Source organism: Anolis carolinensis, chromosome 1 (genome assembly GCF_035594765.1).
Source record: "Anolis carolinensis isolate JA03-04 chromosome 1, rAnoCar3.1.pri, whole genome shotgun sequence".
In the NCBI taxonomy this organism is placed as follows: domain Eukaryota; kingdom Metazoa; phylum Chordata; class Lepidosauria; order Squamata; family Dactyloidae; genus Anolis; species Anolis carolinensis.
The window spans coordinates 162,060,974-162,349,331 of record NC_085841.1 but is presented as its reverse complement, the minus strand read 5'-3'; the positions used below and the strand labels follow the sequence as shown (position 1 = coordinate 162,349,331).

Genomic DNA, 288,358 nt, shown 5'->3' with positions numbered 1-288,358 from the left:
ATGGATTTAGATTTAGATTTAGATTAGATTAGACTAGATAGATTTAGATTTAGATTAAATTTAGATTAGATTTAGATTAGATTAGATTTAGATTATATATATATACCGTGTTTCCCCGAAAATAAGACCTCCCCAAAGAATAAGACCTAGCAGGGGTTTGGGGGGATTGCCAAATATAAGGCCTCCCCTGAAAGTAAGACCTAGCAACTAAGGCTGCAGCAGAGTTCCATTGGGAAGCATGGCTGCAGGGCAGAAGCAGCACTCATTCATACACCGGAGGGAGGGAGGGAGGGAAAGTGCTTGCTTTCTGTGCCTCCCCGGCTGGCCTTTCCTTGCCTGTCCCCCAGCCGAGGCTTGAAGAACCTTCCGTGGCTGCTGCCGTTTCTTCCTTCCTTCCGTCTCCCTCCTGGCCATGCTGCCTTGCTTCCCAGAGGCTTCTGATTGGCTCCTGGAGCCAGGGCAAGGGAGGGTGGGAGGGAAGGAAGGAAGAGGGCTTTCCACTCGTCCCCAAGGCTCCTTAAAGGTACAGGACGCATTGGGATTGCCATATTATTATCATCATATTCTGTTACTATTATTATATCCCATTATTATATTATTCTATTAATATATTTTAAATCATTATATTATATTTTTCTATTATTATTATATCATTATATTATTATTCTATTATTATTATATTATATTTTCATATTATTATATTATTATTCTGTTATTATTAAATTCCATTTTATATTACCCTATTAATATATTTTATATCATTATATTCTATACTATTATTCTATTATATTATCATATTATTATTTTATTATTATTAGCATATTCTGTTATTATTATTATATTCCATTTTATATTATCCTATTAATATATTTTATATCATTCTATTCCATTCTATTATTCTATTATATTATCCTATTATTATATTATTATGCTATTCTGTTATAATATCCCATTATTATATTATCCTATTAATACCATATTATTATCATTTTCTGTTATTATTATATCCTATATTATATTATCTCATTAATATATTGTATATCATTATATTATTATTATATTATCATATTATTATTATAGTATATTATATTATTCATCATTCATGACTACATTGAAACTAGAATAGAGAGAAATCAGCGTGGAAACCTTGTGAAACCTAAATTGCAAGAGGTACCATAGATTGTTGTACATGTAAATAATGGTAGTAACAAGAAATTCTTGATAGGATTCATAGTTTGTCTGTTATGCTGGTTTGTGATGGCAACTACTTTACAATATATAATAAATGTTCATTTTGTTGTTCAACAATAAATGTGAGCTCTTCTTCATGGAAAAATAAGACATCCCCTGAAAATAAGACCTAGTGCATCTTTGGGAGCAAAAATTAATATAAGACCCTGTCTTATTTTTGGGGAAACAGGGTATGTGTGTATATACACACACACACACACACACACACACACACACACACACACACTGTGGGAAGGCTATATATATATATATAACTGCTGCTGCTCAGTCACATAGTCGTCTCCGACTCTTCATGACCTCATGGACCAGTCCAGGCCAGAGCTCTCTGTCGGCTGTCACCGCCCCCAGTTCCTTCAAGGTCAAGCCAGTCACTTCAAGGATACCGTCCATCCATCTTGCCCTTGGTTGGCCTCTCTTCCTTTTTCCTTCCATTTTCCCCAGCATCGTGATCTTTTCCAAGCTTTCCTATCTTCTCATGATGTGGCCAAAATACTTCATCTTTGCCTCTAATATCCTTCCCTCCAGTGAGCATCCGGGCATTCTTTCCTGGAGGATGGACTGGTTGGATCTTCTTGCGGTCCAAGGCGCACTCAGGATTTTCCTCCAGCACCAGAGTTCAAAAGTGTCTATCTTCCTTCGCTCAGTCTTCCTTATGGTCCAGCTCTCGCATCCATAGGTTACTATGGGGAATACCATTGATATATATAGCTAAGATAAGGTAAAAACCCTTCAAGTTAATGAATTATTGCTGTGGGAAGTAGTGAAGAATGGGAAAGGAGGAGAATCCCACCCCCTGACGTCATTTCAGTGCTGGCATGCCAGAACAGAAACAGAATAGCCTCATCACAGCAGATGGATGCGAAAAACGTGGCACCGTCTGCGGCTATTGATGTGTTTTCCCATCAATAGGAGGGGACACATTTATATCAGGGATAGGTGCGGCAGAGCAGCTATGGGATGCACATGGCTGGTTTGTCTGCTTTATGTGACAAGGCCCTAAATATTTTAGACCAAGGTGGGTAACCTTGGTGAATTTGAGGGTAAACTGTGTACCTCAGCAATCCTTCAAGTTCCATGTGAATTTCCAACTTCTCTTTCCCTGCAGCTCACCACCAAAAAAGAAGAAAAGTAGAAGTGACTGGTCTACTTCTGGTTTATTTAAAAAAGTTATTTTAAAGGTTAAACCATGCAGATTGCCCACACAGCCTATTTAAAAGATGAATAGTCACTCCTGGAAACTTCCAGCAGAGGCAATTCACACTTTTTCTTAAAAGAAAAGGACAGTCTGGGGAAAACAGTTCTAAATGATCTGCTTTTTTATTTTGCCATGATCCAAGTTTTAATGTATACAAGCAATGAACTCAATATATTGATGAGGAACTGGAAAATATAGAATTTCAGATATCTATTGTATGCACATTAGAAGCATTGAAATGTAGAAAAATCAGACTCTCTCTGTGTTAGATTTTTAGGGATGCACAAGCTGGCAGGACAGGGAGGAAGGAGAAGGGGGACCTGTTATGTATACATTCCAGTACGAGATGGTGCCAGGTATGCTAATGGAGGGAGAGTTTACTTTTCCCCTTCCCTCTTGACAGATCAAGAGTAGGCCTCTTGACAGATCTCTCTTGGTATCTGTGACTTGCTACAGGCTGGTTAGAGTGCTTAGATAGGAAAATGCTGATACATATTTATGCCCATGTATGTAGACATATGAAGTGATGTACGGATGACAAGATGTATGTAGAAGCATGTTTCTTTGTTTGAAAATGTATAAAAGGCAATGTCAGTGCCTTTATCCTCACTCTGGTTTGCTTTTGGATGAAAGTCCACCCCAGAGTTTTCAGTTGAAAATAATAAACCAGACTTTATGACCTCTCAAAGGATCGCTCTTGGTGTTATCTCTCCTATCAGCCACAACAATATTATATCTCCATTTTCTACTTTTAGTGATTTAATTTTTAAGAAAAAATGATTTCTACTAGTATTGGATCATTGGTCTGTAACCTGAACCTAGAAAATTATGGTCTTCAGTTTTCCAACTCACAGAGCAATCGGATGCTTATTTACTCAGAAGTAAGTCTCATTGAATTTTGGGTGATTGTCCTCTGCTGGAGCCAGGTGATGCAGGACATGGGGTGCTGGATTCCCATGCCCTGCAATGAAGTGGAGTGATGCCAGCAACTGTGTGACAAGGTCGCAAATGTCCTTCAGATTTCATTGTGGTTAAAATATAATGTCAACAAAGAGATGCTGTAGTCAAATCTAATCTCATTTTGTTCCCCTTCAGGTTCTTGTATAGAACCCCAAAATTGAAATTAGCTTGATTGATACAAAATACCATCTGCCAGTTTCCATAAACACTGAAATGTGATGATTAATCTATCAGTTGCTCTCTGCTGAGGAGCTCATCACCATATCCTGGGAAAGGTTCAAGGTGGGGTGGGGGGTAACCTGCCAAGACTAATATACATATGCATACTCATCATCATCATCACCATCATCACCTGTTCTAGCCTATTTCAAGTTTTACTTTTCTCTCATCATAATGTTTTTAATTAACACCAAGGATTTTACAACAGCATGTTAACGTATTCATTAAAGGTGTTAATTGCAGCCTTGGACAAATGAAGAAACCTAGATAAACATTAAAATGGAGCATAACTCTGCAGGGTGTACAAGGAAACAATTAGTTGAACAGTTGTTCTATCACGTCTTGCATTAAAGTTTTACAGTGTTCCTCACTCCCTCATTTCCTCTGTTATTATAACATGATTTCTTTGCAGATTCAACCCTTGCCCCTTCATAAATGAAATGTTGTTGTGAAGATGATCATCTCACATGCTTATTCATGGACTGCGAAAGAGGTGTTGGGACTAAAACTCTCATCAACAATAACCAGCATACTTGGAAGTTGGAAGTTGATGGGATTTACAACATCTGGGGTGCCATATGTTCTCCAACTCAGCATTTTTATGTGTGAAATTAAAAATCAACAAGATCAGCTTCCCATCATGGTTCTTCTCTGTTGTCTGCAAATTGTTATCTCCTGTAAATGTATGTGTCTCTGTGACAGAATATTATATTTACCAGTGGTGAAATTATAGCATAGTGTGAGAGATGGAATTGGTTAGAAAAAACTGATCTTTTAATGACATTCAGAAACTCCACTCTTGGACCATCTCAGTTTAATTAAGTTCTCCCATTCATGTGTATTTTTGATACATGTCCACAATGACTTTACCTGTGGATGCAAAACATAAGGGGATGCAATGGTGGCTCCTCACTTCCCCTTCCCTTATTGAGGTACCCAAAAATGGAAGAAATGATCAGCTCTGAGGATACAAACTGAGCAGCAGACAATTGCAGTCTGCATCAAGTCAAGCCAAACCTCCTTCCCACCTTCCCCCTTTCCCTTGGAACTTCCTTGAGTAAGGCAGAAAAGAGGAGAGGGTAGTAGTAGTAGGTGCAGCTTCCTTTTGAAAAGAAAGTGGTCTGTTCTCAAAGATGTAGCCCTGCTTGTCTGCAGCAGCATAAAGAAAAAAGGAAATGGGGACAGAATCTAGCATGCCATTTGTCTACAAGGGCTCTTATTTTAGTATGGGCGTTTTAAGATATCAATCCACATCTTCAGATGCAATGACCTGAGGAAGTGAATTGACATCCACAAGTACTCATATGATAATATAAATCAGTTTGTCTTTTTAGAGTATTCATATTCCTTTCCACCCACCCATCTTATGTCTGATTTTGTAGGCACCTTTGCTAAGGTCTGCAAGTGTGTGCAGTGACATCCAGGAGCTCTCCAGAGTTCCACACTTGTGCCACAGTGACAGGAGCAACACAGCCCCAATATACCCCCTTTTTGCTACATCAGGGAAAAGGGAATGGTGGCACTGGGCTATGCAAACAATGTTCACACCAACTTCAAAGTGTATGGCTTCACATAACATAGGGTAAAACCAGGTTAACCTGTTTTGCCTCATGTTATGAACTGGGAATCCTGGATATAATTTGGACATCCAGAAGTGATTTGTTGTCAAAACCAGGATATAGAACCAGTGTAGACTCAGGCCCCTTCCACACAGCTGAATAAAACCCCACATTATCTGCTTTGAACTGGAATATATGACAGTGTGGACTCAGATAACCCAGTTCAAAGCATATATAGTGGGATTTTCTGCCTTGATATTCCATGCAGTCATGCTGGCCACATGACCTTGGAGGTGTCTATGGACAACGCTGGCTCTTCAGCTTAGAAATGGAGATAAGCACCAACCCCCCACAGTCAGATACAACTGGACTTAATGTCAGGGAAAACCTTTACCTTTACCTATTCTGAGTTATATATCTGTGTGGAAGGGCTCTCAGGGATCTTCCACACAGACATATAATCCAGAATATCAAGGCAGAAAATCCCACTATATCTGCTTTGAATTGGGTTATCTGAGTCCACACTCAGATAATGGGGGATTTTCTGCCTTGATATTCTGAGATATAGGACTATGTGGATGGGTCCTTATATATCCTTGTAACTAACTCCAGTCATCACTCTGGCTGCAATATTTCCCATTATTTCTCTTTCATATTTATTGAAGAAAAGCCAGGCAAGAATAATGCAGATCTCCTTACCCAATACATTACATCAACATGTTTATTTTAGATACAGTAGAGCAGGGGTCCTCAAACTTTTTAAGCCGAGGGCCGGTCCACAATCCTTCAGACTGTTGAGGGGCCGGATTATCATTTGAAAAAAAAAATACAAACAAATTCCGATGCACACTGCATATGTCTTATTCGTAGCGCAAAAACAACAACAACAACAACAACAGCAAGAACAATGAAAGAACAATACAATATTTAAAAATAAAAACAATTTTAACCAACATACATTTATCAGGATTTCAATGGGAAGTGTGGTCCTGCTTCTGGCCAATGAGATAGTCAAGTTAATTAGGGTTGTTGTTGTTGTTGTTGTTGTGTGCCTTCAAGTCATTTCAGACTTTGGGTGAGCCTAAGTCTAAAATTTATTTATTATTTATTTACTACATTTGTATCACACCCTTCTCACCCCAAAGGGGACTCAGAGTGGCTTACAAATTATATGTACATAGAATATATTATATTATTAGCATAGCACAATATTAGTATTATATATTACTATATTGAACTATACCACTATACTGTAATATTATTAGTTATATTATGTTATATAGAATATATAATTAATATTATTATATGGTATTATTATTATTAGTGTTATATTGTATTACATTATAATATTATTATCAATATTATATGTATATACAATATATTATATTATAAAACTGAGGGCGGGGGCCAGGTCAATGACCTCGGAGGGCCGCATCCGGCCCCCGGGCCTTAGTTTGGGGACCCCTGCAGTAGAGTCTCACTAATCCAAGCCTCGCTTATCCAAACCTCTGGATAATCCAAGCCATTTTTGTAGTCAATGTTTCCAATATGTCGTGATATTTTGGTGCTAAATTCGTAAATACAGTAATTACAACATAACATTACTGCGTATTGAACTACTTTTTCTGTCAAATTTGTTGTATAACATGAAGTTTTGGTGCTTAATTTGTAAAATCATAACCTAATTTGATGTTTAATAGGCTTTTCCTTGATCAGTCCTTATAATCCAAGATATTCGCTTATCCAAGCTTCTGCCGGCCCATTTAGCTTGGATTAGTGAGACTCTACTGTAATACCAAAAGTAAGGGAAGAACAAAAAATGTCTCCAGATTTGAGGTAAATCCAGTTGACTTGCAGAATGTACATATGAGAAATGAACACTTTTATAGTAAGAGTAGAGGTCCTTTGAAACACTTGGATGTACCTAAAAGAAATGCAAGTAGCTACATTTTTTATTCCTTTATTTGCCTTGTTAAAAAACACCTGGCTCTCTGCATGTTTTTCCCTGGAAGTTCAAAATTCAAATTCCACACCACATTAATCCAGGACTGGCTCAAGACAAATGGTGCTCACTCATTTAAGTCAAGGTGCATAGTACCCAAGGCCAGCTAAGTGATTTTGATACATGAGGCAGAAAATCCCACTGGCACCTCCCCATCAAATAGGCAATAACAACGAAGTAAATAACTGCATATTTACTGTTCTTTTATGACAACGCAAATCTGCAGCCTGAGGCATCTGCCTCAATTTGTGTATAGTGGCACGGATGAAAAGTCATTATTCATGTATGCTTTTTACTTTTCCCTTTCCCCCTCTAATGTGGTGACTTGGAAAAGATTTATGGATGCAACTTATATTCCCTACCCACATGCTTGTCTCTAATTTTTGGTTACTGCAGACCAGGAAATGGCTTTTTTTATTGTTAAAAATGCTAAGTAGGGGAGAGTATTGTGTTTAATGTTTTGTGTGGCTTAAGCCTGAGGGAATCTGAGATGGTTTCCTTGTAGAGTAAAATATTTTGTTATGCATTTTATTTTTTGTCCTTAAGCTGGGTATCTAAATACCTAAATGTGTAAATAGGAAGGAGATTTTAATCAAAAAGAAAAAAAATAAACATTAACATAATATAAAAGCAGTCATTTATTGAGATTTAAAGTCTGCAGCTGTAATGAAAGGTATTGGGAAAATTGTGATCATGAAAATAAGGGCTTGTTTGTGCAGACTACCAAAATCCTGCTCATCTCATAGGTGCCCTAACCCCAACACATCAACACAGAATGTATAAGAAGATCGCTTCACTATGTCATTGGAGGGATAACTTAGAACGTCATCACATTGAGGTCCAAAGAACAGGTGATAGCAGGGGGATTTGCCAGGTAGTGTGGCAAATCCAGTTTTTATTTCATATCAAAAGCATTGCATAAATGGGTATAAAACTGATAAAAATAGAAGGAGCACAAGTGGCTAAATATCTTTTGACCAAAAACAGGCAACAGAGACCGCATTGTCTGTAGCCTCAAACAATTATTCCTCTGTACATGAAGCAGAAAATTGTGGACAAGCGTACAGATACAGAGTTGTCTGTTCTGCTCCGCAGTCACACAAGGTGGAGGATTCTTTTAGGTAGTGCCGTTTTGCCAAGTTGTCTTTTGATCTGCCCACTCCACTACTGAGTCTGTTTAGGGACTTCCAAGTTTCCCATTCTAGGTTTGCCCCTGGAGCAGACCTACATGCGGGGGGGGGGGGGGGCGGTCATCCAATTATGATTTCCTGATTTAGCTGGAAAATCCAGTGGGCAGGAGGGAAAACTGCTGCTGGAAGCACAGAGCCCACTGGAAGTAGCCCTACATTATCTGATGGGCTCCAGCATCCTGGAAGCACACTAGGATGCTGAAAGTTTGTAATATGATGAGGTCCTTAGTGGTGGACAGAATGTGTTGCACCCCAAGGAAGCATGAGCACTGGAAACCAGACAGAGACCAATAATCATATAATATCTTTATTAAAACAATTATAGGTGGAAAGGTTGAGCATATAATAGTCCTTTATGAAAAGGTATGAATTAGTCCAAAGAATTGAAATGTCCAATATTATTGTCCAAAGTCCAGAAACCGAGACACGCTCAAAACTGTTGGAAAGTTCTTGAGCGGGAAACAACAAGGAAGCAAAATTGAATAACAAAGTCCAAAGTCACTAGGCAGTTCTTGATATCAAAGCAGGAATTTGATGAAGCTGGGGCAAAACTTGGTTCAGGAACAAGGCAAGGAAGTAGACTTACTCCGGGTCTACTCGGGAGTTGCGGCTTGGCCGCCAGGAACTGGAAACTTGGCTTAGAAGAAGCAGGAGCTAGAGTCGATGAACCTTTCTCAGGAAATAGCAACGTTGACACCGCAAAGGGTCCATGGTGAAAAGCACTTTTATGGAACTTAAGATTTGATCACAAACAAGGAAAGCCAATCTTCCTAAAGGTTCCCAAGGGAAAACCTTCTATCCATCATCCCCTCGAGATGCCAAGTGGTTACTCCTGTGGAGTCCTTGTTTTTCAGATCTCTGGCGATGCAGAAACTCCCTTCTGTTGAAGGGCACATTCTCTGGAGAACTAAGAACATCTGGTTCAGCCATGGGAGTAATATTTTCACTTTCTCTCCCAATTAAGGAATCATCCAAGCTATCAACAGCCGGCAGCTGTAATTGGAAAGAGCTCTGTGGACTAGGTAAAAAGTCAGAATAAGCTTCCAGTCATAGTTCATTTCTGGATCAGGTTCAGAAGCCAAAGGTGGCTGGGGTATGACAGAGTGGTTTGTGGTATGGTTAATGAAAATAATCAGTATATTAGCATTAGCACACCTCTGTTTAACTGAAAGATGTTTATTCATATGGACCCTATCATCTTTTCAAAGGACTACATCAAACGAGGGGAATTTAGTGTCCTAGGATACTTTCACCCCATCTAATGTGCAGAGCCTCACGCTGGCCATTACACGAAATCGTGTTACTTCAGGCAGAGGCCCTGTCCCCAACTAGAATGAAAACATTGCTGGATGCTTTCCCCGCAACATGGGGCCTCACCAGGAGGGTGACCCTTCCCCCATGTGATGGGAAAAGCAACACCGAGAGGGAGTTGTGTGTGAGGTAATGAATTCACCCTCTGCCCCTCTCCTTTCTTGTCAAAGCCAGGCCAAGCAGGATGCTTTGCCTGGCCTTTGTGCTGAGGCCTCAAGTCTACTTCAGACTACTTTCCTTAAAACTATAACCATAAAATAAATGCATTAACAATTAAAATACTTTAAAAAAAATCACTGCCGGGGACATAAATAAATACAGTTTTTCTGCCATAATTTTTCCAATCACAGACAAACATCATTATCCATAATTAATTTATAAAATGACAGATGTATCCTAAATTTGTATTCAGTTGCATTTGAGAGTGAATGTCCTAAATGCACAAGCTGTTCCTCAAAACTGAGAAAGGACACCTGCATTTTCCAAGCTGTATACCAAGCAATTAAATAACTGTCATATTCCACAATTTAATCAACCTTTTAAATGTTACGCACTGCCAGCCATGATCTTGTATTATGTCTCTTTGAATTTAAGCACAGGTAACTATTGCTGCACTTGAGCTTTGTTTGCACTTGCTGATGATATTTTCTGATTTGATCTAAAAATTATCTTTAAGCAATTAAACCACTTTATTTAAAATCAGAGTGCTGTATTTTTGGAGTTTGTGGTTATGATTGGAACTAGGGATCGCTCAACCTTGTTTACTGTATATACTTATCTATAAGTCAAAAAGTGATCCCAAAAGCCTGAGTTGGCTTATCAAAGGGTCAATGGAAGCATTGTACATTTACTCTTATTAAAAAAAACCCTCCCTCCTTGGTAAAACCAAGGGCCCTTTCACACAGACATATAACCCAGAATATCGGCAGATAACCCACAATATCTGATTTAAACTGGATTATCTGAGTCCACACTGCCATATAATCCAGTTCAATATGGATTTTATACAGCTGTGTGGAAGGGGCCCAAGAACTTAGTCCATCCAGGGAGAATCTGAAAGTAGCTCCAACCCCTCTACTCTCTCTGCTTTCTTATAATTTTGAATGCTTGAGTAGAAAAGGGCAGTGATGGCAGCTCTTTGGATCTTTCCTTCAAAGGAGTGCTGAGAGAGTAAAGGGAGTTGCTGCTTCATTTAGATTCTCCTAGGAAATACTAAGCACTCACCCTTTGCCACTCTATTTAGAAAAGAGTGTTTTTCTTTTTCTTTTTCTTTTTTTTGGTAAAAGTGCTTCAACATTTATGGTATGCTTTACGCAATTCTGCATAAGCATATTTTCTTTTCATATGACTTGTATATCTTTTATCAGAAATCCATGTACATTTAAGTCAGCACACTGATTGCAAATATCATCTCAAGAACTATGCCCTGTGGGAAACGGCCATTAAAGGACCTTGTGAAATGTTCACCCGTAATGGCCATTTGAGATTGGCATGTAGAGGTGAGATCCTGGAGGCTTTCAGATGGGATTATCTCTACCTTGCATTTGTATCTTGCTCCATGCTGTTATTTTCCAGTTGCAAATATGCATAACACTCAAATTAACAGCATTATGCACGCTTCTATATTGTGCAAAGTAATCACATTGCTTTGTCATCACAATGAGCTTCTATGTTTGAATCTTGGCATTCATTTAAAGAGTAAGCACTGATCTGAGAGAACCAATATAGTGCATTCCAGTGCTTTACTTGGAAGAGGGAAATTCAGGTTCAGCTTTCTATGTAGCCATAATGCTTACTGAGTAACCTTGGGCCGGACATGATCTCTACAAGTTTTAATAGAAGTAAACGATGAGACGGAAGCCATGCAAAACCATCCTTTACATTGCTGATGTGAAAAGGGTCTACTTCATCAGAGATTAAAAAAACTGCTGGCAAAAATGTACGTATCTTTCAACGCACCGTAGGAAGCCACACAAGCAACACATTGTTAACTGATGTCTGCAGAAGAAATCCAGCAAAACAATTGAAGCAAACAGCAGGAATCCTAGGAAAAAGCAAGATGTGATTTTCTTGAGTAATACTGAACAAATATTTCATTTTAACCAGAAACCCTTTTCTGTCCTAATATTTTCTCAATACCTTAATCAGCTCAAGGTTAGTATGTCTGTTCCATCACTCAACAACTCGTTCATTGATGATCATGGCTAAGGTAATGAATATTGCTTGTGCTTTTTCAATTTCAAATATCTCTCATCCCAATGATTTCCCCTTTCACTCAAGGATGGGAATAATAATCTGAGGCAACAGTCTATGAATTTCATCAACTTGGTTGTAGTCCACAAAGACGGCTGCCCTATCATCAGACAAATTGACATGATCTCCATGGAGAGCAGAATGTCAGGACTGGATCTTGCTTTTGATGTCTTCCCACCTCATTCCCTTTCCAGACCACCTTGTCGTTGTGTGCACCAGCCTCTTGTCCATCTCCTGGCCTTCATTTTCTTCATACTTATATGATAATAATATGGCTCCACCTCCTGCTCTTCAATTAATCACTTTCCCCTACCCAGTTCTTCACTGGCAGAGATGCTATTCCTTAATGTCATCCCCCTTCTGCTATCTCTACCGCCCATTGCTTGCCTGCACAGCTGTGAGGGCTCCTGCTGTTCCTTGCTACTTCACTTATTTATTGCCCCACCATTTTTCATTCACTTGAGCAGCAATGGTCTCCAACATCTCCTCCTGCCTCCTACATGCCCAGTTGCGTACCACCTGATCTGCCACTTCTGTCATCATAGAGTTGAGAGATCTTTATGTATTTATATGTTTTTTTTATTTTAATCGAATTGCTTTTGATCCTAATGATGTTTAATATTTTTTAATATTTGTATATTTGAAATTGTGTTGTAATGCTTTAATGTTAGCTGCTTCGAGTCTCCTTATGGAGAAAGAAAGTGGGATATTTATGATGACGATGACGATGATGATGATGATGATGATGATGAATGGATATTTCTGTGGGAGTATCAAGGCCTTTCAATGTACTTCTCCTACCTAGCATTTAGACTCTAGCTCCTAATGCTTAAAATTTCTCAAAGATCAGAAAATCTTTGTTATTCATTATTGTTATTGTTGTCATCATTGTTGCCCCACCTACACTATTTAACACAGCTCAAAGCTAGCTTCAAACTGCAGCAGATAGACAATCAACTTTTTCAAAAAAAATGGGCAAAAAGAAACACTTCATGTGCATCAGTGCTCTGTGTTTGTGTAATCACCATCTGGGGCTCTGGGATTGCCTGTGTTATTATCTGCACAGGGAAACCACTTTCTTCAATTACCAGTTTGAAACTGGCTTAAATGGTCAGTGTAGATGGGGCCATAATGATCATCATGTTATATAGCAATTTCTCAGTGGCTGCATTGATTCTCATCCAAGAAAGTTCCTGCAGAACTGTCTGGGGCCCCTTCTACACTACCATATAATCCAGATTATCAAAACAGATAATCCACATTATCTGATTTGAACTGGATTATATGAGTCTACACTGCCAAATCATCCAGGTCAAAGCAGGTAATCTAGATTTTATAGGCAACTAGCTGTGCCCAGCCACGTGTTGCTGTGGCAAAGTGGTGGTGTTATTGGTTAAAAATTGTTGTGTAATTTTTATTTGACATTATTTGTATTTTTTAATTAATTTTATTGTAAGTTATCTTTTTATTTATTATATTTTATTATTTTCTTGTATTATTTTTAGTTATTTTCTGTTATTATAGTATTTTATTGTATTAATTTTTTAGTGTTTTAAATTTTTTTTAGTGTTTTTTATTATTTTTATTGGGTTGCTAGGAGACCAAGTTGGAGGAGCTTAGCCTTCTAACTGGCAGCAATTGGATAAAAGCAATTATTCCTCTCTCTCTAATTAGGACTTTATTTTTCTTTTCTTTTTGTTGTATCAACCGAGAGGCGTGGATGATGGGTTGTGTTGTCAAAATTTCGAGGTTGGGGGGCCTGTAGTTTTGTTGTTTTGTGGGTCGCCGTGATGCCATCACTCTTTTATATATATAGATGTAGAAGGGGTCTGGGATGCATCCATGGAGACAGAATGCTTTCCTCTTCAGACCCACCGTCCTTCCTGCATTGAGAGCAACCAGAAGTGACCACAGAAGGGAGTGATATTAGACTCTCCTGCTTGTATGTTAAATCTACAAATGAACGTAGTCCCCAATTATAGCCATGATCAGATCATGAGTCTAACTGAATATAGTGTTGCAGAAACAAGATTTACACAACCTTGGATTTCTGCGATATGCCATAATTTGAATTTAGACCCTTTTGCATGATAATACCTGCTGCACCACTAAACTGTTCTAAATGTTTGAGAATGTGACTAAACCATAAACTATAAAACCTCTCAAGTTTTACTGTGGAGTAAACTATACCTCAAACACCACAATTTGAGGCACCATGCTCTCATTAGAATTCAGAATGATGCACCTGTTCAGGACAGTTTTTATTTTTTAAAATAAAAATGTAAAATCTTCTCCCTTATATTTACAACAAAATACCCACCTTGTTCTCTGGGCCCTCTGACTACAAATACTGCTATAAATCCCATCGTGGCACTGGCAGCTAAAAAAACACACCATTAAATGTCTCCCCTGCAGCCTCTCTTCATTTGCATGATCAAACATGGCCACATTCCACCCAAGACTTCTTTGATATAGTATACACAGAGTTATCATTAATATTTTATTTTATTTTTAAATTCCTGTGGGCCAACGTCTCTAGGATTCAATGGTTTAATTAGCACCTTTTAAAAAAAAATGCTGAATAAACAGGATAACCACTGGAGGGAATTGATTTTTCTTTCCTTGCTTTTTTTTTTTTTTTGGGACCTCAAAAAAAGATGGAAGTTTTTGAGACATGCAGGATAATAACATCAAGCAGTTGAACTCGGCATGCATGGGTCAACATGAAAGCATTTAAACCCAAGACTCTGTATTGCCCATGGATGAAATGGAAATAAATTACTTGCACTGCATGTTGTAGGAAGCAAAGGAAGAAATTATGGAAGCCCTTTCTGCATGCTTCATAGGTTTTCTGGTGATCTCTGAACAGTAGGCAGTAAAGGTTATTGGATTTTATATTTTATGAAAAATGACTCTTTTAATAGATATATTCCATTGACTAATATTCATTTAGAGAGAAAGTGTAGGTTGCCTTTTATTAATTTTTAAAAATTAATTCATATTTTGTCAGACCTTTCCCAAAATGCCAAAACCACAGTCTGGAGAATCTTCAGAATGATAAAAGGTAAAGCATTTGGAAAACAAAAAAGATTTGTTTCATCTTCTATTAATTGTAGTAAGCTGGTTTTCTTCTTCTTCTTATCTTCTTCTACAAACCTAGTGGGTTGGACTCAGACTTAGCATAGCTAAAACAGACTCACTGGAATCTAAGAAAGATAAGGTAATCACGACTAACCTAAATCCCATAAATTAAATGATAGCTATACTGTAGAATTAATATAGTTTTAACAGCAGTTTATCTGCCCTGGCTCAAGTCTGTGGAATCATAGGATTTAATGCTACAGTTCCCATGATTCCATAGCATTGAGCCATTGTGATGTCACATTGGATTAATTCTAGATCCACCCTATGTCTAGATCCAATTCAGTGCTTCCTGTCTCACATATTGCATATATTGCATTCATTAAAAAAAAGAGGAAAACAACAAAGTGGTAGTGAACAATTGTCAGTAGCAGCAATGGTAGATTAGAAGACATAGAAGTACAATTCTAAGCGACATTATTTGGTTTGCTCTGGTCCTTTGTATGAGGTGGAACAAGCAGCCTCATGATATCAGAAGGAGGCAGTGACCTCAGGTGGTTGATGCTGGGCACAGCCTATTACAGGCAACTTTGCAAGCCCTAAGTCATTTGCTACTCTTAAGTGAGGTGGAAAATGCTGCCTCTTCACTAGTAGGGGAGTAAGAACCAATGGGCATTCCAGTTGTCTTCTGAAAGTGGAATATATAGTCACAGTCATAGGAATATTGACAATTCAATGTTCTAGTCCATCTGGAGTAAACCTATCAATCAGTCGCTGAGTGATAAGTCAACACTGATGTACCGTATATACTTGAGTATAAGCCGACCCAAATATAAGCCGAGGCACTCAATTTTACCACAAAAAAACTGGGAAAGCATTGACTCCAGTATAAGCCGAGAGTGATAAATTTCAAAAATAAAAATAGATACCAATAAAAATACATTAATTGAGGCATCAGTAGGTTAAATGTTTTTGAATATTTACATAAAGCTCAAATTAAAGATAAGACTGTCCAACTCTGATTAAATCATTATTCTCATCTTCTTCAATGTAAATGTGCTTATGTGTCCTTTTAATAATAATAGAGTAAAATAATACATGTAATAATAATAATAATAATAAATACAGAAAAATAATACATGTAATAATAAATAGAGTAAAATAGTAAATGTAATAATAATAATAATAATAATAATAAGATCAGAGTGAAATAATAAATGTATTAATAATAAAAATAGAGTAAAATAAATGTAATAGTAGCAACAATAATAGATAAAAATAATAAATGTAATAATACTAATAATAATAGAGAAAAATAATAAATGTACCATATATTCTCAAGTATAAGCTGACCCAAATATAAGCCAACCAGAACCCTCACCCAAGTATAAGCCAAGGGGGGCGTTTTCAGTCTTAAAAAAAGGGCTGAAAAACTAGGCTTATGCTCGAGTATATACAGTAAATGTGGTAGATTCAATGGTTCTATTCTTGTTAGGACTAGGAATTGGATTTAGATCTATGTCTTTCACCTCTGGCAGCAAGTGCCTTTGATCAGTCCTCTGTTCTCCAATGTGGAAAGAAACAATAACCATTCATTTACTGCAGAGATATTTTGAAGGTGATTAACACAGGAAATGGAATCATCCTATCCTTAGAGTGAGGGAAGCACAATCCTATTCATTTCTACTCAGAAAGGTTCCGCTGTGCTGAGTAGAGCTTACAAGCAAATAAGTACAGTCTGTCTTACATGTCCACAGATTCTGCATCCACAGATTCAACCATCTATACCTTTCAAATATATATATTTAAAAACCCCAAAACAAATCTTGATTATGTTGTTTGATATAAGGGACCTCATTTTACTATGCCAACTCATATAACGAGACTTGAATCTCCATGGATTTTGTAATTCATGGGGGGCTTCTGGAATCAAACCTCAGCAGATATCTACGGCCCATTGTATATTCAGGATTGCAGCAAGAGTAATTAACATAAGATTTCATAAAAGTCATTGTTTATAGATAATTTAAAAAATGTTCATTATGAAATATAACATTTACGTTCAATATCCTTTTATGTATACAAGAAATGCTTTAAATGTGTTGGTTAAAATGGAAGCTTCTGGAAATCTTGGGAGTTGTAGTTTAGCAAGGCACCAGCACTTTGTAGAAGAGAATGCTAAAGACTTTGTAAAATTACAACTCTCACAATTCTTTAGCATTGAGCCATGACATTTAAAGTAATGTCGATCTACATTAATTCTACAGTGCCAATTAGGGCTGTCTTTTAGCTAAACTGGGCTTCCATGTTTCTGTTGCAAGCAGGCCAGATTGGTGATCTAAATTCTCAGTGCCGTTCGCAGCTCTACATGGCTTGGCTTGTTCTTTGACTCAAATAGCAATAAATAGTTGACTTTCTACACACTTAAGAAACTGCTACCGATGGTGCCCTTCACATGAGGCATGCTTCAAATGTGGGGTAGAGATATCTTACCATTTCTAAAGCTGCCATAAAATGAGGAAGTAATTTATATCTTTTTAAAAGAATTGCTAATGCTCTTTCAGGTGGTGTGACTCCCATTGAAATAAGTGTTTAACTCAGCTTCATTGAAAGGGTGTTGAGGGCAAACGTTCCCAGAAAGGGTGGTTTCTTAAATCTGATGCCTTTAATCCAAGTCTTATTGAAGGATATAAGGAGAAATGATCCCAGAAAGGGGGGTTTCTTGAGATCGATGCCCTAAAAATGATGGAAAGGGGATCCTCGTATGTTTCGCATTGCCGCCAATGGGCCTGATCTTCCCAGATCTTTTGGTTGCTAGATCAAAAAACGGATGTTAGTTCTCCTGAATTTGGGAAGCCCCTGAAAAATGGAAAGGCACAGACTAGTTGAGTCAAATATTAACAGACTGAAGAATATGGTTGAATGACACCAAGACTGGATATGTTTGCTACTTGTATACCCAGCCCCAAAAAATCAACTTCTGAAGGAAATACTCTATTAGCAAACTGAAGTTCAATGCTTCTGCTCCAGGGCCAGCCATACCATTAGATGCCAGTTAGATGGCAGTGCTGGAAATGGCAGAAACCTCTTGAAGGACAGAACTCAGTGCCATACAGTTTGTTCTTTGGTCTCTTTGGAAGCCTGCTGTCTTCAGATGCAGCAAAGAATGTCTAGTTCACTCATAATTGCTGGCAGTAACATTCTGCTGCCAATCCAATTGGATGGCTGTTACCAAAAAGAAGAGGCGACCACCTTGTTCTTTGCCTCAACCAGCAAGATGTCTTGATCCAGCTCTGATCAGTTGCAAGTTGAGTCATGCCAATAGTAATTTCCACATGTCCTATGCTGCTTGATATTGCATTATAGTTTTAGCACTAAAGGTTCTGTTGATTGAACATAATGGAATTTAGCTATTTTTAGCTATTTAGCATTATAAACAAGTCTGTCTTTTGAATAAAAAAAATAGCATATGATTGACCAGGATGACAGGAGGTGGTCTAGGAGTAAAAATTATTAAAAGTACTGTATTGCAAATGCTCACCAGTGCAGGCATAATTAAAACACAGTTAGGCTGCTTAAATCTTCTAAGTGTATAGCTTGTTGAATTTAGCTTTTAATTATTCTTACAAATCAATTTTAGCAGCATCCTACTGAGACGGTGTGGAGAGTAAACCTAATTTAGAAAGTACGATGTATATAATAGTTAATTCATTCATGAATGTATCTCACTATATTTTTTAACATTAATAGGCCCTTTCTACAGAGCAGGTTGAAATTCCCTATTTCAGGCAGCACTGTGGGACTGAGGGATAGATAAAAATAGTAATGGGTGTATGAACAGTGGATAAATTTTAAAAGTGTGTTAATCCTACCAAGGGGTTGCTAAGCTTCATATAGCAAAACATTTTGCAGCATTGTTTCAGTTTTACGTGAAACTATTTGAATGTTCTTTCTCTGATGCATGAAGGAAAGCATACACTCACAGATTAAATTTATCACTGAAGACTTTTTTTCCAGCCACTTGTTCTTCTCACTAGAGATGCTGGATGCTGAAAAGGGGGATGTTCTGAATTCAGGCATTGAGTTACGGTGCCTCCCCTAAAGATTTCTATGGGCAAGGTGTTGGTCCTTCTTTTGCTATCCAGGACTTCAAGATAAAAATCATGCTGCAACAGTGGGTAAGGTCCAGGAGCTACTATGCCAAATTTTCATCTTCATAAATAGAACCAGGTCTTAAAATGAATTAAAAAAAAAGGGGGACCTAAAAAATAGAATCTGTCCACTTCACTTTTGTTGGGGGGGGGGGGGGGGTGAAAGCAAACTGTATGTGGGGCTTTTCAAATGCAAATTACTCTTCCATCAACTTGTTCATATTGCTAGATTTGGATAAAAGGTTTGCTGAAACGTGTTGAAGCACTCTTCTTTTTTGTAATGCAGAAACCTATCTCTATAATTTCCATGTTATTTCTGCCCCCAGCACCAAATGTTCTGATAATGAAGTAATGCATGGGAACACATCTATTTTGTTAACTGGGGTACATCTGTATACAAAGGTTTGATTTCCCCCACGCATGGCACTGGAACAGAGGTCCTCAAACTTTTAGAGCAGAGGGCTGGTATTTCAATGGGAAGTGTGGGCCTGCTTTTGCCTGATGAGATAGTCAAGTTAATTAGGATTGAAGTTATTGTGTACTTTCAAGTCGTTTCAGATTTAGGGTGACCCTAAGTTTAAAGTTTGAGGTGGTGGCTGGGGAAATGACCTTGGAGGGCCACATCCAGCCTGCAGGCCTTAGTTTCAGGACCCCTGCATTGGAAGATGCAGGTTGACTTCTGCTTTACATTGCAACAGAGCTTAATGGTTGCTTTATTCTGGTTGTTGTTGTTGTTGTTGTTGTACTGTTCACATTTCACAGCAGGAGTCTCATTGTTTCATTCTCATCAGGATATTTTTTTGGAACCCCTGGTGGCGCAATGGGATAACCCTTGTGCCAGCAGGACTGCTGACCTAAAGGTTGGCAGTTCAAATCTGAGGAGCAGGGTGAGCTCCTGTTTGTCAGCTCCAGCTTCCCATGCGGGGACACGAGAGAAACTTCCCACAGGATGGTAAAACATTTGGGCGTCCCCTGGGCAACGTCCTTGCAAATGGCCAGTTCTCTCATACCAGAAGAGATTTGCAGTTTCTCAAGTCGCTTCTGACATGGAAAAAAAATCAGGACATTTCAATGCATTCTTTTGTTTTCAGCATTTCATTACCCATCTGACAAAGATGGCAACCAACTCATTACTGAAACTAACTTCTCATTGAACTGCAGAATTTAGGCATAAATCTGGCCACTTTCATATGTTGATCCTGATGGCAATAAATTGCTGAGTGAAAAATTGGCTTGCTTGGTCCCCCATCCTTCCAGGACCCTCGGGCATCACATCATCTACATAACAAGAGTGATAGGGAAAAACAAATCAATTGACTGTGCGGACCCTCTGACTCACAGAACCATACCACTGATATCACAGATGGCAGGGTGTTTGGTTTTGTTTTTAATCATTTTTCGCCTGATCATCCCTTCTCCTGCCAGTATTTTGAGCAATGCAGATGTTCAGGTTTTCTGCACTGTGCCAGGTTTCCCCCTATCTTCTGCCAATATCACCAATGAGGCAGATGTTCATGTTTTCATTTTTTTAAAGTCAATAATCAATGTTTTTGTCTCTAAATTTGCAAGTGCAGACTTGACCCTTATTATGAAAAGAGGCTCTTAGAGCTGGGACTGACCCAAAATCCCCCATTTTTCAGGATGTAGAATGATTTTTCATTTAGGACCTGTAAAGGGGGGAACAAACCATCTGTGAATTCACCCTCTATTTTGCTCTTCACTTCCTTCTGGGATGGCAGGAAAAGGAAAGTTCTTAGTTCATATCCTCTAGGAAGTGCTTTCACCAATTAGTGCTAAAGGCAGGGAGCTGTGAAGATATCTTTTTTTCCCTTTAATGGAACAAGCCAAAAAAGCTTAGAAGACCGAAGAAGCATTCCTAGACTAGATTTTTTTAAAAAATAAACACACAAGCAAACAGGGGGAGTGCTGTTGTTCCTCTCTTAAGGAAGACTTTGGATAGATCTACACTGCAGAATTAATAGTTTTAACAACACCACTAACTGCTATGAATCAAACCAATGGAATTGTGGGAGCTGTAGCTTTACAAGCTCTTAAGCCACTAGTTCTCAACCTGTGGGTCCCCAGATGTTTTGGCCTTCAACTCCCAGATATCCTAACAGCTGGTAAACTGGCTGGGATTTCTGGGAGTTGTAGGCTAAAACACCTGGGGATCCACAGGTTGAGAATCGCCATCTTAAACCTTCTCTGCCAAAGAGTGCTGATGTCTCAGCAAACTTCCAGTCCCAGGCTTTGATAGCATTGATGGCAGTTAAAGTGATATCAAACTGCATTACATTTTCCAGTGTATATGTAGCTTGTTTCAAATTTGGACATGCTTTCTTTGCATTTTGAAAGAACCTTCTACTTTTTCACAGGACACAAGTAAATAAGAAAAAATGGGGCAACATATTATGGTACAATGGATGTGTCTGAAGCACAAGTTCACTTGGGGCTGGATTTACACTTCCAGATAATGCAATTTGAATTGCATTATATGGTCAGTGTAGACCTATATAATGCAGTTTAGTTCAAATTGCATTATATGGTTTCACACTGACTATATAATGCAGTTCCAAACTGCATTATATGGCAGAGTAGATTCTGCCCAAAATAGAAGAAATCATGGGTTTCAAGGTAAGCACAAATCCACTTGTAATTTGATATGGAGGTGTCAACTGGAGGCGGTGAAGGCAGTATCTCTCTGTTCTTTAAAAAAAATTACAAAGAAAGGCAATCACAGATCTTCTATGTTATTGTCACTTCTGATTTGGCCTTAAGCAACAGTGGAGCTGAACTGTCAAACTGAGGCAGTTTCAAGCCCTTTAACAATAGCAGCTCGTAGGCTCTCCTAATCATTAAATTATCACAGGGAATATCTGTGATCAAAAGATAACCTGTTTACATGCTTGGATAAATCTGTGAAGTACAACCAGCTGGCTGCACTAACAAAGATCTATAGACATGCCTTGCAATGGACAAATGAAAAAAATAAGATCCTAATTTACTAAGCCAGTCTTCCGTCTGGTGTTCTCCCAGTCTTTTTCTCTCAGTCCTTGTGAGCAATTGCATGTGCTTTGAATGGATGCAAGGTCATTTAAGTTATACTTGCGCCATTTAAGCAATTGTAGGTTTACGATCTGGTTCAAATGTTACTCATGCAGCATGGTTGATGCCTTTGTGTGTCCATGCCCCATCAATTACCTGCGAAATGTGTGATATGGGACCTTGTGCAAGGGGGGAAGTGATGTTGCTGCTACCCATACCAATTAAAACATATTGTCACTTTAGCAAAGATGTGCATGCCAATGATATTGAATGCCTATTGTGCACGTCTTTTGAACAGAATGTGAGCTTTTATTCTTGTCTGAGCCCTCAGGGAATTTTGTAAGACTCATTTTGTAGGTCTTTGCTAGTTCCTGAGCATTTTCAGTGTTGGATAGGTAAATTTATGCATTGTAAATCAGACAAATATTTCCTTTTCCCCAGCTGCAAATTCATTTAAGCCCATGTTTGCAATGGGTCGTGATTACAGCAAAAATTTACAGGGAGTGGGGATCAAGTTGTACATTTATATTTTGCATATAAATCACTTTTCCTAGTGTTTACACTTTTTGAAGGTATTACCACGCCAACATAATGCATCGTTGTGCACATTTTTCCTAAGGCATACATTTGTGTGTACGTGCGTGCATGTGTGTGTGTGTGTGTGTGTGTGTGTGTGTGTGTATTACATTTTATGAGTTCCAATGTGAACATAAAGTTTGGAAAAGTGTGGATTGTGGCAAGCAATAGGTTCAAGAAATCCAAAATGGCTAAGATCATGCAAGAATCAAGAGTTGATCAATTAGTTGTAACCGTATGCTTTTAAAAGTCCCCATAGCTTCAGGATTGCACTGACTTCTTTTCTTGGAACTACTGAATATGGATTTTAGATCACTATTGGCAGTGAAAGAAGTTTAAAATCAGTTTTTAACATGCAGTTGTAGCTAGTTGCTTTCATGTCAATGATGTGGTGGCTATGTCTTGGGTTTTAGTGTGAGCTTTACAGGACCTGTTCAAGGTTTTCATGCAACAAAGCTCAAAAATTTATTATTTTGTGTCAAAAGCATTGCATAAATAAATAAGATTAAAACTGATAAAAAGGAACACAAGCAGCGAAAGAGTTTTAGACCAAAAACAGGCAACAGTGACTGAATTGTCTGTAGCTTTAAACCAGTGATTCCCAAAGTAGGCGCTACCGCTCCCTGGTGGGCACTGCAGTGATCCAGGGGGGCAGTGATGGCCACAGGTGCATTTGCCATATGCATTAATACATATATCTTTCTGTTTAATTGCTATTAAAATTAAAAAAATAATAATTTCTAGGGGGCGCTGAGTAATATTTTTTCTGGAAAGGGGGCAGTAGGCCAAATAAGTTTGGGAACCACTGCTTTAAACAGTTCCTCTGTGCATGAGGCAGGGCATACAGATACTGAATTGTTTGTTGTGCTCCACAGTCACACAAGGTGGAGGATTCTTCCAGATAGTGCCATTTTGCCAGGTTGTCTTTTGATTTGCCCACTCCACTTCTGAGTCTTTTCAGGGACTTCCAAGTTGCCCATTCTTGGTTTGCCCCTGGAGGAAGACCATCATAGGGGGCCATCTGGTTGGGATTGCCTGATTTTGCTGCCCACAGGGATATTATTGCTGGAGGAACATTTAGAGGAGTAGTGGTTCTCATGAAAAATTTTCCTTGATTTATGTTTACTGGGAGGAGGCTGGTAGCCATACAGTGGGTAGCTTTCACAATGTTCAACCTTATTCCTCTTGTAATTGGCAGCAACTTCCCGTCACACATCGGGCGGGCGGGGGGCAATGCCAGCTAACTTATAGAATCTGTCAACAGGTGTAGGCTCAGAAATGTGTGGCTGAGATTCATACCATATTGGAGGATATTTTAAGGATAAAATGTTCAGACTCAAAGTTTACACTGTAGATTAAGGAGAAAGGTTTGGTTAATTTTGAGAAACAGTGGGGTATATTTATTGCTCTTTTAAGACAATGTTGGGTGAATATCTTAGTTTTAAGTTTTATTACATAGAAGCTAAACAGCTGAGCTGCTGAACTTGCTGACTGAAAGGACAGCAGTGCAAATCCAGAGAGCGGGGTGAGCTTCCACTGTTAGCCTCAGTTCTGCCAACCTAGCAGTTCAAATGTGAGTAGATCAATAGGTACCACTCTGGCAGTAAGGTAACAGCGTTCCATACAGTCATCCTGGTCACATGACCTTGGAGCTGTCTATGGACAATGCCGGCTCTTCGGCTTAGAAATGGAGATGAGCATCAACCCCCCAGAGTCAGACATGACTAGATTTAAAGTCAGGGGAAAACCTTTACCTTACTTTATACACAAATAGTAGAAGTGTTACCAGGATATCATTTATAAGACGTATACCATGATTAAAATTTCAATTACAACCTTCAGTTAAAGGGAGAAAATCTAGTAGATTGTAGATTTGTTATGTAGTGTATTGTGTAGATTATAGTTATCATAGTTTTGTCTTGTATTTTTTGTTTTGCTCATTTGAATCCTTTTTTATAAAAAAGAACTATCCAAGGTTCAGATTTATTTTGGAGATCGCATTCAACAAGCTTGGAAAATTCCTTCCAAAACTGGACTAAAGGTAGAGTCAATTCACTGCTACAGATATAGAAGTCAACAACTGCCACTGTTGAGATGCCATACTGTGAGTCTTTTGTTCAAAGAAAGAAAAAGAAATATCATAGCATATATATCTAAAGTAGCTCTTTGGATAGTACTTGTAGTAATGACTTGTATTTACTGTTTCATGACAGGATTGATCTGAACATAGACTTATCATGTATTGCCCTGGTTTTTCCCCCCACCTCATCATGCCAGTGGATGTTTTCTAGTATTTATCAATGTAGATAGATGCCAATACAAGAGATACAGCTGGCATCGGTAAGAATGAAAGTCATATATTGCTGCCTCTGTGACTCATTCATATAAGTATATAAGGATGGTACCTGGTTATGTTTAAAAGGAAAAATATAACAACATTGAAAAAGGTTTCTGAGGAAAATGTGTCGCGGCATCATTTCTATTTTCAAAGGAAACTCAATTTAGGTTCCCAGGAGATTTTTCTCTTTTGTCATAACAAAGTCTGGTTCAGAGTAAATTTCTCATTCCCTCTCTGCTTTGGGTAATAAATGACAACATTGTTACAGCAGAAAAGTCCTAATGTCTTTTGGATTGTGGTGCATATGAGTCTGTAAAAGACCAGAAGGTATGTAAGGTTAGAACCTGAATCTGGATATTCGAAACTGCCAGAAATTGTTGTGAAGAGCTATTAAGGCCATGAGAAATGCTGATATATATATTTGTGTGTTTAAAAAACAAACTCAGTGCAATGAGAACAGTGAGACTGTTCTTCTGAGAGGCATAAATCAGTATTGTTCCAGTTACCTCAAGGAATCAGGATTAACACATAGAAGATAAGGATCTAGACCACATTAACTATTCCATTACGTCTGATATATTAGAAACAAGATGTCTTTGATAGTGAACTCATATCAAATAATGACATACAGAAGAATACAGACTTGCTGTTGAGAAGGAAAAGAAATTTGACTCAACTTCATTGTGTATCTACTAAAACATGAACTTTGATGTAATATCATATATTCATTTTCAATACTTTTCTGTTGTCACAAAGTATAGTTTAAAAACCTTCATCTGTAATCATTCAAATAGCATTGGGCTTTCTCTCATGAAGGACAGAACATCTGATAGGCAGTATCCTGAGATCCAGAACTTCACACTTTGGTTTCATTTTTCTAAAGTAATTCATTTCATTACTTGTTATGAACTGCTCAAGGCAAGATGCTATCCCTTCCATTACTGGGTGCTCTGAAAATAAAGTATTATATTGTGCTGTTTTATTGCTTTTTTGTTTCTCATGGATGGGTGAGCGAATGTGCTTCTGTTATGAGGGGTCAGATGATTTCCTCATATTTATCTATTTAAAAACCGAGTCCCCCACTGCTCAGATGCCACATCATATCGAGTAGAACTAGGTCTGCAAAACCTTTGGTTGTGCAGGTTTTTGGAACTCTTACTCCCAAAAGTCCTAGTCAGCTTAATTAATAATCAGGAATTCTGGAAGCTGCAGTCCAAAAGGACCAAAGGCTGGTAATCATTGATCTACAGCAGTGGTTGCCAACATTTTTCTGACCAGGGACCATTCTCCAACATTAGTACCAAAAGGGTTACAAATCAGTTTTCGGTCAACTTTAGATTCTGTTTGGTTATTTGGGGTGCTGATTCAGAAAATTGCATTGGATGGACCAATGATACAGAACATTTACCATTCAGTAGTCACCATCTGCTTGCCTACAGAAGACCATATTTAATAATCTAGGGCTGATGTGGTCTATCCAATGCAATTTCCTGAATTACTACCCCAAATAACACTAGGAACAGGCATAAAAACAAAGACACCAAGGCTCTCCCGCTTCCAGGCACCACATGGAATGGGTCTGTTCAGGGGGAAGTAGGAGGAGAAGCAGCAGTCAGGAGGCTTGTTGTGCCTTTCGTGGGTAGTCAGCCTCCCCCCTCCCGACATCCCTGTTGCCTCGGCACCGTAAGAGGGTTTCCCAAGATCAGTAGCTCTTGTTGCTGCGGTGTAGTAACAATGAGGCCGTGGACCATATTTTAGTTCTTGGGGACCACTGGTGGTACATGGACCACAGGTTGGGGACCACTGACCTATAGTGTCATACAATTTCTAAAATGTAGACACAACCTGGCTGCTATCACTAGCTGCAACTTTTTAAAACACTTCAAAGACATCTTCACAGAAAATGCATTATAGTAATCAATCTATTCCATGATTCAGCTGCCAGCTTACCTACTGCTCTGGGTAGTGTGTAACCCATGTTTTGAAACAAATACATAAAACATACACAATATCTTTTGGCTGGGTAAGTATTGGCAATAAACCCCACCTCCAATAACTAACACCAAGAAAATATACTGGACTGGGCAAGAAAGGTTATTCTGTTACACTGTGGAAGGAATGGTGTTTTATCCATTAACATAGTGGTGTGTTGCAGGGCTCTGTCCTAGGCCCAGTGGTGTTCAACATCTTTATTAATGACTTGGGTGAAAGTTTAGATGGCATGCTTATCATGATGACACCAAAATGGGGGGGGGGGGGTTAGCTATTGTTAATACTACAGAAAACAGGATCAGGATTCAACAGATTAGAGAACTGGGCCAAAACTAATGAAATGAATGTTAGCAAGGCGAATGTAAGATACTTAAGTAGAAAAAATGAAATGTACAGATATAGGATGGATGACATCTGGCTGGACAACAGTACATATGAAAAAGTCACCAACATACTATTTTGTTTCCAAGGCAACCCATCACCTCTAATTCAATTTGCAATAGATTTGCCAGATTTGTCTGCCTGTCTGGTTTTGTCCTCTGAACTAATCAGGACTTCCTTGGAAGGGACCTGGAAGATCATTGCATTCAACTCCCCATCTCATCATCATATGTTATAGGGTGCATTTACATTGTAGAATTTAATAAAGTTTGATGCCAGTTGAACTGCCATGGCTCAATGCTATGGAATTCTGGGATTTTTAGTTTGGTGAGTCACCAGCACCTGTTGGTTATGTCAGAGCGGTTTCCTAGACACACACGCACAGCAGAAGTCGCTGACGAGGAAGCTCTGGATAAATAACGACGCTGCAGTCTTCAGTTATCTATCAAAAGTTTACTTACGAACAGAAATCTCACAAGACGATACACAGCTCTCACGCAGGCACACACGGGAAGGGACAGAGAGAGAAAGATAGGAAGTAGAGGGCTATTTATCTCAGTCTCTGCTGTCTGATGCAATCCAAGCTTAATCCTTTACACACTGGTATAGCAAGCAGCACACAGTGTATGATGCAATCTCCAGTACACATTGCACAATCATGACTCAATTACATTTACACAACTCTATATACAATCATTCCCACTTTAACAGGTTATAGACCTTATAGAATTGCAACTCCTATGATTTCATAGAACTGGGCAATGGCAGTTGAAGTGCTGTATAATTGCTTCCTTATCGGCTTGATTTTGTAGAAGCTTTACTTTGCAGTCCTTTAGACAGCTCCAGTAAGGACTTGTGGCATTTTACACAATTTCACTGTTCATACAAGCAAGCATTTCAAATGCACTCATCGATAGTCATGATTTGAATTTTCCAGTCAATGCATTGAATACTCTAGTTCTAGCTGAAAATGCGAACAATATGCTAATAGTGAACTGAGGAGTAAAGTTATCTGCTAGCTAGTTAAGACAACATCAAGAGCAAAAAGCAAAGATCTTTTCATGGATGATAATCTGGAAATTCCTCTGCTTCTGAATCACCAAATTTCAGTGGCAACCAGTGGTTCCTATGTAAATGGGCCATGAATATGCTCAGAATTCTATATAATTATCCCAAGCACTGGATTTATTTTGAGTTTAGGGTTCACCAGTACAATGGAAGCCACCAGCCATTCTACTAAGCATCTGGACAGAGTAGGCATCTAAAGAATGAATAGGCATTGAATGTTTGCCTTTGTGTTTGTGTATGCTACGAATCCACCCAGAGTCCCTTCGGGGAGACAGGGCAGAATACAAATCATCATCATCATCATCATCATCATCATCATCATCGGCTGATTTTGTAGTCATGTATTTTAGAAGATGGAACATTGCAATAATCTTTTAATTACAATATTATTATTATTTTCTTTCACACAGAAAGAATGGGACTAGCCTGGGAATATTTACTCAAGTCTAACATGCCATTGAATCTGATACACATCTCAGTTTTTAAAGCCTTGAAACCAAAAGATGATGAAAATTGCATTCCTAGTAATTTGGACAAAAAAAGTGCAAATTACAATGGCTGCATGCTTATAATTCTTTCTTTTAAAACAAAAGTGTTAGAACAACAAAGCTTTCAGCAATGGAAAAGCAAACCGTGGGGTGCATCTATGTTGTAGAATGAATTCATTTAACTTGAATAGGAGCTCCAGACTCTTCTGAAGTCGCTTCTTTGGCTCACTAAGATGACCATATTATGCAAATTTAATAAGCATCCTAATTTTGAGAAGATAATGCAGTCAAAATGTGAGCATTAAATTCAAGTAAATACAGTACAGTATATGGAAATGGACTACTTTATATATGTCAAGGGCAGGTTTTGGGGGCCAAAGTTATGGATTTTGTGGGTCAATCAAAGGTCATTCCATATAGAGGGGAAAAGACTAATACTGCTTCAGGAGACCAGCCACCCTTGGCCACAAAAACATTTCCCCATCCAGGCATTCAAAAAAGCAAGAAGCAGCACCATGGATCTATGAATAGAGTAGGTTAGGTTCTCCCAGGATACACCAAGCCCTCGCTTTTTGCTTCTTAAGAAGCAGGTGGTTTCTTTTTTGATAAGCAGTACTTATAGTGATCCGTGAATGGATTGACCCAGATTTTTTATGCTGATTTTTTAACTAAACATTTCAGACTTCTATATGAGCAGATACACTACATAGATACAAATATGTGCATTATCGGTGCCTGGTAAAACATCGTACTAAATGAGAGGAATGGCTCCTTCAGAATCAACGTAGACTCTAATATAAAATATTATTTTTTATTCATTCGTTTGTTTTACTTCTGTTTCTTTTTCTGTTGAAAGGAAAAGAAACTACAGTTCTGCAGTAGGAAATTTGTTTTGGATGCAAGGGATTCTTGGTTCAGTCTTTTCTGACTGCCACATTGAACAACAACAAGAATGGCACAAAGAAAAGGTCAGATGTCAAAGAACTTTGGCGGAGACCCTAGAGAGCCACTGCCAGTCAAGATGGCAATACTGGAATACATGAACAAACTTACTATAAAGAAGTATCCTCTGTCACTGAGTTATAAAAGATTGCCAAAAGGAAATGACACAGAAAGTAATTACAAATGCAAGACAAGATTTCCTCCACACAATTTTTTTTTAAAAAACAAACAAATGTTCTTCTTTTGCTTCACATCATTCATATACAAAGAAACTGCCAATAAAAATGCTTAGCTCCTCTTCTATTTTTCTCATATTTCTCTAGTCTATCCTTTTTATTGCTTCCTTTGGCCTGAAGTTATTCTTGCTGCCGTCTATGGCTTCTGTGCTGATCTAACTGAACACATTGGTGGAGAAACCTCTTGTCCCTCTCCATTAACAGTTTCAGGTTGTTCCTATCCTTTAGCTTCTCTCTCTTTCCCTCTCCCTTTGTAAATTACTTTGCGGCTAGATTATCGCAGAATAAAAAGACTGCAGCTGCATTGGGGAAAACGAGTCACGCCTCAGCAATTTATAGACAATTTCCCATTAATAAGAGATAATGGAGTGTGGTTCAGTAGACCTGCAGTTGTAATGCTTGTTCGGTCTGAAAAGCCGTAAATGCAAGCTGACAACAGTTTACTCCTCTCTCAGAAACAGCATTTGCATGGGTTCATGTGTCTCCATTGTAAAAGGTTTTAGACAGGAAAAGTATTTTAAACTGCAGTATTTCAGGAAATTTCAAATGTCTTAACTGTCAGGAGAAACCACTTAGAAATGTGTGGGCCAAAATCTAGTCAAAGTTTGGAATTTTAGTTACATTGATTTTGGTAGGAGAACTAAGAAAGGGTGTAACTTTTTCGTGTTATCATAAGAGCCGGGCTGGATCAGACTGAAGGTCTTTGGAAAACCACTAGTCAAGAAAAGCATAACCTTTCTAGAAGTCAACTCCTTTAACAAGTGATATTCACAAGCATTAATGTAATAGCACACAGGTAACTTCAGTTGTTAAACTGAATAACCATAACTTTAGACTGCCAGGAGTAAAGACATACCACTACAAAAATATATTGTTTAGCAGAGGATGGTTGTTTCTTTGCAGTTGAAGTTGCCCAAAAGATATACATTACCTTTAAACCTGAGTTTAAACCTAAATGCATTAAAGTATGCACTCAGAGAGAAAAACAAAGTCATTTTTGAAAAATAACATATTTTGTATTAATTTACCATACAGGCACATTCCTTAATAAGGTTCAGTTACAGATAGGATATAGTTATTCTCTCTGTGTTGAGAACACAGGATATCATTCTTTATCAATAGTCCACAGTCTTTAGTATAGCTGTACTCACTGAAGTCCATAAACAAATACTGAAGTCTCTAAACTGACTTCTCTCTGAAGTTCAAACAGCAACTTGTATGCATCCTCTTCCACTGAGGTCTGATGCAAGCCTGCTACCATTGAAGTCTAAACAGATACTTAATACATAATGGAGTCTTGAGTCTGCGCATGCTCAGTATAATCACATGTCTATAACTACTTCCAAACCAAAGAGTAAAATCAACATACATATAGAACACAGGTTACCAAATATATACATTAATAAATAAATAGTGAGTGGCTTGAGAGGTTGCTATTTCCAACACAACTACACTAAGTAATCTCATCTCTAATCAATTGAATTAACCCACTACTAAAGCTGTCAGATCAGTGGTCATTGCTACATCTGGAAGTAGCAAATTTCACACTTAGTTCTTTGCAGTGTGTTGGAATGGAAGGAATGTTGGAAAATATTTTGAAAATAATTCCAAAAACATTTCTGAAGATTTTTGGAAACCCTTGTGACTGACAAAATCTTTGCAGTTTGGGGTACATTCTGTTCCAATTTTTCATGAGGGTTTTTTTTTTTGACAGAAAGCATAGTGTGCAGGTTTTGTACAGAATACGTCCAAACTACCATATCTTCTTCACAGAAAACAGTATTTTCAGTGCATAAAATAATATTTTTTGTGCAGAAATAATATTTCATGTAAAGCAATCACTGTTTCTGGTGCAGAAAATGCTGTTTTCCACAAAAATACTACATGTACATTTTGTGCATTTTTTTGAACAAAGTCCCAAACTGCAAATAATCTATAAAAACTGTGCAGTTTTTGAATGCTTTCTCAGAACATGAAGAAAATTGCTACAATTAATTGCTGCTTTTTTGGGATCAAAATGAGCAAGGAATTGGATCCTTTCTATTTCAGAAGTACTTCTATCCTACTATCTCTGAGCAACATGTAGACTATGTCACTGTTAATGTAATAACTTTCTTTCTCTGCATACTTTCACTTTCTTTGAAATTTGTGTGCTTCAAAACTGTTTTTAAAAAGGAGCTACACAACAGGTGTTTATAAAATGATGCATCGTAGGGGTGAGCGACTCGGTAAAAACTTGTGCCTTTTTCAGTCCACTGCCCCTCTGTTCTGTTTATCAGAAAGTTCCTGAAATTGGGAGGGGGGGGGGTCTGTTTAAATTTTTGTCAGATTTGGTCCATTGGTGCCAGTGGGGAAAGTTTGGTGGTGTTGTGACTCAGCAACATCATAGTCTGCAGAGCCAGAGTGAGGATGAAGAAGGGGATTCTGGGTTTCAGATACAAGAGCCAAATGATGGGATGCAGGATGAATTTCAGGATGATGGCATGGGGATGGGAATTATACAGGCTGATTCAGAGGCTTGAGAAATGCAGCTTGAGGATGAACTCTTGAACCAGCCAGTCATAGATAACAGCCAGGATGACATTCCCATGGGAAATAATGAGCTGGAGATGTCTCAGGCTCCAGTTCAGGTGCAAGATAATGAGGTGACCAGCCTTGAAGGCCTGGAAGGAGTGCCATCACTATCTAGAGCAGATCGCTTGCAATGGAAAGGAATGTCTTAACTTCACCGTAGTTTAAGATTGGCTGGAAAGCAAGAGGCCTTGCAAGGAAAAAGAAATGCATTTTTGGGTTGCTTTTAAAACTGTGTGTTTTGAGACAGATCTTTGTCAAAGCAAATTCTCGCTTCATCTGAGTGGATGTCCATGCTTCCCTGCCTTAGAGATTCTCCTGTTCCTTGATTTTTGTAACCTTTGGGCCTTTGTTCTTTTGGATTTACTGACTATGGTTTTGCCTATGGATTATTGGATTCACTGACTCTTGTTTTTGCCTATGGATTATTGGATTCACTGACTCTTGTTTTGCTTATGAACTATTGGATTTTACTGACTCTTTTACAACTTTGGGAACTTTATATTTGCCTGCTTTGATTTATGTATTTGCTTTTGCTCAATAAAATTACAAAAGACTACCTTCTGTGTGTGACTTGGTGTCAATAGCAAGGTGAACTATTTTGAGGTGCGACAGGTGGCTTGTTTCTCTGTCATTTGTCAGCTTATCAGCATGAAGCTTGCCTCACTTGTAGGCCACATTTATGACTCAAGTCTGTAAAGTTACAGAATGTTTCACAAATCCACTGATTTTTGGGAAATTTGTAAAGTTTTTACCATAACATTTTTTTAAAAAACCACAAAAGGAGGGTTCTTGGAATTGAAGTCCCAAGTGCACACCACAAGAAAGATGGATAATGGACACAGTCAACCAGGCCTCTGATTGGCTGAGAAGGAAAGTGAGAAACAGACACACAGAGATAGCTTAACTCCTATAACATCAATACTTCTGCAGCCAAATTCCTTGAATATGGTATACCAGAATGATTTTGTGCACACCCTTAATGCATAGTGTAAAGAAAGAATAAGGAAGGAACCTTCTGTTTTCCCATAATATTAGAATTTGTGGTCACACAGAGAAACAGATTGTGTACAAATAGAAGGAAATCCATAATTAATTACATAAATATTATTGATTTTTTTGGCCTTATAATTGGGTAGAGTTACTGTCTTAGATGGTTTTAAAGGGAGAATACTCAGATTCATAGAGATGCTGTAAAAAGATGTTTAAACATGTTGAGATTTGCTATCAAAATGATTGTCAATCATGTGATTGGTACAAAAACAATTTTTTGTGCAAACATTGGGCCTAAAGTGTAAAAATAGGTAAATGTGTAAATTATCTCATAATCGCACTAGCTGGGAGAAAATATCACTTTTGTACTCAAGAACAGAATAAGCAAAGATTTACTTCCCTGTGAACCTTCCTTGCTAAGATCTTCACACTTTAAAAGCCACATTAAAAAATTATGTCAGTATAAATACTTATAAAAAGCTTGTCATTCATGTCCCTGCTTTTGAACCCCCAATCATCAAAGACCCATAAAAAGTATTATTTTCATTTAGGTGCATTAGGCAAAAGAAGAATAAAAGCCCTTTGCTAATATTTCAGCATCACGTCAAGTTTGGAAGTTGGAAGGAGACACCTTGCTATTATCGTGCTGTGCTTGTCACTAGAAATCTTTCTTCCATTGGAAACTGGTTAATTGCTGCCTCAATCACAAAGGAGCACACAGCTGTGTTATACTATCAGAGGCCTGTGATGAGTCCTGCTTACCCTTGAAGTAGGAGCAGGGTTTAATTGACTATATGGGCTTAGCAAAAGCAATAAAGATGCATAATCAATGGGATGTCACTGTTTATTAATAGTACTTCTTAAGATGTTTAAGATAAAAACCCCAAAGCCTTGTTAACCAAGAGCTATAGGCAGCTATCAAACATTCCTTAGCTTAGGAGACTTGTGCAGAAATATATTTTGGTCAGTTTTGCTGAGATCTAACTAAAATACGTACTATAAAATCATGGGTAAGGTGGGGAAAGAGGGAGCAGAAAAGCTCACTGTTCAATGCTCTACTCCCACTCTTCAGAAGGAAAAAATAAACCTCAATGTTCAGGCATCATTTCTCTGTTTTATTTCACTTTCTGCTGCTCTTGAACATTTCCTATACTGTAAATAACTCATATTCCAAATATAGAAATAGGCTGACACAAAGGTTTCTATCTCAGTTTCTCCTTTCCGTAGCAGAAATTTCATGCAAAGCAAATATTTGTGGTTAATTCTTGTTAATCTAATTCCTCGCATTGGAGATTTTGGGCCCTTCTTTTATTAATTAACTCATTTACTGTATATACACATATTATTAGCTTGCAAGGTTTCACACATAAAAATAAAGCCCTCCTTTCTCTCCCATGCCCCAAAATTACATTATGAGGGAAGGGAAGGAAAAAATGGGTTAGAATTTAATATAGCCAAATCTAGTTAGATATTAGGAGTGTGCAATTTTTTGGTTAATCATCATAAGTTGTATCAAGTTTGTTACATTCGTACTTATGATGCAATATCCAACAAATGGGCATGGCTGACACCAAAAACCTAAGGATCAAAACTTACCCAATACATTTTTGTTTGCATTTTGTAAATCTCAGAAGCCTCCCAAACTCAGTTTCATTTTTAGCACAAGGAATCAAAGCAAAGCCAAAAAGGCTGCCTTCCCTCTTTAAATTAATGGCCTCTTACCATTAGGAGAGGGAAGCAGCAGGGAGAAAGCAGAGTTCTCTGGGGGGAAAACTGAAAAAACACAGAATTCTGGGAAATGTAGCTTGGCTGGGTGAGGAGCCCTATGCCAGAGAATTCAAAAAGTCCTGCTCTAAACTTCATTTCCCAGAATTCTGCTCATCATCAGAAAGCCCCAATCAGGATAGGGAAGAGATTTGTCCCTCTGTAGCAGTAGCCAGTCAGAGGTCCAATAAACTGTTGAATCTGCAAAGAGGAGAACTGACTGATTCTTCTAGTAAGTAAATCTCGGGCTGGGAAAAAAATCCCTAAATGGAAGTTCTATTGGTTAACATGAGAGACATTCAACAAGATAGCTGTTGTTTTAAAAAAACATTTTTTCAAACTTTTTTTAAAATCCCTAAAATCAGTAGATGCATGAATATTTCTGAAAATTGGGGAGAATGATCCTTTGTTATCTTGTATAGAAAATTCAAAAAGATAGCTCTTGCACTTTCTTTTCTAAAAATGTGTTTATAAACACATTTTATAAAAATTCCCCAAAAATTCCTGGATAAGCTAAACATTTTGAAACTTGATGGGCTAACAGTGGTAAATGTGTTCCACCATTGCAACAAGTTTCACCCCAATAACTGTAAAAATGAATGACAAAGAGCCCTTGAAGTTTCCTCACTTGTGTGATTGTTATAATGAAAAAGTAACGAAATTTCGTTACTCTCATTATAGTAACAACATTTTTACTAACTATACTTTAGAAACACTTTAGAAATAAAACACCAGCACCCTCTAATTTTGTTATGATTTTTGAAACTTTTTAATCGATTGCACATGCCTATTAGATATGCTTCAAACTTCATCATGAATGTATCATTAATGAGGCATTTCAGCATGGATTGAGCAGTAACTGGACAGGGGGAGTGCGTCCCTGTTGGTTCTGCTGGACCTCTCAGTGGCCTTCGATACTGTAGACCATGGTATCCTTCTGAGATGCCCCACTGGAATGGGGCTTGGAGGTACTGTTCTACAGTGGCTCTGGTCCTTCCTAGAGGGTCGTTCCCAGATGGTGTCACTGGGGGACACCTGCTCGGCCCCACAACCATTGTCTTGTGGGGTCCCGCAGGGTTCGGTACTGTCCCCGATGTTTTTTAACATATACATGAAGCCCTGGGAGAGATCATCCAGAGTTTCAGATTACAGTGTCATCTGTACACCAATGATGTCCAACACTGTCACTCCTTCCCACATGTCACTAAGGAAGCTGTTCAGGTCCTGGCAGCTGTGTTGGACTGGATGAAGGAGAACAAATTGAAATTGAATCTAGACAAGACAGAAATCTTCCTAGTCAGTTGTAAGGCCGAACAGGGCATAGGGTTACAGCCTGCGTTGGATGGGTCACACTCTCCCTGAAGACACAGGTTTGCAGCTTGGGTATTCTCCTGGATTCATCACTGAGCCTGGAACCCCAGGTCTCGGTGATGACCAGGGGAGCATTTGCACAACTAAGACTTCTGCGCCAGTTGCGCCCGTACCTTGGGTAGTCTGACTTGGCCACAGTGGTCCATGCTCTGTTACATCCCATTTGGATTAATGCAATGTGCTCTACGTGGGGTTACCTTTGAAGATAGCCCGGAAGCTCCAATTAATACAACAGGCGGCAGCCAGACTTATAACCGGAGCAGCGTACAGGGAGCATACCACTCCTCTGTTATGCTAGCTCCACTGGCTGCCAGTATGCTACAAAGCCCAATTCAAAGTGCTGTCTTGACCTATAAAGCCCTAAATGGTTCTGGTCCAACTTATCTGTCCGAATGTATCTCCTCCTATGAGCCTACAAGAACCTTAAGATTGTCTGGGAAGGCCGTCTCTTGTCCCACCTGCCTTGCAAGCACGACTGGTGGGGACAAGAGACAGGGCCTTCTCGGTGGTGGCTCCTCGGCTGTGGAACTCCCTTCTCAACAGCATCCAGCAGGCTTCATTCCTTTTCGGCTTTAGAAAGAAATTAAAGACATGGCTATGTGCGCAAGCATTTAATGAATAAGCTTTTATGGGTTGACATGGTCTGGTCCAAGGATTATGCACAAGGCTTTTGGATGAACGGATTTAAGCACTTTACATGTTTTAAGTTTTGTTTTAATTGCTCTATGTTTTATTTTATTGTATTGTTGTTTATTGGCATTGAATTTTGCCAGATTTGTAAGCCGCCTTGAGTCCCGTCGGGTGAGAAAGGCATGATAGAAATGACATGAATAAATACATACATACATACATACATAAATGGAACATTTGGTAGGATGGCGGAAATGTCAATCTGCTTGCTAAAATAATGGTAATTTAATGGAGAAATCTCACACAAATTACAGAAAATGTTATAAAAAGCAACAGTTTCCTTGTCTTTTGTTCTTTTGGAGATGACAACTCACTCAGACGATGTTAATTTCTCAACAAGATCTCATCTTGATGTGTCAAGACGACCTCTCTCGTTGAGAACCAAAAATGTTGTGATTGTTCTTAATACCTATAACATATAGAAAAGTACAGTTCACCCATCTAAAAACAACAGTGGCAACACTGATTTGCAAAAATATCAATCATGGAAAATATTATAGCAATTTCCTGCTGTGGGAGTCACCCCCTCCAATTTCAAGGAGTTTTAATTTAAATATCTGTATAAATATTGGTTGTCTACTCACATCCAGAAGAGTTGCAGCTCGTTCTACTCAGTGTTTTATCTCATTCTATTGCATATACTGATCCCAGCTTGCTTTTTTATCCACTTTTCTGGGCAGTTTGATGCAGGGTGGGAGTGGGCAAAGAGTAAAACAAAAGCAACAGACAGATCTCTGCTAGCTTCAGGAAAAGCTGCTGACCGGAGAGTCAACAATTTGAAGCCTCTTGAAGTCGAGGTGATCTCCTGATTGTCAGTCCTACCTACTGTCAACCTAACAGTTTGAAAGTATGCAATGTGAGTAGATCAATAGGTACTGCCTCAGCGGAAAGGTAAAGGAGTGCCTCACATGCCGGGAAAAAGATTGGAGATGTCTATGGCCAGCAAGGCTCCTTCGGTATGAAAAGGTGGAACAAGAGCACCTCCCCATGGCCAGAAGTTGATCACTGCCTCCAGACAACGTAGATGGAAAAAAGTGGAAGGCCTTTACCTTATCTGTGTATTGTATGTTGGTGTTCATGTAAAAAGTCATTGGATGTTTGCCTTATATGTGTACTATAATCCTCTCTGAGTCCCTCCAGGGAGATAAAGTGGAATATAAATAAAGTGTATTATTATTGTCTCTAGGTGAATCAATAGGCAATTTATGTATGTAATTATTTAATTTATATCCTATCAATCTCTATAAGAAATCTGGGCGGTTAGCACTGCAAATATAGTCATGTTAATCATTTAACAATAACAACAACAAAAGGGATCTGCCCCCATCTTCATTTCTTAAATTATCCTTTTAGCACCTTTGTCTTAACATACTTACAGGTTATTACAGGATATGGCAGATGGAATGGCTAATGCAAAATTAAAAATACATGAACTGAAAAATGGTGGGTTTTCCCTATGCCTTATCTAGTACCCATCTCAAAATGTGCCTGTACAAAACAGATTTCTCCCATTTAGTGTCCTCTCAACAAATAGGGTCTTGTGTCCTTCCTGTATTTCTAGGTACATTCCCTCTATGTTGCTCAAAATGGAACAGGAGTGTATTGGATCCTTTATTCTTCATTGCTGAAACATGTTGCTCACTCATCTCAACTTAAAAAGTGCCTTTGACATGCTGGCACTTAGTCCTTGAGGGATTCTTGCTCTGTTCATTTTGTACAGTTTATTAATAATTATTTTTCTCTTGCATCTAAAATTGCTTTTATATGCAAAGTGAGAGGAGGAGGGCAAGAGCAAGGAATTGCTGTTTCTGAACATCTTGTGCTTTTAATTTGGACATAGCTGTCTAGACCTTCATGAATATGTGATTAGATAGCAACAGGGAAACTTCTCACTTTAAGGCTGGAACTGGGTTATAGAATTTGAGTCCCTCCCACACACAAACACACTTCTTGCCATTTTTACAATGTAATCTGCACAAGTCTATCTCCATTGCCCTATAGAAGAGCTTGTGTGCAATGGGGTATTTTTAAATAGAAGGTATTTTGATGCAATAAATACTTTTATCAAGAAATGAAATTGTTAAACAACCTGTTTACTATGTTGTTCTACTCTTCCTTCTTCCGCTTTTCTCCTAAGTACCCCAGACTTAGACAAGTCAGTCAAAATTCATCTCAAGCAAGGAAAGCAGTAGGAAAAAGTGGGAAGAATGAGATTGTACCAAATCAGTGTGATCTTTATGGTATAAAGCACTGTAATTTTTTGAAGGCATCCTCTAATTAAAGGTCTTTGTAGTCTGACCCTCTGTGTCCATCTGATCGGATCATTCTGGGGCATGGAATTTGGGGTCCTAACAATAATATATATATATCCTTTTTAAATGGAGTGGAAGAGACTACTCTTCAGTCTTTTCTATTGTCTCCACAAACTCTTCTCCCTTGATCTGCCAAGGCTCATGGGACTATTGCCATGGGGAAGGGGAGAGTGGCAGGGTTGCCTCTCTGTTCTCTTTCAGTTTGTATTTAGGAAAAAGAAAAAAAAAACCAATGCCATAATTTCTTTGTATCTTTGTAGCAAATTGCAGTGGGTAGAAAAGTTGGCCCTGTTGCCCAGGTGTCTACATCCACTTCCTTCCCCAGATATATTACAATGATAACAGTGGCCCCATGAGCGGGGTAGAACAGAGAGCTACATAGCAGTATAGTTACGCTGTGCGTGCCGCATGTCATACCTTAGATGTAAGTAAATTGCCTGGCTTTGTTCTTAGCGTTGATCCTCTAGTACAGTGGTTCTCAACCTGTAGGTCCCCAGGTATTTTTGCCTACAACTCCCAGAAATGCCAGCCAGTTTACCAGCTGTTAGGATGTCTGGGAGTTCAAGGCCAAACCACTGTTCTAGTGGAAATATCGACAGTCTAACACTTTCCAGATATTTTGGATTACAACTTTCATAAATCTTGACCATTGGCTGTGTCAGCTGCTGCTGAAGGAAGTTGTCATCCAAATTGCCTGTCATCCAAATAGTCAATAACTTTTGCATTGAAACACCTCTTACAATGGTACAATGGTGTGATGAGTCATGGGCCATGTAGTCCCATTCCTGGCACTGTAGTGCCAGATGAAGAGGAAAACTTGGGTTTTTCACCGTCTCAGTCAGATTTGGAACTTTCCCAGCCAGATTTGGGAACCTTGCACCTGCAAGAGATTTGTCTTCCAGAAGTCTGTCAAACAAGCCCTGAGCCTAAATCTCCTGTGTTTTCTCGCCACGAGTTTTGTAAACAACAGAGGGGAGTTCAAGCAGCGTCTCGCAGGAGTGCTAGGATAGCTGCTAAGTATTCAGCTGATTAAGCCTGCTTTCCATGAGAAACTTTAAGGAGTCATGCATCTGGACTCAGAGATTAGCTTTCGTTTCTGGTTCTCCAGAGAACTGCTCTTTGGTGGGAAAACCAGACCCTATTTAGATTCCTTGCCCCTTTAGGAATCTTGCGGAGTCAATTCGTCAGCTACGAGAGTAAGTTGTGTGTGGACAGCGCGCTCCTGTTTCCAAGCCTTCGTTCCCGTTTTCAGCCTTGTTTACCTCCACGGATCTTGCCTTGTTTCCTAGGACTTAGCCTTGTTTTTCCAGGACTCAGCCTTGCCTTGTTTCCCGGATTTTGCCAAGTAATTCCACGGATCTTGTCCTTGCTTCTCGTTCCTTGCAGCCTTGTATCAAGCCTTGTTTCAAGTTATTCCATAGCCTCGCTCAAGTTTCATTGGACTAAAGGACCTTGTCATCTCCCCTCACTTTGCCTGGCAAAGTGAGTGTTTCGGTTATTGGATTACAACTTTGGACCTTAATATTTCATATTGGACATTGTTTCTTTGGACTAATTTTGACCTTTCCTGAAAGGACTAATTCTGGACTATTTTCTACACTTGTTTTTATTAACTTTATATACTCCTTCAATAAAGATATTAGATAGATTCTGGCCTCTCTGATTGGTTATTGGTGCTCTGCAGCCTGGGTCCTGACAAATGGTAAGGTAAAGGTAAAGGTTTCCCCTGATGTTAAGTCCAGTCGTGTCTGACTCTGGGGGTTGGTGCTCATTTCCATTTCTAAGCCAAAGAGCCGGTGTTGTCCATAGACACCTCCAAGCTCATGACTGCATGGAGCGCCGTTACCTTCCTGCCGGAGCGGTACCTATTGATCTACTCACATTTGCAAGTTTTTGAACTGCTAGGTTGGCAGAAGCTGGAGCTAACAGCGGGCGCTCAGTCCGTGCCCTGGATTTGAACCTGCGACCTTTTGGTCTGCAAGTTCAGCAGCTCAGCGCTTTAACACACTGTGCCACCAGGGGCAATGGTACATGTCCAGATATTCTAACCTCCTCCTGCTGCTTCTTTCAAATGTCCCAAGAGTGTTGTGGTGTGAACACAACTGAACAGATGATGGCTTTTTTAAAAAGAAAGAAAAAGAAATAGAAGAAGACTTGTTTAATATCCTTTCAGGGGCGGTTTAACCAGTAGGCAAACTACGTGGTTGCTGAAGGCACCATCCTCTGGGGGGGGGCGCAGTTGAGGCGCCTCCAAGTACCCTAAAGCTAATGAGCAGCTCAACCTGCATCCCACCTGTCTCTCTCTTGAAATGTTAGAACCTCCCATTGTGTTCCCCATCCCTCCCCCCCCCCAAATGGTGACTGCTTGATGGCACTGGGCTGATCTCTGCATCCCTCCCCCTTTCCTTTCCCACTACAACAACAACACAGCGCCCTCCGCCCAGGCGTGACCTTCTTCTCCTTCCGCTGCTTTGTCCCTGCCGCCTCTGCTCGGGGGTCGCTGCACACAGAAAAGCAAGCAGCCAGCTCAGAAAAGCAAAGCTTTGCAAAAGAAGGAGCCGGCGCTGCTGGAGTCACGGCACACGCCAAGTGAACGAATGGCGTGAGTGGGATAGGTGCTGCCAAGTCCAGGAAAGCCCCGCCCACCATGACATCATCCCCACACCATTCTCCTTCCCTCCCCCTCCCTCCTCTGGACTGGAGGCAAGTTCGGGCTTGTGCTGCAGAATGCCCTAATGGAGAAAAAAAGGCCGCGGCCGCTGCCTCTGCAACTGCGGCCTGGCCTTTGCCTCCTCAAGGCCAGGTCTCCGGGCTGCCTGGCCATGTTCCAGAAGCTTTCTCTCCGGACGGTTAACCCCACCTATGGCAGACATCCTCAGAGGCTGTGAGGTCTGTTGAAATCTGTTGTAATCGAGGTAAGTGAGGTTTACATATCTGTGGAATGATGTACAGGGTGGGAGAAAGGAAGAACTCTTGTCTGCTGGAGACAGGTGTGGATTTTGCCATTGGCCACCTTGATTAGCATGTAATGGCCTTGCAGCTTCAAAGCCTGGTTGCTTCCTCCCTGGGGTATCCTTGGGAGCCTGGGGAGGTGTTAGCTGGCTTTGATTGCTTCCTGTCTGGATTTCCCATGTTTTCAGAGTGTTGTTCTTTATTTACTGTCCTGATTTTAGAATTTTTTTGGTCTCTCATGGTACAGATTCCCTTTTGGTGGCCTTTTCATCCAGTTTGAAGCAGCTATTGTGGATTATCTGCCTTGATATTCTGGGTTATATGGCTATGTGGAAAGACCCTCAGTGCTCTTCCACACAGCATAATAACCCAGTATATCAAGACAGAATAACCCACAATATCTGCTTTGAACTAGGTTATCTGAGTCCACACTGCCCTATATGCCAGTTCAATGTTTGGTGCTAAATTTGCAAATATAGTAATTCCTACATAATATTACCATGTATTGAACTGCTTTTTCTGTTGATTTGTTGTAAAACATGATGTTTTGATGCTTAATTTGTAAAATCATAATATAATTTGATGTTTAATAGGCTTTTCCTTAATCCCTCCTTATTATCCAACATTTTCACTTATCCAACACTTTTATTTTTCACTGATTGGTTTGGGGGGGGGGGCAAAATTCTGCTCACTTGCCAGCCCTGTATCCATGTTAGCCAAATATCATAGAAGACAATAATAAGAAAATAATGAAAACATCTAGCTACTCAAAGTACAGAATTGCTTTAGGTCCCTTCCACAGAGCTGAATAAAATCCCATATTTTCTGCATTGAACTGGAATATATGGCAAGGTGCATTCAGATAACCCAGGTCAAAAAAGACATTGTGAGATTTTCTGCCTTGATATTCTGGGTTATATGGCTGTGTGGAAGGGCCCTAAGAGACTCATCTGTTGAAGAAAAGTAAAAGATCTATGAAAACCAGTTACGATGGTCCTCACTTTCTTCTCTGTCACTACTCACAACCATAATTAGTTTTCAATTGTAGTTCCATTGTGTAAACCAGATTGTGCCTATTATTCCTTTGACAATCCAAGCGGTTAGATTTCAAATCTGTAATTGCTAGCTTAATGTTTTGGTTTTGTCCAGACATTTTTAAAATAAATCTGCTTTTATTTTTGTCTTCAGTGATTGCTTCGTGCATTCATTTTCTGATCTGACTTGCTGCCTACTGTTGAATTGATGGGAATCTCTGACAGCTCATTTATGCTTGCTGCTTTTCTCTCCCTTTGAGGCATCAACTTCTTTTATTTTAATCTTCTCTAAGACCCGATATTTTATTTGAAACCAGGAGATGGAAACCAGGAGATGGACATTTTATCTCCTGCTCTTCTGTTGCAGGGTTTAGAAGGGAGCTTAGAGTACTGACAGCCATAAGCTATAAAGGAATAGATCTCCCAGTGTATGTAATCAGCGCTGCTATAGAAAGCATGCAGCTAAATTCCCATGTTACAGAGAATGAAGTCCTCCTGTCAAAGGAAGAGAACCTAAACTACCTCTTCCCATTCTGTGGGTGGGAGGAATTTTAACACTCAACAGAGGAAAAAAGTGGGGGTGACAGCACTAAGCACAATAAATTCAACCAAGAACCAAGGTTTCAAATAGCACTGAAAAGAACATTGTCAAATGGTAAAAATCTTTGTCTAAAACAAGGAGATGTCTAATGTAGTTCCACAGAAACATTTCAACAATCTGAAATGTTGTCTTGACAGGAAAACTAATTCTCTTGAAGTATGCTGTTATTGGAATATGCAGAACATTTCTTTGTCTTGCAGTTTTACTATTTGATAAACAATGCCTGGCTTTTTTCCTTTTTGTTGCCAGCACTGTAAAAAAATAAATTTGTATAATAATAATAATAATAATAATAATAATAATAACAACAACAACAACAACAACAACAACAACAACAACAACAATAAAAATAATACCCTCTCCCTGCTGCTCGAGGCGGATACAACATCATTAAAACAAGAGGTAAAACACTCTTAAAAGACAGGCTATAAGCTACACAGAGTTGAAATACTAATTAAAAACTACTGATGAAATGCAGATTAAAGGATGCATCTACATTGCAGAATTAATGCAGTTTAACACCACTTTTACTATCATGGTACAATGCTACGAAACCTTGAGAGCCAATGTTTGCTCAGAGAATCTAAATGTGCACAAAATGTGCTGGATGTAACTCTTGATAGAAAAATCAGGTGTGTTAAAAATGGATACAAAATAGATTTCAACAGAAATCTCATGGTACAGCTATACTCACCATGTACTGCTAAGGGTTGGTAATTTAGCTCAGTAGTGGCTAAAAAACACATGGAATGGATCCTGGTTAACGCAGGCCAATGACAGCCTTGATCCATGTTGAATAAAGACATGGGCTGCTCTAAATTTTTCCCCAAAATCTAGGGCACATTGTTACTTTAGGCTCATGTAAACAGTTGGGCTGATCCCAAAATAGAACCATCCACAACTGTTTACACAGCCATTATGTATTTGCCAAGCTCAAAAGGCCTGGGCACCTTTTAGAGCACTCATCATCCACTTCCTCATTGTGGAAGCCAATAGGAGCAATATGGGTTGTACTGGTTGCTCATTATCCAGAGTGATGTCAGCTGGAGTGGAGAAGAAAGGGCATAGAGGAGGGGCAATTCCTCCTCTCCCACTCCCCCCCCCCCCAACACTCTGGCATTCTGGTGATGACTTCAGGTGACAACTGATTGACTTCTCATGTCACATCTGCTGGACTCTGCAACAAGGAGGGGTAGGGTTGGAAGGATGGTCAGTCAGTGATGGCTAAACTGGGTTCAGTTTTGCAGGATAGTAGGACTGCCTCCTTCCTTCACAGAGGCTAAGGGGAAGAGTGGCAGTCTAAGCCAGCGGTTCTCAAAATGTGCTCCATGGAGTCCTTGAGGCCCTGCAAAGCATACTGAGGGGCTCTGCAGTTCTTTCCTCCCCTGTTCAAGCTTTCCCTCCTCTATCCTGCTCCCCCTCCCACTGCCCCCGTTGCCACCAAAAGCCTTTTCCCCCACCTCCCTTGCCACCAAAAGTATTTTTTCCTCACCTTCCTTGCCACCCAGATCCTTTTTCCCTCACCTTCCTTGCTTTCAGAATCCTATTTCCTTCTCACCACTTAGGGGGAAGTTTGATTGTGATTTTCCTGGCCCTTGGGGTTGCTCCTTTTGTTGTTGTTGTTGTTGTTGTTGTTGTTGTTGTTGTTGTTACCACTACTACTAATTTTACTACTACTACTACTACTACTACTACAAAGGCTAGGTGGCCATTTGTTTGGGGTGCTTTGGTTGTGCTTTTCCTGCATGGCAGAAAGAAGTTGGACTGGATGGCCCCTGGGGTCTTCCACTGAATTTCTGTTAAGTTTATGTTGGTTAAAATTATTCTTCATTTTAAATATTGTATTTTTTCTTTCTTTTAATTTTGTTTTGCACTACAAATGAGATATGTGCCATGTGTACAGGAATTTGTTCATTACTGAGGGGCTCTGCCCCTCAGTTAGTTCACACAAACACTTTCCATTCATTTGCCACTGACTTGGCCCATCTGACAAATTTTAAAACACAATGTGTCCAAAAGTTTGCCCATGCCTGATATACACATTAAATATAATATAATTAATATAATATAATATAAACATTTTTGGGGCTCCACAAGAAATCTTTGTTTCTAAAAGGGCTCCATGGCTGAAAATGTTTGAGAACCACTTGTCTACACCATCCTGGAGCTGATTTGCCTTTGTCTCCAGATCAGTCCCAGGATAAATAGTCAGTGTAAATCTGCCCCTAACTTTTGTTCAAAAGGGACATTTAGTAGTTGATGATTAGGTCCAAAACTTACTATAGCTTTGCTTTAGTTCCCTTAGATAACACCATAAAGATAAACATATTAAACTACCATATTTGATCCTTTTCATCCATCTAATTCTTACTACCTTTTGACCTGCTTTAATCAATTTGTTATATATAATCTATCAAATTGTTTTGAATATATACCAGTAAGAGCTTCTAAAGACTACTGTGTCCACAGTGGGACAGATATAATGAGACTATGTACTTTCATTCTTCATTCCCTCCTGAAATGATCAATTATCAATATTTTCTCGAAGACTTTCATGGTTGGAATCACTGGATTGTTGTGCCTTTTCCGGGCTGTATGGCCAGGTCCCATATGCATTCTCTCCTGACATTTTGCCCACATCTATGGCAGGCATCCTCAGAGGTTGTGAGGTATACTGGAAAACTAAGCAAGGAAGGTTTATATATCTGTAGAAGGTCCAGGGTTGGAGAAAGAACTCTTGTCTGTTGAAGGCCAGTGTGAATGTTGTGATTAATCACCTTGATTAGCATTAATGGCCTTGCCAACTTCATTTCTGCCTAGGGGAATCCTGTGTTCAGACGCATTAGCTGCCCCTGATTGATTAATGTCTGTAATTCCTCTGTTTTCAAAGTGTTATTCTTTATTTACTGTTCTGATTTTAGAGTTTTTTTTAACACTGGTAGCCAGATTTTGTTCATTTTCATTGTTTCCTCCTTTCTGTTGAAATCTCCCACCCTGGACCTTCCACAGATATATAAACCTCCCTTGCTTAGTTTCCCAATATACCTCACAACCTCTGAGGATGCCTGCCATAGATGTGGGTGAAACATCAGGAGAGAATGCTTCTGGAACATGGCCACACAGCCTGGAAAATGCACAACAACCTGATCAATTATCAACCTTTTAAATATTATAATTCTATCACTGGGCTTCTTGTGTTGGTCCATTTTGACCATGTTCAGAAGTAAGGATTTGAAAGCTAAGAAAATATTCGTATCATTTCTTCATATTCACATTGAATGGGCATGTTCATAGCTATCATTCTACAATCTATCTGAAGCAATAGAATGAGGTCCTGCTATTGACAAATAACAGAAAAGAAGTCTCAATGCAATATCATTAGCGCTTTCTAAATTGTTAAGATTTTCTTTTTTTCAATTAAGCCATAGTCAGTAATGTAGGGATCAAATTCCAAGGGGTATTTTTTTGAAATAAATTTCCTGTTTTAAAAAGTGGCCATGCTTGATAGCATTCTTCTATACAACTTCGTGAGTTTCACCAAATCCAATTAGTGCTATAAAACTGTTTTGTTTCATATTTCCATGTCTACATGGCATTGATATTAATGGCTTTCAGACCTGGCAAAGTTCCAGTCACAAATGTATTGTGTGGAAACATGACTGACTGAGGCTGAACTACTTTTCAGAATTTTTTTCCTCCCTACCCCCAGTCATTTCAGAGTAGTATGTCTTTGTGTATGATCAACTGATGTTTTGAAATAGCTTTCAGCCTAATTACTGAGGGAGATATGATTTTTTAGGGAAAGAATGGTTATTACTTTACACAATGACTTCCTCAACTGAAATGAAAGCAAGGTTTGATAATCAGCACACCTGCAATAGACAAAGCATTTCCCCTATGTGCATGCATAAATAAGAACATTATCATTGAGAAGTTGCAAATTGTAGAAAAATATAGAGTATAGGTTTTTATTAACAGAGGCCTCAGCATTTCACTAATCATGTGCATATTACTTATTTTATTTTACGAGTCCTCAAGTAATATAGGAATTTGCAGGACTTCTATAGTGTTGACATTGATATTTGGGTTAATTTATTCTTTTATTTCCCAAAATACGGAAAGAAAAAGAACGAGTTATAATCTGAGGAAAAAAAAAATAGATTTTAGAAATATTTTTTGTTTTAATTGAGTAATCCTATCCTGCTCTTCTCTGCATATGGAAGGAAATGATTGACTTATAGCATTTCCTTTGTGGGCTTTTCTGAATTAGCATAAGGAAGTAGAACTTCTTTTGACATAGCTGTTTGGACGTTGTTGCTGTCAAACGTCCTCTCCAAAACGTTACAAATCAGGCTCCTTGGTCTTCAGAGACCCTCAGGGAAATGAAATGGGAAGGACAATAACTTGAGTGAAGATGGGGGAAAATTCGACTTTTATGTGACAAGACATAATATAGAGGGCACTGTTAATCCTATATGGTGGCAATACACGCAGCAAAGAAAGCTTTCTTCTCTGCATGCATTGCATCTGCAGATTCACATCTGACTAAGCTATTCAGAGTGGTGAGAGGTTTGATGCCTTTAACAATCATTTTGCAGGAAACATCTCTCATATAAGGGCTGACTTAGATGCTTTCGTCAGAGCAGAAGTCAACAATGAGATGTCCAGCAACTCTATAAGTGGGATTACACTGGATCAGTTTCAATTAGCGAGTACTGTTGATGTGGACAAGCTGCTAGGGATGATAAGGAAGACAACCTGCTTTCTTGATTCTTGTCCCACTGGTCATCCAGGGAGGATATGCAATTCAATCTCAAATACAACAAATTATTAATACATTACTTAGGGAGGGGAATTTTCCATCGTGTTTAAAAGACGCAGTAGTTAGACTGCTACTGAAAAAGCTTGAATCCCCTATACCTTAATAATTGAGAAGGCAATTGCCCTCCAACATCAGGTAGTCTTGGATGACACACACTTCCTTGACCCATTCAAACTGGCTTTAGAGCAGGATATGGAATTGATACTAATATGATTGCCTTAGTAGATGATCTCCATCTTAAAACTGACAGGAGGAGTGTGTCCCTGTTGGTACTTCTAGATATCTCAGTTGCTTTCACCATAATATCCTTCTGGAATGCATGGGAAGGGGGCTAGGAATCGGAAGCACTATGTTGCAGTGGTTCCAGTCATATCTCTCAGGCAGGTTCCAGTTGGTGGTGCTTGGGGATAGCCGCTCCTCAAAAAAAGAGCTGTTATGTAGCATCCCATAAGGTGCCATTTTGTCCCCAATGCTTTTTTATCTATATATATAATAAAAGTGAAATCGGAGTATGTATCAGCGTTTTGATTGGCCTGGCAGAGTATGTGCTCGCGTTTTGATTGGCCGCCACTATCCCAGGCCACTGAGACCAACAGGAATGACGGATCTGCACCAAACTTGGCACACTTCATCCCCACGATGCACTTTATGACCTGCTGCCATTTGGGGGAGGATGGACCACAGATGATGGGATTTGCAGTACTTTCAAACACTTTAACTCCCACAGACTACTGCAATGCCCACCAATGATAGAAATGGACCAAACTTGGCACACAGAACTCCTGTCGACCCCTTTACATCCTGATGTATATTGGGGCAGGATGGACCAAGGATGACGGAATTTGCAGTACCTTCCCTCACTTCTTGAGACCACAGCAACTGCCACAAATCACACAACTGAACCAAACCAGGCACACATATCCCAAATGACACACTTCACATGCTGCAGCAGTTTGATGGAGGGTGGACCAAGGATTATGGGATTTGCAGTACATTCATCCAATTCACCTCCCACAAACCACTGTGATGCCCATGAATGACAAAACTGTCTCAAACTTGACACGCAGGTGCAGGGTAGCCCACTTTACATCCTGGTGCAGTTTGGGGGAAGAGGGACCATGGATGAGGGGACTTACAATATCTTCAGTCACTTCCTGGGACTACTGTGACCCCCACCAATGACTGATCAAGACCAAACTTGGCACATAGACCCACCATGGCCCACTCTACATCTTGGTGAGATTTGAAAGAGCTTGGACCTTGGATGATGGGACTTGCAGTATATTCATTCACTTCCTGAGACCACTGTCACCCCCATCAATGTCTCATCAAGACCAAACTTCAAACAGAGAACACCCATAACTCACTCTACACCCAGGTGCAGTTTGGAGGATGATGGACCATGGACGACGGGACTTCCAATACCTTCACTCACTTCCTGAGAGCACCGCGACCCACAAAAATGACTGATCAAGACCAAACATGGTACATGGAGCCCTCATGACCTATTCTACATACTGGCTCTGTATGGAGGGGGATGGACACTGGACGATGGGACTTGCATATGGGAGTTGGAGCTCACCCGCACCCACTGAACCCAGCTGACATTGGATATAGGCTACACTTGGAACACAGGCAAACAATGCCTTTCTCAAATGACCCGGGCATCGCCGGGTCTCCAAGCTAGTATTTACATAAAACTGCTGGGTGAGATCATCTGTAAGCATGGGGTGGGATGTTATCATTATGCTATCAGACAGATTGATTACAGGAACATACAGGAGTGAACATATTACATCCATACTAAAGTTGTTGCTGGATTGATCTATCTGTTCATTCCATAATAGTCCCATTGTTGTTGTCTTGCCATTTTATACCGCACTTTATTGTCCAACTGTGAAATTTCCTTTTCCCATTTCGTAACACTCTGCATTTCGCCTGGGATCTACGAATTAGTCTCCTGTTTTTAACACTGTATCCTGCTTGTTGATTTTAATGATTGTTTTTATTGATGTTGGTGTTTTTTACTGGGATAATTGTTTTATTGCTTTGTTACTGTTATTTGTTTATTTTATCGGGCCAGGCCCCATGTAAGCCGCCCCGAGTCCCTTCGGGGGGATGGGGCGGGGTATAAAAATAAAGTTATTATTATTATTATTATTATTATTATTATTATTATTATTATTATTGTTATTATAGTTACTCCACTGGCTGCCAATTAGTTTCCAGGCAGAGTACATACCAGTAGTGTTGGTTTTGACCTTTAAAGCCATACATGGTTTGGGTCCAGGTTCCCTATAGGATTGCCTTCTCCTGTACAATCCACCCCTAAGACTTAGGTCCTTTGGAGGGTGGCTACTCCAACCAGCCAGAACTCGACAGGTGACCATCATCCAGAGGACTTTTTCATCAGCTGCCCCAAGACTGTGCAACTACTTGCCAGAAGAGTTCAGACAGCTAAACGGTTTGTCAGAATTTAAAAACATCTAAAGACCTATCTCTTTTAGCAGCCCTACCCAGCCAATTTTAATCACAAATTTTAAATATGTGTCTTATGTTTAATCTTTGTTCTGTGTATTTTAATATTTATAGAAATATGTTTTAATATGTGTATTTTGTAGAATGTTTTTAGATGGTTGTGTGTTTTTAGCAATGTTGTAATCTGCCTTGAGCCATGAGGCAGGTAAGAAAATTATAATCATCATCATCATCATCATCATCATCATCACCACCACCACCACCACCACCTCTATTCCCACTTCTCTCACTTTTATGTAGAGCTGTTTATAACAATTCTTTGCTGCCCTAGGTCTTTAACAAAATATTGTAAAATGGTTTTGCTCAGGTGGTCCTATGGATTGAAGAGCAATTTTTCTCCACTCTGAATTCTTGAAAAGCTTTATGGAGTTATAGAGATATTGCAATGGTACTGTTTCATTGTGCACCATAACACTGTTTTTAGAGGTGCATCATAATATCTAGGTTTTAGAGGTGATATCTAAGGTGCAGGACCATATTTCTAAATACATCCTTGGACATGTTCCCCTGTGTACTACTAAAGGTGCAGGACCATATTTCTAAATACATCCTTGGACATGTTCCCCTGTGTACTACTAAAGCTTAGATATCCTGGTAAACAGTATGGTCATGTTCTTTGGTTTTCGGGAGATTTCATATTAAGTGATATCTTAATTCTCGCTGAACTACCTTTGAAAATGCATATGTATGACTATGCTGTTAGACCTTTGTGTTTGGAGAGTACTGGTAGAGATAAGACATACTCATAGATGCTGGACTGAGTCTTGCCTAGGAATTTCTTGTATAATGTGATGAGTTGACAGTTTTAGTAGAACATATTAAAATACTCCTTGGGGTATAAAAACATCATGCCATGTAGCTAGTTGTATATATTTAAAACTTAACTGTCATTTCAAATTTTAAAATGATTGTGAGCTGCTTAGAAACAGGAGTAGAAAAGTAGCATATAAGCTCTTGTTATACGCACATACCCATCTACTATATATTTTACTTATTTTTATATTGTGCAAAGGTTTATCACTTCAAAATACTGCAAATTACAGAGTTCTCCAATTAGGGTAGACAGGTTCTGATTTCAAATCTACTGCTTTATAGGGAGTAGGAAAGCGGGTGGCTAAAAACAAGCTGATGAAGGAGGCATATGATCTGGAACGCTGCTGGAATACGAGGCTTTTAAAATGTGAAGCTACATATATTTTGTACAATGGGGGAAATTATGCAGCTTTTATTCAGTTGAATAAACAGCTATGTTACTGTATTTTTAAAAAGAAACAAGACAGAAGTTAAAATAAAAAAGAAAATGTCCTTTGTTAATTTTCAGTCTTTGTGCTGAAGATGTGGACTGGCCAGCTCTATGTTACAAATTTGAGTTGGAGATTCATAACATAACGTTGGTGCTCCCTTCAGTCCCTCTTAATAGCCAGCAGCCAGACTGGACAAATAATATTTGTTTGTTCATCAAGAAGCTGAGAAAAACATCAGTGTGGTGAGGTGGGTAGACAATGACAGCCCAACAAACATACATTTCAATCTACAACTCTAAAACTACCAACATACATAAGAATATACATTCATAGAATCATAGAACCTGGAAGAGACCTCATGGACTATCCAGTTCAACCCCCTGTCAAGAAGCAGGAAAATCGCATTCAAAGCACCCCTGACAGATGGCCACCCAGCTTCTGCTTAAAAACCTCCAAAGAAGGAACCTCTACCACAGTCCAGGGGAGAGAGTTCCACTGCTGAACAACTCTCACAGTGAGGAAGTTCTTCCTAATGTTCAGGTGGAATTTCCTTTCCTGTAGTTTGAAGCCATTGCTCTGCGTCCAAGACTCCAGGGCAGCAGAAAACAATCTTGCTTTCTTCCCTATGACTTCCCTTCACATATTTATACATGGCCCTCATCATGTTTCCTCTCAGCCTTCTCTTCTGCAGGCTAAACATGCCTTGCTCTTTAAGCTGCTCCTCATAGGACTTGTTCTCCAGACCATTGATCATTTTAGTTGCCCTCCTCTGGACACATTCCAGCTTGTCAACATCTCCCTTCAATTGCGGTGCCCAGAATTGGACACAGTATTCTAGGTGTGGTCTGACCAAGGCAGAATAGAGAGGTACCATGACTTTCCTGGATCTAGACACTATACTCCTATTTATGTAGGCCAAATTTCCATTTTGCCGCCGCATTGTATTGTTGGCTCATGTTCAGCTTCCCGTCCACAAGGACTCCAAGATCTTTTTCACATGTACTGCTGTCTAGCCAGGCATCCCCCATCTCTTCTGTATCTTAGCATTTCATTTTTTCTGCCTAAATGGAGTATCTTGCATTTGTCCCTGTTAAGCTTCATTTTGTTAGTTTGGCCCATCTTTCTAATTTGTTTTAAAAGTGGATTTTCATCTCTTCTTTTGTAAGTTTCTCTATAAATTTAACATTTTTTCTTTCACTTTATATCCAGCAAATTGTTTACTTCTGCTTGTTTTAACATTTGCAAGTAAATATCCCAACATTTATGTTTCCAAATCTTAATATAAAGTCTTTCTCTTTCCCTCTGATCTGTATTGATAAAATGGTTTCCATTCTTCTGAAAATGTGTCCAATAACTTATCATTCAACAACATTGTTAATTTATCTATTTCTATTACGAGTATTTCCCACAACTTGACTGTCTATTCTTCTGCAGTTGATATCTCTGCCGTTTTCCACTTTTGAGCATATGAAATTCTTGTCACTATTAACATGTACTGCAATATTCTTTCATGTTCCATTTTTTAAATGTCCAGTGGTCTTAATAATGTAGGTTCTGGGTTGAAGTTGATTATTGTTTTAAGAATTTCTTGAATTCCACCATGAATATGCATCAAGAATTTTTCTCCTTTTTACCAGTCCACCACATATAATAATGACCCTTCATGGGCTTCATATTTTCAACATTTATTATTGCCCCTTTAAACATTTTTGATATTTTTGGGGTTTACTATAGCCTAAACATCATTTTATAGTCATTCTCTTGAAGATTATTTGATAGTGTAAATTTTAAACCCTTCTGCCAAATTCTCCCCATTTTTCCCATTCTATACTATAGCTGACTGCTCACTGGGGGGAAGGATACTAGAGGCAAAGATGAAGTATTCTGGCCACATCATGAGAAGACAGGAAAGCTTGGAAAAGATCATGATGCTAGGGAAAATAGAAGGAAAAAGGAAGAGAGGCCGACCAAGGGCAAGATGGATGGATGGATGGCAGGCCTGTAGCCGGGAAGGGGGGGGTTAGGGGTTCAACCCCCCCCCCCCCAAATTTCAGATTAAAAAAAAACCCTGGTTTACTCATAAATATTAACTGGTTAACCAAATCTCCATGCTAAGTCTATGAGACACAAAAAATTAAGAGTCCCTCCAGGCACTATCTCAAGCAGATACTGACAGGCCTGTAGCTTTGGGGAGGGGGGGGTCCAGGGGTTCAAACCCCTCCCCTCCGAAATTTTCAAAACCCCTCCTGAATTTTTTTTCTGGCTACGGCCCTGATGGACGGTATCCTTGAAGTGACTAGCATGAACTTGAAGGAACTGGGAGCGGCGACTGCTGACAGGGAGCTCTGGCATGGACTGGTCCATGAGGTCACGAAGAGTCGGAAACAATTGTGTGAATGAAGAAGAAGAATACTATAGCTATGTAAGGAAATGGCAATGACATATTTTGGGATATCTGGGTTAAATGGCCTTTGAGCGTTCCCTTCTGAATGGGACCATGGGGAGCTAGGTTGTGGTGATGGGCTTTTGGGTATTTTTTTTTTAAAAAAAATGTCCTAAATGAATTATTGCTGGCCAATTTTCTGATTACTTGTGCTGAGCATGGATGTTTGCCTGGCAGCTAGCTGATAAGGGAGTTCCTGTGCCCTACTTGTGATGTGAGCCCATTGTGGTGTTTGAGAAAAGGACAAAAGCCAAGCAAGGCTTCTGATGTCAGGCAGGGGCATTGGGAGATTATTCATCTGAGCCCTATTTTGGGTTTTTTTTTTTTTTTGGATAACAGGGTGTCAGTCCAAGAGATCATGCTTAGTTTTATATACATAACATACAGCCAGTATAGAATATCAGCTGTCCTTTACTACCACATTATTTACAAAACAGCTTATATTTCCTCCATATTTTTCTTATTTTCTCTTCCTGCCAGATTCCCCAAGATGCTAATTTCTTTCCACTCCTGTTGCACACAGGAAGTTTCAGGTTCATCCTATAATGTCTTAATTTAAGGAATCATCCAGCAAATGGCACAAAAGTTTGCCGATCAGAGGAATCAATGAGAAACCCCTGGTCAGATTCAGTTTGAGGCAGCCTCCATTGATGGTCCTGGTCAGAATCTGGTGGAATCAAATGGTGAAACTCATTGAATAATGTACAGCTTTTTTACTGCTTTTATCGCTACTCCTATGTGAATCGATACTGGGACAAACTTATGACCAGTAAACACTCTTTTCCCCTAATTTGTATTTTAGTATCAAAACCTCATTTGCCCATAATATGTTTGTGTGGGTTTTTCTGTTGCTATGATAGAGAATGCAGTTATTCTTAGAAATGAAACGAATTTGTTTATTAGGTGCAATTTTTGTACGGTATTTTAGTTTTCACTGTAATTACTTCAGTATGTTGCAAGCAAATGCTATTTTTAGAGAATGGGTGAAAATCAGAAAAGAGAGTATAGTTTGGAACACAAATAAATACTTATACAATGCACTGTGAAAAAACCACACTTTAGAGCAGATGGCTGCATATAAAAGAGACTGGGTGTGAGGGGGGGGGGATCTAATTTCTTAGTGCTAACCAACTGAATTCAGTGGAGGGTTAGATTATTAAAATGACTAGATTACTAGCACCATGCCAAATTATATAAGTGTAGTTATGGCTTTGTTTCATATTATCATTTCCATGTTATGTTTCTTGGCTGATTATATGGTTTGGGGAGGAGGCAGAGCAGAGGTCTGTAGAATATAGGTAGACTGTCTCAAATACTTTAGAAGGAGTTAGAATCTGGATGAAATAATACTAAGGTAAACAATGAAACATATTTTATTTGATCCACACTTACAGCTTCCCAGGGTACTTACAGTAGAGCTCAAAAGCTTTAATAAACACCACACTTTCTCCTCTGTTGATACCCACCATATTGCTTTCAGCAACTAGCAAAATTAAATCTTCAAAATAATTCTCATGTGCACAGACTGTAAAGTGAATTTAAATTAAAGCAGTACATTATAAAGGGAGTGCGTACCTTGGTAGCATTTGGGAGGGTTTATCTGCTAAAGCCATGCTCTGCACTCATTTCACATTATCCCATGACCAGTTTACTTGCATTTGCACTTTTGTACTTGTATGTATATACACATACACTCAATATTAATGGGGAGCCATTATAGTGAATTATGTAAATATGAACCTGAATTGATCAACATGTAGAACTAGAACATATTTCTAAACGTCACAAAAGGGATAGCTATTTCTGATTAGATTATAACCAGAAGTATATACAGATTGATCAGCATCTACTTTCCAAAACCATGTCAGGAAAGTCCAACTGAATTATCACTGATCTAGCAAGATGCTATTTAGAGAGACCTTTTTATTTTAAAAAATCAAATATATAAAACAACATATAAGGTAAAATTGCACAAAATGACTACAAATTAAACGAAAATACCAACTAAGCTAAAACATTCATACTTTAAGCAAAGATAACAAAGAAAGAATACAGGAGGAGAAAGAAGGGACCTCCAACTTTCCAGATTATAAGAATTAAGGTGTCTTTCTTCCTCTAAAATAATTGTTAAGTAAACTTCTACATTTTATTTCATAGACTCATAGAGTTGGAAGAGACTAAAAGTGCCATTCTGTCCAACCACCGGCCATGCAGGAGCACACAATCAAAGCGCTCCTGAAAGATGGGCATCTAACCTCTGCTTAAAAACCTCCAGAGAAGGAGACTCCACCACATTTTGAGACAATGTAGTGTATTCCACTGTCAAACAGCTCTTACCATCATGAAGTCCTTCCAGATATTCAGGTGGAATCTCTTTTCCTGCAGTTTGAACCTGTTACTCCATGTTCTAGACTCCAGCGCAGCAGAAAACAAGAACATATCATCTTCAATATGACATCCTTTAAAAATTTAGACATGCCTATCATCTCTCAAGTAAGAGCTTTTCCATACAACCATATAACCCAGAATATCAAGGCAGAATAACCCACAATATCTGCTTTGAACTGGGTTATCTGAGTGCACACTACTATAGATCCCAGTTCAAAGCAGATATTATGGGATTTTATTCAGCTGAGTGGAAGGGACCAAAGACTCCAAAACAAGCTTTAAAAACATTGTGTTTTTGTGGAATCAGAGTTGACCCTACAAACACCTCATCCTCTGCTCTCTCTCCCAAAACTGAGCTGAAAAGCTACAGACATCAATTATATAGAGCCAATTGCTGATACGTTAGCACCATCTCCAATACAAGATAACAATTCTTCTCCCCCATGAGCTCAGGAAGAACACATGGCTAGAATTTAAGAAAAGCTCTCAAATAAACCTTTAAAAAACAAATAGTCACGGTTGACTCTGCAAAGTTTCTTTCCTTAGTCTCTTCTCAGAAATAATTCAAATCCTAATATGGATATTCCCCTCATTCCACTAAGAATGCCAAGATCAGTATTATCCTAAACTAATCAAAACAGCATCATAAAATTACAATTCAACAATTTTACTATACTCATAAATTCCCTTTTTGTTATATTTAATCTTTATACATTTTTCATGGAGATATTAACTCCAAGGTTTTACACATCCTGCACTCAATTTCTCACTTTAAGTTTTGTGTTCGACTTTGGTCAAGTTTTAGTTCTCTTAGTTGTTTTTAAATCCTGATACCAACACTTTTGTTATATTAAATTTTGCACTTCCTTCCCTTGTTCTTAAATTTTCTTACTAGGCAAGAGACATCTTATTTGTTAACAGAGTAACTATGGGTGAGTTTATATTAGCAGTTTAAGCAAAAGACAGTCTGGAGCATTTATGCTCTGAACTAGTCACCAAGGTGGCTAGATGCACCCAGCTTCATCCATTGTGGCTCTGTGCTGGCATCTAGATGGTCCAGCCAGACCAAAACAGTATTGATCCCACTGGACTGTCACCTCAACCTCAGTGTTGGCATCATTACTCCCTGTAAGCATGTGGTTGTCACTAGTTATGTCTGTGATGTCATAATGAGGCACTTGCATGACCATCAAGGAGGGTATTTCTGACTTAATGACTCCAATGACCAGGCAATCCCATGGAGATCTATGGCCTGCAAGGAGTAATGGTTATGACATGGAGATGAACTTTTTGGGCAAGGTCGTGGAACGTGTGGTGGCCGCACAACTCCAGGCATTCTTGGTAGATACCGATTTTCTGGATCCGGCACAGTCTGGTTTCAGGCCGGGGCATGGTACCGAGACAGCCTTGGTCGCCTTAGTCAATGATCTACGCCGGGAACTGGACAGGGGGAGTGTGTCCCTGCTGGTTCTGCTGGACCTCTCAGTGGCCTTCGATACCATCGATCACGGTATCCTTCTGGGGCGCCTTGCCGGGATGGGTCTCGGAGGTACTGTTCTGCAGTGGCTCCGGTCCTTCCTGGAGGGGCGTTCCCAGATGGTGTCATTGGGGACGCCTGCTCGGCCCCACAACCATTGACTTGTGGGGTCCCGCAGGGTTCAGTACTGTCCCCCATGTTGTTTAACATATACATGAAGCCGCTGGGAGAGATCATCCGGAGTTTTGGGGTTCGGTGTCATCTGTACGCAGATGATGTCCAGCTCTGTCACTCCTTCCCACCTGTCACTAAGGAGGCTGTTCAGGTCCTGAACCGGTGTCTGGCCGCTGTGTCGGACTGGATGAGGGCGAACAAATTGAAACTGAATCCAGACAAGACAGAGGTCCTCCTGGTCAGTCGCAAGGCTGAACAGGGAATAGGGTTACAGCCTGTGTTGGACGGGGTCGCACTCCCCCTGAAGACACAGGTTCGCAGTCTGGGGGTTCTCCTGGACTCATCGCTGAGCCTGGAGCCCCAGGTCTCGGCGGTGGCCAGGGGAGCCTTTGCACAACTAAGACTTGTGTGCCAGCTGCACCCGTTCCTTGGGAGGTCTGACTTGGCCACGGTGGTCCACGCTCTGGTTGCATCCCGTTTGGACTACTGCAACGCTCTCTACGTGGGGTTGCCTTTGAAGACGGCCCGGAAGCTCCAATTAGTACAACGGGCGGCAGCCAGATTAATAACTGGGGCGGCTTATAGGGAGCGTACCACCTCCCTACTTAGCCAGCTCCACTGGCTGCCGATATGCTACCGAGCCCAATTCAAAGTGCTGGTTTTGACCTATAAAGCCCTAAACGGTTCTGGCCTAATCTACTTGTCCGAACGTATCACCTCCTATGAGCCAGGAAGATCCCTAAGGTCATCTGGAGAGGCCCTGCTCTCGGTCCCGCCTGCCTCACAGGCACGGCTGGTGGGGACGAGGGACAGGGCCTTCTCGGTGGTGGCTCCCCGGCTGTGGAACACCCTCCCCAGAGAAATACGGCAAGCCCCAACCCTTTTGAGTTTTAGAAAAGCCCTGAAAACATGGCTATGTGCCCAGGCTTTTGAAGATTAAATGATAATGACGACCCGGACTGATTTACGGCTACAGCACGAGGATTTTGGAGGAATGGATTTTAATCATATGTTTTTATATTTTTTTATATTGTTTTAATTGTTTTATTGGATTTTTATTGCTGTTTTAATTATGTATAGGCATCGAATTGTTGCCAATTTTGTACGCCGCCCTGAGTCCCTTCGGGTGAGAAGGGCGGGATATAAATGTTGGAAATAAATAAATAAATAAATAAATAAATGAACCATCCCTTTCATTTCTACTAACCAGCACAGAGAAAACGAGATGGTGTGGAGACCATTTGGACAGGAATTTGGCTGAATCAGACCCGGTCCAGCTGTCCATACTGCAGGAAAGCCCCAGAATGCTTTGGTGTTTCCAGCAAAGTCCAAAGATATCCCAAAGGGGCAAAGTCACATTAAAGCAAGTATATCTACATTCCTCAGTGGAACTCACTGTACTTCATGGGGACAGCCAGTGCTGGATTCAAGGTGAGTCAACTTTTTGTTGCTTGTTGAGATTTGTCTCTTATAACTACTAGGGCTGTATGATCAACGAAAAAATGTTTCAATACTAATTACTAAATTGGGGAAGGAGGTGAATTGTTTTTGAGGGTGTGTCCAAAATTATGGACCTAAACATTTTTGTAACTATAAAAAGGTAACGCATTTTCCATTACTTTTTTCCTTAAGCAATTGAGCAAGTGAGGAAACTGGAGGGGCACATTTGTCCCTCATTTTAAGATTTATTTTGATGAAACTTACTAAAATTGTACCACACATTTTTCACTGTTAGCCCACCAAGTTTCAGAATGTTACAATCATCCACTAAGTTTTGGGCAAATTTATACTTTTTTACAAACAATCTTTAAAAAAAATCTACAAGAGCTATCTACTTGAATTGATATACAATGCACATGATAACCAGGGCATAAATCCCCCTCCAAGTTTCAGAAAGATTCACACACCTACTGATTTTTGGGGATTTAAAAAAGTTTGAACAAAAATATTTATCCCCCCAAAAGCCAGCAATGCCCTTGATTGTCTGTCTAACAGTGTGTCTGTATGACACACAATTAACCATAGAACTTCAACTTAGCATAGATTTATACTATTACTTATTTACTTACTTTAGTCCTCTTTACAGATTCAATAATTTTATTTATTATTATTAAACAGACTCTAAATGGCTGGCTGCTACAGCCCTCATTGGGGCTTTTTGATGCTTAGCACTGCATTCTGAGAAATGTAGTTTAGGGCAGGGCCTTTTGAATTGTCTGGCACAGAGGTCCTCACCTTCCCAAACTACATTTCCCAGAATTCTGTGCTCTTTCAGTCTCAGCTAGTCCTGCCTCAGTTGCCCTTCCTTATGGCGACCAGTAAGCAGCCTGGGTCTTAATTTAAACACCAGCAATGGCCTCTTTGGCTTTGCCAAAGTTGCTTAATCCTTATACTGAAAATTAAACTGACTTTGGGAGGCTTCCGAATGTTACAGAATCTTAACGAAAATTATTGGTGAGTGTTTTGATTCTTAAATTTTTCTCCCCCCTTCCTGTATGTTTCTTATTAGTGAATCATTTGCATGAATCTAACAAATTAGGAACGACTTATGAGGACTAACTATAGTTTTGCACAGCCTTAATAACTACCTTCATCATCTTAATTTCATGCATCAGATTTTATAATCCCAACCTATCCAAACTCCCAATATCCAAAATATTTATTTATTAATCTCAAATAAATCAAATCCAGCCATCTTATATATTATAATTACATATACCTGACATGATGTTTCCTCCAAAATTTCAATTTTAGCAAGAGGTGGACATAGCTCCTCCAAAATTTACAATCTTTCAGACCTATCTTCATTCACTAGTTTTAGATAATGAGTCCTTTCTAGTATGTCCTCCTTGAACAAGCCATTTACCCTCAGCAAACTGCCCTTGTTCAGTAGTTTTTCATTTCTCCACTTTGTAAATTTCACAAAAGACCGCTTTGGACTTTTTAACCTCCTCCTGGTCTTCCTTCTTCCATTTGATATATTTACTTGCAGCTTCAACTGATTTTAGCTGAAACTATTCACAAAGTTGTTCCTTGACAAACTTACTTTTGTCAATGTCTCCAAGAAGAACATTATCTTTTTCAGCTATCTCCAATGTATCAGTCTCCTCTCCAATGCTGATACTTTCTGGAGCCAAAGCTGTAGTCATCTGGATTTGTGTTTGTATTGCTTTTTGTTGAACTTCTTCAAAATCTCTTGGATGACAGTTTTTACATCTCTCTTGGCATTTACTCGCATCTGGTCCATATCCATTTTCATCTGGTTCATATCGAGTCTGAGCAGCCTCAGTTCCTTCAGAATATCTTGATTCAAATCAGTCAACTTGGCTGGTGGTTCTAAAATGCATTTCAATCTATATGCATTTTGACAGCTGTCAAGTAACATCAAAAGACATGCAGGAGTTAAAGATTTTTGTTACTGTAGTAGTTTATCTTCTTCACCACTGGTTGATGCTGTTTAGCCTCTCTATAGCATCTAACTTACTGTGCAATGCCATTTCAACCTTATGGGGACTTTTTGTATGCCACATAAATGTACCCAGCACAGATTGTTTCCTCTTTGCCTGGCCCAGGGGCTTGGCTGTTTGGAGAGATGGCAGCAGCATTTAGCCTGTTGGAAGACAAAATCATGTGAATGTTCAGTTTACTTAGCACATCTTCATCTGACCTGCTGTTCTCAGATTTATTGGTGAATGCTGTCCCATCGCAGGTAGTGAAACAAGAGTCAATCATTTGTAGCAGATGCTGTCTTGTCGTTTATCACAGCAAACAAAATGTTTTTGAGCACACTATGGTGTCCTCTGATGAACTGCTATTATACTTTTGTTGAAGAAGACCTGTTTATTTATGGACGTGTGTTCACCTCATGCAGTCTCCACTAATGAACTGTTTCTAGGTTTCCTCTACCTGACAATGGGTTTTTTGCCATTCACTTTAGCTTAATGTCAAGCCGAGAAAGAAATTTGCTAGCTCTGTTTTGCAGGAGGAAGCAACCTGATTAGAAAGTTAACTGAAGAAAGACAGGAGAGAGCATGAGGGCATGCAAAAAGATTGCCTCACCACAATACATGGTCTTGATAGCAGATCCAAGAGATAACCAGAGGATAGTGAATTGGGAAATTTCATTTGGTGAGGTCAAGTCCAATCAAGAATCTAAAGTTGGATTCACCATTCTAGCCCATGTCCAAACAATGAAAAAATGTTGTGGTATTTATATAGATGTTTTATGCTACAGATAACATAATAGAAAAGAAAAGGACAGTGACTAATGGAAAGGATTTAACCGTTTTTTTATGGTGGCTCCCTATAGCTACATGATCAGGGTTCCAATTTGGATTTTATATTCTCTCCTTCTGTGTTTCTAAAATCCCAGGTAGTGGCTTTGGTTAGAAGAATTTAAAAATATTGTATTAAATATGCTAACTTTCCTGCTTGAAAAGATCAATTGGTACAAGAATCATTATGATTATTCTTAGTGATTTTCAAAGTGGGCAATTCAATAGAATCTTGTGCTTTATATGATATACAAGCAAATAATATGTGATATTTTCCTCCTCAAGACTGGAGTAGGGGGAGAGAAGGAGGATGTCTCATAGGGTTTTTTTTATTTGTTATTGTTGTTTTTGCAAGACACTTCAGTACTCCAAAGTGGCATTGACCTCCTGTTCAGGTGTTCTTACAGCTGCATGGCAATATTCACAGCTCATGAAGATCCGCTCTGACGTCTCTTTACCAGGGGACACTTAGCAAAAGTTTTACAGCTTCTGCTACAACATGATTGGCCATTTCTTGGATCTCCTTTGGACACATCCAAGAAATTTGTCTGAACGCTGGACTGCCCATGGAAATTTTACATAAATCTTATGTTGGGGGTGAGGAGGAATCAAAGAAGAAAAGTGGGACATTGGTGATTTCAGGGGAGTGTTATGAATACATCACATTGAACTGGAGAAAATGAGGTAAAGTTCATTTTCCACAAAGTTACAGCATACTCCGTTTTGAAATTAAATAGAAGATTTTCCTATCTCCATGACACCCAATCCTTCTTTCTACTTTATTTAAAATGTATCCATTTGATTTGCCATCACACAGTAAAGACTTGTTTTTCTCACTGTCCCTCCACTGTTTTCTTTTCTTTTTTTAACTTCTCTCTTTCTTGGGAGTTAAACTTACAGCTCGAAAAACAACAACATATATAGTTAGAGGGGTTATTCTTGCATTCTTACAGGAGGGAAGGGGGGAAATGAAGCTAGCTCTCTTAAATCTCTCTGCTGGCAAAAGCAGCACAGCAGGAGTTTCAGGCAAGAGTTCGAAAGGGCTTTCATGACCTGACACAGGAAGAGGGAACTGAAAGCTTGCTAAGGTTACAGAGACATGAAGCACAGGATTTGTATGGTTTCTATTTTCTCCTGAATGTTTTAAATATCTTGTTTGCTATATCTCACCAGTCCCAAAATGGTAATGTCAGCAGAAAGGAATCAATTCTGCCCATCTTGTTCTTCCCTCCATGACGACGTCATCTTTTTATTTACAAACGGGCAAGGGGGGATTCCCATCATATGTCAAATTGGGCATTTTTACAAATCTCTATGTGGAGAATTGAGGAATAAAGTCACTTGTCAATCGACTCAGGAATCGTGGGAAAAACCCACACTTTAGAAATGGTAATTTATTTATTTATTTATTTATTTATAGCATTTATATTCCTCCCTTCTCACCCCAAAGAGGACTCAGGGTGGATCACATTACACATATAGGCAAACATTCAATGCCTTTTAACAAAGAACAAAGACAAACAAACATAGGCTCCGAGCAGGGCTCGAACTCATGACCTCCTGGTCAGAGTGATTCATTGCAGTTAATTGCACTGGCTTGCTCTCCTGCCTGCGCCACAGCCTGCGCCTTTACAGTATTTATATTCCGCCCTTCTCACCCCGAACTCAGGGCAGATCACATTATATACATATAGGGCAAACATTCAATGCCCATATACACATAGAACCGAGACAGACAGACGCAGAGGCAATTTAACCTTCTCCTGAGGGGATGTTTGATTCTGGCCACAGGGGGGAGCAGCTGCTTCATCATCCACTGTGATGGCACTTCCTCATTCTAATTTTATTTATTTTATTTATTTCCAATATTTCTACCCCGCCCTTCTCCCTGAAGGGACTCAGGGCGGCTTACACAACTGGTAGGATCACTACCAGTACATCATAATACAATACAATGTCGTATTAATGTCGTAAATTAGTTAAATTTGCCTCCCCACTTTATAAGTGGTATCTTATTTCCTACTTGATAGATGCAACTATATTTTGGGTTGCTAGGTCAGCAATGAGTAGGGGCTATTTTTTTTTTTAATTGACAGGTTCTCACCCCGCCACAGGCTGGCCTCGAACTCATGACAGGGGATGGGTAAAACAGTGAGTGGTTATGGATTAGCAAGGGAAGGAGGGGACAGCAATGAGTATTGAATTTAGTAGTCAAGGAAGAGACTCAACAGATCTTGGTTTGAGAAATATATCAGCTCAACCTGCACATATAAAAGTGTTACTGCCTAGATTGCTTAGGGCAGTGGTTCTCAACCTGGGGTCCCCAGATGTTTTTGGCCTTCAATTCCCAGAAATCCTAACAGCTAGTAAACTGGCTGGGATTTCTGGGAGTTGTAGGCCAAAAACATATGGGGATACCAGGTTGAGAACCACTGGCTTAGGGGAACTGGTGTATTTCTTATTTGATTTGGCATTATTTCTAGCTGTTTTCAGAGATTCAGAATCTTCACAATAAATTGGTCTCATGTGTTATAATGCAGCATTTATCTTCTTATAGAAAATGTCATGTTTTCAACAGATAGGACTTTTTAAATATGCTGTAGAGTGGAAGGTAAGTGCAATGTGATTTATAGGTGCATATGGTTACAAAACTGTTTGGAGGCAGAATGGGTAGCATCCCATACCCTTGGGTTCAATACTTGTTGTTTTACATATCCACAGTCAACAAAACATGTCTTCTCTGGCATTTTAATAAGTCTTACAGGTGATTGTACGGCACACTTCCACCAGAAGTTACCATAGAGTCATGGTGCCAAATTCCAAGAGAGAATAATTTCTAGAGAGAGGGAGGTCTTTCACAATTTTAGGCTTCCAAAAGTCTTGTTTCAGCCCTTATTTGAACTGGGAAGTGATTGAACCCCTTTTGCCAATCACTTCCTGCTTGAAGAAAAGCTTGTAAAGATAGATGTCATCTCGAGGCTGAAGAAAAAACTGCCAATGTCTTAAAATGTGGCAAAACAGTCATCATCTCTCAAGGTTCAAGAAGTGTTGTGTTGTGGTTTTTTTGGAACAAGCATGGATTTGTTGACTATCTAAATTATTTCAGGAGTGTTGGTGGGTGGCATTGAAGTGAAAACCAGTATGTGGATCTGCATGGTTTATTGGTGGTGGTGGTGGAGAGCAGGTATTATCACCAAATTCAACATTGCCCACCTATTCTGTACAGAATATTAGATGAATCTTGTGTTTCAAATGTGTTCTTCTTAATATGTAAAATACAAATATGCACCTCCCTACAATGGCTCACAATAGTAGGGGGAAACAAAACATCTGGACAAATGAACCATAAGAAAAGGAACATAGCAGAATAAAACAATTTCAGATGGTATCTTTGAGGATTGAAAACTTGTCAAACTGATGCCACGTGAATCTCCCTATCAAAAGCATTAAAAAGGCCAGGTGCTATAACTGAAAAAGTCCTGTATCCAAATACCACTCACCTTACTCCTGAATGCAGGAACAGCTGAATTAACACATCCAAAGATTACTTCAGTGCTTCATTTATTCATTTCTATTCTGTTCAACATGCAAAGGTCTTGGAAAGTTCACCAAATAAAACACAAGTAGACCATGGTCTTTCAGTTATCTAAAATGAACTACCATCCTACACAGTTGTTCCGGGAAATACTGAGATTGATTTCTTGCAACCAGTTTCTGACAATTCTTCAGAAGGATTTTGATATATGATGCACTGAGGTATGGAATCTGAAGGTAAAGAAAACCAATCATTTTATATTAGCACCAGAGGCTGAAAGTCCCAGAATCTCACTCCCACCTGCTGGAAGCAAAAATGCTGTAACAGTACATTCAGTAAGAAACAATGTGTTATCCTTTCATAACACCTCAAGCTAGATGCCTAAAGAGTCACCTCACTCTGTACGATGGTAGAACCAGTTAAGGATATGCAGCAAAAGTGAGGTGGAGAGGCATATCGGTGCAAGAAAAGAAAAGGAGATGTCCTTGTAATAAATAAAAGAATCCTGTTTTATCTTGATGTCTTTGTCCCAAACCATTTCTGAAATTTATATCCTGCATGTTCTTCAAGGAATTCAGAGTGCATGACATTCTTCCATTTTATCTTCACAACAAATCTTGAGAGACAGCTTAGGCTGAGAGATACCTTTAATAAGCAGCACACTTATTAAAGTAAGGAGTATGGGAAATGAAGAGATAAGCAAAGTTGGAGATACTCCAAAGTAGAGCCGTGCTGTACATCAGTGCACTTTAATATAAAGGACATCACACAGCAAAAGAGATACCATAGAATTACTCGGAATGCATTCTAACAGAGGGAGCTGGAAAAAACCCTGCATTCTCTGTGGTTGTCAAGCCACAGATACTGTGGTTACAGAACCAGTTTGAGCCTAGTCTCTGTGGTGCACATAAGCACCATCCAGCCTCTGAACTGGTTCCTGGGCTTGTACATAATCATCCGCATAGTGAAACTACTTTCTTCTATGCTGGTTTCACCCCAGGTTAAGTGGTCAGTCTAGATGTTCCACTTGTGGTGTAGGGACTATGTGGTTAAACTGGGATTTAGGAAATCCAGATTGAAGTCCCCGATGAGCCAAAAACTTCACCGAGTATCTCTGAATCAACCACTGATTCTTTCTCAGCCTGACTTACTTCATAGGGCTTGTGTGAGGATGAAGTGGGGAAGCTCTTTTGGGCTCATTGAAAGAAAGGTGGAATAGATGTATAATAAAGGAACAAAGGAATGGAGAATAGCAAGGGAGGGAGCAAGCAAACTTGGTTCGACCTAAGGATAATGTATGAATTAAGGTCAGTGTAAATTCTGTAGTCCACGTGAGGATTTGAACCTGGGTTCCCCTGTCCAAATCTAATATTTCTGTGTATTGCTTATCAAAGAATCAAGGCTGTACCGGACCTGGTACATTTACAAGCTATGCATTATTGCTGCAAACTACTCACATTTTAAGTCAAATTGTAGGTTTGAATTGTTTTCCATCATGAAATAGCTTAAAACTGGAGGCTCTTGAGGGGACTTCAGTGCTTCATTATTGCTTCAGGGCTGAGTACACTCGGCAATAATCATACTTTATCCGAAGCATCTGTTTCCAGCTAGTGTTGGATGCAGGACAATAATAGCTAAACAGACCAAATCATTTCTAGTGGACTACAGCATTGAAAGTTATAGGAGGTCCAGAGATGTTGTAGCTGCTCCTTCCCACAGGATGGAGATAAGAACGCAGGCCCTTTAGGGGCTGCAAGTATAGTCTTCAAGGGGAACTGTAGATCTCTAAGATGGCAATCCTACATGCTTTGGCTAATCAGTAGGTTCCAGAGAATTCAGTGGAAAGATGTAGAAAGTTGGCTGTGAATGGCTAGGCAGAAATATTGTAGCTGATTTTAAACTCTTTTTTTAAAAAAAAATACAAACCTTGTCATAGAGGACAGTGGAATCCACTGCTTCAGAGTATGGTGGAATCTCCTTCTCTAAAGGTTTTTTTTAAAAGGCTGGATGGACATCTGCCAAGAGTGATTTGCTTGTTTTTTCCCCTGCATAGCAGGAGATTAGATTGGAAAACCTCCTGGTCTCTTTCAACTCTACAATTCTATGATCTCAATACAAGAGGTGCCTTGCAGTGATCAAGCTACTGCTGTTTATAGTTGAGAGGTCAAGTTCAGAACAAAGCTACTAAAAAGATGTGGGAACAATCCAATGTTGGGTCAATAACCACGCCAGTTCAGAATAGGGAAGCTAAACATGCCTGAATCAATTGTTCTGGACAAAAGCCAAAGAGGAAGGGAAAAACTGAGGTGAAAGTTGGGCTTCAATACAGCTTGGGACAAGAAGACTGATGCTTGAAATAGGCAGAAAAAGAAAATGAGCAGAGACTGTTTGCAATATCAGATAGACAGTTTAGCTTCTGGCAGTACAGATAGGCAACTACTGTCCAAGTAGAGCATCCATTATCCAGAATTCTAGGAGCCCCTGGTGGCGCAGTGGGTTAAACCCTTGTGCTAGTAGGACTGCTGACTTGAAGATTGGGTTGCTGACCTGAAGGTTGCCAGTTTGAATCCAACCTGAGGAGAGTGCAGATGAGCTCCCTCTATCAGCTCCAGCTCCATGTGGGGACATGAGAGAAGCCTCCCACAAGGATGGCAAAACATCAAAAACATCTGGGCATCCCCTGGGCAATTTGGCCAGTTCGGCAGACAGCCAATGCTCTCACACCAGAAGCAATTTGCAGTTTCTCAAGTCACTCCTGACAAGAAAAAAAAGTATTCAAGAAGGCACCCTTCTAAACTCCATTTCACAGAATCATAGAATGACATCCAGCCCAAATCCTTGCCATGTAAAAATACACAGCTAAATCGCTTTTTTTTAAAAAAAAACCAAGCCAACTTCTGTCCACCATCCTCTGAGGCAGTCTATTCCACTCTCAAATAGCTTTTACAACCAGGATGTTCTTTTTAATGTTTAGATGAAATATCTTTTTTTGTCATTTGTAATTTGAATCCACTTGCCTGGGCAACGTCCTTGCAGATGGCCAATTCTCTCACACCAGAAGCAACTTGCAGTTTCTCACTCCTGATGCAAAAAGAAATTCCAGAATTCTGAAACATTCTAAAATCTGAAATTGTCCATTATACCTGATATAGTGACATCTTTGATTTTTAATTGATCAGTATCCACAAACTTTGTTTCATGCACAGATCTATTTGAAATATGTTGTATAGAATTACCTTCAGGGTATGGGCAATATATATAATGAGAGATCTTGCATATGGAATCCAAATCTAAACATGAAATTCCTGTATGCTTAATATATACACACATACACACATAGTAAACATACAGGAATTTCATGTCTAGATTTGGATTCCATCTACAAGATTTCTCATTTTAAATACAAAATAGGTGTCCCAAAATTGGGGGAGGGGAGTCTGAAATCAAAAACATTTCTAGTTCAAAGGATTTTGGGTTACTCGGTTTCTACATCTCCAATGTCAATAGCAAGCAAGTAGTACTTGTAATCAACTGAGGCTAAGAATATGTCAAAAGCTGTCTAGATCTGCCATAGCTTGGAAGTAACTAGTTACAAATATCTTTTTTGCAACAACTTAGACTGAACTAGTCTACACTACCATGTTACTTAACAAGTGATGGCACTGCTTTTGAAGTGTAGCAATATCTTTTTAGAGTATGTTTAAAATATATATTATAACAAGAATGTGGCCTCATTAAATCGTGGAAGAAGAACATAGCATGGCTCACGTGCTGACTTGTTTTCTGCCTCATGTTCTGCTATAGATGTTGAAGCAACAGTGAGGGGTAAACAACATGTTTCATTCTAGAAACTAGTGGCATGCAGCTGTTCTTTGAAAATTCACACTGGAGTAACTAATAGAGAAATATAAAAGAATCATAGGAATCACAGAATCATTGAATTGGGAGAGACAACAAGGGCCATCCAGTCCCACTCCCTGTTTCGCAGGAAGACAATCAAAACACCCTTCTTCCAGCCTCTGTTTAAAATCCTCCAGAAAAAGGACTCCCAGGCAGCATATTCCAGCTACCTTTCAAAATGACACCAGTGCCATGGATCAGTGTCTGGTGTGTTCAAGACACTGGAGCCCCTCCATGCCATTAATTTCATTACCAAAGTGAGGAAGGAAAACATCTTGTGCCCTGAGCAGGAAGATAACAAGAAGTCTGATAACATGAACTGGCGCAGACTGGAAGATCTGAAGGTTAGATTGAGGAACTTTCGAGATCTGAGGGGATGAGGTTTTGGGGATTGAAACTAAGAAGTTGTAAGTTTGCTGTATAGTAGTAACCTAGCATTAAAGAAATTTCCAAGATTTCCTTGTGAGTGAATTTACCAGCTACCAAGGTTCTGCAATCGTCACAACCAAAATATTTGAGGGTTTTAGTGAAGTACTGTAACTAGACAGTAGATTTTTAAACTCTATAATTTGTTCCTTAAAGGCATGCATCATAGATACATTGACAAGTTTTGAGAAGTACCTGGAATCCTGTATGCTGGGTGCTGCAGTTATCAAAGGATATTGATATGTTCAGAATAGAGCGACCAAGATGATTAGAAAAAGTCTTGAAATCAGGCTCTTTGAGGAATAGCTTAGGAAGCTTAAGTAGTTTTGTGAAGACGGAGAGGTGGCATAATGGCCATCTTTAACTATTAGAATGGAAGTCTTGTAAAAAAAATGCAGCAAATATATTTTTACTGATCTAGAGATGGGGGTATCAATCATTGGATTCAACTAGCAAGAAAAGAGATTCTACCTAAACATTAGTAAGAACTTCCATTGTTCAGCAATGGATTGGCTTGCCTTGGGGAGGGGGTCAGGTGGACTCTCCTTCTTTGAACATCTCTAAACAGTAGTTAGATAGCCATCCCTAGAGGTGCTTTAACTATATAGTCTTGGATGGACTGGTAACACTTGGAGTCACTTCCAACTTTATGATTCTATGAATTGTAAGGTGCCTCCTTATAGACTTACTACCTCATCAGACAGGCCAATTTGCCTGTTGTATGCTGCTTCACCTCCCTTTTCTGCACAGAGCCCTTCACATGACATAAAGGAACTTCTGGCCAGTCTCCATGCCAAAAAGGAAGGTAAAGCAATGCCCGCTGCTTCCGTCACAAAATGGGAGCCTTCCTGTGCTGACTTTCCTTCAATGGGGGGAAGCCGGACAGCAATGCTTCCCCCTAAGGCATGAGGAGGAAGGTAAAGCGGGTGATGCAGGGTTTGGAGCGGGTGACTTCTCCACACCCCCTGCCAGGAGACCATGAATTCACCCCAATGCAGGGTCAATCCATGGACCTTTCTGATAAGATTGTTAATGTGGTGCCCAAATATGCCACAAACCATACGTTCCAGCAGTCCTTGCTGTAGAGCAGGTCTCTGGGATGTGTGTATTTTGTGGAGTTTGGGATCTACCACACTGCTGATGATATTATTGAGATAACTAAGATTACAATGGAATCCCCATTTTGGAATGGGCTCTGAAAGCAATGAAGTATTTTCCCTTACTATTCATTTTGGAATATGAATAGCATTTTTGGGCCCATTTTTAATTGAATCAAAAGGAGATTTCCCATCTTCTTATTAATTGATTGAAAAGGAGTCTGAAACACTTTATTATAGTTAGGAAATAGAAAGCTGAAATGTACTTTCTGACTGTTTATCTAGTTCTGGATAATCTATTCTGACTGAGTTCTCCAGGATCTGTGGTTCTAGCTAATTAAGGCTTTTAATTGAAGATGCCAAGAGCTGAACCTGGCCCTTTGATGTAGAAGCTTGTCGTCTACTTGTCTTTGACCAGTCCTTGAAAACAGCACTGCAGAGGTCATGCATTGGTCTTGATATTTGCAGGTTGTCAATTATATTTTTATATCCAGAACTGTGTCACTGTCGAAGGTGCTAAGAGTATTTGAAGTTCAAAGAGAATTGATAGATGACTGGGCTTTCCAAGGATGATTTCGCTAGTTGAAACAAGGAGATTCTAATCTTGGAAGATTCTTCCAGTCCGAAGCAGTAGAAAGTTTCAGTTTGTGTCCTGCTCTTCACACACACCAGTCTCCTCTTCAAATCTCCAATTGTAATATATTTTGAGATGTCAATGAAGTATAAAATATATTTTATATTAGAAAGGACAGGCCCACAACTAATAAGTGGTTAATGCAAAAATGTTTTTAATAAGGAATGCTGTATCTTTATTCTCATTATTTGCTTTTAAACTGTTTTAAATTAGTCCTGTGTTTAATGAAAAGGAGTATTTTAAAACTTTTTTAAAAAAATTACAATCATTGTTATTATCTGTGTTTTGTTTTAACTTCAGCTATGAGCTACCTTGTAGAATATACTTTTATAATAATAATAATAATAATAATAATAATAATAATAATAATAATAATTTTTGAAAGTAAGCTTAAGGTGTAAAGAACAATACAAATAACCCAGAATGTGGAAGTAGCATTTAAAAAGCAATACAATTATTATTTTTTAAATGACAGAAACATTATTCTTAAAAACAAGAAAGATAATACATGTTCTTGCATATTTATTTATTGTGTCAGAAGCAAATTGAGGATACAGTTATAATGTAAAAACAAAGTTAAAAACTTGGCATTATACTAGATTTCCTTTGACCAGAAGCTGGCTACTTGGGATGCCTCTGGTGTCACTGTGAGAAGGTCCTCCATTGTGCATGTGGCAGGGCTCAGGCTGCATTGTAGTAAGTGGTCTGGGATTTACTCTTCTCCACACTCGCATATCACGGACTCCACTTCGTAGTCCCATTTCCTAAGATTGGCTTTGCATCTTGTGGTCCCAAAGTGCAGTATGTTCAATACCTTCCAGTCTTCTGTGTGCCCAGAAGGCAGTTTCTCATCTGGTATCAGTCATGGATTGAGGTTCCAGGTTTTAGCCTCCGACTTTAGGACTCTCACTTGCTGGGGTGTTCCTGTGAGTATCTCTGTAGATCTTTCTTGATTTAAGGTGTTGGCGTGCTGGCTGATATCAGAACAGAGGATGAGCAGAAGATATTCTTGCATAATAAGTACAACTTAAGTATCCCTTATCGAAAATGTTTTGGACTAGAAGTGTTTTGTATTTCAGATTTTGGAATACTTGGAGATGGGGCCAAGTCTAAACACAAAATTCATGTATATTTCATATACACTTTATACACATAGCCTGTCAGTAATTTTACACCCAATATTTTAAATACCGGTAGTTTTGTGTATGAAACCAAGTGTGTGTACATTGAACAATCAAAGTGTCACTGTCTCAGCATCCATATGGACCATTTTGCATTTTGGAGTATTTTGGATTTTGGAATTCCAGATAAGGGTTGTGCAACCAGAACTTCTCACTCATAATTTCAGAAATGTTACTGGGAGAATTTCCGGGGCTTTCAACACTTATATTTTTGATGTTGCTGCTTAAAACAAACAAGCCACGATGAATATTGGCAGTAGCATAATAATCTTACATTACTCATTAATTGTGAATAAAGCATTAGTACCCCTGCCAATACAAGTAATAACTACCATGTTGCTTTTTAAGTAATGGTTCCAAGCCCTAAAATAGCCCAATAAAGATTTAAAAAACCCTAATATGTGTGTGTGTGCGTGCTGTTTTCTAGTCTTAATAATCCATCCAGCCTGAAAAGTAAATTAAAAGCTTTGTGGTCAGAAGGTTAAATAATTTGTTAATGGAAGTAAAATTCAGAGGAAGGGAAGTCTGATAGTTGCAATTTCATACTAACAATGCAGCCCTGTATGTGTCTATTAGAAGTAAGCTCCATGTAGCCTTGCATAAAATTGTAGGCTAAGTAGGTCTCAGATATACTGTATAATAATTGTCATTACACAATGTGCCTCAAAAGAATAGAAAAAGTCTGCAGAAATAAAAAAGGAATAGCTTTTACTGAGCGATCTAATGAGACTGCTAACACCCCAGAGACATTTCTTTGCAGCCTCAGAAAGTTTTGCACTAGTTTAGAACAGACATATACTGTATTTCTATAACAGGCAGGCACACATACAAAATATAACAGGCTAAAAAGGAGAGGAGAATATCCAAACAATTGGAGAGAGATTAAACGATTGCAAGATTTATATGAAGATAAATGGTAGAGAGACATCCTAAATTTACTGACTGTGTACTGGACAAAAATACAAATGCATCTTAGAGGAAGGAAAATGTTATTGATGTTCAGAATCACAAGGATGAGAAGGATTCCTTTTGCAGAACTGAGAATAAATTAAAATTTTACAAAAATCGCTATTAGTCTATAGTTGGAATATAAGATTTTTGCTTTGCTGATGTGTGGATTCTAATCCTAGAGGAATACTCTAACCAACACAAACATCACTGTTCCACATTTGTTGTCACTAATCATGAATATGGGATGTGAAAAGGCAGCCTTGTTTTTTTATTATTCTTGCCTCTGTTTTATTCTTTCCATTTTCGCTAGTGAGGGAAAGAATGCTCAGGAATATGCAATAAGTCAGAAGGGGAAAACAGAAAATTACTTAACATTTTTTCCGGTGATCATTTATTTGCATACATTTTCATTTAGAAACAATAGCTGGCATCCTATTAGTGAGTCATGATGGTATAGCTACATCCTATGCCACTATTGCTTCCTTTTTTGTTTGTTGCAGGAATTGGAATTTTGTGTTGCACATTTACAGGTCCCTTATCTGGAATTCCAAAAGTGTCCACTGGAGTGGCATGACATCTTCAATGACACAATGTTTGTTTCATGAACAAAAATATTACAAATACTGTATAAAAGCACATTTAAGTTAAGTGTACAAGGTGTATATGAAACATAAATGAATTTTGTGTTTAGACTTGGGTCTCATTTCTAAGACATCTCATTATGTAGTATATGCAAATACAAATATTCCAAAATCTTCTTTGCCACTCCTTTATTCTCTACTGGCTGTAAAATGTCAATTTTGCAGTGCCTGCAACACAGAAGAGGTCAGTTTTGGCAGGGGTGTCCCCACACAAGACCTTGATTACTACTTTTAGTATTTACTCGAGTCTAATGCGGCATCGAATCTAATGCACATCTCAATTTACAAATCCTAAAACCAAAAACTCTTTGTCATTTGGCAAAAAGGTGCGCATTACAGTGGCTGCATGCTTAGAATTCCTTCTTTAGAAACAAAAGCATTAGAGTGTTTTTCAGCAATTGGAAAGAAAACATTGGGGTGCATCTATGATGTAGAATGAATCCACTTTAACTGCCCAGGCTCAATGCAATGGGGTCATGGGGGCTGTCCTTGGGAGTCATGGGGGCTGCCAAAGAATGCCAAACTACAAATCCCAACATTTCATAGCATTGAGCCATGACAATTAAATGAGCGATGATTTCCCTCAAATAGGAGCTCCAGATGCTCCTGAAGTTGTTTGTCCTTTTTCTTTAGCTCAGAACTAAGATTACCATATAACACGAAAATAATGTGCACTCTAGTTTTGGGAAGATGGTTTATCAAAAAAAGGTGAGAATTTAGATTCAAGCGTGTGTGTGTGTGTGTTTGTGTGTATCACATAGATATACATATTATCATAGAGGGGTAGGCTACTTATCGATTATCTGCTCAGTCTGTAGAGAAGTTATTGCTTTTCACATAAAGGCATAAAATATGAAGCACTGTCAGAAGAAGTCTCAGGTTTAAAATTACTGTTGTTGGATCTTGAAGCTCAATGGATGATCTTGGAACAATGGATGATCTTGGGCATCCTCAGCCTAATTTTACCCCACCAGACTGGTTTATTCATTCATTGTGTCAGAAGCGAACCAGGGTATAGTTGTAATGTATTTAAAAACACAAAGTTTAAAACTTGTCATTATACCTAATGTCCTTTGACATTGGGCACCTGGAGTGCCTCTGTGTGACTTAAGAAGGTCCTCCACTGTGCATGTGACACGGCTCATACTGCATTGAAATAGGTGGTCTATGGTCTTCTCTACACCAGACTGGTAAGAGTATAAAGTAGAACAGTGGTTCTCAACCTGTGGGTCTCCAGATGTTTTGGCCTACAACTCCCAGAAATCCCAGCCATTTTACCAGCTTTTAGGATTTCTGGGAGTTGAAGGCCAAAACATCTGGGGACCCACAGGTTGAGAACCATTGAAGCAGAAGGTAGTGGACGGGGACTACATATGCTGGCTTGAGCTTTTTGGATGAAAGAGAAATATATCTAATATACTATTTGCCCCTTAAGCTGTACTGTAATTTCTTTCTAGATTGCAACTGTAAATACAAAATAATGTGTGACAGATATGAAATTAGCAACTTTTATACCATAGTACATGGGTGGTGCTGGATGGTATTCTTGAAAGCTTATGTATGTGTTTGAACCAATTTTCTATAGTGTGCTATAGTACTATATGAATGTGACAGTGATCCTCTAATGTTTTTGCTCTTTATGGAGACTGTATGCCAGAATTAGGAATAGATTGCAGTTCTCACATATCTTGTATATTGCTATTACTTTTAAACTTCTGTAGCTTCCATTTTAGAAAGACTAAATATATCAGTGAAAATGCTTGCCCATCATGACACATAGCTTTTCTATGGTATGAAATGCACTCAGGAACATTGAAGGAAAGCACACTGTGTTTATCCCTATTATATCAGCCTTGAGAGCTTGTTTCCTCATTTAGAGCAAATTTGGCTGAGTTGTTCCCCCTTTCTTTTCTACCAGTCTTCTTCTTTGCAACACTTTCCTTCTGAGCATTTTATCTATTTCCTAGCTGTGGGAATGAAATTTCTTTGTCATGTTTTGTTTACTGCACTGTCTGTCCCTATCATTCCCTACTCATTTCATTTGTTGACTTACTGGTGCAGAAGAATTATGATGAAGCAGCCAATGAAGCAATGGTAAAATGCCTTCTGCAGACCAAAAATTCACTCAGGTTTGACTCAGCAAAACAAAACTCCTGATGAAGTGTGTTAGATCAAGATTTTCATGAGCCATGCATGGGTGATTATTGTAACAGTGAATAGACAACACTATCACCGTATTCCATAATGGTCAGAAACTATCAATATAATGGAATCAGGATGAGGTACATGCAATTTTTAACTGCCCAACTGTATAAAGAATTCAACTCAATTTGGACCCAAGTATGAAGGGTGGGAGATTTTAACCCTTTACTCCACTGGGGTCCTGACCCAGAATGGGGTACACTTTGCTTTCACTTCCTATTTTGCATGAACAATCTCTTAATATGTCCTCATTTGATCTTTTGGTTAATAGCAATTAATATGAGGTGAGAGTTGCTTTTACCACTACTGAAGCAGAGATGGAAAGGCTTAACCCCTCCCCTTTTAAAGTTCTTGATATTTATATTGTTATTGTGGGCCTTCAAGTTATTTCTGACTTATGGTGACCATAAATTAACCTATCTTGGTTAGATTTCTTCTGAGGGACCTTGCCTTGGCCTCCCTCTGAGACTAGTGTGACTTGCCTAAAGTCAATTGGTGGGTTTCCATGGCTAAGTGGAAATTCAAACCCTGGTCTCCAGAGTCCTAGTCGAATGCTCAAATTACAACTCCATGCTCACTCTCTGCCTTGACAACACCAAAGCCCAATTCTTTGAGTTTTATCATTGTGGAGATTTGAATTCCCTTCTTCTTCTGGTCATCATAAACCCTTCCCCAGGACTTCATTGTCTGTGGAGAGCAGAGGAGATTGGAGGAGCATCCTACATGTAGATATCAATGCTGAGACCTCTAGAGGACCTAAATCAATTTCTTTTTCTCTCAATCTACATCTGTCTTTAGCTTGTGTTACTGGGGACATAATTAGAGACTTATTTGAGCTACCTGCTCTCCATCAGCCATGGACCAGCCATGGAGAAAGTATTACAGTCCAACAGTGAGTCCTGAGGTGGTGACAGAGGGCCATGTAAAGGAGTTCCATTTGCAGAACTCATACTACACCAGACCAGGTAGTATTTTGGCCAGAATGTGATTGATGGTCACACCATTCAAACAACATGATGTTAGCTGCTGGATAAGGATGGAAATAATTTGCAAAAGTATTCAAAATATGATCAGAAAACATACTTTTGCTGAAAAGAATCCTGGCTTGATGTCCACAGTTCAAAACATATTGTGTGCAAAATTCACATATAGTTGTTTTGATGGGAATTTATTTTGTACACAATTTATACATGAAATGGCATTTACTGTGCAAGGAATACTATTTCTGCATAAAAATATAATTTTCAATGCCAAATTCTGTGCAAAATAAGTTCTGAATAGCAGTCAAAAACATGTGGTTTTCAAACACTTTCACACAGTGGGAAGAAAATAGTTAGTATTATGTTTTACTTCCTTTGAGAAAAAACGTAGTGAAGAATAACATCCATACACCCATGGTTATAGTCAAATTTGAGTTTTGGTTCCTCAGAATATTTTCAGTGCCCAGGATCATTAATTTATTGCACTTGAGATTCTATGGACAAGGAAAACTACTGTCAGTGGCAGGAATCTTTAGATCAGACAACACATATGGGTAAATGAATTCAGCCTCTTATCTCCAGAGTACACAGAACTAATGTTGGATTTCAACAAAGAGACAAGAAACAATTCTAAAAAGTCTTTGCCAGCCATAGGGCCCTGCCATTGAAGTGTTTGTATCAGGCAGCAGATAATAGAGTCCAGGGAGTGACTATGAGGTTTTGGAGAACAAGGCTATGTTTATGATGTGGCTCTGCCTGCTGTGGAAGATGTGTGCCATCGCCAGTGTTGAAATAATAGTCAGTCCAAACAGCACCTGTGAACTCAAGTGGGAGAGGCAGCAGCTTGAATTTGGACTCAGGTAGCAAAATGTTACAGGCTGGTCTTACCTCTGTGCATGTCACACTTCCATGTCTGGCTGTAAATAAAATCAGAAGGGCACAACAAAACAAGGAGTTTAATCAAATCGGACTTTTAAAAAAGCAAAACTACAATAATCAGTTCTCCAGTTTCTCAAAACAGATAAGGTCTAATTCAAGTTTGGAGGTCGGGTATTACAAGCTTTTGTCAAGCCTAGAGAAAACAGGGATTTGTACTGGCAACATGAATAATTTTATCTGCGAAGTGTGCAGCAAGACAATTATGGAAGGCTACTTTCTGGGTTAGGACAGGCTATTCACCCACTTAAATCTGGACTGTGTTAATCTTTCACAGTCACAGTGAATGCTTGTGCCAGATTGCATTTTGCAGATACTGTGGTAACAGTGACAATGGATTTCTTCAGCAGTGGCACTACCTGTCACTCTAAAGCAGTGGTTCTCAACCAGTGGGTCCCCCGATGTTTTGGTCTACAACTCCCAGAGATCCCAGCCAGTTCAGTAGCTGTTAGGATTTCTGGGAGTTGAAGGCCAAAACATCTAGGGACCCACAGGTTGAGAGCACTGCTCTAAAGTGGCATAATTTCACATTCAGCTGTGTAGAAAAGCTAGAGTGGGCATGGATGCATCCTATAGACTTCTAGGATTTAGAGTTTGGCCAGAGGAACCAAGAGTGTTATCTAGCTGAGAATTCTAACTGCCCTTCCCCAAACTTCAATTCCCAGGATTACATAGGATGTTGCCATACACTTAAAGTTAAATCATTGCACTATATTTATATAGAATGAAAGGGCTCAAAACTTCAGTTTCAATAGTTTCAATAATGAGTTTGAGGCTACCTAATATTTTAAGTGGGCAAAAGATGTTTTGATGGGTGCATTGACATAGTAGAATTAATATAGTTTAACACCTTCTTAATTCTCATTTAATTTCCATGTACTAAAACAAATCACATGGTTCCATAGCATTGAGCCATAGCAGTTAAAGTGGTGTCAAAGTACGTTAATCTATATATTCCCATGGATAGCTTTGTGTGACAATAAAACATTTGTGAGCCACTTAGTCCATCATAAAAGCATGAGTGATCTTGGATCAGACCAATGCCCTGTCTATCACAAACTTCTGTTCACAGTGTGGCCAATGAGCACTTGTCCACATAAAGCTAAATAGGAGGACATGAATGTAATTGAACCCACTGCCTTGCACTCAATAACAAATTGTATTCAAGTCTGCTGCCTCTGATACCAGAGATGACATACAATCCTTCTGACTAATAGACATTGATAGGCCTATCAACTCATCAGTTTATCCAGGCTCCTGTTAAAGCCATTGAAGTTGGCAGTCACCACCCCATCTTGTGACAATGCACTTCACAATTTAATTTTGTTTTATGTGAAGAACTAGTTCCTTTTCCTCCATTGAGCTTACGTGTATGACCTTCAATTCTAGGACAGGCTGAGTATCCCTTATTCAAAATTCTTTGGACCAGAAGTGTTCCACATTTTGATTTTTTTTTGAATACTTATATACAATATGTTGTGCATCTGCCCTGAGTCCCATTGGGGAGAGAGAACGGAATATAAATAAAGTATTATTATTATTATTATTGACACAAAGACACAGTATCACAAAATCACAAGTCGAACACTTCCCAAGTGTTTAGGACTGTGTGATGTATTTTTGGACGATGCGTGCAGATCCCAGTAAGGTGGCCTTTTGCAGTTGACAGATACTAATTTTGTCGATGTTTATTGTTTCCAAATGCCGTCTGAGATCTTCTGGCATGGCACCCAGTGTGCCGATTACCACTGGGACCACTTGTACTGGTTTATGCCAGAGCCTTTGTAGTTCAATCTTGAGGTCATGATAACGGCTGAGTTTTTCCTCTTCTACCTCCACCACCACCACCACCACCACCACCACCACCACCTCCTCCTCCTCCTCCTCCTCCTCCTCCTCCTCCTCCTCCTCCTCCTCCTCTTCTTCTTCTTCTTCTTCTTCTTCTTCTTCTTCTTCTTCTTCTTCTTCTTCTTCTATACAGTATACATAATGAGATATTGTGCAGATGGGATTCAAGCCTAAATAAGAAATTCATTTACTGTAAATACTTATGTATAAGTTGACATCATATATAGGTCAAGGACAGGTTTTTGGAACAAAATTATACATTTTGATATGACTTGTGTATAAGTTCAGAGGTATTCCACAGAGATGGGAACATACTAGAGTTGCTTGCGGGGGGGGGGGGGGGGGTCAGCCACCCCTGGCCATTGCAATTTTTCAACCTGAAAGTCCAAAAGCAATGCCATGGAAAAGAGAGTAAAGGATGTCTTTAAGGTTCTCCCGGGATGGACTAAGCTCTCAGCTTTCACAATTTTTTGATAAGCTTTTAGATATAGTACTTACATTGATCCAGGTATTTGGAGTCTATATTTTTACTAAAATATCTAGACCTATCTATGAGTATATGCAGCATTTTACATATACACCTTATACACGTAATTTCAAACCCAATGATTTTGTATGTGAAAAAAGTTTGAGTGTACTGAATAATCAGAAAGAAAATATAGACCCCAGTTTTGAATTTTGAGGTACTTTGGAATTTTGGTTAAGGGATGTTTAATTTTTATTATAAGAATATTTTTGTGGCCATTTTTAAATCTGAAATCACAATATATAATAAATATCTTCAAACTTAGTAACTCAGTATTGCAACTTATAGGAACACAGAGCAATTAATTCTAATGTTTCAACAGAGAACATAACACCGCTTTTGCTGCCGGGTTACTGATGCAATCATAATTCATGACTGTTTTTATATATCATGACTGAACCATGACAGTCCTGATAGCTTTTAAGCTTTCTCTTTAAGATTCAAAGATTTAATAGTCATGGAAATCTTTAGTTTGAGCTGTGGTTTGAAATCCACAGAACAGGGAGGAGGAATGTGCAGTCTACCAGCTGCTGATAGACTGCAACTCCCGTTATTATTCCCCATCACTTATGCTGATTAAAGCTGATGGAAGTAGCATTTCAATACAATTACCAATTCTTCCAAGCAAGGAAAATGATATGATGGGTCTGAAAAGATACTAGTTCCCACTGTCCATAGGGATCTGATTATTTTGTTGTTTCTCCCCACTCCTGCTGCCAGAACCTATTGGACCCTCCAACCCCTGTACAAGAAATGTAAGCAGAAATTAAGGGACTCCTGGATGCGTAATTCTTAAGACATCATGTTAGATCAGGAAGAACACATCTCTGTGTCTGTGTCAAACAGGGATAGCAGCTCCCACTTTAGTTTGCCTGAAACTAGTTCAGACAACATACTTGCCTTGCTGAGTTCTCCGTTTGTTCCATAAGCATTTATTCCAACCAATACTCTCAGATATACATTCCCTGGATTAATTTTTAAAGCTGTGTTTTAATCTCCTTTGAAAAATGCATGTATGCATTATTTAGCATGCTGCCATGGGAGGCTGTGCCAGGTGCAAAACACTATGGATTAAGAGAGCGCTCTTCTTCTCTGCACACTTCACAAGGCCCTTTTTTGAATAAGTATTTCTTTACAACTTGGATGCAACATGAGATGAAATGACATTGTTTTGTGTGATAAACTCAAAAGGGGATTGTCGCATTACTCATTTTGTTATGGTCTAGCCATTTAAATATTGTTTATCACAAGGGAGCTGCTACTATTAAGAGGGGGGGAAACCCCAGTATGTAATTTCAGTGACTACAGAGGCACCAACTAAAGAGGAAACCAGCATGCTTTTGTTGTTTTAGAAAGAGAACAATTCTTTATTAGAGAAGGAAACTATATTACATGGTAACAAGAGAAAGGATGAAGCAATAATATTGCACTATAAGGCCAAATTAAGGCTTTATAGTGAAGGAGAATCTAGACTAGTTTCCAATCTGGTGTGTTCCAGATATAGAATATTTTTTGTTGTTGTATCCCTTCAAATCATTTCTGACTTATGGCAACCCTAGGCAATTACAGGATGTGTGTTTCTTTGACAAGATATATTCAGAAAGAGTCTTGCCATTGCTTTCACTTGAGAGATTTCCTAAAGTCATCGAGTGGATTTCCAAATGGAGATTCACACCCTGGTCTCTGGGTCCCTAGTCCAACTCCCAAACCACTGCAACACACTTGCTGTACAATGTCTCAGTGGAATGTTCTTCTGTGAAAACATGTACAGTAGAGTCTCGCTTATCCAACGTAAACGGGCTGGCAGAATGTTGGATAAGTGAATATCTTGGATAATAAGGAGAGATTAAGGAAAAGCCTATTAAACATTAAATTAGGTTATGATTTTACAAATTAAGCACCAAAACATCATGTTATACAACAAATTTGACAGAAAAAGTAGTTCAATACGCAGTAATGCTATGTAGTAATTACTGCATTTACGAATTTAGCACCAAAGTATCATGATATATTGAAAACATTGACTACAAAAATGCATTGGATAATCCAGAACGTTGGATAAGCGAGTGTTGGATAAGTGCGACTCTACTGTATAAGATTGCATTGAAACTGTCGAGCCCAGTTTAGGTGGTTTAGTTCACTTTGGAGGAGGTGAGGTTTGCAGATTCTTTGTGCATGGTCTGTCAGGGCTTTGTTTGTACTTCTTTTTTGACTTGGGTGATGGTTGGAATTTTTATGAAGGTATCTATCTGTGTGTGTAGGTTTTCTGTAAACTGTGTGGCCCAATTGTTGATTCAGTGTACACATCTAGAAATGGCAGATTTCCTTTGTTTTCTTTTTTCATGGTGAATTGGATGTTTGGGTGAATGCTGTTGAGGTGGTCCAAGAACTTGTTGAGTTCTTCCCCATGGCTCCAAATGGTGAAGGTGTCATCATTATCTGAACCATATAGTAGGCCTTTTGGTGCTATTCCTAGGGCTTGTTTTTCAAAGTGTTCCATGTAGAAATTTGCTATGACTGGGCTGAGAGGGCTCCCCATGCCCACTCCATCTTTCTGTTCATAGAATTCATTGTCCCACTGAAAGTAGCTTGTGGTGAGGCAATGGTGAAACAGGGCTGTGATGTCTTCTGGGAAATTCTGGTTGATTAGTGCAATGGTGTTTGTTACTGGAACCTTAGTAAATAGGGACACCACATTGAAGCTGATCAGTATGTCCTTGGTGCTGAGCTTGAGGTTTCTGATTTTTTCTATGAAGTGGGTAGAGTCCTTGATGTAATGCTTGGTGAGCCCAATATGGGTTTGTAGCTGTGTAGCCAGAAATTTTGCCATGTCGTATGTGGGGGATCCAATGGCACTCACAATGGGTCTGACCGGGGTGGGTCCTTATGGATTTTTGGGAGTCCATAAAGCCTAAGTGGGAGGGCTTAAGACAAAGAGCCCTAAGTCTTTGTAATAGAGTTTCCAGCATTTTGGTGCTATTGTCCCCAGCAATCTCGGAACATCAGAGTGTGGACTCTAAAATTTATGGAAATCTAAGGGAACAATCATCTCACTGAAATACCAAAGAAACAGAGATTAAGATCTCAAGGGGATCCTTTCTCCTCCAAACTAATAAGAATGTATTATTGCTTCTTTTTGTAATGTAAGACCTATTCGCAGATTTGGCCTTTGCTTTTGTCAGCCTACAGTGTTTGGCTGCAATGTAAGAATGGAAAAAGAAAGTAAAGTAAAGGAAAAAAGTTCATCAATTAACAGGGAATATTAATGTGGAAAGAGGAGAAGGGAAGAGATGGAACCCCATGTCACAATGCTGGCATCCCAGAACAGAAGCTTAAATGACCCATTACACTAAGACTGATGAATGAAATGTAACAGGATGGGGAGCTATTGATGGGTTTTGACAAAACTATTGACAGGATATTAATGGGGAATCATGGTGAGTGGAGATACTGGCAGTGGGGCACAAAGAGTCATGTTATAGGGACAGTCACAGGAGGAGGAGGAGACAGCCACTTCAGGCTGTAGGTCCCTTCAAATACTCGATTATTTATCCAAGCCACAGGAGATTGTGGAATATGGTCCTCCTTCCTCTCCACAAATATGCTTTAACAATCCCAAAAATACATCAGCACAAATGTGGAGCCACATTCTGATCTCAGCAAAATGCAAAAAGAAAAATAGTAAAAAAAATTAATCGGGTTGTTCATGTATAGAGAGTAGACTAGGCAACTTTGATAGTTTTAGATTATGGACATCTTGTCACAGAAGAGAAATGGCTGCCTCGATAAACATCCTGGATACTTTATACAAAATTTCACAGCATAATAGGATTACTTCAGCATTTCCAAATCAGGGCATCTTGTAAAATTCTGAATGAAGTAGTGTATTGTAATTATGCTTAGCAGATGAGGAAAGTAATGTATTTATATATAAACAATTCCCCTTGTTGCCATTTATGGGGAATGGTTGTTCCCTTTTAGTCCATCTTAAATAGTTGCTTTATATAACGTAAATGGAGCTTGTTTGCAACTTCATTTCCAGATTCCATGTTGTTTTGATTGCAGAGAGAATTTTCGACATAATGGGCTTTTCCTTCTACAGAAATACATGCGTGCCTGGTGGAAATCTCAATAGCATACACAGAAGTAGATACAGCACTGTATCTTTAACATGTTTGTTAAGCAAATAGGATACTTCCAATTACTAGCCTGCAGATCAATTGTAATACAATTAGCCAAAAAATATTATCAAACAACACAACAGTTTATGGAGACACAGATGTTTTTAAACTTTTAGGTAGTTGGTATGTGGTAAGTCCCAGTAGGGCTGCCTGTCACAAAAAATAAAGCAATTTTACCCAACCCAATCATTTTACCTGATTCCATTTTTCTCTGGCAGATGAATTTTATTTCAACTCTGAAAACATGACAACATCCCTCACAGTAACAGAGGGCAGCAATGTAGTTTAGAGGTCAAGGAATAGCCTTTATGTCACACACAACTCTATTCTCCCAGGATCTCATTGCCGCTCCCCACACCATGGCAATTCCGAATGAGGCAGTCATCTCACTCTACCTAATGGTAAGGCCAGCCCTGCATAGCAACTGTTCATGTATCCAATTTTGGGAGATTTCAGATGATCAGTGAGAAGTCTGTCTCATGCTAGATTCTCCTCCTATAATAGCAAATCTTATACTTATGGGAAGCTCACAAGTAGGTGCCATGCTCCCACCTGAAGTCCCCAGCAACTGGTGTTCAGAGCTATATTGACAAGTAGCTATTCATAGCCTTATACTCCAATAATTTGTTCCTAATACTTTAAAAAATTCTGCATGGGGGCCATTGCTACACCTTCTAGTTTAACTGTGCCCTAAATTATAAATTCACTCCCAGCCACAAGGGTTGTCCAGGCTCAGGAATATTCCAAAACTGTGAACCTGAGGTTTCATGGTGAGTGTAATCCCATCCATCTTGAATCACTATTTCCAGATTTGCCTTTCAAATGATCCGGATTTTCTTTTATTTGTTGATATCTTCCTTGATGTGCGGTAATCTTACTAGCACAGACCACATTGTACTTTTGGGTACAAATTGTTGGTGTGCTATGTATTGGCAACATCAAGCCTTTTCAAATTGTATAATCTGCTATGTTGGAGTGATAGTTTGAGAGTATTGAGGCTATTGCACCATTTTACATGCTCACCTCCTAGTAAAAAATGTTTGTTTCATGAGACAGTAACATAAGGAGCATTTGAAGAAGTTAAAATAAGGTATCTTGTTCTTTCTTTCCACTCTCTGCCTTCTCCTAGTCATTCTGCGTGACTCTTGCCTATCATAATGCAGTTTTGCTTCTTTTAATTGCGCATCACTTTTGGCTTCATGTTGGCATTACTGGGGAACACTGATATAATGTAGTCACTCATTTTGGCAGCTTTCTCTAAAATTGATCCCACTGCATGATCTGACTAGTGAAAAATGGTGCAGCAAGTCCCCTTACAATACTATAAAAATCACCTCGCATCTCGGAATGTGATGGAAGTGCAATGCCATGACAATAGTGTGTGCATGTGGGTGTAAGCAAGTGCTTCACAACAGCAATGAAAACTGATATGGGATGTGCAATCTACGCTTCTGACTTCCATCATCTCCTCATCAACATGGGCACATACTGAGCTTTCTATGCTTTGTTACACATTGGAAGCCAATTATATTAAAATATATATATTATTTTTCTGCAAGCTGCCCAAAAAAGTACAAAAACAAGAGAATTCTCCACTTTGGATAATACTCTTCAGTTCTGCTAGGGCTTTAGAAATGTCATCCATGGAAAAGTTCATAATAATTTGCATAATTCATTAGTACTCATGTTCAGCAATTCTAACAATTTCTACAGGTAAAAATATCAATCTGCACCAAGTGTTTTTCCATTCCTTTTTCCTACAGTATTGAATAATCTGGGATTCTGCTTCATCTCAATCACTTCCATTGCTTCACATTTAACTTATTAATTAACCTTATTATTATATCTGAAGCTCTTAGAGGAAAGTATATAACTAAAACTGTGGGCCCTTTCTCACTGAGCAGTTAGAAAGTTATAGTTCCACTTTAAGTGTCATAAGAGCCCCGGGGGCAAAGTGTGTTAAAGCACTGAGCTGCTGAACTTGCAGACCGAAAGGTCGCAGGTTCAAATCCCGGGAGCGGAGTGAGCGCCCGCTGTTAGCTCCAGCTCCTGCCAACCTAGCAGTTCGAAACATGCAAATGTGAGTAGATCACATTTGCATGTGCATTCCCGCTCCGGCGGGAAGGTAACGGCGCTCCATGCAGTCATGCCTGCCATGGACAATGCCAGCTCTTTGGCTTAGAAATGGAGATGAGCACCAACCCCCAGAGTCAGACATGACTGGACTTAACGTCAGGGGAAACCTTTACCTTTTTACTTAAGTGTCAAGGTGCTCTCCACTAGAATCCTGGGATTAGGAATGAGGAGCTCCTCTGGTGTCTCTAGCCAAACTACAAAACCCAGCATTCCACAGGATGTGTAAACACAATAAGATTAATAACCATTGCCTGTGGATTAACTGATTGGTAGAAAGGAACCCAACACCCCTTTTACACTGCCATACAAAATCCAGATTATCTGCTTTGAACTGGATAATATGGCAATGTAGACTCATATAATCCAGTTCAAAGCAGGTCATGTGGATTATCTGATTTGATAATCTGGATTATATGGCAGTGTAGAAGGGGCCCAAATGTCCATGATCTGGTAGCAGCTTCATAGTTTAAGCCATGGATGGGAAAACTGTGGTCATCCAGATGTTGTTAGACTCATTTCCTCAATCTGGTGAGTACTGAAGAATAATGGGGGTGGTAGTTACTTTGGGGTCTTCATCACCTGGATTAAATTGGTATTGACTTGTGGAAAGGAAGTTAAGATTACTTTAAGACTACATAAATTTTCAAAATAGTCCAAGACTATGCAGAGTAAAATTAGACAGGGAAAATATAATTTACTACTAGAAATGTAGTAATCGTCTCATCCTTGAAAAGAAAAGTGTCATGGTATTACTGGATGCCTCATCAGAAAAATAATCGGCTTCTTAAGAGTTTTCACTTTTGTCTGATACCAAAAAGACCAGTGCTACAAAAAGGGTGGAAGAGTGATACACATTTTATTTTTGTTTTTCAAAAGTGCTTAACAACATCTTTGCAGATGAAGTCCCAAAATGTGAAAAATCATTTTAAAATGCATTGAAAAATTCTTAGAGTTTTTCCCAGAGGGGAAATGTTTGTACTGTTTCATCCACACATACAATAACAAAATAAGCAAAGACTGGTATTGGGACTTGCTACGAAATATAAAACACCGAAGTGCCCATATATCCTTGCTGCAGATGGACTGGTGTTTCAGAGGGTCTACATAGAAATAAATGAAATGTTTCATCAAATGACAAGGGATGGAACAGGTACTCAGAAATTCCAAGCATTACTTGTCATGACTCTGTGTTACTTTTTAAAGTTTAATTTCTGCTTCAGGAGAATAATCTTCATCCTGAAGGGGAGGAAAGGGAGTTTGAAACTGTCCTTTAAGAGGCAAAATAACAGCCTGTGACATGCCTTTCCAAGATCAGTTCTGCAGGCTGGCAAAGCACAAATTAAACTCTCTTATCATCAATGGTGGATCAAATTTTAAGGCTGTCCATAATGGTCATGGTACTGAAGGCTTGTTGATAGAGAAGATGAGGCTTATAATGGTAGCGGGAGCCTTCATTATAGTTTATCTGGACATAGCTGGCAGGATGTAATAAACCGAACGAGACTGAAATGACAAGTCTTTGGGCTTAAGAGACCCGAGCAGCATTTTAAAGCAAGAAGCAGTTTAGACAAAATTGACATACAGTGCAACTCTATTTACAGATGGGGGTGGGGGAACAGGGGAAGCTAAGCTTCACGTAGAAGTGGATGAAATACATTTCTCATTTCTAGCGTAGCTCTCTCTAAAATGAAAAATAGCTGTGCTACTTTTAAGTAATCAATACAATCAAAACTGATGAAGATTTAGGACCTGTTATATAAGTCCTGCAGGGTGTCCCTGTGTATGTGTATTTGATTTTGCAAATAGGATTTATTGCATTTTCAAGACATAAAAAGCAAATGGCAGAGAACTTGAAAGTAATGGCAAGAAGTTACAAGCTAGTTTATCGAACACTAGCTGTGCCCGGCCACGCGTTGCTGTGGCTTTAGTGGAATAGCAGTGAATAGCCTTGTAGCCTCAAAGCCTGGCCATTTTCTTCCTAAGGGAATCCTAGTTTGGTGAGCTGGAATACAATGAATACTCTCGGTGAGGCAGATATGCAAGCTGTTATTAGTCACCTTGATTAGCATGTAATAGCTCTGCAGCTTCAAAGCCTGGCTGCTTTCTCCCTGGGGGAATCCTTTGTATGGAGGTGTTAGCTGGCCCTGATTGCTGTATTTGTGGAGTTCCCTTGCTTTCAGTTGGTTCCCCTTTATTTGTTGTCCTGATTTTATACATGATATTGTTTTGTATTATTTTTCCAGAGTAAGTAAGAGTGGTGTAATAGTGGGAGCGAGGATTTTTCTGGCTTGGGAGAATCATTTCTTGGGAAGTGTTAACTGGCCCTGATTGTTTCCTTTCTTGAATTCCCAATTTCCCTGCTTTCTGAGTGTTGCTCTTTATTTACTGTCCTGGTTTAGACTTGTCCTTAATCCCTTCTTTACTACCTATTTGAGTAGGTAGTAGGGGGTAGGGGTAGCTATTTGAGTAGGGGGCGGTGGTGCTCCATTTTCCCGACTGTTGGCCGGGGGGGGGGGGGGGGGAGGAGGCTGCGGTGCCTTCCTTCCTGCCTCTCCTTTCGTCTCTCTCTGAGGGGAAAAAAAGGCTCACTCGACGTTTTCTCCCTTTCTCTCTCTCTCTCTCTCTCTCTCTCACGCTCGCCTGCCTGCCTTCCTCCCTCCCTCCCTCCCTTCCATCCTTCTCTCTCCCTCTCTGTGTTTTTTCAAGCCTCTGGTCAGATTTGGCACCCTCTTTGTGCCTTCCTGGGAAAGAGTGATTAAACTTTGGTTTGGCCTCACATGCAGCTGTCTCAGTCTCTGGGTTTTTTTAAGTTGGGTAGGGGCAGCTGCTCTGCGCGTGCGCAGTAAGGTTTTTTTTGCATTTTTCTCTAATTCCCAATTGTCTGGGGGTTTTTTATGTCTAAATACAGCTGGGATGAACATGTCTTTTGTGGCCAAGTTTCGTAGGTTTTGCGTGTTTAGTTTCGCTGTTTACCTTAAAGCAGAAATGGTCAGAACATTTTTATATATAGATTATTTCAGGATGGAGAGGTGTTCCCATTTTGACCTATTTTATATATAATTTACAAAATCCACACATTTCTTCATATTTTGGTTGGAAAGAATGATACATTTTTTAAAATGGTAGATGGGCGATATTGAAACTGATATACTATCTCATCACATTGAGAAATTTCCCAGTTGTAGGACACTTCAGCCTCTTTTCAAGCATGGAGAGGCACTGATCTCATCACATGAGTTAAACTGCTTCTGGCTCTCATGCATAGCCCTCTGTGGTTGAAAAGAGGCAGAAGTGTCCTGAAAGGAGGGAACTCTGGCAATTGACCTCATAACATTGAGAAATTTCCCCCTCGTAGGACACTTCAGCCTCTTTTCTAACATGGAGAGGCACAGAGCACATCACATGTTCCAAGATTGAAAAAGAGGCAGAAATGTCCTGAAAGAAGGGAACTCTGAACAGGGGGCAGCAATCGTATTCAGAGCTCCTATCTCTTATCACACTTTACTCCCATCTTTACAATAGAAAAAAAATGTGATAAGAACCATTACAGTTTCTCGTCCTGTTTCATTGCCCAACCATAAGCAGATGCCTGTATCCTCTGGGGTTCAATGCAGAACAATAGGATCCCATGGAAAGCAATGGTTTAACCTGGATTGCTGTCTCTTGTACTTTCTGGGGTTTGGAGAAGAACAATTTTTCCCATGGGAAGATGAAGTTTTAAACTGGTGTCTATCTCCTTTAATATAAGGGGCTTTGGGCAGGGCAAGGGATCTCTTGGTTTCTGGATATTGTTGTTTCTCCTAATTAAAAAGTAATACCGACCTTGTGGTGAATTAAGATGAATATATTGCCTGCTGTCAAGTTTCCATGTGAGTCTGAGTCTGATGGGGAGGCAGAACTCAAAAGGGGACTGCTGACGATATAAGAGGGTGATTTCCTCCCTTAAAGGGACAGTGCTTCCTATGTCGATGTGATGAGGTTGTATATATAGTCATCAGAGATGGGCAAGATTCAGGGCAGGTACACAGTCCCCAGAAATCCTTTATATGGCATCTTCTGACCTCTGCTTTGCAATACTTGATGGTATGAATGTGGAATTTCTGAGAATCTGCCAGGAACAAGGTTCTCCTTTAAAAAAAGATTTGTGCTCTCTTCTCAACTTGTTTCCTAAAAGAAATACAAATTATTTTGCCATCAAACTACTGAAATTCTGTGAAGTGGCAGAAAATCTGATTCTGGCAGCAGGGTGAGAACTGCCTACTGGTGCTCTAAACAAATTTCATTTGGTATTTGATAAGTTTTAATGCATTTTGGCACCACTTTAGCTGCCATTACTCAATCCTCTGGAATCATCGGAGCTGTAGTTTGGTGAGGAACCAGCATTATTTAGCAGAGAAAACTAAAAGCCTTGTAAAAATACAACTCTCAAAATTTCATAACTTGGAGCCATGGCAGTTAAAGTGGTATCAAACTGCATTAATTCTACAATGTAGATGCACCTTCAGAGTGGCCAAATTTGACTGATGGCATAGCATCATGATGTCATCATATCCATTATGTGTTTCCCGACTGACTTGACAAACAACGGAAGAGGGAGATATAGCCTCTAAAGAAGAAATAGGGACAGCAGAAATGACCATGAGACCATAAGTCCCCATTTCCTAGTTAAACATAAGAGCAGATTCAGATCAGGACTAGTTCTCAGAATAGTAAGAGTCGTGTGTGTTATCTTTAGAAGAGGCGGGAATGTGAGGAGAGGGAATTGGGGGTTTTATTTTCAGTGAAATAAAATATCATAGTTGCCTCTTTCCATTTGCAGAAATGTCTTGTCAGTGTTGTAGGCCTTTGCCTTCTCAACTTTTAAATGATATGGTATTTATTTATTTTGATCTCCAACTCTTCTACACTGAGAAAACGTCATCACCTCACAGTTACCATGCTATGTTTCCACTTTAGCGTTTGGGGGATTTGGAGTTTAGGACAGGACATTTAGAAATCTCACACTGAGGCCTCCTCTAGTGTCTTTCATAAAAAAACAAACCTTAGAAATCCTCAGGTTGGAATTATAGCAGTTAAACTTGAATCATATAACTATGTAATGTCAAAGAGTACTATGTCTAACACATCTCCCTGTTTGGGTTCCAACAGACAGATGATAGATTCTCTGCATTATTCATTGTCTGGTTAGTGCTGATCCCCAAACTTAATTAAGGTAACTAATTCAAGTAGTAGACAGCAAAGTCTCATTAGCTTACCTTGTGCAAAGTTCTTGAGCACTGACATTTAATTACCCCATCACTATTTATCAGGATAAAACTTGAAAAAGTAGTTACAGAACTGAACAACACCAATGCATCTGCTCCATTCCAGGTTTACTTAATGCTTACCTTAACTCACCAAAGAAGGAAATCAAGGAAAGGCAAGAGACTTTGAATAATGCAATGGCTTCAGACCGCATAATGCAGAAGAAAGTTCTACATCTTTAAAATGAACTTGATGGGTGGGAATATGCATGTTTTCTAAACAGCATATGACATCCAATTAGCATAGTCTATTGCATCCTCTATCTTTCCAGTTTTATTCTTCCTGGACATATTTTATGCCTATTTCAAGCAATTTCATCAACTCTGTAATGTCATGTTTAGAAGAATGTGGTCTTCACAGATGATAATGGTATCTGTTCTGTGCCCAGATGGGAAGCGAAGAAACATTATAATTGGGCTTTAAGAAAAGCATGGCTTGACTTGGATTAAGGAACTTATGGCTCTTAGGACATCATCACAAGAAGCTGGAGAAAACAAGAGAAAGCAGGGGATTGGAGTTTCATGGGGGTCTTTAAAGATGAAGAATTTACTCACTCCCATCACACTAAGATAGCCTCCTCCAGCTTCTAAGTCAACCATCCACTTAATTCCCATCATATGGGCAGGTGATGACTCCTCCCATTTCATGGATACTATCACGCTTTTAAAACTGGCATCCTTTAAAGCAGCACTGCCTTCAAAGCCCACTGAAACAGATTTAAGGCATTTTTCTTAAAGTGGCAGTTTCTCTGGGGTCCTTTGCCTTCAAGACCCTTTCACTGAAGCAGATTTAAGGCATCTTTCTTAAGGTGGCACTTTCCATGGGTTTTTTTTTAACTCAAGACCCTTCCACTGAAAATGAAACACCTTTCTTAAGATGGCACTTTCCATGAGGTCGTTTGTACTCAAGACCCTTCCACTGAAATAGAAGCACCATTCTACAGATGCTACACAACTCCAGCTCTCCTAGCCAAAATAGATAAATCACAATCAGGATACTGTTGCAGGTGTAAAATAAAGAAAGGGATCTTTTTCATGTATGGTGGTTTTGTGAATTGGTGCAGGTCTACTGTAAAAGAATAATAAAAGAAACTAAATGATCCACAACAAAGTAAAAAAACCCAGGGATGTGCCTATTAGAGTCATTCAGAGATAAACTAGTGCAGCCGGAAAGAGAAATTTGCCTATACAGTTTTGCGTCTGCACGCATAATGATTGCCAGTGTTCGGAAAGGTGAAAAACCATTAAGCATTAAAAATTGGAAGGATAAATTGTGGGGTTATGCACAGATGGCCAAGATGTCCATGTATGTGTAATGTGTATTGTGGACGTTTTACAATTAATTAAAAAAAAAAGACCCTTCCACTGAAGCAGATTTAAGGCATTTTCCTTAAGGTGGCACTTTCCATGGGGTCGTTTGCACTCAAGACCCTTCCACTGAAAGAGAAGCACCTTTCTTAAGGCAGCACTTTCTCTGGGGTTGTTTGCACTTTTTCCTATAATTGTACCTGTAGGATTTCAATTATTTATCTTTTTTAAAAGCCATCACCCTGGATTGTAGGAAGCAGTTTTAAATTAACCCTCATCTTTACCAGAGACTTTGTATTGGCGATGGTAGGAATGGTTTTAAATTAACCCTTTTCCCAAGACTCTGCATTGGCAATCTGGGGAAATGGGTATTTCAGCTCCTCCCACACACAGCGTCATCATTATATTTACAAGCAGGTAACAAAAGCAGACAACAGGGATTAACATCACATGGGGAAATTGGCCATTTTGTCTATCTCTATGTGGGTAATTTAAAAATAAATCAGTAGCCAACTGGGTTAGGGATTGTTGGAAAAGCCAAAACTTTGAGTCACTTTGAGTCGCCTTTGGGGAGATAAAGTGGGGTATAAATAAATATAATAATATAATAGAAACAGCAAAATACCTCATCCCACAGTTGAAGCTTGCACCGTGGGTTTCCGTTTCTTAAATGTGTAGAAACACTGATTTTACTGTGTGTGATGAAGTTATTAGACTAATGGATGGTAACACAGACACACACATGTGCACACAAGAACATTAATCAACCTTACAATGCTTAAAAGCTGATTACTTTCAGCTTTGCTTCTGCTTTCCATTTTGTAACTCTAGTTAGCATCTCCCAAAGCTCAAGGGCCCTTCACAAGAAAATTTAACCAACCTGATGTATACTAATTATGTATACAACCTGCTCATTCTCTTGTGAGTTATATGGATTTTTAAATAAGTGATGCATGGTTGTCACAAAAGACCGTGCTATTCAGACATTTTTACCAAGCAATTCCAGTCTGATTTTTCATTTTGTCCACCTTATAACTTGTCTCTAGAGAATCAACCCATAACACATGTTTAAATCAACCTCACTTCAAATGAGGTTACTATCAAACGTAAATGTGTGATTTTTCATCTTTTCATGAAAACTGGTATGGACACATTACCCTTTAGAGGCCTTTGTAGAGGACCACTTTTAAAGTGTCTTATTTCTTGATTGTGCTCTTTTGTTAGAAAGGTACTGGGGGGGGATGGGTAGAAAGGAGAGCGAAACGTAATTTAAATTACATCTCTGTCGCTAATCATGGATTAGTTGCCTTTGAAAATTAACATAATCCCAGAGAATACATGCTTGGCATACCAGTTATTTCAGATATATATGTTAATCATGTTCAAATTAACACAACCATCCTAAGTACATAGGCTAAACCGCCATGCAAAGGTTCCGAGAAGCAACAAAGTAGCAGGCAGCCTAGGAAACTGGGGCTCTAATTCTCTTAAAGCTTACAGAGATCAATTGTCAGGTGCATGAATCTTAAAGGGAAAACATCTTCACTGCCTGTCATTTGAATGATATTTGCAGTAATTCCAAAGAGGGATATGGGTTGTCTTACTGTTTGAATAGGGTGAGTATAGCTTTCCTAACCTCTGCTTGAACCATGGATTTCTTAAAATAAAATCCTGACTTTGAGTTCCAGCTTTCCCCCCGCTTCCTACTGTTTTTATTTAGGATTCAATTTAAGTGCATTTAATATTTATGGCACTGACAATGGCTTCAACCAGACGTGACACAGATGCAATTCCTTTCCAATTAGCATGTGAGGAGGACACACAATTCAGTTGATCTTTCCCTTTATGGTTCAAACCACCAGTATTACTACCATTTTCTTTGTTGCTGTTGTTGATAGCAGAGAGGTAAACACAGAAAACCAAAGGAGGGTGGACAGATGAAAAAGAACAGTGTGAAAGAATTACCAGAGGCAAAAAGAGTAGCAGGGCTCCTTTCGGCTTAATAATTATATAGACAAGATTGAGACAACCTTTTCTTACCGCCATAAGAGGAAAGATGAAAAAATACATGTTTGGCCCTGCTGAGTGTGAGAACCTGAGAACTGTAGTCTGTGGAAGTAATTTTTCCTAGCTCTGCTCGGAGATCACAGCCTATTAATCAGGAAGGAGAGACCAAATGTCCCGAGGCCCTTAACCTCAGCAGCATAAAGTCAGTCTTTAATACAGACTGCTGTGGTAATGAGTCTACCTTTTCCGCAAATGACATGTGTCTCTCAAATGGAAGCCAAGCAAAGAAATGCAATGGTGCTGCAAAGCCCAATGACAAAATCTTCCAAAGGCATTGCAGTTTCCTTAGTTGGCACTGAGAGCCTTTTCACACTACAAAAGGGTAGCATTATGATTCCACTATAACTGTCATGGTTCTATCTCATGGAAGTTTGAGGTCTGCAGTTTATGGAACGGCCCTTAGAATCCTCAGGCAGAGTTGTTCTTTATTGCATTTGGCCAAACTGCAAACTCCAGGATTTAGTGGGATATTACTATGGCAGTCAAAGTGGGATCATATTGCTGTAATCGTTTAGCATGAAAGGGCCTTATGGAATTTGCAGCTGTCAGAAACGATAATGTGGGGACAACTGTTTTGACCTCCCTTTAGCAAGTGTCTAAAGGTCCCCTGCAATGGCATAAAGAGGAGTGTGTGGTCTAGTTCCTGAGAAGCGTCAGCAAAGCAACTGAACATTTTTCCATTTTGAGGTGAGACTAAAGGAAGGCTGTGATGCAGGGAAGCCTGCTGCCTTGTGAGGGAATGCCATGTAAATGGAAATGCTGAGAGCTAGCTCTCCAGGAATTCTTCTCCCAGGAGACCAATGGCCCCTAAATGATTCATAGCTATTTCCAGGAGTTCTACCTCCTCTTGGCCAAAGCTGGAAAACATACCAAAGATATTAGGCTAGGTCTACACTTCCCTGTATCCCATTATCTGATCTCAGATTATCTGCTTCAAACTGGATTATATGAGTCTGCATTGCCAGATAATCTGGGATAAGATAATCTGGGATCAGATCCTGGGATATAGGGCAGGTTGGATCCAGTTTTAGTTATTGATCTTGGAGCAGTTCCTGGCCTTTCTTCCAATATATCACCATTTGTAATGCTAGAATTAAAGCTAAATTGGTGATCTAGACCCCATACACACTGCAGTATAAAATTCTGATTATCTGCTTTGAACTGGATTAAATGTCAGTGTAGATTCATATAATCCAGTTAGAAGCAAAACAATCCTTATTATATTCTTTGATAATCTGTATTATATGGCAATGTAGTGTCGGGGAAAAGATAAATCACCCTTTTTATCTCAGCTGCTTTGACCTTGCAAGTTCTACCTGAAGGCACCAAGTGGTCAAGACACCAGACTCTCCAATTCAGCTTTCAACCGAAAGCAGCATCAAATCTTTATTTACAAGATCTATCTATCTCTATCTATCTATCTATCTATCTATCTATCTATCTATCTATCTATCTATCTATCTATCTATCACAGCATTCTCAGATAATATCTGTTCATATCTCAGCACACTGCACAGAAGCCACATTGCATTCCTAGAAGCTTCTTTTCATTCTGGAAACTTCTTTTCCAGCAGGAACAAGAAACTCCAAAAGGGGCACTCTACCCATTCTGCACATCTCTATTGTTTTAACCCCTGCATTATTGAAACCATACTGTTTAAACTATAAGCAATTTTCACACCAGGTAATATTACATACTGACATGTAGATCCAGCCCCAGACAGCAGGAGTTGAACTTCAGCAGAGCCACCCAAGGTGCTGAACCTATTTGGGGACTATGATTCAACAGTTGGGGTAGATTGTTTAAAGTCTGTGCCTGTAAATTTAGTTGCTGATAATTTTGCTTTTAAAAAACTGAATATTTTGTTGTAACATTTAAATTAAGCATCATTTATATAAGGTGCCAAAAGACACATTACATCATTTTAAAATGTAATAATAATTAGTGATAGGGCATAAAAAAGTAATTTTGAAGCAACAAAAAGTTTACTCCTTGGGGCCCCAAGGGTTGCCTGCATCTCATGGTCTGCATTTTGTCCATCCTTGATGTAGAGAAGTAGAGAAATTTCATGGTTTCGACATTCATTCAGTCAAAGTCTGATATCAGCTCAACTCATCTGATACTTTAACATCTGGGGTCCTTAAAACCACAGGTACAACACAGCTAAATTATGAGATTTCAGTATCTAGCCACAATGATTTGAGGCTTCTCTCTCTCTCTTTCCCTCCCCCCTCCCCCATCTCAAACCAATGAAGACTCCCTGAGGGCTCACATGTTAATGCTTTCTTAGGGTGCATCTTAACTGTAGCGTGAATGCAGGTTGGCACCACTTTTACTGCCATGGACCAATGCTATGGAATTATGAGAGATGACATTTTATAAGGTCTATAGCTCTAAGGGTGCATCTATACTGTAGAGCTAATGTCATCTGACACCAATTTAACTACCCTGGCTCAATGCTATGGAATCATGAGAGTTATAGTATTATAAGGTCTTTAGCCTTCTCTGCCAAAGAGTTCTGGTGCCTCACCAAACTACAAATGTCATGAGTATATTGCATTAATGCATGACTGGTGAGGTGGTGTCAAACTATATTAATTCTACTGTGTAGATGCACCCCAAGTGGTTCCATAAAGGTATTACCAAAACCTGCCTTGGGATTTTGCTTATGGTCCACATGAATGTGCCTCTTTTTGAAGAGTTAGTATTATTCCTAATTTCAAACAAAATTTTGGTGGAATTAGATTAATAATAAATTAAAGGTCACATAGGAAGAATCCCCTGCAGATTTTTAAAAAAGGGTTGGCAGACTGATGTGGCATGATGCATAGTCTAATATATTTGAGGCCAAAGCTATTTAGGATTTTAGTCTTCATCACTGCCAATGTCTCAGAATAGTCTAATGGATAGTACAGCAATAGCTTCAAAACTGCATTGACAATGTCGCTGTTGCAAGTACTAAAAATAGATCAACTCCACACATTTGTCATGCAGCATAGCCTTGATGTGAACACTTCTCTGAGGTCAGGCAACTTGTGTATAGTGAGTGTACAATTTGTACTTTCCATATATATATATATATATATATATATATATATATATATAGAGAGAGAGAGAGAGAGAGAGAGAGAGAGAGAGAGAGAGAGAGAGAGAGAGAGAGAGAGAGAGTGTGTTATGTAATTTGATTTCATAGCTGACAGCAATGTGACATTCTAGGAATAAGGTTTCCTTTTTTGTCTTAAATGAAGTACCTTCACAAATCACTTCCCACATCTACGTCTTGGCATAGATGATGGATATTATGAAAGATAGATCAGAATAGATTTAAAAATGATTAAAATCAATTTTAATTTTCAAAATCAGAAGAATTTTCTGTATAAGCTGGTTTTCCCTCTTGTTTAATGATCAAAACATTCATGTTTGTATAAAGCTGAGTGGCTAGGAAGCTAGTTCTGCAAAATGTTGCTTCAGGCACTTTTCCCCAACCATTTTATTTAAACCTGTCTTACAATCATAACTTTAGTCTGCATAGGATAATAAAATATGAATATCAAATATATGCTTTTTAAAAAGAGCCATTCTGGTTGTGTTTTATCTAGTTTTCATCTAAATTTTCAGGACTAAACAGCCCGAAACTCTGTAATGATTGGATGAGCAAGGAGACACTGCATAGCAAACATATATGTCAGATATGGATTCAAGTACAGTCCTTTCTGCCTTGTGGGATTAATGTAATGTATGACTTTATACTTAGTTTGAGTCAAACTAGGAAATATACTAGTTCAATATAATTTAAATATTTCTATGAACATTTACATTTTAGAATTGAATTTTTGAGCAAAAAGAACATTAAAGCACAAAGTGGGCTCCTTGGATTCAGAGTTGGCACTGGTAAATATCTTTATATTCTACTTCATTCTGGTGGTGAGTAGTAAAAAATTTCATCGGTGTAAAGAGAACTTGTTGTGAGACAAAGTTTGCAGCCTTGATATATTTTTTACATATAAAAGATGTGTGCTGCATTCCAGTGATATAAAACAAAAACTAAAAGCATGCATGCATGTATTTAAATAATATGAATAGCTAAAAATGTGTCCAACTCAAAATATGCACAAATATGTTTTGGGTAATGGAAAAAGGTGAATATTAGAAATGCATGTACATGAGATGAAAAGTGTGAATTAATTTTTATGAGAGAAAGAAAAAAAATGATGCCTCACAACCTCACACAAAGACAAGATGAGCAAAAAATATAGATGGTAGGATTTAGAGAGACAGAATTGAAAGGGAGAGTTCTTTCCATCTTTAATCTCCGAAAACAAATACAGAGCCCTTTTTATCTTTTACCAGTTTATGCACTCGGTATTTGCTATTGATCTTTCACATTAATCCTTCCCATTGGATTGCACTTATTGTATGAAAATGTTAGAGCAACTTCATTATCTGGATATTAAGTCAATGTCTTTGTTTCACAATGCCATTTTTAGTTTCCCTATTTGCTTACATTGGATTGCCACATTGACCTTATCTTAGCAGAGATGATGGGACCTGCAAGTGGTAAGGAAGAACAAAACCACTGGCTGGTGTGATGTCAGGGACAGTAATGTCTTGCCAACTACTCTGTGATCCCCCTCCCACAACTTTCTCAAGACACAATGTACTCCCACTGATTACAGGGAATTTGATCTTTGTACAGTGATGCATCAAAAGCTAGCGAGATACCATATGCCAAGAACAAGAATTGTGAAGCTGTCCAGAAAGTGCTGAACTGCAGCTTTCAATTTTCCTTACTATAGGCTGGGATTGTTGAAAGTTTTTCTCCAATAAGATCTGGAGTGCTGAACAATTCTCCCTAATCATCACCTAACTGAAGGAATCCTCATTGGAGCATGAGGGATAGAAGGAAAAGCTCTTGCTGCGAGACTCGGTATCCCAGGTCAATGGAAACTCTAAGGGCTCTTCCCAAGAGGTTCCAGCTGCTCCAGAAGAACATCGAGCAGAGACAGATGGAAGAAGCCAGACTTACAAGTTTAAGAAAGTGACAGTATCTCATGAAACATTGTGAGGATGATGATATTCTCCTCTATTAAAGAATAACCTGTCACTTCTTCAGCCATACAATAATTTTATTTTTAAAAACCCTATCTACAAGGACACTCACCAACATCTACTTTTGTGATTCAGGCTTCCTAAATTTTGTCAAGCTTCCTGGATCTTCAGCCTTGGTGAGTTTACCATTCTGTGCTTTCACCTTCGTCTCTGCCTGAAATACAGCTTACCACTTTATCACATGGAGCTTTTTTACCATCCTAGGACACTTCCTGCCAGTCCAGTGATGAATGGACATGCTGCCCATCACAAGACATCACTGGTCTTCCAGCAGAGGCCCCACTCACAACCAGAGTAGAAGCTTCCTTCCAAACATGGAAGCCTGTCCATGTTGTACTGGCTCCAGTGGAGCCAGCACGGATCTGTGCTGCTTTGCCAATGCTTCCCCTGTGTGATTGAGGAAGTGTTGCCACAACAAAGCTGCATGTGGGGTGATAGAGTCACCCCTCATCCCTGCCATTTCACCACAGAGACTGATGAAATAGTATGGGGGGGGGGGGAGTCCCCCATGTGATGAAGTTTCTAGTAAGACACTGCCTGTTTCTTTAGGACTCAACTTACTCTATGGCAAATCCTTCCTGCCTCTTCCTCCAAGTGGCCTGACTAAATAACTCTCCCATGTATGACTTTTGTATTTTTAAGGGACTCTCAGTACATGACCCCTGAAATACAAAGGCAAAGTGAATAAACTGGATATTGGATGGGGCCGGTAGCCAGATTACTAACTGGGGCGAGCTTTAGGGAGCATACCATGCCCCTTTTAAAGCAGCTCCACTGGCTTCCGACAAGTTTCCAGGCCCAATTCAAAATGCAGGTGATTACCTATAAAGCCCTATATGCTTCGGGTCCAACTTATCTTTGAGACCGCATCTCCTTCTTTGAACTGGTGCGGGCATTGAGATCTGCTGGGGAGAATCTTCTCTCAGTCCCACCATTGTCTCAAGCATGGTTGGTGGGTATGAGAGAGAGAGCCTTCTCGGTGGTGGCTCCCTGGCTCTGGAATACCCTCCCTAAAGAAATTAGATTAGCCCCAACTCTTCAAGTCCTCTAGGAGAGTTTAAAAACATGGCTCTTCACAGGCCTTTGAACTTGCGTAATCTATGGTTAGCTCAATGATTCACTTATTGTGTCACTCTGCACTTTGATCTGTTATTGCAGATAGCCAGTTTTATTCACAGGTTCTATTGCATTTTAGGAATTTTTATAATTTTGTTATTTTTATTTTATGTGCTGGGATTTTATGTGCATTGTTTTTTTTATACTTATGTCACTTATATATATGTATTTTTATTTCTATGTGACACTTGGGGTGCTTCTGTGAGCCGCCCCGAGTCCCTTCGGGGAGATGGTGATGGGGCAAAAATAAAAATGTATTATTATTATTATTATTATTATTATTATTATTATTATTATTATTATTGAGTACTGTTTTTTTTAGTTAGTAAGCTTTACAATTTCTACTTTAATATGGATTGCTGGTAAAAGTTTGAATGCCCTACACAGTTGAAAGCAGATGGAGAACAGCAGCCAAATCCTTGGAGTATTTTCTTTAGAAACAAAGTCAACCCTTCCCTCTGACAGTGAAAAATGTTTAGGTAAGGAAGACCTTCCACTGCCCTCTTTCTGCTTCGCTGCCTGTGATGCATGGCAGGAGGAATGTTAAAGTTAGTGCTCCATTTCAGATGTGAAAAATTGTCAAATATGTAAAGAGTGAGTGTTTGCCCAGATTAAAGTTTATTCTGAACCTAATTCAGAAACCTCATGAATGGATGGCAGTCCTGCCAGCAGCTTAGTAGAGATTATCCCTGCAGAAATCAATGTGACCTACACAGATGTTATTTTGTGTGGGAGGGTACAGTTAGTTTTAAATGCACTCTACATCCTATTCCACTGTGGAAGTTCTGTGTTTTGTTTCTAATGTTACTTTAAGCAAATCTTCATGAGATTCAATTATGATCATTGCCTGAGGGTAAAAACTCAAACATTTCAGGCAAAGGATAATGACTTTGGAAGAGCTAATGTGGGGTAGTTCAGTGAAGGTGTCAGGAGGAATGTCCCAAGATATTTTGTTGCATGACAGGAAAAAGAGGTGCTTCCCAACATCATTCTTCCTACAGAGGCCAACAGAATTGCCTGTTGGTAGACCTTACTTACACTCTGGTGTAGTGCTACAAACCTGTAAATTTTTTGTGGTTGTTTATTTGTTTATTTGCTTCTGACTCTTCGTGGCCTCATGGACCAGCCCATGCCAGAGCTTCCTGTCGGCCGTCGCCACTCCTTCAAGGTCAAGCCAATCATTTCAAGGATACCATCCATCCATCCATCTTGCCCTTGGTCTGCCCCTCTTCCTTTTTCCTTCCATTTTCTCTTTTTTATATATAATTAATTTTTATTGAGAGGTTTCTGAGCAACTCCATACATTTCTTATAACAACAAAAATTCTCATTTCTCGATACAATAAAACACATATAAGACAACAAGGGTAACTGAGGGAAGGGGGTGAGGGGGAAAATGGGTTATCAATACACCAGTTGAAAAAAAGAAAGGGGGATTAAAACAAAACAAAAACAAAAAAAGAAAACCAACAACTACAATGCAAAAACAACCACACAAAAAAAGAAAGAAAGAAATCATAGAATCATAGAATCATAGAATAGTAGAGTTGGAAGAGACCTTATGGGCCATCTAGTCCAACCCCCCGCTAAGAAGCAGGAAATCGCATTCAAAGCAAAGAAAGAAAGAAAGAAAGAAAGAAAGAAAGAAAGAAAGAAAGAAAGAAAGAAAGAAAGAAAGACAGAAAAGAAAAAGAAAAACTTACATGTAAACAATTGCTAGATATATCCTATTACTTCTTCGGGTGTGGTCCTTTTGATTTTCTTTCAGTCATTTATTTTTATTTTGAAGCTAAACAAGTTTAACTATCTTTATTTTATACTATTATCCGAGGGACTTTCTTTAGTCCATCCTTATATAAACATTTATTTTTTCTTTTTGTAAAAATTCCTTCATGGGTTTCCAATCCGTTTTATTTGATGTTCTTTCCTGGGCTAGTTTTTGTGTTAATAAATCCATATTCATCACGTCCATTACTTTATTGAGCCATTTCTCCATGCTAGGTACTTCCTTTGTTTCTTCCATTTTCTCCAGCATCATTCTCTTCTTCATTTGTGACCAAGGTACTTTATCTTTGCCTCTAATATCCTTCCCTCCAGTGAGCAGCCGGGCATTATTTCCTGGAGGATGGACTGGTTGGATCTTCTTCCGGTCCAAGGTCCAAGAATTTTCCTCCAACACTACAGTTCAAAAGTGTCTATCTTCCTTAGCTCAGCCTTCCTTATGGTCTTTTAGGAAATAATAAATAACTGATTAAGCTTTCTCCCCATTGTGAGACAGTCCTTAAAAGCTATTTGAAATTCACATTTTTCCTACAAAAATTCTCATGTGGGGTGTTTTGCACTGAAAATAGCTTTTATTATGCAAAAATATTATTTTCTGAGAATAAAGTAATGCTTTCTAAGCAGAATTTCATGTTTTTACACTGAAAACATTTACTGCGCAGAACATAACTGTTCTGTGTGGAGAATGTCATTTTCTTTATATTATTTATTTATTTATTTCAAAGAAAAAACCCAACAATCATACAAAAACATAGATAAAGAGACAAAGTACACAAAGGATGTTATTCCCCAATAAAACATTTTTTCTTAATATAAAACACTAACCCACAACAACTAACAAACTCAATCTAAAACAATAATTTTAACCACTACAACCGCAAACAACCTGCCAATTAAACAAATCCTAGACATACAATGATAAAATCTAATCTTTAAGGCTCATATTCTCTGCCTGTTGGTTATAATTTTTCAATTTTCTATTCCCTTAAAATATTAACTATCTATTGAAAATGCCATTTTCTGAGCAAAGAGTCATCATGCAATTTTTTGTCAGACTGAAAATATTCTCATCCCCTATTCTGGTGATGAGATGGCATAATACTATACACAACACATAGTTCTGGTTTTCAGCAAAAAGAAATGGTCTGTTGGCTGCAACTGCCTCATCCATCTCCCAGCATGTACTGTCTGATGTGATTGCACAAATTCTGCTCAGGAGAATTGTAGTGGTGCACCGGTTGGCAATCTTGAACGGTATCAGTTATCTAGACCAGCTTCAATCTGATTCAGGCCTATGTTTGGGACTGAAGTGGCCCGTATAGCCCTGATGGATTTCCTTTGGTAAAAGCATGACAGGGAGCACAATTTTCTTTCTCAACTTGATTTCATAAAGGTCTTAACACCATTGACCAAGATACCCTTTTGGATTTGTTTGGTGAGTTGAGGACACATTATTTTAGTAGCTTTGTTTCTACTGAGACAGAATGTAGCACTGCAAAATTGTTTTCCAACTTCCTGGTAATTGGGTTATGGGGTACCATAATAATAATAATAAGAAACTTTATTTATACCTGGCCCATCTCCCTGAAATGACTCAGGGTGGTTTACCGTAGGGCACCATCGTATTCCAGAGGCTATTCAACATCTATTAATGCCAAATTGTTCCTGTATGATGCCATTGAAAGTGGTCATCAGGACATTTAGCATCACCAGCACTTTGGTAATGCCCAGTTGTGTTTTTCTGTCACATCTACAACAGGTGCAGTTGTGCAAGTTCTGGACCAGTGCCTGGATGCAGTGGAGGGCAAAGTTGCAGGTCAATATACTAAGGCTGAATCTGGACTATTGTTGCAGCCCTAGGCTGCATAGGCATCTCAAAACCACACTGGAGCCCCAGAATATAAGGAAGCAAGCTGTTTATTGAAGATTATATGCAAGCAAAAGCAAATCAAAGTTCAAAGCCAATAGAATGGGTTTAAATCTGTCACGACCCAGGCTACAGAGCACCAATAACCATACGCAGAAGCCAGAATCTATCTAATATCTTTATTAAGGAAATATATAAAGTTAGTAAAAGCAAATGTAAAAGATAGTCCAGAAGCAGACCTTTCAGGAAAGGTCAAAATTAGTCCAAAGAAATAATGTCCAATATGAAATATTAAGGTCCAAAGTTGTAATCCAATAACCGAAACACTCACTTTGCCAAGCAAAGTGAGGGGAGATGACAAGGTCCTTTAGTCCATAAAACTTGAGCGTGGCTAGGAAATAACTTGATCTTGAACGTGGAACAAGGTAACTAAGAACAAGAACAAGGTCCGTGGAATAACTTGATAAATCCGTGGAACAAGGCAAGGATTGATCCTGGGAAACTAGGCAAAGTCCGTAGATAAACAAGGCTGGGAAGCAAGGCGAAGGCTGGATAGCAAGGCAAGGCTTGAGCAGGAGCGAGGCTTGAACCGGAGCGCGCTGTCCAGACACAACTCGCTCCGTAGGCTGACGAATTGACTCCGCGAAGTTGCTACGCGGGCAAAACACCTATATAGAGTCCAACTTTCTCACCAAAGCGGTTCTCTGGGAATCAGAAACGAAAGCTAAACTCTGAGACCAGATGTTAAACTCCTTAAAGATTCTCACGAGAACCAGTGTTAATTGGCAACATTCTTAGCTGCTATCCTCGCACTCCTGCGCGAAGCTGAATCCAAACTTCTCTGTTGTTTACAAAACTCCCGGCGCAAGAACACGGGAGAAGTAGGCTCTGGGGTTGTTTGACATACTTCTGGGGCACAACTTTCTTGCAGGTGCAAGGTTCCCAGATCTGCCTGGGAAAGATCTGGCTGAGAGGAAACCAGTTCAGACTGGGAAGGTAAAAAACCCAAGTTTTCATCTTCATCAGGAATTACAATGTCCTGAGCAGGACTACAAGGCCCATGGTTCATCACACTATCCCCCTCCTCAAGGCCCCTCCCAAACTGGGGCCCTCTCCCCGAGGCGCGAGGTCGCGGTTTGGTGGGATAGGTCAGATGAAAGCGACGGGTTAGATCAGGAGCATGGACTGTGGAGGCGTCTTCCCAAGAGCGTTCCTCAGGCCCAAAACCCACCCAGTCAATGAGATATTGTAGGCGGCGGCGATGAAAGCGAGAATCCAAAATGTCCTCAACCTCGAACTCCTCCTCCCCATTCATCAAAACAGGAGGGGGGGCCGGTTGGTCTGTATCAGGACGCACACCATCCGCCGGAAGGAGCAGGGAACGGTGAAACACTGGATGGATGCGCATTGAACGCGGAAGTTGGAGTTTGAAAGTCACGGGGTTTAATTGCGCCACCACTGGATAGGGGCCGATGAAACGGGCATCTAACTTCCGGCAAGGGCGGTGGGAGGGCAGAAAGCGAGTGGACAGAAAAACCCGATCTCCTACCTTGATTTCAGGGCCCGGCTGGCGGTGTTTGTCAGCGTGGCGTTTATAGTCCTCTTTGGCTTGGTCCAGTTGCTGGAGCAAAAGTTGTTGCACCGCTGTGAGTTCCTGCAGCCAATCCTCTGCTGCGGGAACTTCTGAAGTTTCAATGACAGGGGGAAAGAAACGTGGATGGAAGCCGTAGTTTGCAAAGAACGGCGTTTCTTTTGTAGAAGCTTGAACTCCATTATTGTAGGCAAACTCAGACAGTGGTAACAGAGAAGCCCAATTGTCCTGTTGGTAGTTTACATAACAGCGAAGATACTGCTCCAAAGTGGCATTGGTGCGCTCCGTTTGCCCATCTGTTTGGGGATGATGAGCTGAAGATAAGCGAGAGTCTATGCCCAGTAGTTTTTGTAGTGCCTTCCAAAAACGAGAGGTGAATTGAGATCCACGGTCTGTGACTAAACTCTTGGGCAATCCATGTAGTCTGAAAACATGCTGAAGAAATAGATCCGCAGTTTCTTTGGCCGTGGGGAGGCCTTCGCAGGGAATGAAATGGGCTAACTTGGTGAAAAGGTCCACCACCACTAAGATCGTGGTGAATCCACAGGAAGGTGGTAGGTCAGTGATGAAATCCGCGGAAATTATTTCCCATGGGCGAGATGGGGTAGGAAGGGGGTGTAAAAGCCCTGAGGGCTTTTCCCTTCGTATCTTGGAGCGCTGGCATACTGGGCAGGTGTTGACATATTTTTCTACATCCTTGCGGATCTTGGGCCACCAAAAATCCCTTAGGATCAAATGCATAGTTTTAAATAGTCCGAAGTGTCCTGCTGGTTTGCAGTCATGACACAGGCGAAGCGCTTTTTCCCTGCCCGGTCCGGGTGGGATATAAACATGATTTCTATAGCAGAGCAGCCCATCTTTAAGCGAAAAGGGAAAATGCAGACCTTGGCGAAGTTGGTCCTGCGCCCAGGCATCTGCTTGCTGACTAGCCCTGATTTCTTGAGCACAGATGGGTCCTGGAGTAGGGGAAGTTGAACCAATGGGAATGGATTTGGTGTTCCCCACCGTGAGCGTGGCAAAGTTCTCGGGTTGTAGCAGTTGGGATTCAAAGGTCTCCTTGCGTCCTGCAGCGTATTCCGGTTTACGTGACAGGGCGTCTGCTTGCTTGGTTTGGGCTGGGGTCACATAATGGATCTGGAAGTTGAAACGTTCAAAGAATAAAGCCCAACGTTGCTGCCTCTGGTTTAGTTTGCGGGCAGTTCTTAGGTGTTCTAGATTACGATGATCAGTGTGGACTTCAATGGGAAATTTGGCCCCTTCTAGCCAATGTCTCCAAGTTTCAAAAGCTGCCTTTATGGCCAGTAGTTCTTTTTCCCAAATGGTATAATTTTTCTCTGGTGTGGTTAGTTGACGGGAGTAAAAGGCACAGGGATGAAGGTGGTCTCCCACCGGTTGTAAGAGTACAGCCCCAATTGCCACATCCGAGGCGTCCGCTTGCACAACAAAAGGGGTTCCAGGATCTGGGTGCTGTAGAATTGGCTGGGACGTGAATAATTTCTTTAGTTGCTGGAACCCTTTCTCTGCTTGATCAGTCCAGCGGAAGGGCTGTTTTCCACGGATGCAGCTAGTGATTGGGTCAGACCAGTGGGCAAAATCTGGAATGAACTTGCGGTAATAATTCGCGAACCCCAAGAAACGCTGCACCTCTTTCTTGTTAGTTGGCGCCCGCCAGTCCAATACTGCTGAAACCTTGGCTGGATCCATGGAGAGCCCTAAAGGCGAGATGCGGTAACCAAGGAAATCTACCTCTTGTAGATCAAAGGCGCATTTTTCCAGTTTGGCATAAAGTCCATGATCCCGCAATCGTTGTAACACCATTTTGACGTGGTTCTCATGTTCTGATTGTGATCTAGAAAACACCAAAAAATCGTCCAGGTAGATTATCAAGAACCTGTCCAGATAGTCCTGAAAAATGTCATTGACAAAATGCTGGAACGTTGCGGGGGCTCCGCATAAACCGAAATTCATAACTCGGGACTCGAATAATCCGAATTTGGTCTGGAAGGCGGTCTTCCACTCGTCCCCTTCCCTGATGCGAACTAAGTTGTAAGCCCCCCGAAGATCCAGCTTGGTGTAAACCTTGGCTCCTCGAAGCCGATCCAGTAGATCCGAGATTAAGGGCAGGGGATAGCTGTTCCGCTTGGTGATATTGTTCAATGCTCTGTAGTCCACCACCAATCGTAGTTCCCCTGACTTCTTCTTCACAAACATCACTGGAGAGGCGGCTGGGGATTGAGAGGGTCTGATGAATCCCTTGCGAAGGTTTGTCTCTAGGAATTCCCTGAGAGCTTCTTGCTCTGGTTCAGTCAGGGAGTAGAGATGCCCTCGCGGGATCGGGGCCCCCTCCACCAAGTCAATGGCACAGTCATAAGGTCTATGTGGGGGTAATTTCTCGGCTTCTTTCTCATTGAATACATCCCAATACTCGGAGTACTTCTTTGGCAAGGTGATGATGGGCTCGGTGTCTGTGGCATGGCATACCTTGGCTACGAGGCAATGGTTTTGGCAGTACGGTGAAGCAAACTGCAGTTCTCTGTTGGACCAGGAGATGTTAGGGTCGTGGAGAGTCAGCCATGGAATTCCCAAAATCACAGGGAAATGGGGAACCTCGGTAACAAAGAAGGAAATCTCTTCCATATGTTCTCTTATCCACATCCTGGTGGGTTCCGACCATTGACTTACGGGGCCCGTCTTGAGGGGGCGGCCGTCTATGGCTTGCACCACACGGGCATTCTTGAAATCATGATATTGTAATCCCAGAGAGTCGGCATACTCTCTATCAATGAAGTTGTTGGTAGCTCCAGAGTCTATCATGGCGTGGATCATGACGGGTCCCCTTTTTGCTGACCATAATGTGACCACGAGAAGGAACAGGACCCCGGTTGGCGGCTCTTGAATGGATTTTTTGACCGGGTTGGCGAGCCTCTCTACACCCGGTCGTTGGCTTTCCCCGCCGGCTGTGTGCCAGTCGGCTCAGACGTCTTCGTCTCCGTGGAGGACGCCGCCGCAAGCCGGGCGGCAGGCTTCCCCTTGGCTGGGCACTCTCTGGCGAAGTGGCCCCCGTTCCCGCAGTACCAACAGAGGTTTAAGCGTTGACGACGGGCCTTCTCGGCGGCATCTAGTCTGGGACGCACATTGCCCAACTGCATCGGCACCTCCTCGCCTCCTCTGGGGTATGGGGTTGGCGGTGGGGGTCTCCACGCTGGACGTGGCTGAACGCTGGCGGGAGCGGGGGGTTTTGCCCCGGCTCTACTGCCCTGGCCTCGAACCCACTGTTTCCTGTTGGCAATCATGACTTCAGCCCGTAAACATTGATCAATGAGTGCCTCGAGGGTCTGGGGAGGATCCACCTTGGAGATTTCTTCCAGCATTTCAATGTTGAGACCCTCCCGGAATTGTCCTCTGAGGGCTACATCGTTCCAGCCGGTGTTGTGGGCCAGCACTCGGAACTCGGCTATATACTGAGACATAGGTCTGTCTCCTTGGAAAAGGCGACGGAGTTTGTGGCCGGCTGCCTCCAAATTGTCCTCGATTCCCCAAGTCTCCTTGAGGTGGTCCAAGAAATGTTGCGCTGATCTTAGGTGTGGAGAGGCTTGGTCGAACAGTGCCGTCGCCCAGTTGGCCGCTGGCCCGTCTAGAAGACTGTAAACCCATGCCACTTTGATGTCTTCTTGGGGAAACTCGGCATCACGGGCCTCTAGATAAGCTTGACATTGGCGACGGAAAACATGAACCTTGGAAGCTTCTCCAGTAAACTTGGTAGGCAACGCCATGGCCGGGAGGCGGATTCCGCGCTCCCGCAAGCCCTTTATTTCTCCATCCTGGGCGTTGAGTCTGTCGCGGATGCGATCCACTTCGTCCTTGCTGATGGTGTAGCTCAGTGGCTGCCCACCGGGTACGGTTCCGGTAGACATTCTGGCCAAGGTTAATTGGTGCTTAGGGCGCGGAGTCAAACTGTCACGACCCAGGCTACAGAGCACCAATAACCATACGCAGAAGCCAGAATCTATCTAATATCTTTATTAAGGAAATATATAAAGTTAGTAAAAGCAAATGTAAAAGATAGTCCAGAAGCAGACCTTTCAGGAAAGGTCAAAATTAGTCCAAAGAAATAATGTCCAATATGAAATATTAAGGTCCAAAGTTGTAATCCAATAACCGAAACACTCACTTTGCCAAGCAAAGTGAGGGGAGATGACAAGGTCCTTTAGTCCATAAAACTTGAGCGTGGCTAGGAAATAACTTGATCTTGAACGTGGAACAAGGTAACTAAGAACAAGAACAAGGTCCGTGGAATAACTTGATAAATCCGTGGAACAAGGCAAGGATTGATCCTGGGAAACTAGGCAAAGTCCGTAGATAAACAAGGCTGGGAAGCAAGGCGAAGGCTGGATAGCAAGGCAAGGCTTGAGCAGGAGCGAGGCTTGAACCGGAGCGCGCTGTCCAGACACAACTCGCTCCGTAGGCTGACGAATTGACTCCGCGAAGTTGCTACGCGGGCAAAACACCTATATAGAGTCCAACTTTCTCACCAAAGCGGTTCTCTGGGAATCAGAAACGAAAGCTAAACTCTGAGACCAGATGTTAAACTCCTTAAAGATTCTCACGAGAACCAGTGTTAATTGGCAACATTCTTAGCTGCTATCCTCGCACTCCTGCGCGAAGCTGAATCCAAACTTCTCTGTTGTTTACAAAACTCCCGGCGCAAGAACACGGGAGAAGTAGGCTCTGGGGTTGTTTGACATACTTCTGGGGCACAACTTTCTTGCAGGTGCAAGGTTCCCAGATCTGCCTGGGAAAGATCTGGCTGAGAGGAAACCAGTTCAGACTGGGAAGGTAAAAAACCCAAGTTTTCATCTTCATCAGGAATTACAATGTCCTGAGCAGGACTACAAGGCCCATGGTTCATCACAAAATCCTCAGGATTTAAAGTACTTGAAAATCTTGAAGCAAGAGTCCATAAAAGCCACTCAAAAAACATAGTCCAAAGTCAGTCCCAAGAAAGGTATCAAGAATAGTCCAAACAAAATATCAAGGATTAATCCAAGGCATGAGTCAAACAGGAACAAATCTCCAAGTTTAGTCCAAGGTACAAGGTTGATGCTGGAACACAACTGCAAGGTTACTGGAACATTCAACTGGATACACAGAGATCCCCAGAAACAAGAACAAGGCTGGCCCTAGAATCAAGGTACAAAGCTACAGGAAATAACATGAAATTCACAGAAGTACGAAGCAGAGATCTTCCCCTCTTGGATAATCAAAGTTACCACCTCTGTCAGAGAATGCAGCCCTTCTTAAGGGAAACTCAAGGCCTCTTCCCATGAGAAGTCTGCTCATTATTTCATTACAATAGCAATTGTTTACTTCTTCTGACACACTCCCTTTCTCTGCTGAGTTATTGCCTTCCTTCTGTCAAGCTCATTATCCCTATCCGCCTTATCACTTCCAGAATCCAAACTAGAATGTCCATTTGGCAACAGGAGATCCGACCGTGACTCCTGTGTGGAATGCGGTTCAAGCTGCCTGCTTGAAACCATTATGTCTCTGGTCCCAGAATCAACTTGGACAAACTCTGGCTGCATCTCAGGCCCAAACCCAGAGTCCTCTGACAAGCCCAACTTCACGCTCACCTGGCAGCTCAGATGGAGGCTGGGCTACAACACCTATTTTGGATTGGGGGAAGTACCTCTGAAGGATATTCCTCAAATCACCATGCCTCCCCACAAGGGAAAAAAATTTAACAACTTTTTCTGGCATGCCAAATATGCCCATTCTTGAACTGGATACCTGAACCAAAATAATCCAGATATCTGTAATTTCAAATTCAGATCATTATAATTTTTAGTTATAAGTGGAAAAGTTACTTGTTTTAATGAATGTTGCCAATGTAGTTCATCTTACCTTGTATTATATGGATAATGAAGAAAATATATATTTCAGTTTTACGTATTGTCGAGTATTGCATATTTTATTATTTTTGTCTATGGCTTTGAAACTCTAAGATGCAAACTATTAATAAATAATTCTGAATAAATAATGGAAAATAGGTAGGTGGGTGGCTGTAATGAGTGAAAGTATATGCATAAAACACTCAGTTGATAGTAGCAAGAGAAAGAAACTCTCACTGAGTGAGTTGAGAGCATTCTAATTTTCCATAAATAAACATTCCTGTAGAAGCAAAGCCTCAACTCCAGATGTAGGTACTTAACCTAAGAAACACACTTTGGAATTTATGGTTTAGAAAATGGATTCAAGACATTCTGTTTTAGCATAGTCCACTGCAGTTGTCCTGAAATCAATCAAAACCAAACACTTCTCTTGTTCAAGCTAGAAATAAGTTTTCCAGATTCCCTGTGACAACCAATTACTTCCTAAGACTATTAGTGAAATCTTGTTTACTTTGAAATATCACTGAGTTTAATGGGACCTATTCTTAGCTGCATGCATATAGTAATTATGGCTTAAATGTTCCTTTATTCATGATCTCTTTTGTTCCCAACCATTCTTTTATTTATTTTTTCTTGGTTGCATCTTATTAACTCCTTTATCTTTGCTATAAAATTGGGTCTAAACTCAGATGCTTTATTGGTGTGACAGACCAATGTGTTTTTCCTGAATTGCTCTCTAGAGCTTTGGTGCCCCTGATCACCATGACAACAATAGTCCAATCTATAAGTTAATTTTCCACAACATACGCCACAGTGAGGAAGGTATACTGTTGTTCTTGTTTTTTATTGATTATCATTGTCATATCCAGTTGAAATGGAATATACAGGAACTAAGATAACAAAGGATGCCTGCAACTGTACAGGATGAGCAAAATTAAAGTTGAGAAACCAAGAAAAATTCTTTAAATTAAGATGGACGTGACAAATGCCTTGTTATTTTTTTTTTTAAAAAACCAACACATTCTATTACGGAGCATGGAGTATATTTTTTACAAAAAAATAAGAATAAAGAGTTGGGTCCCACCTGCACTGCCATATAATGCAGTCTAATTGTAGGTAAGACTGCAGTTGCTGGAAGGCCTTGAACAAACATGTAGCCCATGGCTAAACTTTGCTCTTGTGTTTTTTAAATGGCTAAAGTATTGAAAAGAGAAAAGGGTTGCCATAAATGGTGGCAAAATAGTCTCTGCAAAAATTTGTCTCACTCTCTTCGTATATTTCATCTCTGGTGGCAAAGGTGGACAAATTTTAGGTTCTGGGTTTCCTCATTGACTCTCCTTCAGGAGATCCACAAAAAATGCAAAGTTGTCCCCAAATGCTCTCCATAAGCTGGGAAGGATAATTTTGACAGTTTTTGTTGAGTCATTTTAGATATAATATTTGAGTCCCCACTTAACCATGAACCCTACTGGGTGACCTTCGGCAAGTCACACTCTTCCAGTCTCAGAGGAAGTCTTCTGAATAAATCTTGTCACAGAAACCGAATCAAAGGCTGTTTTACAATAGGAAAGGAGTGACCTCTGAGCCAATTTCTGCATCAAGATCTTGGATTATGGGGGGAAAATAGAACCCCTTCAACCATTCTTTTCCCCAAACAATGTTTTGGGAAATTGTTAATTTTTGGTGGGCAATCCCCTCAGAAAACAGGCAAAAGTGAAATTCTCCAAGTGACCAGGTATCTTGATCTGGCTCTGAAATCGTCCCCTTGTCACTACTATCAATCCTTCGCACTTCCTTCAGTTCTTTCTAGTTTAGCGATTTGGCAAAAGAGTGACATTTTTACTTGCAATTAGAGGATGGCTGGGAGGCATTGGAGTCAGCAGGAATACCAGCCAGGAGACTCATGGATGCAAAATATGCATAAACAGCAACCTTTACTTAACCAAAGACATTTTATTTGGGAGAAAGGTCCATAGACCTGAAAGTGGTGATTTATTAGTAGTATAAAAATATCATCTGGCTGGCTTATGAGGAAAGGAAGGAGGAGAGACAGTTGAAGGACAGTTTCAGGCTGGATCTATACTGCCATTTAATGCAGTTTGGAACTGCAGTACATGGTTCATGTAGACACATACAATGCAGTTTAGCTGCACTAGACTGCATTATCTAGATCTATACCGATCATACAGTTTTAAACTACAATATATGGTAGTGTAGATCCAACATCAATGGAAGTTGTTACAAACTTCTCTTTTTTACATGAGGTGTACAGGATGGAGGCATCAGAGAGAATCCATCATCTTCAGATGATACTGTTTCTGCAAGCTACGTGTCACTCCAGAAGCAACTCCGGTTGCTCCTGACACGAAAAAAAATATAAAATAAGGAAATACAGTAGCTACCTGAATAAACTACTTGTTACTGTTGTTTTCTTTTTATTTCCATTTCTTCTTAAATAGTGGGTATTAAAAATATGTTTTTTTTAAAAAAGGGGGGTTAAGATTTTCTCTTTATTTTTGCTTGTCAGCATTTTATAGCCTCGTAAGGGTGCATCTGTACTGTAGAATGAATGAATGGAGTTGAGTTCGGCACCACTTTAACTGACGTGGCTCAATGCTATGGAACCAGTTTCGTGAGACGTGTAAAATTACCACTCCCATGAATCCATAGAATTGAGCCATGGTAATTAAAGTGGCACCAAACTGCACTCATTCCACAGTATAGATGCACCCTAAGACATGGAGCATTTGTTTGTAAACTATTGGAATATACTTGCCTCCTCCAATAATCTGGCAATTACAGAGGAATAGCTTACTCAATTTAAAAATAAGAGTGTTGCCTTACCAACGGTTTTGGAAGCGTATACTAGCGTCTCTTTATAGGAAGTTTCAGTGGCAGGAGAACAGTGAAACAAGGCAACAAGGAGAAGATTATGCAAAGAGGGCAGATCTGTTTTATCAGAAATATGGGAGAAATGAGTCAGCTCCAGAGCATAATTATCCATGGATATCCATGATACCTGCCCCAACTGTCTTATTAATCACTTCCCCCATAGACAAGTGATTTATGCGAAACAGATATTTAAATATTTATGTGTGTGAAGTTTGCTAAAATGAGACCTGAATATATCTATCTATCCTCTCTTTGAATGGGAGTTCCATGGAAAAGAAAGTTACAGAGGAAGATCACAATGGTTTCTTGATTGAGGAGTCAAGTGTAATAATTACCTGTACAATACAACCCTCATATCCACAATTTCACTTAATCATGCCAAAGGTGTCTCTAGGAATTAGCTATGTCCTCCAGGCGAGTCTATGGAATATGGCTCTAAAATTACCATAGAATCTAGAGCACCTAGAAATTTCCTAGATAATATATCTCTAAATAAATGTTTAGGTCTTTTAGGGCAGCTCTATAGTATGCTGACACTGGATGTCAGAATATATATATATATATATATATATATATATATATATAGTGTCAGAGGTGAATTGGAGTCACTTCTGGTGTGAGAGAATTGGCTGTCTGCAAGGATATTGCCCAGGAAACACCCGGATGTGTTACCATCTTGTAGGAGGCTTCTCTCATGACCCCGCATGGGAAGCTGGAGTTGACAGACAGGAATTTACCCTGTCTCATGGATTCGAACTGCCGACCTTCAGGTCTTCAGGTCAGCAGTTCAGCTGGCACAGGGGGTTTAACCCATTGTGTCACCATGGCTCCTTCAGGTAATATATTGAAGTTCAGGCATATCTGCAGTTGCTGGGGGATGTGGTCCAGCCAGGAATGTAACCCTTACTGTATTTATAAGGGAAAAGGGCATTAGAAGGCAATTATCTAACTAGCCTATGTTCTGTACAGTCAAATCTTGTGCGGCATAATAGTCAACAGATTATATTATTTTGGAAATGAAAGATCTAGTCAGTAGGGATAACACAAGTTTTAATATGAATACCAGCATTATTGAGTGAGAAGCTTTGACCTTGGTGAGAGGTTTTGGCCACGCTGCAGAAAACATCAGGCTGCTGAAGTTCCAAGGCATTTAGCACAGTCTGTTCATGTACATCAAACAGCTTTTCAAAGACAAGAAAGCTGGTCAATTGTAAATTTGGAAATCCTCAGGGGCGGGCAGGTGATGTGTCCTTTCTGAGCAAAACTTTTCATAGGCTTTAAACAGCATACAAAATACTGCAGCATTTTTGTTACCTTCGTAACTACTGTCTCTCCCTACGCTTCTGATTTTCCCTTGTGCAAAGTGAAATAGAAGTCAAATGTTTAAACTTTTCCTGCTGAGTTATGTGGACTGCTTTAATTGATTTTATTACAGTTTTAGAGGGTGTGGGGGGGGGGGGGGGAAGCAATCAGATGGCTTTCTTGCTTCATTTGTCCTATTGCTTTACATGCTGGTTATTTTACAGCTATTCATTTGATATTTCCTTTATGTCGCTTTAGCATTTGGATTGATGCAATGGATTACAAACTAATATTAAAGAAACCATGAGACATTATGTAATAATAAGTGATTTATTCAAACCTACCCCAATTTTAATACTGGATGGTTTTCAGTTTTATATGAAGTAAATTTAGTTTTAGGAAAATAAAGTGAATCATGTAAGCAACTTAAAGAACACAATTCAAAAATAATAGTCTGAATGTTAAAAATGTTATACTTTCAATTCCAATACATGAGTTGTTGGCTAGGAGTAGAATATTGTGTATAGATCAAAACTCAAAATGTATCAAATCTCTTAAGTATAAGACTTGGAAATAGCATTTTATAGCAAAACATACATGCTTTTTTAATTCCTGTAAAAAAATTTCAGATTTATTTAGTACTTTTTGGAAGCAAACTCCACATATAGTTACCTCATTATCTGTGAGCCTATCTCATCTTTTCCCTCAATTCACTTTATATATTTCTGTTCAGTTTCACTTTTTAATGGCTCCAGATTACATATGAGATGTCAAAAGTTCTAAAGAGCTCTTCTTTGGATTTCTTCTATTAGATACCCTTTTTTGGTAGTGGAAGTGCTTAAAACGAAAATGGACCTTACCAAGTGAGGGTACAATGAGTAGAATGGAAGTACAGCAATCACAAGGAACTATTTTCTCAAATATTAGAAAATAAAAAAAATTGAGAACAACTCTTCTTGCCTTGTCATCATTAAGGTATCATATTCCTAATATATGAAATATCATGAAGAAAATTTGAGTTGTGAATTAGAAAGATTTCAATTCAGATCATATCCATGCTATCCTACCTAGTCAATTTTAAGTTGAGAATTTTAATCTGCATTTCATCAGTGGATTTTAATTTGTATTTTAATTCTGTGTATCTTGTTGTGTGTGTTTAATAATGTTTTATCACTTGCTTTAATAATGTTGTACCTCACCTGAACCACAGGGAGAGGTGGGTAGTAGTAGTAGGAGGAGTAGTAGTAGTAATAATAATAATAATAATAATAATAATAATAATAATAATAGTATTGGCTCCATAAGTAGTGGCTGCAAGCTAGTTTCATCCCCTTCTTGCATAGATGTGTTAAGTCTGGATGACAACAAAGTTTGTTCAGTTCGTTTTTGGATAAAATCTGAATCATTGAAGTATCAAGACTTTTCACTTGATAGACTCCAGCTGAAAGATGATGATGATGATGATGATGATGATGATGATGATGATGATATTCAGCTTCCCTCTCCAACTATGAAATATATGAAAACTAAAAAAAATTGTCTCTCAGTTTTATAGAGAGATAGTACATAGGAACCATACTGGGACATACTGAATCCCTAAATGTTCTCTGTAGAGAGAGTAGCGAGAGAGGGTACCTATTCCAGTTCTTTCTTTCCTCTTCATACCTCTCCATGTTGTTAGGAAAGGCCTGAAAAAGAAATATTATTACAGAATCCAGCACAAAATGAAACCCCGATAAAGCAAGTTATCATTTAAATACATAAATTAGACCTCAAAGGGACTATATAAAGTTGGCTAGAAATAGGGGTGGAAAGATTATTTTTCCGCTGTATGACATCATATCACGTAAATCTGTGAATTGTTTCACATTTGAAGAAGAAACAGGTTGGAGATAGAGGAATTCTGAAGAGTTCTATTACCATTATTTAACTAACATTTTACATACGAGAGTAAGAGATGTTAAATTAACAGAGAACTAGGCTTGTGTATTTGTTGTGCCACAGACAGACAGACAGATCTCAAAGTGAGAAACAGGATTGCATCTAAATTAGGAAGATATACAATATTCTTCATTTATACTAAAGCAATATAGACATGTGTATTTTAATATTATAAGTAGTTTTAAAAAATCACATTGATTGATTTCCAATCAGTTCAATAAACATAGAGCATGGATGTGGGATAAACCCAGAAAGTGGGTCACTTGGTTTGTGTACGTCACAATTCTTCCTTTTTGCAAGATCCCATGAGCGTTATCATTAGCAACCCCTTCAATGTTCAAAACTAACCAGTATCTGAGAATGTGCTTTGTATGTAGCTTGTCGACTGACTGGGGAAATCATTTTGCAAAAGCTGTAAATAATGTAGAAGTCTCACAAGTAGTTAACAACTCAGGCAAGCTTCAATGTGACACCCACCCCCTTTCACGAAAGATTAAATGAAATACTTGGTGAGGCAGAAGACACCATGACTTCAAAGGTTCTTTCCTGTCTTAGTTATAAAGAAACATATTGCTTCCCCAGCTCCTCTCTAGGGAATAAAGGAGGGGGAAAAGAAGAACTATAGGTCTATATGTGCTTTCTCTCTCACACACACACATATTATTTAAATGAGCAATCTTTAATTGTATATTCTTAGAGGCTGTGGGAGATTTATTACATTTTATGTTTTACTTCCTCACAAAATTATGTCATAGCAGATATAGAAAGAAGATTACAGAGTTGTTTAAAAAAATATTTTAGAGTAGTTATGTTGGCCATGCATCAACATAGAACAAAATCCCAAACTCACAAAACAGTGATACTTAATCGTGCAAAATCCAAAGCATACAATAGACCATGCAAGTTTTTGAAGCTTCACTGGCTTATTACATCAGGCAAAGATGTTCAGAATCCTACTGGAGAAGAAAAGTGATGACATTAAAGTCACAGGCTTACATGTTGCCTCAAATGTTACTTCTGCTGTCCATTAAATGATATTGAGGGATCTTGATGCCGGCACTCCCCTTCTTGACCACATGAGGACAATGAACAAAGATCAATATAAATCAAGTAACAATTTCAACTTATTAGCAACAGAATTACTAGTTCCTCTGAGGTTCAGCTATCTCTGTTCCATGTGAAACTATCTCTTTCCATGGGGAAAATGTTCCTGGACCTACCATGGAAATGTGAAACCACAGATAATAGTAAATTCTATTGAAATAAATGACATCCAGTAGAATCGTCCCATAGAATTGCACTGGAAGTCCTAGAAAATGTTTCCAAAGAACATAATTTTTGTAGTTGTGGGTAAATGATCTCAGCAATATGGTGGTCTTACTGGCCTACACATTTTGATGCATTTGGTTCACAGGATGGCAGCTCACTCTTTAGTGGCTCTCAAACATTACTGAAATGGCTATAGCAAAAAGGCAACCACCCCCCAAAAAAACACAAAAAGCTTCAAGGGACAGTCAACTTAGAGACGGTTCTACAGTGACTGCAAAAGTGGGCTATTCTGGTATCCTGGATGTCAGATTAAGCCCACTTGGTGGACCAAAAGGTATTCTCGTGGTCACCTTAGAGGTGGGCAAGGAGTCTCCACAGCCCAACAGGACTGAACACAGTGGTGATTAGGGATGTGAAAAATCTTCATTTTCAATTAATAAGTCATACCTAATTCATAAGTTTTGTATATATGAACAGATATTTAAAACATGGGGGGGGGGTTGCCCACACAAACACTTAAGAATTGGGCTCAGGCTTTGGTGCAGGCTGGAGAGCAGCTGCAATGAATCACTGCAATGAATCACTCTGACCAGGAGGTCATGAGTTCGAGGCCCACTCGGAGCCTATGTTTGTTTGTCTTTGTTCTATGTTAAAAGGCATTGAATGTTTGCCTATATGTGTAATGTGATCCGCCCTGAGTCTCCTTCGGGGTGAGAAGGGCGGAATATAAATGCTGTAAATAAATAAATAAATAAATAAGAATCAAAACTCACCCAATACCTTTTATTTTGATTTCTGTAATGTTCGGAAGTCAGTATCATTTTCAGTGCAAGCCAGGCAAAGCCAAAAAGGCTGCCATTCCTTTTTTAAATTAAGAAATAGGATGGCTCTCACCATGAGGAGAGGAAAGCAACAGGACGGGAAGAGCTGAGTGAGCTGGGAAGGAGACTCAGAGAGCAGAGAATTCTGGGAAGTGTAGTTTGGGAAGGTGAGGAGCCCTATGTCATAGAATCCAAAAGGCCCTGTACTAAACTACATTTCCCAGAATTCTGCTCAGCCTCAGAAAGCTCCAATGAGGTTAGGAGGAGTGCTACCGTATTTCCTCAAAAATAAGACACACCCATAAAATAAGCCGTAGCAGGATTTCTAAGCATTTGTGCAACATCAACCATACCCCGAAAATAACACATAGTGATAGGTGTGGCTATGCAGCATACCGGCACAGAGTGATAAAGAAGGCAGCTACCCCTTCCCTCTGCCACGGCCGCAGCTGACCTATCAGCTCATACCAGCATGTCCTCCTCCCTGTCCAAGCAAGTGAAGGGTGCACAGCACTCCAAAGTCTCCCAAATGGAGGAACTAAGAACAGTAGTAAGCCTCAAAAAAAGAGAAATGTTGCAAGAAGGCGAAGGAGGTGGGACCTGCTCAGGCCCCCATCCCACCCACAGCACAGCTGCAGGGCTCCTCCCCAGCACTCTTGCTGCCGGAGGAGGATGCTGGAGTGCTACTCATTGGGCCACTTTGTTATCTTGTGTTATTGCAAAGAAAATTCGAGGAGATAGCTCTTATAGATTTTTTTTTTTTAAAAAAATGTTGTTTGTAAAACTTTTGTAAATTCCCCAAAAATCAATGGATCAGTGCAATGTTCTGAAACCTGATAAGTTAACAGTGGTAAATGTGTTCTTTAATTGTAGCAAGTTTCATGCCAATAGCTCTAACAATGAGGGAGATAGGAGCCCCTGAAGTTTCCCCATTGCCACAATTACTTAATGAAAAGTAATGAAAAGTAGTTAATTTGTCATAGTTACAAAACAGACCCCGTCCAATTTTGGAAACACTTTAGAAGTAATTTTTCCCCACCCCCTAATTTTGTAATGAGTATTGAAATGTTTTTTATTGATCACACAGGCCTAGTGGTGACATGGGAAGAGAGGATGGGAGGAATTCCATTCCATGTTTCTGGGTTGCCTGAGACCAATGACCACAGGATGGTTACAAATGCATTTTCAGTTAAGAATCAGCCCAGCTTCCTTGATAAACACAAAGTATCAACAACCCTTTCCACAGAATGTAGGGTTACCCCTGAGTTAGCTTAATCCATGTGGCCATCCCCTTTGTTAAACTGAATCAGCCCTGTGTGGCATTTAGCTCCCGTGAGGCTGATCTGAGGTCACACAACCCAAAGAGGTCAGTGTAGATGTGCACAATGTCCTAAAAAGTGCTCATGGTCCTAAGAAAAAAGCCTTCTTACTCACCTTAGTTGAAGCTTGCATTTGAGAAGATGGAACAGTAAGGGAAAATCATATCTGATCCAGGAGCCAAAGCTCCTTATCAAAGTGTTTTGCATGATATGAGATTAGGAGCCAGTATCTCCCCCCACCCCACCCCCCTTAGGTGGGCAGAAAGCATGAAATACATTGGCCAGCTTCTCTCCTTCCAGCAGACTGCATCAGAGTGATATCACAATGGCTAGTTTGTATCTGTCAGACACATGGCATCACCATTAGGCCGTAATGAATCAGCCTCTCTCCTTTGGTCAGGCAGTATCAGCATAAAGCTACATAGGATAGCTTCACTCCTTCATTCTGGTGCTATCAGTATGTGGACTAAAGAAGATATGAAGCAGTCTCGTATACCAGAAACATCAGTAGGATGTATTGCAACTCATTGATAGAAAACTGTCCAGTTTCTGCTGGAAACTTCATGCAGGACTGGAGAAGACTCCTGTTTGAAAATCCAGAGAGATACTTCCTGTCGGTGTGGATAATACTAAATTAAATAAACCAACTGGCTGGTTTACTACAAGGCAGCTTTGTTAGCTCTCATATGGTCACAACTTCTTCCTCATTCATTATGAAGTTGGAAGGACAGTCTGGCACAGCCTCTTTCCCTTCAGAGAGAGGACACACGTAGGAGAAATTTGGTGTATTCTCTTGTACTGAAGCAGGCACTAGTAATGTGTGGGCCAAGTGGCCATTGGTGTTCTTTCTCATTCAGTCGGGCAGCAATGCGCCAGAGAGGAAGAGAATTGGCAGGCAGGGACCCAGCTTTTATAGATGTTTGACTTCCAGCCAAATATACCAAGGTGGTCTGGCACTAAAAGAAGTAGAGATTGTGGAGGCAGGCACAACAATAATGTTGGCAACACACCAGATGCAACAGGGCAATTGCTTGCAAGGAGTGCCAGGGCTGGAGAGCAGAGGCACAGCAGGCACTAGCTTGACACTCCTGAAGGGCTTCAGCTGTCAGGATGTGTTTGCCCCACAGGCACAGAAATTACATAGGAAGAAGGGTGGGTACAGGAGTAGCCAGGGCTTTGAAAACCTTTTCCACAATTAACTACTAATGCATCGTTTTACTTTTTTCCAGGAGTGAAAATATGATTTTGTGACATTGCATCTGTAACTTTAGAATGGTTAATGTCGATCCTTTTGTAGTACAACTGCAACTTCTAAGTTACTTGTATAATTATAAGGAAATGACATCATACGGTTCATGTTGTGTTTCATGCTTTGTTGTGGGTATTGTGGCAATGACAATATCGTCAGGAAGAACAGTGAAGGTGCAAAGTAATTCTGTGTGCTTTCTAATATTTACTGAAGGAATGAAAACAATTTTTGCCAGTTTAGTGATCTGATTTAACTAAATATAAATGATCACCTCTGTTGCGTTTTAGTTTATTATGAAGTGATGTGTTGACATTTAGTTTCTACTCCACCTGTGATAAAACTCCATTGCAACCATATATATAATGATATGTGAACTGTTCAACTAGTGTTAGTACTGGATCCCTAGATTTACTTTTAATATAAAATTAAAATGTTTATTAAAATATTTTTTCAAGATAAGATATACATTTATTATAAAATAAATAAATGCAACAAAGTGACTCGTCAGACTGAGATGTATATGAAGAAGCACCAAACTGTACTAATTTCTCAATTTAACAAAGCGACTGATGCTGACAGTCCTGAGTTTTGAGTACACTGGAAATGGAATCTCCTTGTAAAGTTCCCTCTCTGAAAGCTAGCTTTTGACACATTTGTGATCTAACCAAATTACCCAACACCAAAGCCAATATGTTCTGTGTTCTTCTCATCATTATATTGCTTTTCATATTTAAGCATCTAAAAGGGTGGGGCGGGGAGAAATATAGCAACACCTTTAAGAGTAACTAGTATTTTAGTATGAGCTTTTGTGGGTATACAAGTGTCGTTTCTTCAGACGCAGTGAAGTGATATTAAAACCTCAAATTTTAAAGCATATTTATATAGTTGTGGGAGTGGGATGGAATAGAATACATCTGAATACAGAAAGATGTCATTAATATTTTAGTTATCCTTCCTTTAAGGTTTCAGACTATGCCCAATTTAAAAAACCTGCACTAGTAAATTTACACCTACGGGCTTGCCAACTTGGGGGTAAAAGGCAGAATAGCAAGCTGTTGATTGATAGTGGAAAATGTTGTCCAGAATAGTGATTTATTTTAATTATTCCGTTAACTAGCCAAATCCGATTAGCAGTGCTTTCTCATCTCATTCTCCTTTGGCTTCATGATAGTTCGAGATAGCTAGATCTGGTTCATTGTCTGACTGTTTGATGTCACTAGAGGTGACCACATGAGCCTTGATTTTTGGATTTTTTTTTGGTGAAATTTGCTTGTCTCATACCATTTTGATGCTACCAAAATATTCATGAAGTGACGTTTTGCCCAACCATAGTCTAGTGCTTGCACAAAGAATCTTGCTCTGCAAAAACAGGAGCAAATAATCAACTTGGCAATAGGATTCCCACAAATGGAGTTCTGTGACTTTACTTCCTTTACTTGCTTCTTTTTTGGAGGAAAATGTAAAGACAGCAGGAAATGACTGAAGGCAAGGGGAAAATTACTCCCAGATTTGAGAAAAGAATGTTGTTGCATCCAACTTGAACATGACTAGGAAAGGAGATTTGTTTTGTTGGCTGTTTGTTTCCTTCAGTTTCCTTTCTTCTTGCTGGAATAGTGAAATTGCCCGTTCAATGTGACCTCACAGATTGGTCAATGCACAATGGAGACTCTCCTTTTCCTGAAAAAGTAATTGACAATGAAGCAACCAGACATAAATTGCAGCTCACTCATACTTTAAAGCTGAAGAATTTTGGTTGAAGGAAAGAAAGGTGGTTATCAAATACTGTAGATCACTGATGAGTTAAAAAATTAAAATAAATCCCATTTTGATTATTTGATGGTGCTTTGCACAGTCCTCCCGAGCTTTTGGAATGAATATTTAGCAACTCTAGGTCTTACCATGTGGAAACTTTCTTTTCTTTGTTTTTTTTAATGCTAGCTTGAAAGAGAGTGATTTGTGGTCAGGGAATTGGAAACATGACACAAATTTAATTTGGCCACTTGGGGCTCGCACCAAACGACAGAACAGCAGGAAGCAGTTAAAAGCTTCCCCTCTACAATCAAAGCCCTGTAATTTTCTGTCTCTCTCCAATCAAGTGCTGCATTGACAAGACCAGCTCCACTAATGACCTCAGAAAGAGCTTTTCATTCCGCTCTTCCTTGGGTAATTTGCTTCTCTAACTACGGTGTCTTAGCAGGAGCTCAACAAGACCAGGTGTCACCTGCCCACTCTTTCCAGGAGCATGGCATACAGCAGAGATTTGCTTTGTTACATTATATTCAGTTTTTATTTGGCTGTCCAAATTCCCTATTTATGTAAGTGCCCTTATCAGCTCCTGAACATATGGTGCTAAGCCCCCTCCCTGTATCACTCTCCTATTCTCCTGGCTCTCTGTACTGGAACATAGAAATTAGAGATGTAGAAAACCTATTAATCCATCATTTTATCCTGTTTCAGCATTGTTCCCCAAGGTATCTTTTTCTATTAGATACCACTTTTAATTCTCAAGGTGCAATTATTACTGGTTCTTTTCCCAAATCAAGCCGAGCTCTCATCAACATTTCATTTGTAACATCATTTCTGGAAATTTGATTTCGGAAAGTGTCCAGGAAATTGGACTGTGACTAGTAAAGAGATTTCAATGTGTTACTTTTATTCTTCCTCACCTTCTGTTTTTCACAATTTCTCCAAAATGCAGAAGTTAGTATGTGAGTTGTAAGCCCTTTCTGAAAAATTCAGTAACATCCAACTGTAAAGCTTGGCCAAGGCAAATCCCTTATTTTTGCCTTCTTGTTCCATTTATACTTGTGCTAAGAATATAATCCTTTCCTTGTTTCACACAGGCCATAAGGAAGGGAAGGTTGAATGCAATCTCACCAGCTTTCTGATTCCCAAATCGGTTTCCTTGCCCTGAAAGCTGCTGTATGACTCTGTCACATCCCTAGCTAGCTGCCACAGCAATTCCCATCTCCAGCCGGTCCTCTCTTTTCCTGGCACAACCTTTGGGTTATTCATTATAATTCCCATTTGTTATGATTGCTAAAAGTCAATTTCTGGAAAGTTCTGAGTTCATCTTTGTTGCTCCCCTGAGTATTTACAAGGGTACATTTCCAAATACATTTGACCTAGATGGGCTACACTGTGCCTCTCTTATTAAAAAGGCAATAGTCCTGCTTCTGGGCTAGCTTTACTTGATAGATAAGCACCCATTCCCCAATAGAGTCCAAATGGAGACCATAGATTGATGGAAGGCTTTTGACTTATAGAAAGTTTTATTTTGCACCTGAATTGTGAAGTTCACAAAGTATGGCCAGGTACAAAATAGTTTATTTATTTTTTATTTATTTATTTCCCATACTTGTACCCTGTCCTTCTCACCCTGGAAAGAACTCAGGGCAGCCTTACAACAGGCAGCAATTTGCTACCAACATACAATTCAAATATAAGAACAATACAATTCATATATAACAATCAATTGCACAATTGGAACTCACACATATTTTCTATCATATAGAAATCTTTATTCTTTTTCACTTTTACATGATGTCAGACAATAATTTGGAGATGTGGTTGTGAAACCTTTTATTCTTGCTGCTGTTAAACCATTGAATATCAGACCCACTGTAAATCCCTGCAAATTACGCAGAGATCTACCAGTAGATCCTGATCTACTTTTGCCTGCCCATTGCCTTGTATGATTGAGTGAAACTCCCCCGTTCAGTCATGCTGAGAAAGGATTTATTCCCTAAATGGAGAAACCATAATAATTTGAAAATGCATACATTGTGTGGGAGAGTTGCATTTTTGAACTGCAGTTCCTTGAAATTCACCACCAGAGTGCTAGGAGCTGTAGTCCAAAAAGGTAGCATTTCCGGGTTCTGCACATGTCCTGAACAAGCATCTTAATAAACTCAGTGGATAGTTTATGAGAGGTTATTCCCAGAGCAGTAGTGATGTACTCTATGTTCAGGGGTCTAAAAGTTTGATGCATATGCAATAACTAATGAGAAGGTTGTAGATCTAAGTGAACTGAAACTATCAAGTTTTTTTTTTCTAAGATACATATATTAAAAGTGGCATTAACTGCAACTATAAAGTATATCTGGGGTGCAGAGCTTATTTCCTCCCTTCTCACAAGGCCATACATCCTACTGTAAAATTCCTATTAATGCACTCTCCCTAATGACTTAATCTAAAGATTTTGGAAGTGCTTTTAGGAAGGCTATGCCTTTTAACATAACACTCCACAACTCTGCTAATAACAAATCTCTTTCCTTTCTAGACTGAAACTTAACTTTGATTTTTTTTCCCTTTCTTTTGCATATGTTAAGTAATGGAATTCCAGCACCGTGTCTGAAGGTGGTGGTGGTGGAAGCAGGTAAACATTAAACACAGTTATTGACTTTTGATTTAAAATATTAAATAAAAGTAATTTCTGTTTTTGCTTGCCAAGGTCCAGGGTAAACTGTCAAAGATCTAAGCATTAACCTTGCCCATTTACCCTTGGATAATCTAGTGATGTTATTGTTACTGTTTTTAAATTTATCCTGAATTGAGAGCCATTATTCTGCATCTGGAAAACTCTTTTTAGATGCACTCCTTGATTTGTAACTTTTGTGATATTGAAGAAGTATGATCTTACAGTCCTGAGTGCTTGAATGCAATGATACTTTCTGCAATCTGAGGGTGTATCTGCACTGATGGAATTAATGCAGTTTGACACCACTATAACTGTCATGGCTCAATGCTATGAAATTCTGGGATTTGGAGTTTGGTGAAGCACCAGCACACTTTAACAGAGAGGACTAAAGGCATTGTAAAAGGACAACTCCTGTGATTCCATAGCACTGAGCCATGGTAGTTAAAGTTATGTCAAACTGTATTAATTTTATGGTGCTGATGCATCTTCAGTCAAGTAGGAAAGCAAGCTCTCAAATCTAAACTCTTGCCTGATATCACTAGTAACAATTTTTTTAAAAATCTTTATCAGTAACATGATGACATCATTTCAGTAACACACAAATGTACAGGAGTGTTCTAATGAGAGTGGGAATTTACTATTTACAATGTATTGCCTTTATTTTAATTAGGTCCTCGTAAAGTACTTCAAGTTATGTATTCATAGTGCCAAGCTAGTGTGCTATAATGGTTTGAGTGCTGGACTAGGATACTGGGGCCCCTTCTACACTGCCCTATATCCCAGGATCTGATCCCAGGTTATCTTCTTATCCCAGATTATCTGTCAGTGGAGATTTATATAATCCAGTTCAAAGCAGATAATCTGGGATCAGATCCTGGGATATAGGACAGTGTAGAAGGAGCCTGGGAAACCAAGGTTTGGTGCCTCCTCAGCCGCAGAAACTCAATCGATGGTTTTGGGCAAGTCACAGCCTTAGATAAAGGCAAGAGGAAAGCCTCTTTGAACAAATTCTGCTAGGAAAACCCTGTGATAACATCATGTTATGGTCAGCATAAGTTTGAAATGATTTGAAGGCTTGCAACAACAATAATGCCATGGAAAGATAATTGGCATTTGAGAAAGCAATTGAAGGTAGCGATGATCCCTTTTCAAGAATTTCATCAGCATTCAAGCTTTGTTTTTTAATGTCTTCTGGCCTGCCAAAAATATAGGAGCTTTTGGAAAGTCCAGGAACAAATCTGTAACAGTGTAGCTCAGTTATGTCTTCATGAATACAGAGGCCAAGCTCAGGACTCCTTTAGACAGTAAATGATGCTGATGGCTATGACATTTGTTCTTTTTTTTCCCCCTTAAAAAACAACCAGACCGTCCTCTGCTCTGGAATATTTGGTGGCACTTCCAGACAATCCTCCACATCCGAATTTCAGGATATACTGTATATCTTACATAACCATGGATTTGATGTATATAGTGTTCCCCATGCAAAAAAAGCCCTTTGTTACCCTTTTAACACATTTGCCGAGTTCAACCATAGCCAACTCATTTGCATTTTGTCTTCGTAATGCCAGTTTTAAATCAAACTAGTGTGCTGCTTTTCTTTCTTTGCATGGAGCTTCCTAAATAGGTCTTGACTTTTTATAATTTCGTTCTAATTCATATTTCTGCATAAATGTTGGGATCCAAGACAAAAAGTGGAAATGTGAGGCCAAAAGCCTCATTATAAAACTCCAGAAGCCGACTTAAGAACCAGTTTGATTTTTATTTGTCATTTAAATGTGGTTATACACATTCATGTGTCTACTAAAATTCAGCACTGTTACATTAAAGATACAGTACGATAACATTCAACTTGAGGTACTTCATATTTATATATTTATATATTTATATATATATCTGTCCTTCATAAATAATGCCATCAGTTGCAATACTCAAGCACTGGTTCAAACACAACCAGATGCAGTTGTGTCAGAGATAACGGAGCTTAAACAAAATAATAGTAATAATAATAATAATCAGTGCAATATATACTGTAGAAATTAGAACATTTAATTAAATATTATGTCAGATATGCTTGAAGTATATTACACAATAAATCCAGAAATAGTTTCTCTTCTTCCAGCTCACCCTGCAATGAGATGTTAGGCCTAAATGAAATAGCACCCATAATATCTTCTTGTATCTCAGGAGTTTTATTTTTAAATAATTATCTGTTCAATACTTTGGAAGAATAAAACAACATATTCAAGCATATATACATTTAGGACATTGGCTGTCCACTTAGGATACAAAACTCTCATTTGGGAACAATTATCTAATTCTATGGAGTTACTTCCCAAACAGACAGTTGGATGCTAGCAGCTTTATGCTCAATCTGGAAACCATTGAAGGCAACACATTTCGATTTTAATGAGATCAGCCTATCTTGGGTCATGGAAAACATGGGTAGAATGAAAGGCCTGGTTCACTGCTATTCAATCAAAAAGGAAAATGTCATTACATTGGTGGTGATGTTGCAAGGAACATTTGCTTACTGCATACACTCATACATAAGTTGACCTTGTATTTAAATTGGATAGGTTTTGAAGCAAGATTATGAATTTTAATACGAGAGGGGATGTGCCAATCCTTTGAAGTATTAACGAACTGTTGCCGCCACCATTTCCTTGTCGGGGTATTGAAAAAGGCCAGAAATGGCACAACAGGGAAAGGAGCCTGGTGCTTCCTTTAGCTTCTCTCAGGACAGACCAAGCTTTTGCCACTCTATTCAGATAAGGAGATGGCTCTATTTAAAGGAGAGTTATGGTTCAATACTTGCATTGACCCATGGATACGTCTATCCATTTTGGGAGCAGGGCTGATTTTTTTGAATTAGTATTCTTCTAAACTGCGGACTGCTTCCTTTATGGACTTAAAGACCTCAGATCTAGGGTCGCCATAAGTGTAGGGACTTTCTGTTTACAGGGAAATGCTTTGGATCTGCATATAGATTCCCGAGTAATAAACAGTGCATGCTTTTGCTCAGAGAATAATGAAAGAGAAAATTCATGTTCTCTCTCACACAGTGAGGTCAATTCACTGCTTCTCTCTCACACAGGCCTCTGCTTGCCTATGTATCAAGCTATTTGTGTCTTTGAGACACCCTGAATAATGAGCCTCTAATTAATTTTAATTTGCTGTATTCTACTGGGCACTTCCTTTGTCCCAAAGTGTATTTTGTCCTTGCGCTTGTGAATTTTTGGGGGTGGGAGAGCTATGGAGAGTTTCATCATTCTTAAGAGCAACTGTAAGCTGCTTTCTATGGGTCCATCTAGCTTTTTTTAAATAAAATTACACATGGACTAGAATAGCAAGTCTCCAGGGTTCCAGGTGGGAGCTTTTCTAGCCCTGCCTTAGGACACCAGGATCTGAATCTGGGACTTTCTGCATGCAAATCGAAATGCTCCACACTGACTGATTGAACACCCTGAATATATCCTGGAGTCAGAAAGATTCTCTCAATTCAATCAAAAGTGGTACAGGACACAAGACTTGTTTACACTCTATCCAAGGAAGGTGAATGAGCTCAAAACTCCTATCAGGTTGTTCCTGGAAGGTGGCAATTGTCTGGTATCTAATTCCGGAGTTAACAAAATGTGGCTTCTGTTCCACATAGAATCAGTTAGACAAAGCCACCATTGCCATCCAGTTCAATCCCCCAGACATATGGCAAAAACTATTTTGGTGGCACCCAACAAGCCCCACTTAAATCACAGATCATTTTTGTTCTTGTAACAAAAGGTGAATGGTTGCGACTAGAAGCTTCCAGAAGCTTAAAAAGCAGCCCCTCTTACCACTGTTTTATATAAAGAAACATTTTTTCAGGACCAGAGGTAGACTTCCAACCAGTTTCTCTTTTTTTCCCCCAGGCATGTTGGGCAGTTCATTAGGTCCCAAGGACAAAATCTGCCCACGAAGTTACGCACTCCTGCTCAAAGCACAAACCTAAAAGTTCTAACTAAATCCTTCTTAATAGCATTGCTATTTATGTGGTTAGATTGTGACTTCAGATGGGAGTATATGGTCGAATTAAGAGGGGTTTACTTTCAAAAGAGCTTCATTTTTTAGACATTCATTCAGAAAATTGAGACTTCCTGCTTCATTCTTTGTGTAATAAAGGACAATAAATGCAGTCACACAGCATCTAGGGATTAGTACTGTGGGCTTTCAATTTGGATTACACAGCCAGTTTTCCATAGACATTCTTCTCAAGAGCTTCCCAAGGGAGATCTACCTATCAATGCAGTTTTATTCTAGCCTTTTTAAAAAAAGAAAAGAAAAAAGAAACAACAACAATTTTTATGTTCTTAAATATTGCTACTTGTTTGTTTTTAGTCTTTTACAGAATGCTCTGTAGTTTTCGTATTGTGTTTTGCTTTGTTTTCCAATACTGCTCTTGTTTGATTATATGACATCTTGCAGTCTGGTCTCTGCCATAAATAAAGGCCATGCATATTTAAAATAGTAAATAATAATTTGAATTAGAAGTTACTCTGAATATCAGTGCAATTTGCAAAAGATTGAAACTGAAGTTATTTAACATATATTTTAGACCTTGATATTACAATCATATATATTCAGAATAAGACCCAGATAACTTAAAGATTTGTAGACACACAAAGGATTGTGTGGAGAGGGACCCAAGACGATGTGCACCAGAAACAAATATTTGGTGGTGTCAGAAGTTTCATACATTCTGCAATACTGATTCACAAATCAGTGAGGTGCTCTCATAAAAACTTTATATATATATATATAGTATTCATATTACTCGGAGACTTCTTAAGTATATCTGTGTCTTGAATGCAAATCTTGGGGTTTTTTCAAGAAAACCCTGTTGCTGAATTGAAGCCAAATTCAACATATTCAGACTACAAGAAAAATAATTCCGCCTAAATCTTAGGAATAACTTTCTGTTCAACAGTGGAGCATACTGCCTTGAGTGTGGTGGCGACTCCTCCTTTGGAGGTTATTAAACAGAGGTTGGATGGATATCTGTCATGACTGCTTTGATTCTGTATGCCTGTCTGACAGAAGGGTTGGACTGGATAGCCCTTGTGGTCTCTTCAAACTCTAATTCTATTTCCGTTTCACTGGCATTAAACTTGTGTCATAAAGGAAGCGGTGTACTGAAACACATGTAAAATAAAAGCAATTGGTTCCCTACTTTACCACTACCCAAGAACTGCTCACAATGTTAAGACTAAATATTTGTTCAGAGCTTAGTGTAAACATACTCTGACTTTCACTTCTGTTTCCAGGCTTAAAAGTGGCGAAAACCTTGTCATTATGATGAAAAAGAAGACATGAATTGAGAAAAGGTGCAGTCCATCTCTGTACAAAGGGAGGTTGAGCCATACACACCAAGCCAAATCTACTTCTAGCCCCATGTGAGCTCCTGATTACTTTCTGTTTCTGTTCCCATGGGGGGCGGGGTGGGGAATGGCAGTCATTCATGTTTAAGGGAAAGGTAAGATGCTCCTCACCGCTATCAAGTCAACAATACATTGGGTTTCACTGGGGCATAAGCCAAAGGAGCAGTGTCCATATGCCATCTAGAGGCCAAGGGAGTACAGGGCATCAGAAGAGCCCTGTGTCCCAAATCTGGAACCTGAATACAGGCTGCCTCAAAGTTACAAAAATAGGATTTACATAGTTGCAAACAGAGATGAGACAACAGGAAGTGAGAGGAAACCTACTCCTAGGAATGGAAATTCACTCTTGTAAGAGTTATAATGGGAAAAGGGTACCTCGATTGAAGCTTTAGCGCCAATCCTTGTTTCCATAATATGCCCCAAATTTTTAAAATCCAATTGTCACAGGGAGAGAAAGTGAAGTGAATATTCTGAACAGGGGCACAGGCAGCAAAAAAAAAAAAAAACATCACAAGGGGTGCTAACCCTTCCCTGTTCTGACTTACATACAAATTCAGCTTAAGAATAAATCTACAGAACCTACTTGTTCATAACCCGAATACTTGTCTGTATATCTGTGAAATGGCAAATATAGACTATTTCCTTCCTTAAACAATACAGTTGGGCTTTCTGAGAATATTAACTACAGTAGAGTCTCACTTATCCAACAAAAATGGGCAGGCAGAACATTGGATAAGCAAATATGTTGGATAATAAGGAAGGATTAAGGAAAGTCTATTAAACATCAAATTAGGTTATGATTTTACAAATTAAGCACCAAAACATCATGTTATACAACAAATTTGACAGAAAAAGTAGTTCAATACAAAATAATGTTATGTAGTAATTACTGTATTTACGAATTTAGCACCAAAATATCACGATTTATTTAAAATATCAACTACAAAAATGCATTGGATAATCCAGAACGTTGGATAAGCGAGTGTTGGATAAGTGAGACTCTACTGTAGTTTGGGGAAAATCTCTGTAGGACCTTTTTCCCCCTAAGGATTTTTAGCAGAAAATATACATTTCAGTTCTGCCCTTGCTCCAAGAAACTCAGGGTATCATTCATGGCTGAGAGAGATTACCCAATAAAATATTTTACTAAGCAAAAACTTCAACACAGATCTTGCTGGTCCAAATCTCAATACTTGAGCCATGTTGGCTTTAGCTGCAAGGCTAAGTCATTGTTTATATCTGTTCAAAAAGTTAACTTCCCATGTCAGAAGAAGGATGTACAGTTCTCCAGGTATTGCTGGACTGCCATAATATCTTAAATCCCACTCCATCCTATACATTCCAGGAGTATTTACACTGCTGAAAAAGGTATTAAATTATTATGTATCACGTTATTTAAAATAGTTGAAAAAGCAAGAATAACATTTGTTCTTGAAGAATAGCACACACCTTGCTTTTCTTTCCACTTTCTATTAATGACAAATGGCTGGCTTCAATGTTAAGGTTTCTCATGTACAATTTAAGCAGGAATTTCAAACCATATTTTGGACACTGCTGATACTTAATGGCATTTAAAGGCCTACTAGCAGCCCAGATTGCAACAGGATAAACTATTTAGTGTAAAAGACACTAAAAGAAGATATAAACTCTCTATGTTTGTTTGTGGGGGGAAACCCACATTTTTTTTAAACAAAAATGAACGTAACAATTAAATTACATAGAGACCGCAAGCAGTATGAACAATATAAAATGAAATACATGCTTCCTTAATTATGAAATCACTTTGTTCTCAGCTCAAAATGGTGGCAGGAGGAGGGGAACTGTAAATCGCCTTTGCAGACGGAAAACGGGCAAATTAGCCCTGGAATATGATTGTAAGCACTAAGCAACTTCTTGTCAGAAAGAGTTGTGAATTATCTGGAAGTGTGCCATTTTTCTGAAAGAAAATTGTTCTGTATTATTTAGTCAAAATTTCCTTCCTTCCTTCCTTTCTCTCTTTCTCTCTCTCTCTCTCTCTCTCTCAATCTCTCTCTCTCTGTGCCAGGCAGCACTTTCCTGCCAAGAATGCAGACTGTTCTACAAGAAACGTGACAACCAATTTTAAAAACGTGGACAATGGAAAAATGACTACCAGATCTGACCGAAGATCACAAAATATAAGCCAAACATTTTCATTTTTTTCCCTGACTGCACTGCTAAATACCAATTTCATTATAATCACACAAATAAAAATGAAACGTACCTACAAACTGTAGTTCATGAATAGGCAAATGAAAGTGTTTTAAAGATTCCTCTTAACAGGTATTCCAGGCTGAGCAGTAGTTAATGGTACTCAGAGCAAAGCAAACATTTACAGCTGGGCTAAAAAGCAATATCCAGCAGTTGAAAAGAAACCTACAAGCAGCAACCATACCAGCTATGTTACTGTCATCTCCCACAGATATACAATAATTGGAAAATTATAGAAATCTGGAGCACCAACCCCTCTCCACCTCCTAAAAAAGAACTGGGTGAATATAAACTTTATAAACACAACTAGGCTAGGTACCCTGCTATAAATGGAGAAGTTGAACTTACCTACTTCTCCCCTTTTTAATTGCTCAATTAGTTAATTTAATTTAGCATTAATATTCAGGTTTGAATTATAGGGGAAACAAAATATCACCAGGGAATTAATACATTCCATAGCAAATTATAGCAATATAATTCTCCAAGCAAGTCTGTTTTTTTAAAAAAAGACACTCAGATGGGAAAATAAATTTCCTGCTGAAGTTTCCAAACTACCATTGGGAAGAATAAAAGCAAGAGAATTAATTAACTGGTTTTGCTTCAGATTGTCTGACTTAATGGAAAAAGGACTGGACCCATTAAAACCAGCCAGTATAATGCCTTCCAAGCTTGATTAAATGGGAGAAAGCTCTTAGTAAGAGGAAAAGAGCTAATGTTTACTGAGGCACTGCAATGCTGTAAACACCACTTGCTTCAATGCATTAGTGGCAGAACTTGTGAAAGTCACTCTCTGGGGACTACAACTTCCAGAATCCCTCCCAGAATTGGCCATGCAGGCTGGGGGACTTTGGGAATCGGTGTTCCAAGAGTAACCTTCCCACCACTAATTAGTGCAACACTGGGCAAGCAAGCAAAGTATGGATGCCACTATTCCCGGACTTTACAAAGTGTGTCATGGAAACAGCATTTGAGAATGGTATTGGAGCAAAGAGAAACTATGTATACATCACTGTGTTCCCTGCAGTGGTAGGTTTTTTGCTGTTGCCATGTACAAAAAAAAGTCTGAGATCCGCTTATTTACAGGATGGCGAAGTGTTAAGTTCAGTTTTCACATTATTTGACACTTCAACTCCCAATCCAATTGTGTGGAATGAGTAGGTCATCTCTTTTAACAGACTTGTCCAACATCTAAGTAGCATGTGCAGAAGGACCCAAGATAAGTCCATCTGGAAGACTTTCAAGCCAACTTGAATCCAGTGGTAACACTGTTGCTACCCAAGGAGCATGAGGCAAAACCTACTTTTAAGCTTAAAAGGCCTTTCATATGAAGAAAACAACAAATAAATAAAAAGAACAGGGGAAGTTAACAAGTTACAAACTGAAGAGCAATAAGAGTGGCCCTTGACACAGAAGGCAGGCATCTGGATTTGCTTTCCTTTTCCTAATAAGGCCATTCCACCTATGATAAGGTTGGGAAACTATGACCTTTAATTTGTTAAATTTTAAAAAAAATCTTGGGAACTTCCAGTAAAAGAATATTACATTTCAGCTATAAAAGCACAGTGTATATCACACTGTTCAATGCATTTAGGACCACACATACCTGCAGATGACAAGCTAAGCATCAAATAGGTCTGAACCAGACATACACCCCACAGAATCACACGCTCCTTGTTCAAAAGCCCATCTTCTTTCAGGCATAAAAGATGAGTTCTGGAATCTGCCCTCCCTGAACCCCCGTGCCATTGGTGCTATCTGAAGAGCACTGGAATTGCACAGTTACTTTGCCACACTGGACTTCTGTCATCCCTTCTTGTCCAAAGTAGCTGAGTTCATTACCATCCAGAATGACACTCGCCGTGTAAAAGGTATCTGGCTCAATCTGCACGGGATACTCAAACCAGACTGGGAAAGTGTTGCTAGATCCATCTGAGAAATATTTGCTCAAGTTCTGCCCCAGGACCACACCTTGTCTTTTGAGTTCGATCTTTGCACTGTATTCTGCTGATCCACAGCTAGAGCCATAGAGCCCAAAGCCAGCAATGAAAACTCGCTTGTCAACTGCAAACTGAATGCTATCGCAACGACCTCGGTAGCGCCACTGGTTGCTGCGGTAGGCACACGACTGAAAGCGGTGGCAACGCTGAGGAACGAGGCCCTTCCGGGTGGTGCTCACAAACTGCAGCTCTGGTTTCTTGGCAGCGGTGTACCATAGGAAGATGTCGTTGGTTTCGTTGAGCGTCAGAATACCTGACTGAGCGGCGCCATTCGCAAAGTCATCGAGAGCCATGGTCGGGATGCGAATGAGATAGAGCGCCTTCCCAAGGACTTTGCGCTTGTTTTCTATGCTGGCAGGCAATTCTTGCCGTTGGCACTCTACTTCGGCCCAACTAAGAGCAGCTTCAAAAACCACAATCTCTTTGGCATTCAGGGTCTCCCTCTGGAGAATGCTTTCAAGTGTTTGAAAATCAATGTCACAGAACCCTTCGGATTTCAAAGCCAGCTCTGCCTGAGCATCAATCACTTCCCAACACCGCTCTGTCAAGTCTGGTTCCTCAAATAAGCAGCTCTGGGAGAGGAGCACACAAGCATTTTTTGCGCTAAGGCTTGTCTCAAGGAAGTTAACGCACGCTCGGGCCAGATGAGGAACAATGTACTTCTTGGCAGCATAAAGAGTTGCCAGGACAGTGTCAGCAGCCAAGTCAATTTCATCGCAATATATGTATCTGCAAAAGAAGACAGACATGTAACACTACTGTTCAGGTCTCACTCTGTAGGATATAGCATACAGAAACACACACACTGTTCGTAATTACTGAAAGTGGAAATCCCAGAATGGGGACAACATGCATTTATATCTAATGTTTCATTTGTAAGAAGTTTTTTTTTTAAAAAAAAAAATAGATTAAACATCTATCTACTTTTCTATAGTTTCATTAATTTGGTTAAAACCTATGAGTGAAGAAACAATATTTAATTAACAAAAACTACAAATCACCAGCAGAAAAAAAATTTCATGCCATGGCCTACTTTGCATTGGTTTGTCTGTGGCTTTTTTTGGTTAACAAATCATTGAGCTATGGCTAGATGATTTAAACATATTTGCTTGATTTAAACTATGATTTATTGTTATATCTGAACCCATCAACTTAGCTTGATAATCCTGTTCTATTTCCACACTTTGCCCTGATCACTTGAACCAGGGGGGTGGGGGGAGAGCAAAAAGGTTCCTTAGGCTTAGCTATTTCTTTGATGTTTTCCTAGAACTGATCTCCGCTCCTCCTTCTGGCTGTCCAAAGGATTCTTTCCTTATTCAATTCTTCCTTGAAAATACTTTTCTTTCCAGTTCCTCCTCCTCTATAGCTTTGCAAAGGAAGAGAAATGTAAAGGGGGCAGTGATGGTTTGGACCTAGCTAAATGCTAACTTCATTTTCTCCAGCTATATGGTAAACAATGAATTTTTGTATATAAACATATCTGAGTAGACAGGGCAGTTTACATGGCTTACAGCTGAGTAGATGTTTGCTATTCTGAAAACAAAGAGAATGAAATAAGCAAGGACCTGGTTGCCTTTGGAAGGTGGCCTTTTGAGAATAAACTGCAAACATTCACCCTGGCCTTTTTGCTGGATGTTAGAAGCTTGTTATTGCTGAAAATTAAGAGGGGAGTGTCCCTCAGAGCTGGTAGTGGAAGATCCTTGGGTAAAAACAGCGGTAACCCATCACTTATGATTTAGTTACTGCTGGGAGTGATAAATTTGATAAAAATCATGGCGATAACGGAAGACATTCTGCAGGAGACAATTTTACAGTGGCAGGAAAAGGTCGATGAAATCTGGAAACAGTGGGAATGACTAGAGAGAGCTAGTGGTAGACTGTATATATCACTTGCCCTGCTGCAGGAGTATTTATGTATATGTATGGTGATAGTGGTAGGAATCAAGCTTGCCATGGTTGGTAGATTTTATGAACTTCTGTTCAGCAATACTCTCCTTTCATTGACCACAAGAGCTGTTGAAACTATCAGGCTATTCAAGGGTGCATTTATAATGTAGAATTAATGCAGTTTGACATCAGTTTACTGCTATCATTCAATACTATGAAATCATGGGAGATGTTTTACAAAGTCCTTAGCTTTCTCTGATAAAGAGTGTTGGCGTCTCATCAAACCATAACTCTCAGGATTCCACAGCATTGAGCCATGGTAGTTAAAGTGGAGTCAAACTGCACTAATTCTATAGTGTGGGTGCACCCCAACCTGACTTTGCTTCAGCTGGTTCCCATCCCTCACTATTGAAAGTGGTCTGCAGAACATTTTACACAATGGTCTGCATAATAGTTTATGAGATATGTCATAGTACATTCTCTCAGAGAAAGAAGCTAGACTGGAAGCATTGGGTGTTGAACCCTCAGTTTTTGCTGCCTGGCTTTCCCTCAGCTCTCAGGTCCAGTGGTTCATGATGACAAGGACAAGGGAGTGACGGGCCATGTCAAAAGGGAAAAAGGCCCCTCTTCAAATGGTTAAGACTTGGCTTTTCAGAGTCAAGTTATAATTCATCCTCAATGTGCAATGCAACCAGGATGCAGACAATTAAAACTTGCTTTTATACCTAGGATTTGACTGTTATGGTAGAAATTGGGGTAATTTCAAACAAGTATAATGAGAAGAGGACAGGACAAAATGGTCCTTAAATTGAATCAAATGAAAGCGTTTACTACTAATTTGGTAAGGAGGAGGGAATGAAGATAGTCATGCAATAATTTCAAAGCCACTTGGTTATGAGAGAGGAAAGTAGCACAATATTCTCCAATTGATTTGCAAAGCCTTTGATGTTGATTATATTTAAGTTGTTGCAAAAAAGAGGGGAAAAAAGATCCTTGACTGCCCACAAGGTTTATAAAATGACTTATGGTTACCACATAACCTCAGTATTAAAACAATGGCACTAACTGTGAGTGTACTATCTATCCTTGTGTATAAGTCCAGAAATATTAGTCAAATACGTGACCCCCAAAACCATGGGTTTGCTTATCCATGGGTCAATGTAAGCACTGTATTCTCTCTTGAGCAAAGAAAGACAAGAATTTAGTCTCTTTTGGGAGATACTTGAACAAGCACTTCCTCCTTCTACTCTCTCTCAGTATTAACTCCTATCTTTTTTTCTTTTTTTTTGGTAAGAGTTAATAATGTACCTTTATGTTTTATACATACACAAAAAGAACAATCCCTTCTCTGAGTGGTGAAAAGCCTTTCTGAATGCACAGGAGAGAAAATAGCAGTGGTTGGGGCATCTATCCTCTGATGTGGCAATGTTAGTTTCCACTGCTTGCAGAACAACCCTCAACTAAATTCATAATTTTGGCTCCCACCAAATCTGCCCTTGACTTATACATGAGATCAATTTCTACATGGGTATATAATGATACTTGAATTCAAGGTGCTCGGGTTACATTTAAGGCTCTCAATGGCCGGCATACTCCATATTGGATATATCTCAGATGTGATTTGTGAGGTGCTGTGGGGTTCTTCTCAGTGTACTAAAAATAAGGTCAATACATTGTATGAAGACATTACAGGGAAATTTCTCAGTCACTCCAGTTTTAAACCAACTTCCTCTTGGAAGCCTGACGGGCACCAACACTGGCTTCATTTAGGAGCCAACTAAAATCTGGAGGCTTATTAAATCCTTTAGGCTTCAGAAATTTACTTGAAAGCACTTCATACGTGGTTTTGAACCGTTTCGACCTTTTAAGCCCATATTAACTTTTTAATATGTTTAATAGGTTTTAGTCTATTTAATTTATTGCATTGTCTAAAACTGTGATAACTTTTTCACATTGGTCTACAAGTAAGTAGACTGACCAGACAGTTTGTATACTGTCCTATATACTAGATAAAAATAGTTTAAAAAATTAAAAAGGCAAATGCTTTAACTACATATGTAACCTGGGTGATTTTCAGAGTAAAAAGTAAACAACATTAAGAAGGCATGCAAAAATGGTAAAACAGAAATCTTAAATGCTGTCATTTCACTTTGCGGGGGGGAGTAGAATATGGCAGAGTTACTCCTTCCTACCTATGGATAGTTCTAGATATGATGCAGAAAGTTATCAATTAGGAGTCAATTTAGAAGCATATGGAATGCTTTTAAAAGAAAAGATATCAGCTATGAGAGCAAATAATGATCAGAATCCCACTATGGAGGGTTAATGTAATCTTTTGTTTGTACCAATGCCCTGATGAAAATTCTCTCTCTCTCAAGCTTTGGTCAAGCAAATACTAGTTTTGTTTTTTGTTTTTTTAAAAAAGGGGTTTCCACATTGAAAGAGTTAAACTCCATTCTCTATTGCAACAATGAGAAAATAATTAAGAGATGCTTCTTCCATGTTGGATGATTCAGTTTAGTGTTAAAACACAAACCTTAAACCAATTATTCTAAACCTATGGGTCCCAAGGTGTTTTGACCTACAACTCCAGAAATCCCAGCCAGTTTACCAGCGGTGAGGATTTCAGGGAGTTGAAGGCCAAAACATCTGGGGACCCACAGTTTGAGAACCACTGCCTTAAACTGTGGTTAAGCTTAATAATAATCAGTAAAAAAAAGTCAGTTTCATAAACCATTGCTTGAAGTTGGCTTGCTCCTATTAATCACAGCTTAGAATAACTGCTTTTTGTCTCTGGTCAGATGTCACAACAAACTGGAGATAATCTAAAGTAGACACTTTCAAATTGCTCCCCACATTTCTGCTGGGAGACGAGGGAGACAGTGTTTGAGCGTGAGCTTATTCTGATGACAATAAAGTATGGCTTAGTAGTACATGCAAAAGAAGCCACTCTGTATTTGTCACAATACCAGTACATATCTATTCAACCATGAGTTTTATGATGTTCCAGTGCTAGTCTATTCTGAGAAGAGAGAAATCCATATCAAGGTGAATTAAGATAAAATCAACACATCTATGCTGAAGTCCAGGTGTTTAGTGCTCTACATACTGAGACTGCAATAAAGTGCACAGCTGAATATAGCTAAAGGTCTATGAAAATCAAAGACCTATTGCCATCAATGACAAGTACTCTTAAAAATCTGTCAGAATGGGCCCTACTTGAGTATGTGTCCTAGTACCTATTTTTAGCAAGAGAGAGACACTTTGTACTACTGAGCTGTGTGGAGTATCAAATCAATTTTTCGGAGAGTATAATAACAATACATCTAAAGATTTAACTGAAGACCACTTGTCTTGTTAAGGCACTGCTGGTGTTATCGTCTGAAGAGCATCTAGCTGAAAAATCCTATTTTCATCAAGAATGCACACCTATATTTAAATGCTAAGGCATTTAAATAAATAAATCTTTGTTTGAAATCTCTGACACATTTAGCCATGAGCAATATATCTTGTTGGGATGTTATGTGTCATCAACTCGTTCCTACTAAAACCTTAGGTGATCTTCTCACATTTGTGCACCAACTGCAGCTACCAGCAGCATTCATCATCTTATGGGAGAGTCACACTGCACCTAATTGCCATCTGAAACAACCAAGTCAAAACACTACATGAGGAGTGGGAATCACAGGCCTATTTGCAAGATGTTATTGGATTACAAATCCCATCAGCCCTAGATGGCTCAGTCAATGCTGAAAAATGCTGGGAGCGACAGTCTAACAACATCTGATGGGATCTTTTGATTCCAACTCCTGAACTATCCAAAGCAGAGAGAAAAACATTCTGGTGGCATGCTGAAATACTTCTTAATAAATATGAGCAAGTATCAAGTAATTAACTCACAGAAGCAACCAACACATCTTTATGTTTAAGAAATTAGAAATGTACTCAAAGGCACTTTCCAGTTTAGATTCTGAGTTATGGACAGCACAGTAGGCAACTTGTTTTTCCTTGCATCCCACTCACTATGTGAGAGGAGAGAGCCAGATGGAATGATGGATCAGACAAAAATATTGCCCATCTTCTCTTCTGTTCCAGTGGACAATTTCAGCATTTACAGAAATTATTATTTTAATAGTTTAAAATGTGCCAAGTCTACACAAAAAGATGAACACCAGTGGCCACACTTGACAAGCTTACAGCCTCATTAATGACTTTGTCAAAGAGAACACAGAGTTGAATATATAGTTACAGAAAGGGGTAACACAAATGCATAATTAGTAAGCCAGCAATATGGAATCCCTCCTTGTCACCAAGTTTTCTAGCTCCTCATTCTGCTCCTATGCTTCATATAATGTATTAATAATTAGTTTTCTCAAAGTTGATAGGAGAAGTTAACTTAATACAGTATACAAGCAACTAGAAGTAGAGAGAAGATGCAAATGCAATATCTGAAATAATTAAACATAACTGCATAGACCATATCTCTGAGCAATCACTTTCTGTGCTTTGATTTATAATAATGCCCAAGCTTGAAAGTCTGACGCTAAGGCAGAGAGGGGGGGGGGGGGGGATCCATTTCTAGCATTGAAGAAGGATGCTTACTTCAGCATAGCAAGGAAAGCAGCAGGTTCCACATCTGGGATACGGATTTCATCTTTGTCCTCTGCAAGCTCTCCATAAAACATTGCATGGAACACAGAGCTTCCCACGGCTAAGACATACTGTTCAAAAGGGAAATGTTATTTCATGCTTTAGAACAAAATCCATTGCCAAAAGAGAAACAGAATTGCTAGTGTTGGAGCATGAGCATTAAAAATGAGGCCATGAAAGCAAAAATGAGAAACCAGAAAATACGGCATGTCTTTACATTTTACTCTCCTTTTTCATAACAAAAGAAAATGGCAAAGCTTTTCTTCCCCTTAGAAAGCCTTCAGAAATCTAAAATATACTGTTAATACATATCTATTAGTACAGATTGTCAATGTACTCTGACAGTTAAGATAGGTAAAGATAAAGGTTTACCCTGATGTTAAGTCTAGTTGTGTCCGACTCGGGGGGTTGGTGTTCATCTTCATTTCTAAGCCGAAGAGCCAACATTGTCCACAGACACCTTCAAGGTCATGTGGCCGGCATGACTGCATGGAGCGCCGTTACCTTCCCGCCGGAGCAGTACCTATTGATCTACTCACATTTGCATGTTTTCGAACTGCTAGGTTGGCAGAAGCTGGAGCTAACAGTGGCCGCTCACTCCACTCCCGGATTCGAACCTGTGACCTTTCGGTCTTCAAGTTCAGCAGCTCAGTGCTTTAACACACTGTGCCACTGGGGGCTTGACAGTTAAGATACAATAGGAAATTCAGAGGACTTTGGGTAAGTCACTGTTTTGGCCTACTTCACAAGGTTGTTGTAGGAACTTAAAGGAGGGAGGGATTTCTGAACACGTTAGAAGGAAGGACAAGATAGTGGCCTGAACAATAGAACAATACTTTTGAAGGGATAAGAATATATCACAGTAACGGTCTCTCTGACTAGAGAACAATTTGCTAAAGACTTCACTGACCATGCATGCTTGCTTAAAAGCTTCTATAATTGTGTCAGTTCCAGAATCCAGATCTCCCACATACATATTCCCCTCGCTTTTCCCATGTCAAATCTGCAGCTGTCGCTTACTTTGTGTCCTGGCAATCGCTGGGTCCCACCTGGTGGCCCAACCACAAAATGAACATCTGCCATCAAGTCATTGTTGAACATCACTGCATTTCTACAAACAGAGGCAATGGGTTAATTAGGGTAGCAGCACGTTCCCTGTAATTCAGCTCCGCAACACTTTGTAATATTTCAATAGCAGCCAAGAAAACAAAATCACACACTTAAAATGAGTAGCAGTGGAGATCTATATATTATCTACTCAAAAGAAACCCCACTGCATTGAATGGGCCTTACTCTTAGGTAAACGTTTATAGCAATGCATTAAGCATACGCTGGCACATGCATTCAGGAAAATACTCAAGAAAAACTTGGGGAGAACTTTTGTAAAGTAAAAATACTAAATTCAGACTGAACAAATTAAAATAATATACCAAGAATGTGCTTTTGTGACTGCTAATAGTACAGTAAATTTTATTGATTAGCCCTTAGGCCATATTACAATAAGCAAATAGTTAAAAGCCAGCTACTATGCAGAGTTTTTCACTGCGTCCAAACAACTGCACTGTTGAAAAATGGAAACAGCCTCTTCCTCTCAACATTCAAGCATGAGAAAAGATGCTACAATAAGCAAGATAAACATTTTGCTACACATGGCTTGTAAACTCGCAAATGTGACAGAGAAAACACAACTTCCTTACCTTTCCCGGATAGTGGGGTACAGTCCCTGCCAGTTAGGAGCCGGGATAATATTGTTGTTATTGATGTTTTGCTGGTGATACTGCTGGACGACCGACGTGTTACTGTTAGCCGGCTTCTTTCGGGGAAAAATATCAGCAGCCATCTTCTTCTTCTTTTTAGTCTTCAAGGTGATGATTTCATAGCAAACTGGAGGTAATTTGCTTCCACTGCCACTGCCACCAATGCTGCTATTGCTACTGCTGCTGCTGTTTACCTTCTTGGAGCTTTTCTTAGATCGGTTCTTAACTGTCTCTGGAAGCATCAAGAAGAAGGTGAGACATTTCATGTTCTTTCCCTTGTCATCTACCATGAGTAGCCTTCTCTGTGCGATCAGATAGCTTAACTAGGTAAACAGAGAGAGCAGGGGGTGCTGAGCAAGGCAGCAGCAAAACTGAGATTGGGTTTCTTTTCTAGCAAGGCAAGGTGACCCTTTCCCTCCTGATGTGCTGGATAAGATGCTGGCTTTTTAAGTTTGATCCAGGACTTCGTTGGTTAAACTCCTCCCCATCTTGCTTCCCCGTTTCATTTGCTTGCCAGAGCTTTCCCCAAACGGCTGCAGGCTGAATCACCTGAAGCCGCTCTCCTCTCTCTGCCGTGGCAAAGCAAAGAGCCCGAGAGCAGGATGTGTGGCAACGGCTGCCTGTTTGCCGGCTGGCTCAAGTTGTGTGCAGAATGGGTCGGAGCACAAGAGGTGTTCGAGCCTCGCAGATGGGAATCAGACAAGCTGCACTCTGAGCCAATCGCTGAAGTCACAAAGAACGATTGGACCGGCAGCAGCACAGTGACACCTATTGTAGATGAGCACAGCTCTCATATTAAAGAGCCAGCCCTGGTGCTCCTGTTTAACGGTCGCTTGAAGTAGAAAGAGGAACTGCTTGAACAAAGTGAGCAATGCCAATGTGTGCGTTTTTATGGGGAACCTTGGCTAATAAAGTACCTGGGTGCCCTGCCAATTTTCACACAGGGAAATCACTTCAGAGACAACCCAAAAGGACGAATGAATAACAGGGTTGTATTTCGACAAAAATGAGAAATGCCCACGAGCAGAGGCAACAAACCATTCAAACCGTACTGAGTTTTGCTGCATATATTTTCCCCATTATAACCAAAATTGCCATATGGATTTAGTATCCAAATCAAAGCAGATTAATTTGCAGCATTAAATGGACTGATACAATTTAAACCATCCCTCCCTAGTGCAGAGCTCAATGAATAGAGATGAGGTCACCGTATTAGCTTTTAACTCATTATGACTCCTGTTAACAGCCCTTGACAGACATCCCAAATCACTAAGCAGAGGCAAATTAGGCCAAATTGCACCAGATGATTGCATAGTATCACAGCAGTACTTCTACACCAAATCAAAATAAATCAAATTATATACGTCACAACTATTTACAAAGCAAAATGATTTGGTCTGAACAAAAATATTTACAACTGGATGGATGGTAAAGACAGGATCTGGTGTTACTTACCCCGTCATTGCTCCAAGGTTGCAATCTGATTCTGCTTCATGCATTAATACATGAACAGTTTTCCCCCTTTTAGGCAGAAATTAGGTGCAAAGGGAGGAGTATCACAAGCCTATTTTACTGTATAGTAGGGGCTCAAGGGGAGCCCTGGGTGGCGCAGTGGGTTAAAGCCCTGAGCTGCTGAATTTGCTGTCCAAAAGGTCAGCAGTCCAAATCTGGGGAGCAGGTTGAGCTCCCGCTGTTAGCCACAGCTTCTGCCAACCTAGCAGTTCGAAAACATGCAAATGATCAATAGGCACTGCTCCGGTGGGAAGGTAACGGCGCTCCATGCAGTCGTACTGGCCACATGACCTTGGAGATGTCTATGGACAATGCCGGCTCTTCGGCTTAAGACATGGAGATGAGCACCAACTATCAGAGTTGGACATGACTAGACTTAATATCAGGGGAAAACCTTTAACTTTACCTAGGGGCTCGAGGAGAAATGGGCACACTACAAGTATGTACAATCTACTTTTTCACTGTTGATTTGTTAACTAGAACTCCAGTACCCCCCCCCCCCCCCCAGCCAAAGTGAGGTGCAAAGTAATGACTCAGAGAGGCAGGCATACACTCATATTTAAGGTAGAAAGTGCTTCTGAGCATGTTCAGCCAGGATATTTTTTCACTACCGGAAATGAGTTTACTCCTTTCAAACTGCTTCACCCCCTACCCTATTCAGACACATATATGCACACATACATACATCTTTTTTTTTTGTTTCAACAGTCAATAGTTATTTATTGACCTGCCTTTTGATGTACACTAGGCTAGGGTGTTCCTGTCTCACATGGAGGGGCTGTGCCAATAAAATGGCTGAAATACAGGTTCACTAAGAAATACAATGTCAAGGCCTCATGATTCTGCCCTGGTTCTCCCTCATAAGGTGCAATCAGACAGGATCCAGTCATCAGTCTGACAGCAGGATACGAGTAATACAATACTAAACAATCTCTAAAATCAGAAAAATATTCTGGAGCAGCTTGCAACTCAACAGTTGCCAATTTGCTTTCCGTTGAAATAGGAGCAGTTTTATAAACAGGTTAATGACAGCAGAAAGAGCTTGACGACAGACTAATTATGGAACACGGTTGCTAGTCTATAACCAAAAAAAGGGTCCTAAGGTGACTTGGTATTGATACAGCTTTTAAAATAAACCACGGGATCCTCACAGATGGCACATTATTTTGGCCATATTTCTTTCTTCAACTCATTATCATAGGTTAACACTACAAGACAACAGAGTTGACATGCTCAAAGAGAACCCTCAAGCAGTGGCAGACACGTACCGAGCTCACACATGAAATAACACGTACTGGCAGCCCAATCTAGTGTAAATGCAGTCCTGGAAGCTCTGTTGTTTCTTTACTGGAATTAGTTTGGCCGATATACCATAACATTCTTCTCTGCAGTTGGATGGCAAGATGCCAGCCCTGTAAGTCATTGGGAAACTACAGAAAGCTCCTATACACATTCAAAGAAATGCAGTAATTTATTAGCTCAGAACAGTAATTTAGGAAAGAATTGTCATAGAAACCACGAGGTTGTCAAGGAATGCTTCCTATCTGTCCCTAGTTGTCCCATCTCTCCAGGAGATTGTGCCCTCATTCTGCAAGTCCCTACTCACTGCTCCATATCACTGCAGGCTACTTGGAAGGAAAACACACACGGGCCAAAGTCCTACATCAAGCTGGATGAGCATAACACTCCTCCAGCACATGCTGTGTCCTCTGCCTGTCCTAGAAAGCTATCAAGCCCTGGGAAACTATGCCAATGGTTATCAATAAGGGGGAGATGGAGCAAGGAGACAAGTCATATTATGACGAAAGAGCAGAACAAAACTAATGGAGGCAGATGGGAGAAGAGAAGCAATGGAGTGCTACCTGTTGGAGTGACCTCTTTTCCCCTTCCTTTTGGAACTCCAAGAAGCCAGATTCATTGTCAATGCCCATCCTTTTCTTCCCCTTCCTAACAGGAAAAAGCAACCGCAGAAACTTCCACCATTCACCATCCTGGAGTTTGATAGCTACTGGGTAGGAAGGTTAAGGATGGTGGTGCAAACAGCTAGACAATATTACTTGCATCCTACCCCTGTACATGTATAAGATATATTTGCATATGTGTATGTCACTAGGATTCTGCTCATATTATCACAATCCACTATCAGTTTTATTACAAAAGAGATTTGTGGATGCCAATTTCTGTGATTCCCATAACCATTTTGGTCTTAACAGCATAAACTCAGAGATATGTATTACAATATATACACATGGAGTACACAGGGGCCCTTAGTATCCACTCCGGTTTGGTTCCAGGATCTCCTTGGGTTTCACAATGTGAGAACGCTCAAATCTCATTATATATAAAATAGTGTTTCTTCTATAAAACTAGCATATATACTTGGCGTTGCCTGGGTGTCGGAGAAGGCGCTACCCCCACTATCATCCCTCATTCCCTTCACACAAAACCCAGTGACATCACAAGGGGCCAATCCTTCACCTAGAAACAGCCTTTGTGGCACACACAAAAATACAGCTTTCACTTTTATATAGAGAGATGGCAAAATCAGGGTTTTTGGGATTTTTTGGGGGGGTGGGTGGGTGGGTGGGATATTTTAAACTTCTGGATGGTTGAATCTATTAATATAGAAGGTAGATGAAAGTGTATTCCAAATATTTAGGAAGTTGCCTTCTGTACTTGATAAACCTGACCTGTTCTATGCTATCCTGCCAACTAGGCACAGTCTGCATTATACATGTTACTTCTGGATACTGGGCATAATCTCTTGACTGGATAAACCTAGTCCTATGTTTGCCAAAATGGCAGCTCAGTAGCAGACAACTCCACTTGTTTGCCAGATTTTATGCCAAACAACACGTTTATCCAAAACTATTCCACTGCTTTTGGCAGTGTTTTCTGTGTAGTAGTACCTAATTATCCACAATGCTACAATGTTTTGGGATGCTGTGGAATTCATAGCTACTTTGCTGCTTATGTAGGAACATGTACTACATCAATGATGGGCAAGCTTTTGCGCTTGGTGTGTCAAAATTCACCAAAAAAACTTAGCATGACTTGGGTGGTGTGTCACTTCGAGAAAAAACCCCCATAATTTTGCAATATGTATAGTTTAAATAACAAAAATGTATAATTGTAATATATAACTGTATTTAATAGATCAAAAACGATTTACTACCCTTATTTCCATGTACAACGATCTATGGTACCTCTTGCAGTTTTCACGCTGATTTCTCTCTATTCTAGTTTCAATGTAGTAATGAATAATGAATAATATAATAGTAATAATATAATATACTACAATAATAATAGAATAATAATAGAATGATATTTTATATATATACTAGCTTGGGGACCCGGCGGTGCCCGGGTTATTAGTAGACAGCATTGAGTTGTTTGGGGATGTGAGGAAATATCACTTAAGTTTGGTCCAGATCCGTCATCAGCTGGGTTCAGTGCTGTGTGTATAAGGGTGAACTACAACTCTCAGAGCCAAAGGTCAATCACCCCAAAACCCTGCCTGTATGCACAGTTCGGCATAATAGGGCTATGTGCCAAGTTTGGTCCAGATCCCAAGTTGGCTGGGTTCAGTGCTGATTATATAAGGGTGAACTACAACTCCCAGAGCCAAAGGACAATCACCCCGAAACCTTGCCTGTATGCTCAGTTGGGCATGATGAGGCAGTGTGCCAAGTTTGCTCCAGATCCGAAGTCGGCTGGGTTCAGTGCTGTCTGTATAAGGGTGAACTACAACTCCCAGAGCTAAAGGACAATCACCCCGAAACCCTGCCTGTATGCTCAGTTGGGCATTATGAGGCAGTGTGGCAAGTTTGGTCCAGACTGGAAGTCGGCTGGGTTCGGTGCTGTCTGTATAAGGGTGAACTACAACTCCCAGAGCAAGAAGTGAGTGAAGCTACTTGGTCCATCCTCCCCCAATCTGCTCCAGGACGGAAAGGGTTTCATAGGGGTTCTGTGTGCCAAGTTTGGTCCAGTTCCATCACTGCTGGGCGTCGCAGTGGCCTGTGGGAGTCGTAGCGATTGAAAGTACTACAAATCCCATCACCCATGGGCCATCATCCCCCAAATGGCACCAGGCTGTAAAGTGCATTGTGGGGGTTAAGTGTGCCAAATTTGGTCCAGATCTGTCATTCCTGGCGGTCTCAGTGGCCTGTGATAGTGGCAACCAATCAGAAAGCTGGCACATACCCAGAAACATACAAACATACCCACATACCCGGATACAAACATTCACTTATATGTAATGTGCATTATTCCCATGGAGTAAACAACAAAACCACTGGACCAAATCACACCAAATGTGGCCACAAAAGACATAGTCATCCAATCAATCTGCAGGCAGCAGCGTGTCAGCAAAAATGGCTAGGCGTGTCAGTGCTGACACACGTGTCATAGGTTGGCCATCACTGTACTACATGTTTCTTACTGTGGCAGTTTGATCCAGAATGTGTCATAGTATGGGACTGGGCACATTACTGTTATCAATAGCAAATCTTATTATGAAGGAAAGATTACTTAAGTGAAATTCACACTTAGAAAAATAAATTGTGACCCACAGTACTCTGTTTAGATCTCTCCATGTAGCTAGTGATGGGATAAAGGCATTTAACTGTGCTTCATCCTTCATTAAGATAAGGAAGGAGAGAAATTTTCCAGGAGGAAATTGTATTTCCCTTGTCAAGATGTCCAAAAAAGCATCTGCCACTATCCAGTGGCATTTGTGTCTTGAAAGTCACAATAGCTAAAAGAGCAGGAAAATCTACAAAAAACAAAACAAAAAAACAATGACAGCTGCAAATATCCTCATACAACATTTATGGTAGGCAGCTTGGATACATTTATTTATACAAGCAAGTGGGATACACCAGTGGCTGTTCAACTTAAAATTATATAAGGGTGACAAATTACATTTATACTATACTTAGAAGAGCCTGAAGCGGAACTCTTGACTAATTAAATATTAATAAAATGTGACTATGTCATACGGAATTACAGATGGAATTACAACACAGTTCCATCTGTGGCCTCTTGGTTTTCCCCATTTAAACTGGAACTTCATTCAAATTGGCCATTCTGTCAGCAGAATTGTCAATCTAGAAATCATGGTATCACGTGCCTTGAAAACACAGGCTTCTTTTCTAAGATTATTTGAGATTCAGGTTTGACTCCAGCTGCTCAGGTGACATCTATGCTGTTAAAACGACAACACCAATTTCTAGAAAAAATGAATTTAGAGATGATAATGCATCCCTAGCTACATCTCATCTGTACTGCTTCTAGCCCCCCCCCCCCCACACACACACACATTGGGGTACTTTTGAAAAGTTTCAGACACTTTAGCTTATTGTTCAAAATGTAGCAACTAGCTTATTAATTGGAGTAGGAATCCAGTAGTATGTTGTTTCATAATGTAAAAAACATGCAAACATTTTTTTATGTGAGTCAGAAGTAACTTTTCTTCTCAAACCAAATATTTTGCAGAAAAGCCTTTAAAGGTTCAAAATAATAAAACAACGCACCCTGTTTCATGTCATCTCACTCAGCAAATAAACATGCAAGAGATGGACATCCATGGAGCTGTCCTACAGCTGAAATAATAGCATAGGCCCAAATCAAAATGTTGGATATGATCTTTGAAGATCCCTACAGTTTGGGACCGGGATATTTCAAAGAGCACCGCTTCCTGTATTAGCCAGCCTGAACCTTGATCATCCACTGAGTTTGTTGGCTCCAAACATGCATTTGAAAGAGATGAGAGGGCTCTTTTACACTGTTGTAACCAGGGTTTGAACTTCCCTACCTTCTTCCTTTTTTATTCCTCCCTCCCTTCTTCCTTCCTAACTTTCTACTACAATTTTAACTTTTCTGTGCCAAGAGTCATTGCTTGATCTTAACCTTCTAATTCTTCTAGGTCTTCCATATGGTATGGACATGGTGTATTGTATATGGGTTTGAGCACTGGACTGGGACACTGGAAACCAGTGTTTGATCCTTCTCAGGCATGGGACTCACTGGGTGACCTCGGGCAAGTCACACTCTTTAAACCTCAGAAGCAAGGGAAAACCTGGTCACTGAAAACCAAAGTTTGATCCTGCTCAGCCATGGACACCCACTGGGTGACCTTGGGCAAGTCACACTGTCTCAGCCTCAGAAGCAAGAGCAAACCCCCTCTGAACAAATTGTACCAAAGAAACCTTAGGGGTGACGTAAGTCAGAAATGACTTGAAAGCACACAACAGTAACATGAGTGAATGCTGTTTATATGCATATATTGAAGTTACTGTTTTTGTCTTGTATACTAGATTGCATTTATTGCAAGGTTTCTTCCTTCTTACATAGTTATACTTTTTCTTTTGTATTGTATTTCATGTTCTCTGCTGCTATGCACTTTGAATTACATACAGAAAGATGGAATGCACATTTTTTCAAATAAATAAATAAAAGAAACTCTAACAAGGAGAAAAAATTAATTGCCCTTCTAGACAGTTGTGGCACTGATTTTCCTATGGAGCTTCCAGTTTTCAGAAGGACTTTTCATTCTTCTTTGTCCTGTGAAAGTACTACAAATATGAAATTGCTCGCAATAACTGAACACAGTGTCTCTATGAAGCAGACAACTGGAATGGAAACAGTACTAGTCAAATCAAAAGTAATCTCTTTTTTTTTCAAGTGATCGATTCTAGAAGGCATACATGCATATAACATACATATACACACATATGCATACAAGCATATGCACAGCTGTTCAGGAATCTGAAAGAGTTTAATATTACAGAGTTTCAAGTATCGTCACCCTTTCTGAATTCTAAATAACATAAGGGGTGCAGTGTCTTAAAATACTTACAATTATTCTAATGAAAAAAATGTTCAAACATAATGTGAACAACATGGAGGATTCTTGTTAATGTAGTCCAGGGGATCCCAAACTGAGGCCCGTGGGCCGGATGTGGCCCTCCAAGGCCATTTCCCTGCCTCCTGCCCTAAATTCTAGACTAACCGTCACTCTAACTCTGAAACAACTTGGAGTCACACAACAATCCTAATTAACATGACTATCTCATCAGCCAAAAGCAGGCCCACACTTCCCATTCAAATACTAATAAGTTTATGTTGGTTAAAATTGTTCTTCATTTTAAATATTTTATTGTTCTTTCATTGGTCTTTTTGAACTACACATAAGATGTGTGCAATGTGCATAGGAATTTGTTCATTTTTTTTCAAACTATAGTTTGAAAGGACCATGTACCGGCCCTCTGCTTAAAAGGTTGGGGACCACTGGTCTAGTCGATCTTGCTGAACTACAAATTAAAGCGGTCATCCCACTGGGCTATACTTACAAGGACTGCAAAACATCCACCAATGGAATTTCAACCAATCAGTGTACCTGATTTGTTTCACTTTTTTAAATCTATCAGTGCAGCTACCTTTGGTTATCAGGAAAAAAACTTTCAGATATCGGTAATTATTACATTAATATATCATTTTGAAAAGCATCATTTTCCTGAATGTTAAACAAATAACATGCTAAATGTGATCTCAGTTTGATATAAAGAAACAGAAAGTTTCTCAGCTTGCTCACTACAATGTCCTAGAAATAGATATTATGATCACAGGACCTATCCACATTTTTTCCACAAATACATTTCCTCAGTCTTGGGAACTGTGCCCACAGCCACAAAGTATATTAAACAAGTCATTAATGAGCGGTGATATATTGTTCCTACTGTTTGGCTTTACATCTTTGTTCATCATTGTTTTGTATTCAATTTACACCCATTCTGTTCTCCTCTCATATAGGTCCCCGCCTCCTCTCTCAACTTATTCTCCTTTAGAATTCCTGAGCTTGGAAAAAGTAAACTGTCAAAAAGATGGAACCTTTGCAACTAAAATTGCAGACTGACTAATTATCTTATTGTCATTTTGTTTCACCAGACAAGTCTAAATGGAATGGAATAACATTTTGAATTTTACTGCTCTGATGTATGGTTCTACTGGTACGGTAATGTGCCTTTTCCCATTGTGCATTTGATAAAATTGCCAAGAAACATTAAGAATGCAATCTATGCATAATTTGCTTCTTGACAATACAATTAAGGGGAAAACACCATGATTAATCTCAGAAACACATACAGAGAGGTGCAAGTTTAGTTCAATAGAACTCTGTAATTATTATTTTTCACCCATGCTTTCATTTTGGTTTATAAAACTTATGTAATACCCCTCACCATACAGTGTTTCAAGGGTAGACCACAGCATATACTACAGTTATAAAATGAATAAAATGCACAACAACCAGTCAGTATTAAAAATATACCTATATTGCCCTTCAGCTATTTTGCACCATTATGTAGATTTCTTTAAAGGGCCTGACAAAAACATATTGTTTTTTTTACTAGTACTGAAAATTGATAGACTGTAGTATCTGTATCTTATGGGGATATTCAGCTTGGGTTCCAATACACCACACTATGATATTTTCTGGAAGGCTGGCCCTCCTTTTTATGAATATATTCCACAAGGATTTCTACCTACACATCTCAATTTATGTCCAGAAGGATTATAGGAAGAGGTGTCTGTATGACCTGCCAAGTTCTAAGTCACAAGGTGATGTTTACATCAAAGTCAGCAATGAGAATAGGGAATGGTGATGAAGCAAAACCTTGTGAGACTCTTCATAGGTCAGTTGCTCTGTGGTCTCATTTCTGCCAAAGTTTCAAACTTGAAAGGATCTGCAAGGACAGCCTTGTCTTGAGCATATTATGATATCAAGCCAAGAGGTTACTGAGACCTCGTCTACATTGACTATTTAAAATACAGGCAGTCTCCAAGTTACAAACAAGATAGGTTCTGTAGGTTTGTTCTTAAGTTGAATTTGTAGATAAGTTGGAACAGGTGTGATTTCCTGCTTCTTAGCGGGGGGTTGGACTGGATGGCCCATGAGGTCTCTTCCAACTCTACTATTCTATGATTCTATGATTCTAGGTAAGTGTAACTCCAGCCAAATATATATATTCTTTAGCTCTGGATAGCATAGGGAAGGGATAACATCCTGGCCCTGTGGTATTTCTTTTGCTGTCTGTGCCCATTTTCGGAAGATTTCACTTCATTTTCATTCTCTGTGATAATTGGATTTGGAACAATTTGGCTTGTTGCGGAAACAAGGATTGGTGATAAAGCTTCAATTAAGACACCCTTTCCCCATGATAATAACTCTTTCAGGGTTGAATTTCCCTTCTAATGGGTAGTTTTCCCTCACTTCCTGTTATCTCAGCCCTGTTCTTAACTATAAGTCATTTTTAAGTTGGATGTTTGTAACTCGGGGACTGCCTGTAGTTTCAAATTGGCATTGAAGAAAGTGGTTTCACTGTGCAGATGATTGCAGAGGAATTTGTGGGACCAGTTTGAGGTCCAGAAGATTATTATGGAAACCACAAAGAACTGATTTGCATTAAGGGCTTACTTTCCCAACCTTCTGTGCGTGTTTGTAGTCTGGCTCCTGAAGTTTGAGGCTAGCTTCAAACTGCATTAAAAAGTCGGCATAGTTGGAGGCCTAAGATGTTGCATTACTGGAACCTGGCTATTTCTATTCAGATTGGCCTGCTGAACCAGTTATAACTGAAAAAGGGGGCTAACTGGACTTCCTATGTAAGAGCATTCAATAGCTTGGGAACAGCCACAGAGAAGCACCTTTCCCGAGTCTTCATCAGATGGGTGTGTGATATTGATTTGGCTGATAGAAAACCCTCTTTACCTGGCTGTTTCATTTCACATGAGCATCATGTTAGTTCTGAACAAAAAAATGGCTAAAACACATTGAATTATTTTCTTTTGTGACATATTATTCTTTTCATGTGACTTCTACACCTGTACACATCATTCTGAAATCAAGGTTGTAATACCGTCTCAGCAAATTCAACAACTCATAAACCTGGTGGTTATGAACTTGCCTAAAAGGTTATTAAAAGTTTGTATAATATAGTGGACAGAGTTGAACTTCAAATCCCCATTTTGTTGTGAAGCTCAATTGATGACTCTGGACCAGTCATTTATAATTTAACCCACATGGCATGGTTGTTGGTAGGCTAAAATGAAGGGAAAGAGACTATTTACTAGGAAATAGCTTGGTGAGGCTTAAGGATCTCTTGACAAACTTAGTATGAGTCTGCAAACCTTGTTTGCATCACGTTTAGATTGCTGGCAATGTTGACTCTGTATTCATAACACACATCTGATCTGTACTGACTAGGTGATCATAATGTTATAACATTGCTGTGCTGAAAGCTGCATCTTCAGAATCAGTTTATTTCATTGTTTTAAAAATGCATGTTGGCACAAAAAGTTTTGACTGTGACTCTAGCTAGAGCAGATTGTAGTCTTAACTCCCTTGATCCCAGCTTCCTTGCATAGCCAAGCAGTATTAGTTTTAATAATGAGAAGTAGGTTGGTCCATTACTAGTATTGCAAGCTTTAATCAGCTTTGATGAGCAAAACTAATGTTTTGATTATGGACTAAAATCTACCTCCTAATAAATTTCTGAGGCTGACAACTGTCACCTGAAAGAAACCATCCTGGCAGGCCACAGAAGAGGGAGACATGGAAAACTAGGTTACTCCTTCAGCAATGCTGACAAGGCCAGCTCTGTGCGATTCTTCCTTCTCCTCTGTTTCTATTCCCATCAATCATGAAAAGAAGTATGACCTAACTTCTAAGAATTATGTCCCAAGTTTCTTTGGCTTCCTGTTCCCTCTTCATTTCTTTTTTGCTTTCTATTCTGTCATTTAGACTGTAATCCCCAAAGTAAAGGCTAGCTTGTTTCCAATGATATTATAGGGAAGCTGTCCTGGAATACGTTTTGGCTGAAGAGTAAAAATATAAATGCTTTAAATAAACAACAAACTTTGACTGAAAAATAAAAGTATGAATGCTTTAAATAAGCAAAAAAAAAAAAAAAAAGCAAAGAAACATCGTGGAATGAATGTTCAAAGAAATGCCAATGTAACCCTGACTACCATTGTCACATATGTATCTTTACCAAATTCACCTTTCATTGAAATATAGAGCTCTAATAAAATTTTCAGGATTGCATGGTTTAAACCTTAAACCATGTGTCAAACCCAAGGCCCGTGGGCCAAATCGGTCCCACCATGTCATTTTATGTGGCCTGCGAGGCTTTCAGTGCCAGCCAAGGCAACATAGCTACAGTCATACAGTTACAAATGATCCTTTGATAAGGCCCTCAGTAAAAATGAGTTCGACATCCATGTTATATCAATTGATTAAAAAAAACCCATGTTAGTTGCCTTCAAGTTAATATTTTTATTCAAAGCAGTTAATGCTCAACTTGTTTTTTGTGTTTCTCTGAAAACGATTTTAGCATTTTTACATTACTTTTTGTAGACAATTAATTATAAGTAGTAGACTAATACTTAATTTATTTTTATTTCCCTCTATTTCTGAGAGAACTTTATATGTTTTATTATGTATAGTTCACATATATACCAGATTTAATAAGACTAATAAGCAGGAAAATGGTGTTTTATTGAAAGATGTAAATTATATCAAAGCTTTCTAATACATAAAGTAAGGTTTGGCATTATTAATATAATAAGAAAGATTCAATTTTTCATTAAACCTCCAAGAACCCAAAAAGTTTGAAGAACAGAATTTTTTTTAAAAAAAATCCTCCTAAGTCTGATAATTTGCCTTATGTGATAATGTTACATCCACCTAACATAAAGACTGCCTTCCGAGAGAACTAGTCATAGCACTGAAGCAAAAAGCTCCTAATTGAAATCAATTTTAATTACTTTCAAATATGGATTTTATTCCAATATTGGCACTTCAGATGGTTTTGTTATTCTTAGCTGCCTTCAAGTTGATGGCAGCTTATGGAGGGAGAAACATTCAAGCCACACTATCATCAACCAACCTGCTGAGGTCTTGCGGGGCAGTGGCTTCTTTGACTGAGGGTGCATCTTGAAATTGCAGGAAGTATGATACTCCAGACAAGCTTCACTTGAAGCTAGACACAATGCCCCTGAATTACCCCAATGGATCGCCTACAACCCCTCTCCTTAGAGGCAACGCTAGAAACAATGGAAAGAGGAATTGCTCTCCCTCCCTTCTCTGATTGTCTCAGCGCTCTGGATATCATCACTTCAGGTAACAAGCAATGTCAGCTCCATTTTCGTTCCCAATGGGCACTGCAAACAGCAGTGGGGACAAAGTATTCACTGGCTGCCCAAGCTCAGGGAAAGCTGGATGGCAGTGTAACCAACTGTGGCCGCTTCCCAAATAGGAAGTGGCACAGCTGCTTACATTACTTCAAAACTTGGGAGTAACCCATGACTCCCGTTAACTTGGTTTAAGGCCATATTAAATGGCCTTAAACGGTTCAAATCCCGGGAGCGGAGTGAGCGCCCGTTGTTGCTCCAGCTTCTGCCAACCTAGCAGTTCGAAAACATGCCAATGTGAGTAGATCAATAGGTACCGCTCCGGTGGGAAGGTAACAGCGCTCCATGCAGTCATGCCGGCCACATGACCTTGGAGATGTCTATGGACAATGCTGGCTCTTCGGCTTAGAAATGGAGATGAGCACCAACCCCCAGAGTCAGACATGACTCAGGTCAGGGGAAACCTTTATTTACCTTTACCTAAATGGCCTTGCCCTGCATTACATTGAATCAGCTCTATGTATTGTGTCCCCCTTCAGCCTAAAGCACCTGTGAAGATACACCCTTTGTCTAGCCATCTGGCATACAGCCTTCCTCTTTCCCTACTGCCCTTTGCCTTTCCAAGCATTTTCATTTTTTCTAGTGAATCATCTCTACTAATGATATAGCCAGAGTATAGTGTCCTCGGTTTAGCCATGTAGAGAGAATACAGATCTGATTAGCTCTAGAACACATTTAGTTATCTTTTTAACAGTCCATGGTATTCTCTCTTTTCTAGTACATCTGAAATATATATTTTTCTACCAGCTTTCTTGACTGTCCAGCTTTCACAACCATACACAGAAATGTGAAATATGATGGCATGGACATTCCCAACTTTAGTGTTCAGTGATATAGTCTAGTTCCTTCATAGCTGTCCTTCCAAGACCTCTTCTGATTTCTTGATTGCAGTCCTCACTTTGATTAATGATTGAATAATTGTATGGAAACTCTTGAATTATTTCAATGTCTTTGTCATCTACTGTGCAGTTACTGTATGTAAATCATCTGTGGTTGTTATTTTTCTTTTCTGTGTTGAACTGTAAACTTGCCTTTGTAGTTTCCTCCTTGCCTTTCTTTAATATTCCTTCCAAGCTTTTGCTATTTTCTGTTCTGAATCTAACCATGCATTACATATGATATTTAGATTCAGACTCTAGTTAGAGCCTGTCTTATTTTTAAAAAACTTAAATTTTAGAATAACTTTTGTACATTGCTAATGACAGAAAAAACTGACCCAAAGTAGCAATCCAGAACCTGGTTACATAGAAAGTGGGTGTGGAGATAACTGGAGATCTGTACAACATTAACAAACAAAACAGTGCCATCTAAGGAAGTCAAGTTGCAATACTCTTTAAAACATTTGTCTACAAGGGTAACCAGCCCTTTCTTTCATAAATTATCTCTCTAGTCCCAGAAGCATAAAGCAAGATTAAAGACAGTCTAATGTCCAAGTGGACACCGTTAAGTCCTGTATGCCTTTTGAATACAAAGAGATAAATTACTGCTTTGGGTCACATTCAAAGCTGCATTTGAATTTTACCAGGCACCCCTGAACTTGTTTTAAAATGCCATAAGCAAATGCAAGTGTGGCAGTTAGTGCCTTTGACATGCAGGTGAAAGTCTCTGCATCGTATTAACTTCATAATTTCAGAAAATTAGCAAGATTCCAATTTGCATAAATGTTCCCCATTTTGTGGCTGTTTTGTTCTGTCTGAATGCTCCCAAGGCATGATGAATATCAAGTAGAATTTTCATTTCAACTACTTGATTTGTAAAATAGAGATTATTAACTGGTTTTATTATTTTAGACACAATGTGCCTATACGTTCATTTCTGAGCCAACGGTGTTATTACAATCCTTTGCTTATTACCTCCATTTTAGAACTGTGTGCTGTACCTTGCAGTCATCTCTTTGCAAAGAACAATGTGCATGGTTTTTGTCAACATGTTGCTTTCAAATGTAAGAAATGTCTCTTCCCCACCACTTACCAATAGCAACCAACTCTCTGGGAGGGAGAGATTATCCACTTAGAAGGACAATCTATTAAATGAGTAGAGACTTGTGTGTGTACATGCCTCTTGCCAAACACGGAGAAGCATTTTATATGAGCACAGAGAAGGGAGGAAGATCCTGAAGTCTTTCCAAAGGGTCGGTATTTGCCAAACTCCTATAGGTTTAGGAGGGCACCTAATGTTCAGTCTCATCTGAAGTAGGAATCATGTTGTCTAGAGATGTTGGTGAAATGCAAGAGTTGAGCTATCAGACCAAGCCAGCATTTCCCAGAGCTGCAGTCCACATCTGGAGGGGTGCATGAGCCCACTATTGAGCCACAGAAATTATGCTTGAGCTCTGTAGCAACTGAATGTACCAAGACTGAAGGATCTTTTGACATAGCAGATGACTTGATGCTTGCTTTGTCCTTCAAAGCCTTCCCAGAACATAGATGGGTGAGGGGCAAACAAACAACTCTAAAATATGAGGCTGGTACAATCCCCCAGTAGCACCCATTTAATCAGACTAAGGATAAATTCTCCAATGAAGCATACTTTTGAATAGAGATGGTCTGGACTGACAACTTAAACTGGAGGACTGTGCTTCTCTAGCCATGAAAGCTAGCTGCAGTTCATGTCATTAATATTGTGGTGGGTGTCCACATTTTTCTTCAGAAGGTACTGAGAACAGGACACAGTATTTTGTAATGTCTGTTCTAGTTAGCATGTGCCCTTGATGAAGGGCTTGCATTCAAAATGTTTCAGAAAACATCTATTGTTAATTTTTTTCCAAAGACGTGTTGGTTTAGTTTGTTGCAGGAAAAACAACAAGACCCTTGTGATCCCTGAAGCACCAACACATTTATTGCAGAAAAACTTTTGTGGACAAGAGTCCATCTTTTCAGGTGCATAAAGGGTTGTCCTAATTTGGAAGGTATTAATGAACACTGAGGCACATTATTAGAAGCAGAGAAAAACAGCATAAGCAGCCGTGCCAGAGGAAAATCAAATGCTAAAAATACAGAATCACAACTGCATAAGTGATTAAAAGTAATTTTAGACAACTCTTAAGTAAGTCCACTGTACACTTTAAATTTTGACGAAACTTTGCATGTATTATTTGTAATTTTTTTCCCTCTGGCATATAAACAGATTTGCTGTGACAAAAGGTTTAGGAGGCTTTTAGAAAATGACTGTGATGGGCGTTTTAATGCTGTGTGGTGCTGTTTTTAAGTTTTGTGCGAATTGTAGTGTTTCTAACTTTATACATTGTTGCTATATTTATACTTTCATTGGATGCTTTCCATAGATTTCACCTGTATTGCTTAAATATGTTATTAATTACCTTGAATCTAATTATCCAGAGAAATATAGGATATAAATGAATAAAACAACAATAATACTAATTTAGCAGACTAAAAATCTGTTTTTTCCTCAAGATATTACACCACCCCCTCTTTTAGCTCAGCATTGCCACCCCATGGAATATATTTCCCATTTTAAAGGCTAGGGTTATTTCAACTTGAACATTATTTAAAGGGTCTACGGACACCATCTGGAAAATATGTACCAACTCTTGATGCCAATCTGGTTATAAAAACATTTGACTGTATCTTATTCTCCATTAATAGTGTGTGTTGGTGGCAGGGGGTGAGTTAGGCTGTCAACCCAAAGAAGAAAACACAGCCTAAGCAGAATAGGACATTTGACCAAATGTCTATAGCAGCTATGGAAGAGCAGGGTTATATCTATTTTATTCCTACTAACATAAGTAGGAATACTTCCACTTCCACTTTATATGAAAGGCATCTCACTTGAAGAGAACCAACAATAATCCAAGAAGACTCGAGGACTGTGGAAGCCAGCACAGACAGTACTGATGAATGATGAGGTTAAAGTTCAACAGTGGTGTGCCTCTCAGTTGCATTATGGCACAATCACCATGATGCACCTTATTATTATTATTATTATTATTATTATTATTGTCCCATTTTTTCTCTCCACATGGAGACTCAAAGCGGCTTAACCATATGATAAGAGCTGTCCTTCCATCTATCTATCTATATAAAAGGATAAAGTTGTTTGCACAGTGACTATAACAACAAAACTAAACGTCCCAGAAATATGAAACTTGGCAACACAACGCAAAAGCCTTGCCTCCCGGTTATAACAACACAACTACACCACAAAACCACAATCCAGGCCCAAAAAACTCACAACAACGCATCATGACTATAACAACACAACTAAACGCCCCAGAAATAAAAAAAACTTGGCAACACAATGCAAAAGCCTTCCTTCCCAGTTGTAACAACACAACCACACCACAAAACCACAATCCGGACCCACAAAACTCACAACGCAACTCACAAGGACAAGAGCCCTCCCTCTCTGCCCAGAAGGCCAAGAGCAAAAGGGAGAGAAAGACCATTGATCCGGTTATATTTACCCTCCTTTCTGACCAGTGTGTTCTTATCAGCGAGCTCAAGATCGGAGCAGAGAAAGGAACAGCATAGGAATAAAGGAAACAAGGAGAGCACCCACTCTATCTATCCATCCACTCACCCACTATGCCCTGCAAGACACAGATGTATCTTGCAGGGCATGCAAGACACATCTGTTTCGACAGGCTTTTGAGTTCTGTTGTTGATGTTTTAAAAGGTGCTTTTAGGATATTTTAAGATGTTTTTTAAAGATGTTTTTAAGATGTTTTTTAAATTGTTGATTTTAGCCCGTTCTTGTAAGCCGCTCCGAGCCCTAGGGGAGTGGCGGCATATAAGTTTGAATAAAATAAAATAAATAAATAAATAATAAACACCTACACAGGCAAGAATCAGCCATGCACTGAGGCTACAAGGCCATTCAGTGCTCATCCACCTCCCCAATCCCTACATTCACACTTGGCCTCCAAAAAAACAATTACAATAATAACAATGACAACAACAACAAGAATCAACACCATCACAGGCAAGAAGCAGCCAGGCACTGAGGCTGAGTGGCCAGTCAGTGCTACATGGGCCTCCAAAAAAACAATACAGTAGCATCTAACGTATCCAACCTTCATGACCACTACAACAACAATAATAAACACCTACACAGGCAAAAAAAACCCCAGACTATTGTACCACAATAAAAATATAAACCGCACTCAGCAAAATCAGACATCACGATTAACAACAAACCAAAGACAACAGGGATCTCAAGCAATTATCAATCAACACAAAAATTGAAGAAGGTAACAGACTTCAAATACTACTACTAATGTGAGTATAAAGAAGGGTGGAGGTCACAGCATAAATACAACCTAATGTAGACTGACCAACACCACCAGACTAAGCCACAGCAACGCGTGGCCGGGCACAGCTAGTACATTATAAGTTGATTATGTAAAGATATTTTTACAACAGCTATTGTATTTCTGTATATGCATGAATATGTGTGTATGTATCTCTACATATAAATGTCAAAGTTTGTGTATGGGGGGTTGTGCTGCAAAGGCCCCTACATGGCATGATGGATCTGGTCCAATTTGACATACATATCCTTCATTATCCAATTTAAAATATTGATGAATTTGAACATATAAAGCCACTCCTTTCAGGCCCAGAGCATATGAAAGAAACGGAACAAAGCAGGTTGGTCGTAGCTAGGTGAAGTGGCCCTCTGTCATATGAATAGGAAATAAAATGAAGCAGATTGGTTATTGCTAGGTGACATATGTACGTATGAGGTGAGGAAGGAAAGGAATGAAGGTAAAAAGAAGGGTAAAAGAGAAAAGGTATGAGATGAGGGAAGAAAGAGAAAAAAGGGAAGGAAAGGGTGAAGTGGGGGGGGGGGAGCAAGAAAAGAAGGAAAGGAAGGAAGGAAAGGGAAAGAAAGAAGGGGGAAAGTCCATGAGCGTCCTTAGGAATACATAGGAATTAAAAGGCCACCGAAAGGGAATCTGGACCCTGGTATTAAAAAAAACTCTAAAATCAGGACAGTAAATAAAGAACAACACTGAAAACAGGGGAAATCCAGACAGGAAACAATCAGGGTCAGCTAACACCTCCCAACCAAGGATGCCCCCAGGGAGGAAGCAGCCAGGCTTTGAACCTGCAAGGCCATTAAATTCTAATCAATCTGGCCAACTGCAACATTCACACTAGCCTCAGACAAGAGCTCTTTCTCCCACCCTGGACTTTCCACAGATATATAAACCCCACTTACCTAGCTTCCAACAGACCTCACAACTTCTGAGGTCAGGAGAGAAAGCTTCTGGAACATGGCCAGGCAACCCGGAGACCTGGCCTCAAGGGCGAAGACCAGGCCAGGCTGCGGAGGCAGACCATGGGCCATACATCCCAGAAAACTTACAGCAACCCAGTCTGACACCACTTTAACTGCCATGGCCCAATGCTCAACTGAATCCTGGGAGCTGTAGTTTGCTGAGACATCAGCATTCTTTGGCAGAGAAGATGAGATCTTGCTACAGCTCCATGATTCCATAGCACTGAGTCGTTGAAGTGGTATCAAACTATTAATCCTACAGTACAGATGCATCCACAGACTAGGGATCATTTTGTGAAGGAGATGATGGCACGATTCACAACAACGTAAGGTAAAGTGTATATTGGGGTGTATATTGGACTGCAACTCCCATAATCCAAAATAGACAATGATGATGGATGATGGGATGCATAGTTCAGGAAACATGTGGAGGGCCCCAAGTTCTCTCCATCTTTGACTCTGTAATAAAGTAAAGGTGTGGATAGGTTTCATGTTCTAGGCTATGGAATCATGGGATTCATAGTTCGGTGAGGCACCATTCTAGAGAAGGCTAAAGGACCTTGTAAAACTACAACTCCCAGGAACACAAAGCATTGAGCCATGGCAGCTGTGTTGGGCTGCATTATATATACAGTATAGAGGCCTGGACAAACTCTGACCCTCCAGGTGTTTTGGGCTTTAACTCTCACAATTCCTAACAGCCTACCGGGTGTTGGGAATTGTGGGAGTTAAAGTCTAAAACACCTGGAGGGCCAGAGATGCCACCTTCCCTTTCCTGCTACAGAACACAAAAGGCACCGCAGACTGATTCAGGCAGAGAAGTCAGCCATAGCAGAGCACCTGATGAACCAACCTGGACACAGTATATTATTTGAGAACACAGAAATGCTGGACCACTCTTAACCAACATGTCAGACTACGCAGAGGAGCCACTGAAATCCACAAACATGTGGACAATTTCAACAGAAAGGAGGAAACCATGAAAATGAACACAATCTGGCTACCAATATTTAAAAAAACTCAAAAATCAGAACAGTAAATAAGGAACAACACTCTGAAAACAGAGGAATTCCAGACATGAGTCAATCAGGGGTAGTGTACGCCTCCAAACAAAGCATTCCCCCAGGCAGGAAGGAAACCAAGACATGAAGTTTGCAAGGCCATTAATGCTAATCAAGGTGATTAACAACATTCATACCTGCCTCCAACAGACAAGAATTCTTTCTCCCACTCTGGAACTTACACAGATGTTTAATATAAACCTTCCTGCTTAGATTTTTCCAGTATACCTCACAACCTCTGAGGATGCCTGCCATAGCTGTGGGTGAAACGTCAGGAGAGAATACTTGTGGATTCTGGTCCTGCAGGCTGGGAAACACACAGCAACCCTCAATCAGAGAAGAGTCAGTAAGAATATAACCCAGAGTCAGGTTGTCCTAAAGGTGGCTTAGATGTTTGCTTCTAGTTGCTCTGCAAGGCTAGGGCTGGCTGCTTTGAACCACAGTGTTCCGACAGTCGCAGATGCAAGTGTTTCAGAAGCACATCTCACAGGTGTGGGTAGGTGGCCTGTGATTGTGTCTGAGGGTGTGTTCTCTGGAGTCTTGCTGAAATGGAGGGGAATTCAGCTGTGTCTCCTGGCAAAGGGCCAGAGAAGGGCTCTGGGCAAGTCATCTGCTCCTTCAGGGGGAGGCAGGCTCTGCAGGGTGGGCAGGGAAGTATGGAATAAAGGAGAAGCTGTAGCTCAGTAGTAGGCACTTGAAATGCAGAGTCATGACTCCTGGAAAGTAGTTCTGCAAACATACCAGCAGAGAGAGAACCTATTTTCCTGGTTGGAAAGGAAATGGTTTTGGCAAATTGGAACTCTTGATTTAATTCAGTGTACTGGCAAACTGCAGCAAGGTGCATGGCTAGCTGGAGGGTTCATTGCGTGAGCAAGGCTGCAGCTACACTGTAGAAGTAATACAGTTTGGCCCACTTGTAACTGCATGGGTCAATGGTATGGATTCATGGGAGTTGCAGTCTTGCAAGGTGTTTAGCCTTTTCTGCCCAAAAAAGGTGCTGTTGCAGCATCGAACTGCAGTTGCCATGATTCCATAGGATTGAAACATGGCAGTTAAAGTGGAGTAGTCTGCCATCCAAGTACTAATGAGAATTGACCCTGCCTAGGGTGCTTGTAGGGTATTTGGAAGTAATTCCTAAACAAACAGGGAACTTTGTTTGGGGAACCTAGCCAGCAGGGAGACCCTGACACATGTGCATGGCTACTAAAGAATATGTAGCTTTCATTCCCAGATAGATGCGTGCCAACAGACACAGGAGTATAACTATAGAGAAAATGTTGGATAATAAGGAGGGACTAAGGAGAACCTATTAAACATCAAATTACATTATGATTTTACAAATTAAGCACCAAACATCATGTTTTACAGTAAATCAACAGAAAAAGTAGTTCAATACATGGTAATGTTATGTAGGAATTACTATATTTGCGAATTTAGTACCAAACATTGAACTGGGATAAAGAGCAGTGTGTACTCAGATAACCCAGTTCAAAGAAGATATTGTGGGTTATTTGGCTTAGATATTCTGAGTGATATGGCTGTGTGGAAGAGCCCTGAGGGTCCTTCCACACAGCCATATAACCCAGAATATCAAGGCAGATAATCCACATTATCTGCTTTGAACTGGATTATATGGCAGTGTGGACTCAGATAACCAAGGTCAAAGCAGATATTGTGGATTATTCTGCCTTGATATTCTGGTTATATCGCTGTGTGGAAGAGTCCTGAGGGTCCTTAGGAATCCATAGGAATTAAAAGGCCAATGAAAGGGAATCTGGCCCCTGGTATTAAAAAAACCTCTAAAATCAGGACAGTAAATAAAGGACAACACTCTGAAAACAGGGGAAATCCAGACAATCAGGGCCAGCTAACACCTCCCAACCAAGGATGCCCCCAGGGAGGAAGCAGCCAGACTTTGAAGCTGCAAGGCCATTAAATGCTAATCAAGCTGGCCAACTGCGACATTCACACTAGCCTCAAACAGACAAGAGCTCTTTCTCCCACTTACCTAGCTTCCAACAGACCTCCCAACCTCTGAGGATGCCTGCCATAGGTGTAGGTTTACCATCAGGAGAGAAAGCTTCTGGAACATGGCCAGGCAGCCTGGAGACCTGGCCTCGAGGGCCAAGGCCAGGCCGCGGCCGCATAGGCAGGCCAGGCTGCGGAGGCAGGAAGGCCACGCCTGGGCGGAGGTGCCTCAACGGTGCCTCCTAGGCGCCCCCTAGAGCAGGGGTCCTCAAACTTTTTAAGTAGAGGGATGGTCCAAGGTCCCTCAGAGTGTTGGAGGGCCAGACTATAGTTTGAAAAAAAATACGAACAAATTCCTATGCACACAGCACATGTCTTATTTGTGTTGCAAAACAACAAACAAATGAAAGAACAATACAATATTTAAAAAATAAGAACAATTTTAACCAACATAAACCTACAAGGATTTCAATGGGAAGTGTGGGCCTGCTTCTTGCTGATCAGATAGTCAAGTTAATTAGGATTGCTGTTGTTGTTGTATGCCTTTAAGTCATTTCAGACTTTGGGCAAGCCTAAGTCTAAAACTGAGGGCGGGGGCCAGATAAATGACCTTGGAGGGCCGCATCCGGCCCCCGGGCCTTAGTTTGGGGACCCCTGCCCTAGAGGATGGAGCCTTCAGCAACTGCTTACTTCGCCTAATGGTTGAACCGCCCCTGGTATGTGACATGTGTAAGCCCCACTCCCTCCCCTCCTGGTTAAAAGCAGGCTAAACCCCATCAGAAGAAATCCACTCCTAGATTATCCCAGATTATCAGGCAGTGTGGACATATAATCCAGTTCAAAGCAGATAATCTGGGATCAGATCCTGGGATAGATGAGCAGTGTTGAAGATCTACACTGCCCTATATCCAAGGATCTGATTCCAGATTATCTGATTTAAACTGGATTATATGAGTCCCCACTGCCATATAATCTGGGATAAGAAAAGGAAGGAAGGAAGGAAGGAAGGAAGGAAGGAAGGAAGGAAGGAAGGAAGGAAGGAAGGAAGGAAGGAAGGAAGGAAGGAAGGGAAAAGGGAGAAGAAGTTCCCTTGGCTTCTCTTTCTCTCTCCCTCTTTTGCACAAAATTTCTCCAAAGCTTTGCAAACCTTCTCCTCCGAAAGGAGGAGGAGGAAGAAGAAGAAGAGGAGGAGGATAATATATGTCCCCACTGCCATATAATCTGGGATCGTGGGATATAGGGACAGGGCCTTGGGAGGATCTACACTGCCCTAATTCCCAGGATCTGATCCCACATTATTTTCTTATCCCAGATTATCTGGCAGTGTGGACTCATATAATCCAGTTCAGAGCAGATAATCTGGGATCAGATCTTGGGATATAACAGCAGTGTGGAAGGGGACATAGGTGAATCTACACTGCTCTAATTCCCAGAATCTGATACCAGATTATCTGATTTAAACTGGATTATATGAGTCCTCAGTGCCATATAATCTGGAATAAGAAAAAAAGTAATTGATCTGGACCAAGCTTGGCACACAGACCTATATGGCCAGCTGTGAATCCTGGGGGAGTTTTGGGAAGGTTGACCCAAGACTTTTGGGAATTGTAGTTCACCCATATCCTTAATACATTTTCTCATGGGAGCATTCATTAAAAAAAACCAAACACTGAGGTCTTAAGCCTCATAGGAAGAAACATCTGTCCCTTTTTGGGAAAGCATGCTGTTGTGTAGTGGTTTGAGAGTTGGACAATTATTGTGGCTTCATTCTCCACTCAGCCATGGAAACCCACTGGGTGATCTTGGGCAAGTCACACACTCTCAGCCCCACAAAACCCAATGAAACAGTTTCAAACCAGGAACAGATTTCCTTATTCAGAGGCTGATGGGCATCTGTCAGGAGTGATTTGATGGTGTACTATGATTTATGTTCCTGGTTGATAAATGCCATTTCCTAATTGGTTCTGTCATAGAAACATGGCAAAATTTTATGACACTGCCTGAACTTTGTCTTTGCACAAGGGACATTACAGTTTCCTGGGACACTGTCCACCAATTTAGCAAAGTTTCAGCCACAAAAACAAAGTTTCTGTAGTAGAACAATGACTTTCAAAGTAAAGACAACACAATGAAACAGGAAATAAGACTTTCAAACCAGGAACAGATTAAAAATTGTTTATTATAAAAGCTATGAAAATTCACCAAAAATCAGAGGATAATGTAATTCTGATGAGCTGGCAGTGTTAAATGTGTTCTACCACTGTACCAAGTTTGAATAGGATAGCTCAAAAAATGAGGGCGGGAGAGTCCTGTAAAGTCCCCCACTGGTGCTGTTTTTGGCCATTGCGCATGCGCGTCAGCTATTAAATTAATTTTGAATATTCCGAATATTCATGAAGTTTCAAAACTTTTTGGGCCAAATTTCGGAAGTAGTTTCAGAAATGAAGCGCCAGCACCCCCTACTTTAGAAGCGAGTATTGAACCATTTTTTTCATGCATCACACATGCCTAGTAATTACTCCAAATGTCATAGATTAGTGTTTTGAATCTTAAGTTTTTTGTGTGGCCACCCCTTGTTTCTTAATATTGCTTTGTATATACGAATCTAACAAATTGGATCTGTTACAGTCAAAGTTTTGCACAGCCCTAGTAGCTATGTATTCTGATGCAAGCACTCAAAACACATCTTAGAAGCCAGGCAGCCCCACTAACAGAGATTTCCAAGGACACCATAGCATCCAGCCCTTTCTGAACAGTGAGACGTTCTCCAGCAACCTCTTGTGACAGAAATCCACAAGGGTCCCTATAGTTGCCGGTCGGAAAGCATCTCGCTTCCAAGAGAGGGGTAGACCTTTATTCACCATACTACTCCATAGCCCCCCAGAAATCTCTATGTTGGTGGGGCAGTCTGGCTTCTAAGATAGGTTTTGGAATAACTACCCTGTTTCCCCAAGAATAAGACCTAGCCTGAAAATAAGACCTATCATGATTTTTGTGCATTTGTGAGGATGCTTGAAATATAAGCCCTATTTCAAAAATAAGCCCTAGATATATGTACACACAACAACAACAACTCTTTATTGATTAGTCAGTTTTGACCATATCAAAACATGTAAAACATACAAAACGTACACCCTTACCCATACATACAGTAAAATCATGTAAAACAGTAAAACCATGTAAAAACAAGGCATCCTGGCCTACTAGCCTACCAACCCCCACTCCTTGGTAGTTGTGCAAGTACAGAATAAAAAGATTAAAATTAAGATTAATTATTCCATTAAGGTAAGGTTTAAGCGGGGACAAGGGTAAGTAAAACTAGTGGCTTGTCCATAGTAAAATTTTAAATTTGGAAAAATAAGACTGCTCCTGAAATCAAGACCTAACACATCTTTAGGAGCAAAAATTAATATAAGACCCTGTCTTATTTTGGGAAAAATAGGGTATTTGTTGTTGCACTGGGGCAAAACTGATGTTATAAAATATTATGATTCCCTAGGTCAGTGGTTCTCAACCTGTGGGTTCCCAGGTGTTTTGGCCTACAACTCCCAGAAATCCCAGCCAGTTTACCAGCTGTTAGGATTTCTGGGAGTTGAAAGCCAAAACATCTGGGAACCCACAGGTTGAGAGGTTCATCTTACAATGTTGTAAATACTGAACACAATGTCAATCATAAAAGTAAAACGTTGAATAAAGCTTTTATTCATCACTATTCACCACTATTCACTCATTACATTTGTTCATTCCTAATAAGTAGAACCAAATTTCAATGCATTCAATAACATCCAATTAAAATAATTTACATTTATTTATAGATAATTTTAAGTTTATTTTATACATATGTATTTTATTTATTTTATTTTTTAAAAAGTAGGACATCATCATCATCATCAACTACAACAAAAAACAAAAGAGACATTTTTAATCAGAAAATGTTTTGAAACATCTCAAACCTAACAGTTCTTTTGCTAGTCTGTCTTGGCTTTTTCAACTTAAAAGAATATTACACAATCACGGTCTACTCTTAACTTCTATAGATACTTTAAAACCTACCTTCTTTTTCTGGGCTCCACTGCAGTTATTTTTGACTGTATGTGTGCTCCCTCATATGCATGCATATTTAGCAGTATGTTATGTTTAATGCTAAAAAAAGAACACCTGACCTATTTAACAGTCCTCCCTCATCCTATAGTCATAACGGTAAGTGTAGACATATTTAAAAAGGTAAAAGAAAGCTGCTAACACAGATGGACTTGTAGGAAATCATTTTACAATAGATGTTTAACCATATTCTGCATTAAAATCACATGCTGAGCTCTGCAAGGCAACATAAAACCTCTGTTTGGTACATAAAATTGTTTTCCTTTACATGGAGGTACCAAGGCTGCAATCATATACAAACTTACTTCAAATAAACACTCACTTCCAAATGAAAAGCAATTCAACCTATTAGATACATTGTATTTGATGTGTATCCATGCTGTTACAGTAGAGTCTCACTTATCCAACATAAACGGGCTGGCAGAATGTTGGATAACCAAATATGTTGGATAATAAGGAGGGATTAAGGAAAAGCCTATTAAACATCAAATTAGGTTATGATTTTACAAATTAAGCACCAAAACTTCATGTTATACAACAAATTTGACAGAAAAAGTAATTCAATACGCAGTAATGTTATGTTGTAATTACTGTATTTACGAATTTAGCACCAAAATATCACGATTTATTGAAAACATCAACTACAAAAATGCATTGGATAATCCAGAACGTTGGATAAGCGAGTGTTGAATAGGTGAGACTCTACTGTATTTGTTTTAGTATATTATTGTTCTTGTACGCCATTCAAATTGTGTCTGACTTATGGCAACCCTATTATGGGATTTTCTTGGCAAGGTTTGTTCAGAAGGGGTTTGCCTTTCTCTAAAGCTAAAGGACTATAACTTGTCCAAGGTCAGCCAGCGGGTTTTCATAGCTGAAGGGAGATTTTTAACCCTGGTCTTCAGAATCACAGTGCAACACTATACCTTTACAGAGATCCTCTTCATGACCATTTTATTTAGGCTATGACATGTTACCTGGTCTACCTATTGTCAAATAATCCAAATCCAAATATTTATGGTTATGCAATATCATATTTTTCATGAAGTGGGCTCTAGCCTTTATAGTGTAATATGTATTGTTTTTGAAAGTACCATGGGGTTCTCAAACATTACAACAACAGACCACTCTGTGGAGATAAGTTTTAGCAAACTGCTTTTGAGTTTTCATTTTGTCAGATAGGCTTTGGGTACTGTGCTAACAACTGAATTAGGCTGGATCTACACTGTCCTATATCCAAGAACCGGATCTCAGATTATATGCTTTGAACTAGATTTTATCAATCTCCACTGCCATATGATCTGGGATAAGTAGATCCTGGGATATAGGGCAGTGTAGAAGGGGCCTCTGATTTACATTTTGAATTGGATCTTAATTTTGGCAGTTACCCTGTCATCTGGTGAATGAAAGTGTCCTAAATGCAACACCATCATAGCAGTCATTTGCTAGCACAATGGGACTTTCTTTACCCAACCTTGAAGTCCTACACCTTACCCCAAAATAGTTCAAATAAACGATTTTTTTACAGTGTCTTCTTCATTCTTACATTATCTGTTATTCACCAGAGAGGGGAAAGTAATTCAACATAGGAAAAGTATGTGTTGAACAATATATTTTAAATTGAAGATTTACTCCCATATTCAAGCAAAAAGAAACCACCTCCATTTGAAAATAGTCCTCCAAAAACACAATACAATACAAATAAAATTTCTATCCAGACTAGCCTGCTGATGCCAACTTTCAACTTGGCAGAATTTTAACTTAAAGGGATGAATATGTTTTTTATATCTAGTGCTATGAGGTTATGGGGGGGGGGGGGTTAAAATGGGATGATATAATGTTATTGAAAGGGAAAGGAAAGAAAACATCCATTGGTGTTGCGGGGAGTAACAGAAGAGAAACACAGAGGAGTGTGGGGGAGTCAGAACAAGAGCAACAGATGGTAATAGATGGGAAGGAACTGCGACACAGAGTGACAGCTATCCACCTGGGCATAATCAAAAATAGTCGGGGTTAGTTTTATTTTTATTTTCTCCTTTGACCTCACCAATTACATTCTTGACAGAATTTAAAAAAATGTTTTGAAAAGGAAAGGAAGGGAGGAAATGCATTCATGCTACAAATAGGGGGCACACAATGAAATAGTTATCTCTCCAAAAAGATTCTTACATGCTTGTAAGCAATAAGCCAGGGAGAAAAGAAAATTAAAACCCCTCTCCCTGGCAACTGAATTTCTTTGAAGAAGTATTTATAAGGTGGAATGTTCAGTCATATGCGTCCCACATATAGCCTGAGTTAGTGTACAGAGATTATACCCCCCCCCCCCCCCTAAAAAAAACAAAAACTAACTGCCTCTGGGAAAACTAGGCCTAAGCCACTGCAGCTGATGTCAAGGCACAGCTACTACAGACAGGCAAGAGTAATTAAATAGCCTTGCAGTTTAAGGTCGTTTTCAGGTAGAAGAGGGCTCACTGCAAGCTCAGAGACAACAATCTCTGCAAAGTGACTCTCCATCTTTTTACTCATTCTCTAGCGACGTGATTCCAAAAGTGTAGAGGTGAGGCTGCTTCAAGAAGCAGCTCCTAACACTTCTCATATCTCAGTGGGGGTTAGGTTTTGGTAAAGTTTGTGCAAACTCAATCCTCCTCCATCCAAAAGAGGAGGAAAATGAGCCACCTCCTTTACTTAGTGCCAGTGACTGCTATTTGTAGCTGCCTGTAACGCTTACTCAGACCCCACCTATACTGACCATTTAATGCAGTTTGAAATTGGTACTGAAAAAAGTGGTGTTGCTGTGTAGATGATCAGATAGAAAATCCTGGAGGGAAAAGAAGAAACCACTGCATTTTGCATTCCATGATCTCAAAAAAAGCATTTGATCGGGGACTCCATGACCTGATCTGACGAGCACTAAGGTCACACGGAATACCAGAAGACTATGTAACATGGATAAAGCTACTATATACGTAATAATACAACAAGTATAGTCTGCTGCCCTGCAGGGATTTTACCAGTCTTCAACATCACTGTTGGCGTGCATCAGGGATCAGCATTTTCGCCATTACTATTCATACTCTGCATGGATACTGCTACAGCAGATTAGTAGATTATGCATCTCTGGACTCTCTTATATGCAGATGACATAGCACTTGGCCATCAAAAATGTGCAGCCCACCAACAACAGCTGCAGACATGGAGTGATAGACTCAGTGAAAATGGACTTCAACTGAATATACCCAGAACAGAGTATCTGGAATGTAGTCTTCAAATTAATGATCAAGCACTAAAGAAGGCCACTCAGTTTAAATACCTAAGGTCACTGGTCTCCAAAGATCAGTGGTTCTCAACCTGTGGGTCCCCAGATGTTTTGGCCTTCAACTCCCAGAAATTCTAACAGCTAGCAAATTAGCTGGTATTTCTGGGAGTTGTAGGCCAAAACATCTGGGGACCCACTGGTTAAGAACCACTGCTTTAGAGTGACAGGTAGTGCCACTGCTGAAGAAATCCATTGTCACTGCTACCACAGCATCTGCAAAATGCAATCTGGCACAAGCATTCACTGTGGGACCCACAGGTTGAGAATCATTGCCACAGATGGTAATGCAATGCCAGACAAATTGGTCATGAATAAATGCAGCCTGTTTGAAATGGCGGCAAACTACTGGCATTCTGTGTGACTCAAAAATGCCTGAACAACTCAAGGCTAAGATCGACACTACAGTTGTTTGTCCAGTAGCCCTCTATGGGGCAGAGTGCTGGCCAGCAACAAAGAAACACAAACAAGTCCTTAACACAATGGATATGAAAATACGGAGATGGACACTTGGCTTGACACTTCCCGACCATGTGCCAAATGATGACATCAGTTGAAGACTAGGAATCAAAGCGATCAGCAAGAAAATGCAGGAAGCAAGACTACGGTGGTACGGCCATGTCATGAGAAGAGAACCAACATCAGTAGCACAAACAGCCTGCATTTGGAGATTGCAGGACGACAACCATGTGGACAAATCCAAAGGAATGAAGGATGAGCAGAATCAACAAAGACATCAATGAAACCTGAGGAAGCCCAAAACAAAGCCCTGTGGAAACGACAGTCACAATGCTAACCTCTCCTATTATTATTCTAGCTTAGACAGAATAAGGTGCCACCCTTTCTGATATTGTCCTCTAGTTTGGTAAATACACCAGTGAAACCAATTACCACACTTTGTAACACAATTTTTTTTCCTGCAAGTTGAAAGACTTTACTTGGCATGTTGGAGTCACTAAATTATCACAGTAACCATTTTACAGTAAAAAATACTGAGGTGGGGCCAGCACTGAACTTTGGAAGCAAGTGTTAAATACAAAAATGATTTTAACAAGGGTTTTCCCCCTCTCCTTGATCACAAAGGGTAGAGTCTTTGGATTCCAACCCCCACCTCCCTGAAAAAGTAGTCACATTGTTTGGCATTAGCATAGAAAGGAAATTCATAACACAAATTTTGTTCCTGGGTTATGAACGTCATTTTGTAATTGGTTCCATCATAAAAACATGGACAAAGTTTATTAACCTGCCAAAACTTTATTTGTGCGGGACATCCTGCAGCAAATATTGCTTTAGGTTTTTTTGTTTTTTTTAATGAGGATGTCATACAAGTCCCAACCAATTCCATTCAACCCTTCCACACAGCTATATTACCTAGAATATTGAGGCATTGCCCACAATATCTGGTTTGAACTGGGTTATCTGAGTCCACACTGCCATATATTCCAGCTCAAAGCAGATAATGTGGGGTTTTATTCAGCTGTGTGGAAGGGGCCATGGTTTGTGGCACCAAAAACAAAGTTTATGGAGTGTTAACAACTACTGTACTTTCAAAGTCAGGACGGTTCAATGAAACAGGAAGTAACACTTTCAAACCAGGAATAGCAACATTTTTCATATTTGTTACGTATAGATGGCCTCCTCCTGGCTCCAACAGTCCATGATTGAAAAAAACATTCCCCTTAAAAGTTCCCTGAAATGAAATGTGCTGTTTTCTCGAAGGGGCGCCATTTTTTGCCCCGCCATTGTACACACAATGGGACTCGAGCATCCACGAGTGTTGGTATCCGCGGGGGTGGTGAATTCAAAGCCGAGGAGATAGGGATGCACAGGGTGGCCTCTCTTCCCACGCCCCTCCCCCCTCCGACGTTGCTTGCCACCTTCAGGAAGGCCAAGCAGCCCCTCCTCGCCTCGCCCTCTGGAGGGAGCTGCGCGAGAGGGGGAAGCGCGCGCGAAGGGAGGGAGGGAGGGAGAGAGGCACGAACGCCCGAGCGCGCGCGCGCCTCTAGCACCTTACCCTCGCGGCGGCCTCGCGCCGTCCTCCTCCTCCTCCTTCTCCTCTTTTCCCCCCTTTGCCTTGAGGGGGAAGGGAGGGCTGGGCTGGGCTCGGCCGCGGGAGCGCGCCCGCCCTCGGCACGTGCCCGCTCCCGTCAACGCCTGGGAAAGCCATGGAGGGAGGGAGAAAACTCTTTCCACAAGAGGCCTCTCTGTCTACGTTTATAATGAGCGGCGCCCCTCCCACCTTTTCCATTATGAGGGAGGAATCTCTCATCTGAGGAGAGAGTAGTGTGCCTTGACACGCTGGTCCCGTCAGCGAGTTCGGCAGGCTCCCCGGACTTCAACTCCCAGAAACCTCAGCTACCTTCGATGTAGACAGGGAATTCTGGGAGCTGTAGTCCAAAGATCTGGAAGAGCCGAGTGTGGGGAAGTCTTGGGGCGCCTTCCACACAGCTGAATAAAACCCCACATTATCTGCTTTGAACTGGGATATATGGCAGTATGAACTCAGGTAACCCAATTCAAAAAAGATATTGTGGGATTTCCTGCCTTGGATCTTCTGGGTTATATGGCTGTGTGGAAGAACCCCCCTTCATGTTCATTGAAAGATAATAATAATACAAACAATGCAGGATATTATTTTATCATTATTTAACACCTGTGGATAGTCTGCCTTGCTATTCTGTTATATGGCTGTGTGGAAGGGCCCTCAGATACGCCATTCAAAGCAGATATTGTGGGATTTTCTGCCTTGATATTCTGGGTTTTATGGCCCTAGGGAAAGGCGCTGGGAAATCCTGTGTTGCAGGGATATTTTGCTGGCTTTTTCAGTGACTACTGTCGCCATCAAACAAGGGCCCCTTCCACACAGCTGTATAAAATCTATATTGAATGGGATTATACGGCAGTGTGGACTCATACAATCCAGTTCCAAACAAGATATTGTGAGTTATCTCCCTTGATATTCTGAGTAATATAGCTGTGTGAAAGGGTCCTAATTATAGAGGTATTGGGATCATACCCAGGCCAGGATAATTGCCAAGACTAAAAGAGAGGTGTTTTTCTTTTCCTTTCGCTATGTGCTGTATACAGGGTAGAGCCCCCGGTGGTGCAGCAGCAAGTTAAACCGCTGAGCTGCTGAACCTACTGACCAAAAGGCTGGCGGGTACAAATCCGGGGAGCGAGGGGAGCTCCCGCTGTTAGCCCCAACTTCTGCTAACCTAGCAGTTCGGAAAATATAGATATGAGTAGGGCCCCTTCCACACAGCTGAATAAAATCCCACATTTTCTGCTTTGAACTGAAACATATGGCAGTGTGAACTCAGATAACCCAGGGCCCTTCCACACAGCTCTATATCCCAGAATATCAAGACAGAAAATCCCACAATATCTGCTTTGAACTGGGTTATCTTAGTCCACACTCAGATAATGTAGGATGTTCTGCCTTGATATTCTGGGATAAAGGGCTGTGTGGAAGGGCCCCCAGTACAAAACAAATATTGTGGGATTTTTTGCCTTGATATTCTGGGTTATATATGTGGAAGGGCCCTAGATCAATAGGTACTGCTCCAGGGAGAAGGTAACGGCACTCCATGCAGTCCTGCCGGCCACATGACCTTGGAGGTGTCTACGGAGAATGCCTGCTCTTTGGCTTAGAAATGAAGATGAGCCCCAACCTCCAGAGTCGGAAACCTTTACGTTTACCTATATATACAGGATGTCCATATAGTCTCTTTACTGAAAGAGTCATAGATACATAATATTTCATAAATGCTATATTGTGACTGCAGGTCCCATCATAAAGCACATGCAGACAAAAATCTGACTTTGGGAAGCAGCTGCCCTTGCAATTTTAAAGGAGTGGTTCTCATGCTATCCTCCCTTTCAGTTCTCAAATCTTTCTTACTTTGTAACAAAGAGATGAGCTGGTACAGTAGAGTCTCACTTATCCAAGCTAAACGGGCCGGCAGAAGCTTGGATAAGCGACTATCTTGGATAATAAGGAGGGATTAAGGAAAAGCCTATTAAACATCAAATTAGGTTATGATTTTACAAATGAAGCACCAATACATCATGTTATACAACAAATTTGACAGAAAAAGTAGTTCAATATACAGAAATGTAATGTTGTAATTACTGTATTTACGAATTTAGCACCAAAATATCACGATATATTGAAAACATTGACTACAAAAATGGCTTGGATAATCCAGAAACTTGGATAAGCGAGGCTTGGATAAGTGAGACTCTACTGTACTAGTAAGGCGCACCTCAGCGGGAGCCAGGGTCAACAAAAAAAGAGGTATGAAATGTCTAGTTTATTCCAGTTTTGGCTGTTTTGCATCTGTTTCCCAAGTTTCCTGCTTCGTAATAGAGAGCCAATGAACATAAGCCAATTAAGATGAACAATGTACAAGACCAATCACAATGTGCCTTTTGGACTTTTGTAAAGCGAAAAAAGCCCAGAATCCCCATTTTGGAGCACGGCAATTTTTCTTTTATGCCTTGATGCACCTGCCGCCGTTTGCAAAATAAAGTTTTTCTTCAGAGTGATTAAGTTCATGAGTCTGTCCTTCCGCTTTGTCCTCCTGGGTCAGAAGGGGACTCCTGAGAGCAGGCAGAGTGCTTGCCCCTTCATTACCATTTACATTTACACCTTCCCTTGAAGAATTGCCATTTTTAGGGATTCATTTCATTTAATAGTTTCATTTACCCTTTTCATCAACAGGGCACCTGAAATACACAAATGCAATGTGATTAAAAACTTTGATTTTTTTAATGGTGTCAAAGCAACTTGAGAACATGTTGTAAGTCACTTCTGGTGTGAGGGAATTGGCTGTCTACAGAGACGTTGCCCAGGGAACACCTGGATGTGTTACCATCTTGCTGGGAGGCTTCTCTCATGTCCCCGCAAGCTAGAGCTGACAGACAGGAGCTCACCCCATCTCACAGATTCGGACCGGCAACCTTCAGGTCAGCAATCCAACCTTCAGATCAGCAGTTCCACCGGCACGAGGGTATAACCCATTGCACCACCATGGCTCCAACTTTGATAATAATAATAATATCTTTATTTTTAACTCATCCTCTCTCCCATAAAAGGCCTTATGGTGGCTTCCAAAAACAAGATGGCAAACATTCAATGCCAAGCACTATGACAAAGGTAGCAATAAAACAAACACAAGAAAACAGTTATAAACTACCAAGTACATAGAACAAAACTGATTTAATATATCTCATCAATTGCCTATGTAATATTTTTTTAAATGGTTAAGGAGCCCCTGGTGGCTCAGCAGGTTAAACTGCTGAGCTGCTGAACTTGCTGACTGAAAGGTTGGTGGTTCGAATTCGGGGAGCGAGGTGAGCTCCCGCTGTTAGCCCCAGCTTCTGCCAACCTAGCAGTTCGAAAACATGCAAATGTGAATAGATCAATAGGTACAACTCAGGCGGGAAGGTAACGGTGTTCCATGCAGTCATGCTGGCCACATGATCTTGGAGGTGTCTACGGACAACGTCGACTCTTCAGCTTAGAAATGGAAATTATCACCAACCCCAGAGTCGGACACGACTAGACTTAATGTCAAGGGAAAACCTTTACCTTTTTAAGAGACACCCTGCCCACACTTGCCTTTTGATCCTGGGAATCTCTAATATTCTAAGATGGATGAGATCCTTGTGATATTCTTGGATACAACAGCAAATAAAATGCATCCCCTTTTTTCTGTTGACCTAATGTTGAATACAACACTGAAATTATTATTACAAAAATTACTTGTTAACCCCCTGTACATTTGCTATTGAAATCAAGGGAACGTCAGTTGCTACTTCACATCCAATAACAGTACACAAATGATAACTGTATGTGAATCAAATAATAACTGTCAGTGATGTTTTGTCATTTGCTCTAGAACAGTAGATTCTTTATTTTAAAAAAGTTACTCATTAATTCATCGTCAAAGATATTCTCTTTTTGCAATGTTGTCATCCAGATGTCACATATGTATGCCATGCCCTTCAAAATAAGCATTCAAAAATAATTTGAATAACAGCTTTCTTATTATAAGTAGAAAACATTGTTAGAACAGAGATATATGTGTAAGGAAGTAAAACCTCATCTTGGGGTCAGCCCCATGGAATATAAAGAGACATACTTTCCAGTAAACGTATGTAGGATTCCAATGCAAGTAAATGAGCATAAATGGCTACTTTAAAATGAGTAAGTGAAAAATGAGCTTTTCTTGTAATCAGAATTGGACTCCAACTTTACTCACAGCCCCCCCCCCCAACTTTTAGAGATATTTAAGACTCTTGTCTAAACACAAGGGAAATTAAAACATGCTGCTGGTGATGTAGGTTGAAACACATGGCAAATGATTTACCCATGGATTCATTTTGAGGACCATTTGTTGTTAGAATGAACGGCCCTCTTAATTAATTTAAATTACTGTTGTCAGTCACTTAGCAATAGTAGATAATGCCATATTAGTGTGTAGTTTTAGCAATGTAGAGTCATATGCACTATAGCTAATAATCAGTACCCTTTTTTTGGATTATCTTTCATCTTTATGTAGAATGAGATCACATGAAGCAGAAACAGTGGAAACTATACACACATTTGGACATATATATAGCTACTAGCTGTGCCCAGCCACGCGTTGCTGTGGCGAAGTATGGTGGTGTGGGAAATAAAGTATTGAGGAATTGGTGGTAGTTAAGGTCAAGGGTAAAGGTTTTCCCCAGACATTAAGTCCAGTCGTGTCTTACTCTGGAGGTTGGTGCTCATCTCCATTTCTAAGCCGAAGAGCCGGCATTGTCCGTAGACTCCTCCAAGGTCATGTGGGATGACTACATGGAGCGGTGTTACCTTCCCGCCGGAGCAGTACCTATTGATGCACTCACATTTGCATGTTTTCGAACTTCTGGGTTGGCAGAAGCTGGAGCTAACAGTGGGGGCTCTCTCCGCTCCCCTAATTAAAACCTGTGGCCTTTCAGTCCACAAGTTCAGCAGCTCAGCGCTTTAACACGCTGTGCCATCAGGGGATATTATTTCCTAAAGGTTGTGAATATACAATATTTCTGATTGGTTTTTTTTGTTTGTTGGAGGCAAGTATGAATGCTGCAATTAGGAAAAATGATTAGGATGTAATGGCCTTGCAGCTTTAAAGCCTGGCTGTTTCCTCCCTGAGTGAATTTTTTGTTAGGAGGTGTTAGCTGGCCCTGATTGCTTCCTGTCTGGAATTCCCTTGTTTTCAGAGTGGTGTTGTTTGCGATATTTTATGTGCTTCTACTGTCTGTGGCCCTGAGAAAGCAGAGGATTTTCCAGACTTTGATGATGGGAATACTTTGTTGGGAGGTGTTAGCTGGCCCTGATTGTTTCCTGTCTGGAATACCCTTGTTTTCAGAGTGATGTTGTTTGCGATATTTTACGTGCTTCTACTGTCTGTGGCCCTGAGAAAACAGGATTTGCCAGACTTTGATGATGGGAATACTTTGTTGGGAGGTGTTAGCTGGCCCTGATTGTTTCGTGTGGAATTCCCCTGTTTATTTACTGTCCTGGTTTTAGAGATTATATTGTTCTGCATTATTCTATCCCAGTAATTATTTCATATTAAAGAAGAATCTCACTTATCCAACATTCGCTTATACAATGTTCTGGATTATCCAACGCAGTCTGCCTTTTCATAATCAATGTTTTTGTAGTCAGTGTTTTAAATTCATTGTGATATTTTAGTGGTAAATTTGTAAATACAGTACAGTAGAGTCTCACTTATCCAACATAAACGGGCCGGCAGAACGTTGGATAAGCGAATATGTTGGATAATGAGGAATTAAGGATAACCCTATTAAACATCAAATTAAGTTATGATTTTACAAATTAAGCACCAAAACATCATGTTAGACAACAAATTTGTCAGAAAAAGTAGTTCAGTACACAGTAATGCTATATAGTAATTACTGTATTTATGAATTTAGCACCAAAATATCACGATATATTGAAAGCATTGACTACAAAAATGCGTTGGATAATCCAGAATGTTGGATAAGCGAGTGCTGGATAAGTGAGACTCTACTGTAAATACTACATAGCATTACTGCGCATGGAACTACTTTTTCTGTCAAATTTGTTGTATAATATGATGTTTTGGCGCTTAATTTGTATAACGATTACCTAATTTGATCTTTAATTGGCTTTTCCTGAATCCCTTCTTATTATCCAACATATTCACTTATCCTGCCGGCCTGTTTACGTTGGATAAGTGAGACTCTACTGTATATTTCTAATCTTATATTATCTGCTCAGAACTGGATTATCTGAGGCCCCTTCTTCACAGCTGTATAAAATGCACACTGAAGTGGATTATATGGTAGTGCGGAGTCAAGATAATCCAGTGCAAAGCAGATAATATAAGATTATAAATGGGTTATATAGCTGTGTAAAAGGGCCTTGAGTCTACACTGCCATATAATCCAGTGCAAATTAGATAATCTGTGGAAGAAGCCTAAGTGAGGCCTAAATCTGCCTGTCCCCTAACTGAACCCTGGCTGTCCCTTGGTTGCTAGGCAACCAAGTGGGCAGAGATTAGCCCTCTAAACTGGCAGCAATTGGATAAAAAAATTATTGCTCTCCCTCTAATTAGGACTTTATTTTTCTTTTCTTTTTGTTGTATCAACCTTGAGGCGTGGATGATGGGTTGTGTTGTCAAATTTTGAGGTTGGGGGGCCTGTACTTTTGTTGTTTTGTGAATTGCCGTGATGCCATCACTCTTTTATATATATAGATTAAGGATCATTTCCAGAAGAGTACATGTTTTGAGTTAAAGAGTGAAAATGAGGGTTTAATTGAGGCTTCTGAAGCTAACAAAACAGTCATTGTTTGAAATGAATTTAAACTGCTTGCTTAACTCGAGATAACCACTAATTTTTCCTGATTTCCAGATTGAAGGTTAAATATAATTTTAAATGCAGAAATCATAGTAGGAGTCCTTGTTTTTAATAGAAGATGATCATTTTGTGAGATGAGTTTCTAATTATGTGGTAAAATACATATGGAATTAATTTGACATTTAAATTTAAATAACCTATGGTTATATTTGAAACCAGCACAGTGTAAGTGGTTTGTGTGTTGGACTATGACATTGGAGACCAGGGTTCAATTCCATGGGAACGAGGACAAGTCACACACTCTCCACCTCAGAAAACCCACTGAAAGGATTGCCATAATGTTGGAAATGACTTGAAAGTACACAACAATATTGGATCATGTTTTGATAAATTTTGTGAGATGAAAGACTATTTTATGTGGAAGGAGGGTTGACTGCAGGACGAGATACCTGTGACACCTCAGGCAGCGTGAGGACTGGGAATCAGACACGAAGGCCAATAAACAATCTAATACCTTTATTAAGGAAATAAAGGAGGCAATAAAAAATAAGCAGAGTATATAGTCCAGCAGTAGACCTTTCAGGAAAGGTCAAATATAGTCCAGTAATATGTAAGCAGATATCCAGTATTAGAGTTCAAAGTTTTAAATCCATTAACCGAAACACACTCAAACCTGTAGGCTGTTTGAGTGGGGAATTAAGGCAAGAACTGTCCAGAGTTCCAGGGCTCAATTTGAGGCTAGGATGCAAAGCAAGGCAAAGTTAGTTGTGGTAAAGCTAAATCACTGTTCAGGCTTGACAGGAAGGCGAGAGGCAGCCAGTCTACTCGAGAGTAGCGCGCTGCAGAACTAGAGTCGATGTGATCCCTCAACTGACACGTTGAACACCACAAGATCTATTTGGTGCCCAGAACTTTTATGGGACTTTGCTCTCCTCCTCAGAAGGTGTCCGAGCTCTTTCCCAAGGGAAAATGACCCAAGACAACAACTTTGCCAGATGCAGTCCTCCCTGAAAACTCTCAAGGGAACCAGCCTAATTAACGCTGGCTTTTTCTGCTAAACGAGTGCTCCTTCTCAAAATCTTTTTTTCCGCGCGCGAAGCCTCCCAAGATAATCGGCGGTCAAAACTAACATTCTCTGGAGAACCGGGCTGAGAGCCAAGGCCCTTTCTTGTGAACTGTGGGCTAGAATTGTCAACAGTGGGCACCTGGAAAGAGACGGAATCAAGCGGAAATGGCGGAAACCCCATCTCTTCTTCGGTCTCCTCCGTAATAGTGACGAGGTCATGACTCGGGGGTCTCTGAGACATTACAATACCAAGGAATCTTAGGAACTGAGTTTACACTGAAAATAATCAAGTGACTTCCACTTGTATGTGCATGATTGCTGTGATTCAAAATGAAAAATAGCAATCTTGCACATACATACAAATCATGTTGCTATTTTTTCTGTGTGCATAAGTTTGCTGAGTTTTGAACAAAACTAAGCATTCTTGCACAGTCTTCTCTATGTAGCTATTATTCTTGTACAAAATTGCTTGGTTTTTGCATTCTTTCTTGAGAGTCTTGAGTTTCAGTTTTCTGTGCAAATTGCTAGTTTTGTACACAAAAAATCCCCTCGACAATCTTGAAAATACAAAACAAAAACATGGCTCTTTGGAAACTGGTTTTTTATGAGTAAAAAGTGTTTTTTGTGCAACATCCCCATACTTTTCATTCCAAAACTATATGTATTTCTATGCAGAATATTGTCCAGAAATATGTCAGGTTGGGCAAATACTGGTTGAAATGGTACCACATTCATACTGCTGCATTATTATTACCAACCAGTTTTTCCAAGTGTTGATAAACTTTTTTTGGTTTTTGTTTTGCCAGAAAATGAATGATAATAATATTCTTTTCCACTGCTTTCTATTACCCTATTTCAATGTTATGTGTACTGAATTAGGAGGTTGGGAAGAACAGGAGATATAGCTACTCCATGTACAGCAACCCATTGGCTCTGTCGACCATGACTTCTTGCTTCCACCTGTTATTAGCTGTCCTTGCCTTCTCACCCCTGTGAGAATAAGCTGCCACTGCTTATTTTGTCAGTTTCTTCTAATTCCAAAAAACAATATTAAATTCTTAACAAATCAGGTCTTACTTTGCAGTATCAGGCTAAACAATCCTGACTTCTGTCAAAAGATCCATCAGCTATAAATATATATATCTTTACATCCTGTAACCTCAAAAGCCCCATTAAAATGTTGAGTGTTACCTTCTGCACATCTTTTGAAGGATATCTTATACTAAGTAAGCATGTTCAAACACTGGAGGCAGCTTTGCTACACGCAAAAAACACCTGTATGATCATTCTGCAATTTGCAACACATAAAAGATTGTATTTAGCCTGGTGGGAGTAATATGTCAGAAATAACAGAGATACACTTCTATATAACATTTGTGAATCAGTATGAGAGATTTATTTTCAAACAGCACTATGGAACAATAATGAGGATGCTCATGCTTGTATGGATCCACTGTTGTTGTTTGTGCAATTGCTGTGGAATAACAGCTTCATGTGAGAAATTTCTTAGTATAAACTACAAGTATGTTGTGATCTATGTGGTAGGGTGGCATAAAGTTAGGCATTGTAACACATAAAGTACAAGTTTCTGTCTCGCCTCTTTCTGGCTTTCTCATTTCATCTGGCATTTTCATGTGTCTTTTTCAAAGTTCCATACATGTATTCCCATTTTATCAAAGATCTGCACGGCATGTTTTGTGTCTGTGTTTGTGTGTGTGTGCATATAACTGTACAGTTTGTACAGTTCTCGCAAGGCTATAAATGGAAAACATACAAAGCTATACATCAAACAATCTGAATGGTTCGATCAGTTGATTTCTTGCTTCCAAACCTACTAATTAGTGCTATAATAAATCACCACGTTGTTTGTTTAGGTTGATTACCTGCAACTGCATCTCATATGTTAAAACATTCCACTGATTTAGTATTTCTAGTACATTTGGTGATTTTTCCGGGATAAATTTGGGCACATTGCCAAAGTTTTTGAATTGTTATTAATCTGTACAATTTCATCAATTTCACTTTCAAATTTCTCTCACAGCGGTTTTAGAACTGAATAGCTTCTGTAATATCTAGAATACTTCATTCTCAGCAACCTACTTGTCATCCCAGGATTCATGCTGAAAGCTGGAAATGCCAATCTTAATTTGTTTAGATGAAGCTCTCCCACTGTATGTTTGAAACTGGCTCAACCTCAGGCTGCACAAACTGAAACATATCTAATCACATGGAACAAATAGGAGCCAAAATTACACACACTGGACCTTTTCCAACATAAACGGGCCAGCAAAACGTTGGATAAGCGAAAATGTTGGATAATAAGGAGGGATCAAGGAAAAGCCTATTAAACATCAAATTAAATTATGATTTTACAAATTAAGCACCAAAAACATCATGTTTTACAACCAATCGATAGAAAAAGCAGTCCAAAATATGGTAACTTTTTGTAGTAATGACTGTATTTATGAATTTAGCACCAAAACATTGCAATATATCGAAAACATTGTCTAGAAAAACATTGGCTACTAACAAATTGAATACAAATAAAGATAGAATTGCATAAAATGAACTTGCAGTAGCAACATTGTTGGAAATTAAATCCATAAAAAAGTTCAATCCTTGCTGCGTAGAGAAACAGCTGTGGATCGGGGCAGGAGGCAAACAGCATTGGATAATCCAGAACGTTGGATAAGCGAATGTTGGGTAAGTGAGACTCTACTGTATGTCCTGGTTAGAGGTGATCTAAGCAATTTTATCTGCAATTTTTCACAGCTGCAAAGTTGTCTAGTTGGGCACCACATGAAAGACCCTCTACAACTTGAAAAATCTCAGCAGGGCAAGTGTGCAGGTGCAATGTGGCAGAGTAGAAAGACTTATGTGTTGCCACCATCAGCAGCCTGTTTGACTGAGTCTTCTGCTATTGTCATTGCGAGAGGACATGGATTTCTAGGCTGTTTTTAACAGAACTGCCTCTGCACAGATGTTGAAGTCTCTCAACAAACCAAGGCTAAGGGATTCCATCACCACTTCTGAAACCAACTCAGCTGACTAAGGAAGGGAAACCGCTAGGCAGCAGGATGGTCAGCATACTAGCAGAACCCTTAATCTCTGTCTGCCACCCAGTAGATTATGGGATGAGGAATCTGAGAGGGAGTTGAAATTCTAGTTAATTACTACAACTCTTTTTCCTTGCCCCCTCGCAGAGAAAGCCAGCAGAGATTTAACACACACACATCCTTTATCCAACCAAGTCATCATATTCACTCAAGATTGGTTCCTGAATCAAGGCCTTTTTCATTATCTTTAAGTAGCAGTATTTGCAACCCAGGGGACATTTTTCTGAAACTAGTTAGACATGAGGGATAATGTAAAGGCAACCAACACCCTATGGTTCTCCCCTCTCCTGTGGTGGCAATACTGTTCCCACTATTCTGTCTACTCATAGTTGTTCGGATGGTGCTCCCTTGGCTGCTCCACCTTCCACAATCTCCAGATAACATATTTTCATTCTTTTGCTGGCAGACCTAAGATGTGTCCCATGCATGTTGAAGTCTCTCAACAAACCAAGACTCCCAAACAGATAAATTTGCCCCCACTTGTTTCACCCCTGAAACAGCTCCCACAAATGGATGACCCCTTTGGTAACATCCCCTTCTAGCTACAACCCCACTGCATCAGCCAGACAACTAATATCCTTTGGAAAGGGAGGAGCATTAAACACTTAGTTGTTTTAAAAGTGTGCAGTAATGAATAGTTTGGGAATATCAGCAGATGTATGTAGAGCTTCTTAATCGAAACTGAACTACTTAGCATGTTTATAAATGACAACATGAAAAGAACCAAAAATAATTTTATTAAAACAAAAGTGCCAGGGGAAACCTTTACGTTTACTATAATGGATCTGGAATTTCCATTTTATTGCATAATTTAATCTGTAAACTTCAACACAGGGAAGCTGATCAAAGAACAATCTTGCAACTTCTGCTAGTTATTACTATTATTATTATTAACTTTATTTATATCCCGCCTTTCTCCCTGAGTGGGAGAATAAACTACATGAGTAAATCCAACATACACCATGGGTGCTGCACAGTCTCTCGGGTTTGTTTAGAAGACTGTACTTCACAAAACCTCAATAGATATTCATATAAAATTGAGAGATATTATTCTAGTTGTAATTTAATAGATATAATCAACACTTGGAAAAGTTACTTCTTTGGAGTTCAGGCATTCATGGTCACTGGGTCGCAGAAGTTTATTTATTTTATTTACTATACTTCTACTCCACTCTTCTCACCCTGAAGGGGACTCAGAGTGGCTTACAGATTGGCCACTTCAGCGCCACACTGCAAAAACACAGTGTATAAATACATCACATTAAACAATGCACAGATAAAACAAATAAATAGAATAAAAACTGTTAAAACTGATAAAACATTGCCCTAAACCTTGTCCTCCTAAAAGGGGAGCATTTTCCTCAATCACTGGAGAGAGCCCTAGATTGAACTATATTCTAGTTCTGAAGTTTTTATACAAGAGTTCCAAGTACAGGCAGTCCCCAAGTTATGAACAAGATAGGTTCTGTAGGTTTGTTCTTAAGTTTTTGTATGTAAGTCAGAACAGGTAAATTTTAAAGCGTGACTACAGCCAAATATATGTGTGTGTGTGTGTGTGTGTGTGCATGTGCGTGTGTGTGTGTGTGTGTGTGTGTGTGTGTGTGTGTGTGTGTATATAGACCAGTGTCCAACCTTTTTTTTTTGGATAAGGTGATTGTGAAGGCAATTGCTCTTCAACTCCAGGCAGTTCTTGACCCCTTTCAAACTGAATTCTGACCAGGATACCGAGTGAAACTTCTATGGTCTCCTTAGTGAATGATCTCTGTCTCAACATGGACAGGGGGAGTGTGTCCCTGTTGGTGCTCATAGACCTCTCAGCTGGTTTTGATCCCATTGACCATGGTATACTTCTGGAATGCCTGGAGGGGCTGGGAATCAGAGGCACTGTGTTGCAGTGGTTCCGGTCATACCTCTCAAGAAGGTTCCAGATGGTGGTGCTTGGGATAGCTGCTCCTCAAAAGAGGAGCTGCTATGTGGCATCTCACAAGGTGCCATTCTATCCCCAATGCATTTTAATATTTACAAGAAACTACTGCCAGAGATCATCCATAAGCATGGGGTGGAGTGTTATCAGCATGCTGATGACATTCAAATATATTTCTCTATGCCTTCAAAAACAGTCTCAGCTAAGGATAGCGTATGTCCTCTGAATGAATACCTGGAAGAGGTAATTGTTATGGTTGAGCCTTATGGCTCCGATACTGGGAGACGTGGTCGTAAGACTCCTCGGGAGTCAGATACTCTCGAGGAGCGAGAAAGGAAGCTGCTGCGGGACTTATTTGCAGAACCATCTGACGAGGATTCCTTTGAGGTTTTTACTGAGAGAATGGAGGAAGAGATGGTTGGCTCAGAGGAGGATGACATGGAATGGACTCGTGTGAGGGAGGATTTGGGTGCCACTGGCAATGATAGTATGGAAGGCGATTGGGGACCTTCAGGATTAGACCCGTGGACAAGCTGGAGGGATGGGACGGGATCCACAGCTGGGGATGCTGTGGGGCGTAGTCAAAGGTGTTTCAGTTCTGATGAGGAAAGTGATGAGGAAACGCCTGGAATTAGGGTAACAGCTGATAGTGATGAGGAGCTGTAAACTGGCATAAAATGGGGTTTGGAAGCAATGGCTAATTGCGTTGGGCAAGGTAATCTGGACGAACGCTTGGGCTCTGTGTGGGAAATTCCTGAAGACGGGTGTGATTCGTTTGCTGACTACGTAAGTTACCAAGGACACTGGGCATAGACGGCGGGAGGAACTGTGTGGGCTTTTGTTGTGCAACCTGTGCTTAATCTTAATAGCTTGGACCTCCGTCGTCTTCTTGACGGACGCCATCTGTTTATTCTGGACTGACTGACTGACTGACTGACTACGGCCTCGGACTCTCCTTCCTGTGATTATCGTTGGACCTGGTGAACTACAAACGTCTGTACCTGCCTTACGACCTTCGGACCGGATTGGAACTTCGCTGACCGCTTCTGCCCTTGAAAGCTGCGTTTGTATCTGGAAATTGCTTGCTGTGTGGAGGAGTAACCTCTTAGTTACTCAAACATAGCTTTTGGCAGCAGAGAAGCATCTGCTGCCAGTTTTTTGTATTCCTTTGAACCTTTTGTTCACCAGCTTTTGTTTGTTTTAGTCCCAGGCTGAAGTAAGCTTTTTTGGTTTAACCCGGATTAAACTCCGGTTTAATCCGGTTTATCTTTTGAACGTTTTCCTTGTGTCTTTTTACTTTTAAGGCCAATGTTTGCCTAGCCCTTGTCTTTTACGGGCATTTTTGGTTCTGTAACTCCAATAAACTTTGTTATATCTTATCTTGTGGCATTCTGTCCTTGACAGATTGCCCAACGCCCATAAAAAAAGTTTTTTCTTAGTAGTTAATTGCGTCAAGAAGACGATGGAGGAGCTCAAGGCTCGCTTTGATCAGTTGCAGGCTGCTTTTTACGCTGCACAAGCAGCACAGCCAGCCAAAGGACATGTTATGACTCCCGAACGTTTCGACGGGTCTCGGAACAAACTGCCTACCTTTTTGGCACAAATTGAACTCTATTTTTCCCAGATTAGTGTACAAGCTTTTCCTACGGACACTAGCAAGGTGGCATTTATTTTGAGTTTATTGACTGGTCCCGCAGGACAATGGGCCACTAATTTGATTTTGGGAAATGACCCAGTCAAGGACAATTTAAGTGATTTCAAAAAATTATTAACTGACACTTTTGGGGATCCCCTCCGTACGGAGAATGCTAGCTGGGCTCTTTATCGGTTGAAACAGGGAAAGGGGACTGTTTTGGATTATTTAAATAAGTTTAACTCGTATCGACATCAATTAGACTGGGGGGAGAATGCATTTATGCTTTTGTTTATTGCGGGTTTAAATGACTACCTCCAGGATGAATTGGCACGTTTAGAGCCGGCAGAAAGTTGGGATGCCTTAATAGCTAAAGTGTTGCGTTTGGACGCCCGGTTCGAATCCCGTAAACAGTCTAGAGCTATGTCTGCGCCACCTGTGTTTGAGCCTAAGGCACTTGTGACAAAGGGGGACGAACCTATGGAACTCGGGGAATTTAAAAAACTATCTATAGCAGAAAAAAACCGTAGGAGACAACTGGGGTTGTGTTTGTATTGTGGGAATGCTGGGCATTTTGCCAGAACTTGTAATGTAAAACCTTCCCAGCTTTCGGGGAAAAGGCCAGCCCTAGTGCGACGTGAGTCCAACGCATTAGGGCTTTTAAAGCAGTCAACTAAGGGGAAGAAACATGTCTTTGTACCCATTTCTTTATCTGTTGGGGGAAAAGAACTTGCTTCTACTTTGGCACTGCTGGACTCAGGGGCTACGGTCTCATATGTGGATGTTGGGTTTGCAAGGAAGCATGGACTTCCTGTAGTGCGTAAAGCATGCGATGTATGGGTGGAAGGGGCGGATGGGAGATTATTGGAGACTGGGGTGGTTAATCATGAGACCTCAGAGATAACGTGGGAGGTACAAGGAGTAACGGGAAAGTTTGTTTGGGATATTACACGATTACCAAGGTATGACGTGATCCTGGGAATGGATTGGTTAACCTTAGTAAATCCTCAAGTGGACTGGGTAACGCGTACTATAGCTTTTAAGAGGCAGGAATGTTTTGCTCTAAACCCTTCTCAGCTTGATATGGAGGGAGTGCCTGGTGAATATGGGGAATTTCAAGATGTATTTTGTAAGAAAGAAGCAGATAAGTTACCGCCTCATAGACCATACGATTGTGCCATTAGACTAGTGGACGGTGCAAAATTGCCAGCAGGAAGGTTGTACGCCTTAACAGTACCAGAAAGGCAAGCCTTGAGAGAATTCCTTGACGAAAACCTAGCTAAGGGGTTTATTCGCCCATCTAGCTCTCCAACTGCTGCACCTGTGTTCTTTGTAGCTAAAAAGACAGGAGAACTTAGGTTGGTTTGTGATTACCGGGTTCTTAACAAGCACACCATTAGAGATAGGTACCCGCTACCTCTGATTTCGGAATTACTATCGAGGGTGCAAGGGGCTAAGATCTTTACCAAGCTTGACCTGCGGGGGGCGTATAACTTGATTAGAATACGAGAAGGTGATGAATGGAAGACGGCATTTAACACGTGTTTCGGATGCCACGAGTTCCGTGTAATGCCTTTCGGACTTTGCAATGCGCCTGCGGTCTTCCAAAGGTTCATAAACGATGTATTTAGAGACTTAATTGATCAATTTGTGGTGGTTTATTTGGACGATATATTAATTTTCTCTAAGGATGAAAAAGAACACCGACAGCATGTTAAGCAGGTACTACACCGCCTACGGGCTAATGGGCTTTTCGCTAAGGCTTCTAAATGTGTTTTTCATGTACCTGAAGTTGAGTTCCTGGGACATGTAGTTTCCGGAAAGGAACTCAAAATGGATCCGCATAAAGTTGACGCAGTCAACTCATGGCAAGAACTTAAGACTAAGAAAGATGTGCAGCGGTTCTTAGGCTTCGCTAACTACTACCGGGAGTTTATCCCAAACTTTGCCAAACTCACGGTACCTTTAATGCAACTCTTGCGTAAGAAACAACCGTTTGTGTGGGGACGGGAGGCTCACGATGCGTTCTTACAGTTAAAGTCTAGCTTCCAGGCAGACAATATACTAATACATCCGGATGTGGACAAGCCGTTCATAGTAGAAGCAGACGCTTCTAGCTATGCGTTGGGGACTGTATTATCTCAAAGGGATTCATCAGGGACTTTGCGTCCCTGTGGATTTTACTCTCGGCAACTAACACCGTTTGAACAAAATTATACCATATGGGAGAAGGAATTACTGGCTATCAAGGTGGCGTTTGAGGTGTGGCGGCACTGGTTAGAGGGCGCACGGCATCAAATTGTGGTCAGATCTGACCACAAGAATTTGGAACATTTGCAAACGGCCAAGAAATTAAATCAACGCCAGATTCGATGGGCTTTGTTTTTCTCTAGGTTTAATTTTAAAGTTCAGTTTGTGGAAGGGAAGGCAAATTTGCGGGCAGATGCATTGTCTCGCAAACCCAAGTTTAAGACCAGTGAGCAGGTAGTGTGCCAGACAATTTTGCCTACTGCCTCTTTATGTGTAGTGGAAAATGAGATGGGATTACATGCTCAAATCCTAGAGGCTCAGAAGGAAGATAACTGGACTCAAGAACAACTCATGCTATTGTCAGTAGGGAATCGTACAATGTTGCTTCATTTACAAGATCAGGATGGCGTACTGGTACGCAATGGACAGGTTTATGTACCAGTGGGGGCACTCAGGTTGGAGGTCATTAGAGCACATCATGACGAACCCATGGCTGGGCATTTTGGCAGATTTAAGACCGTACAGCTCATTACCAGAAACTACTGGTGGCCAAAGATGCGACAAGACATTCTTCGCTTCTGTGATAGCTGCGCTGTTTGCCAGCAGAGTAAGACGCCTGTTGGGCGCCCTAGAGGTTTACTATCTTCCTTGCCTGTCCCTGAGAGACCATGGCAAATTATTTCCAAGGATTTCATTTCTTATTTGCCTAAGTCTGGGGGTTATACATGTATTTGGGTGGTGGTGGATTTATTTTCTAAAATGGCTCATTTTATACCATGTTCGACAATCCCAGCGGCTCCTACATTGGCGTTATTGTTTACCAAGCACATTTACCGTTTACATGGCGCTCCTGAGGTGATTATTTCTGACAGAGCTCCACAATTTGTGTCGCGTTTTTGGAGACACTTCCATGAGTGTTTAGGAACTAAATTGAATGTCTCCTCAGCTTTTCATCCGCAGACGGATGGTCAATCTGAAAGAGTTAATGGGTTGTTGGAGCAATATTTACGTTGTTTCTGTTTAGACCAACCAACTGCTTGGGTAAAATGGCTATCGGTGGCTGAGTTTGCCTATAACAACGCGGTGCATACGTCTAGTCAGCATACCCCATTTGAGCTGACTTATGGTTTCCATCCACGGGGAGGTGTGGCGCCGTCAACCAATGTGGTTTCCTCTGACCCGGTGTACCGTTCTTCTGAAATGGCTGCTTTGCATGATGTTGCTCGTCGTTTCTATTAGAAGCTAAGGCAGCGCAAAAGACTCAAGCCGACCGTCATAGACAAGCAGGGGAAGAGTTGGAAGAGGGGGATTTGGTATGGTTGTCCTCTAAGTACATTAAACAGGCTGGGGGAAAGTTTGCGCCGCGGTCTTTGGGACCTTTTCCTATTGTTAAAAAGATTTCTTCGGTAGCATTTCGTTTGCGTTTGCCCTCTACTTTTAAGATCCATCCTGTTTTTCACCGTTCTTTGTTAAAATTTGATACCTCTGGACGTCGTGGTGCTGTAGCTGAAGACATCACTGCCGTCTCTCCGCCTTTGGAGGAGGAGGCCTTTGTGAGAGGGGATAGTGTTATGGTTGAGCCTTATGGCTCCGATACTGGGAGACGTGGTCGTAAGACTCCTCGGGAGTCAGATACTCTCGAGGAGCGAGAAAGGAAGCGGCTGCGGGACTTATTTGCAGAACCATCTGACGAGGATTCCTTTGAGGGTTTTACTGAGAGAATGGAGGAAGAGATGGTTGGCTCAGAGGAGGATGACATGGAATGGACTCGTGTGAGGGAGGATTTGGGTGCCACTGGCAATGATAGTATGGAAGGCGATTGGGGACCTTCAGGATTAGACCCGTGGACAAGCTGGAGGGATGGGACGGGATCCACAGCTGGGGATGCTGTGGGGCGTAGTCAAAGGTGTTTCAGTTCTGATGAGGAAAGTGATGAGGAAATGCCTGGAATTAGGGTAACAGCTGATAGTGATGAGGAGCTGTAAACTGGCATAAAATGGGGTTTGGAAGCAATGGCTAATTGCGTTGGGCAAGGTAATCTGGACGAACGCTTGGGCTCTGTGTGGGAAATTCCTGAAGACGGGTGTGATTCGTTTGCTGACTACGTAAGTTACCAAGGACACTGGGCATAGACGGCGGGAGGAACTGTGTGGGCTTTTGTTGTGCAACCTGTGCTTAATCTTAATAGCTTGGACCTCCGCCGTCTGTTTATTCTGGACTGACTGACTGACTGACTGACTACGGCCTCGGACTCTCCTTCCTGTGATTATCGTTGGACCTGGTGAACTACAAACGTCTGTACCTGCCTTACGACCTTCGGACCGGATTGGAACTTCGCTGACCGCTTCTGCCCTTGAATGCTGCGTTTGTATCTGGAAATTGCTTGCTGTGTGGAGGAGTAACCTCTTAGTTACTCAAACATAGCTTTTGGCAGCAGAGAAGCATCTGCTGCCAGTTTTTTGTATTCCTTTGAACCTTTTGTTCACCAGCTTTTGTTTGTTTTAGTCCCAGGCTGAAGTAAGCTTTTTTGGTTTAACCCGGATTAAACTCCGGTTTAATCCGGTTTATCTTTTGAACGTTTTCCTTGTGTCTTTTTACTTTTAAGGCCAATGTTTGCCTAGCCCTTGTCTTTTACGGGCATTTTTGGTTCTGTAACTCCAATAAACTTTGTTATATCTTATCTTGTGGCGTTCTGTCCTTGACAGTAATGGCTGGATGAGGAAAAATAAATCAAAACTGGATCCAGACAAAACAGAGGAGCTTGCTATTAAGGGTCCTAATCTCAGGATGGAGGTGTGTCAAAACGTTCTGGATGCTCCCCCCCCCCCCCCGAAAAACTGTGTTCGCAGCTTGGGAGTTCTCCTGGATTTGTCTCTCCAAATGTCAGCCCAGGTTGACGCAGCAGTCAGGAGTGCTTACTACCAGCTTCAGCTGTTACAACTGCTGTGTCCCTTCCTAGATTTGGAGGACCTGAAGATGGTAATGCGCATACTGGTAACCTCAAGGTTGGACTTGCACTTTGCTTGGTGAACTTAAATGTGAGCTATCATTTTGGTGGTCCAAAGGGAAAGGTTCCATTTAGTAAATGGAGACTTATTTCTCATTGAAGTCATAGACCTGAAAATGTATTTATTTCATTTTTGACCTCACAATTGATTGTTTCCTTGTAACATCTTCCTCTCCACACGAACACAAAGCCTTGTGAGAATCGTGAGTCCTCATTTGCCCCTGAAATGATATTTTCTAGTCACAAGTTTATTCTCTATATGAGAACTAAGCCATAGAGCCCTGAACTTTAGAGGCAAAATAGGTGCTTGGCGAAAAGAGAAAATTAGAAAGGAAAATGATTATTCCATTATGCTCCAAAACCCCCAAGGCACAATTGAGGAGCAGAGCATTAAACTTTGAATGAAATTAAACTGGCAATAAGAAAGGGCAGAGTGTTAATAATAGCAGATTTATCATAACTTACAATACCATAACTGCATGTTAATTTTGAAATGTCATTTAACAAATCACAATGGCTTTATTCAGGACTATTCAAGTTAGATTTTGTCTTATTCTTTCTAGAAAAGTTGTATTATTAAGAAATACTGGGAAAGACAATTTTAGTATGGATCAGACAAATTGATATATCAAATAATTTTTAAACCCATAGCAGCAGTGGAGCTGTGTAAGTCTCAAAGAGAAAAATAGATTGCAAAGTGTCAACATCTCCCTTTCTTGTTTGACCTACTACCTATTACTCTCAAGGGTTCATGGATAAGTAGGATGTTCTTTACTTTCAGCTCTGATAGCTGTCAATAGATTCATCCTCTGTGTTGTGTTGGTGTTTTTGCTTAAGCAGAAGAGACAGGGGAATGGTTATTAATAATGCCATGAAATGGAGACAGAAAGTACAGTAGAGTCTCACTTATCCAACATAAACGGGCCGGCAGAACGTTGGATAAGCGAATATGTTGGATAATAAGGAGGCATTAAGGAAAAGCCTATTAAACATCAAATTAGGTTATGATTTGACAAATTAAGAACCAAAACATCATGTTATACAACAAATTTGACAGAAAAAGTAGTTCAATATGCAGTAATGCTATCTACTAATTACTATATTTACGAATTTAGCACCAAAATATCACGATGTATTGAAAACATTGACTACAAAAATGCGTTGGATAATCCAGAACGTTGGATAAGCGAGTGTTGGATAAGTGAGACTCTACTGTAGTTCAAAGCTACAAATATTTTCCATGTTCATCTTTTCATATTTTGCTAAAATTTGTCCAGAGTCTAGGACTTTCTTTTCACCCATTCTCCTTTACCAAGAGTGCTATACATGAAATGAAAAGCCAGAAAAGCCAGATTCACGGCCGTTCAGAGTAGGAACTTTTTAGTAACAATAATGCAACATCATCATAATCATCATCATCATTTGTTTATAATATTTATTATTATGTTTATTTATACCCCTCTTTCTCTATAAAATACACTTACAGTATAGTATGACCCTCCCATATCCATGGGACCAGCATCTGCCACTTCATTTATCCACATAACAACAAAATATGTTCTCTCTAAACATTTCTAGGTCCTCCATCAGGACTCTATGGTACTCTTGAGCTGAAGTCCTTCATTTCAATCAGATTTGTTATTATCTATAGTTTTGTGTATGCATACAAAGTTCAACAATGTATCCCCCATAGACACTAGAGTCATACTGTACATATAAAAAAAATTGCATATCCCATCAGAGCACAGCAAAATGTTATTTATCTGAATAAAGAGAAACATGCAGTTGCACGTAGTCCACCTCCAGAAAGCGAGCTATGCTTATGCATCACAGTAATGCAATATCACAGTTTAGCCAACAGCACTAGTAGATACACTGATCTTCTGCAACAGCCAACACCTTCAGTTCTGGAGCATCAATCGTGCATTCAGAGATGCTATGCAATATAGGCTTAACTATATTCTAAAGAAAAGGTGTGGAAATTATGGGTTGTGGGTCACATGTGCCCCTAGACCTCAACATTGTAGCAGTCAAACTCCTATTGTAAAAAATGTGCTATTATGGGATTATTTGTAATAAAAACTATTCAACTCCCCCCACCCCTCCTGGTTTATAAAGATACACTCAAGCCTTTCCTAATGCTTCTGTTCTCATCCATGTCTGTCCCAAAATTCAACTGGGATTGAAGCAAAAAAAGGTATTACTGCCACTGGAGAAACCACTTTATAAGTATCCCAGTGTTTGTTCATAACTTTTTATGGTGGAATTTCAAGTAACAGGAAACATGGCAAGGGGGAATCAGCCAAAAGGTGCTGCGTAGGCCAGACTGTGTTGCTTTTACAATTTTTGCTATGCTGAAAGAGACCACAATCCCCATGTCATATTTCTTTGCAAAGCTCTCAGTTTACAGGGTGTGGAATTTTTAATTTGAAGGACAAACTAGACATGATGGGGCAGCCATAATCATTTATTCATCTAGCTGTGTCTTTCATCTTCAAAGCAAGGATTACATTAAAGGGGCCTGTAGATGGAAGCAATGTGTTTCTGTAACCCACATTTCAGACTGAACTACAAGCCTGTTTTTCCCTGTTCTGTTCATTTCTAACATACATTGAAGTGCTTCTGTGAATGCTTGCTATCACTAACAATAAAACAGTAAAACTATTCTTACTATCTCTCTCCCCCCCCCCCCCCCCCTGTAAAATAGATGTCAGGGCCACTGTACCTTTAATGATCAGCAACACTTGCTGGCATCATGCACTACTGTACTATGAAAAGTACAGGAGCCCTCCTCCTTATTTCACCTGGGAAAACCTACGACTAGCAATGATTTGGTGGCAATGAGAACTGGTAAGATAACACAGGAGGGTTACAAATTAGGGGTGTGCAATCAACAACAAAAATGTTTCAATAATCATTATTAATTAAGGGGGTGGCAACTCATTTCTGAAGTGTTTCTAAAATATTGTAAGGGGTCTGTATCGTAACTATTACAACGTAGTAAAATTTTGTTACTTTTTTTGTTATGTAACTGTGCAAGTGGGGAAACTTCCGGGGCTCCTTTCTCCCTCATTTTTAGAGCTATCAGGATGAAAGCTGCTACAGTTGTAGAACTAATTTATCATTGTTACCCTTCCTACAAGTTTCAGAGCATTTCACTCATCCACTGATTTTTTTGGGGGATTTTAAAAAGGTTTTACAAACAGCGGGTTTTTTAAAAAAAAACTACAAGAGTATCTCCTTGAATTTCTCTACAATGACACAATAGAACCAGAGCAACATTCCTCCCAGGTTTTAGAAAAATTTACACATCTGATTTTTGGGGAGTTTTTAAAATTTTGTCTATTGCCATATTCTCTACAATATATCTTAGCTGCTATGGCTGGCTGAAGTGGAGTGGTTGGCTGGTGGAGATTTCTTTTTCTCTTTAAACTCCTGTACTTTAGTTGAACTAGGTTTCCAAACACAAAATGGTTTGGAAAAACTAAAGCTTTGGGACTGTTGTCCCAGTCATTCCAGCACAGCTATTAGTAGAGGCAATAACTGAGAAGAGATTTTTTTTTCTTTAACGGTTGTATTTTAATTGAACTAGGTTTCCCAAACACAGTCTGGTTTTGGAAAACTAAAGCTTTGGAACTGTTTCCCCTGTCAACCCAGCAGATGCAGTATCAGATGCAATAACCGAGAAGAGTTTCCCACCCTTTCCCACCCTTTCCCACCCACAGAATGGTTTTGCAATTTTTTAAAAAAACTTCTGCACCCAGCAGTCACTCCTTAGCAGAATCAATAATAAATTAAATTATAGAAGTAAATAAAATAAATATAAAAGTCTCCCAGCAGTCTGGGTTCCTCCTAATAGCAGTCAGTCACAGTCCTCCTAGCTCAGTGGTTCTCAACCTGTGAGTCCCTAGTTGTTTTGGCCTTCAACTCCCAGAAACCCTAAAAGCTGGGATTTCTGGGAGTTGTAGGCCAAAACACCTGGGGACCCACAGGTTGAAAACCACTGTCCTAGCCTCTCTCAATGTAGTCTAGCCTACTGTGTGCCTAGTTTTAGCCTAGCCTGCTGCTCAGCTCTCTCGTTCATTTTCCTCTCCCAGCTCACAATAGAGGCAGCCTCATGGGGCTCCTTAATTTAAAATGGAATGGCCTCGCCTCCGCCTTTCCGCCCCCAGCCCTGATAGGCTGAGAGGCATACCAAGTTTGGCTTCACCTCCCAGTACAGTTTGCTTGCTCTGGCAATTAAAACTGCTTCACAGAGAGAGTTACGACGCTAATGTAACTTATGCAAATGTTCTCGGTGAGAGTTTCAATTCTTAAATTTTTAGCATGGGCGCTGCCCACATTTCTTAATATTGCATCGTATGTATGAATATTAAAAATAGATCTGACATACAGTGCACAAACAAATTTTTGCACAGCCCTATTACAGATGATGATGATGATGATGACGATGATGACGATGATGATGATAATTTATTGCCCACCTGTCCCTGTAACTCGCATTGCCTGTGCCCATTGCACACTTCTGTCGGAGAGGCTACATTATACTACAGGCATAGATTGCTCAGTAAAAAGTTCATCAAGGAGCAGAAAGTGTATGAGATGCCAATGGGAATGAGATGGGAAAGGAAAAGACCTGGGAAAAGGTGAAGGGAGAAAAAAGAAAGGCCTTTGCTCTCCATGGCTATGTGTCCTCTTTTAATCTAAATATATTATTGCCTCCTTTCCCTACAGCATTTGGATGCAGAGCTAAACATATGCTACCATGGTTAATGAGAACAATTTATTACAATCCTGCATGCAAATAGGAGCAGGGAGTAAGAACTTGTATGCAGAAAGCCCAGCTCTCTGAATTCTAAATATGATGGTTCTCTAGGAAGGAAAGCCGCTGACAAGGAATGGGTTTTTTTCTCCCCCTGAGCAGAGTAATCTAAAGAGGGCTGACCATCTGGCCATCATTAGTATGAATTAAAGGGATTGTGCAAATGTAGCAATTACCTTAGCAGAAACTTCTAATTAAAAATGGAAGCCCCTCCAGAAAAAGAAGGGCTTTTAATTTTGTTCATGAAGGAGACATAGTGGAAATTAAAACTTGGAGGTTATTAATGTGCAATTCCCTTGGTGTGACTTAGTACCTCTAAAATTTGAAGAGACCAGAATAGTATTGACCAGCAATAGTTGCTGCAAAAGCTGTTCTTAATTTAAACTTGCAAATAGGTACTGTTTCAAGAGTAATCTCCTGAATCTAAAAGCCAGTAAAATTCAAACTAATACTCAGTTAAACACAACACATTGGTATAGTTCAGGTTTGGATATCAGGGACTGAAGGATGGGATGAGGAAGAATATACTTGACCAGAGCCTGGAAGTTCAGCTTGTAACACCATTAATACAAGAAGGCCAAATAACGAACTGTGCTTAAATATATTTAAATATATTTACAAAAACCTATTTCCCTTTATTTTGTGTACCATATAATATTACTTAACTTGAATATATAAGATCTGTGGAAAATAGTTCCAATCAATATCATAGTAGGACAAGCAGCACAATAGTTCTGGTAGCTTCATAGCCAGAACAGAATTATGATCTTTGCAACAGCAACACCAAAAATGCTTAGTATAAAATACGATTAAATTACATGGACCAGATAGCAGTGAATATGTACAACAAAATCCTCAACTTTACTGAAGCATGCATAATCTATGGAATATTTAATTATGCACACTGCTTGGTGACAGAGGCACAAGCTTAAAGAAATTTAAGCATACTCACAATGACCATAAATTACGAACACTCTACTCTGAGAAAGGTATTGATGAAGGTGTATTGGAAAAATATAATACTTGTATTGGAAACTATATGTTGAATGTAATCATATTAGAAATAGGAATAGAAAATATATAATCACTAGCAGAATGTGTGCATATAGCTCCAAAACACACTCTGCCTAGGAAATAACCGTCTCCCCATAGCAGAGACCAAAGTTTACCCTAAGTGCCAGAGACATATGTCAAGTGTCAACAAGAATAGATAAAGCTCCATGCTAATGGACAAAAGACAAATTAAGGCTTTTGGGATGTCAAGATAAGACCTGGCGCCATGTAGGAGTGCTAATGACTCCCTGAAAAGCTAAGATAGGGGGAAATTCCTCAGTTAATGGGATCTCAGAAAGCCTAGATAGGAATTCCTTAGATGGAGGGTCAGAGGTCTTGAAAATAGCCTATATTTTAGGAAAATGCAAAAGTAGCTTTTAGTAAAAGTTAAAAGTAAGACTTTTTTTGACACTAATTGATGATGGATAATGCCTAAATGACATAGGCAGATGAAGGCAAAAATGGTATAAAAAGGCCTGTGTTTCTTTATTCTGTACCCTTTTTTCCTGGAGACAGGAGGGTCTATATTCTCTCTGGCCACTAAGAATAAACGTCTTTTTCTGCAGCAACCGGAACTCTCTTTGTCTCATTACCTCAAACCTTTGTCTGCCATTTCAGTATCGGTATACATCTGTTTTGTCAATCCAGCAAGAAACTTGCTTTGGAAAGATGGTTCTTGATTGTGCAGTGAAAAAGAAAAAGAAAGTACTGCTTTGAGATGGTGTCTTCATAAACAGCTTCCAGCTGCGTGGATCCATTACAATGTTTAGAAATCAAAATATTGGCAGATGAGGCTTTTATTTGAACCAACCAAAACATTTAAATTAGCAAACTCTAAGATTCATCTTCAAGTTGGATGTTAGACTGAACAAAAACATCAAAGAAAAGAAAGAAAAAGGATGAGACAAGGCATGGCAGGCTTAGGTTGTATTCCCATAACTGGAAAAAAATGTAATTGCAGAATTAAAAGAGAAACTTTCCTTTGATGACATACAAGAAAGTATGCATGGAAGGAAATCATGTAATATGTCTGGAAGGGGTGCTTATAGTATGGTATAAGTTTGTGCTGGGTCCACAGAAATCCTTGACCCTGAGAACATATTTGAACTGGGCTTAAAGGTGACACGGTGCTGTAGATCATAACTAGAAACCCATTGATAATTTTAGGGCTGATAAATCCTAATACCCAACTTCTGCTTCACCTGTTACTTGCCACCAAGTCAGCAAATCTTGGTGGAGGAAGGCATCTTTATGTTATGTGCTACTTTGTAATTTCTCTTCTGTTGCCTTCCCCATTTCTTTGTTTCTCTCTTCCTTCTAAACAACATGCTGAATTTGGAGCAAAGCTTTACTGGCACAAGCACAATATAATATAAGACATATTGGCCAAAATCCAAAGCAAGATTGCTAGATGTCAGTGAATTTCTCAGGCTGGATCCACATTGCCATATAATCCAGATTAACTGCTTTAAACTGTATTATATGAGTCTACATGCCCATATGATCCAGTTCATTGCTGTTAATCTGCATTTAGAAACTGGATTGTATGGCAGTGTAGATGGGACCTCGGAGAGTGTGCTACTCTGGTCTCCAGGTGGAGAAAAAGATATCAGCTGAGTGGGCCAGGAAGAAATTTTGATTATGTTGTGTAAGGCAGATTTAAATTTTGAGTACCAATTTGCTCCCAACTCGTACAAGGGCTAACTGGGATGTGGTATTGCAATTGTGCAATGATCAGCTCATATATATATATATATACCACAGACACTCCCCTTCCATATATATATATATATATATATATATATATATATATATATATATGGAAGGGGAGTGTCTGTGGTAAGTAGGGCTTTTGTAAGTCATAGCAGTAAGAAGACAGATGCCTTGCTCTCAACAACAAACAAGATTTAGGGTTCTCAGGTCAGAAGATGTGGAAGCAAGAGGTACATGGTGTCAAAACAGTCCACGGTCAAGAAAGTTATCAGAGACATTTTGCCCAATGTCCCCATGTAGGTTAACATCTAAGTGTGTGAGCCAAGTTTTCCCCAGATGTTTTGCTCATTTACTGGATTCCTTTCAAACTCATTTCTAGAATCAGAAGTAGTTCCTGCCTTCCCTGCTACTGTGACATCACAAGGACCTGCCCACCATCTCAGGATCCAAAGAGTGACATTAGGGGTATCCATATATATAATCGTATAGCATTTTCAAACAGTCAAAAGCCTGTGAAGAACACAATACTAGGGATTATTTGCACATACACACACAAATTATCTGAAAACTGCCTCTTTCCAGGAAAGCTTGCCATATACATGGTTCAAGAGAAATCTAATTGGAAGAAATGTGTCCCAATTTTGATGGTAACCCTACCTACACCCTTCCCTTTCCCCTGGAAGATGGAATTTCTGGCTACTTCCAAATACAGATATTAACTGCTGATGTTTTTATCATTCTTATTGATCAAAATGCTATGTTCTGAAAAATGTTGTTTGCTGCCTCATCATGTAAATTTCTAATATAAATTTGTAAATTGAAGAACGGGGACTATTGAATTCATGAGAGGTCATTGAAAATGAGTGCACTATATTAGAGAGTTAATTAGAAGATTTGGGGAAATGAAAAGCAAGTATGAAGGACATAAATGTACTTAACTTAAATTAATAGTTACATTAAATTATAATGATTGCAAACATATTATTATGATGCTATGGAGTCTTTGTCTACATTCAGCACATACTTTATCTCAATGCTAATTCAATTTCTGGAAGGTATACGGACTCAAATAATTCAACAGCAGCTCAGAAAAAGGAAACATATTTTTATTCACCAAGCATAAACCGTAAGTACTCCCAGCACATAACCTCACTAAAGTTTGAAGAAGTGTTAACATAAATGTTAATATAATTTGGCCTTAGAGCAGTCTCATTTTTCAGCAACTTTCAAAATGCCAGCATCAGCATTCATAGCTTTTTCTGCCTTAAACAGTAGTTCCATACCTTACTTGATTAGTTCCTTCCAGCAATGTTGTTGAAATGACACAGTTTCAAGTACAGTAAACGTGTCCCACTAAGTCATTCTGTGGGGTATTTTAGAATAGCAGTTGTTATCTAAATCATGAAAGTTAATTTTAGAAGCTCCCTATCAGTTGAGCTAGTCTCAGCAGCTTTGGTTAGCAGGCTAACCTTTCCATACTTAACAGAATCAGGACAGCAATTTAGGCATGAGTCAGGGAAATGTGGGGTTACTGGAAGGCTAACGATCAGAAGTCCATTCATTTGGAAGTGCTATACGTGTGTGTGTGGGAGGGAAGTTAGCACACATGAAGTGTGTGTGTATGTGTGTATAATTGAAATAAAGCTACATCAGGGATGTAGTTCTGGAGAAGGATTAAAGTGTGACCCTTGCCCTTCCAAATAAGAATCCTGACTCCAATGAAATTTTCTACTATGATCTCTAGCATATTAAAGAGTGAGGCCTGGTATTCTTGTATTTGTATGTTTTGTAGCTCAGAGGAGGTCCTATTGCATTTTGTTGTTTATTCATTCAGTCGCTTCTGACTCTTCGTTTCCTCATGGACCAGCCCATGTCAGAGCTCCTTGTCAGCATGGCCACCCTCAGCTCCTTCTAGGTTAAGCCAGTCACTAATACCATCCATCCATCATGCCCTTGGTCGGCCCCTCTTCCTTTTTCCTTCTCTTTTCCTTCATTTTTCCTTCCATTTTCCCCAGCATCATTATCTTCTCCAAGCTTTCCTTTCTTTTCATTATGCGGCCAAAGTATTTTGTCCCTGCACTTTTTAAGGTTAGGTTCATATGTGTATATAACAGGGCTTTCACTGTAGCAATTCCCTAACTGTGGAAATCTCTCTCCTTAGAACTTAGGCTGACTCCATCTGTTTTACTTGAAAATTATGTTTTAACAGTGGTATTTCTTTGATTGTGTGGTGCCATTGATTATAAGACATATCCTTCTTTCAGTATTGCCACTAACAAAAAGATATAAATATACCTGTGATTCTAAGACACATTTCACATTTATATAGGGGGAAAAGTAAGTCTAAGAATGGAAGAAAGTACAGTTGAGTCTCGCTTATCCAACATAATCGGGTCAGCAGAACGTTGGATAAGCGAAAATGCTGGATAATAAAGAAGGATTAAGGAAAAACCTATTAAATGTCAAATTACATTATGATTTTACAAATTAAGCACCAAAACATCATGTTTTACAACAAGTCTGCCTCTTTTTGGGGTGTGTGGCTGCACTTGTGTTGTTGTTGGATGTATTGAACTGCTGCGCGTTGTTGCCTAGAGAAACAGCTGTGGATCCGGGCGGGAGGCAGACTGCGTTGGATACAGAACACTGGATGAGTGAAGGTTGGATGAGACTCTACTGTATTTAAAATGGTATTTTAGATTTTTTTTCCGTTTCTAAACAGTATTTTAATGTGTTTTTAAAATGCTTTCTATTTGTGTTGTTTTAATTATCCATGACCTTTGCTGGTGTTGTGGGGAGGCAGAAACTTTCTCTAGTAGAGGGGGATTCATCTACACAGAAAGCACTGCAAACAAACAAACAAACATCATCAAAGAAAAAGAGAAAATTAAAGCATGTATTAGCTCATTACAATGTGAAGTTACACATTTGCGACATCAAGTCAATAAACTATTCCTCTTGACTCATGAAAAAAGTGGTTGGTCTGTATTCTTGATGAGGTGAGGGGAAATAATGCTGGACCATCATCAAAGACAATGCTGGAGCATCATCTTTCTCTGCTGTATTGCGATGATTGAGGGTTTTGTGGCAGACCTGACATTCCAGTGTCTAATCTCTACAGTAGATAATACATAAGTATATATAAAAAGAAGCCATCCTATCTGGGAAATAAGACAACTGACCAAGGATGTATATACATCATATAATAAACATTAGATTATGTGTCTAGAATAACCAAACTGATTGGCTACAACCATTTCAATGTCTTAAACAGGAGAAAACATGTGCTCCTGATCTAAGCCAAGAGTCTTTCTGGAGTATCAGTAAACATAATTGTTGTCTGCGCTGCCTGGAAAAATGAAAAACTGGCAAAGGGGAATATTATAAATTAAATACCTTGAAATGTAAATAAGACTCTGGTACAGCAACATGTTCTGGCTGTGAATGAGAAGCGGGAGAAGTTCACTTACATGACACCACTGTTAGTCATCAGTGATCACCACTGGAATGGATGTCTATCTGATCCATTGCTCTTCCCCATGCCAATAAAGAAGACTTGCCATCCTTTAGGAACTGGATTTCAGCCCTTAGTCATCATTACCTAATACAATACCTCTGCCTATCCAGTGGTTCTCAAACTGTGCTCCGGGGAGCCCTTTGGGGCTCCACGAGAGGTGCTCAGGGGCTCAATGGGTACCTCACCTTCTCTGGTGTTTCCTACTTTCATTATTATTATTATTATTATTATTATTATTATTATTACTACTACTACTACTACTACTACTACTACTACTACTACTACTACTACAAAGGCTGGATGGCCATCCATTGTGGATGCTTTGATTGTTTTTTTTCCTGCATAGCAGAAGGGGGTTGAACTGGATGGCCCTGGGGGTCAAGTTTATATTTGTTAACACAAACACTTTCCATCCATCTGCCACTGGCCCAGCCCATGTCTGAAATATATACATTATATATAATATAATGTATAATATATAAACATTTATTGGTGCTCCATGAGAAACTTTTGCTTCAAAAAAGACTCCACGACTGAAAAGGTTTGAGAACCCCTGTTCTAACCTATCACTATTTCACATGTATATCCACTTATGTTAGACAGAGATTTTGCTGTGAAAGAAATGTTTCCACCCTGAAGATGATAGAGAAATACCACATAAAGGTATATGGATATGATCTCATACTTGATGGTAGTGTTGTATTGTTGCCATGGGAGGCATGTGATGTAACAATATGACTAGTTCTTTCCCCATATCTTATGAAGGGTTGAAACAGAATGACTGGTTATGCTGTGAGGTGGCTTGCTAGAGTTTATTCACTCCGTGCTTGCTGTTGTTGTGTGCCTTCAAATCACTTTTACCTTATGGTGACCCTAAGGTGAACCTAGTTTCTGATACAGAACATATGTCATCCAGTAGTAGGCATTTGCTCGCCCACAGAAAACCATATTTAATAATCTAGAGCTGATGTGGTCTATCCAATGCAATTTTCTGAATCAGCACCCCAAATAGACCTAGGAACAGGACTAAAAAACGAAGACACCAAGGCACCCCCCCCCCCTTCCAGGCACCACATGAAACGGCTCCGCTCAGGAGAAAGGAGGAGGAGGAGAAGCAGCAGTTAGGAGGCTTGTTGTCATGCCTTTTGTGGGTAGTCAGCCTCTCCCCTCCCAGCATCCCCGTTGCCTTGGCACTATAAAATTGTTTTGCGAGACCAGTCGCTCTAGTTGCAACAGTGTAGTAATGGTTAGGCTGCAGATCATATTTTAGTTCTCAGGGACCACAGGTTGGGAGCCACTGCTATAGAACAACACAGGACTTTCCCCCTTTTTACCCTCCTCTTTAATTCCAGGGAAGAAAGCATTTCTCTATTAAAATGATAATAATGACAACATCGAATAATTATTTCCATTTTCAACATGACCATTTTTAGCAGAAACTGCTAGTAAAATGTAGCTTCTTGTGCATCTCTCTCGGGAACTAAAACACATTTATAAATAGTCCATAAGCAATAAAGAATTAGCAGCACGATTGTAATACTTGGGCATCTATACTCAGAAATAAATCCCATTCAGTTCAACAGGGTTGTAAGATTGCAACCTAAGTAAGTGAAACGTGCGCTTAGATTCTTCATACATTCTACTACATCACTGAAAATGCTTCTTCTATTTCAATAAGTGGAAAGCCTTGATTTCCCAAGAGAAACAACAGCAGCTTCAGCAGTACAAAGGGCTATCAATATTGCAGACTTCAGTTCCATTTACCCGACAGCACAGGAGAGGATATTAATTTGGTGCTTTCAGAATAAGAGACGTTTGCAAGCCCCTGCAATAGCCACCGCACAGCATTTCACTATTTTCTCATTGCCTTGGAGAAAGAAGAGGAAATAAGATACATGTAGGGAAAGGCACAGTAATAAAGCCTCTGTCTAGGGATGGACAGATCTGTAGTGTCCGTTACCAAAAAAGTTCTCATTTTCCCACCTCCAAGTCCATTCCATGCTGACTTCTCTTGAATGAAGAAAAAACCATTATACACAATATGTCACCTCTAGCGTGCGGAGACATGAGAGAAGCCTCCCAGAAGGATGGTAACACAGCCGGCCATCCCCTGGGCAATGACTCTGTAGGTGGCCAATTCTCTCACACCAGAAGCAACTTGCAGTATGTTCTCAAGTCGCTTCTGACATGATAAAAAAAAAGTCTCAAAGGTGGGAATCATTTTACTCCAATTTGGTTAGTTGGGGTTCTCAGTATTCTTCATCACTGATTGTGCTTCCTATTAACTGTTGAGACTCACATTTCAGCAAATATCATATCATTATCATGCCTGTTGTATTTCTGTGCTTAGCTTCTTCCTTTTTGAAGCTGGTATTTCTATGTAGTCAGTTGGACTGAATGTCATATTTCACAAGCCTCAAGCCTGTGTTTCCATTTGGGAATGCTTTGCTTTTAAAGCAAGAAGCAACTGGAAAGTTAGGTTAATGACGAGATATGTCATAGATGGAAGAGGCTGTAAAAAAAATCTATAAAAATAGGATTGGTGGCATTTGTTAATGAATTCTTTAGAGGGGGATCGTAGCTAAGATACATCTGTGATAAAGCTGTTTGTTATTTTTGACCAATTATTATATCAATTGGAATATGGGGAATAAAATAAGGGTAAGTATTGTTAGAGGCTTAGTGAAACCAGAGTCAAGCAAATATTTGTGAAACTTTGCAAGCAATTCACTTTCCTCTCAGAGGGGAGGTCGAACCCCAAATGCTCTCATTAGTTCTAGTGAGCTACATCAGAAGGGTGATAAATCATACTGCACAAACAGCAACATAATATTATCAACTTAGGTTTTCTAACCACCTCTTGGGTTCTAGGATGCCAGCTTTGAAAAAATTAATATTAATGACAAAATTTCTTTAGAAGTTGTGCATACCCTCCAACATTTCACAGATGAAAATCAAGCCACATATGGCCAGGCAAAATCAGAATGTGGTCAAGGTGGAAAAAAGTAATAAGGAAAAGAAGGGCAAGGAAGGGCTGCAAATCCAGATTATCTGCTTTGAACTGGATTATATGGCAGTGTAGAAGAGGTCTGAGTCTACTGTGAACTGCAAGATCTCACTTGCTTGTTTCCACTCCCCCTGCTAAGTTAATTGAGTGCAAACTTCTTTTGAACTTTGAACTCCATTGTCAGTTGACTCCCTCAAGTCCCAACATTGCCTGCCAATGCTGTACAGAATAGTTGAGTGAATCCGCATGTGTTTAAATTTTTTTTATTCTCAATGTTTAAAATGTTTAAAATATATAACCCTCCTTTTGATATTTAATGTCTCACACAGGATCACAAATAGTTGAAGTGAATATCTTCAAATAGGTATGCAATAGCTGTGCACCAGTACATTTTACAGCCCTAAAGGGAAAACAATATAAAACTTGTTGATAAGCATACAAGTTATATGCAGATGATCCTAGATTCATTCCCTAATGTTTCTGCTTAAACCCTTTGAGTTAATAGAGCTAGCCAAGAATTTTTCAGAGTACAGTATTTGCAAAAATACTGCCCTAGGTACCTGATTGTGTCATCACATCTTGCACAAGCCTACTTACTTGTTTGCACATACTTGGTTCTAGTGAAATATAAATGAGGATATTAACACATAAAGATCTCAACTTTAGAAAAGATAAGAGCAGGGAATATGAGCCAGCAGAGATTGCACACTAAACAACATGGAAAACCTTTAACAATATTCCTTGTTTGGATTTCCAAAGTGTTGATCTCCGGGGCCCCTGATGGCACAGTGTGTTAAAGCACTGAGCTGCTGAACTTGTGGACCAAAAGGTCCCAGGTTCAAATCCCGGGAGCGGAATGAGCGCCCGCTGTTAGCCCCAGCTCCTTCCAACTAGCAGTTCGAAAACATGCAAATGTGAGTAGATCAATAGGTACCGCTCTGGCGGGAAGGTAACGGTGCTCCATGCAGTCATGCCGGCCACATGACCTTGGTGGTGTCTATGCACAATGCTGGCTCTTCGGCTTAGAAATGGAGATGAGCACCAACCCCCAGAGTAGATCACGACTGGACTTAACGTCAGGGGAAACCTTTACTTTTATCTTTTAAAAAGTGTTGATCTGGGAAATGGGAAGATGGAAGAGGCATATCTCTGATTAAGTATGTGTTGGTGGGTTGTGGTGATTTTATTGTCACAGTTTTATAGACAATGGAACATGACTTCTTTCCTCCCCCTCCCCCCAAATATAATAATATTGTCAGTGTAGGCTTGGATTGACACTACCTTCTTAAAACGTTTTTTATTCTCTAAGGACTTCATCAGATGGAGCTGGGGAAAGTCAGGGAAATTGTCTTCTTGTATGTAGAGTCGTCTTCTTTTCATGGGATTCCGTCTTTAAAGAATACAGAGAATATACTTACCCCTATCACACAGGTGCTCCTCAACCATTCACTTAGAGGAGACTCAAGGCATCATTCTTAATACAGACACAATTTCTGGGAGACTTTACTTTTCCCCTTAATCCCGTTATTCTAGAGGAGACCTAAGTCATTGTTCTTAATAACAGCCATTCCTCCATGTCACTGAAGCAATTCAACACAGGCAAATCTGACTGATCCCATTCCTCTTGTTTTTAAGCACTTTCTCCCATGTCCAGGTGTATCATGAGCTCAGAAAACTATTTCTTCCTGGCTTCAGTTCCCCCCATTTCTCCACACTTCTGACACAGTTCACTGACAAAGTACCATGGATGACAGTCAGAAGTCTGTCTGGCCATATGATGGGCTCCATTATACTTCATCAATGACCTGTTTTGAAAATGTTGAAATGAGGGCAGGGGGTGAACGGATGGACTTGCATGTGATGAAGTCCTAAGTAGCTCCCTACAAAACTACTGAACAGAGAGAAGGGTGTAAGGAATTTCACACCTGCAAACAGTCATAGTTATGTCCATAGAAACTGTTTATTCCAAGACTGACTCTTTTTCCTTTTCTGTAAGAATATTCCTCAGGGACTCTCTGGCTGGCTAGATTAGTTAATAATAAATGTTTAGTACTCTGGTCAAAAGTACAGCTCACAGCTGTTTCTGAAACAAGTCTAGAGCTTTTCAATTTCTGTGGCTGTTTAGAAACATTGCTTTGATTTTAAAATCCCATCTGCTAACTTGTTAAATCCATGTTACCGTCTGCTCCTGTTCATCTAGTTCTGACTTTTCTGACACATCCCTCATATTCTTCATAGTCTAGAAAATGAAGCCGTATTTAGGGCTGTGTGACTGGGAAAAATAGTTTCTTGACTTTCAGGCAACTAGGCAAGAAGTGTGAAATATTCCTTCTTAGTACTAAATCAATTGGGAGAAATGATGAATTAGTAATGGAATGGCATTTCCTATTTACTGCTAGTATATAATATTCAGAATAATTGTATTCAGAATTCAATTAACACCAATGCATGGTCCGTTTAGACTCCCTGCAAAGGCATGATTAGCAAAATCATTTACCGTAATTCCTCCTTGTGCTTAGCCTGCCTTGAACATTATAAAATTAAAAAGAGCTTTGCTACAAAGTCATAAATAAAGTTTGCTTTGTCAGGAGTGCTATTGTGGGTGTCTAAGAATTTAGTGGTTCCCTGTGAACAACTGCATATATTTTCAAACTACAAAAAGCTTTTATTTGCCATAGTTTATTTCAGTTTTTCTTGGTGGTCTTCTCCTACTTGCTACATGGAGGAGCCAGAAGACCAATTTCATCAGTGAATTGGTGTACTGTTCACTATGGAATAACCTCCATTTATTATAGGACAAACACTTTTATTTAGAAAGAACAAAAACAGTACGGTTTGAGAATGGAAGAACTTTAAAGAACTATTCATTAGACTCCTTGCCTTATGTTCCTGTTTGCTGTATACAGGATGGAATAATTAACAAGATTTTTTTTATTCAGTGGTTTCCTTTTCAGAAAAGATAAAAGAAAAGGTAAATACTGTCAATTTGGCATTCCTGTTTGGCTGACTGCTAGGGATGACCTCAGACTGCTTTGGACTACAATAGAGTGTGCGGCTGTTTAACAGTAATTTGGTGGACATGGTTCTGACAGGCTTGAGGGTTGGACTATGACACTATGGCTCTTTACCTGCTTTCCCCAGGCCATCTTTTGGCAGATTTCTTCCCTCTGCCTGCTGTAGGGTTAAATTCAAATCTTACCATTACAAGAATAATAACAATGGTATATTTAGGGCAGAAGGCTCAGCTATTTCTCCCAGTATTACTTTCTGAGGAATATACAGTAAGACACCCTTATCCATGGATTCACTTTCTGTGATTTCAGTTACTCATGGTTGCCATTACCAAGAAAAATCTGGGCATCTCTTCATCTTCCATACTATAGAATTTTCCTCCAGTGCAATTCTATGGTACCATTGTGCCAGAAGTTGATCTCCTAGCAACCACTTGTTGTACAAGCTTCTGTTGAGGAAACAATGAGGAGAAAGTTCAGAGCAGATTGATCTCCCTACCTCCATTGGGCAGCAGGTGGGGGTGAGACTTCCCCTGGTCATGGGAAGTGTGGTTTCCAACCCCCCTTAGTGGGCTACGTTTAAGTGGTAAACCATAGTTTGAAAATCTAGGGTTTGGTAGTATGCATTAGGGTGTATACGACTCAAAACATCTGCCTTGTTTATCTTAACAAAAATCGAGCAACCCCTGTTTTGATTCTAAAGTATTTTGGCGAAATCAGAAGGGGTCTGTGTCAGAACTATTACAGCCTTCTGGATAGGTTGTTAGTTTTTTATTAAGTTATTTGCCCATTTTAGTCACTAAAGGGGCTCCTCCCTACTTCAGTTTTAGGGCTATTGTGATGAAACCTGCTACAATTGTAGCACAAATTTAGCACTTTAAGCTCCCCAAGTTTCAGAACATTTCACAAATCCACTGATTTTTAGGGAATTTTAAAAGTTTTCTTCTATCTCCTGACTACAAACGGCAGATGGGAAAATCAAAATAATACAGAACTTCAACTGAGGGAATTTCCTCCCGTCTAAGTACAGCACAGATTTACTACGTACTAGCAGTCATTTTTGCAGATTCAATATATTACTTGGAATTTTTTCTTTTGATGCGGACAGAATTCTGGAAAATGTCGGTTGGGAAGGTGAGGATCCCTGTGGCAAAGAATTGAAAAGGCCTTGCCCTAAACTACATTTCCCAGAATTCTATTCACATTAAAGCCCCAATGTGGTGAGCTGGTACAGCACAGTGCTCTCCCTCAGTCCTGATAGGCTGAGAGACATATCAAATTTGGCTTGGCCCCTGATACAGCTTGCTTGCGTTGAAAATATAACTGACTTTGGGAACTTCCTAGACTTAAGTCTTCTGAAAAGTTGTAGGTGAGTGTTTCAAGTCATTAGTGTTTTGCACAGGTGCTGCTCGCAAAATGTCATCATATGTACAGAACATCCAACATCCAAATAACATTCAAAACACATATGACTTTCTGCACAGCCCTACTATCCATCTGGAAGGAGCCACATAGTCTTATCATGAATGGTCCAAGCTAGAAGGAAACCTGCTTCCTACTTTCTTTGAAAAACAATAGAAACAAACATATCATGGCAACATATTGCAAAAGGAGATTAAACTGAAGGTAAAAGGCACACAGTTGGGTTTCTGTATCCACAGGTTTAACCATCAATGGCTTGAAAACATTTTTTTTAATGGGATGGGTGGGAGGAGGGAATGATGCCATTAGGAACAATTACTGTGTACATAAACATGTGCATTTTGAACAATATTTCCTAACATCATGTATATATACATGTATATAGATTTTTCATTGTTCTTTTTGATAAATACGCAAGTTTTAAATTAAAATATTTAACCAAAAACATTTAAAAATCAAAAAAGAAAACCTTGGGTTTGCCTTTTTTAAAAAACGGACACCATTTTACTATGTCTTTGTATATAATGGAACTTGAGCATCCACAGATTTTGATATCTAAGGGTGTGTGTCATGGAGCCCAACCCATTAGATACCAAAATACTATAGTCATGACAAAACACTAACAAAGTCAAGAACAAAATGAAAGTATTTAAGTATGAAAGGAATAGAACAAAATTCTTGAACTGATAACATTACAAGCTAACAAGAAAACAGCCTTTTTAAATTAGAAAAAACACAGCATTCATTAGGAAGAATCCTCTTTGAATGCCTCAAATTAATAAAAAAAAACCTTTAACTGACTAAAGGTGCATTTACACTGTAGAAGTATGCAGTTTGTTACTACTTTAACTGTCTTGCCTTACTGCTATGGAATCTTGGGGGCTATAGTTTTATGAGATCTTTAGCTTTCTTTGCCAAAGAGTGCTGGTGTCTTACGAAACTACAACTTACATGATTCTAAAGCATTGAGCGCAAAGCCAGGCATGTAGCCGGAGCAGTAGCCCCCCTAGCCCTAGCCCAACCCCTCCCCCCCAAATTCTCAGGGTGGTTCACCAGAAGGCCTTACTGGTACAGTTATGTTTATTCATACCATGATCTGATCACCATGCTCAATATATCCCATATGCATGGGGGTATTCGGATAACGATACAAATGGTTTGCTAGGGTAGATCCTCTCTCACTCAGACTCAGCCCTCCCAAATCAAAATTCTGGCTACAGGCCAGAGCAGTTAAAGTTGTGTATAACTCTATTAAATCTACAGTGCAGATGCTCCCTAGTATTCGCTGCAAGTTAGGATTCTTTTTTTTCTGAACTACTGAAGTTGAAACAACTAGGGACTAAATGGCCCATGTAGTCTCTTCCAACTCTATTATTCTACTATTCTTTGTCTTCCTTAATAATGAACTGGGTAAAAAGAATAAAAAATACAACATGTGAAAAAATCAAATATGAATTTCTGCACATCCTTTAAGTGAGGTAATTCTATACTGTTTTTAAATATACATGGAAGAATCTCATCTGCAAAACCTGTTCCTTTTATTTTGGAGTCAACTGCTCAATTCATAGCATATTATTTTATTATTGTTCTGTCATGCGCTGGGCCTGTAACTATTGTCTTGGTATAGGACATATACTTTATACCCAGCGGGAAGCCAGGGTGCCTCAAAAGAGAGGTTGTTGAGAATTTTCCTGAACAAGAATAGTCCTTTGGGTCTTTAATGAGATAACAAAGTCTTTATTGATGAACAAATAATAAATCTTCAAGGAGTCAAATAACACTTCAAAATTTCCTTAATAAACTGTTGGCCCTTTCAGTCTTGTCCCCAGGGGACAGGCAATTGGCTTTGGGTAACTGTGAAAACCCTCTTATAACCTCTCCCAGGCTGTCTACTATATAGGCTTAGCTGATGTGGGACCCACTACCGATTCCAAAAGCGTCTGGGTATCGAGTGGACCTACCAACCAAGGCTTGCAGATGTTTCAGCTGGGGTTCCGTGGATCTGTGATGCTGTTCTGTCTCCAAGGTTTCTTTGGAAACTTCAGGGCTGTTTCTCTCAGGAGCTGTGAGGCTGAGAGGCTGTGAGCTCTCAGCCAGAGCTTTTGAGACTTTTCCCCTGGAATTTCTGTTTCTGGTTTCTCGGATGTTCTATATCCCCGGATGTGCTTGAGATATGAAGCTTTTCTACGGGATGAGCTGGTCTACGTCCTATAGCTTAGCTTCCTAAGTGAGACTGACTTAAAAATGGCTCCTTCCCTCCCAGAGCCCTGAACAAGGGGCGGAACCAAACTTAATGATGATTGACAGGCGGCCTGTCCTATGATTGCAAACATTAGCAGCAAGAAAATAAAGTTGGAGCTTCTGGTACAGCCATACCAGCAAATTATTACATTATTTATAAACCTTTATTTAGCAAAATGCATTTTGTTAAGAACAATGCATAAAATTTGGCTGCATTCTCATCCAGTTTACAGATTATTACAGAGTTTATTGGGTTGTCCCATAGAAAAAGATAACTACTACTATTACTTCATCAGCCATCCAGTCCTGGTTCTTAATATCAGAAGTCACTGCTCTTGTTTTTTCAAAATCACCAGAATACTAATAAATGGGTTCTAATCGCCATTGTTTTCATAATCTTATTAAAATCTTTAGACATGCTTCTCGTAACATAATTATATTTGCTTTGCTTATTCAAGATCTCAAAAACTTCTCTATTTTAATTTCATAGTTTATTGTTTATATTGATTGACTTTTGGATTTAGGTTTCATTAATGTTATGTTATATATTCAATTTTATAATTTATACCATCTTCAAGAGAGAACAATATCCAGAGGAGACAAAAATATAACGATAAGCCTATGAATAAGATTAAAGATGTCTAGTAAGCTGATAACTAATACAATTATTTTAGATGTGAAATATCTTTTACTTGCTTAGTTTCTTTCTTCTTATGCTAATCTATTATTATTAGTCTGGCAATGTCTTTTAGAAGTGGAAATATTCTTATGGGAAGGGTAGGGCGCTACGTGACCTGCCATGTTATGTAGTTCATTTACTGTTCTTAATCATACACAAATTCTCTTTCATTCCTATTTCCAGCTGACATCTCATTCCTTCTCTGTGATTGTTTGGTTTTTGGTAAAACATAAGAGTGAAGCAAAATAGCATGAGAGGACAGATGGGTATTTCTCCTCTTCACAACTTCACACTACCCAATGTTTTTTGGGCAGTGTAGATACTGAAATCTGTGCCAAAGCAGGCTTTTTAAACCCGCTTTGGCATGGATTTTAGTCCTGTCTGGAAGCACCCTCTGATATCAGCCATGTTGGTGTGCTCATCAAGGTCAAGATAGGCGTTGCTTTACCTGGAATTAATAAGCAGCATTTTCAGCCCAGGGACTTTTGCCAATGTTATTCAGCCAATTTGAACAGAGAAAGCCTAGAGCCAGCCAACATTGTATCTCTATTGCTCTCCAACCAGCGAAATAACGAGACAGCACAACTGTGTGGGTTAACTATGGGCAACTTTTATTATATGTTACCAAACAATCTCTGTATGATCTGCCAATCCATTTAAGGGCATGAACATGAACTTGGTGTGTAATAAAAATGAGGCAGTGGGCATCAGAGACCAACTAATCTTCAAACATTAGCAAGACACCACAGTCCCCAGCTGCAACCCAAATGTTGCTTCTAAGGTGAACCTTCAGGGAAACGGGTGAAGAATTCAGTACCAACTCCAGCGGAAACATAGACCATGCCTCTCTCCACTCCAGGCCACTCCTGTTCACCCTCACCACAATTTGTTTAATAACAGATGAGGGTTCCCATTCATGCACTATACCACAAAGGGGTTACAATGTCTTTTCTTTGGTTTCCCATGCGCTCTTACATTTTGGCATGCACAATGTTCTCTTCATGGGCCACTCATTGGTCTCCCATCTGTTTTCTGTCAAGCACCAAGTAAGGTTTCACTTTTTTTTTTCGTGTCAGGAGCAACCTGAGTTGCTTCTGGAGTGAGAGAATTGGCCATTTGCAAGGACGTTGCCCAGGGGACGGCCGGATGTTTTGATGTTTTACCATCCTTGTGGGAGGCTTCTCTCATGTCCCCGCATGGAGCTGGAGCTGATAGAGGGAGCTCATTCGCGCTCTCCCTGGGTGGGATTCGAACCTGGCAGCCTTCAGGTCAGCAACCCAACCTTCAAGTCACAAGGATTTTATCCCCTAGGCCACTGGAGGCTCCAGGTTTCAGTTAGCAAACTGTATTAGGAAAAACTCCGAGGGAAGAAATACAACACCCAGCTATTAACAATGTACCTTGTCCCATGTCTCTAATCCCTAGTCTATGTTCCTTATTCAGCTGCTTGGATATCTAGCAGACATTAGCATCTGGTTGTTCATACAAGGCTAAGGTAGCTGCATCTTTTCCCCCGGATGATTATTGCAACACATATGACACCAGAGTAGAAGCTATTTGTTTGATCATTGCCTAGCCAGAGAGTACCTATGCAGGCATTAGGATTAGCATCTATATTAACTTCTTTGGGAGAGATTAACCCAAGTCTCCTTTGGAAGAGATAAAGTGGAGCATAAATAAACATAACAGCAACAACTTCATCTCAACTCAACTTATACAAGAGAACATTAAATGCATTAACAGAATGGAGAACATGAAAAGTGGACTATATGAATTACTGTGGGCCTTTGGTATCTGCTGGGGCTTGCTTGAACTCAAAATGGTTCAAGTGATGCTTGGACAATTTGTTGAAAGAGAATGAAATGTAGAACACTTAGAAGCAGGATCCAGTTAAACAACGGTGTCATTTTATGTGCTCCTGTCACCTGTGACTGCCCTCAGGAGCATAGGCCAAGACCATGTCTTTCCAAGCCTGAAATGGAAGTGTAAGGGGCTACTCACAGAGTACGTTACATGCTCTTAATAATGCAAAGGAAATTATTGATATATCTTCACTCCTGAATAAAGCATCACAGCTACATGAAGAAGCATGGAACAAATGAATCAGTACAGCCACTTATCATCATCATTCTTTCATATTTCATTCTCCTATTGTAGGTTTGATTTATAATGCATATTACTATTAAATTAAGTTATCCTGTTAAGAACAAGGTTGCATCGTCATCATTGATAGAGAAAATTGCACAACGTTTAAGAATAATGGAAGAATTTGTGCTGACAGTACCAGTCAAGGTGGCTGGGGAGATGAGTGAGCAAATAATGGAATTGGAAATGGGATTAAATATGACTATAGCAGCATTGACATAAACAAATTTACCAATAAACTAATCTAGCCATGAGAAACCTTAGCTGTGAATACTTCATAACACACCATAACAGATTCAAGAACATTGCCATAAATTTCAGGATGTGTTTCAAGTCTATGGGCTGCTTTCAGAGGTTACAATTTCCCATGTATTTATAAAATTGGTGTAAATTGACTATAGTGCATATTTCTTATTATCATGTTCATTTGTATTGTTGAAGGCTTTCATGGCCAGAATCACTGGGCTGCTGTGAGTTTTTTGGGCTGTGCAGCCATGTTCCAGCAATGTTCTTTCTGTTCATTTGTTAGAGGTTTTTTGGGGAGGGAAGGGAGCAAGGATTATTTCTTGGTTTTATGCTGTGTAGTTTTATTGTCTACAACTTAACAGAGTTTGTTATGGCGTCAGATCAAAAGCTCTATCACTAAACAAAGTGCTGATCAGAGATTTTCATCCTAGTTCTCCCATTCAGGCATGAAAAGATGGAAATGGTAGATGGGAGAGGACTGTGGAGGATGTGCCCATTTCTAACATGTGTAATAGATGTGGTGGCCTCTAAACTTGGTTGCTATCAAAGGCCAGACCTCAAGGTCATTTAAGGATGAACAGGAGTGCATTTATCCCCACAATTCTTGCAAGGGATTCACATTGATGCTTGCTGCTGAACAGAGTTAATTTGTTCTATTACCAGATGTTCTGATCAACCCTAGAAAGATGGACACCATGGAGGGGGCTGGAGTAGTTCATGTCCTTGTTCAATTTCTGACAGTTGGGCATTGGCCAGATATTGGAGGTGTTTTAAAAAAACCTCTTGCTAGCTTAATCAGTTTTTGATTATCTTATCCAATGGCTAGGGCCTCATGAGAACAATGTATCTGTCACAGACAGAACGCCACCAGATAAGATTCAACACAGTTTATTAAAGATACAGAACCAAAAAATGCTCATAAAAAACAAAGAGCTAGGCAAACACTCGCCTTCAATATGAAAAGTCACTCAAAAACGGTTCAAAAGATAAACCGGATTAAACAGGAGTTTAATCCGGGTTAAACCAAAAATGCTTACTTCAGCCTGGCACTTTAAACAAACAAAAGCTGGTAAACAAAGATTCAATAAAACATAAATACTGGCAGCAGATTCCTCTCTGCTACTTAGCAGCTGTGGTTGAGTAACTAAGTTGTTACTCCTCCGTGCAGCGGGCGAACTCCGGGTCCAAACACATCAATCAGGGTTGCAGCGGTCAGCGGGGTCCCAATCCGGTCCGAGGTCGATAGCCAGGTGCAGGCGTCTTAGATTCCACGAATTCCACCGATAGCCAAAGAAAGGGTAGTCCAAGGTCGTAGTCAGTCAGTCAGTCAGTCAGTCCAGCGTCAATCCTGAGTAGGTAAATAATGTCCGTCAAGAAGACGACGGAGGTCCAAGCTAATAAGATTAAACACAAACATAAGATTGCACAACAAAAGCCCACACAGTTCCTCCCGCCGTCTATGCCCAGTGTCCTTGGCAACTTACGTATTCAGCAAACGAAACACACCCGTCTTCAGGAAATTCCCAACAAGAGCCCAAGCGTTCGTCCAGATTACCTTGCCCAACGCAATTAGCCCTGGATTCAAGACCCCATTTTATGCCAGTTACAACTCCTCATCGCTATCAGTTGTTACCCTAATTCCAGGTGCCTCATCATCATCATCCTCATCAGAGCTAAAACATCTTTGACTACGCCCCACAGCATCCCCAGCTGTGGATCCCGTTCCATCCCTCCAGCTCGTCCACGGGTCCGATCCTGCAACCCGCCAGTCGCTTCCCATGCTATCGTTACCAGGAACACCCAAATCCTCCCTCACACGAGTCCATTCCATGTCATCCTCTTCTGAGCTAACCACCTCTTCCTCCATTCTCTCGGTAAAACCCTCAAAGGAGTCTTCGTCAGTTGATTCTGCAAATATATCCCGCAGCCGTTTCCTCTCTCGCTCCTCAAGAGAGTCTGACTCTCGAGGAGTCTTACGACCACGTCTCCCAGTATTAGAGCCATAAGGCTCAACCATAACAGTAACATCCCCAAAAGCCCTAGCCAAAAGCTGAGGAATCTCATCAGGAAGACAAAATCAATTCCCTGTGGACTATATGTGGTCTGAGAGTCATTTTTGTGACACCATATCCCACAGCCCTCCCTTGAGTCCTGGCTTATTTCCTTTTTAATTATAGGGAACAGGCTTTATCCTTGGCCTAAGATAGCAAGCACAAAGCAAAAAAATCCTTGCATGTTTTGAGATTGACAACAATTTTGTCAAAATAAAAAGTAAGTGTGGAACACAATAGCAAAATATGCTGAGAATTGTAGTCCAGTAATGAGAATAGTGTGATTTCCACCTCATCTTAAGAAAAGGAGCACTACTGCTACTGATTTCCCATTTTGTCAGAATACACAGAAAAGTTTCAGTGTTAGTGGAGTAAGAACAAGGTGTGGATGAGGAAAAAAAAGATGTTAACCATTTTTGAATTACAGAGTGTTCTCAAGCACCAAGATCTTCTGAGAAATGTTCTTGGCTGAGCCTCATCACTGATGCCAAGGAGCAAATGCTGTCCTCTAGATCTCAAGAGGGCATCTGCTGTGTTGCTGGTAAGTCGAATCTAACATGTTGAGAAAGAAATGTTAGTAGCTGGTAAACAAAACACTACATGACTTCTATCCAGCTAGAGAATTGTACTAAAACAATGAGACTGGTGACTAATTGTCCTGATCTGTGCCTGGTTGTTGCACTATAAAAACATATATTTGTCATTGAACTATTCTTGTAAAAAGCCATGAGAATGGAAGAAAACTTAAGGAATGTGTGGTCCTTAGAATTCCTGTCATTCCTATCATGTTTTAGTCAAACCATACAGCTGGCCATTTTCTAATAGACCAAAGTTCAGCCTAGCAAGCACACTGGGATGAACCTGAAGATCTAACAGTAAAGAGTCTTTCTTAATCTCATATTTACCTTGATCCTCCAAACAAAAAGTAAGAAGTAGTGCATAATTCTTGCAAGGATCCTATAAACTTGTTTCCTGGGAAATAGTCTCAATCACCCAAGAATTCAGTTATTGGTAGATCATCTTAATTCTGTTAGAAATTATAAAATAAACTGTATCAATTCTAAAAAATAAACTAGTATCGCATGAAGCACATTTATTTTTGCTTGTCTTATTCCATACATGAGCCAAGAATCAACAAACAAAGATAGCAAGAGGCATTTATTGGACTACTTTGTCAACATAAACTGACTGTTCGGCTATGTCTGTATAAGTAGCTAAGCAGGGGAATTCTCCATTGAAACATACACATTTTCTTAAAACATGATGGACTCCAGAAATACACTATCCCCACAATATCCATGGATTCTGCATTCATGGATTCAGCTATCCATAACTTGAAAATATCATCTCACCCACAAGAAAATCTTGATTTTATAATTTCGTATAAGGGACATCTTTTTACTATGTCATTGCATATAATGGAAATTGGGCATCCATGGATTTTGGAAACCCAGGAGCGTTGTAGAAACAAGTTGCAGCAGATAAGGTGGGGCAGGGGGAGCCACTGTGCAAAGTATTTTGCAGCACTAAACTTGCCAAGGAACTCAGTTTCAACTCCAAATTCAGTACATCCTCACAAAACAGTAATAAAACTTATTTCTGGCCTCAGAAAGAACACTTTATCATCTAGCAGATAAATGAAATTCCAAAATCAAAAGTGGAACTCCATATGAAAGCTGGGATGTCACTTTAACTTTTTAAAACTATAGCAACAAGCACAAATGTACTACTATTTGACAAGAAGGGTGAAAGGATATTTTAATATAAATATTTCTGTGAACCTCCCATGTGCCTGATCTTTGAAAATAAATGTCCAAATATTTATAGGCACACATTTGTTCAATAAGATAGTCATTTAATTTTTCAACATATTTTGCTTGCCATCTACAGAAAATAGTGATCCTGATTTATCATAAAATATCAAAGCTTTTCCTTTTAAAAAACATAGTGAAAGACCACCTTTTTCCAAGTCAGTTCCTCTTTGAAATAAAGTGTATAAAAGAATAAACAGATTTCATAAGATCAGTTTTGGAATATTATCTATCCACCATTATCTATAATGGATATTTGGACAGTAACTACACGCCCCAAAACTTCCCCTTATTAATCATGGTGAATTTATTCAAATCCAATGAAATTGTAAGGCCTTCTGTGAAAGGGATCCATCACAGTCTTAAATGATATGAACCTCTGATGTATATGCCACAGGAGCATATTACTTGGTATTACAGTCACCTAAATCTAGGGACAGTTGGGAGCATTGCTGAACCACAGCTGTAGCAGAGTCCACATCATCCACTCAGGCTGAACCTGCTGGATGGCCATTCTCACATGTGTTGTCTATCATTGCCGTGGCAGGTAGCCATGGAGATTTAGAGAGTTCTTGGCTGTTGCTGGGCACCTTTCATGACATCAGCATAGGCGCCTGGCAATGGGCAAGAACTGTCTGGAGCTTTGTGGCCAGCTGTGGTGGCAACAAAGAAAAGCAAAGGTAAGCTCCATTCTCTTTCCCTGCTCTGTGAAGCTTAGGAAAAATGGGGTGGCAACACTAGACAGAGTTTCCACATCAACTATCCACACCAACCCTGAAATGCAGTGCTGCCTATTTCTGGCCTAATTCAGAATTTCTGGCCAGTGAAGACAAGCCCTTTGTCACTTTACTTCTTTTGCAAGCAGCAGTGGGGCTAGGACTCTTCTGAACTGTAAGTGATCACTCAGTCTTTAATTTTCCCCCTGTGCTAAGATAAATGTATCTCCTGTTCACTAGAAAACTGAGAACCGTAATGGCAGCATTATATGACATAGATAGCACTCCTTGCTTTCTTTTAAGTTAATTCAATCTTCTTTGAGACAAGCTAATGCTGCAGTGCTCTGCCTCTTTACCTTGAAAGAAACTCCATCAGTTGCATTAATTCTGTTTTGAGTGCATAGCCAATGTGGTGAAAATCAGGCTATCAAATGCTGCTGGTGGAACTAGTGGCAAGACTTTCTTTCCAATGAAAAGTGTCTGAAGCCCCAAAAGAAATCTCTGCCCCCCTGGAGGTTATACATTATTTTAGCGTCTTGAGCATCATTCAAAAACTACATTATAGCCAAATAAGATTAGTGCTGAAAGACATACCACTGTCTTTGTTGTCGTTGTTGTTTGCCTTCAAGTTGTTTCCAACTTTTGGTGACTTTAATATGACCCTATCACTGGGTTTTCTGAGGTGGAGAGTGTGATTCACCAAGATCACTCTGTGGCTTCCAATCCATGGCTGAACACAGCGAAGCAAACTCTGGTCTCCGGAGTTGTAGTTGAATACTCAAAGCACTGCATCACATTTGCTCTGATATAACAACTGGACAGTGCCAATAAAGGCATTAGTAAATGATTGCAAAGTGTCTTGTACAAAATAATTCAAACATCTTTACTTCTAAAATTGCGTTGTAGAATATTTTGATGTTTAAACAACTGAATAAGGTGTGGGTGCAGGCATTACACCAAGTTGAATATCACAGACCAAAAACAAATGCTTAAAAGATACTCTCATTGCAATGCTAAATATTATAAGTGACTTATACATTAAACTAATAATAATAATAATAATAATAATAATAATAATAATAATAATAATAATAATAATATGCAGAGTTCACAAACTGGATAAACATATCGGTGGGTTAATCTCTGTATGTCAGCCCATGAAAGCATTGTGTTGTAGAAATGGTGTATCTTACATTCTATAGGAAAAAACACAAACATTGATTTCAAATTTGTTTTCAGTTATAAAGAATGGCATTTGACATTCTTCAGAGGGTAAAGTAGCTTACTGGCTTTTTGAGATTCATACTGAGAGTGTTGCAACTACACTGGATTATTTTTGTTACTGTACAATAATTCCATCCACCACATGCCATGCCATCATTTAATGGATGAAGACACTCATCCCCAAAGCAGATAGGTCTTGATGAGTTTATATTTTCTAGGATTCCTGCATTTGAATGACAGACAACTGTGATCTAGTTCCCTTTCTGATTGCAATGTTTATTTTGTTTTTAGATCACAATATGACCTTCTTATTGTGACTATAAAATGGCCTGTAAAAATAATAAGGGCGATAGTGATCATATAATAGAAGGTAAAAGGGATTCACATTTCAAAACACACAGGCAAAATTATTTTCATTTATTAATGAAATAAGTTACCTTATACTGAAGTGTTTGGGGCTTATGGACAATAGATTGTACCTTATGCTAACTATCAGTAAAACAGGATTCCTCTGCTATTTTCATTTGTTATGTTGACTGGCTTATAAAGATAATATAACTGTTCTAACTAGATGGACTCTCTTTTTTCAGTTCACCCTCCATATCTTCTCTAGAAGGTTAAGCATGAGCATGAAGGATGTACAGTTGGACATTGTTTGGGTTCTGCAGATGACTCAATGCATTTTCATGTTCTTTTGTTGTTCACAAGTTATGTCTTTAGATGTAGAACTTTTTTTTAGTGTCAGGAGCAACTTGAGAAATCTGGTGTGAGAGAATTGGCCATCTGCAAGACCATTGGCCAGAGGACTCCCAGATGTTTTGATGTTTTTATCATCCTTGTGGGAGGCTTCTCTCATGTCCCTGCATAGGAGCCTCCGTTGGCCTAGGGGAATAAAAGCCTCGTGACTTGAAGGTTGGGTTGCTGACCTGAAAGCTGCCAGGTTCGAATCCCACCCGGGGAGAGCGCGGATGAGCTCCCTCTTTCAGCTCCAGCTCCATGCGGGGACACAAAAGAAGCCTCCCACAAGGATGGTAAAACATCAAAACATCTGGGCGTCCCCTGGGAAATGTCCTTGCAGACGGCCAATTCCCTCACTCCAGAAGCAACTCCGGTTGCTCCTGACACGAAAAAAAAATGTCCCTGCATGGAGTTGGAGCTGACAGAGGGAGCTCATCTGCGCTCTCCCTGGGTTGAATTTGAACTGGCAACCTTCAGGTCAGCAACCCAACCTTCAATCAGCAGTCCTGCCCGCACAATGGTTTAACCCACTGTGCCACCTGGGGCTAATATGGAACTAAAAGCACTGAATGAATAAGAGAAGATAAACCTGTAGATCTACAGCAAATATTGCCATTCAAAGAATCAGGTACATGTCAGAACTTTTTACAACATACATAGAAACAATGCTGTCCATTAGATCCCTGATTAACACAACCAAATCTCTACATCTTATGTTCAAGATGTCCCTGATTTAGATTTCTTTATACAACTACATATATTGACAGAATGTTTTTCACCTCTGTTTCCTTCTCACAAAAAAGGGAGATGCAGACTACATTGACACTCCAGAAATTCCCACTGTAGTTGAGCTCCTTCTGAAACAGGGTAGCTGTAGAAAAGAAAGATCACCTAAGTGGTCAGTGCAGATGGGGCCAAAAATGTGATCACTGAAAATAGAAAAGTTCTAAATAAGAATGATTTTCCATGTCTCATTCTCCTTAATGCTAAAAATGTTCACATTGGCAGAACATTTCATGGGAGGGGGAAAAATTCTTATCTGGGAGGAGAAATGCCCTCATTTTGTCCTTCCCATAGTTACACCCCTGAGCAATCAATTTTCCTAAATTAGCTGTGCTTATCATCTTTCTACCCCATTAAAAATATTTTATTAAGTAAAATCTACATATAACAATGCATCATACAGATTCACACAATACACATAACATTAAAAAACAAATATCTTTATTTATTACTAACTATTAACATGGAACATGGGAAGCATGAATCAGGGGAAGTTAGACATCGTTATAAAAGAAATGGAACAAATCATACTGTAATTAAACAGTTGCCTTGCACCTTCCTTATTGATATTATATATAAAATGCAGGTTGACTATTCATTATTCATAATTCTTGGAATCAGAAGTGCTTTGCATTTTGGATTTTTTTTTCAGATTTTGAAATATTTATATTTACATATACATACATTATGAAATATTTTGGAGATGGGACCCAAATCTAAACATGAAATTCATTTATATTCCATATACACCTTGTACACATAGCCTGATGATAATTTTATAGAATTATCTTTAATAATTTTGTTCATAGTGCACAAGTGGTTATGTAATCAGAAAGAAAAGAATCAGCAGTCAGTTATGAAGTTCCACAATTGTGAAGCCTCAATTCAACAAAAAGAGTTTACTTCTAGGAGCAGGGCCAACAAGGGTCATGTCATATATGCCAAGCTCTCCTTTTCCCTTTTACTTCTGCTGAACCAGCTGTGAATGCTGGCTGACAGGCAAATTGGCAAACTTCCTGTTAAGCTATAACTTTTGGGGAAATGAGATACCCCACTGTAAAAATGTCAGGAAGGGGGAGAAATCTTTTTAAAAATCCCACCTCTGACACTAATTGCGGAGATGTGGAGATGGAGGTTGTTTTTATTAATTAATTATTATATATTTTATATCCGCTGCCACCAGTTATTAAAGATGTTTTATTTAAAAGCTACCACCAAATTATAGAGGTTTTATAATGCTGCCACCAAATGTCAAGGAGATCATCAATTCTTGCCACCACTATAGGAATACGTAGCCACTAGCTACTTAGAGAAGAGACCTTTACATCTTGGTTTTTCTTTCTTCTTCTTGTTTATTCTTGATGTGTGTATATATGACAGAGACTAAGATGCTTGAAGAACTATAACACGTTTATTGAGGCACAAGGTTACAATAACGTCTTCAGAGACACTTAGATTAACAGTTACAGACTATCTGTTCCTTATCTGGAAACAGACTACCTTAAAATAAGTCACCAAACTTATTTTAAACTTGACTCAAAATCCAACCTTTGAGCTTGGTTAAAAATTGTTGTGGAATTTTTATTTGATGTTATTTGTATTTTTTAAATTAATTTTATTGTAACTTATCTTTTTATTTATTATATTTTATTATTTTATTGTATTATTTTTAGTTATTTTCTGTTATTATAGTATTTTATTGTATTAATTTTTTAGTGTTTTAAATTATTTTTTAGTGTTTTTATTATTTTTATTGTATTATTTGTATTTATTTTATTTTTTATTCTTTTATTATTGGTGTTTTTATTATTTTATTTTATTATTTGTATGTGTTATATTTTATTATTTGATTATATTATTTTTATTTATGTTTTTTAATTGTATTATTTTATTATATTATTTTTATTTATGTTTTTTAATTGTATTATTTTATTTTGTTTTTTTTAATTTGTTTTTTGTATTTATTTTATTATTTTTGTTTTTCTTTGTATTGGGTTGCTCTGAGTTCTGTGGTGTGCCTGGTCATGTTCCAAATGTATTCTCTCATGATGTTTCGCCTGCGTGTATGGCAGGCATCCTCAGAGGTTGTGAAATGTGTTGTAACAAAAGGAAGTGGGGTTTATATATCTGTGGAATGACCAGGGTGGAAGAAAGAACTGTTGTCTGCTTTAGGCAAGTGTGAATGTTAGAATTGGCACTGAATAGCCTTGTAGCTTCAAAGCCTGGATGGTTCCGGCCTGCCTGGAATGAACAAAATGTGGCTCCCAGTATTTAAAAAATCTGTGAAATCAGGACAGTTAATTAAAGAACAGCACTGAGCAATCAGGGAATTCCAGACATGATGTACTGAGGGCCAGCTAACATCTCCCAAGAAAGGATTCCCCCTCCGAAGCAGGAAGTAGGCAGACCTTGAAGGTGCAAGGGCATTTAATGGCAATCAAGGTGGCCAAGTGGAACATTCATAGTCACCTCAGACAGATCAGAGTTGTCCCATCCTGGATATCATTGGTGAAATAGAAATAAACATCCCACTTGTCTGTTTTCAAACAGATCTCATAATCTCTGAGGATGCCTGGCATAGACATGTATGGCCGTTTGGCAGCAGATAGGGTCGTGAGGATTTAATAGGCTGTTCCTGAATCCCTTCTTATTATCCAACATATTCAGTTATCCAATGTTCTTCCGGGGTGTTTATGTTGGATAAGTGAGACTCTACTGTATATTTATAATCTTATATTATCTGCTTAGAACTGGATTATATGAGGCTCCTTCTACACAGCTGAATAAAATGCACACTGAAGTGGATTATATGGCAGTGTGGACTCAAGATAATCCAGTTCAAAGCAGATAATATAAGATTATAAATGGATTATATAGCTGTGTGGAGGGCCTTGAGTCTACACTGCCATATAATCCAGTTCAAATAAGATAATCTGTATTTTATAGGCAGTGTGGAAGAGGCCTAAGTGAGGCCTAATTCTGCCTGTCCCCTGGGTTGAGTAGGTTGCTAGGAGACCAAGTGGGTGGAGCTTAGCCTTCTAACTGGCAGCAATTGGCTAAAAACAATTATTCCTCTCCCTCTAATTAGGACTTTAGTTTTCTTTTCTTTTTGTTGTTGGAACCTAGGGGCAAGGATGGTGGATTGTACCGCCAAATTTCTAGGTTCTGGGGCTTGTATTTTTGTTGTTTAGTGGGAGGGGAGGACACCATTACTCATTTATATATATAGATTTGAGAATTCATAGCAAACATCTTCAGCATCCTCTGCTGCTGCTCAGTCGTTTATCCGTCTCCGACTCTTTGTGACCTCATGGACCAGTCCATGCCAGAGCTCCCTGTTGGCCGTCATCACCCCCAGTTCCTTCAAGGTCAACCCAGTCACTTCAAGGATACCGTCCATCCATCTTGCCCTTGGTTGGCCTCTCTTCCTTTTTACTTCCATTTCCCCCAGCATCGTGATCTTTTCCAAGCTTTCCTGTCTCCTCATGATGTGGCCAAAATACTTCATCTTTGCCTCTAATATCCTTCCCTCCAGTGAGCAGCCGGGCACTATTTCCTGGAGGATGGACTGGTTGGATCTTCTTGTGGTCCAAGGCACTCTCAGGATTTTCCTCCAGCACCAGAGTTCAAAAGCATCTATCTTCCTTCGCTCAGCCTTCCTTATGGTCCAGCTCTCGCATCCATAGGTTACTATGGGGAATACCATTGCTTTGACTATACGGACCTTCGTTGCCAGTGTGACGTCTCTGCTCTTCACTATTTTGTCAAGGTTGGCCATTGCTCTCCTCCCAAGAAGTAAACGTCTTCTGATTTCCTGGCTGCATCCTCTACACATCCCAATATGTCTTGTAATTTATCAAGGCTGTCTTTTACACCGACTGTAAGGTCACTAATGCACAGAGCACATAATACAATTAAAGTAGGGCCTCCAAAACTTTTTACAGGTCTTTTTTCTCTGTCTCAGATGCCTGCTGTTCATTCATCATTCCTGTGACATACACATTCTAGGTAATAAGACTTTTTTCCTAGGTTTTGGTACTGTGTTTCCATCAAACAAACACAATTTGCAATTTTGAATAGACCAGTGGTTCTCAACTGGTGCAAAATCCACAGATTCCATTGCCAGGATATGTATTTCCTATGGATAAGAAAATAAGAAGAGGCATCTAAGTTTCCAACTCAAATGGTTCAACAGATTTCCCTGGTTGGCCCTCATTCCCCAATTCTAGTCGCCAGCTCGGGACTTTGTACAAATCCTTTTTAATTTTTAAATATTTTTTTAAAAGGATTCTACCAAGTCCTGAGCTGGTGACTAGATTTGGGAGATGGGAGCCAACCAGGGAAATCTGCTGAACCATTTGAGATGGAAACTTAGATGCCTCTTCTTATTTTCTTATCCACAGGAAATATATATCCTGGCAATGGAATCTGTGGATTTTGCACTAACTGAGCTTTCACTCAGTCATCAGAAATAGTCTTGTTCATATAAAGTCCAAGATCTAACAATGGCACAGCTTCTTCTCTTTGCTGTTGTACCATTGTTTCTTTGGCAGGGCTTACATTAGATCAGCCAGTGGGAGGCACTTCAGTTTCCTCAGTGTTCACTTGCAGTCCAGGTCAATTTCTCTCCCCCCCCCCCCATGCTTTAGGTCAGTGGTTATCAACCTGTGGGTCCCCAGATGTTTTTGCTTTCAACTCCCAGAAATCCTAACAGCTGGTAAATTGGCTGGGATTTCCCACAGGTTGGGAACCACTGGTATAGACTTTGGATGTGGCTTTGGAACATATTCAATTCTTGTTCTAGAGCAGTGGTTGTCAATCTGTGGGTGCCAGGTGTTTTGGCCTACAACTCAGAAATGTCAGCCAGTTTACCAGCTGTTAGAATTTCTGGGAGTTGAAGGCCAAAACATCTGAGGACCCACAAGTTGAGAACCGCTGCTCTAGAGCAGTGTTTCCCAAAGTCTTGTGCTTTGGACTTCAATTCCCAGCTGCCTTGGCCAATGATTAGGGATTCAAGGAGATGACATTCCAAACACCTGGAAGACTGGAGTTTGGGAATCACCACTTCAGAGTTTCTGTCTACATTTTTTAAGGAAAGAAAATGTGTGACTAATTGAAACAATAGTGCTCAGACTCTGACCCTTCAGATATTTTAGAATTCAGATAACATAATCTCTCATCCAGTTGTCACTTTTTATGAACTATGAGAGGTTATGGGAATTGTCAGTCTTCATAGGTACATACAGAATTTTTGCAAATTTTCTAGTTCTAGTTGAGAGACAGTACCTTCACACACTGAGACTTTGCATCAAAAATAAGCAACAAGCACTGATTTTTTTTTTACATTTTATTTCATTTTTTGGGGGAGAGGGAACTTATTGAAAAAAATAACTTGTACAAATATCAATGATTTGCACAGAAGACAATGTTTTTGTAAAAACAACACTGTTTGGGGACAACAATGTCTGTGTTTGGAGGGAGACCAGAAAAGAAAAGAAACAAACATTTTCTGATTAGTGATTACTCTTTTCTTCAACTGCCCAACAAGTAAAACCTTTTCTTGGGATAGCAGAGAGGGTGAAATGTGTGCAGTTGACCTCCCAAAACAACATTTTTTCCAGCTGCTGGTGTCTTTTTTGAGTTTTTTTTTATGGAAAGCTGGAGTAGAGTGTCTAACTCAGTTACAATATTCTGAATGAAACTCTGCCTGCTGCTTTCCCAGGCTGAAAACCATAAGGATATAGGCCATAAACAGAGCCAAAAAACTGAAGTGTACATGAACACCCAGTATTATTTCATATTATAGGAAATAACAGGTTTGAGCCTTATTCTTTGTACTCCTCCTTTCCTTCCTAGCAAGAGGAGATAATGTCTTTCACTCTGGAATTGTAATTGATCTTATTTGCATAGTCAACGCCAACTTGTCATTGAACTTTCTCATGCTTTATGAAACCATTTCCCCTCAAATATTTGCATGAAGTTGGCTCACAAATTCCCTATCAGGGAGATTTTGCAGGAGTTCAGTGTGAGTGCATTGTTCACCTGAAACTCATAAGTGTACAATAGAATATTTTCTTTAGGGATGAACTTTCTCAACATTGATTCTCAGATCCTGGCTGATAATAATATTACAGTTGACTCTTCCATATACACAGATTCTATACCCATGGATTCAAACATACATGATTTGAATGTGTGTGTGTGTGTGTGTGTGTATTTAAAAGCCTCCTAAAACGAAACCTTGATTTTGCCATTTTATATAAGGAGCACCATTATACTGTGGGATTGTGTATAATGGAAATTGAGCATCCATCGATTTTGTTACCCATAAGGTGTCCTGGAAACAAAACTCAGTGGATACCAAGAGCCCACAATATTGTTCCTGTGTGCATTTCATTCACTCATACTTGTTTATTTATGTATGGGCCTAGTGTACGGATATGACACGATTTGAAAATATTTACAGAAAGGCATCAAATATCCTTTCAGCTTTCAGCATTCAGCACTGCTGAATGAGTCAAGGTTATCTCAAGCTCAAGAATCCTTTTGGTAGAGTTGCGCATTGTCAGAAAAGCATGAAGTGTGCAGAACTTGAAGATAAGTGATTTTTCTAATAACAACATTATGTTGTCATTCAAACCCATTGTAAGAATGCAAAACTTTCTTTGTTGAATTACTGGGATGTCAGTAACTTGCTAACCACATGCTGTTTTGATTGAAAAGTGGGGTGGATCCAACTATTAATGCATGTCTTCATATTTTTAAAGCAAAGAGTCTTTGTATGCCTTCTAGAATCCTGTAAAGTCATTTGTGTAAGCAACACTGGTGCTTTTCTTGCTTGTGCCATCTCTACCAATGCTGATGACAGAATCTATGCATCTTGCATCTATAGAGGTTTAATGTTCTTGTCACTCAACACAGGCAAAATATATATATCTTATTGTAGTAGTGTTTCTGGTTTTGTATGGATCTATTTTACTACAGGAGAGCTATTGCCTGGAGTTTAAAGGAGGAAGGAAAAAGTAGTCGTGTAAGACATCAGATTATTTTACATAGGTTTTCCAAGAGTCTGAAAGCATGCTAGTACAGTGGGCCTTCGGTATGTGCTGGAGTTTGGTTCCAAGACAACCTTGTGGATACTAAAATCTGTGGATGCTCAAGTCCTATTATATACAGCAGCATAGTAAATTGGTCTCCCTTATATAAATTGGCAAAATCAAGATTAGCTTTCTGAAATTTTGTTTTGGATAGTTTCAAGCCATTGGTAAATAAGGTCCTTATCATAAAGGCCCATTAATTCACCACGTATTGGGGCGAATTCATGGGCTCCCAGTGGGAGGCATGGAAAAGCTACTGCTCTGCACTCTGCATCGCCTGCCTTTCCTTCCTCCTCATTCCATGGGGGAAGCATAAGGGGCCGGGCTGTGGCGCAGGCTGTTGAGCAGCTGCAATAAATCACTCTGACCATGAGGTCATGAGTTCGAGGCCAGCCCGTGACGGGGTGAGCACCCATCAATTAAAAATAAAAAATAGCCCCTGCTCGTTGCTGACCTAGCAACCCGAAAGATAGTTGCATCTATCAAGTAGGAAATAAGGTACCACTTATTAAAAAAAGTGGGGAGGCAAGTTTAACTAATTTATGACCTGGAATGAGGAAGTGCCGGCAGAGTGGATGATGAAGCTGCTGCTCCCCCCCTGTGGCCAGAATCGAACATCTCCTCAGGAGGTTAAACTGCCTCTGCATCTGTCTGTCTCGGTCTGTTTGATGTGTTTATGGGCACTGAATGTTTGCCCTATGTGTGTATAATGTGATCCACCCTGACTCCCCTTCGGGGTGAGAAGGGCGGAATATAAATACTGTAAATAAATAAGCATTGCTACCTGGCTTTCCCCCACTAAAGGGAAGGCAACATGGGAAGGCTTTCGTGTTGCCGCGGTGGCGGTGGGCACTGTTTCACCTCCCTTTTTGGCTTGGAGCCCAGCCGGAAGTCCCTTTATGTCATGTGAAGGGCTCCATGCCGTAAAGGGAGGTGAAGTAGCATATAATGAGCAAATCAGCCCATCTGATAAGGTTGTAGCTCTATGAATGCAGAATGTGTGGATACAGCTGGCTGAACTGTACTTTCAAAATAGATGGGAAGTGTTTTGTGCTATGAGTATTGGCAGGGTTTAAATATTCATTTCGGAAGATAAACAACCAATATCATTTATTCTTTAATGTAGATCTATCAAGATAAGGTACCAGAAATCCCCCCTCTCCCATTCTGAGTGGCAATTCATTTGGTTTAAAAGACCATATCCTCATGTTGTGGTTCTGTGTATCCAAGTTGACTCTGTCTTATGTGACCCTATTATATAATTTTTGTATTAAGATAAGTTTGCCATTACCACCACCTCAGCTAGAGAATGTGATGTGCCCAAGATCAACCAGTGGCATTTCCATGGCTGAGTGGAGATGTGAACCTTTGTTTTTAGGACCCTGAATCCAAAATGGAAAGCACTGCACCAGTCTGGTTCTCCCACATACTCAATGAAATAAAAGGTTGCTATTTTTCTACAAATGTATCACTTCTATAGCTTCTTAGCATCGTTATATTACACAGTCGTTTTCCGAATAGGCAAATTTTCACATTTTATCCAGCCACCGTTTGTAAAGCCCCCATGTTCTGTCCATTTTGCTTCAATTTCCCTTCTAACTGAAGTTAAGGACACTTGATTAAAAATGTGTTTTTTAAAAAAAAAAAATCATCCCCTTGAAACAGTAATCATATCACTAACAACTCCACATTGGTGACAATTTGGTTTATTATTCAATAAACAAAACATAATACACTCTTCCCCACAAAAAGAGAAACTATGGTATTGTACAATAAGCCTACACACATTTATTTATTTATTTGACTTGTATACCGCTACTCCCAGTTTGGCTCGGAGCGGTTTACAGAAATAGATTTTACATTGTAAGAGCAACCATCATTTCCACATCCATGCCAGAAAATTTTATTAACATGTTGGAGTTTGGAGAAGGGAAGATGCCAGCTACAATGCACTCTGAATTATGCCTCTTTAAGGATGGTATGTTTGAAGTTAAAATGTACCTGGCCAATCTAGGTCCCAGGTTCAAACCCCGGGAGTGGCGTGAGCAGCCGCTGTTAGCTCCAGCTACTGCCAACCTAGCAGTTCAAAAACATGCCAATGTGAGTAGATCAGTAGGAACCGCTCCAGCGGGAAGGTAAGGGCGCTCCATGAAGTTATGCCGGCCACATGACCTTGGAGGTGTCTATGGACAATGCCGGCTCTTCAACTTAGTAATGGAGATGAGCACCAACCCCCAGAGTCAGCCATGACTGGACTTAACGTCAGGAGAAACCTTTACCTTTTAATCTATATCTGGTAGTATTCAGTTCTTTATCCCATATCATGCTTATACCATGACAGTTCCAAACCTTTCCTCAATTAACCACTGAATAATTAAGTTGCAAAGTTAGAGTTCTGCTTATTTTCCAAAATTCCATTCCAGCTGCCCAAATCACCCTTTCTTATTTTCCAAAAGTGATAATGTAACTTATCTGAAGCCGGGCCCTGGCTTCCCTATAAAACGTAGCTAGGGAGAAAGGTGGGGTGTAAATTGATTGAAATAAGTAAAATAAAGTCTCTTCTGATTTAGTTTGCCTACATCAAACAAGTCTCAAGTTTGAAAAAGGAATGTCTCTTTTCCAGCTTCAATGCTGAGCATATTTATTTTGATTTATAAATACAGGCTTGGTAAGGACTGGAAGGAAAGGAGGACAAAGAGGAGCTATTCTCTTCCCCAGTCTCTTTCAACCCTAAGCATTTCTTTATGTAAGGTTTTTTCAAGTTTTTTTCCCATCAGAGTATGGACTCATGTTCTGAAGCTGAGGAATCTTTGGTGGTTCCATAATCACCAGGCCACATCAATCATATTCATGATATGAGAAATCAATACTCATGATTGAAAAGCTATGTAATTCAGTTTTGGACCAGGGATTGCAAAACATATGGTAAAAGCACGTGGGTACAGTAGATTAAACATTCAAGCATGTTTGTATTGTTGTGAATATACCTGCCAATGAAGGAATTGATATTAGTTATCGTTATTTTGTAAGAACCAACATTTTGTTGTTGTTCTGCACAGACATTCCAGTCCAAGCTTTGCTTAGTCTATTTGGGACCTCATCACATGGCAGTCCCAAGTGAGAGTGACAGTGTACGGATTCACTGGGTAGCATGGTAAAGCTGTAGGGCAGCATATCATTGAGACTTAACAAAGATGGATTTAAGGACAGGGGAACGCATCACTGCCCGGCTTCCCTCATCCACGCTGGCCACATTGTAAGCTATGAGAACAAAGGAAGCCTCCCATGTTCTCAGGGCTCCATCCTAAGACACAGCCAGGATGAAGCCAGGACAGCGCCCTTCCAGAAGTAGCCCTGCAGCATGTGACGGGCTCTAGCGGGCTCCGTCCTGGCAGCGTCCTAAAAAGTAAATGTGATGAGGTCCTAGATTAGAGGTGCTCCCTCCAGTAAAGTTGAGTCATGTCTTTTGGGATTTGCAAGCCTAAATATGTTCAGAAATACCTTAGATCATGTTCAGATGACTCTTGTAATCCTTTTCTAGATGAGCACAGAAGGACATCCTTTATGGTTTTTCATGACTGATTTTTAATGCTGCATATTGTTGAGACTTAACAAGGATGGATTTAAGGACAGGAATTGCACGGTACCAATTAGTTATAAAGAAGAAAATGTCATTATGCTACCTCGGATTACTCTCCACTGTGAAGATGATTTATCTGGCAATTACTTAATCCCCCCTATTGAGGTGGTCATGCTCACTCATTGGGCCATCTTCATAGGCAACCTGTGAAAATGAAGTTATCTTGAATATCTTTTTTAAGTAACAGTGATTTCAAGACACCATTCTTTAAAGATTTCAAGATACCATCCTTTACAATGCCGCATACCATGAACTCATAGCATAGCTCTCTGTTCACGCTTTAAAATAGTGGTTCTCAACCTGTGGGTCCCCAGATGGTTTGGCCTTCAACTCACCATTCTACCTGTGGGAATTCAGTTAGAGGGGGACTGCTCCCTAAACTTGTGGACCCAACCTCACGATTCAAACAGATTCTATAAGAATAAGGAAAAAGGAGAGTTAGCTAGGAATAGCAAACCACTAAACCAACTACTTTAAAACTTTTATTGTATCATGGTAACTTCAAATGTTGTGAAACAGTTTTCTACAATTTTGAGCTTCTCTTCAGAAAGGAGATTTTCCTGCTTCAGGCTTGCAATCAGTGCTTCTAGAGATTTGAGCCTGTTCAGTGTTTTCCTCTCCTGTACTTCCAGAAGTTCTATTTTGGAGTGAAGCTTTGCAATTTTTTGCCAGAGTTGTTCCTGCTCTGTGTCTTGTCTACAGTATGAATGCTCAGTTTGTAACATGTCGATGCTGCTGCAGTCGGTGATGCATGCAGTCTGTCCAGCCTCTGCATTAACAAATTCTTGTTCTGCTGATAAGAATGAACCCTCTAACAGCAAGGGAGCACTTGAGCCCTCAGAAGGCACTATAATGGCAATGACAGACTCTTTACCTCCGTTGAATTGTTCTAAGGTTTTTGACACAGTGTGAAACAACACCGAGTTCTCATTCATTTCTTGCACCTCCACTGCACAGTCTGCAAAAAGAGAGTCCAACTGGTCGGATGAAATCTCATTCATTGGTATAGTGATGTTATTACATTCCAGAAAGGACTCCAAGTGTTCAAGATGTGTAGCTTGCAAAATGGTGGCTTTAGAATCCGAGGCAGGTTCCAGACAGGAGTGAAGGTCATGAACTGAAGACTGCAAAACTTTAGTTCTACTGCTGGTGAGGTTCTCCACAGAGTTACTGGTTGCTGGGGAGCAGAAATCAATGGTCTCTGCATCATGCAACTCAGTTGCAATTAGCATAGAACTCGCTTTCACTACATCCTGTCTAACAGAATTACATGTATTTGTAATGTCCCTTTCAATTTTGATTGTATTCTGAAGTATTTCTTTTCCTGAAGACATGTTTGAGATTATACAAGGTGCTTTTCTAGATAGGCTTTCTTCAGTTATATTATTTATCTTTGGTGAGTAAGGCTTAGAATATATATTCACCATATTTGTATAGGCGTTTTGCATTACTTCCATTTTTTTCTTGGAAAGTCCTTTTGCCTAGAAGAAAGAAATCATTTGATTACAGAAGGCATCAAGCATAACACATTGCAGAGTGAATCATCTACTCCATTTTACAGTACAGTCTTACTGTTTCTGAAAAACAAACCCTGCTGTGGTCAATAATACTTATTATGACAGGAAAGTAATAAGTCTTCTGATCAAAAGGAATTTAAGTTGTGCCCATAACCAGACTTTCCTCTGTAACAGACACATAGCCAGTGTGATATAGTGGTTAAAAGCAAATGCCTCTTAATTTCCATGGACTATTTGAAGCCTACCTACGAGAAGCTAAGATCAATTTCCTATGTCTTGGCTCAGTCATTAATCAGTGACTGCAATGAGAAGAAGATTAGGCCATGGAAGGGCAGCTATGAAGGAACTTGATAAGATCCTGAAGTGTAAAAAACATATTGTCTGTGCTTATTTCCAATGTCTATGTATGATTGTAAAAGCCAGACAGTGAAGAAATCTGATAGGAAGAAAATCAACTGATTTTAAATGTGGTGCTGAAGGAGAATTCTGTGGATATTGTGGACTGCTAAATAAATGGGTCTTAGAGCAAATCGGGTCTGTGCTCTCCCTAGAAGCAAAGACGGCTACATTGTTGTATTTTGGACAATAGCATGAGAAAAGACTAAAAAAGACAATAATACTTATTTATTTCATGTCAAAAGCATTGCATAACAAATACATTTTAAAATGATGGAAAAAAAGGAAATCACAAGCAACTAAATAGTTTTAGACCAAAAACGGGCAACAGCAACTGCATTGTCCGTAGCTTTAAACAACTCCTCCTCCGTGCATGAGGCAGGGCATTGTGGGCAAGCATACATATGCGGGGTTGTTTGTTCTGCTCCACAGTCACACAAGGTGGAAGATTCCTCCAGGTTGTGCCACCTTGCCAAGTTGTCTTTAGATCTGCCCACTCCACTTCTGAATCTGTTCAGGGACTTCCAAGTTGCCCATTCTTGGTTTGCCCCTGGAGGAAGACCCTCATGGGGGGCCATCCAGTTAGAATTGCCAGGTTTAGCTGCCCAGAGGGACACCCTTGCTGTTGCTGGAGGAACATCAAGGGGAGTGGTGGTTCTCATGAAGCCCATCCTTGATTTGAGTCTGGTGGGAGGAGGCTGATAGTCATGCAGTGGATGGCTTTCACAGTGTTCAACCTTATTTCTCTCACCGTTAGCAGCAACTTCCCGTCGCACGTCAGGAGGGGCAATGCCAGCTAACTTGTAGAGTTTATCAACAGGCGTAGGTTTAAGGCATCCTGTGATTATTCTGCATGTTTCGTTTAGTGCTATGTCCACCTGCTTCGCATGGGCAGACTTTTGCCAGACAGGACAGGCGTACTCAGCAGTTGAGAAAGACAAGGCCAGGGCTGATGTTCTTATTACTTGTGGGTCTGCACCCCATGAGCTGCCAGTCAGTTTCTGAAGGATGTTGTTGCGTGCAGCTACTTTGTGCTTGGTGTTCATGCAGTGTTTCCTATATGTTAATGTTCGATCTAAGGTGAAACCAAGATATTTAGGATGGAAACAGTGTTCGAGCTCTTGGCCTTCCCAAGTAACTTTCCAATAATACTTGGTAAGGTAGAAGACCAAATTCCAGAGGGATAAACTTAGGAGGCTATAGCCCTGAGACTGCAAGTCCTGAGCAGGGCTATTGATGACAGGCGACTTTGATGTTTTATCTCGTTCTTGTTTTTGGCTGCATTTGATAACAAATGTAATGGAATAGCACTGATTCTTTCTGCCACAACTATGGCAGCAAATTCATCAGCAGTGGAGTCCCGAAGAGAGGCATGTGAGTTTTTAAAAATGTTTAAAAAGGCATACGCAGCTAGTGACAACACAGTAAACAGAATTTGAGGCAAACTGGGCTGTAGTAGATTTAATATTAATTAAATGACAAAACAAATTCATAACTTATTTTAACTGCCAGTCTTCAGTTGCCCATTTTTGTGTATGGTTCTCACAGCTACTACGCGAACTCTTCTCAGTGTTTGTGACGAGCTGTTATGTCTTACAAAACATAAAGTATTATAATAATAAAATAAAAGCTTTACATTTATTTGGCTTTGACATAAGCACCACAGTTTCCTCTATCCAGACAATTCAGTTGAATTATTGCTGGCTACTGAAAAAATTGTCAAGTGTTTTTTTTAAAGCATCTGAATTTAATGTGTCTTTGTTTTACTAATAAAGTGGAAATAAAAGACTACTAATTGTATCTTATTGATCTATGACAATGCAAAGTTTTTCAAAATACTTTTTCGGTGCCTGGCGCAAATATTGGTCCTGTATAATCCTGTCTTAACTACTGCACAGTTTTTGAAAATAATCTAACCCAGCCCCTGACCTCTTTCTGTATTTTAAGCAGACAAATGTTCTAAATTATTTAGGAAGAGCTCTAATTCTAATCTATCAAATTCAACGAATATTCCCACTAGGCAACAATCTTTGTCATTTCACATATTTCTAACACTCAATGTATTATCTTACCTGATTGTCAGATGATGAAAAAATAGTTGGGACGGCAGTTGTTTTCAAATATCGAATCCCCCATCGCACATCAAGAGAATCTGGTGTAAAATGATCACTGCAGAGAACCTGGTGCTTGCTGGGAGTCCAAGAGTCACACTTCATATTCCGTAACCATTTCTCTAGCCTTTCTTTATCATGAAGAGGAAATCTGCTTCAAAAGATTTGTACAAAAACAAAGCATTGTGTTTCAGGCAAAGTATTGTCTGCAACTTTCCAGCTTTTATTCAGTTGAAAACTTAAACTCACAAATGTCTCTTGTATACTATGGGCTTTGATCCAAAATCATAATATCCTACAGAAAGCAATGATTTTAACCTGGATCACTGTCTCTTGTATCCTATGGGCTTTGATGCAGAACCATAGGATGCCATGGAAAGCAATGGTTTTAACTTGGTGTCAATCTCCTTTAATGTAAGGGGCTTTTGGCAGAGTGAGGGATCTCATGGCTTTTGGATATTGATGTTTCTCCTGATTAAAAACAAAAAATACTAGCCTTGTGATTAATATAAAAGATGAATGTATTGCCAGCTCTTAATTTTCCAGGTGTGACTGTGATGGGGAGGCAGAATGGGAAAGAGGCCTGCTGATGGCATAAGAGGAGCGATTCTCTTCTCTTAAACAGGTGGTTACCCATGCTTCCTCCTCTTAATGTGATGAGGTGGGAAACAGCATAAGAAAGTACTTGGAAAACAGAGGAATTCCAGACAAGAAACAATCAGGGCCAGTTAACACCTCTTAACAAAGGATTCCCCCAGGCAGGAAGCAGCCAGGCCATTAAATGCTAATCAAGGTGGCCAATTGCAACATTCACACTTGCCTCCAACAGACAAGAGTTCTTTCTCCCACCCCGGACCTTCCACAGATATATAAACCCCACTTGCCTAGTTTCCAACAGACGTCACAACCTCTGAGGATGCCTGCCATAGATGTGGATGAAACGTCAGGAGAGAATGCTTCTGGAACATGGCCATACAGCCTGGAAAACTCACAACAACTCAGCATAAGCTCATTTTCTACAGTAAGGGAAGTTTTAAAAGGGAAACGAAAAGCCCCAACAGAAGACTCCCGTGCTTATTTTGGATTGAACATGGGGACAGGCCTGGGCAAATTCCAGCCCTCCAGGTGTTTGGACTTTAACTCCCACCATTCCTAACAGCCTACTGGCTGCTAGGAATGGTGGGAGTTGAAGTCCAAAACAAATGGAGGGTCGAAGCTTGCCCAGGCCTGATCTAACCCTATGACTATTCCTGCCCTATACTGTAGAATGAATGAAGTATGTCAACTGTGCCAAGGAGCCAAGTTCAAGTGCTGCCAAAGTGAAGCGCAGAGGAGCCTTTCCCTGCCTCCCTCCCTCCCCGACGAATGGGGGCGTGGCCACTCACGGGTAGAAGCTGAGCCTGCGCTGGTCGCGAGCGCTCTGCCCTGCTCGGTTCCTGCAACAGGCGGCAGCGCAATAACGAGGCATGGCTAGCGGAACTCCGCCGCGGCCAGCCAGCCTGCCTGGCTTTTCCCTGTCCCTCTCGAAGGCTCCGCCCACTCCCCCTCGCCTCAGCCAATGGCACAGGCACACTTCCTCTTCCGGGAGAGGAGCCCCCCCCATCTCGCTCTCCATTCCCCGGAAGTGGTCGCGCGCGCGGGGCAACAACAGCTCTCCACGTGCGCTCCCATTGGCCGCTCCGCGTGACTCCGGGCGGCCAATCAGGGAGCGCTTCGTGGAGCAGAGCCGAGGCTATATAACGAGAGGAGGAGGCGGGGGTAACGTCGCAGGAAGTAGAAGGGAGCGAGCGAAGGAGGTGAGAGAAAGAGCGGGTGAGTCGAGCGCTTCTCGGCCTTCGCTTGGATGAAACATTCTGAGGGAAGGGGAAATAGGACAGGGAAGGAAATAGAACTGGCCGCTTTTCTTCAGCATTATAATGCTAGAGACACCTTTTTTCTGCAGCTTGGAGAGGAAGAGGATGAGTTGGGCAAGGCTGTGCTTCTTATTGCAGATCTTGTTGTTTGCTCTTGTTATTTGACAGGCTCCTAGCCAGAAAGCAAACTCTGTAAGGGTTGAAACTCCCTCTCCCCCCCCCCCCCAAGATGACTTTTCAGGCCAGTGTCTCCTGATGTGGCAAGAGATCTCAACAAGGCCCTAACATTACCATCATTGTTCAAAGGTTCTTCAGGTCCTGAATCATTGCTCCTTCTTTACATTAGTTCTTGTTGGCCACAAAGGACAATAGTTAACGTAATTGGCAGGAGTTTCTTTCTGTTTTCTTCTACTTTCTTCTTATTATCACCAAGACGTTTTCCACTATAAATAGCAAGAGGTTTTCAGCCAAGCACAAGTTGTTCTGATGGTACTCTGTTTTTTGGTGTCTATTGTATTTTTCCATCGCACGAATGGTTTAGCGACCAATGCACTAAGCTTCTGATGAGCACCTTTACCCCCAACTTCTCTTCCAAACACACCATACTTATAGAGTGTGCCTTGCACATGAAATGGGTAGGCTAACCAGGGAAATCTGCTGAACCATTTGGCTTGGAAACTTAGACGCCTCTTCTTATTCACAGAAAATACATATCCTGGCAATGGAGTCTGTGGATTTTGCACTAATTGAACTTTCACTTGGTTATCAGAAACACACTTGTTCATATAAAGTCCAAGGTCTAACAGTGGCACAGCTTCTTCTCTTTGCTCCTGTACTATTATTTTTTTTGGCAGGGTTTGGATTAGATGAACCAGTCGGAGACACCTCAAGTTTCCACAGTTTCCCAGGTGTTCGCTTGCAGACCAAGCCAAATCTCTCTCTCCCCCCCCCCCCCCCAGTCCCACGCCTTTGGCCTGTGGTTCTCAACCTGTGGGTCCCCAGATGTTTTGGCCTTCAACTCCCAGAAATCCTAACAGCTGGTAAACTGGCTGGGATTTCTGGGAGTTGTAGGCCAAAACACCTGGGGACCCATAGGTTCAGAACCACTGCTTTAGGCTTTGCCTGCTGGCTATCACATTTTCACAGGGCTTCCACTATGGTCACTTCCACTGTGTCAGCTATTGCAATGTAAATAGGTAGAAAGATTGTTGATAATAGTGTGAGTAATCAAATTTTGGTTGAGATATTACTTGCAGTTCTGGAGGAACTCTAATTTTTGCATCTCATATACTTGGCATGGGCATTTGGTTAAACAGTGAATATTCATGAGTAAACCAGGTTTTTTTTAACCTGAAAAAATTGAGGTGGGGGTTTCAACCCCAATACTGCCTCCTTGGCTACGGGCTTGGGAGTTGGTGACTACCAGAATTAGGAGCGTTCCAATCTGCTATAATAATAAAACTTAAAACTTCATTTATATATCGCCCTATCTCCCCAAAGGAATTCGGAGCCAAGGAAACCCTGCACAGCTATTGGAGGAACAAGAGGCCACTCCAGTTTTCACAAATAGGGAATTCCCAGAGAAGTGTAGACGCAACCCATTGGAGTTTTTTTTTACATGAATAGTGACCAGAATATCCCCCCGTATGGCAAGTTTTTACATCCAAAGTTATTGTCCAGATTGTTTGAAATGACAACCTTCTTATGTTTATCTATAACCCTGTTGCTTACTGTTTCCTGTATGTATGTTTTGGTATGCAGCAACCTTTATTCTCTGGTTTCTGAAAAGTTATAAAAGGGGCTTCAGATCACATGCTCTTTCTCTCCTTTTGACTACAGTGTTCCCTCACTTATCGTTGGGGTTAGGTTCCAGGACCACCCGCAATAAGTGAAAATCCGCGCAGTAGGGACACTATTTTAATATTTATACATTTTTTTGAAGTTATACACTATTTTAAGTCTTTATCAACCAATCGTGTGTTGATAAATTGCCTCCTTCTCCTCGTGTTGCTGCTTGGGATCCTTTTCTCTCCCTTTGGCTTCACTTTCCTCTCTTCCTTAGGCTGTAAATTGTAATTTTTATGATTTATAATAGTCTTTAAGAGTTTATTGAAAAACCGTGAAACAGCGAATCTGCGAAAAGTGAACCGCGAAGTAGTGAGGAAACACTGTATATGACTTGTTGATAGCTGTTTTGTTACAAGAGAGAGGCCCTGGCCGGCTAGCACAGGGAACCATCTCAAAGATATTTGAAACTGGACTAATTGGCTTTCTACCTTTGTATGCTGGACACATGAAAGTTGTGAGTAAACTTGATATGTTATTTTTTTTCAAAGTCTACTTCAATTTTGTCTCTTGAGTGCATGATATAAAACGGGGCCGTGGTGGCACAGTGGGTTAAGCCCTTGTTCTAGCTGAACTGTTGACCTGAAGGGTGAAGGTTTGAATCCGTGAGATGGGGTGAGCTCCCATCTGTCAGCCCTAGCTTCCCATGCAGGAACATAAAAGAAGCCTTGCAGCAGGATGCTAACATAGCTGAGCATCCCCTGGGCAGTGTCTCTGTAGACGGCTGATTCTCTCACACCAGAAGCGATTTGTCTTAATTTACTTCTGACGCAATAAAAAATGATATAAAACCAGTTGTTTTATGGGATAGTATATATTTTTGGGCAAGAAAAACTTCTGAAGCACTGCTGTTTTTATGCACTGGCAATGTCTCTGTTTTCCCAACAGATGAGAGATAACTGGTTATTCAATCTAACAACTGAAACTATTGCCTTGCATAATTATATCTGGTTGTATATCACAAGAGAAGATTATACTCTAAAGGGTTTTTGGCTCTTCTCTGAAAAGTCATGCTTTTCTAAAAGTGTTTTTCCAAAAGGTTATAAATCCCATTTTCCCAAACAGATGTTGTATGGTTTGTGGCAGTTAATTTACTTACTTTGGGAATTTCTATGCTGCCTTTCTCTGAATGGACTCAAGGTGGTTCACAACTTCAAAAAAATAAGCAAAGTAATGTAAAATATTCATTAAAACAAACTATAATAGTTAGCAGGATGATCTGGTGCACCATTCAACTTGTAGGTGATAAAATTAAATTAAATTAAATACCTCTAAAAATATCCATAAAAGCCAGGACCCAGCTTTTCCGAAAAGGAACGTCTTCTCAACTTTTCTGAAAGACATCAGGGATGAAGCTGCTCTGATTTCTTCCAGAAGCTCATTCCATAGCTTTAGTGCTGCTCCAGAAAAAGTGGAGAGTAGTATGCTTCCAGGGAATCACTTTTTGAGTTCATCAAAAGTTTGAGAGCCACGTTAGGATTCCTGAGCTGTGTGCCAGGGCACATCTCTCTAGAGCCTTGTGCACGGATTCACAAAATGTGTAGCAGAACCAAGTTTATCAAAGCAGATAATCCACATTATCTGCTTTGAACTGGATTATCTGAGTCCACAATGCCATATAATTCAGTTCAATGTGGATTTTATATAGCTGTGTGAAAGGGGCCATAGAAAGGGGCTCAGTTTTCAGTTTGGCAGCTCTGTCTTCAGTTTGCCCCCCCCCCCCCAAACATATCAAACACATACCTTCTGTCTTTTCAAGATTTCAAGATGTAGGATTAGTTATTTGAACCCAAGTTTTCCAAGTCCTTGTTCTGTTATTTGACCAGTTATGCTATCAGTTGGATAACATCCCACCTCCCTCCAGCAAACACATACTTTCTGTCTTCTCAAGAGTGCCTGGTCAGTTGTTTGGTCCCGAGAATTAGTGTATAATACTTTACATATGCATGCGTAAGTCTAAAATTTTCAATTTAAAAATCAACCCCCCAAAGCTTGTTTGACTTATCCACTTGTCAAAGGAAGTTCTACACCTTGACACTTGTATAAACACGGACTCTTTTGAGAATAGAGTGGTGAAAGGAGAGAGCTTAATCAGTCCAAGGGGAACATCAAAGGTCCTTCTACACTGTCATATCCCAGGATCTGATCCCATATTATTTGCTTTAAACTGGATTATATGAGTCTCCATTGCCTGATAATCTGGGATCAGATCCTGGGATATTGGAGCAGTGTCAAAGGGACCAAAGAGACATCAAAAGGCTCTACTCTCTCTACCACATTGCCACTTGTGACCCTTTTACATGTCTGGGCAGGGAATTGGTGGCAACAGCTGCCAGAGGCCCCCTAAAGTGGCATTGTGCCTTCCCCTCCTCACAAAATAAACTTTGACTTATATACAGGTCATATCAAAAACCATAATTTTGGTTTGAAAGCCTGTCCTCAGCTTATACATGAGTGTATATATGGAATTCAACTCATAATTGATCCATATGATGTTTGATTTGTCTGGGCTTTTTTGTTGTAGAATAATATTTTGCATTGTGGATTGAGGCCTAATGCCTAAATACCCATTGTGAGATTCTGACCTGTCTCTCACACAAGAAGGATATATGTACAGATGACTGCAGTCTAATTATCTGGTGTAACTGCACATGTTCAATGTGGCCTTTTTGATACTAGAACAGAAAATGAAAAAGGCTAGAGGTTCTTCTGTAAAATTTCACTTACTCTAGGATCCAGACTGTCATTTTCTAGAATTTTTTAAAATTGTAATGAAATCCTATACATTCACATCACCTTTTCCAATTAGGAGCCCCGGTGGCAAAGTGTGTTAAAGCACTGAGCTGGAGACAGAAAGGTCCCAGGTTCAAACCCCGGGAGCGGCGTGAGCGGCCGCTGTTAGCTCCAGCTCCTACCAACCTAGCAGTTCAAAAACATGCCAATGTGAGTTGATCAATAGGTACCGCTCCGGCGGGAAGGTAACGGCGCTCCATGCAGTCATGCCGGCCACATGACCTTGGAGGTGTCTACGGACAACGCCGGTTTTTCAGCTTAGAAATGGAGATGAGCACCAACCCCCAGAGTCAGACATGACTGGACTTAATGTCAGGGGAAACCTTTACCTTTTTTTACCTTTCCAATTTTGGAAGTTAAATAGGGTTGGACTTAGTTGGGAAATGACATTGTATAAACGTATAAACACAATCAATTTATGTAGTCTTAAATGTTCCTTAACTGAATTATGACAGTGACAGATTTGACTTCAACGTGGCTTTAAGTATGACTCAGCATGGATCGAACCCACTGTAAATAATGAATATGTCATATCAGTTGTATGTGGAGAAGTGTTATTGCAAAATAGTCTTGTGAGGATTTAAAGGTTTTCAGCAAATATTAGAAGAGTAGTCTTTGCCTATGCCAGTTCCAATTTTTTATGTCAGGTAATTCTGTGGCTTAATGAGATGTGTTCTGTTTTTATTTGGATATATTTATCATTCTTTTTCACCCCAGAAAGGCTCCCTATAATTATTTACAGTAGCAAAATATAGAGAGATGTAGCATGTATGAGTTAAAGCAGGAACCAAAATCTACAAGATTTAAAATTTATAAAAATATCTTTGCCTAGACAACATTGAAGTGGCCTTAAAGGAGAATTGCAGAATCAGAGTAGTCACACTGATGGAGATAGAGAAGCCGGTCCTATTAGTTACAGGTCCCTTGGAGGATGCAGATTTTCAGAAAATATGCAGACCTTTTATGTAGGCTTGTGTATGTGCATCCTGTCTGCGTTTGGAACCCTCCAATCCAGTGTTATGTAAACTTGTAAAGGCAGTCCCTGAGTTACAAATGACACATAGTTACAAATGGGGGTGAGACAACAGGAAGTGAGAGGAATATGTCCCTTGGAAAGGAAATTCACTCCTGAAAGAGTTATCACGAGGGAAAGGTTCCTCCACTGCAGCTGTGTCACCAATCCTTGTTTCCACAACAAGCCAATTTTTTCAAAATCCAACTATCACAGGGACAGAAAGTGCAGTTAAATCTTCTGAACAGGGGCACAGACAGCAAAAAAAAAAAAAAACCATCTATCTATCTGTCTATCTATCTCTGGAGTTACACTTAAAATGTACCTGTTTCGACTTACAAACAAATTCAACATAAGAAAAAACTTATAGAAGCTATCATGTTTTTAGCTTGGTGACTGCCTGTGTAGGTAATACCCAACACCTAGAATGAGTGCTAAAAAGAAACAGAAAAACCAGGACAGTTTAACCAAGGGTCAGAAAAGTGGGTCTCAAGAGATTTTTCTGGCCATAGCATTTTCTAAATATTTTCTGAGGCACCCTGATTATAACGTTTAGCAGTAACTCTTATGTGGATATTGTGTAACTGATTAGGTTGGCCCTATTCTACAGGGAATACTGTTTGTGTACCAACCAGCCACCTGATCACCCCTAAGCTATGAGCCTGGTTCTTCAGATAGAATACAGATCTGTCCAAAGAACATTGCCCACTGTTATCCAAAATACTTCCAGTTACAGTAGAGTCTAACTTATCCAACACTCGCTTATCCAATGTTCTGGATTATCCAACGCATTTTTGTAGTCAATGTTTTCAATATATCGTGATATTTTGGTGCTAAATTAGTAAATACAGTAATTACTACATAGCATTACTGCGCATTGAACTACTTTTTCTGTCAAATTTGTTGTTAAACATGATGTTTTGGTGCTTAATTTGTAAAATCTTAACCTAATTTGATGTTTAATAGGCTTTTCCTTAATCTCTCCTTATTATCCAAGATATTCGCTTATCCAACGTTCTGCTGGCCCGTTTACGTTGGATAAGCGAGACTCTACTGTATGTTTCATTGTTGCGAATTAATAGTAAGACTTCCAACCTATCTGGCTTAAGCTTCACTCATTGGTCCACATTCAATCTATCACTGTAGATGCGAGTTCAGAATTTCCACAGACTCTTTGGCATCTGCACTAAAGTAGATTAAGAGCTGGCTGCCAGCTTGTTCATGGCACTGAACTTTCTATTGGCTTCATTTAGGTGTTTTTAGTATGGGAGGGAAAATAGAACCTTGCAAACCATAAATGCATGTAGGCCATGTGCCATAGTACCATCTTTTGAAAATGTCCAGCCAGCCAGCACTATAATGAGTTATCTCCATGCCCATCAACAGGGGACTGTTGTAGTCCTTAAACCAGTCTCAGATTTGGAAACACAACAGATTTTCTACTGCCTCTATTCAATTTAATTCTGTGTTTTATATCATTTAACTATATGTATTTAAAAACTGGACATTAAGGACAGGCTACTGGATTGGCTTGCTGAAATGTATGTCGACAGCGGTAGACACATTGTTTTCATTTCCTGACATGTATTGTATTCTGTTACTGCATCTTTCTTGTGGTCAAACCAGAAAATCACAAATAAAAGGAGAAGAGGGTATTAAATTGCTTTTAAACTAACCTTTAGAGTAAGGGTGGGTAATATTTGGCTTTTCAAATGTGGTTTGACAGCACTTCTCAACAGCTCTAGCCAGCATAGTCAGTCGTGAGGAATGCTGGAAGTTGTAGTTGAGCAATATCTAGAGGGCTACACCTTTTTCACAGCCCATTTTTCTCACACCTTCTTTAAAAATGCAATTACTTTGTAATGAGCTGCTATGAATAGCTGAAATGTATATTGATCAGTAGGGGGCCATAACAGATGGGCATAGTGTTCATGACAAGTCACAAACCTGCATCTTTATTAACTTATATGAAAATTTGAAAGATATTGTATCATAACACAGGAATATAATGTTTGCCAATTTCTATGTAGTCTGTTATTTTATTTTCAAAAGTCGAAAAGCAGCAACAAAGAAACATCAGTTTAACATTAGTTCTAGTTTTTAAAAATGTGTATCTTCCCCTTCTGAAATGATTTCACACCACACAAATGGCTTTAGAATGCTTCTTGAACAAGTTGTATGCATATATGCTAAATGGGTTGCTTATAGTCATAGTTTCTGCACATATGAATAATTAAGGTAGCTTCAGAAATTCTATGCTTTATAATTACGATCACCTGATGCTTCTTGGTTCAGTTTCTGAGACTTTGTAAAAACCAATATTTCTAGATAAAGACATTCTATGTGTAGGATGCCTTCAGACATGCATAATATGGACTAGTTTGAAGGTAGCCTCCTCTTTTAACTTTTTACTGACAAGTAATAGTTGTTATAAACCTTGCTAATCACAGTATGTTGTTAATAAACATGTTGGGTAAAACTTTTTGTATCAGTTATATAAATGTAGATGTGTGTGTAGCATTACTAAAATGGAACAAAACTGTTATTAATTCAGAAGTGGACACCTACTCATTTGGTTGTTATGTAGATTAAGTTAAACAAAAATAAAGTACATCATTAAAAGTGGTTTTGGTTCTGTGAAGGAGCCCTCCTTAAAGATTTTGAGAAAGTTAAAAAGCGGTTCTGGAAAAAAAATCAGATGTTTATAGAAAAACATTACCCACTCAAGTATCCCAAAGAGGACATGTTGTATCATGTGAATTTCTAACCACCTGAGAATGAAAACCCTGTTATTTAACAATTCTGTATATACAAATATTAATTTAAGCAAATACTTAGATTATGTTGCAAAATAATAACTGGATTGTCTCTGTTTCTCCTCAGGTGTCTTGCCATGGCTACTACACAGTCTGCCTTTATATTTGCACTTTGTATTTTAATGATAACAGAATTAATATTGGCTGCAGAAAGCTATTATGACATTCTTGGTGTTCCCAAAAATGCATCTGATAGACAAATCAAGAAGGCATTTCACAAACTAGCAATGAAATACCATCCAGATAAAAACAAAAGTCCTGGAGCAGAAGCAAAATTCCGAGAAATTGCAGAAGGTAGGCAAAATCCAATTAAATTTTATTCCGGATTCATTGTCTAGATAGTGGAAAGGAAAATGGGCCTGAGCATATAAATCCTGATTTCTAAGGACCTCATAACGAGTTGCGGGAAGCACAGCAAATTAATCTTTTAAAACATTTTGGACCGTTTTACAAATCCCATCAGATGTTGAATGTTTTGCAGCCTTTCTCCTGTTTTTCCTGTGTTCTGAACCATCACATGAGTAAGCACAGCCCCCGCACACTTCGCATTATTTTATTTTCTTTTTACTTGGAAACTTCAAAATCAGAAATCAGAAACATTCATGTGGTGGTGGTAGTGGTATCTTTCATTTACACAACTTCGTTGTTACATTCATTTAGTCAGTCATTCGGATCTGGGAAAAGTGCTTGGGAGCAGACCACCCATCGTTCGATGTCACTAATGAAACAGTTGAATGTAACTGAACAACTATCCCTATGTCAGGTTCTGTTCCAGCTTGCCATAATTCAAAATTTTGAATGGTTTTTATGCTTTGTTTTACTATGTTATATTATTACTATGTTTTGTTTTACTTTGATACTGTATAAGCATTTTATCAGATTGTTGTTGTGTGTTTTGTATGTACAGTATTTTATCTTGTTTCATTGTAATTGTTTTCGGCTTGGCCCCGTGTTAGTCACGCCGAGTCCCTCCGGGGAGATGGAGGCAGAATATAAAAATAGAGTTGTTGTTGTTATTATTAACAGATTCTATCCCATGGACTTTGAAGCATTTTTCCTGTTTACACATACATCAGCAGCAACTCAGCAATTTCTGCCTGCCTCTTGTGCCCTCCCCCCCCCCCCAATTTATAGTTCTAAGACAGTTAATAAGCAAAGCACCATGGATGACAGCCAGACGTAGATTTATGTCATTTGAAGGGCTCCTTGGCACTATGTCTATAAGATGTTTTTGAAGTGAATAGAAATGAGGGACACCAGGGGGCTGGTGTTCCATCTGATGAGGTCCTAAGAACACAGATCACAGTGATGCTCATTTCACAGGAGACAGATAAATGCATTGCTTCGGGGAACTAGTGAGAGGACAAATCTGAACCCTTACTTTGAGTTGAACTCCGTAAATATTTCTTCAGTTAACATTGAAACATTCCCCTGATTATTTATTCATTTACCATATTCATTCATCATATATTGATGCAAGTCCAGCACAAGAAATAACACAGCTGGAAGAGATAACTATAAATATCCAGAAAGATCTCTTCAGCATTTATTTGTTTAGGAAATAGTCTAAATAGTGGCCCTCTTCAAAATTGAATTTACAAGTCTCAAGAACTCCTCAGGAAAAGAATATCTACCCTGAGGTAGATATTTTGGAAAGGAATATGGAAGTGCTTGATTTGGATATTGGACTGTGTTATCTAGTCCAGTCACTAGCACTTTCTAATTTAATCTTTTCTGGTTTGCGCTTGACATGGTTTTTTTTTTTTTAACTCCCTTAAATAGGCTTGTCTTGGTAAATTCTGAACTTGGCCTGTACTAGATATTTTCTGAGCTAAGATGATTCCATCTGCTAGGATACATATCTGTATTGCTCTAAGATTTTTAAAAAATGTTTTTTCCTTTGCTCTTCCAGCATATGAAACATTGTCTGATGAAAATAAACGCAGAGAATATGACCAATTTGGTCATGCTGAAGGAAGAAGGAGCAATGGCAACACTTTCCAACAGCCATTTAACTTCAACTTTGATGACTTGTTTAAAGACTTCGATTTGTTTGGCCAAAACCACAACACACGGTCAAAGAAACATTTTGAAAATCACTTTCGGAGTCATCAGCATGCTCACAGCAGGCAAAGACGTTCTTTCCCAGAATTTTCTTTTGGCACAGGACTGTTTGATGATATGTTTGAGGACATGGAGAAAATGTTTTCATTCAATGGATTTGACACACACCAGCAAACAATGCGGACTGGAAGCAAATTCCATGGATCTAGTAAGCACTGCAGAACTGTCACTCAGCGTCAAGGAAACATGGTTACTACATTCACAGACTGTTCTGGACAGTAATACTTTACAGTTTGTTTTCTTCTGTTCTGCCAATAGCTACTTTTCTTTCTATCTCTTGCTGCAGAAATACAAAAGTTCTTCTGCGAACTGTGTGAGATTTATAGCTTAATCACTTTAACTGCTGGAAATAAGCTATAGCTAAACTGATGCTTATTGTCAGAAGTGCAACAAAGCATAAAAATGGGATGCCATTAATTTATTCCACAGCCTGCATAGGATGTTCATATGGTGGGGAGACCTCCAAGTGACAATGTTAGGTTGTATCTTTAAAAAAATATAGAAATGCTGCCAGATTACCTCACTATGTTTATACTTCACACTTGGTGAAGTGCTGAGTTGGTGACATAGTAGAACTTATTACTGCTATTATCAAGGTTTTATTTCTATCAAAGTGTTAACCTATTGAATGCTTGTGAGCTGATGTTTGTAATTAGCACAGTGTTTACCTACTGTAACATTTGTGCAAATTGTCAGTAGTGACTTTAAAAATGCAACCCCCCCCCCCCCAAAAAAAAACACCCCACATTAAAATCTGACGTGTTTTGAGTTTTGTGATTCAGTTTAGAGAAACTGACTATTCAGATATAACAGTGGAGCAGAAAACATTGAGATGTACTATCAGGAACTTAGGTGTGCCATGCTGGACTGACATTTCAGTTGCTCTTCAATCCTTGCTCATGTGTTGGAAGCTTCATTTAATTGCACCAGTGAGAATGTACACAAAGGCTGCACCATGTAAGCCAGGGTTAAGGAAAAAAAACAAAACCCTAACTTTACAATCTCATTTACATTACATTTGGCAGCTCAGGTGGTTGAGTAGTTGAAGTAAACCTGTTTTCTCATGACCTCTGAGTAGGCCCGGGAGTCAACTCCCAAAGACCAGTCTTGTTTCTTGTCTCCACGCCTACAGCAGCTAACTAGACCCAGCCAATCTGTCTATTCTTATCTTTACGTTGTCCCTTTCTTTATTTTTAAACCTTTCAATGTAACTGAAACTTGGTGGAATGAGTCCGATAAGTGCAAAGTAGTAATGGAGGGGTATACCGTATTTCAGGGAAATAGATGAAACAGTAGAGGGGGGAATGTTTACACCTGTGAAGATAGGCAGGACTGAGCTAATATTTAGAAACAACGTACATGGAAAAGGGTGTGTGTTGCAGAGGGGGGAGAGGAATCACCACAGAAGAATTCAAACGAATAACCAACATATGTGAGGAAAAGGTCTAAAAGGCTAAAAGACAAAATGATCTCAGGCTTGCCAGAGAAATTAAAAACAATATAAAGTGTGTGTGTGTGGGGGGGGGGGAGGTTCTTTGATTATGTCACTTAAAAAGGAGGAACAAGGAAATAGGACCTCTGTGTGGAGAAGGTGGTGAAATGCTAATGAGATAGGGAAAAGGTACAACTTGTCAACGCTATCTGCTTCAGTCTTCTCCCAAAATGAAATCAGTATTCGACCTGAGTAATATGGAGTGGATGAGGCAATAGGGGAAATGTAACCCAAAATAGGTAAAGAAATAATATACCTAGCTGATCAAAATGAATTCTATTATCTAGGGCCAGATGAACTACATCAAAGAGTATTGAAGGAATTAGCAGAAGCAATGTCAGAACCACTGGCAATAATCTTTTGAGAATTCTTGGAGAAGTCCCAGCAGACTGAAGGAGGGCAAGTGTCCCGAATTTCAAGAAGCGGGGGGGGGGGGGGGGGAGACCTAAACAATTACTGTCCAGTCAGATTGACACCAATACCAGGAAGGATTCTGGAGCAGATCATTAAGGCAGTAGTTCATAATCTATATATATAAAAATCTTCTGATAGTTTCCCCCTTAACTTAAACAGCGAAACTACACTATCAAATCACACCAAATTTGGCAGTCTGTGTTTATACATAAAAACTAAGTCCTAATTAGAGGGAAAGGAATAACTTTTTTCCCCATTGCTGCCAGTTAGAAGAGTAAGCTCCACCCACTTTGTCTCCTAGCAACCTACTCAGCCATTAAATGGCACCCAGGGCCTCTTCAATCAGGCCTCTTCCACACTGCCTATCAAATACAGATTATCTGATTTGAACTGGATTATATGGCAGTGTAGACTCAAGGCCCTTCCACACAGCTATATTACCCATTTATAATCTTATATTATCTGCTTTGAACTGGATTATCTTGAATCTACACTGCCATATAACCACATTTTATACAGCTGTATAGAAGGAGCCTCATATAATCCAGTTCTAAGCAGATAATATCTATATATATAAAAGAGTGATGGCATCACGGCAATTCACAAAACAACAAAAGTACAGGCCCCCCAACCTCAAAATTTGACAACACAACCCATCATCCACGCCTCAAGGTTGATACAACAAAAAGAAAAGAAAAAGTCCTAATTAGAGGGAGAGCAATAATTGTTTTTATCCAATTGCTGCCAGTTAGAGGGCTAAGCTCCGCACATAGACCCCCTCTATCGTCACCACTTTCACAATACACAAACAACCAAATGCATACTAAACATAAAGACAATCATACAACACACATTCAATACCACCACTACCTCAACAATTTCTCACCAACACCACCAGACAATACCACAGCAACGCGTGGCCGGGCACAGCTAGTAAGATTATAAATATACAGTAGAGTCTCTTATCCAACATAAACACCTCGGCAGAACGTTGTATAAGCGAACATGTTCGATAATAAGAAGGGATTAAGGAAAAGTATTAAACGGCAAATTAGGTTATGATTTTATAAATTAAGCACCAAAACATGTTATGCAACAAATTTGATGGAAAAAGTAGTTCAATGTGCAGTAATGCTATGTAGTAATTACTGTATTTATGAATTTAGCACCAAAACTGACAGGGGATGATGGTGTGCAGAGTGGATTCCAAAAATCATCCTCGTCTCACCTTCTCCAGACTGTATTCCCATGCTGAGAAACAGCACTGGTCAAACAAACACTCCAGCAGACGAAGTCCAACTGTTGATTAACTTTATTTACATGTCTATTTACAGTTTGCATTTCTCAGCTTCAGAGCATAGCATTCATAGTCCATCTTCAGCGAAAGCTCAAGCCGAACACAACAGAGATTAGATAACAACATTCCTCAGTCCGGAGGAAGTTCCAACCCTCAAAGGCAGGAAATCAAGCCTGATAGGTCATAGCAATCACAACAGGCTGTCAGTCAAAACTAGCCTGCTGTTAACTATTTCATTACTGAAAAATACACACTCTTACTCATCAGCAGTAAACACTTGATTTACATTTCATACAAATACAACCATACTCCAACAAAAACATCACAATGTATTGAAAACATTGACTACTAAAAGGACAACAGTGTTGGATAATCCAGAACATTGGATAAGCAAATGTTGGATATGTGAGATACTGCTGTAATATGAAATAATTACTGTGGTATAATACAGAACAATATAATCTCTAAAACCAGGACAGTAAATAAGGAGCAACACTCTGAAAGCAGGGAAATTGGGAATTCCAGAAAGAAAACAATCAGGGCCAGCTAACATTTCCCAATAAAGGATTCTCCCAGGCAGGAATCAAATAGGCTTTGAAGCTGCAAGGCCATTAAATGCTAATCAAGGCGGCTAATTGCAGCATTCCTACCTGCCACACTGAGACTATTAATTGCTATTCAAATTGGCCAACCAAGGATTCCGCAAGGTAGAAAGCGGCCAGGCTTGCAAGCAGCAAAGCTATTCAGTGCAATTCAACCTGACCAACCAAGATTTTCCCTAGATAGAAAACCCCCAAGCTCTGAAGCCACGAGGCTACTCTGTCCCATACAATCAGGCCTAGAAAGGGTGCCCTGTGTAGAAAGCGGGCAGGCTTTTAAGCTGCAAGACTATTTAGTGCAGTTCAAGCTGGCCAAACAAGGATTCCCCTACTAAGGAAGTAGCCAGGCTTCAAAGTGGCTCTTTGATTGAGGGTGCTACTCCAGCTACTCCAGAAAACGGCCAGGCTTTGAGGCTGCAAGGCTATTCCTGCTATTCCACCTGGCCAACAAATTATTCCCATAAGCCACAGTAACGTGTGGCCGGGCAAAGCTAGTCACTTATAAAAGAATACTGGGATCAATAAAGCATGGATTTCTTAAAACGAAGTCACACCAGACTAATTTCTTTTTTTGACAAAGTTACAAACTTGGTCGATACTGGGAATGCTATGACTATAGCTTATCTTGGTTTCAGTAAGGCCTTTGGCAATGTCACCAATGGTCTTTCTGCAAACAAACCTGTGGGCTAGAAAATATTACAGTAGAGTCGCTTATTGTCAAGACCCAGGCTGCAGAGCACCAATAACCATACACAGAGGCCAGAATCTATCTAATATCTTTATTGTGGAAATATATAAAGTTAATAAAAACAAGTGTAGAAAATAGTCCAGAAGTAGACCTTTCAGGAAAGGTCAAAATTAGTCCAAAGAAACAATGTCCAATATGAAATATTAAGGTCCAAAGTTGTAATCCAGTAACCGAAACACTCACTTTGCCAAGCAAAGTGAGGGGAGATGACAAGGTCCTTTAGTCCATGAAACTTAAGCAAGGCTAGGAAGTAAACTTGATTCTTGGAACACTAGGCTTAATTCAAGGCAACAAGAAACGAGGAGCAAGAACAGGATCCGTGGTAAATTTGTGGCGAGGTCCGGATAGCAAGGCAAGGTCCGTGGAGCAATGCAAGGTCCTGGGAAGCAAGGCAAGGCTGGAAACGGGAGCAAAGGACTTGAACACGGGAGTAGCGTAGTCCACACACAACCTACTCCCGAAGCTGACGAATTGACTCCGCAAGATTCATACGTGGGCAAAACACCTAAATAGGGTCTCGTTTTCCCGCCAAAGAACAATTCTCTGGGGAACCAGAACCGAAAGCCATTCTCTGTGTCCAGATGCATGACTCCCTAAGGTTTCCCATGGGAAGCAGGCTTAATCAGCTGAATGCCTGGCAGCAATCCTAGCGCTCCTGCGAGACGCCGCCTGAGCGCCTTTCTGTTGTTTATAATAATCACGGCGAGAAAATGGGGGAGATTTCGGCTCAAGGCTTGTTTGGCAGACTTCTGGAAGGCAAATCTCATGCAGGTGCAAGGGCTCCAATTCTGGCTGAAACGGTGGGAAACCTAAGTTTTCCTCTTCATCTGTCACAACAGTGCTAGGAACGGGACTACATGGCCCATGAGTCATCACACTTATCCAAGGTTCTGGATTATCCAATGCATTGTTGTAGTCAATGTTTTCAATATTTCGTGATATTATGGTGCTAAATTCGTAAATGCAGTAATTACAATATAACATTACTGTGTATTGAACTACTTTTTCTGTCAAATTTGTTGTATAACATGTTTTGGTGATTAATTTGTAAAATCATAACCTAATTTGATGTTTAATAGGCTTTTCCTTAATTCCTCCTTATTATCCAAGATATTCGCTTATCCAAGGTTCTGCCAGCCCATTTAGCTTGGATAAGTGAGACTCTACTGTACTGTTAGGTGGATTTAATTGGTTAAGCGACCGAACCCAAAGAGTGCTCGCTAATGGCTCCACTTCATCTTGGAAAGAAGTGATGAGTGGAATGACTCAGGGTTCAGTCCTGGGTCCAGTTCTGTTCAACATCTTTATTAATGATTTCAATGAAGGTTTAGATGAGAGTGTGCTTATCAAGTTTGCAGATGACACCAAATTGGGAGGGATAGCTAATATTCCAAAAGACAGAATCAGAATTCAAAACAACCTTAGCAGATTAGAGATCTGGGCCAAAACTAACAAAATGAATTTCAATAAAGACAAATGTAAGATACTACACTTAGGCAGAAAAAATGAAATACAAATATACAGGTTGGGTGACGCCTGGCTTGACAACAGCACATGTGGAAGAGATCTTGGAGTCTTTGTGGACAAGTTGAGCATGAGCCAACAATGTGATGCTGCCACTAAAAAAGCCACTGGGATTTTGGGCTGCATCAAAAGGAATATAGTGTCTAGATCAAGTAATGGGGCCTCTCTGTCCGGCTTTGGTCATACCTCACCTGGAAAACTGTGTCCAGTTTTGGGCACCACAATTTAAAAGATTGATTAGCTGAAAGGTGTCCAAAGGAGGGCGACTAGAATGATCAAGGTCTGGAGACCATGCCCTATGAGGAGCATCTTAAAGACCTGGGTATGTTTAGCCTGCAGAAGAGAAGGTTGAGACATGATAGCCATGTTTAAATCCGTGAAAGGATGTCAAAAGGAAGAGGGAGCAGGCTTGTTTTCTGCCCAGGAGACTAGGACTCAGATCAATGGGTTCAAATTATAGGAAAGGAGATTGCACTTGAACATTAGGAAGAACCTCCTGACTAAGAGCTGCTCAACAGTGAACTCTTCTTCAGAGTGTAGTGAAAGCTCCTTTCAAGGCTTAAGCAGAGGCTGGATGGCCATCTTTTGAAAGTGTTTTGTGTTTTTCCTGCATGGCAGGGGTCAGACTAGATGGCCCATGTGGCCTCTTCTATTATTCTTTGATTCTACTTAATGCTTCACTTCTGTGATCTGCTTTATTCAAAATGAGCATGACTCAAGCATCCATTTAGAACAAGAGATATAATTAATGATGGAATGATAGACAATGTTTTACAAATATTTTGGTGCCAGTTGGCATTGTGGAAAGTAAACAACATGCACTAAGACTTGGCCATGAAAATCCATGTGCTTTTTCATTACCAGGGATTTTTATATTGGTGAACAGATGCGTATTGTGGTTTCTTTTTTTTTTTTGGGGGGGGGGGACTGGAAACATATACAGTACAAATTTCAGAATGCAGTATGATGTCATGAAGCTACCTTTCATTGAGTCATTTTACTTCTGCTGAGTAAAAGCGCTTAGCATGCACCATCACACAAGGACAATTCTTTAACTTATCTCAGGAATCTGTTATTGGTACAAATACCTCATGCATAACTAAATTATAAGTATAAGCTACACATGTATTTCCACAGGTTTACAGCTGAGAAAAGCAAGAATAACTTGCCCATATAGTCCTTTGCTATAAACATCCCTGAGTCTCAGATATGACTTCATTCAGACCGATTCCTGTCAGAATGATGGAGAAACAGCTGTTAAATGTAGGTGTCGGAGAAAGTCCCCATGGTTTTCTCCGATAGAGGAATTGCTTACAGAAGTTGTTTTTCTCTTCTGTATGAGTGAAAGAGATTCACTTTATCAGCAGTATTATAATCCAAAAATATGCTAAAGCAATATAAAGGAAGAAAAACATTTATTTGTCACATCTCCTTGCAAATCCCAGGTGGTATGTTTAGATAAAAAAAAACCTCTCTCTTATTCTTCCTATTTCAAAAGATATGCAATCAACAACAGGAAATTAATTTTAATTTTTGAGGTTTTTTTCTCTCAGAAAAGTTTATATTCTTCCACTACAATTGCTTAATTAGTCTTTAGGGGAAACCTTATGTTTCTTCAATTCATTATAGAATTATGGACTTGTTCTAGGAAATGAAAATGCTAAAATTCAGCCAGAGGCAAAACAGTTATATAATGCTTTTTATTGTACAACCATATGTTTGGCTTTGAAAGTAATTGTATGATCTTTCTCTTCAATGCATTACAGGGAAAATTAGTTTTGTAGTTGCTTATGTGCCTTAAGTATTCTCAACAGGACTGTTTCACTAGGGAATTATTAATGGACAGAATGGATTTTTGGTTAGCACACATTTCCATTGCTGCACTTATAGTCCCTGAATATACATTTATAAAATAAATGCAAGCTAGAAGTACTGCTTGACAAATTAATGCAAATGAATAGTTGGTAACTTTTAATATATGTGTTGAAGGAAAGGAGGAAGGGAATGTGAAACCAGTTGTTACATTTTGTAAAGAGGTGGGAATTTTGACATGCATCAGTTTGTTGTGCTTCTGAATGAAAATTAATCTCTTCACTTTAGGAGGCCTGCTCTCACCCTCCCCCCATGAAAGCATACAAAGAGGCTCATAACATTCGATTAACATAAAGAAACAAAAGGACAAAGAAGAGAAATGGCTCAAAAGGAAAGGAAAAGCATACATAACTAAATAATTCTAAAACTAGATTAATTACCCAAAAACCAAGTGACTAATTACAAACTAACTGAAGCTAATTAAAACACCAAAGCATTAAAGAATGCTGACTACCCCATTGTTTTGTGAAAAAAGATAAAAACTTTTCTTATATACAAATATTTAATTACATGCTTATTTGTCTTGCTAAAGTTCTTGATAAACTGTTGGTTGTCTTGTTTCTGAAGAACCCTATAAAAGGTTTCCAGTCTTTCAACTGAGTTCTCATTTAGGGCCCATGGCCCTTTACCAATCTGGGTGAGACCTGCAACCTTGACCATTTAACCTTCTGTACCTGGTGCCAAGGTTTGTTTCCATGTTTGGTCATGCAGTATTCTTGCCATTGTTCCCATATATTGGAGAAGTGTTCCATGTTTGTTGTCAGTTCAATATCCAACAGAACCATTTTTAGTGATATTACAAATTCTTCCTTTTAATTATTTCTAAATTATCATATAAATCTTATACCAATAACCTTTGGCCTTCTTATGTGGTCACCAAATGTGATCAAGTCCTTTGTTTTGATAAACCTAATACTGAGGACCTTTGCTGTTATTTTGTATCTGATTTCCTTGTACTGCCACACAAAAATGGTTCATATGAAGATGGAACCCTGTAGATCGACATGTATAAATAGATCATATTAAATTAAACTATGTACAGAATTAATGTATATGCATGCACCCAGACATTAGAAATAGAACAGTTATACCAACCCCTGGAGTTTGAAGAGCTACAACTGAAAGAGTTATCAAGGCAGGGAAAGTTCAGGTTTAGGTCAGGCTTTAGCACTGCTGGCTAATTTATTATTATTTATTTACCTTATTTATACCCTGCCTTTCTCTACCCCAAAGGGGACTCAAGGCAGCTTACATATGGCAATCATTAGATGCCTTAAAATACATACAGAGACTTAACATCAATTAAATTTAAAATTAATACATATTAAACATTTTAAACATTACATTCAATATTAAAATCACATCATCTGAAAATCAAAGTCCAAGGCCATTCCGTCGTCAATTATCTATAATTCCAAGTCTATTATTATACTGTACTAATCACTGAAAGCCTGATCCCAGAGCCAATTTTTTTACTTTCCTTCTGAAGGCTAGAAGGGAGGGGGCTGATCCAACATCGCTGGGGAGGGAGTTCCACAGCCAAGGGGCTACCACTGAGAAGGCCCTGTCTCTCGTCCCTGCCAGCCACACTTGCGAAGCAGGTGGGACCGAGAGCAGGGCCTCCCCAGATGCTCTTAACCTCCGAAGTGGCTCATAAGGGGAGATACGTTCGGACAGGTAAACTCGGCCGGAACTCCTTAGGGCTAATCACCAGCAGCAATAGATCTTTACCAACTGAAAGGTTGCCAGTTCAAGCCTGGGTTGAGGTGAGCACCTGACCTTCAGCCCAGCTCACTGTCCACTTAAACAGTTTGAAAACAGCTGTGAGCTGTGAGTAGAGAAATAAAGTACCATTTAAGTGGGGAAGTATTTTACAGTACCATAAAATGCCAGCGTTCAAAGAATGGGGGGGGGGGGGGAGTTTGTGATCAAGGGCTTGTTGTCATCATAGAAGATGGAGCTACAGAACCCCTCTGTGTTTGGAATCAAGCACAACCTCCAAGTTGGAAAATGCTGACATACCTTTATCTGTTGTTGTCTGTCCTGTATATCTAGCAGCATTGAATGTTTTCCGTGTATATGTTCTGTGATCGACCCTGAGTCCTCTTCAGGGTGAGAAGGGTAGAATATAAATGTTGTAAATAAATAGATAAAATAAGATGCTTGCTAAATATGAAATAGAGACATATGGAGAGGGCAAACTATGGTCTGTAAAATATGTCAGAAGAAATGATGTTGGCATAAATTGATAGATCAGGAAAGCAGAGAAAATGGGGCAAAAGTGCTTAAAATTAGTTTTTTCAAAGTCAGGGCATCCATGCTTATTTGGCAATTGAAAACACAGTAGACATGGGCTACTATCAGATTGTCCAGCTTTTGGATTCAAATAAGGACAAGATCTCAAGCTGTTTAAGTTTCAAGTCTTGAAAACCAGGTTGTCTAAAGGCAACCAATAGATTGTGTATACAAAGTTGTTTGTGACATAACTAGCCCTTGTGGCAATGATGGGAAGACTGATGGCTTAGCTATCAGCAAGTTGTTCTGAACCAACTCACCTAAAAGGATACCATTCAAAGTGGAAGCCATTGAAATAGGACTTCAGTATGGACCAAGGCTTCAATGGGAAAAAGAACAGGTATATACAGAAGTAAAGGGTTTACCAAAAAATTCAAAAGAAGATCAGTTGAATCTCCTGAAATTATAACCTTTATAGTGGGTTATAGTGCCTTCATTCTCTTCTCCTTAACCATCACTGTTGTATTTAGAGCTGTAAAGAACTCAGGCAGAGGGGAATCTTTTAAAATCCCACCACTGCCACCAAATGTAAAGAACTCAGGCAGAAGAATTTAAAAATCGGAGGGATATAAAAATAACTTTAAAAGAAAACATAAAATATCTAGGAATAGTAGTAACTAAGGACCTAAGTGAAATGGAAAGGAAAAACTTAGAGGCATTGAGGAAAGAGACAGGAAAAAAATTAAATGAATATAACAACATACACTTGTCCTGGTTTGGTAGAATTGCCTTATTCAAAATGAAAATACTACCTAAAGTAAATTTCTTATTTAGAATGGTACCCCTTAAAATATCAGAAATTGAATTGAACAAATGGCACCAATTAACAAACAAATTTTGTAATAATGGGAAAAAAAACAGAATAAACAAATGCTATTGGTATAAACCACAAAAGGAAGGAGGACTAGGATTACCCGAAATCAAAAGTTATTATGAAGCAAACCAATTGAGACATGTGGTAGAAGGGATGCTAAACAAAGTAGAAATAAACTGGATGGAAATAATTACTAAAGATATAGAAATGAGATTAGAAAATATATTTTTAAAGGAATATTCAAAAAAGGAAATCAACCAAATGGGAAATGTATCATTAAAAAACATATTAACAATATGGAATAAATATAAAAGCCACCTCATTAAAGAGAACTCTAAAATAATGCCAGTGATAATGGAGAAGAAATTTCCTAAAAACTTAAAAAATGTGATGGATAAGGAATTGAAAAGGAAGAAATTAGACAAAATTGGAAGTTGGAGGGAACAAATAAAGGAGGAAAACAACATAAAGGGAATCCTAGGTGATTTAAATATATCATGGCTTCATTGGGTCCAATTAGATCAATGGTTCCAAAATTGGCAAAGAAAGAGCTGGGAAGAAAGAGAACCAACAAAATTTGAAAATATAGTATTAAAAGAACAGACTAAAGAGGGAAATGAATATCCGAAAGGGATAACCAGTATGATATATAAAATATTAATAGAGATTAAAGGTGGGAGGAAAGGGATATTAACAAGGGAAATATGGGAGGAAGAACTGGGAATAAAAGTAGGAGAAAGAAATTGGGAAAAATTATGGAAAGCACCTCAAAAATTTATCAATTAGAATAAAAGAAAACTACTACAAGATAGTATGGAAGTGGTATTTGACCCCAATAAAGATACATAATATGGATAAGAGTTGTTCAGAAAAATGTTGGAGGGGTTGTCAAGAAAGGGGGACATATATTCATATGTTGTGGGAATGTAAGTATGTACAGAGTTTTTGGGGAAAGGTCATAGTAGAAATAGAGAGTATCATGAAGAAAAAAAATTAATATAAACCCAGCGACTATACTATTATCTATTTATAATACAGAGGAATGGAAAGAAAATGAAAAGAATTTGGTAACAATGTTGCTAACGGCTGCAAGGTTATTAATAGCAAGAAATTGGAAAGGGGAGGTGGAAATTAAAATAGAAGATTGGTACAAGGAAATTTGGAAATTAGCAATAAATGATAAGTTAACATGCAATTTAAATGTCAAAAAAGGCCTAAGGAAGAAAAATGATTTTGAAAGCATATGGAAGAAATTTATTGAAGAGACATTAAGGAGAGAAGATGGGAATCAACCCCCACCAGAAGAGATGAGATTCAGGTTGGACTATAAAGAAATGGACTCCGGTGGTGGGGAGCACAACGGGTAGAACACTGGGGGAAGGAAAAGACTTAATTATATGAATTGTAAAGATTTTTCTTTTCTTTGTAACAAATTAATAGTAATGTAATAAAAATATTCCAAAAAAAAAAAAAGAACTCAGGCAGAGGGGAATCTTTTTAAATTCCCCACCTCTGACACCGATTGTGAAGAAGGATGATGTTTCTATTGATTAATTATTATATATTTTATATCTGCTGCCACCAGTTATTAAACATGTTTTTATTTAAAAGCTGCCACCAAATTACAAAGGGGATTATCAACTCTTGCCACCACTATTGGAAGATTTAGCCACTGGCTACTTAGAGAGGAGACTTTTATTTTTCTTCTTTCTTCTTTATTCTTGATGTGTGTATATATGACAGACTGAGATGTTTGAGAGAACAATAACAAGTTTATTCAGGCACAGCTTAATGGTTACAATTTCTCACTTAGAGGCACTTTCCTTAACAATTGCAATAACAGAATGAGGTGATTCAAGCTTCCTAAAATGTCACTTCTTTCTCCACTAACAGACTACCTTAAAATAAGCCACCAAACTTATTTTAGAATGGACTCAAATCCCACATTTGAGCCACCCTGATCCTCCAACTGAGAATCAGACTTCCCTGTGGTTCGCTGACCACAGACACTGACTGACTGACTTTCCCTCCAAATTCTGCTCTCTCTTCAGCTAACCCAGTTGGCTCCGCCCCCTTCTCCATGGCAACCAACTCTGAGTACTGAGTAACTGAAATATTAACCCTTTTAAAAACACAGTTAAACATGACTTTTAAAACACAATTAAACATGACATCTGTAAACTAAAATTCATACTTCTTTACAAGAGCCATCAATGAGTGTTAAGAGAAAAATTCTTGTGATACCTTAGAATAGAAAATAAGCTGTCTATAGCAGTGGTTCTCAAAGTGTGCTCTGCAAAGCCCTTGGTGCTCCGCAAAGCATACTGAGGGGCTCCACACTTTTCTCCTTCCACTCTCTTCCCCACTCCCTTTCACTTTCCTTCCTCTTTTCTACTCCTCCCTTCCCCCAACCTCCTTTACCCACAAAAGCCTTTTTTCCCTCGCTGCCCAGATCCTTTTCCACTGGCCTTCCTTGCTTCCAAAATCCTATTTCCCTCCCACTGCTCAGGAGGTGCTTTGATTGTGCTTTTCCTGCATGGCAGAAGGGGATTGGAGTGGATGGCTCCTGGGGTTGCTCCTATTATTAATAATATTTTACTGTTGTTGTTACAGAGGCTGGGTGGTCATCTGTTGGGGGTGCTTTGATTGTTGGACTGGGTGGCCTCTGGGGTTTCAATGGTGATGATGATGATGATCACCATCATCATTATTTACAAAGTCAGGTGGCCATCTGTTGGGGTGCTTTGATTGCGCTTTTCCAGCATGGCAGAAGGTGGTTGGACTGGTTGGCTCCTGGGGTCTTCCATTGAAATACTGTTAAGTTTATGTTGGTCAAAATATTGGCCATGCCAATATATATACATTGATATATATACATTGCTCATATAATATATAATGTATAATCATTTCTTGGGGCTCCATGAAAAACTTTTGCTTCAAAAAGGACTCTGCAGCTGAAAAAAACTGAGAAACTTTGGTCTATAGCATGAGTGGAGCCATGTTTTAAACCCAATAAGTGCTTTACAAAGTGGTAGGAATAGGATGAAAATTATTATATCTATTAAACAATGGACTTCCCATTTTAGGATGGAGGCAAATTTGGGAGGAATCACACAGAAGACAATTTTGTATTGATTTTGACTGGTATGCACATATTCCAAAATGTTTTGGGAAATTACTCTGCACAATTCATGTGACTACTGCTGTCAGATACAAGTTTTTGTATTAAACTGAGATATTATGCAAAACAGAAACAATTTTCCACAAAAATGCATTTCTGGAAACTAATTTTGTGCAAAATTGGTAAGCCTCCCCCCCCTTTCCCACACACAGGTATGGTTTTATGCAGAAAATAACAGGAAAATCATGGGTTTGTCCCTGGTAGTAGTATCCACAGAATCCTAAAAGATCATTTAAACTTTTTTCTTCTTCCACACCTTGGTCTGTTGGGAGTCTCTCTGGCACTCTTGCATGTTTTGCTTGCATCTCCACAATTTGGTGATGCTCATGTTCTTCTACTAAGTCAGTGTCTGACGGTATGTTATGTCAGTATGGCAAACTGGCACAGTTCCTTCAATGCCAGCATTCACACAAAAATAAAGGGGAGAATTTATAATTTCCTATTGTAATGATCTAATGAAGTTTGCAGCATATAGATTTGACTCTCAGTTTCACAAGACACTACAAAATTCATTCTATTCTGAGGTAGTTACTAAAAGTACATAACATACCTGGGAAGTATTAATCTCTCAATTTGACTCAGCAACATTTCTATTTTTCTCTGGTAATACAGTAGATGGGCTCTAAGAATAAATAGAATTAAGACTAAATTTTAACAAAATAGGTGGGCTTTGGTTAGGGTTGAACAACTATACGGCTTAATTTTCATAGAGATGAATGCTTCCTAGCTGTCAAAATTTAATCTTGGCTAAAGCTATGAGGAAGGGAACTCTCCAAGGTGCTGAGCCATCCATGAGTTTCAGTGAGGCCAAGGTGATAAATTCTTGATTGGTTACAAACCTAAGCATGATGGATCTATGCCAGCCTCTTCTTCTCTCCCACTACAACAGGGGCAGTGGAAGTAGCAGTTGGCCTAATATTTAGCTGAACAGGCATTTCTACCTCTTTGCTCACATTTTAACCTCCTATGGAACTTGAAAACAACCTTAACTAAATAAATGTACAATCTATTAGTTGACCAACTTTGCAGGGTTGGGGTTAAACTTATCCCCACTGTCTCAGCAGTCTTTAGGCTGCAGTGAAACACCTCTTCCAGTGCAAGGATTCCTCAAATAAAACAAACAAATGCTGAAGAACTGTATCTATTTGGTGAGCAGTGATGTTCAATGCTCCGCAGAGTGGTTAATGCAGGGGTCCCCAAACTAAGATCCATGGGCTGGATGCAGCCTTTCAAGGTCATTTACTTGACCCACACCCTAAATTTTAGACTTAGGGTTGCCCTAAGTCTGAAATGACTTGAAGGAACACAACAAAAACAAATCCTAATTAACTTGACTATCTCATGAGCCAAATGCAGACTCACACTTCCCATTGAAATACAGGTATGTGTATGTTGATTAAAATTGTTCTTCATTTTAAATATTGTATTGTTCTTTCATGTCTTTGCACTACAAATAAGATATGTGCAGGGTGCATAGGAATTCATTCATTTTTAAAAACTATACTCCGGCCTCCCGACAGTCTGAGTGACCATGAACTGGCCCTTTATTTTAAAGGTTTTGAGAATCTCTGGGTTGGTGTTTTGGCTCAGAATGGTGCAGAACAGAGGGACCAATAGCTGAATGAAAAGAAATCTCACAGAGGTTTATTGAACTGAAGCAACTTGATTTGCAGATGGATGGGAGACAAGTACTGATGCGCAAACAAGAAGTATCACAAGAATGTCCTCGTGCTCTTTTTATCAATCTGATTTATCATCAGAATCTTCCAGCATTGGGCTATATTTCAGGCCAAGGATGTTGGAATTCCACTTTCACTTCGTAATTAACCCTCAAAGTATTCATCAGCATAAAATCCACTTTTTTTATTCTGGCCTATATTTGCCCCGGTGGCAAAGTGAGTTAAAGCACTGAGCTGCTGAACTTGCAGACCGAAAGGTCCCAGGTTGAAATCCCGGGAGCGGGAGTGAGTGCCCGCTATTGTCCCAGCTTCTGCCAACCCAGCAGTTCAAAAACATGCCAATGTGAGTAGATCAATAGTTACCTTATACAATCATTATTTCCTGTATGTCCCTAATTTGTTCAACCTAATTTGTGATTGACATGATTAAGCTATGGATACTCATGTAGAGGACCTAATATACTGGAGATGCTCCAGTTTCAGGCTAGCCAAATGCTAATGTGAAAATATGAAATGGAAAAGCATCCAGTTCTCTTTCAGTATTTTACACTGCTGTAGAGTCAAATTTATTTCAAGTGCCAGAACCTTTTTTGGTATTGTTGCAAATTGTCAGGAAGCATACAATGTGGGAAACAAGGATAAAGCAATTTGGTAAAATAACAGCATTAAGTTGTCATTCAGAACCACTGTGGGAATGCAAAACTTTCTTGAATTACTAGGATGTCAGTAGGCTTGAGAACCACATGCTGCTTTGACTGAAGGAGTAAAACCAAGCGTTCATGCATATCTTGTTAAATGCAAAAACCCTTTTTAGACCTTGTAGGCAACTGATAAAGTCATTTGTGCTGGCAACCCAGGCATGAGCTTTAACACTGCTGTACTTGTTCCATTTCATTGCTACCAAATGGTATTTTGCATATGAGACAGTATCAAAATTGCTTCTCACCCCATTGGGCAGCCAGATAACTACTATTGAGTCTGCAGTGGAGTTTTGACTTTTTTGGAATTCTGCGAACTTGAGCATCACAAATTTAACATTTGATTGCAAACTCAGTGGAAAGGTTTCTACATTCAGACAGAAGTCTTGAAAACAAAAGATTTACATATGGGAAAAATAATCAGTATGCACTAATTTACTCGAGGAATTCCACAAAATTAAAAAAAGCCTACCACAACTGGTATATCTTATATCTCATATCAGTGTTTTAAAAATACTTTTACTATCATCATGTATGTGAGAAGATATAGATCTGGGCCTTAGAGATAAAATTTGTTCAACAACACTTCCTGCTTTCTCATTAAGGGCATAACTGTATAGTAAAGTAACATCCAGGGTAATTAAACATTTTAAATAAACCCAAAAGGTCAAAGATCTAATCTAGTGGTGGCTTTCATCTATCCAAGAATCTTATCCAAATTGTTGGGCTACACAAATGGAAAAGTATTAACCATCACTGGATAAGCAAATGCCAAAATTATACCCACTGCATCTGTATCAATTATAGTGTCCAACTTAGAATGAATCCAAGCAATTTTATCTGTAAGGTATTGGGCAAATTGTCAGCAGTAGGCGATGAAGTTGTCTGAATTTACATCTCTTGAGCATCATAGAGAGGTTAAGATAAGTGGATAAGGGATGAAGAGACTCTGGGTCATTAAAACTTGCTTGTCCCGATTACTACTGTTCTGTCCAGGGACATCTTCACATGGCCCCTGGGGTTGTGCTGTTTTGCCAGCAATCATGCTGGGTGCTCACCCTCCCTCCTTCCCCGTCATATGGTGGGAATGGGACAAGGTGCATTGGTGCCCTGTCATCAGATGGGTGAAAGGGCAAAAAAATTCAGGGAGCTCTGTAGGAGCTACCCAAAACACACTTTCCTCTCCTTCATAAGAGAGGAAGCATCTTGCAATGTTTCCTCTCAATTTCAGGAAGAATAGGGGTGGTGCCAATCCAGCGTCATTTGATGGCGCTTAGCAGGCCCTGTTCAGAAGAGGAAAAAGAGACCGTAAAACCTCAATGTGATCAGGGCGTAAAACAACTTTACCTCTTCAATTGCTGAACAACATTGTTGCATTTTCCACACAAAGTTCAGACTGATTTAATGCAGGTTTTGTCAGAGTCACTGAAAGTAAAAATATGTTTATACTTGGCCATGCTTTACACACATACACAAACTAAAGCAGTAGAGTTATCATATGATAGGATTGTATGTGTAATTTTATCTGAATTTATGAATATTATTATTGTAAAAGTTACATACATTTATGACCTCATCACAAAGGCATCTTGTTTCACTTGGCTTTACCACTGGACAGAAGGGGCAGTGAGACAAATCCATCACAAATCTGAAAATGTCCACACACCACACAAGAGGACTTCTTGTTTAGCATAAGCAATTGGAGTTCAAAAGTAGGATACACAGCAGAATAAAAAATTACAGGACAATTTGGCCTAGGATCAAGAAATGAAGCAGGAGAGCAACTGATTGGATTTTGTGAGACCATATATTTGCTCATCACAAAAACATTCTTCAAAAAAACCCCCAAAAAACCCCAAGAACAGTACATATGGACATCACCTGATGGCCAATATAAACATCAAACAGACTGCATTATTGGTAACAGAAATTGGGGAAGTTCCATTATCTCTGCTAATACAAGACCAGGAGTAGATTGTACTACAGTCCATAAGCTACTGATATAAAAAATTAGAGTAAAGCTAAAGAAATAAACTAAATCTTTGTTTATTAAATGTGTGTCTTGATCCCAAATGGGGTCCTCTTAGCTCAAAGTTGGGGTTGTGAAACAGTTGGCAACAGTAAAAGGTTTCTGAATACCATCTAATGCAGTGGTTCTCAACCTGGGGTCCCCAGATGTTTTTGACCTTCAACTTCCAGAAATCCTAACAGCTGGTAAACTGTCTGAGATTTCTGGGAGTTATAGGCCAAAACATCTGGGGACCCCAGGTTGATAACCACTGATCTAATGGCTGTTTTAGACAATCCAGAATATGTTAGCAACAACTCTGCAGAATAAGCTTCAGCTGTGCTTCATAAAAAGGAAAAGTAGCTCTTTAGCAAACCTTGAAAATGCTGATTTATTATCAATAAATTATACCCATTTTTCTTATCTAGCTGAGATTGTGTAAACATTTAAGGAGTCCTACACTAAACGAACCATCATGCTGAAATATATAAAGAACATCCCAGTAGAATTTGATATAACAGATTTGCACTAATTCCCTGTTCTCAATATCATGAATTCAAGGGTGACAAAGCTAGAAGTTGTGGAAACAGTGAGGTATCTGGTATCAAAACAGTCCAGGCTCAAGAATGCCATAAATCAGACACATGGTTCTGAGGAGTTGTGGAAGTCGTGTCATTAAACAATCCAAGGGTCATAACTCTATTAAGCACACTTGTAAGAGCTGAATTGTTAAAAGAAGAACTAAAGTTGCATTCAGCAACTTGATGGGGAAAAGTAACCTTTTAAAATAGGCAGTCTATTCAGCCAACAGCCTGATTTAAGACAATATTTAGGGAAAGCAATCTATAGCTGTACTCATCCCAATGCCTTGATTGTGGCATTTTGCTCAAATTGATGGGGATAAGTGAACCAGACACCAGAGCACCTCCACTTCTTTGGGAATGTGGGTGTCCTCATCCAATTCCTCTTCCTACTCCAAAGTTCATGACCTGCTGATTCGAAGAAGACCTCAGTTGGTTATTCTACTGAGACCCTCCAGTGGTATATCTGTTTCACCTTTCAAGGAAAGCAAACTATTAAGGAAGGAAATGACACCAAGAACGAGAAGGACTGAATCCAGGAAGACTGCCAGGGAGGATTACAAAGAAGATACTATATGCAGCTCCCCTCCCCCCCCCCCCCCCAAAAGCCTCAGGCCCCTTCCACAAAGCTGAATAAAATCCCACATTATATTCTTTGAACTGGGATATATGACAGTGTAGACTCAGATATTCCAGTTTAAAGCAGATAATGTGGGTTATTCTGCTTGATATTCTGAGTTATATGGCTGTGTGGAAGGGCCCTCAGTGGTAAAACTCTTCTAGCAGTTAAAACAAACTAGAAACCAAAATAATAGACTCAATCAAGGAAGCCTTGGCCCCGAGTTTGCAAGGCCTGAGCAGGGCTGTGAATTTGAGCTTTCTTATTCAGAGGGTCACCATCAATCAGTTAACAACTAACAGTTTTATTCCATTTCCTGTTCTGTAGATCACTACTGGTTAGAGTTGTGCATTGGTACTTGTTCCTGGTGAATCTGGAGAGAGAGAAAACTACTGTAGTCTGTGAATATAAAATATGGAACTATTTACTGACACATTGGGGAAAAACAGCCAGTCCTTCACATCCAATGGGTTGGGAAGCATTGCTATATACAGTACTGTATTATATATTTCCCATTCCCATGATCAAACATGTTATAAACACAAGAATGATGCAATTACAATGGCAAACCACTCTGTTAGTTCCGCATTTTTATGCAAAATATCAAAGCATATGGAAAAATGTCCAAACTAGACACTTAGAATAAAAATCATACTGTAGAAGCAAATTATAATAAATATTTTCTTGTTCACAATGGTGATGTTTCAGAAGACAGAAGAAAACGTGAAGGCAAAAAAGGGCGACATAGGCTCCTTCCACACAGCTGAATAAAATCCCACATTATCTGCTTTGAACAGGAATATATGATAGTGTGGACTCAAATAACCCAGTTCAAAGCAGATATTGTGAGATTTTCTGCCCTGAAGGTCTGAGTAATATGGCTGTGTGGAAGGACCCATAATGATTATTTGGGTAATTTGCTCAGCTTTTGGCTATCCCCCCCCCCCCCGCCCCAGAATAAATGTGAAACTGACCTCACAAAAGAGATGACTTTATTGTTATTCACAGCACACAGAATAATGAACAATAAATCACATGAGCTCAAGATAGAAATAGAGGATGGAATGAAAAAAAGATATATGAATATGTTTTCAGAGGTAAAATGGTTCATAATCTCTCAAAATTTTATCCTCATAGCTCTACAGTAAATGGCTTCATAAGGTTTTATATACCCATTTATGTACTTTATATTCTTAGCACAATAGAAGTATACTATAAAATTCATACCATTCTGACAAATCACCATTAATTTAGCACAAGTAGCCCTCGTATAGCTGGAATAGTATTATGAAAGATGGCTTGCTCCTAAACTTCTCTGAAGACGCCAGCCACAGATGCAGGTGAAATGTCAAGAGAAAATGCTGCTAGATCACGGTCATACAGCCTGGAAACCACACCACACTCCAATGATTCTGGCTGTGAAAGCCCTTGACAATACATATATATTCCATTTCTAAAGCATGGTTATGGTTCCTGGTTGTCTTCATGGCATTCCTCCACTGCCAGTGACCATAACAAGTTCTACTGGGTTAATCCAGGGTTTGCCTACTTCAGTTGGATACTCCTAAGTTTGCTTGAAACTTCAGATTATTCCATGGCTTTGGGACAGTCTGGACAGCAGGATTGGGTCCAATCTGGTATGGTCCACTAACTAACTACATGGGCAGGGAAAAAGGAGCAGATTACACCCTTGTTGCCACCATTGCCACTCCCAGCAATCTGCAGAGCTCCATGAGAGCTCCCGGCCATTGGGGGTCTCCCATTATGACATCAACAGAGGCACCAAGTAATGCAGATGTTTGTGTTTATGTCATAATGGGGAAGCAGATCAGCTTGGTCATGTGGGTCTCTCTGGTGATGTCAGCTTGAGTGGTTTACAACAAGTAAGAGCTCACATACAGCTCTACAGCTGGGAGGAAGCGGTGACCCTGACATGGAAGGCAAAGTGACAGCCCAGTGGGGCTGATACCATCTCTGCCTAACTAGACCATGTAGACTCCAGCCTACCACTGCACCAGGTTTAGAACAGTGTGTGTAGGCACTTTTGAGGGGGGGGGGGAGGGTGGTGGTGGTCAATCAGGAGCATGCTTTGTTCATCTATGTCTTTTGGTGGTCCCCCATTCAAATATTAACTAGACCTGATCTGCTTAGCCATCAAGATCAGACAGGAACTAGTGATTTTAGGGTACTATAATTATTATTAATAGTATTTATATTGGTTATTCATCCCATTATTGGTTATTGCACTTTATCACTGATTGTTCTGTGTTTTAACTTGTGTTGTTAGGCTTGTCTCCATGTGAGCTGCCCTGAGTCCCTTTGGGAAGATGGAGGCAGGATACAAAAATAAAGTTGTTGTTGTTGTTGTTGTTGTTGTTGTTGTTGTTGTTTAAATAAATGGAACTGCTCATCAAAACGACTAGATCTACTTCTGATTAAAATGAGTTTGAACAACATGTTTCTTTAAAAAGAATTTTTAGAAATAAATGCAAAATGCTTGATCACTCCAGAAAATGGCTGCAACTTCACCACTGTTGTCCCATTTAGCTGTGAAAAAGGCTATTATGCAATTACAATCTGTTCTTTCCTCCCAGAGTACTTTTCTCTTGTTGAACATCTTTCATTGAATGAGGTAGAACTGCTACTAAAAAAATAGAATTCCATTCATTTCTGTTATTTTTTTTCAAACCCTCTGCTAATGTGTTTCTCCTGTTGGTCTTGTGTCAGGGCAATTTTATAAGGTGCATTCAGTCAGAACCAGATAAAAAGACATTTAGTTCTATGCTGGCGCAGTGGTTTAAAGGAACAGATCATTTGTTATGATTAATAGTTCAGGCAAAGAATAAGACAGCTGCTATATGAGGCAATGCCCTGACTCTCTGATAAAATACAGATTGTGGAGAACTGCTCAGAATGTCCAGGACTTCTCCACTGAGATAAATAGGCAAATTAACAGTTATTTCTTCATCCTGCTTGAGCAACTAATGTTCAGAGATAATGTTATTCTCAAAGAAATGTACTTGCCTATAGCTGTTATCACGGGTAGAACCAAGACCTTTTACTGCTTGAGGCAGAATTGCAGTTCTCCATCATCAACCCAATTCAAGGTAGTACTGTTAGCTAATGAATTTATTTTGGAGCAGGAGGCTGAAAAGCCCATAAGTGCTGTTCCCTGGTTGTAAAAAGGCAGCAATTAAATTGTAATAATTCTCGGTATAATCACCGAGCCCCCAATGGTGCAGTGGGTTAAACCACTGAGCTGCTGAACTTGCTGACTGAAAGGTCGGCTGTTCAAATCCGGGGAGCGAGGTTAGCTCCCACTGTTAGCCACAGCTTCTGTCAACCTAGGTGTTAGAAAACATGCAAATGTGAGGAGATTAATAAGTACCATTCTGACAGGAAGGTAACAGTGCTCCATGCAATCATGTCAGCCACATGACCTTGGAGGACAATGCCGGCTCTTCGGCTTAGAAATGGAGAGGAGCACCAATCCCTAGAGTCGGACACGACTAGACTTAATGTCGCGGAAAACCTTTACCTTTACCTTACCTTTCTCTGCTCTTTCTTTGCACTCAAAATCTGCTGCCTGAACTTATGTCAGCTTGAAGAAATATATAACTGATGTAAAGCCTTCTTAACCAAAGACAGTAAGAATTAACCAAAGAAAGTAAGTAAAAATTTATAATAGGGCACAACCGGATACAGTCTGCCTGGACCTAATTGAAGACTTATGGAAAAGCCTTCCCTTTTCATATATCTTCAGTTCAGGAATTTGTCATTATAGTTGGTTCCTAACATTTGAGGCTTTAATGTGTTTGCTTATCCACACATTTGATTGTTTTCTCTGTGAATCTCTAGGTCCTCCAGCATGGGTCTCTGATCAACTTCCACCAGAACTTCTACCACACAGTTGAACCAGAGGACAATAGAGCAGGTTTTCACAACTTCTTTGGGACTCCAACTCACAGACGCCCTAGTCAGTTGTCCAAAGGTCAGGAACGTTGGCAGTTGAAGTCCAAAACACCTGGAGGGCCACAGGTTGTGCAGGCCTGACCTAGAGATTCCTAGAGAAAAAAAGAAACTTTTAGACAATTTTAAGTCTTCTAACCAAATTCTATGGGGTGCTTCTGGTGAAATACAACCATAGAATCAGACTGGAGGACCTGGACTCCTAGTATAATGTTCTCTCCTTTTAAAAAGGTTTTAAAAAAAATCAAATTGTCCCAATTTCCTGGGTGCCCTGAGCACCTAAATTCCATGAAAGTGAAAAGCCTACTGTATTGTCAAAGCTAAGTTCAGATGATATTCTACACAAAAAAACTACCTTTGGTTTTTTCCCATTTAATTTAGGCTATGCAGGGGATAGCTGTTTACAAAAAGGGTTGATGCTGTTAACAAGGCTCACCCAAGATATTTTACTGTGTGAAACAGAGGGTCCCAGTCTTGGAAGGAATACATGTCGGCAGACAGCAGTCTAATAGGGAATGAGGCAGCAAGATATAGAAACAGCAGATGACAATAGTAAGAAGCCACAGGGTTTTCTTTGAGGATGCTAGTCTGGCTTTTCCTCAGAGTGCTGGAATACTGTGGAATATGCAAATTCTGGACATCATGGAATATGCACAAAAATCAAGCACTCAGGCTGGCTTTCACTTATTCCTATCCTTTATGCCACACAAACCAAAATGCTTCCAAATAAAGTGAGATCTGATCAAATATCTGCATAAGCCAGGTGGATTAAATCAAGGTTAAATATAGTTATTTTCCAACTCTGTCATTCTTATTTGTTGATCTAGTACAGCATATCATTATTGAAAAAATTGACTAGTAAATCATGCGAGTATTCTGCTACTGCACACAATCTTGCACTTCTTTGAAACAGTTTGAGAATATTTCCACCTTATATATAAATGCCTTCTCTGTTCAATACATTCTGATCTAAGTCATGCCAATCTACATATTTTTGCTAGGTAAATAATATATACAGCATTCCTAAAGAAATCTCATACCACTCCTAAAAAGATACTATATTCATAGATATACAGAATATAAAAATAAACACCCAGATATTGAAAATTTACCACAGGTGAAGGCTGTATTCCAGTTTCACTATGAACTATTCTGGTGCCATTTTGACCCATTTGGAGCAAGGCATTCCATTTTTAATCCATCCTTCAACCAGAAGACGTCTCACATCAATTCCTATGATGTAGCCAAGTTATTAAAAGGGGATGTGTTCAACAGGGTTATTTCAGATGTCTGCCTACAATCGTGCCCTCCTTTTCCCCTCCCCTATATATGTAGATATTGAAACATCCATTGGGCACCCCTCTTTCATGTATCTATTTTCCCATACTGCATGGACACCTTCACTGTGATTGGATTTGTTGCTTCATTCCTACCTGAGCACTTACCTCCACCATCACGCATGTTGCCTTTTTCCAGCCTATTTGCTGCTGCAGCTTCATTTTTTTCATGCATGTTCTAGCTATCTTTCCAATGATTGCAGTCTGATATGTTGGGCACGGTCTAACACAGGATAGCAGGTAAAAAACCTCCAACAACTGCACTCATGGCAATCATGTATTTGTGGTGACTTGTGGGTTTATTTGCAAAATGGAGCCAAGGGGCATTTCTTGGTAACAAAAAATGTTTCACTGCCTGTGGGTTTATCCATCCAGCAAACAATGATGGGAGATTTTCATTATGTCAATATGGGAAGGCAAGCAAGAGCTCTGCAATTTCCAGATGGCTATCGTAACCCCTTTCTTCATTATGGAAGTATAGCCAACCATCTATTAAAAATTAAAATGGTACTGAAGAAAAGGGTCACTCTTACTAATAGGTTGGAGGCATGTGAACTGTTGCATGTATCTCATAGCTGTTCAACAGTTCAGATTAGGGAATTCAACTACAGAAGAAATTATTGTGGAAGTCTTTTTGTCAATGAAATTAATTCTTTTATTTCTCATTGTTTTCTTTGGAAATATATGGGAGGTGAGCTGTTATTCCTTCCTGGAATATATTCTTTTATTAATCTCCCTACTTATAGAATTCCATTTGCATAAGTTGTCATTTTCTCTCTCTCTTACCAACTTTTCTTCTACCCAGACTACAAATAAGTTAGTATATCTGGAATTTCTGCATATAGCGTGCACTATAGATGGGTATCACTGCCTAATCATCATGCCAATTAGCAAGGCTGATGACTTAATAATCAGGAAAAACACATACTCCATCTATCCATAGGTGGTCATGGACCACACAGGGAGATTTATTGATGTGAAAATTGGATGGAGTGGAAAAATTATGATTGTCATGTGTTTTTTGAAATCTGCCCTTAATGAGATTATGGTTGTGGAGCTTTACATTCTGGTAAACTGTGTAATAAAAGTAGTAAATGGGAGAAATGAAATGTTCAAGATGCCATTGACAATTTGAATGAAGCAGATATAGTTTGACCAGTTGCTTCCTTCCCTGTGTGTTTTTGAATTGTTTGGTTGTGTGCTTTCTGTCATGAGAACAAACAGATATTTAGGTGGACACTGGCAGCCATGGCTGGATTTCTGGGACATGGCACTGCCCTCTTTTGTTAAAGCATTTTGGCACGTTTGCCTGTTTCCAGAGGGGTGGTGTCCATGTAAATATTGTTGCTTCAGGGGTTTGATTAGTTGTATTTCAGTAAGAGCCAGATATGCCAAACTTGCAAAATAAAAGAATCCACTCTCCATCTTGTGGTAGTGTAGTAAAACTGCAACGTTTCAACACCTTTCTTCTTCTTAAAATCTGTGAGCCAGTGTAGCATAATGGTTTTGGATTAGGACATTTGGAGACTATGGTTTAGATCACTGCACAGACATGGGAATTCACTTTGTGACCTTGAGTAAACCCCATTGTCTCAGCCTCAGAAGAAAGCAAGAACAAACCCCCTCTTGAGAAATCTTGCCAATAAAACCTATGATAGCATTGCCTTTGTTGTTGTTAACTACTATCAAGTTGACCTCAATTTATGGCAACCTGATGAATGAGAGAACTCCAAGCATCAAGACCTCTGCTCAGGTCTTGCAGACCCATAGCTATAGCTTCCTTGGTAGAGAGCCCTTCCAGACAGCTCCTATATCCCAGGATCACAGATTTTTTTTTTGCTTATCCCAGATTATCTGGCAATGCAGACTCATTTAAAACAGAAAACCTGGGATCAGATCCTGGGATATAGGGCTTGACTGGAAGGGCCCTGAGTTTATCCATCTATGATGTGGCTTTCCTCTTTTTATTTCTTTCTCCCTTACCAAGCATTATTTTCTGTTGTGGTGAGTCATGTTTTCTCACGATATATCCAAAGTATGTCAGTCTCAGGTTTAGTCATCCTGGCTTCTAGAGATTGTTCAGGCCTAATTTACTCTAGGACATTTTTGTCTTTCTAGTGGTCATCATATCTGTAGAACTCTTTTCTAGCACTACAACTCAAATGAGTCAATATTCTTCATATCAGCTTCCTTCACTATCCAACTTTCACAAATATTTATTAAAACATGGAATTACAGTCGCAGAGACCAGTGGTTCTCAACCTGTGGGTCCCTAGATGTTTTGGCCTTCAACTCCTAGAAATCCTAACAAGTGGTAAACTGGCTGGGATTTCTGGGAGTTGTAGGCCAAAATACCTGGGGACTCACAGATTGAGAACCACTGTCATAGACAATCCTGACTTTAGTACTGAATGATGCATCTTTATACTTTAGGATCTGGTCTAGCTGCCCTTCCAAATCTTAGTGTTCTTCTGATTTCTTGACTGTCATCCTCATTCTGATGAATGACTGAATCAAGGTATCTTAAGACTGACATAAATAAAAAATGACTTGACTACATCAACAACAAATTTGTGCTTTGTCTTTCTTTATGAAGGAATGGTTTCTTGGCAGTTCCTTTTCACTGAATTGAGTCTATAATTCTCTCCACCAGCAGATCTAACCTGAGGAGAGTTTTACTTAAGATGCTCCTAATAGTGGGAAATGAAGAATTGATTTTTGCCAAGGGTGACAAAAGTAAGGTAAGGATCAGGGGACAAAAAGTCTCCTCCATCCATTGAATTGCTAAGGTAGTATACAAGAAGGGAATTTGGGGAATCATGATTCTGATCCTTGCTCAGCCATTATATTCATGGGATAATTTGGACTTAATAATAATAATAATAATAATAATAATAATAATAATAATAATAATAAAAACTTTATTTATATACCGCCCTATCTCCCGGATGGGACTCAGGGCGGTTTACAGTCATAAAAGCAACACAAACATTACATAACAACATAATACACATTATTAAACAAAGTAAAATAATACAATTATAACAATAAATCACACTTACATGACCAGATCAAGGGGATGGGAACCATAAAACCAATATATTAAAATGTATCATTTTAGGCTAGGGAAATCTTGTGCAATATATTCAGGCTCAGAAATCGGCAGTAGTCCAATATAATTACTCAAAAACCTGCCGACACCACCAGGTCTTCAGTTCCTTATGGAAATTGGATAATGTAGGGGATTGCCTGATCTCTTTTGGCAATGCATTCCAGAGCCGGGGGACCACTGCCGAGAAGGCTCGTTCCCTCGTTGCCAGCCGCACTTGAGACGGTGGTGGGAGCGTGAGAAGAGCCTCCTCAGAAGATCTCAAGGTCCGCACTGGCTCATAGGAGGAGATGCGATCACGGAGATAGGTAGGGCCCGAGCCGTGTAGGGCTTTATAGGTCAAAACCTGCACCTTGAATTGGGCAGTTTATCGGCAGCCAGTGGAGCTTCTTTAATAGGGGCATTGTGTGCTCCCTATAGCCTGCTCCTGTTAGAAATCTGGCTGCCGATCTTTGAACCAGTTGGAGTTTCCGGGCCGTCTTCAGGGGCAGCCCCACGTAGAGAGCATTGCAGTAATACAGTCTGGATGTAACTAAGGCATGGACCACCATGGCCAAATCAGACTTCTCGAGGTATGGTCGCAGCTGGCGCACAAGTTTTAAATGTGCAAAGGCCCTCCCGGCCACCGCCGACACCTGGGCATCAAGCACCAGAGATGAATCCAGGATGACCCCCAGACTGCGGACCTGCGCCTTCAGGGGGAGTGCAACCCCGTCGAGCACAGGTTGCCACCCAATACCCCGATTGGTCCCATGACTGACCAGGAGGGCCTCTGTCTTGTCTGGATTAAGCTTCAACTTGTTAGCCCTCATCCAGTTCGACACAGCTGCCAGGCACTGGTTTAGGGTCTGAGCAGCTTCCTTGGAGTTTGGTGGAAAAGAGTAGTAGAGTTGGGTGTCATCTGCATAAAGATGGCACCGAACTCCAAAACCCCGGATGACCTCTCCCAGCGGTTTCATGTAGATGTTGAAAAGCATGGGGGAGAGAATGGAACCTTGCGGGACCCCACAGGTTAAAGGCCAGGGGTCCGAGCAGGTGTCCCCCAGCTTCACCATCTGAGAACGACCCTCCAGGAAGGAGCGGAGCCACTGCAAAGCAATGCCCCCAAGACCCATTCCCGAGAGCCGCCCCAGAAGGATACCATGGTCGATGGTATCGAAAGCCACTGAGATGTCCAGGAG

General features: G+C 39.7%; 3 protein-coding genes and 3 long non-coding RNA genes across 10 annotated transcripts; 3 read left to right on the top strand and 3 right to left on the bottom strand.

Moving 5' to 3' along the window:
* The first annotated feature begins 59,019 nt into the window (after window positions 1-59,019).
* On the top strand, window positions 59,020-130,266 carry LOC134292537 (uncharacterized). The gene is made up of 3 exons (XR_009999782.1): window positions 59,020-59,302; window positions 60,823-61,043; window positions 130,219-130,266. It is a non-coding gene; the product is annotated as an uncharacterized LOC134292537 (long non-coding RNA).
* LOC134292536 (uncharacterized) lies at window positions 99,325-102,048 on the top strand. Its single transcript, XR_009999781.1, has 3 exons — window positions 99,325-99,493; window positions 101,358-101,470; window positions 101,563-102,048. It is a non-coding gene; the product is annotated as an uncharacterized LOC134292536 (long non-coding RNA).
* A 1,780-nt stretch (window positions 130,267-132,046) lies between the features above and the next one.
* On the bottom strand, window positions 132,047-180,823 carry btbd3 (BTB domain containing 3). Of its 2 annotated transcripts, none has more exons than XM_062957785.1 (5): window positions 180,700-180,823; window positions 148,179-148,470; window positions 147,502-147,592; window positions 146,434-146,552; window positions 132,047-140,673 (listed from the first exon to the last, which is right to left on the bottom strand). In XM_062957785.1, the coding sequence occupies exons 2-5, from the start codon at window positions 148,319-148,321 to the stop codon at window positions 139,641-139,643; spliced, it is 1,386 nt and encodes a 461-aa protein (XP_062813855.1). In that variant the 5' UTR covers window positions 148,322-148,470; window positions 180,700-180,823; the 3' UTR covers window positions 132,047-139,640. The 2 variants fall into 2 exon arrangements, with proteins under 2 accessions (XP_062813855.1, XP_003215345.3); XM_003215297.4 differs by lacking the exon at window positions 180,700-180,823 and adding an exon at window positions 169,441-170,850.
* A 44,463-nt stretch (window positions 180,824-225,286) lies between these two features.
* Window positions 225,287-232,199, bottom strand: LOC134292534 (uncharacterized). Its single transcript, XR_009999779.1, has 2 exons — window positions 229,587-232,199; window positions 225,287-227,492 (listed from the first exon to the last, which is right to left on the bottom strand). It is a non-coding gene; the product is annotated as an uncharacterized LOC134292534 (long non-coding RNA).
* A 10,744-nt stretch (window positions 232,200-242,943) lies between these two features.
* Window positions 242,944-248,062, bottom strand: thap5 (THAP domain containing 5). Of its 3 annotated transcripts, XM_062957750.1 has the most exons (4): window positions 247,884-247,960; window positions 247,383-247,418; window positions 246,460-246,649; window positions 242,944-243,955 (listed from the first exon to the last, which is right to left on the bottom strand). In XM_062957750.1, exons 3-4 carry the CDS (start codon window positions 246,601-246,603, stop codon window positions 242,957-242,959), a joined length of 1,143 nt encoding a protein of 380 aa, XP_062813820.1. In that variant the 5' UTR covers window positions 246,604-246,649; window positions 247,383-247,418; window positions 247,884-247,960; the 3' UTR covers window positions 242,944-242,956. The 3 variants fall into 3 exon arrangements, with proteins under 3 accessions (XP_062813820.1, XP_003215346.1, XP_008114049.1); XM_003215298.4 differs by lacking the exon at window positions 247,383-247,418 and having other exon boundaries at window positions 247,884-248,062; XM_008115842.3 differs by lacking the exon at window positions 247,884-247,960 and having other exon boundaries at window positions 247,383-247,876.
* Window positions 248,063-248,151: 89 nt separating this feature from the next.
* On the top strand, window positions 248,152-259,709 carry dnajb9 (DnaJ heat shock protein family (Hsp40) member B9). Of its 2 annotated transcripts, none has more exons than XM_003215300.4 (3): window positions 248,152-248,294; window positions 256,885-257,111; window positions 258,730-259,709. In XM_003215300.4, the coding sequence occupies exons 2-3, from the start codon at window positions 256,895-256,897 to the stop codon at window positions 259,161-259,163; spliced, it is 651 nt and encodes a 216-aa protein (XP_003215348.1). In that variant the 5' UTR covers window positions 248,152-248,294; window positions 256,885-256,894; the 3' UTR covers window positions 259,164-259,709. The 2 variants fall into 2 exon arrangements, with proteins under 2 accessions (XP_003215348.1, XP_003215347.1); XM_003215299.3 differs by having other exon boundaries at window positions 248,158-248,310.
* Window positions 259,710-288,358: the final 28,649 nt, after the last annotated feature.

Excerpts from the sequence above, each read along its gene's own strand:
- btbd3 (XM_003215297.4), bottom strand. The coding sequence starts at position 169,558 with ATGGCAGGCATCCTCAGAGGTTGTGAGGTATACTGGAAAAATCTAAGC. Across the intron at positions 148,471-169,440 it reads TTCTTGTCTGTTGGAGGCAG|AGACAGTTAAGAACCGATCT; the intron begins GTATGAATGTTG and ends TGATGCTTCCAG. Across the intron at positions 146,553-147,501 it reads AGCGATTGCCAGGACACAAA|TATGTCTTAGCCGTGGGAAG; the intron begins GTAAGCGACAGC and ends CCTTTTGAACAG.
- thap5 (XM_003215298.4), bottom strand. The coding sequence starts at position 247,966 with ATGCCTCGTTATTGCGCTGCCGCCTGTTGCAGGAACCGAGCAGGGCAG. Across the intron at positions 246,650-247,883 it reads CGCAGGCTCAGCTTCTACCC|ATTTCCTCTTCATGATAAAG; the intron begins GTGAGTGGCCAC and ends CTTTTGAAGCAG. Across the intron at positions 243,956-246,459 it reads TTTCATCATCTGACAATCAG|GCAAAAGGACTTTCCAAGAA; the intron begins GTAAGATAATAC and ends TCTTTCTTCTAG.
- dnajb9 (XM_003215300.4), top strand. The coding sequence starts at position 256,895 with ATGGCTACTACACAGTCTGCCTTTATATTTGCACTTTGTATTTTAATG. Across the intron at positions 257,112-258,729 it reads ATTCCGAGAAATTGCAGAAG|CATATGAAACATTGTCTGAT; the intron begins GTAGGCAAAATC and ends TTGCTCTTCCAG.